This window comes from Chelon labrosus, assembly GCF_963514085.1.
Source record: "Chelon labrosus genome assembly, chromosome: 10".
NCBI classification, from domain to species: Eukaryota; Metazoa; Chordata; class Actinopteri; order Mugiliformes; family Mugilidae; genus Chelon; species Chelon labrosus.
In genome coordinates, this window is record NC_140360.1 from 25,184,290 (window position 1) to 25,426,484 (window position 242,195).

Genomic DNA, 242,195 nt, shown 5'->3' on the forward strand with positions numbered 1-242,195 from the left:
TGTCAGTCTTCGGAAGCAGTCTCATCTCTTTGCCCCCTTCCAGACGCCAGCAGACTTCAAAGTAGGCAACATGAAGGCAAAGGAGGTGAAAGAGGGAGAAGCACTGACACATCATAGGGCCATATCTACAGGGCTGCTGAGTTTAAGGTAAAATGAATCCAGTTGTGGCATTGTGCCACTGTGACTGCATTATATAATAATAATATTATTTAAGAGAAGTTGTTTAAATGTAGGCAGAAATAGGCGACTAGTTTAAGTGTTTCAGCCGTTTATCAAGTTATTAGTATGCACATACTTGAATTTATTTTAGTTTTAAAACAGTAAACAACAGAAAGTCAACACTTTGGCGTCTTAAACAAGGAAATTTCTTCATTGCTTTTTGATATTTAGTGGACTAAATGATCCAAATAATTGACAATTTACTTTATTGCATGCATGTTATTACCAAATGAACTTGTGTCCTCAATTAAACTTTTGGCAGAAAGCTTAGCATTAGTTTCAAAACAAGAAATTTCTGGATAATAATTTATTCAGTGGAAATAATTATTTGCAGATCCATCTTTTATTATGTAAAGTACGTTAGGTCTGAGGTATGAATGGATTAAACCAATCCAGCCACAACAAAATATCCGGACCCAGTATCTCTTTTACACTCATAGTTTTTAAAGGTGTTTTTAACAGTTTGCATGAAAACTGCAAGATTAGATAAAATGATCTGTGCCACTCTCATGCCTGTATGTGTGAAGCTGCAGCCAGCAGGCACTATCCAGCTATTAAGCAAAGTAACAGCACGTCATTTCATTTTTTAGTTAAACTTAATAGTCGCTGGTAGGGGATGATTCTATTTCACGTCGCCGTACATCCAATTTGCAAGTCAACTCCCAAAAAAGTAGAAATAGGCAATGTCACACAGCGGTTTCAGGCTAATCTAATGATTCCTCAGTGGCCCACCTTGTTTAGAGCTGCCTATCTAGAGATAGTAGATAGTACAGTATTCTACTGCGCCTCAAATTATGTTGCCGCTTATTTGCATACAGAGCATGAAACTGTGACCAGTTCTGTGACCAGTGGTTGGAGATGAATGTGGAGACACATTTCAGTGCTAAGTGTAAACACACATAGGGCCGGTCCACATAGGGACCTTGCATTAAGATCCGATCTGGGCTATCCGAGCTATGCAAGTGGCCATCTTTATACTTAAATTACCATGAAAGTGGTATCTGTCTTCTCATTTCATGGTCAGCAAGGAATAGGTATATTAGTAAGCCTCAAGCTCTCATCCTTATTCAGGGTGGCTAAACCAGAAGTCATAGGGGGAACAAAAGAGAAAGCAGAGAGAGAGAGAGAGAGAGAGGGCCCACCATGAAGGTGCGTGGTTTGAAGTGCTTTGGTGACGGAAACAAAGAGAAGGACATGCACGTACCTGCCTCACACACACACAAGCTTCAGTCCGCTGTCAACCCATAACATCCCCTCCCTGGCCCACAGCACCTCAGATATATCCGCCCTCAGTGTGTGTGCCCTATAGTGTGTCCATCTTACATTGTGATCCAGGATGGGATCTGGAGTATCTGAGGAATGCTGTGAAAGGATAAACAGTGTTTACACAATAGTGTTATCATCCAAACGTACTGGGGTTATGTCTGCAGGAGACGGAAACTGGGCACGTGTGTGTGTGTGTGTGTTATATATCAATAAGAAATGAAAGATGCTCCATAGCTGCTGCTAAGTTAAATTTACTCTGAGGTCAGTGGGTTTGAACATTTTCTGAGCAATTTTCTGGGACTCAGTTGTATTTCCATTACCACGCTAACTGAAATTAGTTTATGTGACTCAAGTTCAACAGCGGAGGAGTCATTTGACATAGTTCACGCTGTTTGTTCTACTCCTTTCTACACCAAACTATAGCTTTTTACAGAATAAACCTGTCGTTTGGTGTGTTGGAATACGAGTGTATTGCTTAGGTAATTCAGCAGGGACAGGAAAATAGTGATGTGGATGTGGTTTTTAATATAAGATAAGATCATCTTTTATTGATCCCACAGTAGGGAAATTAAAGCATTACAGCAGCAGAGAGAATAGGACAATAGCAAGTTTATTTTCTTTTGTAAACTGTGACAAATTTGGTAATGAGTTTAATTTACAAGTAGAAGTAGAACATTTTGCACTTCAGGTTTCCATTGGAGGATAAATAGATATTGTCCTTCAACTCTGAATTTTATTGTTTTTAATGAGACTATTTCAAATCAGCATATATTGTATATACAATATAACTTTCATTGTGCACTGACACAGTTTTCTTTTGGCAATTATTCCTAAATTGAAAATTCCCTGCATTTGTGAAAATGCTCCCTTAATATGAGCCACATGCACACAATGGATTATAGGATACAGAGGCCTACAAAGGACTGACCTGTTATGACTGGTCCTAAATTACTTCTAAATAAGACTCCATTTCTCTACTTCATTTCCTCATCACTGCTAACTTCCGTGCTTCCTGCCCTTCTTCCCTCCACCTCTATTTTTGCTTGCTTTCCATTCAGCTTTTTTCCCTTTTCAGACAAATTCCAACCTCTTCATCTGAGTGTGTGTGTGTAGGGATCACCAGGGGGTAAGTGGTCTCAATTGATCGAGCGGTTAGCAGTTGCCAAGACAACAAGAGTCCTATTCCTCATTTCTCCTTTGGTCTCTTTGGTAACCAGGAAGTAGATTAGTTATAGAGTTCAGGGAGAAAGGGAGCGGGAGAGAGAGAGAGAGAGGGAGAGGATTAGTGAGGTGAAACGACAAGGCCTCTTTCCTCCTCTCTATTTTTCATCTCTCTTATCCCTTTTTCAGGTTTTCTCTTCAACCCTTTTATTTCTCTCTGTTGAAGGTGACATAGATCCATTTCATTTTCCTCCATCTGCTAGCCTGATTTGTTGTCACTCATTGTCTCTGATGTTTTTATTTTTCTGTTTGTCTCTGAATTTTCTTTTTAGTCGTAAGCCAAGTACTAACAATGTCGTCGGAGTAAGGACTTCTTTGGTCCTGTCTCTCCCAGTGGATAGAAAGGTCACCACATCTCTTGCATCTTTCACATTTGCAGCACTATGGGTTCTAGCAGTAGTTCAACATTATGAGAAATATGCTTCTAAAATATTCTATTTCCTGCTTTTCGTATTATTTTCCCTTTGACTGCTTGACTCTTCAGATTTGGGATTTTGAAGTCATTGACCAAGTACATGGACAATATTTCTTCATCCTGACTGAGATCATTCCGATCTGATTCTGATCTTAAACTGTTTACATGGACGCTAAATAAAATGATCATGGCATGCCCCAAGACATTAATCACAATGTAGCTTTTTTGACACATGTAAATTGGTTCTGCCGGATATAAATAATCAGCTCAATCTGTTTCTATATAGTTATAAGCTGCTAATATTTCCCCATTGAATAGAATATCAAAGTTGGTTTCATGGGACATTCATATTCTGATTGCTAGTGGATTACTGGTGTCCATGGAAACATGTTAATATTTATTTGAAGTGACCTATAAGTGGTGCCATTGTGCAAGTAATTGCACCCATTTGGAAAAATACCGCCTCCCTTTTTTCTACATTTGGATGATTCATTCATTTAAAAAATAATCCACAGTTGAATCGTTCATTTTGAAACTATGAGCGAGCACAGTAACCACAGCATTGTCATGAGTGTGACCCGTGAACCTGCAAACATCCTGTGGAATGTTCTAGTATGTCAGTGAATGAAGCTTTGCTGCATTAACACACTGCCTCGAGACTCCTTTAAACTACAGGAGGTCACTGACCCCTGACTGTGTGTGTGTGTGTGTGCTTGTATTCCTCCTATTGTGAGGACATAAATCTGGTTATGGTTAGCTTTATGTTGAGGTTAGGCTTAGGCGAGTAGTAGCAAAGCAGCAAATGTATGTAAAATGTCATGAAGATATAGAAACATGAAAAGTGCGTGTCTGTGTGAGGCAGAGAGAGAGGCAGACTGGAGTCCACAGGTCAGAGTTCAGCATGTGTTACACAGACGATGGAGGAAGTAGATGTGTGAGATTTCTGGACTCTGGACAGTGTAGGCACAGGCACAAACATGGGAGCAATTTAACCAACCCACCTGACTGAGGTACCTTAACGTTTTTATCTGTTTTTTCTTCTTTGTCTTCACTCCTGCAGGTCCATCAGTAAAAGATTTGTTTCCCATTTAAACACCCATTTGAAATGAAAAGGCCTGGCAGTAAGGCTTTGACTCACCTGAGCAGCTGTTACCTGTGTGTGTGCGTGTGTGTGTGTGTGAGTGGAAGCTCTTTCATCTTCCAAAGTGGTTCCTGTAGCTTAATTAGATGGCGGTAAGACAGATTCCATGAGAAAAATAAACACACACACAGCTGCTCAGGTGCTTCCAAATACTAGTTTTTGCGTAGGCAGCAGCCTTGGCAAGGATTTATGTTTCAAGAACCTGAAGACCTGAAAACTTAAGTTAAATAATACCCAAGCAATTCCTTATGCACGTTACACTTGTTTTCATTACACATTTCTAAAAGTTTCTCATGATGACCCTTTGTACTTTTGCACTTGAAAAGGGTAAAAACGTGCTTGACCGTGTATTCTGTTTGTCTCAGTTCAAATGTGGAAACTGAAAACTGATTCATTCAAACTACGACAGATGAGCCATTCTAGTGGCTCCGTGAGGCTAACACATGATCACAATGAAAATGCTAGCATGCTAATGCTAAGCAGGTGCAAGGTTTACCGTGATTATGCTTTTGTTTTTCTGTGCTAGCCTGCTAACACCAAGAACAGCTAATTGTTATATTTACTGGTATTTGATTGCAAACCAAAGTATTGCACAAACTGAAATGATGTCTTACTAAATCTACGTCTTTGGAAGTTATGAACATTTAGGTTGAAAGTATTTTTGTGTCAGACAGTCCTGCAGAGATGCTACTGAAAACCTGCTAGTGGCAGTAGAGAAAAAGTCAGGTTAATCAATAGCTTCCATCCTCTGGGCTTCACGAGTGTCTGCACAATGCTAAGACTAATTTCTGCTCTTCCAAAGTTAAACTGTTGTTCAATAATTAAATTATTGCATGTGTCCACACACAACCTATACCTTGGCAAATACTTTATTTACATTGCCATTTTAAAAAATATATATATATTTCCCAGAGCACCTTCATTCAGCTAACCTTTAATTATTAAGCTTGGACTGGTTGTATTCTTCTGTGAGTAATGAGTTTGTTTTCAGTTCAGTGTTAAGTGTAATAATGTGTTATCACTGATGGTGCATTCAATCTAGGGAGCAAAAACACTGACTTGTGTGGTGGAGGCCTCTAGAGACACTTTGCCCTGCAGATTGTCCGTCCATTAATCCACGTGTGATGTTTGGTTGGTCATCTACCTGAGTGCCGAGTCAGGTGAGTACTGTTCTTCAGCAAAGGCCTTCCTCTAGTGGGAAAGTGATGTGAAGAGAAAATTAGAGACAGAACAGCTTATTCAGAGGGATGACAGCAGCTCCCGGTGGATTCAGACTGGAAACCGTTTAGTCAGATGTTTATCAGTGTGTGACAGGGACAATTCAGAATTCAAGATACGGAGTGTCCCTCTCTCAAACACTTACTCTGATCCGTATGCTGACCGACAGCGGCAGCAGCAGTGGAGAAAAAAAGTCTGTGTGAGACGTCTGACAGCTCCCAGGGAGCGAGAGACGAGATTACAGTGGGGCGTGGGTGGATTACACGCACAGACGGAGCGGCCACCTATACAGCACAGTCTCACATATTTCATATGGCAGAATGTCTTCAACAAACTGCTTCTGAAGTGCAGAGGCTAAAATCACAACATTTACACAACCTTGGAATTCCACCTTCATCTTCATTAACAAATGGTTCTTACCTGACCAAAGTTCTGCACCTGGGTCACGTGCCACAATTAGACTCCACCCACTTAGGGAAACTCTGGGAAGTGTCCCTCCTTTATTGGGGAAATTCTTGGCTGATGCCTTAATCTCATGCAACAGTTGCTTTTTTATTGATATGTTCATTTTACAAATCGATATTGACTGCTAGATGTTTAACACCAAACGGAGAGGAAGAGGCTGGAAGGAAAAGAGGAACTGGAGAAAATGAGACAGTTGATGAAAAATGGAAGGAGGTGGAAGTGGACACAGTGATTGATAGATTTGTACAAATTGTATCAAAACTCAGCTTTTACCTTTTCTTGAGCCTAGTGACCGCTGCTGATACTTTAACCATTCAAACCTGAAGCATTGAATGAACCATGCCCTCCTCCAACCACTGGGGCCGGGCCAGGACGCACACACACACACACACACAGAGAGAGAGAGAGAGAGAGAGAGAGAGAGGGACGAGTGACTGCACTCAGTTGGAGTAGGTGCCTAGTGGAGCGACAGAGAGAGAGAAAGGGAGAGAGAGAGCACAGAAACCTCGACGCACCGCTCTCCAGTATTCAACTCCCCTTCCTCTCTTTCTTCTGTAGTTTGCAGCACTCTCCTCTTTCATTTCCCTCCAAATGATTCTCTCCCACAAAAGATAACGACTCACCTCCTTAAATCCAGACTAATTTATTCCTGAAACTTTGCTCCTCGTCCCGGATCGAGCGGGCAGGTGGAGATGATGGCGAGCGGACCTGCGTCGCTCGGTGCTGCGCTGTTGGTGACCTGCTGCGTCTTGGTGTCGGCCCAGGAGCTGCCGACCAACGGGGTGAACGGGTACAGCCTGCACCCGCCCTACTTTAACCTGGCCGAGGGCACCAAGATCACCGCCACGGCGACCTGCGGGGAGGAGGACACCGGCAGGACCGTGCAGGACCTGTACTGCAAGCTGGTCGGAGGCCCGGTGTCCGGAGACCCGAGCCAGACCATCCAGGTGGGCAAAAGTTGCCGGCGTTGTGATTCTGAAAGTGAACTTAAATGAGTTTAAATTTAAATAAAGATTTAATTTATAGAAGAAGAATACTGCAATGTTACTGTAGACTAATACTAGCTCGCAACAGTGCCTTCAATTTTGCGTTTCAGCGCTTAATTGCGCTTTAGTGTTTGTCCAACATAGACTTACAACGCATCTGTGGTTCTTAATTGCAATAATACAACGTGTTCATGTGCTATATTCTCAAATCTGACTTTAATTTTAGTGATTTGTTAACTTACATTTTTATGTTGTATTGCTTTGTTAAACCTTCTACTGCTCATCAGAAGTCTTACTGTAAATGTACTAGTCTTCCTGTATGGTAGCTTTAACACTCAGGTTGCATCCATTTGATACTTAAAGGGACATGGAGTCATATGTTCATTCTACTTTTACAGTTTTATTATTCTCCATACAAAACTGTAAATGATGACTGTTTTATTTCCCCGCACTCTGATTATTACTTTCTGTTGGTGTCCTACTACAACGTTCCTACAGAATCACTGAAGCTCTATTCGCTGCTGCTATTTTCTTTCTCATGAGAGCTGCCAGCCTACACTCCTCACTGCATTCAGAGTAGAGAGTTGAACAGAGGGGGTCAGCAGTGTGCACGAATCTCCAACTCTCTCTGCCAAGTCATTATTTCATGCACTGCTTCCTTTGTAGGACTTGGCAACGCTCAACACGGACCACTTATATAATGACAGGCAGCATTTCGCTTAGCCGCAAGAAACTCCGCCAGTGATTAGGTTGCCACATCGCGCTTTTTAACGTGATGATGAGTTTGTGAGCTTGTAAAACCCATCAGTGGGCCCATTGTCTGTTTGACAATTAAGCCTCCTGGTATCTGTAGGTTACGCACAAAAGATTGTTGCAGTTTCACGGGTTAACCATTAAAAGCAAACCTCTGGGCGATAACATGAAAGCTTATTGCCTTCTCTCGGTCTCTCTCCGTCTTTTTCTCTCTCCCACCTGTTCCCAGCATTCCTCATGGTGACTGACCCGTGTCCTTCTATCAGACCGGGTTTATCCGCTCAGTTACCGCGAGATTATCAAGGCCCCGGTGCGGCTTTCACTTATGATCCTTGACATTGAGCCAGAAGTCATTTTTGTTTTAATTCATCTTTACTTCGGTCAAAAAACAGTCCTGGTAATGAATACAGTTGGAATTAGAAGTGAAAGTTTGAGATTGATCAGTAGAGTTGGTGGCCTTTAGGGCCTTTATTGGGGTTAGGTGAGGGTTTTCAGGTTTCTCTCAAGTACTCAAGTTGTTTATTGGAATATTTACTATTAGAGCCACATACATAGAGAAAAATGCTGCTTAAATAGGACTTTCATTGAGTTCAGCTGGTAAAATGCCCTTCTGCACATTTTACCCACTTCAGGTTCTCCACCCTGAGGATTAAGCCCAATGTTCTCTCATCAAAGGTTTCATTCAGTCTTTCTCTGATCTGCAGCTCACAGCAATTTGAGTGAAGTGACGATGTTGTTCCTGCATCATTAGCTCAGGAAATCTTCAAAATGAACCCAAGAAATCTGGTCATTAGCTCAAGGAATGGTGCAGTATGTGTTCGGGCTAAGAGGTTTAGCCCACTTCGGGGCTCCATTGCAGCTTGGTCCACTTGTTGGGTTACCGCACTGTCTGAACATCGTACACCCAGGCAGAAAACGCACACTTTTTTTGTGTCGAGGCTAATCCTGTTTTGATTTGACGGCAAGGCGTGAGAGTGTTTTTATTAATTAAAAACAGCAGGAGGAGGACTGGAGAGTGGAATGTGTGTGCGCTCACTTGAAGGACTCATGTTGAGGGGACATCTGTTTACACAGTAAAACTGTGGGGACCTGCCTCACGTTTGGGGACAAAAAGCAAGCCAATATAATCATTTGATTAAGACTTCTAAAGTAAGCAAGTAGCAGTTATGGCCATGGTCTCCATATCATGAAACAGTCAATGTTGTTAAATATCATTGGCCATGTGGACAAGTAATGGAAGTATTCCACTAATAATCACAATAGTCCAATCATAATATTAACGCCTAATAACCATGTAAACACTTGACCTGATGGTTTCTGTCTGGTTGGAATAAATACATTCTTTCTGTGCAAGAACCCAACCCACGTTGGTTAAACATCAGGTGATGCGAGTTTCCAGGAAAGACATGAACTGATGTGCGTTGCAATGTTGAATTGTGGGCTTGAGTGAATGAATTCCACATTGTCTATTAAGTTGGGGGAAATAAAGTTCTTCTATTATATGTATCAGATGTAACACCATAGTGCAAAACCAGTTTGCTCGTGTCAAAAACAGAAATAAAGGAGACTCTGCTCTACATGTTCATTTTCAGGTGGCCTCTGCACTGAGATGGCTTTTCTTAAGAAGTGAGAAATAGTGTGAAAGGGAGTTTGACAGTCTAGCAGAATTATAGAAGCACACTTTGTGATCATGTCACTACGCTAAGCTCGAGACATGTCTCTTAGAGATGTCACCTTCAGGGTGGGAAATCCTTTTTTTCCCCTTGCAGCCAACGTTTTCTCTCTCATGTCCACAAATTTAGCTACAGTTTGGAGACGCCTTGTGAGCTAACCCTAACCTCCACAAAAATAAAACCGAAATGCTGATTGACAGCTGATCTCTGAAGTCCTGAGGGAAAGATGAGGTAGGAGAAGTGGTGGGGGGATGGAGGCGGATAGGGAGCAGTGTCCTCTGACCTCAGTGACCTGCAGTGATAACATCTCCTATCCTGGGCTTTTGTTCAGGCCCGCACTTGTTTAGTTTATGCTAACGCTTACATTGCCAGCACCGGTTGGGTTAAATGTTCTGACATGCAAACTGGATTAGCTAAGAAAGAAGGGGATTTAAGAAACCAGAGAGGCAAAGAGACTGCTTCAAGTGGACATGTCTACTTTTGCCTTGACACACATATTTAAGCATGCAGTGTTTTGGACTTTGGAACATTTGTTACTTATTTTTCAGTTGTTTTTTTTTCTGCTTCTTTCAACTGTGAATATCCCCAGACAGAGACTTGAGCCATGCTGGGGAAAATGTTATCCAGCCTGCCCAATTTTATTGTGCATAACCTTATGTTGTTGTTACGTGGCAAATAAACTTTGGGAGTTGAATTTGCCAATGTCGGACTGTTGGTGACCATCTGTGGCTCTAGCTTTGGTTGTATGTCCCACACTGTTGGCACTAGTCAGACCACTGTAGGCAGCTTTTCAGTCGATTCAGCACATTGAATCAATGACAGAACAAGGGAGTCGGGGAGAACACTCTGATTGGTTGTTCAGCTTAAAGAACTAGAATTTGAGAAGAGAAACCGAAGTAATAAAAGTAAACATAACAACAAAGTTCAAATGGCGTACAGAAGGCTCTTCTTGTTTTTCCCCTTAACTTCACCTGAACATTCAAATACCCCTGTGTTTTCACAACAACACGATCATTTAGAATGAAGAAACTGTAGAGAAACTGATCATTTGATGGAGGAGAGGCCACCTCTGTACGACGGTATTTAGCTCTTCCTAGCTTGCTAGCCTCCCTGCTGATATTAGCTTTTAAATGACAAATAAAGACTACTAACACCTGCTGGTATGAATGACTTGGTCGCTGGCAGTAGTCTTTGTGGTGTGTTCAAGTGCAGCCTTTTGGTCCAGGCACAGACGTTGTGAGGCAACATCACAGTCGGCCTTTATTGCTGGTAGTTCTTTGATGTTGGCTTTTTTATATTCGTACCCTCAGATCTCAAAAGCTATACCGTGAATGTGAAGATGAAAGAAACATTAATTGCTTATTGCATTGTGTGAAATGCACAAGATGGCTCATAAGTCCGACGAGAATCAAAATATCCTGAAGTTAGACACTTTAATAAAGCACTGATTTTATGAAATAGTGGCATTTTCTTTTTTTAGTTTTTTTTTTTAGATGGTGTGTGTGCTTTTAAACCTGCATATAAATAATCGTTACTTTTTGACTAGTTTTCAATCGTGCTGCCATATGCTAATTGCTTGCTTCACTGTCTTATATGTTATCTTTCCTTGCGGAAAATCTCAGAGGGATATGTGAGTGTTTGCCACAGTGCCGGACAATGTTAATGTTCATTTGAACACCTGTTTAGTAGCATACTGTTGGAATTTTTATATATACAGACAGAATTGGGTATAGACTCAAAATCTGGAAGCAGAAATAGAAACTAGGGTTAGTGTCCCTGTTAAAATGAAAGTACAGAGCAACCTGAGTAGAGTCACCTTTCTGTTGGCATATAAGAAACTTGACCCAGGTTGCTTCTGGGACAAACAGTGGTGAAAGAAAAACCTTCTTTTCATAGATGTTTACTGTGAGCCTGAATCATTGTGCTGCTGTTATGGTTAGTTACAGTGACTGGTTGGTAACTTAAAGGACACAGATCTTTCTCCTAAGTACATCTGTAAATAAGAGGATATGTTTGTGCATGCAGTATTGAGTCATACCAGCCGCAGACTGCAGCAGCTGATTACTTTTTATAAAAACCGCCAGGTGTATTGACTGACTGGAGTCAAACCTGCAGACACTGACTTTGTAATTTAAGGTTGCAAATATTCAGAGATACAGTACAATGTTGCCTTAAAACAGTTAAAAAAAGGAAACAAGTCCCATTTGAAAGCAGGTACACTTGTGAAAACGAATACATTCTAATATATCTAGACCAATATAACTGCACTAAATCTCAACTGGATGATCATCTTTGGAACATTTAGTATGTGGTGCTGTTAAACTGTATTGAATTAAAGTGTTTCTGTTATTTAGCCTGGACTGAAATGTGGTTGTCAAATAAGAAACACGTGTCGCTACAACACAATACAATTCAGTAGTGCTTCAAACCACAGCCTCCAAAATGAAAACACAGTTAAATCAAAAGCCCTTTCAGTTATTTTAAACAAATGCTGAATACCATCACCTTCATGAAGGTAAGATTTAGTGCAGGACTGTTATATTTGGATGCATTCACTAGTGTACCCAAGGACCTGTAAGGTGAGTGTATTTAAGACCTCCTCAATGTCCTCATTTAACAGTGAGGATGGTGAATACAACAGAGGAATAGCCTGCAGTGAAAATTGAAGTTGAAACAGCTGGAAAGTGAACAATAAAAACATGTTAAAATGTGAGGAAGCGATTAAAAATGTTGTCCTTGGCTTTTCAGTCTTTCGCCATTGAGCCTTTTAAAGCGTCACATGCTCAATTCAAATATTTAAACCGTGGTGCATCTCTGTCTCCTCAGGGCCAGTACTGTGACATCTGCAATCAAGGCGACAGTGATCGCGCCCATCCCATCACCAACGCCATCGACGGGACAGAGCGATGGTGGCAGAGCCCTCCTCTGTCCCGCAGCACGGAGTACAACGAGGTGAACGTCACCCTGGACCTTGGACAGGTAGGACTCATTAAAGGCACGCGTTTGTGTCATGATTTACCATGTGTGCTCTGCTCTTCTACTGTGTGTCTTGAGTGTCACGATATTTCAAGAGACTCTTGAAATATCAACAAACATCACTCTTTTCGTATGTTTCAAGAATATTTATATGATTTCTGGAATGTCTGGGGTCCCCAGGGATTTTCGACTTGTGACCCCCCCATGGGGTCCTGACCCTCAGGTTGGGAACCAGTTCAAGCGCTTGTGAAGTGAAACCTATAGCCTGCAGTGCTGCCCATTTAAGATTTAATTACTGTTGTCCCTAATCATGTCTGTAGGATTGGGTATTGGCTCTTCAGACTGCATGCAAAGGTGTTGGAGTCCCTTTTGAGTCTCTACAGATAATTCTGGATCTATAGCCAATCACTGATAAATACCAACTCCTCTGTTAATCTCGGCTAGTTTTTATATGGATTATTACAGCCAGAGCCTGTTGTAGCGAAGACGCACTCTCCGACACCTGTTGACTCACCTTTGCTAGTTTGCTGTGATAAATAGTTCCAAATCTGATAGTTAATGTCAAATAAATCTGAGACAATAAAGGTGTTTATCATCCTCGTGAACCTCAGTGAGATGAAGGAAGAATCAATCCATTTCATTTGAGTTTGAGCGGTTTGTTCTTACTGATGTTACGGTTGTGAGTCCATGAGATTCATCAGACCACATACAGTAGACAAAACATTCCCTGTGCTCTTAGTTAACCTTCTGGTGTTTTTGAACGCCGTTTTTGAACAACCCCTTTATGCTCCTGAATGCAGCTCTTTTGTGCCAGGCTCTCCTGCTCGAGTGCCTTCCTCATTCATCAGTGGAGAGACCTTCCCTCTGTGTGTACGTGCACTTGTGTCTTTGGCGAGTGTGTTTTCTGCCGTGGCATTCAGTTTCCCTTCCCTCCTCCGTCTATCGTCCCTTTTCTCCTCACTCCCCACTTTGTTCCCTTCCGTCTCTCAGGGCTGAGGGGCTCAATAGAGAAGCAGGGAGCTATGACAGTCTGTGTGTTTAGCTTGTTAAAGCTTTTATGAGCCTGTTTACTTTGCGTCCGTAAGAAAATAGCGAATAAAAAGTCTTTAAAGAACAATATGAACGGTGTCAGAGCTCAGTGTTCTCATCATTTAGACACTGAATATAAAGTTAGCTGACTGGATGGAAACAATACCAGCTACCTGTGATGACATCCACATTCGTTTCATGTCTAAACCCGTTTATTTCAGAGTGTTTAGATTAATTTTCTTCTTCATAAATCGCCAAAATAGAAGTCTTTTTTAACATTTGTAAGAATTGTAGTCACTTTTGGCTTTGGAAGATTGTGATGGAGATTTTTAACTTATTTGTGACATTTTAAACACTAAACAATCAAGACATTAATTAAAACAGCTTGATCAAGTGATCTGTTGTAGGTGTAGATGTATATTAGATTGATCTGCCTCCAAATGAGTGAAGTATTTTAATTTAAAAACTGAAACATCTATCAGAAAAGGTCCTGATTGTTCAAAACCTGCAAGTAGCTGCTGCAGATGAACATACTTCATATCTAATCCAGATGTTTTAAGTTACATCACATTAAAATGTTTCCGATGCCGTGATGCTCACACGGCAACTTAACCGAGAGAGCAAGCCGGGTGGGGAGGGGGATCTAGTTACCAGGTTGTGGTTTTGCCTTGAAAGAATGTAGGTGAGCTAGAGTGTGTTTGTGTGTGTGTGTGTGTGTCAGTGGCAGAGTGCAGAGAGGGTGTTGAAGATCCCACCCACCTAACCCCCCACCTCCTCCTGAATCAAAGGGAGAAGAGAGAGATTGGAATGTCAGTTAACCTGTCTCAACCCGCAGAGGGGAAGGCTTGTTAAATTACCCCTAACTCTCCCCCTCTCTTTCTTTCTGCTGGTTGTGGCTATGCAACAATGTGAAATCTCGATATAGTACTCTGTGCGATGACCAGACGTTTGCGGACACAACTTCTCATCTTGGGCTGTTTCACCTAGATTGGGTTTAGTAATGTGATATTTAAGACGATAGTACGATTTCAATTTTATTATTACATTTTAAAATGATTATATTCTCATAAATAAGCCTAGTATATAGATATGAAATACAAATGGAATTACTTTCAGCAATTCAGCTGGAAATAAACACAGTCACCAGTAGCATCAGTCTACCAAGCACAGACTGCAACCACCCAAGACTCAGCTTACTCAACACATTTCACTGGAATCTGAATAAGCATCATTTATCAGTGGGGTGGGATTTGTTATACCTTAAAAGCCTCTTGATACTCCCTTTTGGGGGATTTCTTGCTTTTCATTCTCTGTAATATATGATTTAGTTATATTTTTTATGGTCCTTTTGTATAACATATATGTCAGGTTTTCAGATAAGGAGAATTAGTTCACACACTGTTCACACTCTTCCTCCTCCAACATCGTTTCTGTATCTGAACCAATCATTCTATCTTTTACAGATAGCCTCCAGCCCAATATAGACCGTTTTTATCTCTCTTCTGCTTTCCTATCTTCTTCTGCTCGTCCTCCTCTTGGACACTCTTGTCATTCCTCCTTATCCTTGCCTCTATGTCGCCTTCTTGCCGTTCTTGATGGTTTCTCTTCTGCAAAGTTTTCTACTTTCTACTCTTCCCCGACTCTAAAGTTGCTCCTCTCATCCTCTAGCTTTTTCTCCTTGACATTCCTGTTTTTCTAACTTTTTTCTTTACATATTTCTATTGCTTGGTTTGTGTTAGTTCACTTAGGAGACAAAATTCCTTTCTTTCACACTTTCCTTTTGTGGTTTGTAGCCACGCAGATAGCTTTGGTAAATGAGTTTTGAGATATCCATCTCTCGGTTTTCTGTTACAACTTCAGTGGGTTTTTTTTCCTTTCTTTGTCACAAGCAGAGCATCCAAGAATGACTTTTGAAAAACATGTCAATCCTCAGGCAGTGTTTCTGTCACTGGATAAACCACAGGTCTCAGTGTCGTCAGTTAGCAACAGAACGTCTTTTTTGCCAAAGAGATAACTCCAGTGAAAACAGCTGATATGTAAAAGCTGAAATTGCAAAGATTTGATCAGTTGAAAATGTATTCTGGTTCTTGCATCCTTAGACAAATCTTGCAACAAATCTCTTTAACATATAAGTGAAGGATAAAACTATTCCAACAGCATACAAAATATATTATTACACAAAAATGTAATGACTTTATGGAAAGCTAAAATACCCAGTACTTGTAGTTGAAAGATAAATGTAGGGAAGTAAAAGCGGAGTATAAGTATTCCATGGAAGGAATTTTGAATTTCTTTATTATTTTTTGTATCTTCTACTATATTAAAGTAATCTTCATGTCTGTACGTGCTGGGCTCTCTGTTGCTTCATGTTTTATATGCGCTCTGGGACAGGCAGAGGAGGAAGGAAGGCGATGGAAGAGGGATGACAGCTACCTGACGAACTGTAGGAAGACTATGAATCATCAGTTGAGGTCATACCTGGTGTTATCTTCTAGTATAGTAGAGTAGAGTAGAGTGCCATGTTCCATTAGTGTGTTTTCACAGTGCACAGGTGTGTGTTTGTTTCATTCCTCAGATGTGTGGTAGTGGAAGAACTGTTATTACAGGTAAAGGGGAGGGGAGGTGGAAAAAGGTAGGAGACCAATAATAGGCCAATAAATACAGTTGGAAGGGGAGGTGAAATAAAATTCCCAGGAAGACAGGAGGGGGAGGACACGGGAAGGAGGGCGAGGAGGAGATGACAGAGGAAAGGAACAGGAGATGCTTGTCTGTTTCTGTAAGCTATTATTAGAGCACAATATAGGCTTCAGACGGGCATGTGTGTTTATATGCGTTTACATGTTCTTCAGGTGAGGTCTTATGTTTTCCATACCTCCCTCCTTGAGGTAATCAGACCTCTCAGTGACTTTAGCCTCGAGCCCTGCAGTGCTGCATGACACTCTCTGCAGTTTCAGTGATTTGAAGGTGCTTTGGCATCGTTGCTGCTGATACTTCAAGTGTCAGTTCACTCAAATTACCTTCAAAAAGAGCAGAAGGTAGCATACTGATGTTTCATTAGCCTCTTTTTTCAGCACACATGTTTTTAGGGTAAAATGTGTGCCCCAACGTAGGCATTACTGACTGTGCATCTTTGTCTTGTCCAACCAACTATCTCGAATCTTAAAATATTCAAATGACTGTTACATTTAACAAAGCAAATCTTCACATTTGAGTTTCTCATACCAGAGAATGTTTCTGAACATTTTTTGCCTGAACCGCAACCTTTTTTATTTTTTTATACCACTAATACTCACCCGGACGAGGGTGTATAAAGATTAAAGACCCGAAACATCCTATGATCTCGGGTTCTTCACTGATGAAGTGTCCAAGTAGCACCAGAAGGTGTAGTTTCAAATAAACCTACAGACATCGGTAGTTTTATACACAGTAACAGGGATATTGCTACAGAGAAGAAAACTAAACAAAACAAACACAAATCATCAAAATATATCTCAGAAACTAATGTAAGTAAATTTAAATTATGTGTATGATAGATTTTGTCTTTTGAAGGAATTGACTAACTATACTTCAGCAACAAGTAACCAATAGGTTAACAGCAACTGTTGCCTACCAACAATCACGTAACTCACAAGCTCACAATAACAAGTCAAATATCTGAAAAGGGAGTGATCAGTTTGGGATCTAGTGAATTTAGAGGCCAGGTCAACACCTTGTGCTGTTCTTCATGTTTTTTTGAGTTGTTCCTAAACCATTTTTGTGTGTGTGTCTGTGTCAGGCTGCATCCTGCTGGGGATGGCTGCTGCCATCAAGGAGTGTCATTGCTATGGGGTGGGGGTGCCTGGTCTGGTCTAGGTGGGTGCTACATGTCTAAGTAACATCCACATGAATGCCAGGTCCAACAGTTTCCCAGCAGAACATTAGATTGTCACAAGATGGTCAATGTTATTTACTTCTCCTGTCATAATGTTGTGGCTGATCGGTGTAAATATATACCTGTAAAAGTGCTGAAAGTATTTAAACTACTTAATAATGCATAGGGAGAACATGAAGAGTTGAAATTTTATGTCACATTCAAAACATTTTTAACTTCTTAAAGCATTTCTTTTTAGCTTTACATCATGGGATGCTGTTAATCGCATACTCCACAAATTTAAAATAAATAAAACATTGTAACATAATTATTTTAGACTATATTAAAGATGGACTTGAACGGAGCAGGACAGCAGTCTCTTACTTGAAAAATAATCAAATGTTTCTTACTGTCTCACACAGTAGGATTCCTGGTGTGTTGGCAGGTTTTTCTCAAACACAAACAAAGAGACAAACTCGCACTGTTGAGGCAGAGCCATTGTTCGATGTAAGTAAGATCAAGCGCAGTGCCAACTGCCACTGATTCCAGTCTTCCTGCTATTGATGTGGTTTTAACATCCAAATTATCTTCAAAGTACCAACCAGGAGACTAGTGGGAGGCTTCTGCATTTGGGAAATCACCATTTTTGACAAGATTTTTGAGGGAAAACAGTTCAGCTTAAAAAAAAAGGTCCACATCAGAAACAGATTCCCACCCAGTCTAAGCCTTCTAAAGACCATTATCACCAATAATATGTCAAGTGAATCGGTTCCAACTATTCTACGCTTCTTCAACAATAAACTGGGATGTGACACAACATGTTGTCATTCAAAACTGGGAAATGACCCCCTGTTGGGGATTGATATTTTCACCCCCCCCACCCAGAATGAGAGGAGCCTTCAGAAGAAGCATAAAGTGTTCCAAAATGATGACCAAGCCACCGAACTCAGAGCTCTGAACACTTTATTAACAAACAAATACAAAAAAATATAACCTGGCAGCAGAAGCCATCCAGTTCCAGGCCCACCCCCCCAAGAAAAACCCCGGCTAACTTAAACCCCCCTCTTAAGTGTAGACTAAACCATTTTAAAAAAAGAACAAAGGTAAAAATGAAAACAACCAACCTAGAAACTACAATTGTAAACTAGTTTTTAAATTAAACCCTTTTAAAATACATTAACTTCAAAACAAATATTTTAATCTTAAATTAATATTGGACTTAACAAAGAAAATACAAAAGAGAGCAACCCCAGTTTCTCCCCCTCTTAATCCTAGATGGTCCGGTCTGTATTGAAGGCACCTGGTGTCTGTGTGGCGTTCAAGTGCACTTCCTGAACAGCACCTCGACCGGAACACCTCCAAAAGAGAAAATGGTCAAAAAAAAACACCAACACCAATACAACAAACCCTGGAGAAAATACAGCAACCAAGTCAATGCACCAAACATCTCCATATCTAGCCAACAAATATCAACCAAATAAAGACATACTAAATAAAAGTAAATATGCAAAAAGAAAGGGCTGACCTGACAAGTGAGGGAGTGAGTACAGCTCCCTCACACCCCCTAACACCTGAAGGGGCATAATTAGATTAATCAGAAAACACAGTCGAACTGAGAATTTCCTGAATTTCAACATGGCACCCTGGGGCATTTTGTTACATCTTCTCTTACTTTCTGTAGGTTAGCAAAAATAGCCTGAGCTAATTTACGTGTGTTTTGTTTTAATACAGATGAGTGTGTGTGTGGCTGTCTGATTACAATCAGTCTATTCTCCGCCAATTCTGCTATTTATGAGCGAAGCGCAAGGAAACGAGACTCAGCCCAGAGCCTGTTGTCGTATACATGAGCATTTTGTTTTTGGTTTGGCACAGACAGTTTCAGTCTTTTTTTCCCCCCAGGTGTGACATCTTGTCTGTGCGTGTGTGGTTCCTGCTGTATTCGGGCAGAGAGTTCTTTGAAAGTGTGTGAGAGTTTTCAAGATATCATCTTTTATTCAGTGAAAGGTCTCACGCCTCGTGTTTTTCCCTGTCGTCATAATCAACCTCCCCATCTAGCGCTTCTCTCTCTCTCTCTCTCTCTCACTGCTCCACTAACTATTCTTCTCTGTCTTGACTCTCTGAAGCCACAAAGACTCTTTTGTACAGTGTTTGACAGAGTAGGGATGGGAAAATGGGGGGATTAAGATGAATATGATGGACATCAAAGATTTCTCTCTTGTTCATCCGTAGCCCTTTTTTTCTTCTATAAATTTTTGTATTATTCATGTTCACAGTCTCAATATCTGAAACATGCGGGACTCCTGAAAATGCTTAATTCTTCTAATTTTCTAATTTTTTTTGGATTCTTGAGGTTAAAACAAAAGCAACAACCTGTACTGCTAAACCCGGTCTTCTTATTATGGAGAAGAATAGCAGCAGAAAAATGAATCCAGGAAAGGCTTATGATAAAACTTGTTTTGACTTATTTTAGACACACTGAAGTTCACGTAATTGATGTTGATCTGTTTTTGTCAGTTAGCTAACAAGAAACAATTCAAGATGTTGAAACCAACCGGCTGATGGACAGCGTAATAATTGGCTCTGATTTTGATTGTTCATTCATTTCTATTATTCTTCAACCAAAAACAGCCTAATATTCTTCAGTTCCGGCTTTGTATTTGGGAGAATTGTTGGACCATTGGACATTTTTAGAAAGGTCACGACTCCTGCAGCGCTTTATTAGGCCAACGCGTTTCGGCTTGTGACCTTCCTCAGGGCCATCCCTGAATGACCTTTCTGCAATTTCTTTTCCTCCTCTGTGCACTTTGGTAGCAGGTGAAGTCGCTCTGGAAAAACAAATTTTTCTGTTATAATCTAGAAATCAGATCTGTAAAATACAAATTTGAAAACCGCAACAATAAGTGCACATTCTTTAGTAACATACACCGATCAGGCCTAACATTATGACCACCTTCCTAATATAGTGTAGGTCTCCCTTGTGCCTCCAAAACAGTTGTGACTCATCAGAGAATGGACATGGGCCTTCTGAGGGTGTCCTGTGGTGTCTGGCAACAGAATGTTGTTAGTGGGGGCCTTTGGGTCCTATGGGTTGAGGGGAGGGGCCTCTGTGGATCATCCCACAGATACTTGATCAGTTTGGGATCTAGTGAATTTGGAGGCCAGGTCAACACCTTGTGCTGTTCTTCATGTTTTTTTAGTTGTTCCTAAAGCGTTTTTGTGTGTGTGCCTGTGTCAGGCTGCATCCTGCTGGGGATGGCTGCTGTCATCAAGGAGTGTCATTGCTATGGGGTGGGGGTGTATTTTTACATTACTTGCAGGCATGGTTGTCAGTTGTGAATAGCTCATTCTGTTTTGCATTCTAAATAAGCTCCATTTTATCATCTTTCTAGTGTGAACATGCTTCAGTCATCGCTTTCTGATTTATATGATATCATCATTAAGTCTTCAGAGAGGGCTTTGACTCTGTGTGCAGTTTTTCTCTTTCTTTCTCTTTCATTTGTGGTATTTTCCGCAATGAATCAGTCAACCACACATTTTAGTCAGACATTAGTCAATGGTGGTCTATTTTGCATCCTTTTTTTAGAGTTGGCCGTCATTTTGAGGGACAGCGGTTCCACTGATTCATTCTTCCCTGCACTCCTCCGTCCTCATGATTCACTCTTATTTCTGTCACGGTTTATTACTGATTGGCCTTTGCCTTTCTATTCTCTTTTGTCCGTCTATTTCAGGGTTAAACATTGCCTCTGGAACTGTGTCCCCCTCACACAAGCACACAAATGCTGACGCACAGTGCACATTTTTCGGTCATTCATTATGTGTACTGGGCAGGAAAATGAGCATAGAAGGGGAGAATAAGAGGTGGAGAGAGAGAGAGAGGGAGAAATCTGACCTTAATAGGAATGATTCAGTTGTAAGTGAAGGCAAGTAAAGAGGAATAATGAAAGTGATGAAGGCAGGGACGGAATGAATGAGGGGAGGCAGTCCAAAATAGTTTGCAAATATTTTCAGTGTTCTTTTTTTTTAGCTGTCTGTATGTTGTTGTAGCTCCTATCAGGTTGTGTTGATGTTGGCAGGTTAAGGCACCTTCACTTTTGGCTTCGGTTTGGTGTTTTTGACAAATTTATATAAAAGCAGCATTATAGATAGTTGGAGCTCAGAACATGTTCGAGCAAGAAGAGCATAACTTATAACATCTGACATAACATTGACTTGACTCTTGGGAGTCACGTCTACAGCAGAAGTGGAGGAATATAGAACAATATTTGTGCACTATTTTAATACACCTTTTGTTTAACATGGTTTGCTTTGAGTTATTATTTTAGTTCCACGTTTCCATTTTAGTCTAATAGAAAACTATGGCTTCTTAGATGATGTGTAAAGATGAAATCATAGAGTAAAAAACACAACTGTGTGATCACACTTCAGATTTATTGTTCTTTTGCTCAGTTTTTGGGTAAACTAAGGTTAGAGGTTAACTTCAGAAATCTTCCATTGTATAGAGAGCAACATGTAAAAATCAGCATTCTACATTTTGATTGATTTGGCAACTTAAAAGTCCATTTCAGTGCAAAGATAATGGACTCATTATCATTTATTGCAATATAAAACACATGTAGTGGTGTAAAACGTGAATATAGTACATATCAAAAATGCTGGAATTCCAGCTTAAAACTCCTATTTAAACCCAAACTCCACTATAGGACCTTAAAAATGAAGGAACTGTAGTAGCCCATTAGATTTTACTTTGCTCATACAGTTCTTGAACTCTGACCTTCATTGTTGTCACTTTTTCTAAGAATATATGGAAAACATCTATGATGGATATAGACAAAAAGTTCAACAGAAAAAGATAAAGGAAGAAGAAGGGGTGATGGAGAAATTGGGGAAATTAAGAGAGTGAATGAGAGAGAAAAAGGAGGACGACAGGAAGGGGAGAAGGAAGGACTCCAGCTGGGAATGAGAGAAAAAGACAAGAAGGCATTCATAGTCTGGCTTTGATTGAAATGTCAAACGCACTTCTCCGAGTGGGTGTGTGCGCGCGCGTGTGTGTGTTTGTGGGGGAGGGTGGGGGGGTTGTTATCAAAGTAGAGGAAGTGATTATAAGACGGTACCTCCTGCGCTCACTGCTGTCCTTCTGTGATTTGGTTTTGGTGTGTGTTCATTTGTGTATTTGTCCCAACCTTGTTCTACTGCTCTCTGTAAACACTGTACTCCGACATGCATCTCTTCGAAGCAATACATTTAAAAAAAAACCAGTGTTACGCTCTTTACTCATGCATGAAGACTGTTCCAACCTGTTGATCTGTCACAGGTCAAAGGTCATTGTCAGGCTCTTGAGTTCTCAACTTCCTGCTGCTTTGAACTCCCTGACCGACCCCAGTGCACACACACAAATCTTTTTCTGTTAAATGTACCTACCCAAACGCCGTCCGTTGTTTGCCCTGTTCACCCCGTCAACACTGAGCTTATCTTTTAACCTTCATCACCCACTGTCTCCTTAAATCTTTTTTATTTGCCTTATTTTCTCTTTCTTCCTCTCAATCTTCTACCTGCCTGGTCATGTGTTCTTTCCTTTCTTCCCTCTCTTCTGCTGCCCATCCATCTCCTCGTGTCTTGTCTGCCACCGTGCTTTTCTCTCTCCATCTCTCCATCTCCTCTACCTCCGCTATTTTTTTGTTTTCTGTGGTTTTTCTGCCTTTTTTTGAGAAAAACGACAGATAAAACTGAGATAATGACAAAGTCAAAATGGAAATGAGCTACTGCAAGGAAGAAGCAGAACTGAAGGAGTGGGATTTTGGCTGTACTCAGTTTTTTTTCAGTCAATTCATTTGTCAGTTATTTTCCGAGTAGGATGCAGCGATGACTCCCAGGCACTGACCACCAACCAAGACTCAGACGAAACTCAATACTGACGCTGCTCTGTCTTGTTGTTTTAGAGATGGGAAGGCTGGTGGATCATCTCTCATCTCTGAGGTGCTCATGTGTAGCAGTTGTGCCGCCGTGGTAGACGTTTCAGACTCTTGTTTAAAGACTTCCCACCTTTTTAACAATCTGTCCTTTTGGTCGTTTCCCTGTGGGAGCCTGCATAATCAGAAATGGACGTAGACACTGAGACCCGTCAACATATTCCATGTAAATCATCTTATCCACGCCATTGATTAGGATGGTGCATCATTGCAGCCCTAAAGAAATCTAAAAATTGGTAATTGGTGATCTACAAAAATACTCATAGTTGTGTCGATTGTAAACTGATTGTTGTTGACGTAACAATTAAGCAATTTACCAATTTACCAAATAACAATCCATAGCATGTACAATAATGAACACGGCTTTAGAGGTTTTATTTTAGTGCTCCGTCAGTATGTTTGGTTACATCCATTTTTTTTTCCTCGTTTATTTGATAATGGGCCTTCTTCAGACGTATCAACAAAACAAGGAAAGAAAATCTAAAGTGAAACCATTTCAGTCTGGTTCAGACATGTTGGCTGGCTCCCAGAGTCAGAGCGACGTCCATCCATTCAGCTCACTCTCTTTGTCTTGCGGTGTTTGCTCGCCCTCACAACCTCCGTTTGATGCAGCAGTGGTCCTGGGCCCTCCCAATGACTTAGCATTCAGAATACTTGTCAATGGGCCCTTTATCGCACCATTGTGTCAGTGAGAGTGTTTGGCCCATTCAGAAAGACTGCTGAGAACAAACATGGAGGAAACAGTTGGTTGTGAATGGCAAGTGAAGTGTCTTTAATCCTTCTCAGTGAGACAGAGGAAATGGGATTCAATGGTAGATTAATTAAAAAGGAGATTAAACTGGTTAATCAGTCACTTGAGCGACTTGCAAACCAACCATTTTATTTATTCTTCTCTGAAATTCAGCTGAAAAAAGCCACTCCCTGACCTGATAAAGGAGTTTTGATCTCTTTTTAAGGGCATAGTCTCTCCAAGGACAAGCACAGCGCACATTCAGGCGACACAGATTAAGTTGTCAGTAGCTCAGTGTTTGGTCTTTAGAAGCCGTTTAGCCTTTTCAAGGTCTCTGTTGGAGTTGCTGAGACATTCTCATTTTAGACCTACGTACGTTTGCCCTTTAACACAGTTTTAAATGACATCAAGATTATTGTTTTCAAAGCTGGGGCTGAGGTCATTTGCAGTCTATAATATCTCATTGAAGGATACCATCCGATATTTTTTAAAACAGATCAGTTATGACATGAAAATAAAACTTACAATAGATTATTTTTTTTATAGTTTGGCCTTTCTTGGACATCAACAGAAATTAGTTGAGACCATCACAGGTGTGAAAATAGCTTTATTTGTTTTTTAGAATTTGGTATCTTGCCTTTCAAAGTGTCCACACCCTGAATTTTGCATAAAGTTGGACATCTTAATGCAGAAGTTTGTGGGGATCGACTGGAGCCTCTAGTGGCCATTTGAGGAACTACAGTTTTTGGCACTTAATATGTTGGAGAAGGTGAAAATTGATAAATACTGATTCCGTTTCTGTGTTGAGATATGTTAGCGTAGCTTAAGAAACCATGGGGGAACTTTGCATATTGGATCCAAACATGAAGAACTCACTTCAACCATCATTATTATCAGATTGCAGTTTCAGCCATATTAGTCATGTTGTAGATGTTCAGTGTGTCCAGCTGTGGTGTGTGAGTAGGAGTGTGTGCAGCTTCCTCTCTAGACAAAACCCAGACAGAAAAACAGGTTCTGTGCCAAGCTCGTCCTCCTTGAAGGACACAAGTGACTTTGAGCAGTTTTCTCCCCGGTCTGCCAAGCCAGACTAAGAATAGACTGATGCTAATGTCTGCCTACTATCAGACAATGAGCTCATTTAGTGTGATATAACAGCAAGCTGGATTTAACTTTTATACTGTTTACTGCAAAACACCCAGTGACTTATTTTTAACCTTTTGCATTTAAGCCAGTCTGATTTAGAATGAACTTTAAAACAGGACCTCTAAATCAGGATCGTTGGATATGCAGGTATTTTTTATAGTCATGTAGCACTTGGCTTTAAACTTTGTGGATATTTTCTGGATTGTTGTCTAATTATCCTTCACTGCTGCAGTTAAAATTTCTTCACGTTTTGTGTCCCAGCCATGAGTGTTGTTTTGCTATAGAGATGGCGATGTTAATCAGTCCTTTGCCTTGGTCAAGTCTACGATATTAACTGTTGGATGGTTCTGACATTCATGCTGGCGTCTGGATGAATTGGAATAATGTTGGTGATTTGTAGACGTTTTCCCATAGCACAATCACCTCATCTCACACAGCTGCTAGCATGTCTTTAGACTCTGTAAAGTAAAAATTTTTCACTAATCTGGATAAATAAATCCAATTTCATGTGACAGACATTTCTTGTGTTTTTCAGTGTCCAATACTGTACAAACTTTTCCATGGCTTTCACTGTGACAGGAAAGCGTAAGAAGCTTTTAGGTAGATCTTGATTTTCGTCAGAACTTTCTTTGAGAGTTAAATATACCCACTAATTTATCTAATAAGTTTTTTTTCTGTTCAGTTTTTAAGTAATTTGAAGGTACATCTAAAAATGTACATGACCAACTTACTGTATATGTACCATGTGTAAAAGCCAGATATTCCTCTTGGCTTTCCCATCTCAGTTCTGTTTTTTAAAAGTTGATTCTGGATATCTGGAATGTAGCTTTTCTTGAAAACTATCAGCAGTCCATCAGTTTTCTTTTTCCATATTTCACTTATCAGCATTTTCCACGAACGGAAGAAGAAAGGCAGGCAAATAAATGATAAAATGTGGAGAAACGGGTCAAAAGAGGAAACAAAGTGGGAGGAGAAGAAATAGTAGGGACAAAGAGGCTTGCCCTTGTTAATGTGACAGTAAATATTGGTTTCCAGCAGATTGTTTGAGTTTCTTTGCTTTTCTTAGCTGGTGACTGAAAAGGAGGGGTTGTGGTGGGGGAGAGGTAATGGGCTTCAGAGGGAGTGTTAGGTCAGGAAGTTCATATTATATATATTGTTTTACTGGTACTCATTTGAAAAAAACAGGAGAGAACGTATTTATCCTCACACTTGTGTTGTTTCTAGTGATCAGTCTCTGGTCAGCAGAGGTTAAGTCCACCAAGCACTGCTGGTTAAATGTTTGCTGCATTTTTAGGTGGTTATTGTTTGATTCAGATAATGACTTCTTGTCATTTACCAGATTAAGTGAAAATGTTAAGAAATGATGATTTGACGACCATGTGACCAAATTTCTCAATCAAAAATTGCCTGTTATTCCATATATTTAGCCATATGAGGAAAAACAAGCACCTGAAAACAAGTCAGAAGAAGAAAAAGAAGAGTAGGACAAACAGAAAGGAATGTTTTGTCATAATTAAGTCATAAAACGGTGAATGGGAGTGGACCAGAAGTGTGGGTGTGTATATGTGTGGTATTGGGATCTGTTTGTTGAGGGTAAGACAGGGAGTGGGATCACAGTGATTGGTAGCACACAGTTTTCCAATTGTTCAGAGCAGGCAAATCAAAATTTTGAGACTTGATGATTTTAGATACTGTGGAGTTACCCAACAATTAAATTACAATACAACAATGCAAAGGCAACCATAAAATTTGGCAAAGTGCATTGCATAATGATGCCTGAAAAATAATCAATCGGATAAATATCATACATGTATTTGTTTCAGTATATTTCAGTGAACAAAAAACAGTTAATGTGCAAAGTCCTATCCCTGCATGCGTGTCCATCCCAGCAGGCAGCTTAACAGTGTTTTAATGAAGCTTAGTCATAGTTCAGATGGTGACTGACCACGATGTGCTTCACAGAACAAAGTCCACATTTAGAACCCCATGACTCTGGGAAACTACGGCGACTACTTGAAAGAGAGAGAGCGTGTTTGTTGTCGAGATAGAGAGGGAGAAGTCATGAGTGTGTCTGTAGCCGTTTCAGAGCGCTTCACTTGTTCCTCTTCATAAACCTGGAGAATTTATTGAAGCACTGGCAGCTGTTGGATTGCACTTGTTGCACTACTGTGAGCACCAGCAGGCCCCATTCACTGTCAGGTCAACCTGCCATCAAAGCCGACGGAGATACAGTAAGAGATTTGTACTGACAGACAGACATACAGAAGGTGTTTATAGGGGACTGAGAAAAACAACCTGGAGCTGCAGCAACTGTGACTGGTTCCATTAAGGCCAACAGCTGGGGAGTCTCAGCACTCCCAGTCAATATTAACAGCCAGCCTTACACTGTAACACATACTGGGAATATTTGGCATGGTGGACAAGATTTCTGTCTGTCTGTATGATGGACATCATATGCAAAAAAAAAAAAAAGCTTGACGATTAGACAGTCCTGTGTCCAACAGTCTGTTGGTTGAGAGTTGTTCTTGAACTGTTCTTGAATAATATATAATCAGAGACAAAGTCAGAACGTCAAATGCGTAGGAATCTAGCAACTGATTATGTTTCACACTTTTAAAAAGGAAACAGTCCCCACTGTAGCGCCGATACGCGAGCACCAAGATGCGCCGGCTTTTCAACTTAAAGGCAACAAGACAAATGTGTCAGTATTTAGACCAATACTGTGAGTTTTATCTGATGGTTGTTTTCGTTCAGTAACTCAACAAACTCTAGGGCAGATGCTAATGGCTAGCATGGCAGTGCTGCTTTCCAGGGGACTTTCCAGTTGTAAGCAGCGCTCTGATTGGCTGATGTTCTTTCCAGACGGTGGAAATGGCAACCAATTGGCATCACACACCTTCCAGCTTGAATAGCTGAACAAATTAGAGATATTGCCTGTGATTTTTGGAACTCGCTGAATGTATAATGGCTAATTTATAACTATGTTAGCTATGGACACTGACCTTTATGCAGTATGCAGAGTGGTGAGGACAAGTAAATGTTTTTTTTTGTTTGTTTTTTATATCAAAGATTAATGAACTTTTGTGTACACTTCTAAGTTTGTTCTTCTTGGAAACCTGAAGGTTAATTACTGATAATAATAAAACATTATTAGTCAACTATTGGACAACTAATTAACTATTAGAAGGGTTATGTGAATGTTGTGTGTGTGTGTGTGTGTGTGTGTGTTTGTCTGTTCTCGTTTTTATTACAAATAAGAACATAAGTTAGAATACTCCATTGTGGGGCCATTTTCTGGACCCTTAACATTTTGATGGTAAAAACCCCAAAAGGCTTAAGGTAAGGTAAGTCTTACAGTTAGATTGTGCTTAGGGTTTGGCACCAAGTTGAAATGGTTAGGGTAAGGGACTAGGTAATACTTAATGTCCATGGCCGGTCCTCACAAAGATAGAAACATGAGGATTTGTGTGTGAGTGTATTCGTAACTCATCAGCGTTTTACTTTAATGAGCTTCTACAAATTCCCCCTGCTCTCTCCTCCCCTATTACTATTTTCTCCTCTCTTTCTTATCGCTAAACTTCCTCCTTCTCCCATTCTCCGCTAATTATGGAATTTGACCGAGCTGTCTGTTATAATAAGGGATGGATGGAGCACATGAAAGCAGGGGTGGATCAGAAACGTGAAGAAAGTCAAGGTCACTGGAGAGGAAACCTCCCTTCCTTCTCCTTCTGTCCTCCCTTTCTGGGCCCGTTTTATTAATTTTCAAGTCTTTTTTTAACATTGATTCCACTCCTCTCTTTTTTGAGTTTGGACACATTTGGAGAGTTTTCACCATCATTTTCTCATGGGAATTTCACGGTCGTTTCTGGCTTTCCGTGCATCAGGCTGCAACATGTCGACTGAACTCTTATCTGAGGGAGGTGGGAAGCCTCTTAACTTTTTCAGCCTTGTCTTATCACTCAGACATGCTTGTTAATCCTTCACAGTAGGCTCAAATTGGGAGGAAGCGTGTTCCTTTGGATTCATTTGGCGGATTGTGATCTGTTGAGATGAGACTGAGACACACATGTTAGTGATGTGAAGTCTGTCTTATAATTTGCGTAAACACTAGTACTGGAAGAGAGTGATAGGGGTGATGGTAATAACTGAAGACACGATGAGGGTAATTCCCCGTGGAATGTGTAAATCCTGTTTCTTCAGCTTTCTGACACAGTTTTACATTCACAACTACACCAAATGCTGTGATTGACCAGATATGACAGAGGAGACACGTGTTAAACGTCTCTCTAGTTGTTGTCCTTTGTTCATGCAAAAATATTTCTGTAATTTTTCATCTGAACAAATGAGTGTCGGGAGACATTTTCCGTTCTCTCTGTATTTATACATATCACATCTCACCTCTCTAATGGCCGGCTTTTCTCTCCACCTTTTCCTGTGGTTATTTGGAACAGACTTGTGACATGATCTGACAACGTGTCGCACAAACTAGTTTTCTTCAAACATAATCTGGCTTTAAAAATGTTAACTCGCTAACAGCCCTTTGAGGAAACAGGATCAGCTTTTAGTGGTCTAATATGTTCATATACTGTATATGCAGACTTATACACTGAGGCAAGCACTACATGGAAATATGTCCTAACTTTGCTGAAATGTCTTCACTGTCATAGTCTGAAACACACAAAGATAGACAGAGTTACCTGTAGAGAGATGGTTTGACATTCAGCACACACACACATACACATACACAGGAGTTTCCATATCCTGAGGGGATGCTGAACTGTCAGACAGGATTGTGGAACAAGGCATCAATCTGTAGAAGAACCCGGAGGATAAACTGTTCCTCTGGGTCTCCTCTGTTTCTCCCCTCTCCTCCTCTTTCACTCTATTCATTCCTGTTTCACGACACTCATCACATTTCTCTTTCTCTCCTTTTTTCTCTAGCAAAGCAGTTCAGTTAGCTTTTAATCAGCTGTATCAGTTGTGCATTTTTGCCTGGGATCCTCTTTTTACACATGAGCTTAAGGTCTGCATGAAATCCTTCACTGTACTCCAGTATAGTCCTGACTTTAAAATGTAGATGATTCAACCTGCATGCCTTACTTTACGACAGCAGGAGAATTCGCCCCACCTTTCCGACCTTCCCTGCCCTCCTTTCTTACCCTTCCTACCTCCCTTCCTCCCTTCTTCTCATCTGGCCTGATAAGAATTGTGTGAGAAGAGGCCTCAGTCCCTATTTCCATGATGGAAGTTATCTATCTTATCTCCTCTCCTAGTCTTCTTGGTCCTCCTCCTTCCCGTTCTATCTTCTTCATGTCTGCTTTTCCTTTCCTGCTATCTTGACCACTGCTCTTCTTGTATCATATTTTCAGCTCTCATCCTCTTGTCTGTGTCACTGTTTTTGTTGCTCCTGTGCTGGGGAGTCTGAAATTCCCAGGTCAATCTAGTTGTCCATGTCAAAAAAGAAATGCATGTTTTTGCCAAATGCTAAATGTTCTCGCATTTGCAGCTAATTTGCAACTAATGTTTTGCTTGTTATTTTGCAACATTACCAAGCTAGTTAGCTTGGCATTCTAGCAACTACCGAAGCTACATTTACTGCAGTTTTGCTGCAGTTAATTTAATATGTTTATCTTCTTTTGTGACGTAAAAAAATAAAGTAAATAGCAGAAATATAGTTGTGTTAGATGCCATCGTGCCACGTGTTAGCTCAGCTTTTCTTTTCTTGCCCTGGCGTGCCAGAGATGGTATATATGTGCCGGAGCTTTTAACGCTGTACAAATAGCAAGTGGACTGAAAGATGAGAGAGTCAGTAATTTTGCATTTCTGACATGTTTTAGAAGCACTGAGATCACCAGTTGAGCGTGTATGGGCCAGCTGCATGGATGTATAGATGTGAAGGTGTAGGTTGTCTCTGTACATCTTTAGCCTCTGGGCAGTGAAAAGCCACCTGGAAAACTGTGTGGTTGGAGTATAAAAGTGATGGTTATTGGAATGTGAGGTCTGTTATTAGGTACAGTGTTGGTTTGGTTTTCTCTTCCTTTCATTTACAAGCCTGTAGTTCATGCCCCAAGTGACAGCTTTTTTGTGTCTGACAAAAAAGGCACAAATACTGTTGAACTCAATGAATGCATATAAGTTGCTAAGATGTGTTTTGGGTAAGGAATGTGAGTTTGTCATATTAATATTGCAGCACTGGTTCATTTGAGGAACCTGCTAGAGGTATAGGTCACTTATCCCCGGGCTCGCTTTGACATTTGCGATTTTGAATGTTGGATATCTCCACCCTTAGCCTGAGGCTAACTGAACTCCTCTTCAGACCAGGCTTATCATTCTTTTCAGCGTTATCTTTGTGCATTTATAGCTGTGAAGACTTAGTGACGCGTTAGTCCTTGATAGATAATACACAGAGTGATAATGATGACAAACAAAAGCAGCAGCATGTCACATTTTTTGTAATTTCCACAACATTCAAAATCAAAATTGTCTTACCTTACCCAGTGTGATTTCATTATTTTCTTATAAATCATTTCATGAACATTTTGAATCGGCCCACACTTTGTAGAGCTTGATTTTCAGCCCTGAAGCTCCTCCGCTTTGATAGACACAACAATATCATTTTTAACCTAGCAGTGTTGATTTCAGCTATTATAATTCCACAAGACACATTTAAAGAGGCATCTTGTTTTGAATAGCGAAACCTGAAACTGTCAGAAAATGTTCAGTTGGTGAAATCCAAGAGGAGTTTTTTCCCCCTAAGGAATCCAGAGCAGGAATTCTGTCTGAGATTTCTGAACCCCTGGAGAGACAGAAAGCAAGAGACAGTGATAATTCTCTGCACACACACACACACACACACACACACACACACACACACACACACACACAAAATCTCACAGTTCCCCAATCAGATCTAAACTTTTTATTTTCTGGACCGTGTTTAGGTTTTATAGAGTAGGGCTTCGGAGCAGAGTTATCATTTAAAACATTGCCATGGTCACATACAAAAAGATGCTTTTGTACCTAAACAAATGTCTAGAGCAGTGGCAAGCAAACTTTTTGTAGTCTTTTAGTTGCATAGTTCAGCAAATGATAATACTAGTGATGCGAGCAGCAAAGCATCATAGAATGGAAAAGCTCCATGCATCATCTTGAAATTTCAAAACAGACCTTGTGGGATAAAACTGCATCACATACTGAAGCTTCAAATATATGTAACTGAATATAAGCAATGATCCAACTTTTGTCTCTGACTAACTCAGCCTTTTTGACATCTTAAAAAAAAATTATATATACGTTAACGTCTGTCATTCTGTTAAGATAAAGAAAAGAGATAGGTTAAGTGTGGTATAGATGAATACTTGCAGGAGAATTAAGAAAGGAAAAGAAGGTACAAGAGAGACGTTCAGATTGACTTGGAATGTGAGGAATGGCCTCTTCTCTGGGAGCACGCCCACACACACCCCAGTTGCCGTCTCTCTCTCTCTCTCTCTCACTGATACACTGTACATGAAGTAAATCAACGTTTCACTTCTTCTGCTGGGGATTGTGTGTGTGTGATCACGACAGCTGCTCCTCAGTCTGGCACCACTACATCTGCCTACAGAGACGGATTACACACCGACTGACAGATAACTGACAGATAATAAGCGGAGTCAGTGGAAACAGAATGAATGGAAAGATTAATGCCAGCAAGGAGTCTTATAAAGGCAGCATTATTAGGTTTTTACATCATCTGACTCTTAATCATTCGCTGTCATCCGATTTAATAGAGAGTATAAATCTGGACATCTGAACCTCAACAGTTACGACATAGCTGTAAAAAGGCAGCTGATAAAACATTTTGGAAATGTAAAGAAGCTTGAGACTGTGGGTTCAGATCTGGTGCGACAAGAATATAATTATATATACTATAATAATTCTGTCTTAATTAGCATAGATAGTGTTGAGTGTTATTTAACTTCATTGGCTTCTGTTGATGCTGCTGTATAATTGTCTCATAAAGCCATAGGATGTTCTATTGAGATGCTCATACACAGGTTGTGCTGCCCTAGTACGGCATTTAAATTTATTAGGTCTGTTCGTTTTAAGAATTGTCACACTTTCAGGGTTTCCCATATAATATTAACACTATGGTGGCCCGCCGGGGTCTAATTTACGTTGGTCTCATAAGAAATCGGAAATATTTTTGCATGTCTCAAACGACGTTGTGCGTGCATTGTGTTTTTCCTATTGCTCTCTCCTCCATCGCCATCTTCCCCCAAACCCCCCACCACACACACTGGTCGCTCACCTGCTCTGTACTCAATTTAACCTGACAGAGAAAACGACACGGACAACGTACGGGACTCACGTACGGGACTCACGTAGCATGTGAAGCTTTTTGGTTGTTCACTAATAAAAATGTACATAAGCGCTGCCCTTTAAAAGCCACTGTTTGTGCTCTTGTGTTTTTTAGACCATGGAGATTTAAAATGATTTTAAGAGAGTTGGTCAAAACCTGGAGGAAACGACTCCAGACCATAGACAATATAACGTGAACTAGCTTAACTTTCTGAGAGCTAGCTAGCAAAGTATAGTAGTAAACTGTTTACTATATATTTGTTTTATTTGTTGATACTTTGTTGAATCTTACATACATTTGTCCATAGAATATGCCATGTCTCCACAGCCTTTTATTTAGTATTCCTGTAGATGAACTCCACAGACTGCTGTTATTTATCACTATAGCTAATATTCGCGTCATTATGGTAATGACGGACTGATCGCCAGAGTCTCACAAGATATTGTGGGAAACACTGAGTGGGGTTCAGTTTTTTTCTTTGATTCCGTTTTTTATCAACTTCCCATGCAGCCAGAAAAAGGCATAATTGGCGATGAACGTAAACCCAACACACATTGATATATTTACGTAACTGACACTTTCAGTAACGTCAGCAAGTTGTTGCAGCCCTAATTTTATTATTTTTCCCCTTTAATAATAAATCTCCCAACCAGGTTACAAAAACATCAGCAAATTCTCTTGAGACTTTTGGTAATATTAATTTTGCAAGTATTTAGACATAAACCAAATTAAACAAATAATAATGCCATCTAAAATAAAACAGCTGTGTGACCTTTCGGTTCACTACAAACGTTGTGTTATACAGTCTCCAGGGGTATCCTCACAAACATAAACCCTGTGGCCTGCGAGTTTTGTATTTAACTGTTTGACGAAGTTTAAGTTGAAACACATCACTACAGAATAGTCCTTTAAATCTCATCCATATAGTGACAGATGCAGCTGCAGCCCAGCCTCTACTTTACAACACAGCCATTATTCCCTGAGCCAGGTCTCTTATCATCTTCTCTCTATCTATCCACCTCTGGACTCATTCCTCAACACACGCTCTTTTTCTTTCTTGACATCCCCAAGACGCCAGAATAATCTGCCCATCCGCCTGGCTTACCATAGAGAAATATCTCACGCGTCTACCCAGGCTCGCAGCGGAACATCTGTCGGGGCTGTGTTGTGTCAGAATTGTGGTGCGTGTCATCATAGGAGTGTGCAGGCTTGGATTAGGGACTTCGGGACTTGCTGTGTGCATGGATTCGTCCATTAGGAGTCCATTTATAGAGCTGTAATGCTAAAATTCATCAATCTTCTGTTAATTATTTTGAAAACCTGGCAGCAACCATGGAATGTTCTCTAAATGTTCAACTTTTTAACATCTCCAGTACGAAAAGCGGTTTTGGGGGTAGCGACCAACGTGTGTTCTCTCAAGACACACGAACACATACGCCAATGATGCCTTCACATGATTGGCAGCAGTTCACAGCTCTGTGTTTTCTCTGCTGTGGCTTTCAGACAGGAACATTTATCAGCTGTCCAGCCTTCACTTTGGCTGTCTGTCTTTCACACACTGGGATTCTGTCCAGTGTTTATACACACACACACACACACACACACACACACACACACACATATACACACACACATGTACCGTAATGACAGTCTCCAGCTCTGCTTAGACTGCCCTTTTCTGGAGCTGCTCACCAGCTTGTTTTCTTTCTTGCCCTTGTGTGTCTAGTGTTGTGCTCGCTGGAATTGCAATGTGTTTCCATCTATTAGTTTTATTTCTGTATACTAGTCAACATAATATTTTCATTAAATCATTTTCTGATTTTTGTTTAGATTATATCTAGCCCCGCGGGGAGCAGCTTGATATTAATCCAGAGGACTGTTGATTACAGTTCGGTGAGAGTCCAGCCATTAGATCTTTATCATCTCATCATGATATGATCGACAGAAAAAGATTTTATTTTTTTCTTGAATCCAACAGTTGATTGATTGAGTGGGAAAATCAAGTTAGAAGAAAAGTATTGTTTCATTCAACCAGCAGCCCAAAACGTTTATTACTTTAGCTGAATAACTGATAAAAAAATAACAGTGTGCATAAAGCTATGCCTCTCTTAGTCGTGTTTGTCCACACCTCCCTCCCTCCCTGCTTCATCCTTCCATCCGTCCCTCTGTCCCTTTGTTGTATATCTCCTTGTCTTATCTCCATGGCTACCTGAGGCACCGGGAATGTGGTGCCACCAAGGAATGTGTACAATTATTAAACCAGTGAGGGGCCAGACACACACAAACACACACACACCTGCATTCCTCAGACATATGGATGCACATGCATGTTAGCATTCAGACAGTGTGGCCGGCAGGCTTAGTTTGACATAAAAGCTGTAGGTACTGATGCATTCTTTTGTGCATTACATCTTTTGACTTAAATAGAAAAAGGGGCCGAGAAGTTATACTTTTTATTAGAGGTTGTGTCGAGTTTTATAGAATGAGGAGTAGACCATTATATCAGGTGTCCCAGCAGAGGAAAGGTCTTTCAAGGAGCTGTGATTTGGGCAATTGAGTGAAAAATGTTAGAATGATGCTGATGGTGGGATTGGAGCGCCGGGTGACGGTACTTTCATTTCAAACAGAGAGCAGTGACATCAAGAAGATCTAGCTTTGTCAATACTTGCGACAATCTATCAGCTACTAAGAGATAGACCAATTGCTTTATATGTGAATGAAGGTGGAATCCATAACAGCTGTAAGAAGGATCCTAGCAGACCTCAGAAACATCCAGGCTCTAAGCTTACATGTACCTTGAAATGTGGCTAATGGCCGGAAGAAACATCACATTAGCTGTGTATGAATAAGCACCGTATGTCCTCTCATATTTACATCTTTTCTACTTATGCATTTTTTTCATGTTCATAATGGCTTCAGAGCCAGTCCAGCTTCCCCACCGTCAAATCTTTTGCGGTGGAAAGTTGGTCTGAAACTTCTCTAATGGGAGCTGATTATGCTCCTGCAAAGATCTGCCGGGCCAATCAAATTAGGCAGGCCTTATGCAGTGATGGATAGAAGAGTAACAGTAGTCATACACGTCTAATGCAGTCCTAGCCCAGAAGACCTCGAGATTTGTTTAACTCCGCTTCCATTTATCCTATTTTTGTCTCGCCTTGACTCCTTCTGTCAACACAGATCAAAAGTCATTCCAGGCCTCAGCCTCTTCAGACATCGCTCTTGAGGTCGGGGTCTTTGCTCTGTTCTTGAGTGATAAAAGCCGGTCTAAAGCTAAAGAGCGTCTAAAGTTTATTCTTGTCTTTTTCAACCTGTATCCAAGCTGACTTTTCTAGTGTCGTCTTGCTTTTATTGCCTCTTCCTTCTTCTTCTTTGTATTCATCAGTTTCTTCCCCCAATACATGACCTGTTCCTGGCTGCCTGTTACCATAGTAACCACAATTTGATTGATAGGTCTGCAGGCAATTCAGGGAGGCTGACCTGGGAGGCCGCCACTAATCCATAAATCCTGCTGAGGTGTGTGTACGTGTTGGGGAATAGGGGTCAGCACAACCTTTTGTTGAATCTGCGTGTGTGTGTGTCCGTATGTGTGTGTGGGTGTGTTTTTATACCAGGCAACAGACTGGCTCCCACCGAGAACTGGAGACAGAGCCTAGAGAGGAAGTGGTTGGATTTTGGATTATACTTTGGTGGTCAACCGAAAGTATTTGATGCAGGCAAAAGCTTTGCAAAACTAAATGACAATCACACTTACTCTCCTAATACTAGGTTCCAGCACACAATTTCTATCCTCTTGATTAGTTGGTACAGCAGAAACCTGTTTTGTGTCATGAGTGATGAAGTGAAAATCCAGCAGACACCCCTACAAGTCTGACCAGATAACTCCACACATCAGGGCAGAAGTTTAGTTCAGGGCTGAACACCTGAGTTCTCTTCATGTTCAGACGTGTGTTTTTGGTTAGAAACTTCTTCGGTTCAAAGGATCTTCTCTGAACTTCGGGTTACTCCCTGAGCAGGTCAAACTTTAACCCTGGAATCAGAGGAATGCTTCTGGATTTTTCTTTCAATATAATTTTCCCCCTGAGGGACGTTTAGAGGCCTCGCTTTCTGTTTTCTATCCTCTCTTACAAAAGCATCTTCAGCTGCATGGTAACACGGGATTTTGTTTGTTTAAAAATTAGTGAAACATGAAAAGAAAAAATGAGTAGAAGATCTAAGGAGCAAAATACAAAATGTAATCAATCTTATGCCAGTTTACCAGTTTTTACCAGTCCAAGGTTTTGTTAAATAAAGTACAAATGGTCGGACAGCTGAAGATGGATGAACTCTCCTCTGTAGGAAGAAAAGATGACATGCTCCTCTCCTCAGCCTCCACACCTCCCTCACCATTATCCCTCTTTCATCAGCACAAACACAAACATCTGTCATTCCACAGTGATGGAGTGGTACTGGTTTTTGCAGGTCTTTGGGTGTGTACGTGCGCGAGGGTCTTGGTGTTTGTGTCCTGGCTGTGTTGTCATCACCTCTGACAGAGCCGCCTGTCAAAAGGAGGAAGTCTGGGGATCACGGGACTCAGACTCCATTGATGGATGATCAAAGAGTGTGTGTCAAACGAAAACCAGCTTGTTTTTAGCACGGGCACAAATTTGTCTTTTGAACAAACTGTGGACTTCACATAGGGAAACTACTGACAAGGACTTTTGTTGCATAATCCCATATGTTGAGGTGAGATTGATTAGCAGTGTGGTGCAAGTTCACACTAAACAAGAACTAGTTCAGAGTTCAGTTCGCACAGGTAGAAGTGAACTTGTTCAAGTTCATAGTTCACATTTTTTAAATTTGAACTAAGTTCATAGACTCCAAATTGAATATTTTTTTATTTTGTTTAATGAGCAGCTTCGAGCTATTCTTGTTCAATAGAATCTCTGACTGACCTGCCCATCCATCCCCAGCCCGTGATATTTTTTTCCGCCAGGATCTGTACTGCTTTTTTGAATAACCATTGACTGTAGGAAATAACTCCAAAGTTTGTGTGGATCAGAACATTTCATGTGCTGTAATGTGTCCAAACTGGGTGCAGGTTAAAAGCCTTTTCATTCAATAATCTACTGATTATTTTTACTTTTATTAATGTATCAGTTATTTTCCAAGTAATTAATTTGCCACAGATTTACTACCATTTATCTTTCAACCATTTCAAACTTAACTCATCACAAATATTAAGTTTTAATTGACCTAATGAGGAAGGTTGTTCTTTTTCTGCATTCTGTCATTAATATATTGTTGAACATTATTTAACTTTAAAAGCTGATTGCAATTGGAAATTATTTACAAAAGGTACCTTACACGCACTAACATTCATCAAAATCTACCTAGTTTAATTTTATAGGTTTACATGTGCAGAAACAAATAGTATACAACTTGTAAATGCACTGGAAATGCTAGCTGTTTGTTAATTTTCTTAATTGTTTGTCTTTATTTTATCCCTGTCTCTTCGTCTTCCTTCTAATGATACATGGCTTCACTCACAAAGAGGAGGTATCATGGGACCGATGAATGTTTTGGCATCATGCATTGCAATAAGACTGAAAACCTCAAGACAGTGCTCAAGAGTGCATGACTACTTCCAGTCACTTTTATTCCAGATTTAAATCAACACATACTTAAGTTAAACTGGACTGTCAACACTGCTTCTCTCTTTCTCCAACACACACACACAGAGGAAGTGACTGTTATTAATTAATAATGTTATTACTTGCGTCACTGTGTTGTTTCAGTGCGCTCTGTTTCAACTGGGGAGCGATTTCAAGGCCGGGCAGACACAACAGCACAGCTGAACCGTTCTGTCTTTCCATCGCTGCCCATGAGAGCAGTTTGTCATCGCTGTCTAAGCAGCTTCAGGGCCTTTCAGGAAATGAACGAGGGATGACAAGTCAAAGAGTAAAGGCAGCACGTGGCCGGCTGAAACCGGAGAGCTTGACTGTGTGTGTTTGATGGAGCATCTGGTGCTCATTAGGAATTCAGAAATCAGCTTTGTGACAGTAACTCATAACATAACATGTAACAGGACCTAATAGATCGGACGTACTGTAGTTGGTTTTGACGTGATGTCTCCTCAGAGGGGAGAAGTTTTACAGGTCAACTGTTCAGGTCACTGCCATGGTTGATTGGTTTTATTAGTAACTGACTGCTGGCTTTTCCTTTTGCACCTCAGTTGTTCTTCGTCAGTATGTCTCAGTTTACTCCTCTGCATTCACTTCCATTTGTTTCCTATTGTTAATCCTATTCATTTATTTTTACATCTATTCATATGCTTCCTTTCCCTATTTTATCTTTTCTTTTCTTTCCTTTTTACCTTCACCATCGTCTCCCTTTTCTCATTCTCCTTTCTCATTTCATCAACCCTTTGCATTGCTTTTTTATTTTAATTAATTTAATTTAATTTATTTTAAGTCTTTTCATTTCCCGTCATCTCCTTTCCTCTCCTTTGTTTCCTTGTCTTCCACATGTCTTCTACCTGTTGACATTTATTCAATCCTTGCTTTAATTGCTTTTATTTTATTTTTCTTCCATCGTATGGTTGCTTTTCCTTCCACCTCCTTTTTGTTTCCTTTTTTCTACTTGTAAAATGAAACCCATCTCAATAGATGACTCATGCTTTTTCTAAGGTCAACAATGATTTTCATGTGAATTTCTTCTTCTCTTGTGTCCCTGCAGCTCTTCCACGTGGCCTACGTGCTGATCAAATTTGCCAACTCTCCCCGTCCAGACCTCTGGGTTCTGGAGAGATCCATTGACTTTGGGCAGACCTACCAACCCTGGCAGTACTTTGCCTGTGAGTAGAAGCGCACATCACATACTGTACAACATGTGTTATACATCATATGTCTTCGACTCCAAATGTAGGATATTAGGACCAAATCAAGTTAGATTCCATCATGCTTTCCTAACCTCCCTCGGGGCTAGAGTCGATTCTTCCTCTAATCTCAGTGTTGAAGAGCATCCCTGAGAGCAGGCAGCAGAAGGGATGGGGGGGTGTTACATCACACAGATGCCAGCTGATTGGCTGTGGCAGCTGTCAGTTGAGGTGGGCTTGAGGGGAATTCCAGGAATGTTTGCCAACAGGTCGCAGCTTGAACTTAACCTGATTAAACCAGGTAGAAGCAGACATGGTTTGGGTCTGTATGTGTGCCTATAGATGTGTGTGTGCAGCGTTTAATGATATGCCATTAATTAGCGCTATTGAAATCTGCTTCAGGTGCCTCAAATGGCAGCAGAAGATAAATTAAACCTTGACAGTTTGATAGGCGTCATTCATCGGAAATTCTTGAATGTGAAGTTGGTAAACTTTACTTTCTAAGCATCACTACAAGCCTGTATACTGGCCTGTAGTGATCAGGCATCTTGTGACAATCCAATGTTCCGCTGGGAAACTTTTGGACTCCACATTCATGTGGATGTTACTTAGACATGTAGCACCCACCTAGGTGAGACCAGGCACCCCCACCCCATAGCAATGACACTCCTTGATGGCAGCAGCCATCCCCAGCAGGATGCAGCCTGACACAGACACACACACAAAAATGTTTTGGGAACAACTAAAAAAAACATGAAGAACAGCATAAGGTGTTGACCTGGCCTCCAAATTCACTAGATGCTGCTTGCCCGATTGCACGGTAGCTGATTGTCAGATTGCCCACTTTCAAAATCCAGGTTCATTTGACAAACACCAGTCAGAGCTTGCTCACAGTTTGTCTTCAGGTGTCAAAAGAAAAAGAAATACAGCTTTGCTGGATCTGATTCAGTATAATTTTCTCACTGAAAATTTTAGCCTATTGAGAAAGTAACTTCTATGAAATGATCTCTGCATTTCCTATGTAAAATTGTGCACTCTGCAGCTTTGACTAAGCAAACTGAGCTCTTCTCCAACACAAAACTGGTGTCTTGCGGTTTTTAGAGAAATGTGTAATAACCAGAGTAAATTAAAACTGGCCTCAAAGCTGTAAATCTCATAAATATTTGAGCTGCAGCTGGTACTGACTTACGCAAACACTCCAATACGTTTGGAATAGGCATCTTGACATTTTAAAATCACCCCCTCCACCTCTTTGTTGTCTCGTTTCACTGGTTTGTGTCGAGGACAAGTCTGAGATTAACTGAAAAGAGGAATGTACGCTGTGTCTTCATGAAGTCACAAACTGCATCATAAATATCATGCATAATAAAGTGAAGGTTGGAGCTGCTGCAGGATTTGCACACACTTGCAGAGATGATGGTCAGGATCAATGAAAACTTTGAATTTTTGTAAGTTTGAATGAATTTTGTAAGTTGGAAATATGTGATTCAAATTTTTATGGACTAAAAAGTGAATTGATTAATGAGAAAATATATCTTTGAGTGCTTAGTCTCAGGCTTGAAATCAGATTTCAATAGGCAGTAGGCTTGGCTTAAAGAGAAATATAGTTGGTGTAGTTAGCAGAAACTGATCATTACGTGCTCCAGCTGTTTGCGAAGCTCCAGCTGAGGTGTTTTTAAGGAAGTCTGTTAAGGAGGAAAAAGCACAGACCTCCACCAAACACACCTCCTGTAATTATCACACTGAGATGCATCATTAAGATGCCACAAGTTGCAAGTATGTGGTTGTAAATGATTATAAGCTTTTCTTTTCTCTCCCTTTCTTTGCCTTTCTCTCCATGTGTGTGTGTGTGTGTGTGTAGCCTCTAAGAGAGACTGTATTGAGCGGTTTGGACAGAGGACCATTGAGAGGATCAACAATGACAATGACGTTATCTGCACCACCGAGTATTCACGTATAGTGCCGCTGGAAAACGGAGAGGTGAGAGCGTCTGCATATTAACAACAAACATTTCATGGGTGTAGAACAGAAACATTTTGTTGATTCATCAGTCATTCAACAGGAAATGAATCTACTGACTAAAAAAATTCCCATGATATCGTATTGCAAATGTTTGTGTGTTAGCTGATTATGTCTTTCTACCTCTCTCAGATTGTGGTGTCTCTGGTGAACGGTCGTCCCGGGGCGATGAACTTCTCCTACTCGCCGGTGCTGCGGGAGTTCACCAAGGCCACCCACATCAAGCTCCGCTTCCTGAGGACCAACACGCTGCTGGGACACCTGATGGGCAAGGCGCTCCGTGACCCCACCGTCACCCGCAGGGTAAGGCAACCTTAACAAATCAATAATCTTGTAGTGAGTGATTTTGCACTAATTTCTTTTTATTCTGACTCTTTCGTACATGACTGACTGAAAGGCAACATAGACATTTTTTATTCTTGACTTAATGTTCAGTATTTTTAATGTCTAACATTATTTAACATCTGATCTCCTTTACAAAACTTCCCTCTAACAAGAAAAGAAATAGAATCTACCTCATACCTGCATATCATTATGTTTGTATGACATTTCAAAGAAGCTGCATGAGGCTTAAAGGAATGTAATTGTTAAACCCAAGATGCAAGATTCACTCTGAAATGGAGGTATTTATTGAAACATCAGGATGTCTCCTGTACTTGAAGGGAATAGTTAGGTTTGATCTTTGAGGAAATGTGCTCATTGACTTTCTACACCTCTTTACTTCTATGTGAGTATTTTGTCCTCCTCCTTTTTAACTTATTTTTAGAGGTAGAAGATTTTATTGTTGAAGCGCAACCTGTCTTTGTAACATGCAAACTATGTTATTTTACATGCACAGACGGCAGATTAAGACAAAAATGGCCCACCAGAATTAGCTTTGCTTTTTTCCAGACTTATATTTACCCTTTTAAAGTGTATTTTCAGCAGTTTGCCTCAATTTTCCCTCTCCAGCCGTCGCTTGACTCCAGCTTCATTGTTATTGTGCAGACATGACGTGACCGTAGGCAAGAAATCAAATGGCTGTATTGTTTCTGAAAACCTCAAAGAATGGAATCATTTTGATGATAAATGATAACTCATGTTGTGTTATTCTTGATCTCGCAGTACTACTACAGCATCAAAGACATCAGCATCGGAGGACGCTGTGTGTGTAACGGACATGCTGAGGCCTGCAACGCCAAGGATCCCATCGACCCCTACAAGTAAGATGCAAATACGTACCCAAATTTCAAAAGACAAGAAATTTACTCACATGCAAACTGTAGATACACACACAATCGGAAAATCCAGACTTGCAGCGAACTGACGCGGGTTTGACTTGATTTATGAGGCGTGTGTTTGTTTGTGTCTGCAACTGCAGAGACATGAGCAGACCTCTTGGTAAACACCACAGCTTATAAAACAGAATTATGTTATTATGCTGACTTACAGACATGTGCCTGCTCCAACACACACACACACACACACTGTCACACACATTTAAACACACTGCAAAGAGCACGTTACTAAACTCACCCCCCCGAGCTAGCGGTTTTATCTGAAGCAGGAGGGTTTCAATTACTCCTGGCAGTGGTTTCATTCGGTGCCAGCGTTGTCTGTATTTTCAGGGTGATATACCTGCATACCTGCAATGCAAATAAAATGGCACGGTTTGTTACAACATGCGAGCCTGCTGGAGAAAAAAACAAACACTAGATGATGGTAAAGTCTGACGTTTAATCAAGTCAAATGTGTGAATAAACGGCTAATGTGCATATGTCTTTGACAGCCAAAGATTTTGCCAGGTTTGAGTCCAGGTTCTGCTCAAAGCAGAAAGCCTGATATCTAGTATCAACTTGTTATCTGACATTAATCTCGGTCAGTGGAACATTTCTCTTCAGGTTAATTTTGTACAAATTCAAACTTGCAACATCCTTCAAATTCTTGCTCCTTTACGTTTTCCCCTGAACAGCTATTGAACAAAGTTTGAGCAAATTCAGCATGTTAAGTCTGAAATGCAATTCCTTAAATGATCAGACTAAAGAATGGCTGTAAGAAAAATTTAGGTGGACAAAATGTACATGAACAATATTTCTTCATCCTGAGTGAAAGAATTCTGATCGGAGATTCCAACTAATCTGATAAAATGATCAGATATTTGTGTTTTCGTGCTCCAAAACAAAATGTTTTCTGGAAATATAACAGATTGAGAGTAAGGTGAGACACAATAGGGGACAGCCGAATAGGAAATGCTGAGAAATGATCACACAAGAGAGAAACAGCTTAGATGCTGAGAGGAAGAAGACGGAGGGGAGACTTATTTTCTGATTACAGCCTGCATACAAATAAACTTCCTGTCCTTTATTCAGTTTTTACTGTTGAGACAAGACATAGCTTGTTTTAATACATATGGATGTCTTGTGTCTGAGAGAATTTCCAGATAAGTGTAGGTCTCCGAGGAGTGGAAGTAATGATTCTTTTAATGCTATAGTTTTCCTTTTGGAGTGCATAAGCTGGAGTGTGGGCAGCTCCCTGGGGGCTGAGGGTTTGACAATAAGCCATCATTACTCTGTTAAATCCACCATGAGTCATATATACACACAGAAACACAAAGAGGCTTGAACCGTCACATATCCGCCCATGTTCTGTCTGTCTCCGTGCATGTGCACACATGCAGTACTTCTGTATGTCACTACGTTTTTCCTTACTTACAAATGCAAACAATCACGCACATATCAGCACGCACACATTCGCACAGACTTGCTGAAGGATTGTTTTGCAAAGCTGCTGATGGCTCTTGTCACAGATCACTCTCGTTACATATGAGGGATGGGAGAGGGAGACAGAGGAGGGATGGCGGTAGGATAGATAGATTATGACGGTCAGTAGAGACTCGCTGCAGATGGGGTGTGCTGTCATTATTCCCCAACATCCTGGAGATGTTTCAGCTGTGGTGTGATTGACAGCAGATAAAGAGATCCAGGTGGCTCTGTTTTCCGTTTCTGTCTGACATGACACCTACTAAAACTTGGGAAAGTATTTCATGTTGTTTCTATGACTTTTGTACACGTGTATGTGGCTGGAACTACAGTAATTTTGTTTAAAATCTCAAAAATCTTTGTCTTTAAATATCTAGCCTCTCCAGAGAAGTTCTAAATCTGCACATTTTGGAGGCTGGATAGAGAAAATGATTCCCCTAGAAATTAATGTTTTCAGGTCTGCTTAAACAGTAAAGTAAAAGTGGAAATTTTTGCAGTTGGGAGCTAAAAATATTCAACTAACTTTAAACAGAACTGTAAGTGAACACTAAGAAAGTTAGGTTAATTGTTGGTTTTAGATGTGATGATGGTCAATCCTAAGAGCACCTTTTATGCACATTTCCTTATCCAAGTTGCGATAATTTTCTACTTACAATAACTAGAATAGCTAGATAACTGACTGCTTGCTAGCTCTTGAAGCTCCATAGACAGCCTTGTTTTCCGTTTGGTGCTTTTCTACTACATCAATATGGTTTCCTGATCTGATGTTAAGCTGGATTTATGCTTCAGCTTGACGTGCAACTTGAAATTTAACTACACAGCTGTGATTGTCCAAAACGCATTTACTTTTCAATGTCTCTCGCTCACAAGCACAGAAAAATCCTCCTCCTGCCTTCTATACACCATTGACTCCAACGTCTTCTCTCTTTTCTCTGTGGCAGTGATGTCAGTAAAAGTAACTGTTGTTCATCACATATCTGCTCTTACTCCAAATTAAACTGGTACTTTACTGATCCCATAGGAAGTACGAGCCGCTCACTTCCAGTCGCCATGGTTTGAAGTAGACAAAGAAACAAACCAAACATCCCCAAAACCGATAGTCTGCAATGATGCTAACACACAGATGTGCAAGTATAAACACCGTATACAAGGCCATATATCTGTTGCAGAAATCCAAACCATGATTTAGCTCGTAATAGTCAGTGTTTGATGATTCATCCAATCACCTGCTAGTATTTTTATCAAAAGTCTTGGCTCTGTCCACATTGTTTGCATGGACGACTTCACAGATGGTTCTGTGTAACCATCTGACACATCAGGTTATAGCAGAAATATTACAATACTTTTACATGAAATTGTATTAAACACAGACAGCTGGTTTGCCTTTGTTCATAGGTCATTTTTGTAAGCCTGTGAGGCCTCCTCGGCCCTGATTAAGAGTCAAATTATGAGTAGGTGTAATTAAAAATCATTTGTAGTGACAGCACTGTGTTTTAATGGGCAACAAGCCAAAATACTGATGAAGACGCAATGTCAGTTTAACAATCTGGGAGACAATCACTCACTGAGATCATAAAAGTTCTTTTTGAATGATAAATAAGTGAAAATAAGTCCATGCAAAAGACAGATACTGGTTATTTTTTGTTGGTTGCTTGCACCTGTCTACAATTCGAATTGAAATGAATGTGATGTTATATCTTGGTCGTTTGGGTTAAGGCACTGATTTGCTTCTTCTTTTGTCCCGTCACTGGACTTGCGCATGAAATCTCAAAGCTGAGTTTGAAGATTTGAGATTGTAAGGGATGTAGAAGTTGTTATTAAACTACAGAGAGAGCTTCAACAATAGTTAAGTTATAGTGGTTCTCAATGTAATAGCATTTATATTGTCATCCTTTATCCATTTAAGTTTAACACTTAACAGTTGTAGAAAAACTAATTTGATTCTGAGGGTGTTCTTTTACCTTTGCATAAATTGACTTTATATTGCTTTTACCTAAGTGAAGAAACTAGACTACACGCTGCACTGGACCTTCCTGCACCCTCTTCATAATAATGCACGCTGTGTTTTGTGGCCTTTAAACTGCAAACTGTCTCCCGCTCGAGATGATTTCATCAGTGCAGCTGCAGGTCGAACCGTTCAGTCACCTGCTGCCTTTAAACACATACCTCCAGTCAGCAGATCCGCTGTCGTCTTTAGCACACCTGCTTGATATAAAACCACGTCAAACAAAGTCCAGCAGTGATGTAAGTTCTCGGATAAAGCAAAAGCCCGCTGCTCTGCATTCCTTCGCTCTGACACAAACCAGACTGTGTATCTCCAAGCGCTTGATGAGGTCAGGAGGGATTTATTTGAATTCCCTATCCCGTCTTCCCATTAATCAAACACCTGCCTGCAGGAGACAAGTGTAAATAGAAGCCGTTCTGTGTTCATTCTTTCAACCTTTATTCATCTAATTGTAAGAATATTAGAAACGTTTTGATGATAATTTAAACCACATTGCAGTATTTATCCACATTCTTGCTGTGTTTCCCCAGAATGACATGTTATTGCAGCTTTAATTGTTTGAATGCCAGGAACAAATCAGAGACATTATTTGAAGAATACCCCAAACTGTTTGAAAAGCTGATTGAAAGCAGTGTTTTTCAGCTTTTTCTATTGAGCTGAATACGTTTTTCACGCATGAAACATCCAGATGAGTCAGAAATTAAACACTGAAGTTCAGTCTAATCTCTGGTGAAGACAAACAGCTGGACCCAAAGGTGAAATCCATCCAGGGCTTTTTCTGTCTTTCAGGTGCCAGCTTTGAGCACTCTGTTAGCTTTTAGCAAAGTATGTCTAGACTGTAGCTGATTAGGAATAGCCTCCCTTTCAACCACCTTCATTCTGTTTGAAGGAGTATGAAGGTTGTTGATAGGATAAATACCAAGTAGTTCTAAGAAACCTAAGAGTCCTTTAGAGTCTTGAAGGTTTCAGGTCATAGGTAGGGGCTCTCATAAGATGAGAAATGTGACTCCTAGCAAGTCCACAGTGGTCTCATTTACATTTTGTGTCATCTAAAGCTGGACTCAGACTATTGGAGTTTTATAATAAGAATGCATTCAGAATATTGTGACAGATCAAGGAGCATTGAATGCACCACCTCATATCATTGCACAGGGAATGTGGTGCAAACAAAATGCAGTATGCAGTTGTAACTTCAAAATGCTTTGTAATATGAGGGGGAAAAACAAAGATAGGAAAATGTCATCATGCTCCTCTGAGCTGATTTGCTGCTAGTTACCAAGGTTTAAGGGCAGATCTAAAAAAAAAAAAAAAAAAACTCACATGGCCAGATAATTTGCACAGAATGTCGGAACGTATGTGTGCCTGTGTCAGGCTGCATCCTGCTGGGGATGGCTGCTGCCATCAAGGAGTGTCATTGCTGTGGGGTGGGGGTGTCTGGTCTGGTCTAGGTGGGTGCTACATGTCTAAGTAACATCCACATGAATGCCAGGTCCAAAAGTTTCCCAGCAGAACACTGAATTGTCACAAGATGGTCAATATTGTTCACTTCTCCTGTTAGTGGTTTTAATGTTGTGGCTGATCGATGTAAGTCAGGTGTGTTATATTTCATTCGTTGTTTTAAAGCATTTTAGCAGAATTTATGTACTCTATTTTCAAAGGAACATACAGTACTGTGGAATCGTAACACACACAGCGACTCTTTAACCGCACTTCCTTCCTCCTTTTCTTTATTTTACCAACACTTCAGAAACTCTCATAGGAAAAGTCTGTTTTCCTCTATTCAGTTTTAGACTCAATAACACTTAAGCACACATACACACACCAGCGATCCTAATGAGTAACCCAGATGTAGCCTCACCTCCCTGAGCTGTGATCCTGAACTGAAGGTGATGCAGCAAAGTGAAACCAAATGGTGCAAAACAAGCAGCCATCTGGCAGCAGTATGATCCAACATGATGTCTACCGAGATTCCAAACATGTTTATTAGTGTCCCTATTTTATTAAAGTCAACACTTATCGTTACTTAATTCTTCCTTTTTATGCATCGATATGCTTGGGTGCAGCGAGTAACATCTGGTCAGACAGCAGTTATATTGTGGATGACATTTTGGCAGTTATGGCCTGCATAGTTACTCACCACATGCTATAAAAACCTGCAGAGCATATAAAGGTATATTTGCTCATATAAGGCCTTGTTTACTTTCCTGTTTCACCACATTATTCACATGGCATCTACAGTGTGAACGCATTCAGTGGAAGGAGAATCAAGTCCAAGCCACAGCATTCCTCACCTTTCACACGAATTTAACCATCTAACGTATTTCAGTACAGTAATTATAGTTTTGGAGGTTTGATCGTGACACCTGGTTTACTCTCAAGAGATGACTATCAATGTGGTTTATTACCATAATCTCCTGAAAACCTTCTAATCCCACTAAAAGGGAGACAAGTCAGGCTTCAGAAATTACCCTGGTTCAGGAGGTACTGTGTATTTAGGTTAAATCTAGTCTCTGGAGGTTACTCATCACCGGCCTGCAGACTCTTTGTTAAACTGCCATATAAATTATCATGGCGGCATAAACACTTTCAGTATAAACATATAACTCAGCCCACACATAGACTAAAACACATAGTGTGTGAAATCTGTGCTGTGCAATTAGAACGATTAGAACTCCTCACTGTATTTTAGTGTCTGAGAATTTGTTTGAGACTAAAAGTTGGCCTTAATTCTTAAATTGGCATGGAAGAAAAGGAGAATTAGTTAAGAGGAGACATTCCTCTGTGTGAGAATAGGCGTGCGAAGATGTGTGCGCAGATGTGCATGCATGTAAGCGGACTTTTTCTTACAGCAACCTTAGGGCCTCCAGAGATATTACAAACACACGGTGCTCTACATGTGTCTGCTCCGAGGCCAGCCACAAATACTGACACAGATGACACGAGGTCACTGTATGTTGATTTTCAAGGCATCCCCAGTTCAAACACACACCTCTCTGCGTGAGCTCTGCAGATTTAAACACAGACTCTGCTTTTGGGGAGTTATTGTGATCACTATCGTCTTTACTGTCTGGACTGTAATGTTCAAGTTTAAAGACAAATTGTCAGATAGAGATGTTTGCTCTCTTTTTCAAACCCATAATTACATCCACTGAAAGTCATCCTGCACCTTCCATGTCAGTACAGTGTCACTGTAGTATTCAAACATGATAAACACTATTTTAACATACTGCACTACATCGTCCATAAGCCCTTACCTACAGTATGTGAATGTACTTATTATATCAAACTCCCCAGGTCCACAGTTAACAATCAAATCCAGGAAGCAGTATGTTGGGTGGAAACCCTCCATTGAAAGTCATTTCCTAAAATGCTTAAACGGAGCTGACTTCCAGGGAGGAAAGGAAAAAAGGGATGGAGAGCCAGAGAGTTAGAGGAATGCACAAGGGACAGTGCGTTAAATAGTGTATGTGTGTGTAAGAGAGATTGAGTGAATGAATGAGTGCGATAGTAAAGGTGAAAGCTGGCAACACAATGCATAGACGTGTTATCAGCTCCGGACAGAGAGGGTTTAAAAAGACCTTCAAACTGTTAATGTACAGTTTAAATAGGAATTATTTTTAAACACCACATGTAACCTTTTTTAAAATGGAGATATAAATCTAAATCAGACCTTCACTTTTTCTGCATTTTATTTATTTCTGAATCAGTAGCTACCTGGACTTCTCTTTCCCGTGACTCGCCCTCTCTTTTTGACCGGTTAGGAGATGGGAGAATAGGGTTAAGAGGGGTTTTTTTTTCTCCCTCCCTGCTGTGTTTTGGTCACACTCCGCAGGCAGCAGGTTTACTGCCTAATCCGATTAAAAGCTGGGGTGAAGCAGTCATCCTCTGTCAGTGAAGGAGAAAGATTAACTCTTTCATTGTTTGGGGGTCTATTTCCACTTTTATCTGTTCTCTTCGTTCCTTTTTCATTTCCTTCGGTCTTTGCGTGTGATGAAAGTGGCAGTGTAGGAGCAGAGGAATGTGAACTTCTGAGGAAAGATCAAATGATGTTTTACCCTAAACACAGAGTTGAGTAACTGTAGATAAACACCACTGCATATTTCTGCCATTTGTGAGTGTTGCGATTCTATAGTGTCGCTTTTTTTTTGTTTCTCATACTATTGCTGCTGTTGTTCTTGTTAACAGGTTACAGTGCGACTGCCAGCACAACACCTGCGGCGTGTCATGTGACCAGTGTTGCCCCGGATACAACCAGTTTCCATGGAAACCGGCCACAACCTACAGCGCTAACGAGTGTGAACGTGAGTACGACTGACACACACAAGCATATATATAAGATTTCATGCTCACACACACACAGAGTTTGATCACTGATCCCTGCAGAGGAATGTGTTTCATGTGTTGGTTCAACAGAACTTGTTGGCCTTAATTTAATGAAGCAGGACAGACACATGAGCTGCAGGGCTGCTGTCCACTTTCTTGAAACCTTTCTAGGATGCACATTTGGATTATGTTTTAGGAGAACGCTTCAGACCTTCTGGTTAAATATGCATGAATATGCTTACTGTATTTTAAATGTCTCAATTATCTCCTTCTCCATTTTAAGATATTCAGGGTACTAGCAATGCACCAATACCACTTGTTTGTACTCAGTAAAAACAATATTACAGTTCTAACATTGACATTCATTACATGTTTGCCAAATACCCTTGTTAACACACAGATAACCTGCAACTACCGGCACCTACCGATCAACTCATGTTGGTTACTTATTGTAACCCTAGTTTCTTTGAGTATATGGTTGGTGTAGTACCCTGCTGTAAAATGGTATTGGATGTGTGGTAGTATCAGAGCTGTTGTTACAAATAAAAGTGCAATCCCTTAGCTCTCTATAGCTATAGATCTCCCATTTCCTTTTTTTTTGATAATAAAAGTAGACATCAAGATTTTAAATGTGTAAATTGTCTGTTTAACCTATGCCTTTACTTATATGCTGTGCTTTGATTCTCTGTCTCTACTACTCTTTCCTGTTCAAGTGTGTAAGGGTGAACTTGTTATCAAAACTCTGGTTATATTTACATGTGAGAGCCGTCTCTTATCAAAGCCGTAGTTATATTTAACGTGGGTTCACAATGGCAAAAAGTTCACTAAAGGTCAGCACCATGCTGGCAAGCAAACCTACAGAGAGAGATGGAGGTGCATGTTTGAAGGTTGTCTTCATTATTTAACAGCTAGAGGAGGCTGAATAACAGCATTCACACTGCTGCAGGAAGTCATTCAAGATATGAGGTGACCCACTGAAAGACACGAAATAAGATATGTTAAAAGAAAAGAAGGAGCCACTGTTTTGCAAAGTAATGTAATGGAAAATCAAGATTTATCAGCTTCCACTGCTTTGAGATTGAGAATTTGTGTTTTTTCAAGGCCAAGTGTCATCTGATATAACTTCTATAGCTCCCTCTCTCTGGCTGCATATGGTCCTGTTGTTAGGCTGTGACTGAGGATAGGAGCAACATCAGATATGAGCAGTTCAATTCTGAACATGTGAGCACAATGTAGCAACATCTCTGGCATTAAAAACAACAGACGCTTTAGTTGATAATGCAGTGTGCATCTTACCAACCAATGCAGAAGTCATGTTGCACCGAAAACCCCCGATTATGAAGTTTCATGATTGAGAAGATCTTCCAGAAGATGAATAACCACACACACTAATCGATCACAAGCTGTTGAGTTAATCTGTGCTTGTTGGTTTATCACTGCACTGGTTATTTCAAGAAAGGACACACTGAAATTTTGCTCGGCTGTGAAAAAAACACTCAGCACTATCAGGGTGCAGTTGGAGCTGGAGGATAAGAAGCACTGGTTTATTCAGCTGGCACCTCTCAGGCGCTGAGAGCCAGATAAGAACACAAAGCTATCGAGGTTTCAGTGACTCTGTAGGAAGTGTAAAGGTTTGTCTGGGCTTTGAACTTCTACACTTCTTAAGTACACAGCTCTTTCTTTGATTAAGTTAAGAGATGTATGGCAGTGGATCATCTTACTCAGTGTTTACATGTAAGTTCAAGAGGACAGTCAGTTTCAGAGGAAAATTTAAACTGTGATTATTTTTTTCTTCAAACCACCTTTTAAGTAGTGCACATGCTAACCATAGCATGTACAGTATGTATGTATATAGGGGAGTGTTAATGTTAAAGCCTGCAATGTTAAAGCAACCAAAGCCCGATAAGAGATTTGACCACGCTGTAATCAGACATGAAATGAGCCTTTTATTACTCATGAAATAACTCCAAAAGCCCCTGCAGGAAATATTGTAGTCTCTGTGGTTCTATTAATCACAGCTTCTCTCTTTTTGATTTGTTTGGAAACAAACATGTGATTTGTGATCCTCGGCAGTGTGTAGTCGCCCACATTAAATGAACACCTGCCAGAGGAAACAGAGCAGCAGTTACGTTTGAAGTGACTTCACAGAGCTGACTGAGATTAATGTGTGAAGTGGTTTCAGGTACCACTACTACCACTCAATTAAACTGCTCTTCTGATTAGTAACTGCTGACTAAGTCTGGGTGTCTTTCCCTCTCTGATTTTCTTTCTTTCTTGTTTCCTCTCTTTCTTCTCCTGCTTCTTATCTCCTCGCCAGAGGCTGTTTTTACCTTCCAGGTGAATCTTGACACTTTCTTGCGGACATTTGTCCAACTGTGCATTTGTGTTTTTTACACAAGCTCGTAAACTTGGTCTGTTGTCACTCCTTAAATTAAACTTTAATTTAGTTTGAGTAATTTTAGTCTGTAATTGTTTCAACATGTGTTTTCCATTTTGCGTTTCAGCTTGTAACTGTCACCGTCATTCATTTGACTGTTACTACGACCCAGAGGTCGATGAGAAGAGAGGAAGCGTCGACATCCATGGTCACCACAGAGGAGGGGGCGTCTGTCTGAACTGTCAAGTAATAGACATTCATAAAATTTTTAAAGCAATGCATGAGAGTATTTGGTTGCAGCCATGGTGAGGTAAAGGTAATGGAATTTGTTTTCCCTCTTAGCATCACACCACCGGAGTTAACTGTGAGCGCTGCATCCCCACCTACTACAGGTCACCTGACCACGCCATCGACTCCCTGCTGGCCTGCTCACGTTAGTTGCAACTGACTACTAATCATAAATAATGAAACATTTCTTGTTTACAGTAACAAGTCAAGTGTTAAACTAATGGATCCATTATCCATACATTCCTCCTTCCCTTTCTCTTGCAGCCTGTGACTGTCAGTCAGAGTTTACAGATGGTACCTGCGAGGATCTGACCGGCCGTTGTTTCTGCAAACCAAACTACACTGGGGACAACTGTGACTCCTGTGCCAGCGGCTTTATCGACTTTCCTGGGTGTTACCGTGAGTTACAACAATCAAAACGCCTCAAACGCTGCCTGGTTTCTAAGTCAGTGTCTAGATAAAACACTAGGACTGTCTACAAATAATGAATGTACATTAAAATCAAACCCACTTAGAAAGCATCTTAAATTATTTGGTTTCTGATCTCTGTCTCTCTCCATCAGCTATCCCTACCAACAACAACGGTGAAGCCAAACCAGCTGGAGAGATTATCAGTAAGTCTTCTTCAGTTTCTGCTAAAGGACGAAACATTAAATTAGGGTTTTTACACATCTGAAAAGAATCAACAGTGGTATGATATAGGGCTACAACAAACAATTATTTTTTTTCAGTTAGTCAATTAATATATCAATTATTTTTGTGAGCAGGCCAAGTATACTTGTGGATACAAGGAATTTGGTCTCTGTATTTATCCCATCCGTGAATTAGTGAACACACAAAGCACACAGTGAGGTGAAGCACACACTAACCCGGAGCAGTGAGCTGCCATGCTACAGCGGCACTCGGGGAGCAGTGAGGGGTTAGGTGCCTTGCTCGAGGGCACTTCAGCTGCTTTCTACCGGTCGGGGGTTCGAACCGGCAACCCTCCGGTCACAAGCCCAAGGCGCTAACCAGTAGGCCACGGCTGCCCCACCTTAGGTTAAGTCACCATTAACTTTAAGTGTAAAAGTAAAAGTAAGATTTAACTTCATTCTTCATTATTTAGTTTTAAACTTCACAATCAACGTAATCAATGATGTTGCATTGTTGCAGTTCAACTACAGGATGGAGGAAAAGGACATGGATGACACACAAAACTTGCTGAATGCAAAGAAAAGGCAACAACAAAACTGTACTTGTATTAATACAATAACAGAATGATTAATAACTGTGGTAGCGGTGACAGTCTTGTCTGAATCATTACAAAGTATTTAAGTTCATAGAAAGGGTGAGACATTCCAAAGACAAATTCATTGCTGAGGTGAGCAAAGAGGTCAGTCCTGCTGATAAAAACCCTCAAATCTAATCGAAAAGTGAAACAAATAAAAACAGTGGACTCTAAGAAACAAACTGAGGACTGACCTTGACTCCTAATTGTGTATTGGATGTGAATTTTCCCATGTCCTCCTCTCACCTGCTCAGCTGTTGATGTGTTCGCTGTGAGTCAAATGTCTTTGGGAGTTTTGGGAGAAAGAAAAAAAATGTTGTGGTGTGAACTGAATCTGAGCGTAATGTGATAAGATGGCTGTCCAAAGTAGTCCGACCTCATGGATACTTGATGGTTTATTCCACATAACCATTTGCCTCCCTAATGATAGCTTTGTTTCTGATTAATATAATTTGATGAAAGGAACATTATAGAAGGACTGCAACTAATAATTCTATTCATCATGACATGTTCTCTCTCCAGACTGTGAGTGCAGTGCAGCAGGTACAGTGGACAACTCGTGCAGGCCGGACCCTCGAACCCGAACCTGCATCTGTAAACCAGGTTTCACAGGTGACCACTGTGACACCTGCGCTCCAGGTTTCTACGGACTCAACTGTCAGGGTGAGAATTTTAAGCAAAGTGATAATATTAGGGTTATTTTCATTTCAGTTAATCTGCACATCATTTTCCAGATCAAGTTTGGTCTATAAAGCATCAGATTACAGTTAAATAAAAACATATCAAGTGCACAAGGTTACATTGGAATACATCATGTCTTGTCAGTCCAGCCATCCTCGTTCCATCCATCCTTTATTGTTACTTTTTCAAAGTCGGGTTGCTCTTGCCAAAGGCTGAGCATGGTATTCCAGATGCTCCTCTCCCTAGTAACATTTTCTAATTCCTCATGAGGACTCCCAAGGCATTCCCAGACGAGATGAAATGTATAACCCTTGCAGCAAATTATGGGTCTACCCCAGGGTCTCCTCCCAGCTGGCCATGCACAGTAAAACTCCAAATAGAGGCGTCCAGGAGGCATCCTCACCAGAAGGCCGCACCACCTTTACTGGCCGTTTCAACGTCCACCCAAAGATTTTAGGACTGAAAGCTCTAAAGGGGGGGAAGCTTTCTACAATGGATTTTGTTTCATGATATTATTTACTATAATCTTAAAAACATGTAATTGTGAATGTTCAAGTGGTGATCCCCCAAAGCCATCAGATTACCAACATTTATTTTGGTGCTGAGTTTTATAGGTTGTTTTCCATTTGTTCTACACGTGCACACTCAGACAAAAATACAAACACACAAACAGAGCCAGGAATTCCAGACCCTTTATTTATCGCTTTGTTTATTTAGTTTACCACCCAGGAGTAACCTCCCACAAACACACACACACACACACACACCCCTGAGTAAATAGCATTCCACCAAGCTGTGTCAATCACTGTTTCATTATTTACACCCTGGTCAGTGAGGCCGCAACACACAAACACAAACACAGTCATCTTTAAAATACTTGGACTAAATTGAATTCCCTAACAAACAGTATTTACCAAGTGTCTGTGTCGGTGCTGTTGTGTTTGTCTAACTCTGTTGTGTATGTGTGTGTCTGTGCAGCCTGTCAGTGTTCAGGTCCAGGCTGTCTGGATGGGTCATGTGACCTTGTGACCGGGAACAGTGTGTGTCGGAGCGGTTTCCAGGGTTACCAGTGCGATCAGTGTGCTCCTGGTTACTTCAACTACCCGCTCTGCCAGCGTGAGTCACTTTTCTATGTTTACGTGGACGCTAGCACTTCACTAACAATCAGAATAAAAACGCCACGTGTAAGTCAAAAAATGTCTGCCTTACAACTATAATAAGACAGGATAGGACAAGACAAGACAATCCTTTATTTATCCCGTTAAATATAATAGAAATTGTACAAATATATGCAAAATAGATCAATATAAGTTGTCTATCTGACACTGAAAGAGGTTGTACTTCCTGTAGTCAGTTCTCCATAAGGATCCATTTTTAATTATAATAATATATCAATGAAATAATTAGTTTTTATTTAAGTGATTTAAGGACAAAATCCACAGTCCTTTAAAAATATATTAACCCGTTTACCTGAGGCTTCACCAGTCTGTGTCAGTCTAAACACAGTTAGCTTAGCGTACCAAGTAGCCTAGCAAAGTTCAAAAATACATCTACCAACACCTCTAAGGCTCAGTAATCTCTATGCTGCATATTGTTTATTTAATCATCTCACAAACATTAAAGTAATAATGGCAGTTTGTGGTTTTAGAGGATGCTAATCTGCTAAATGTCTTTCTTGGCAAACAGACATGGAGCACAGCAGCCTCCTGAAGTCTTTTCGTGTCTGTACAGAGATCAAAAGCAAACCTGCCGGTCTGCAGTCGACAGGGATGCTGCACATATTCACTAATTGTTTTTAGCTGCAGTGATTTGTACATTGAGGTTACAACGGTACCTCGATGAGGAAGCAAATACATTTCAGACATCCAGATACGGGCAGCATGCTAATGCTAGGTGTAGAGAGGACAGCTGTTTCTTAAAAAAAATATCAAGACTAGTTAGGAAAACAGACAATTCTCTACGGTACTATAATGACTGTAAAATGTCCTCTAAGCATATGAGTACACTGTATGTTTTGATATATGTGAACACCATCAATTAAATCAAGTTAATAACTGGATGAATACTTTTGGTGGTCTCTCTGCAGTGTGCGGTTGCAGCACAGTCGGCTCCTTGCCTGAAGTCTGCGATGCGTCTGGCCGGTGTCTGTGCAAACCGGAGTTTCAGGGTCCTCGATGTGAACAGTGCAGATCTGGGTTCCACTCCTACCCCAACTGTCAAGGTGCGCATGCACATACTGAAGAGATAGTTTGATCAAACGCGCCTGTTACTGCTCATCCCCCCGTACTGTAATGAAAAGAGAGAAACTGATATCCTGTCACACGGAGAGACACACATGGAAACACTTAACTTTATGCACCTTCTTATGGAGTGTTACACTGCCTCGTTAAATTTTATGATTCTTTATTGGGGTTCAAGATTTTCAGTGCAAAATCAAAACCGTGATATTGTTAAAGGGGAAGGATACTTCTTCATTCCAAAGTATGGTATAAGTGTGAATCTGTGAGCTGAGATGGAACAGTTAATCCACTTGCTTTCACATCTGGAAGTAAAAAAAAGTCACATATTTTCATTTAAATGCTTGGCCAATTTTGAGTAATAAAACAAAATTATTCCAAACACACCATGATCATGTTTTCTGGACAGTCTGCCAGCAGTATAGTATACTGCAGACGAAATTGTTATTTTAAAAAAAACTTCAGCAACTTTTAGTCACCCCTATTGCTCCTTGAGTGAGGTGAGTATTGGGTTGTTAACAGACCCTAGTCATGTGAGTTTCAGGACGGTACCACCAACATATGTTCCAAATAAAAAACTACACTCTCCACAGCTGTTTCATAACTGAAAACTCTACTTGGTTCAAGAAAGCGCAAAACAAGTTGACTAAGCACAAAGCCAATATGCAATGCAAATATCATGATATTTGAATAAAGTTAACCATTAAAATGTGAGGAATCTTTAGGATGAACCATTAATCCTAAACTGAATATCAGACTCAGTTCTACTTATACTGACAAATAACCTACATGTGTTGGTCAGAGGTTTACTTTACACTTTACATATAATTTTGGGTCTATGATTTCTGTGTGTGCAGCTTGACGGAACACCACAGCGTTGCGAGTTTTCTTCTTATTGCTGTCAGTTTTCCCAACTATTTGTTTTCTTATTTTTATGAATAACCTGAAGCTTATAATTCACAAGTTGCTCTGTTTTTGTAAGTTGAGTTGCTTTTTGTTTTCTCAGTGTGCGCCTGCGATCCTCGCACCTCATTGGACACCAGCTGCACCGCGTCTGGTCACTGCCACTGCCGGCCCAATTACAGCGGCGCGTCATGTGACCAGTGTGCGTCCGGTTACTATGGCTACCCCAGCTGCACTCGTAAGTCGCACAACCTTAATAATGCTTCAGCCTCCTGTTGGGCTCTGTTTCATAAAAGTGCCTTTTGGTGGTAAAAGATATGTTATTAGGGAAGCTCGTTTAATTTGACATCACGCTTATTGGCAGGTATCAATATATTAATGAGTACAGCAGTAAATACATGATGTGTTCTTGCAGCCTGCCAGTGTTCTTCAGAAGGCTCCCGCTACACCAACTGCGACCAGGTGACGGGACAGTGTGTGTGTCTGCCCAGTGTGGTGGGACTGAAGTGTGACAGCTGTGCACACGGCTCCTACGGTTTCCCCAACTGCCAAGGTAATCACACAAACGCAGGGTAAACACAGGCCGAGTTTGTGTGCATGCTTGACATTATGAAAGTGAGACGCCACAGCTGCAGTTAACGCCACCTAAAGGTAATCACACAGGACACACAACAGAGAGGTTGAGGCAGAGATAACGTGGTAAATGGTAAACATATGGATATTTTATCACTTTATAAATATGGATTGGAAGGTCAGAACGCTACTTAACGGGCTTAGCTGAGTAACATGGACAATCAGAATCAAAATGGCTTTATTGTAGAGAATCTTGCATAACTGTTTACATGGAGGCAAAATAAAATAAAATGATCTCAAAATATATATGTGCTTCCATTCCCCAAAACATCAACCAGAACAGAGCTTTTTTTTCCTGCTGTCAAGCATGAGCTCACAGAAATCTAACAAATGACGGTGTTTTTTTCCCCCAACTTCATTGACAAGAGAGAAATGATTAAGTGTTAACATGGTTATTAGGAGCTGATATTTTCCTACTGAACAGATTATCAAAGGTTTCAGATTCAAGATTCCTTCTCATCAGTACAGTCTGGTCTGACTGAAGTGGTTGCAGACATTTTTATTCTGATCATCAGTAGCATCATAGTAATTGTCCAAACTTTGACAGTATCAGTAAAAATGATTCACTGGTACCAGTGGTTCATTTCTTACAGGGTTAATGCAGTCAGACATAGTGACTCTTCACACTTTAAATCTGATTTTACTGTCCAGCAGTTATCCAAAACACACAGACTGGAAATGTTGCCTACCATAAATATTAAGACATTGATAAAGATCCTACCTTATCTTATACATGGTATCTGTAGCAAGACACAACAACAGATTTACTTTAGGAGACTGAGGTCATTTAGAGGAAACATGCAGACTCATTTTCTCTAATCCAGACTGTCTTCATTATAGAGTCAGTGTGTGGCACAGTTCTTTCTCTGTTCAGCCTAAAGCTGGACTGACTAGAGCGCTGGATTTAGCGTCTGACTGTATATTATATTATCAGACTATCTTTTATTTTATTTCAAGAACTGTCTTTTTCCAGTTGGAAAACTTAAGTTGTTCAGATTTAACTTTTTTTTCTCACCTGAACTGCAGCAAAACGTTTCTTAATCCTTACATTTGAAGACAGATAGCAATATGAGGAAATGCTCCATGACAAACCAAACTGCTGCTAGCTAGCTTAGCAACACACAGGCGTCAACAACCAGAGAAATATATTCTGAAATGTTAAATATCAATCCACATCAGTCCTAAAGAGTAATGGTACTATGTTTGCCCATACTCTCACAGTCACATGTCCACCATATAACCACATGGTTTTTGTTTTTCTTTGTCATTCATAGCTGGTACCTGTCACCCTGCTGGCTCTGTTCCGTACACAGTACCGCCACCGGTGGTAAGTCTTGTCTTTCTGTATTATTTTTCATGTTTTAGTAGATTCAATTTTGTGTAAGTTTCAATAGGTGCAAAACATAAGCTTTTCAAAGTAAAAGTTGAGTTGAAAGCAGGGACATTAATGCAGAATAAATCCTGATAAACTAAAATTTGATCAGTCTAAATCAAAGCAGATTTGACATCAATTTCAGTACAATGGCTTTTCTGCCTTCCAGTCTTGCATAATTGCTTTATGTTCTACATGGAGTTAAAATAAATTCAGTGTTGTGATGTTCATGAAAATACACTGTAACTTCCAGTCAAGTGGATTTCATGAATGTCGGTCATATTTATTTTGATGCAGCAGCAGAAACATCTTCTTGGCTCATTTTCCTGTCTATCATTGATTTAGGGCCAGTGTGAGTGTCGTCGTCACGTCGAGGGCCCGGCCTGTGACCAGTGTAAACCTTTGTACTGGAACCTCTCACCTGACACTCCTGATGGATGCTCCAGTGAGATACACATACCCAGTCATACACCTCACATGTGTCCCACTGACTTGAAAGCAGTAATTTGAACTAAAGCGTGTGTGTGTCTCTCCTGCAGACTGTGAGTGTAACATCGCGGGGACTCTGAGCAGTGTTGCAGAGTGTGCACAGGTGAGCAGTCCGTAACAAGACTTGTGAATTTCATCCTTGACTGTTATGCCGCGGTATCGACCTGTAAAGGTTAACATGCTATTATTAATCCACACATGATATATTTACACTGCAAAAATTAGGATTTGAAGTTTGGTTGCTCTTTATGTATTATAATAATTAAGATGAATCTCTGTTTTTACTGTTATCATATTAATAATAATAACTTTTTATTTTTCAGGAAACTGGTCAGTGCTACTGTAAGCCCAACGCCTGCAGTGGAACCTGTTGGACCTGCAAAGAAGGCTTCTACAACTTGCAGGAACACAGCTACTTTGGCTGCCAGGGTTAGTTTTAGTCACTAAATTGCAGGTTTATTTTGAAGACAAAGGCTTGATTGCCGTGATGCTTAATTGATTATTAATTTGTATGTGTGCGTCGTGCTTTTAGGTTGCCAGTGTGACATTGGTGGCTCAGCAGGTCAGTCTTGCCAAGAGAGGAACGGACAGTGTCTCTGCAGACCCAATGTGGAGGGACCAAAGTGTAACTTGTGAGTGGAGAGGAATTTCATGTAGCTTCAGTTTTACACTTTTACACCAGTTGCTTTTATAGTATCTCAGAACCAGTTGACCATACTCCCATGCCTATATGTTGTAAGATTAGAGATGATAGTTTGCTTCTGAATAGGAAATGTTGTACCCTTTTCTGCGTGAATGTGAATGAATTAATAAGTTTATCTAGAGAATATCTATATAAGCATTATACACATAAATACGGTAGATATAAAAGTCATCCCTGATGAAATATCAGGTTTTTGTGATGTAAAAAATGAAGATAAATTCAACTGAAAACCAAAGTGACACACATAAAAAACGTGCTGTTTTAACAGGCTTTTTATCCACAGTAACATTTTTTTAAATGAGACTTCTGTTTTTGCAGATCATGAGTTTTTAGCTTTTTTTTATACTTTCTAAATGGACCTTTGTGTGTCGATAGACCTCGTCAGGATCATTACTTCCCAGACCTCCACCACCTGAAGTTTGAGATTGAGGAGGGAACCATGCTGGACGGCCGACCGGTGCGATTTGGCTACAACCCCCTGGAGTTCCCAGACTTTAGCTGGAGAGGTTACGCTCAGATGAACCCCATTCAGGTAGGAACGTAACCTTTTACAACTCACCTTGGACCTTTTCCATTGATCTTTACAATGCAGGAGTATGTAACAGTACCTACAATGTATTGATTGTGTGCAGATTATTATATATTTTACTTATTACTTGTCTTGTAAAACATTTTCTACTGTGAAAAACAGTATCATTTGATGGTTTTGGGTATGATGTATGCAGTGTTTTATATATGGATGTTTATATGACTGTGGCCCATCATTTATGCTTCTGTTGCACGAAATGGACAGATTGATCCATTTGTGTGTGGCATTTCTCTTTGGTGGAATGACTTCTCAGCACGTTTATATCTCCTCATATATATTTAAAATTTTTACTATTTACGTGCTCTTGTGTGGGTGGAGTAGTTTCATGTTAATAATATCAAGTAATGCTGGATCTTTTCAACCAATAAAAGTTTGTGCAGAAAAGTGGAACTCCAAAGAGAAATGTGTTGGGTTGTATTTGGGGATAAAATTGTGCTGCTTTTGGTGGTAAAGGTGATGGTATTCGTCTTGGTTTTTCTGTTCGTTGTTTTCTACCGTCTCTTCCCTTCTTCGCGTACTCTGTCCCATCTTCCTTGCTCTCTTCCTCCATACTCGCCTCTGTCCTTTGGTAATACCTCATCTCTTCCTCCCTTCATCTCTTTAATCATTTTTTACTGCCCTCTTTTCTCTCTTTTGCTGTCCTCTCCTCCTCCTTGTGCTTCCATTATTCTGTTCCTCTTATATTTCTCCCTTTTGTTCCAATATATCATATTTCTTTGTAACCCTGTATACCTCCTCCTTTTCTCCTCATTGTGTTATTATCCCCACTTCTCCACTTCTTTACTTCTACTCTATCCTAATCTTCTCCCCCTTCTTTTCGGTCTCTCTCCCCTCCCTCTCACCCTGCCGTTGCTTGCTGCTTGCCGCCTGCTCCCTCTGTAGTCCAGAGTGTTGGTGTCGGTGTCAGTCAGCTCTCCAGACCTCTTCCGTGTGGTGCTGCGTTATGCCAACCGGGTGGGTGCGGATGTTCGGGGCAGGGTGGCGGTGATAGAGGACGACTGGAACTACTACTGTGGTAACTGTAAGTTCTGGGATGGGCCTTCTTACTCTGGCCTTCTATCACTTATTCCAGCTTTGGAATAGATAGTGATGGAAGAGAAATGTCTTCTTTACTTCTTCTTGTGTCTGCTTTCTCTTGACTTCCATGCTTTGCTTCGGGTTTATGCTGTGTTCCAAAGAGTCAAGTCAAAACAGTTTTTTTTTCACATCAGAACTTAAGCAAGCTCTCTCTGTCCTGGTACGTGGAGGCCGATTTCTGCTTTTATCCTACTGACCGGCCACCCATACAGATCTCAAACGGACCATTAACAGGAAAAACAACTGAAAGATACATCGATGCTCATTAACAAGCTCATAATCATGCAGGGAAACAACTTAAAAGAACAGAAAAAAACTAGAAATAGACTAAACAACAGTCAACCCAACAACTTAGGGCAAAAAAAAAACTTATAAATAATATACATTTATATGTATGAAGGTGGAAGTTCCTTTGAAAATTCAAGTATTATACTTGAATGAATGAACATCAGACTTATATGGCAAATACATGGTTAGGATCATTTCAGCTCCAAATTAAAAAAATATAAAAATGATGGTAACACAGGACACTTCTATGCTACATTTTGACTGACTTGTTTGGAATATATCATAGAAATCTACTCTCTCATTCTTCATCCTTAAGTCCTATCAGGTCTTTATCTGTCCGATGAGACAGATGATGGAGGTGTGTGTGCGAAGGTGGTAGCTGGTTTTCAGCTACCACCAATGGCAGTCTCTGCTCCCGCTCCATATAGTTTCCTCTTTAGGGCCACAGATCAGTGCAGGTTTATCAGGAATTTAAGGGTAAAAACTCACATCTTCAACTCTCCAAACTCCCTATTTTCTCCTTCCTATTCTTCCGATCTCTCCCTTTGGACTTTGTCGCTGTAGACTGCAGTGAAGCTTCAGGTTTATGTGAGCGAGGCAGACGTCTATCTGACTCGTTTCATCCTCAGATATGTAAACTCTGAGGGCGTCACCTCCAACGGTAAAATTACGGCCTATCAGGTTAACCGCAGAGGTACGTTTCCACCAATCACAAGTGTGTTTTTTGTTTGTTGGAACAAAACAACAGTAGATGAATGTATATCTTCATGTTTTCGCTCCTGGGTTACTGTACAGGTTTACACGTATTCAATTAAATCTTTTCACATGATTATGATTCTGTTCTGCTACACAGTTTACATACATCTAGAGTATTCACTTTGCTCTCCAAGTTATAGTTTCTCACACTAATATAGGTTTCAGTGTCTGACGCCATAAACTCTTGGTTTGTTTTGAAGGTTCAGAGCAGTCCAAACAGATCGTCTTTGCTCCCAGTGTGGAGCCGACCTTTGTCAACGTCCCCCAGAATAATTTTGTGGAGCCCTTTGTGCTGAACCCGGGAACGTGGACCGTGGTTATAGAGGCTGAGGGAATCATGCTGGTGAGACACACCACATATGTTGTGATACAAAGCCATTATTAACACAGATAGCACAGATGATGCTGCATTTTGTTAAGATGATCAAACACGTAAATTCTGAAATGAATCCTGTTTTATCTTCAGGATTATCTGGTCCTGCTGCCCAGTGCCTACTATGAAGCTCCTATCCTGCAGATCAAAGTGACTGAACCCTGCACGTACAGTTCTGTACCTGAACCCAACCAGAAGTAAATATGTTCATATATAACGTATTTCTGGTATCATTATTGAATATGAAAGGGCAAATGTGTTTCTGTTCAATGCTAATGCTCTAAATACTGTACGCTGAACTTGGTATTTTCTACATTGTGTTAAACTGGTATTAAACTTTCTGTATTATTAATATAAGGCTACGGCCTGAAAGTCATTAGCCTTGATTAGCACAAAGACTGGCATCAGCTAGCCATTGCAGTTGCGTACTTTGGCTTGGTTTGGTTTAAACAAATATATAATTTAATCTTCATGTGTAAGTTGTGCTGTTAGAATTACCTTTGAACAGACTCAGAGTGCTATCAATCTTCTTTGCAAACTTGACAAAAAATACACAAAGAAAATATATTTCCTCAAATATTTAACACCAATTGATGTCACAAAGATGGGAACCATAAATAACTACGTTATTTGTCTCTGTGTGTGTAGCTGTCTGCTGTACCAGTATCTGTCTCTGGACTCCTTCCCCTCCATCTCTGGTAATGACGCCAACTGCCGCAACGATAACCACCTGCCGCGCCCCTGCCCAACCGAGAAGGTTACCCCACGGCATCCCGACATGGCCGTCTGCAGTGGCTATGATGTAAGGAAAAAAAAAAAGTTTGATCACAAGGATCTTTTACCGCAGCACGGGATTAAATACATATCTGTTCATTTCTGCTGCAGATCAGCGTGGAGCTGCGAGCGCGCCTGTCGTCTCCAGGTGACCACGTCCTGGTGGTTGAATATTCAAGTGAAGAAGAACTACCGCAAACTCTGTCTGTCACTATCAACGTGCCCGGTGCACGAACGCACCGCGTCACCCTGCTGCACTGCAAATACAGGTACCAGGGAGATCTGACCTGAGATTCAGTACTTCATTTTAATGTAACCAACTAATTACACAAATATTTGATTATTTAAGGCTTAAATCTTGAATAAATTATATTAGTTCAACTTGGATTGGACTTTTTATTCCATTTATATAATAATTTTATGGGCTAGTTACTTTGCAGATTGAAATGCATAATGGAAAATGATTATTATTATGATGGTATAGTACATGTTAAGATAAGCCTTTATCCTAAAGAGACATTTAATAAAGTAATTTAGGACAATGCCATCCTTTGAACAGGGCAGAGGATAAGAGAGGATGCTATGTTTGATGTATCTGCAGTGAAAAGTCTGTGTTTGTCTACAATGTGTGGAGTCAGCAGTTTACTGTTAAAGCCCCCGCCTCATCAAGTGTGTCAACAGCTCCTAATCTTCACGTCTGTGTGGGCTTTTGTGTAGCTTCCTGTGTCGAGTGGTGGCCATCGATGAGCAGAACAGAGTGGCAGTCTTCTCCCTCCCTGCCAACGCGGAGATCCAGCTCACCTCCGACCGCGCCAGCTTCTTCCTGGTGAGAGGTCACATAATATAAACTTCATGAACTACATGATAAAAAACAAGATCATGTTCAGATTTGAGAATCCGAATTTTTGATGAATTACTTTTCTGTTTGCTCTAGACAACCATCCTGTGTTTTTCTTTCTTGTCTTCAGCACAAAGTGTACCTGGTTCCTAAAGACCAGTTTACCATGGAGTACGTTGACCCCAAAGTCCACTGCATCAGCACTCATGGACAGTTTTCACCTGACAGGTAAAAAGTGATTTAACTGTTCATAAATGTATAATTCTTCACACGGATAAAAGAACTTTTAACCATCTTCTTCCTTCTCTCTCTCCAGTTCATCCTGCGTCCCCTCACGCTTCCAGACTCCATCAGACTCTCTGGTCCTGAAGGAGGGCCAGAGCTCCTCCATGCAGGAGGAACCCATCCCCGCCACACCTGCTCCAGCTCCTCCTCTGCCCTACTATCAGAGAGACGAGGTGCCCTGGACAGGAGGAGACAGACCTCCACACGCTGCAGATAACAGCGACCACATCCGGCTGGACTCAGTGCAGGTAAAGATTCAAATATTTCATAGTTCGGGAAGTATTATTTTAATAAACTGTTTGAGTTATTACAGCACATATAAAGTGGTTAAAGCATCACCTAGGCTGAGCTGTCTCCTCATCCCCTTTACCCAGAATGCAGCAGTATACTCGTCGCGCGTCCACTCCCTCGGCCGTTACGTCTTCATCCTCCACTTTCACCAGCCCCTTCACCCCACTTATCCTGTGCAGGTTTACATTAACGGAGGACGAATCTGGCAGGGTGAGAACTCACAGTGTTTATAATACAGAATCTATTATATATATGGCACTGAAGAAGATCCAACAACTGTCTAGGAAGACAATAAGATCTTTGATAGTAGAGTTGTAGCGGAAAGTTAATGAAATGTAACACTGTTATTGGTTCAGGCCGCGTCAACGCCTCCTTCTGTCCGCACGCTTTCGGCTGCCGGAACGTCCTGGTGTCTGAGAATCAGATCATCCTGGATGTGACAGACCACGAGTTCTTCCTCACAGTGCAGGTACCAGCGGGAAAGACTCTGTGGCTGGTAAGTTTTACTGCTCTGTTTTTATTTTACATTTTTTTTGTGTGCATAAACTCACCTGCTGTAAAGACGATAGTGCGCTCTTATCGGCTCGTGTCCACTTTCAGTTTCCCTACATTCACTTTTGCAAGAAAAACCACGACATCTCTATGGTGCTATGTTGCATTCAGGTTCTGTGGGAAATCTGCATTAGCATTTGAATCATGTATTAATGTCTTTCTCTTGACTTCGTTTGGTGCTTCACTTAACAGATAATGTTTGACCATTGCTAGATGATGGCAGTAAATCAAAGAGCTGAAGCGACTCAAGGGTCATGAAGTCACAAAAAAAGAAAAGAAAGAATATTCTTGTTGATAAATTTCTCTAATCTGTTTGCCACTGTGTCTCTTCAGGATTATGTGTTGGTCGTTCCTGAGACGAGCTACAGCTCCAGCTACCTGAATGAGGAACCTCTGGATAAATCTTATGACTTCATCAGCAACTGTGGCCAAAACAGCTTTCACATCGAGTCAGTATCTTAACAGTCCAATATCTGCTGTAGATGTTTCCATTTCATGGGCCATTTTCGGCCTGATGGGTGTTTTACTTATAAAAGCTGTTTCCTCCTCCCTCTCTTCATCTGTCCAGTCCGTCCTCTGCGTCTCCGTTCTGCCTCAGCGCAGCCACGTCCCTGTCGGCTTTCTTCAACAACGGGGCGATGCCCTGCGCCTGCCATGAACTCGGGGCGGAGAGCGACACCTGCCAGCAGTTTGGCGGCCAGTGCCGTTGCAGGCCGAACGTGATCGGACGAGACTGCTCCATGTGTGCCACGGGGTACTGGGGATTCCCCAACTGCAGACGTGAGTCTTACAGATAGCTAGCTTGGTCTTGTCACATGTATCATAAATGTATGCATTTTCTTTCCTCACAAACTTCAGCAAAAAAACTAAACTTGATGAGCAGACAGTAAAGGGTTATTTTATTACATTTATTAGAGCTGGTTGAGACTGGTTTGACTGATAGATGACTCTAAAGCTGAAAACAAACTAAAAAAAATGGTTGTTCTCCTGTCTCCTCTGCAGCCTGTAACTGTGGTACACGCTTATGTGAGCCGGTGACTGGTGATTGCATCTGTCCTCCGAGGACTCTGCGTCCAGAGTGCACCCAGTGTGAGCCTCAGACGTTTGGCTGTCACCCAGTGGTGGGGTGTGAGGTCTGCAACTGCTCTCGGCCCGGCATCACCTCTCCTGATGCCAGCTGCGACACGCTCAGCGGACAGTGCAGGTACAACAAGGCAAAACAGAGGAAATAACCGTAGCTGATGGTGCCTCCGTTTCCTGTCATTTCCCCTTGGTTCTGTTTTTTCATTTTGAATCATCTTCACCAAAAAGTCAGGCTTCTCAAATATCAGGCCTGTGTTTAGAAATGACTAAAAAGGCAGTTACCTAATGCCTGTTTTATCTCCTGACACGATCTTGGCTGCGGCTGTCTCGCACCGTCACACACCTACAAGCTTAAAGAGCTGAACTTGCCAACTCTTGTCCGTGTTGTCTGGAAGCTGTCGGTTTTTTAACGTTCAGCTCTAAGGGCTGCCAACAATAAATCAGCTGTCTCTCTCATCCTTACCGGCTTCTGCTATTCTTTCTCCAGTGTTTGGACCAGTTTTGCCACTGTACTTTGCCCAAAGTTTCTGGCCCCTAGCAGGGTGCCAGTCAGCGTTGTCTTCACACACTTCACAAACACAATGGTAGTAGAGAAGGCAGTCGACTTTTACTACTGATCACACAAAGGCTTCCCTTGTTGTCATGGCGAGTCTTTTTACAAACTTTAGTGTTACATGAAGGACTTTTTTACTAGTCCTTGATTAATCCTTTCCTCCAGAGATCAATGAATGAACAAATCTTGGAAACTCAACTGTTTCGATCAAATTTAAAGGAATACTTAGAAACTTTTCTCTGCTTTGCAAATCATTACCTTAACACTATGTTTTTTACATACATATGATTGATTACATATGAGCTGTAAAATGAACTGAGGCCATTACTACGCATGCACACATTCAGCTCTCTTTTCAAATCTAGATTCAGAGTTCTTCCCTCATTTATTGTAATCAGATGAGTACTGCTGATAATTCAGCATGAAAACCAGACTCTGTCTCTTTCTGTCTCCCCCGCATTAGAGCTAGCCATCTATTTTTCGGCTGACTTGTGAGAATCAAGGCCTTCAAGATATCTAAAATCGCTTCTGTCATGCCTTCCTCTTTCCAACTCAAAGCAGAAGAAGGAATGTGTCAGTTCTTTCCAGACAAGACCAGGATGCAAGGCTGGAAGTTTTTTTTCTGCCTAAAGATCATTTAAGATACTAGCATCTGCAGTAAAACACACAGCTACAATACATGCAGCCTGCTGCTGGCCATCAGTGTATCTATTAACAAGTAAAACTATTTGATTTGTGATAGATAATGGCAGGTAAGCAGTAAAGGACTTTCAGGTCTCTCTGCCCTAGGGGAGATAGATCCCCTCACATGAGCTGCCTTCTTCTCAGGGCTTCTTCCTGTTGAAAGGGTTTTCATTGCCACTGTTGCCTTAGTGTTCGCTCTGGGGATTTCAGGTTCTGTAAAGCATCTTGAGATTTGTTATATGAACAAAATAAAACAGAAGGTGTCAGAGTGTGAGATTTACATTTGACCAGTTCACAATTGAATTAACAACTTTTTTATTCCAGGTGTAAGAACAACGTCGTCGGCCGTCAGTGCGACCGCTGTGCCCCCGGTTTCTATGGTTACCCCAACTGCAGGCCATGCGACTGCAATGAGGCAGGAACTGAGGAAGAGGTGTGCGACACCTTCACGGGACAGTGTCTCTGCAAGGTCGGGACGCACACTCACTCACACACGTCCTTCTGAGCGCCTCCGCCAGTTTGTTTGTCTGAACCCGCCGTGTGTGCTCTGTACCTGCAGGAGAACGTCCAGGGCACTCGATGCGATCAGTGCAGAGTTGGTACTTTCCACTTGGACCCAACCAACCCAAAGGGCTGCACCAGCTGCTTCTGCTTTGGAGCCACCGACCGCTGTCGCAGTTCTGACAAAAGACGCACAGAGGTACTCGTGTCTGATCACATCAGTTTTACAACACGTTAAAAAAAAATCTTCAGAAAAAAGAATCGTTCAACACAGGATCTGATGGTTCTGGCAATAGATAGTCATGTTTTCTGCAGTGAACAGAGATGAAGAGCCCACTCCAGATCCTAAGGGGATGTGCTGTTAAGAAATAGCAATTAATTAATAAATGTGATATATGGAGGCTGTGGAAACCTGTTCTCTCAGATAGCTGATCCTACACAAACACAGAACTGTCTTCCAAATTTTCTGCATTTCTTTTTTCTAGAAATATTTTTCTAGCTTATCTGCTTCCCTCAGTATTCAGTCATCAAACAGGTCTGCTGTTACCACAGACACCTGGAGAACTCATGTCCAATCTCAGGTTCTGGGTAATGTCCACCTTCACCAATGTGATGAACACTGATGCATCAATCAATAAAATCCACTGTTGAATTTGCACCTAAATTGCTTTGCAAAATTTCATTTATAATTGTCAACCCAGCCTCCGTAATTGTCATTTAAGAAACAGGCAGAAGGAAGCAGTGAGAACTAGATGTTCTCAGGTAATACTTTTCCTGTGTAAAAAGGGCTTCATTGTATCCTGCAGTAACCATCACTTATTAACTTGTAGGTCATGGACATGAATAACTGGGTGCTGCTTGGAGCAGACAGACAGGAAGTACCGGTGGCAGTGTATCCTGGTCAGGACCTCGTGGAGGCCGACCTCAGCGACGTGCCCGATGTCTACCAGGACCTCCACTGGCACGCACCAAAGACATACCTGGGAGACAAGGTAAGAGAAGACAGCATGTAGAGCTGGTAGAAAGAGTATAGTTGCTGCTGGCTTACCTTTTATGTGTGATACAGATTGTACTGACAGCCGCGATGGACAGATTTGATCATTAGACTATATATACATGAGTAGAATCCAACCAACAGAACAACTAACTTGTGGAGTCACATGAACAAAAAAAGAACCATTCAGCACTGAAATAAAATCTCTTCGTTCTCCAGAAACCAATCACAAGACTGTTTTTAAATAAACACACAACTGAGATATTTCTGTCAACTGTGTCAATTATAGTAATTACAAGTCAGGGAGGAGCAGCCAAAACTGGATTTTTTTTGTTGATTGTTGTGGAGTCCAGTGTGTCTCTTTATCTTTATGGGATGTTCTAAGATATTTGGATGTGTATGTAGTTTCAGCTTATTTAATTGATCTGTTTTTGCTCTGGGAAGGTTTACTGAGAAGTTTTATCTGACAGAAGTGAAGATGAGAGACACTAGAGTGGCTTTGTCAATCAAAAATGGAGAGGAACGGAGACAAGTCGCAGCTGGAGGCTGAGGTTAAGAACTGGGTATTGTTTGTGTCCTAGTCAGAGCTGTCCTCCTCCTAACTACCAAACGGCTCCTCAGTACTGTTTGTCTGTAATGATGGACGGGTTAAATGCAGACAATTGTGCAATTTAACTTGAGGACAATAAACACTCTTCTTCTTCTTCTTACATGATATTTTATTCCGCCTTCAAAGTTCACATGAAGGATCTGTGTCTGGAAATATTTAGCTGAGCTTCCATTTAGATCAGTGTAGATGATGTTGAACTGTGAACGATCATATTTTGCAGACTGAAGAGCGGTTTGAAGGCTCCTCTAATCACTTTCTCCAGTGTTCCATTGTTACCGTGCATGTCGATTCACTCAGGTCGTCGCCTGTTTTGGATAGACGTCACTGGCTACGTGGGTCTTGTGGAAATATCAGTTCGATTGCACGAGTTTGGGGAGTTAATATACACTATATTACCAAAAGTATTCGCTCACCTGCCTTTACTCATTCTATGAACTGAAGTGCCATCCCATTCCTAACTCATAGAATTCAATATGATGTCGGTCCACCTTTTGCAGCTATTACAGCTTCAACTCTTCTGGGAAGAATGTCCACAAGGTTGAGGAGAGTGTTTATAGGAATTTTTGACCATTCTTCCAAAAGCGCATTGGTGAGGTCACACACTGATGTTGGTCGAGAAGGCCTGGCTCTCAGTCTCCGCTCTAATTCATCCCAAAGGTGTTCTATCGGGTTCAGGTCAGGACTCTGTGCAGGCCAGTCAAGTTCATCCACACCAGACTCTGTCATCCACGTCTTTATGGACCTTGCTTTGTGCACTGGTGCACAGTCATGTTGGAAGAGGAAGGGGCCCGCTCCAAACTGTTCCCACAAGGTTGGGAGCATGGAATTGTCCAAAATGTTTTGGTATCCTGAAGCATTCAATGTTCCTTTCACTGGAACTAAGGGGCCAAGCCCAGCTCCTGAAAAACAACCCCATACCATAATTCCTCCTCCACCAAATTTCACAGTTGGCACAATGCAATCTGAAATGTACCGTTCTCCTGGCAACCTCCAAACCCAGACTCGTCCATCAGATTGCCAGATGGAAAAGTGTGATTCATCACTCCAGAGAACGCGTCTCCACTGCTCTAGAGGCCAGTGGCGGCGTGCTTTACACCATTGCATCCGACGCCTTGCATTGCACTTGGTGATGTGTGGCTTGGCTGCAGCTGCTCGGCCATGGAAACCCATTCCATGAAGCTCTCTGCGTACTGTACTTGGGCTAATCTGAAGGTCACATGAAGTTTGTAGCTCTGTAGCAATTGACTGTGCAGAAAGTCGGCGACCTCTTTGCACTATGCGCTTCAGCATCCGCTGACCCCTCTCCGTCACTTTACGTGGCCTACCACTTCGTGGCTGAGTTGCTGTTTTTCCCAAACGCTTCCATTTTGTTATAATAGAGCTGACAGTTGACTGTGGAATATTTAGGAGCGAGGAAATTTCACGACTGGATTTGTTGCACAAGTGGCATCCTATCACAGTTCCACGCTGGAATTCACTGAGCTCCTGAGAGCGGCCCATTCTTTCACAAATGTCTTGTTTCACAGTCTGCATGCCTGAGTGCTTGAATTTATACACCTGGGGCCAGGCCAAGTGATTAGAACACCTGATTCTGATCATTTGAATGGGTGAGCGAATACTTTTGGTAATATAGTGTATGTATTTTGCTATACTAGCCATTTTACAAAAAAGAAAATGAGATTCAGCACTCACTGCCGGTTTCACAAACTGTAAAAATTGGAAGTTCTGTATCTGCAATTTAATATACAGCATAAGAAAATTAGTTATTGTAGGTAAATATCCTCTCATACAGGTGCATACAGGTTGATATGGAGTTAAAAATACTGAAACAGCATTAAGGTAAACCTGAAGGTGGTACATGAGAGACACAAACAGAACATGATTACAACGAAGTTATAACAAACACACCTATTTCACACAGACAGATTAGTCCCGCACCACATACGAGCTGTATGGATACAGATCAGTGTTTGGTCTGGGAGAGTGACTCAGCAGCATTGATGGTTCCATTTCAACCCCAGAATGAATCCCGTTACGCTCCATGAACCAGCTACAGAGTCCAACTTGCCAAAACCTGCTGAAGAAGAGCAGGCATTTTATCTTCCCAGGATAAAACGCAAGCCGTGGATCTGGTTTCTGTTTGGTTGTACAGTCAGAAAATAATCTGTTGATGTCTGGATTAAGGGTTCAGAAGTTTGGCTGGCTTTCATGTCTATCCTTTCTTTCAAACTTTGTGCCTCATTGCTGCCGGCCCCTGTTTCTCCAGGTCTCATCCTATGGAGGTTCCCTGAGGTATCGTCTCCACACTCAGACCATGAGAGGAGATGTGTTGTCTCTGCCTGCTGAAGCCTCCAGACCTGATATCATTCTGAAGGTACAAAACGCACACCCACATATAATATCACTGTGACTTTGAGTAATACACAGCATGCTATACAAAAAGCACAGATGTCTGCCAGTGTTATGACACACCTTAGCAAACACACTGAGAGATCAATACAAATACGTTCACCTGCCAATTACTCTGAGTTTCGTATGTTTTAATAGAAATATGATAGAGAACACATGCTTTTATACATCACTGCATGTTTAACAGTATTATTTCCACTTTGTTCTTGTGCTGCAGGGTAACCAGATGACCCTGGTCTTCATGGAGCGGGAATACTCCTCACCTGAAGAGCCTCACCTGGGGATAGTTCACATTGTGGAGGTAGAGTCACTGTCACATACTGAACATTCCTGGGATGTTCAAGCCACTGTACACAAGGCAGGAGATTTTAACATCCAGACACACACAGACTGGGGTCATCATGTTAGATTAGTTGGTATTTATCATCTATTTTCTTCCTAGACACAATGCAAATGAAACAATATTCAAAATTATCCAAAATATGTAGAATTTCAAGCATAGATGTATGCACGGTGTGAGGACAGATGCTGTAAGAGGAAATATTTTGCAAGAAACTGAATTTGTGATGTTGTGTGTAATGCTCATCATCAGCTCATGTACATTTTAGGTGGTTAGTTTACTGTTTACTGCTATTGCTACAGCTGCTACTAATTCTACTGTTTGTGTCTCTATTGGATTAGGTTGTGTGATTAGGTCTTGTGTTGCATTTTACCTTGGCTAAATGCTGGATAAAACGGTGCAGGATAAATACCAAGTTAAGAATGATATACCAATAGTGGTTGCTAGCAAGTACAACTGAAAGGAAACCGTCCAAAAATATATTATGTGAGATGTAACTCATCACACAAAAAATTAGCCACTGTAACCTCCAAATGTGTACCTGCACTATTATGACTTACTTTTATGGCAGTCATTATGAACATACAGTATTAGAACAATTTTCATTACTGCATGAATTGACTGCTAAAAAAAGTCTTAAAGTCTGTTCATGTCTATTCCCGTACCTCCCCATTGTGGTGGATCACTGTGTAATAAAGAAAATAAGCGATCAGGATCCTTTTTAATCTCTTCCTCTCAGGGAAGCTTCCGCCACGCTCAAACCGGTAACTCGGTGTCTCGGGAGGAGCTCATGATGGTTCTGGTCGGGCTGGAGTCTCTGCAGATCCGAGCCCTCCACTCGCAGTCAGCCCACTCCGTGTCGCTCCGCGGCGCCGTGCTGGAAGCAGCAGAGAGTCTGCCCACCGGGCGCCATGCCAACAATGTGGAGATCTGCATGTGTCCCGCTAACTACCTTGGAGACTCATGTCAGGTGAGGGACCAGATTGTTTGGGTGGTGGTTTATATTTAGTTTTATATCGAACATACTCTTCGTAATATTACTACACATTCTAAGTGTTAAGCATTTGGGACTGTTGCTAGTATTTCGGGTTTGCAGGAGATCACAAGTTTTCTCTCTGTATAGTTGAAAAAAATGAGACATCAATGGTTATGCGTGCTTACACGTGTTTATTAAATGTTTATGCTTTTACACCTGTGACCTTTCATGTATTACATCTTATTGAGAAAAAGTTTTAGAACTGGAAGAAACCCCAATACAGACATGTAGTGTTGAAACTATTAGGATATTGATCGATTAGTAGACTGAGAGATGAACGTCATGGGGTTCCAATGTCTCATTTTTGGAAATGTCTCCTTTGGCTCTCTGAATATTTTTTTTCTTTTTGACATTTATTATTAACAAAATGAGAATAAAAGCCAAGCTAAAATCAATATTGAAAGTAATAATGTTCTTCCCTCTGCAGAAATGTGCTCCAGGTTATTATAGAGACACCATCGGCCTGTTTCTGGGCAAATGTGTTCCCTGTAACTGTAACGGACACTCTGACCAGTGTCTGGATGGATCTGGAACCTGTGTGGTGAGAATATTTTTTTAATAAACATACAATCTCTCTCTTGATACCTTTCCTCTCTGACATTGTTAATGCTTTACTATTTTTTGTTCCCTGTCCTTCAGAACTGCCAACATAACACCCTTGGCGACCACTGCGAGAGGTGCCAGGGTGGTTTCCTTGGTAACAACAGTCTTGATGGGCAGGCTGTGTCCTGCGCCAGTTGCCCCTGCCCGTTAAGGGTCCCATCAAACAAGTTAGTACTCTTCCTTTTATTATTTTTCTCTCCTTCTTTTGTCTCCAGCCAAACTTCTGCTTGTATCGTTAGTTTTATAGGACACATACAGTCCTATGTGCTTTAACATTTTTTCTTTGTGTCTGTAGTTTTGCAGAGGGTTGTGTGCAGAAAAGTGACAGGATGCAGTGTCTGTGTATGCCAGGTTATGCTGGACCAAACTGTGAAAGGTAAAACACCTCGTCAACACAGTTGCTTCATTAAAATGGACACTAATACTCCACTAATAGTCAATAGTCCCAGACACAATGAATCAAGTGTGTTCATTTAAGAGAACAAAGGGAAAGGCAAGGCTATATATACACACAAGTGGGCAGAGGGGTGAAACTAATGAGGGTAGAGCACACAAGGAGAAACCATTGAAACAACTAAAATGGGAAAACACAGGAAGTAACACTAAACAGGAAACACCAAGGAAGAACTTTACAAAATAAAACAGGAAACTGAAAACAGGTTTACAGGAAAACTTTAAACACAGAACAATGACAGTAATTCAGGAAAGAAAAATGTATTCTGTCATCATTAAGGAGAACCTACTGTGGTTACATGTGTAAATGAAAGGTTTATTTACATGTGAACACAGGATCACATTCAAGCAGAAAGAAAACAAATATTCAGTACATTCACGCAATTTGCTGCAGTTACGTGTTAATAACTATGGGTCCCTTACACAGGTGCGCACCAGGTTTCTACGGCAACCCCATGGTTCTTGGCAGTAGGTGCCAACGGTGCAATTGTCATGACAACACAGACCCCAATATGCTGTTCACCGACTGTCACCCACTGACCGGAGAGTGCCTCAGCTGCATGCACAACACAGCCGGACCTCACTGTGACATCTGCGCTCCTGGTTACTACGGCGACGCCATCAGCGCCAAAAACTGCACCAGTGAGTTCAGAGAGCCTGCACAAGAACAAGTTCATTACCTGAATGAATGCCAGACAAAGAATTTTCTTAACAGCTAAATTCCAGTTCATAAAAAATTTGTTTAATTGTCTGTGTTTTGTTTTTGTTACCCAGAATGCAACTGTTCTCCATGTGGGACCGAGTCATGTGACCCTCATACTGGACAGTGTCGTTGTAAACCGGGAGTCACTGGACTGCGCTGCGAACGTTGTGAGGTAAGAGATGCATCTTTTAACCTTCATGGTGGATTATTAATTCCAAAAAATATAATAATGTACTCTTTTAATTAATTCGCACAGCTTGGAAGTCCTCTTTCATAAATCACCAGTCAGCCACAACATTATGACCACTGACAGGAGAAGAGAACATTGAACATCATGTGACAATTCAGTGTTCTGCTGGGAAACTTTTGGACCCCTTCAAATTCAGTAGATCCCAAACTGATCAAGTATCTGTGGGATGATTGACAGAGGACCCTCCCCTCATAGGACCCAAAGGCCCTCACTAACAACATTCTGTTGCCAGACACCACAGGACACCCTCAGAAGGCCCATGTCCATTCTCTGATGAGTCACAACTGTTTTGGAGGCACAAGGGAGACCTACACAATATTAGGAAGAGGGTCATAATGTTATGTCTCGTCGGTGTATACCAGAATACTCGCATGAGCTGTGTCTCTTAGTTCAGTCCCATCTAAACCTGATCAAAGAGGTTTACACAATATTAGGAAAGTGGTCATAATGTTATGACTGATCGGTGCAAATAACAGTTGCAGGTATTGCCTGCTACCATGTTAGTTTAGAAAACAAATAAAAAAAAAATCTTCTGTGTCCTCAGCTTCACTTCTGCCTGTTTATTTTTATTTCTTTTCTTCAGGAGGGCTCTTTTGGCTTTGAGTCATGCGCTGGCTGTCGTCAGTGTGACTGTGACGCCTCGGCAGCTCTCGTTCAGCCGTGCGATCCTCAGAGCGGTCAGTGTGCCTGTCAACCCGGAGTCAACGGACCAAGCTGCAGACAGTGCGCTCCGGGATACTGGGACTACGGACCCAACGGCTGCAGGAGTGAGCAAATACATGAGACAACAGAAAACACAACACATTCACAAAGTTCACCTCTCTGCAAACTATAGTAATAATAACAGACTCTTCCCACCATCATAAAATGGCTTTTTATCATTTTATTGGTAACTTTGAGCAGTAATCATTTGTGAAGAAATCATTTGTGAAGAAAAAGCTTCTATTCCAACAGACCCACAAACAGTAGCATTAGTATGAGCAGCATTAGTAGCAACTGTAGCAATAGAACAAAATAATTGTACAGTATTCATGCATTTGCAGGGATATGTGAATGCACCCTGGAGGTAGATTTTTTTTTGCCATGTAAATTACCCTCAAATCAACTGTCATGCTTACACTTTTTTAACAATCAAAACCCTCTCTGTCCCTTCCAGAGTGCGACTGTAATGGAGGTCGCTGTGACCCTCGGAGTGGAGAGTGCCGCTGTCCCGACGGGATGACGGGGAAGCAGTGTGACACCTGCTTACAAAGATACAGCGTCCCTAAAGTGGACCGCACTGGCATGCACTGTGAATGTGAGTGAAACATACTGCTCACAGCAAATTAACGGTTGAAACAGAAATAAAGAAAGCCCAACATTCTTAAATACTGTGTTTGTGTCTGTCTGCAGCATGTGACAGCTGTGTCATCGTCCTGCTGGAAGATCTGGACAAGATGAACGAGGACTTCCAGTCGGTGGCCAGTCAGCTGGGTAATCTCAACGCCAGCTCCATGGCCTGGGCTCAGCTGCACAACCTCAACAAGTCTGTGGAGGAAATCGCTGTGAGTTTACGCACACAAACACACGTGTGCTGTTGGTGCCGTGTTGAAGGCAGGTATTTATTTATTGAACTCATCTTCTTGTGATTGTAGCGTGCCATAGAGAACTACAACAGTACGCTGGATGACAGCAGGAATCGAGCCGACTTGCTGGATGGCGAGATCATGAATATCGATGATGACATTAACGAGCTGCAGAAGAAAGTAGGAAACATACATACTTTACATTTTCTAAATAAATGCATTGATCAATGTTTTTAGGATTTGAGAAGTTTTAATTTGAGGCAGCAACACTTTTGTTTCTCTTCTTATCATCTTATTTTATCTAGTTTTCACTCAGAAGTTTTTTTTCTTTATCATAAATTGAGCAGATTGTTAGTTCAGGCTAGTCAAGCTCGGCTTACAAGCCCAGCCCACATCGGCTGACAGCTCAGGTGAGGTATGCATTGGCAAATCTCTTTTTAGGCACCTCATTTAAGCTTTTTTTTAAGCCTTTCATCTGCAAGCTACTTATCAACCCACCTCCACCTCAGCCTCTTGTATGATGTGGCTGTGTTAAGCAGTATTATTTCTGTGTCAGCGATGCCTGTCCCTTTCTGTATCGGGGAGGTCTTTACACCTGCTCTCCCTGAGCTTAGGGCGCATAGAAGAGCAGGGAGGTTCCACAACAGAACCATACCGCCACAAATGATTCACTGCAAATGCAAATAAAAGTTTGTTTTCGCTAAAGTGGTCCTGACTGAACTAAAGTAAAATAAAGTGTGTGTTTTGTGGTATTTTTAGGCTGCTGCCATGACAGACAGGGTTGATGACCTGCACAACAGTACCACTAACACATACCAGAGGGCTGAAGATCTGCTGTCCTTCCTCAACAACGTGACCATGAATATAAACGGTATATAAACATACACAGTTTCATGTACAACTCAAAATTATATTCACAATACAAAATACTATTTATAAAAAATGCGAAATCTGGTCTAGATAAACTGAAGGCTTTGACTTTGTCTAAGTTTGATAAAGAAATAGCTTCTAGACTACTCCTGCTTTAAATTATTAGGTACATTTCCATGTTGTTCAGGATACAAATTATTTAACAAATTTATTAACAGTTGATTGAGACACATTTTTTTAAATATGTTTTATGCATTTTTCCACAGACATCCTGCTGATGGCGAACCGGTCCTTGTCGAATGAGACTGACGCAGAGCAGGACGACGATGAGAGGGAGAAGATCATAAGGGAGGTGCAGGCCATGCTGAGGGAGATGAGGTACAGGAGCTGTGTGGGACAGAAGAAACTGGCCGAGAAGGAGAAGATGGAGGCGGAGAAGTGTGAGTTTATTTACATACATCTTTTACTAGATGTGGAACAGATTGCTGCACAGAGTCAGCATCTCACTGGACAAAAGTGATTCAATTTCAGCTCTTCCAGAACAAAAAGAAGCTGTAGTTGTGATCACCTTCTTAAATCCTTCTCTGTGTCTCCGTCCTGATAGTGTTGAATCGTGTTAACAAGGAGCTTTCGGGGAGTCAAGAGGAAAACAATGACTTGGCCAAAGCTATCAGAGACCGTCTGGCCCGCTTCAACTCTGAAATGATGGACCTCAGAGACGCCCTGAACGAGGCCGTGAACAACACCGCCAGAGCAGCAGAGCTCAACAACGTTAATGAGGAAAACCTGGAGGAAAATAAAGTGAGTTTACAAGAGAAATCAACACGAGCAGTTTTAAAGGAAAGAATCTGATGTGGAACTACTCTGTCTCTTTCAGAGGAGGATAGAAGAATTACTGGCGAAGCAGAAGGAGGTGAACGACCAGCTGAGCATGGCTGAAGATGATGTCGCTCAGGTCAACAATATGCTGCCCATGCTGCAGGACTCCAAGGAGGTTAGGATAAACAAGCACACTGAATTGATTATGTAGCTTGTTGATTATATAGCTTCACTGCAAATCTAACGCTTAAGTAGGGATATTAACAATCATTTACAGATGTTAATATTATTAGACCTACAGATACAAATCACAGCAAGGTGACAATGTGCCTTAACCACCAGGACACACTGGGAAATTCTCCTGTTTTAACAGTTGTGATGTGTGTTTTGCAGGAGTATGAGCGTTTGGCGGCACAGCTGGATGGCGCCAGGACTCCATTGGCAGCAAAAGTGCAGAATTTTGCTTTGACTGACTCTAAAATCCCACTGGTGGAGGAAGCAGAGAAACATGCTGAGATGCTGAACGCTTTAGCCATGAACTTGTCCAGGTGAGAGACTAATTAGCTACGACCGTATAGTCTTCATCTGCCAAAGGAGGCCGTCAAGTTTCACTGCTGGGAACAGTAGTGAAACTTGAACTTTCATCATGAATTAAGAGAACATATAACTATTTGTCAAATGTTTGCAGTTTGGTAGCAGAATCCAAGAGGGATGGAATCGTAGACGTCACACAAGCTTACAACAAGATTATTAACAGCATCAAGGAGGCAGAGGAGGCTGCCAAGAAAGCTGACAAAGCTGCCAATGACACGCTGAAGGTATCAGATGTGTATTCTTTTCTCTGTTTGAATACCTATGCATGCACAAATTCAAACTACTATTATTTATAGTTATTAATCTGTAATATTGTAACACTGGTGTGTGTTAACAGAACGTAAAGGACCAGAACCTTGGTCAGGTTGCTATTGCTCTGAAGAACCACAGCATGGAGCTGAAGGACGAGGTTGAACAACTAAGTGATGAACTGAACAATGGTAAACACAAACATACAAACATGTTTACATCAGTATTTTTTATGAAAAATGACACAGTGAAATTGTGTAGAGTCTGGCACACTTACTTTAAGTTTGAATCGAATGTCTCCCTGCCACTCAGACCTGAAGCCTCAGCTAGACGATGCTCAAAAGCGCCTTGAAGATGCCAAGACCAAACAAACTGCTATGATGAAGGATTTGGCAGCGGTTCAGAATAACCTCAACTTCACCTCAAGTACGCACAAACACAGACAGAAGCTTCGTCCAGGTTCACAACTTATAAGTGCGTTATTCTGAACATTCGTGTTTCTCTACGGTGAACAGATGTGAGTCAGGAGATTGATGAAGTGAAGCGGGCAGCAGATCTGGCAAACACCACGGCCACCCAAGTCAACGACGCCCTGCGACCTATTAAAGAACAGCTAGACCAATGGCAGAAGACCTACGGAGACGCTAACGCCACAAACGCTGACATCAACAACGCCCTGATGGACGCCAACAACACTGGTAGGAGGCTTGGGAATGTTTCTCTGTGTACTACGGTTGTCAGTTGCCAATAGTAGGTAGACTTCATTAGGCTTTTGAAGAGGGTTCTCCTCAGCTGTTATCAGAAGTCACTTGTATAATAATTATACAATATGAAAAATAAAATTAGAACAATCAAATAAATAATTCGTTGATTCATTGAAAGTAAATTGTCTTAAGTTTTGACTGTTAATGAGACAAAACTGAGGATGTTAAGTGACTAATACAACACTCTATCTTTACTCTCATTGTAGTCAACAAGCTAGGGGAAGCCATTCCTACTCTCATGAAGAAGCTGGATGAACTGCAGAATCACTCCGCACAAATGCCAAACATCTCAGAGAACATCAACCGCATCCGTCAGCTCATAAAGGAGGCCCGCAATGCCGCCAGCAAGGTACTCACGGTCATGTATCCGCCACCTCAGACAATATTGAACTGAATTAATTACCTTATTAATTATAGCAAAGAAGGAGACCCCCCCCCATGATATGTTCTTACTGATTTTTTTCTATCCGACATCAAGGTGGGTGTGTCAGTGAAGTTTAATGGGAAGTCAGGGGTTCAAGTTCGTACACCGCCCAACCTGGCTGACATGGCTGCCTACACCTCCATGAAGTTCTACATCACCGTGGCCGAGGGCACACAAAAGAAGCGTGACACAAGCGCAAAAAATCAGTTTGTGTTCTACCTCGGCAACAAGAACGTAAGCATCATCATGGCAACGTAGATCCCCAGTTTGTGTTGACTTTTATTTCATGTTGCAACTGTCGTCTATTTAATGATTCATTAAATAAGGTTGTTGTGCCACTCTGAACATAAGAGTATATGGTGTAAAGTGGATTTGGAAGTAAAACGTTGTGCTGCTTTTGAAATCTTTCCCTGTGTCTGTGGTGTTTGTAGTCCAGTAAGGAATTCCTGGGGATGGTGCTGGAGGGGAAAAGACTGCGCTGGTACTTAAACATTGGAGGAGAAACTGCTGACGTGGTGGTGGCTGAAGACGTCCAGTCTAAAGGAAACTTCAACACCGTCATCCTGGAGAGGTAAAGCACACGATAACATCTGAATATTCTGCAAGCATTCAGTATGTTGCCTTTTGTTCATGAACAAGAGAGTTCATATTTCTCCAATTGTAGCTTCTCTTGCAAAATCCAGAATAAATAAAAATAAATAAAATCCTTCCCCTTACATACGAGCCCCATAATGACCAAGCTCCATCTTATGGTAAAGACCTAATTGTGCCTCTGTGAACAAGCTCCCAGTTTTGGTTCAGTAGGCTGACTCCCTCTCCTTTTAAGAACAGGCTAAAAACCTTCCTCTTTGATTCACATACTGTATGTGAATCAAGCCCCATTCACACATATCAACATAGTGAATGTGGTGGTAGGTTGCTTATCATTTCCACAGCTCATTGAATGTCATTAAAAGTCCATGTTCTCCTGTTGCCACATGGCTGCTAGTCTCTTCGTATGTGTACGCCTCTTATGTAGGCCTAGGCTGTTAGAGGACTTCCCATGATACCAGGGCCCGTATTCCTAAAGATTTTGAGAATCCTCTAAGAGAGCTCCTAACTTAGGGTGCATCCGAATAGTCAGTACATACTAACGTCGGTTAGAACGTACTACTCAACCGTCAATTTAGTACGTTATTTATGTATGCGAGCGAATAGTAGGCATACAATTCGGACGTACTGGGCAGCCATCTTGCCTGTCCTTTGACCCCGGATGTTTACATGTGACGCCGACACATATGACGCACACCGACGGATGCCGCGAAATTTTAAAGCCACCTCGGAGAAGTATTCTTGAAACAACCAACATTTTAAACTCAACATTTATCCTAATATACTTACATTTATAAACTTCGGTTGTCGTAGCTGTAGCTGTCACAACGGTCTCAGCCATTTTGTCTGATTTGATTTTCCCAGCGGCTCGTCTTCTTCTACGCTTAGCGGGCTCCCGCTGAATTGTGGGATAGCGTAGTGAGCTACCGTTGTATACTGTGGAGGTAGTAGGCCATCCGGGTATTTTTCGCCTACTAGTCGATGTCTACTAAGAATTCGGACGTACTACTACTGTGACGTACTGCGTCTCGCCTACTGAACAGTACGTTAGTATGGGTATTCGGATGCACCCTTAGTCTAAAAATTCCTAGCTAGGAGTCTTAGCTTAGGAGTGATTCCAGAACATTCTCAGAGAACTCTGAGCAAGGAATGGACAGAAACTCTTATCTTAGTGAGGAGGTGTGGTTGACCCCGTTGCTAGGTATGAGTCATCATTTCAAGAGGTGTGATTGGTTGATCCTAAAAGCTAGATAAAAATACACTTTTGGTGATAATTGGCCTAGAATGGACCGTCAAATCAATAGACTTAATAACAGAACATCTAATCTCTGCGAAGACTGTGTAATTATAAATAATACTTTACATAAAAATAAATAAATAGTAAGCTATACTTTAAAAATTATCCTATAAAATGTGTGATTAAACTCAGGCCCACTTGCACAGTATTCATATGCTGATAGTTCTATTTATTTGCGTCCATTCATTTACCATGCTGGTCATTCTTCATCCATTTGGTATTAACGAGGGTAAATGGCTCAGCTTTCATCAATTTCTGTGATTGCTAACCTGCCTAAAAGAAGCAGTGTTGGTTGGTGTTCAAATCTTCCACAAACCGAACAGCTATGGAGAAGAAATGAAGTAGGAAACCCAACTGGACAGAGGAACAGTGTTTGCTTCTGGATCAACTGGTCGATGAGAATAAAAGTGTTTAGAGACGTAGATTTGGCCCCAAGTCATCATCACTGCTGCATTGTTGCATTTGTGCATTTTTCCTGTTGCTAAATACCTCAGTGTTGTGATGACTTTCATTTCCGGTGATACTGTGATTGTAACAAGCTTGATTGTCATTCAGTGTTTGGAGAATATCTCTCCTTAACAGATCTCACCTTAGGAGCTCTCTTAAGAGCTAATATTCTTTAGGAGTACCTTTTATCTTTACTAGGAGCTACTCCTAACTTTGAGAGGAAATTCTTAGAAAACATCATGATTCTAAGAATTTTCTTAGAATTTGGCCACTAGGAGCAACTCTTAGTGCTAAAAATCTTTAGGAATACGGGCCCTGGTGTTCATTGCTTGCATTTGTCCATTTCTTCCAAAATGCCTAATTTTCCCTTCACTGCTTATGACACGTGTTATTTTCATGTTTATATATAATCGATTTATCGATGATGACTCAAAAAATGTGTTTATTCTCACTTGTTTAGTTTCTGCTTCTGCCATTCTCATATCTAATGGTCTGTCTGGGTGAATGCAGGACCCTCCAGTTCGGTGAGATGTCCCTGTCTTCAGATGGAGGCCAAAGATCCACCAAAGCCTCTATGGAGGCTAAAGGAGACCAGGGCCTGCTCAACCTCTTGACCAACGAAACTGTCTTCTATGTGGGAGGATACCCACCAAATTTCATCGTAAGTATTATATAAGTACAGGATTATTGAAATGTATATGAACCATTTTTCACCTTTACCTTCTGGTTGTGTCCACTTTCACAAATTTACAATAACTGGAAGCACTTGTGTGGGTATGCAGGGCCTTTGATGAGTATTGGTCTGAGTGTATACTTGATTCAAGGTCTGCACCGTTTACAGTGTTCATCCTCAAACATAGATGCATGCTTTGTAAAAGGTAAATGGCCTACCACTGCAGTTTCTGTTGCATATAAACCTGTAAATCTAAATAACTACAATTACACACATAGGCAATCAACACCTTGCATGATAATTAATGGTAGGATATAGTAATTAGGTCTACATAGAATCAGTCTGAACTAGTTGATAATGGTTTGTTAAAACACACACCTACAGACAATTTAGAATTGCAGTTGTAATGAACAGTAATATTTCACCCAGGTTATTATCTACAGTACACAATGTTTTATGTTAAGCAGCATCATTTTATTTTTATGTTTTTGTTTCTTTAGATGCCTGCCCCGCTTGCACTGCCTTACTTTAGAGGCTGCATCGAGCTAGGTACTCTGAACGAGGAGGTGCTCAGTCTGTACAACTTTGAAAAAACCTTCAGCCTAAACACCACAACGGATAAACCATGTGGCAGGTCAGCGCACACACTCTTGCCGTAGCATGTCTTTTTTTTCTTTCTTTACGTCTCAGTTTGTAATTGTGAAATTAGTGGTTGTAGCTTCCATTTTTCCCACTTTGTGATGCCTGATTGATGTGAAATTGTCTGACAGGTCAAAGCCCTCGCTCACTCAGAACTGGGTGAATGACGCATCGTACTTCGATGGCACCGGCTTTGCTGAGATCAGCCATAGTGACGAGATTAAAGCATTCATACGCTTTGAACAGGAAGTCAAACTGCTCTCGCACAACGGAATCCTGCTCCTGCTGCAAAATGCGGTAAAAGCCTCACTTGTTCTATAAATGACTTGTTACTTGATCACTGATTCATCATAATATCCCTGACATTCAGTGTAGTTCAGTTCTTTTAACTATCTAAAGATTCATGCTTCTACGTTGGCACTTCACTCTAGCTCTGCACCCTAATGTGCACCTGCCCAGGAATATATGGTCACAGCAGACTACAACAACTGCCTCCTATGTACCAGCTACTCAAATGTCTGTCCTTTGTTAGTTGCATTGATTTTAATAAAAGTAACTATTCAACATTTATTAGACTGACTTAGCAACTAAAAATGTGTCCTCTGCGGCACTGAATCAGTTGTAATGACACAGTTGGCCACTAGATGGCGCCTCTAATTCAGACGCCGCCTCGCACACGCTTCCACCGGGTCTTCTCCACCATGAAGAAGAGACGTTGAGCCGTGTAAGAGCGGAGGAGAGAGAAAACTTGATGGAGAAAATCGTGTGTGTGTGTGTTTCAGGTGAAATGGGAAAAAGATTATCTGTTCACAGAATTTAAAAGCAAACCTATGTGCTTAGTCTGCTTCTGCAATGAAAGATTTCAATTTAAGTTGCCGCTACAACACGGTGCACAAAGCTAAATACGAGAAGTAGTGTAGCGGACCTCAAATCAAAAGTACACAAACAACAGCGACTTTTTACCAGTGGCCACTGCTGATAGTGGTGAGGTAGAGTGGGTATACAGGGAAAATGTTGAACTCTGTCTTAGTGTAAAAATGCACAAATTAGTTCTTGCAATTAATGTTTGTCTGCTGTTCTGCAGCTTTCTGCCATCCTTGAGATGGATAGTGATTTGTATGTGTTATTTTCATGAACCCTTTGCACTGAAAAAGAAATAAATAAATAACAGTAAGCGGTGTGTCTCCACTTGTACTTAAAGCTGCCCACTTGTGGTCATATCAATCAGGACGCATGCTAATACCAGGTCTGAACATGGCCTGTAAATTTCAGGAATCATTAGTCAGTTTGAAAACATGTGTCTATATCCTACTGATATGGCTATAAATGTCTGGATGTCATTGTTACTGTATAAACTCCACAGCTGATTTTTCTCCTTGTCTCTCCACCCTTAGAGTCAGTTCCTGTGTCTGGCAGTGCGTAACGGCAAAGCCACGGTTTTCTATGATTTCTCTGGTTCTCTGAAGGAGCTTGAGCCTCTAGAGAACGTGGCGTCGCTCCTAAAGATCAGTGATGGCGAAGCCAGATCTGTGAGTCCCTCGGGTCTTTCCGACTTTAATCATCGTTTCATTGTCATTTTCCACTTAAACTTGTCTGGATGTCACCTGTTTTCAATAATGGTGTTTTCATTTAGCGAATAAATTGGTAAACCAACGCTTACCCTCCATGTTAGAAATGTATTTATTTCCCTCCTACAGCAAATCTTCTACCTTTATAACAGACTATTATACAATATTTAGATATAGTTTGTGCCATGCTTTTTCACAACTCATTGTGCAATATATACACTAGTTAACCACTTCATTAGGTGTACTAGTGGAAACAGCTGCATTCTAATATAACAGTCCTCCACTAGATCCTCCTTCATGATGGCTATAATGTTCAGTTTATGTTGGAACCATGTAAGAAAGGTGGTGATTCAACTGTATGATCATTTGAGAATGGAGGATGTAGTATGTGGTGCTGCTAAACACAAACATGTTCGTTATTTAGCCTAGCCCAATGAGTAAAATAGGGTTGTCAAAGTGATAAAAACATCTCTAACTCTCTGTTGTTAATGCGGAATACGATAACCTCCATGAAGTTAAAATTTAGTGCTAAACTATTATATTAGAATGTCTTTGTTTTAGTGTAATGAAGTGGCCAGCAAGTGTATATATTTTCCTGAACAGATACTTCTTTCTGTATACATCCCTGTTGATGTTGATCTTTTCATCGCTGTTAATCTCTCTACAAATCCCTTGTATGTGTGTGTAGACATAGTCAAAAAAGAAAATAAGATTTTTCTGATTATTCATGCTTTAGAAATACAAATGATTCATGATGTCCTTCTGATTCTGCAGCTCGACATTTTGATCCTGAAAGGGAACAAACTTGTGGTTAGGAACCTCCGCCAGTCCATCTTCACCCACCAGTTCGACGAGCCCATCCCTCAGTTCAGCAGAACCTACTACTTAGGGGGAGTACCAAATCACAAAATGCCTGAGAGGTGAGTTGAACACATCGTTTTCTAAGCATTGCCTCATCCTACCTCTACCTCTCAGTTTCTAAAACGTGTTTTTGAAATATTTTTTTTATTATTATTATCTTTTGTTGGCAGAAAAAATACACGTGTATCAGTAAGGATTATTCTTATTCTTTGGTAATACGCAGTGCAGGACTTTAACCTATAGATGGACTTTTCTAAGTTACGCTTTGTCCTTTTGAAACTCAAGTTTGCAGGTTGCAGGATTTTTTTTACAAACATATGTGCAGGTCTAAAACGGTTTACAGGAAATCAAACTGATGCACCAGGAAAATAGTGACAAATATGAAACTCATTGTACACATTGTAGTTATGTAGTTGGAATGACTCAAACATAGGGTTAAATTTACAGTGATTTCAAATTTCCTTCAGACTTTGAAAACATTATGCAAGCCTTGACAACTGTTTCAGAGTTCCAAATTAGGGCACGACATGAGTTACGGTCAACAATGACTCTTTGTCGAGTGAAACATGATCTTTTGGTCCAGTGTTTTCATTCCATGATACTTTCACTTCGCTCTGCTCTCATTATCTATTTTCCCACACATCTTCTCTTCTGATAAACCTTCTCTAAAGTAAAAGCTGACACCAGCCAGTAGACCAGAGTTAGCCACAAGCTGCTGACAAACTTGAAATCTAAAAATGTAAAGCTAGGAATTAGTGGACACCATACCAAAAAAAGAGAAGGACAATTAGATTAATTTTGTGGGCACATAAGAGAAATAACTGACAATAATGACAATGTATGCAGCTTTGAAATTAGATATGTGTTATATTCATTTGTGCCTAATCAGGCGATGTTTTACTGCAAGTTGTGTGAGGAGTTGTTTTTCAGTCTGTCAGGTGGGTTGATTCTGTCTTTTTCCTCTCCTCAGCTTGAAGGCTGTGTTTCCCAAGCAGGGCTCTGTGAAGGGCTGTTTCAGGAATGTCAAGGCAGAAGGCTCTCACATTGACCTGAAGAGGATGAACAGCTCTGGAGTCAGTTTCGGCTGTGACAGTGACTTGTTGGTAAGAGGAGATGATTTATTGTTCAACCTGTGAAAAAAGGGAGTAACTTCATTTTTTTATGTTTTTAAAATGGGATATTAGGAAGAACCATACACTGTATATAGATGGACAACAGAACTGCCCCTTTAAAAGTGAAGCCAAAGCAAGTAGAGCTCCCCCTGGTGGCTGGCTGCAGTATAGGTCATGAGCTCCACTCCCTCCATGTTAGGGGATGGGAATGGGCCAAACTTAAACACTAAAATACAAATACATTTTTTTCAAGGATGGTTTCTGTCATTATAGGTAGATAATATAATGCTGATGCTTGTTCAAGTGTCCATTTATTTCTCTGAGATAAAATAATGTAATCATTGATAATTCGTATCTCTAATGTGAAAGATGTGTATCCAGATAAGCTTTATCCTGTCAATAATTAGTTGAGGTTGAGGAAGCACAACACAGAATTGCAAGTCTGAGGCAAGGCCTACACTTGTCCATCAGACCTACTCTTCTATTTATGGTCATTAGGCTATGTTAAAGGAGCTGTCATGTGATGTTATTTAATAATAATGTTTGTTAAGCATAGAATGCATACTACTTTAGAGTGCAAATGATGGACGTGACAGGAGTAGTGGAAGACGGCGTGAAACAACAAAGTGTCCCCAGGATGTGGAGAGATTTGGATATTTGTGATGTTTAGAGAAAATAAATCCTTGACCTGTTCTTTGTGTGTGTGCAGGTGGCTCGTGAGGGACATTTCACAGGTCAGAGTTACCTGTACTTTAATCTGACAAACGTGCCCAGGCTCAGGGAAAACTTCTACACCAGCTTCAGCTTCAGAACCGACAAGACTGAGGGACTCATGTTCTACCACCTTGATCAGGTCAGAATAAAGTTAATAATAGTTTCCTATTGTTTCCTATTGCTGTGACCAGCAGCTTTCTTTCTCTTTTTTTCTTCCTATTTGATACATTTCAGATGTGTTCTTCATTATATTTTCCTCCATCCTGCATTGGACTCGTAGATGTTCTGTTATGTAATGTCTTACAAACACTCTTTGTAATCCGTCATGGCTGCAGGGCGATGTCTGTCAGGTATTTTTGCAAGGCGGCCATGTCGTGGTGAGAGCCGGCAGCAGTGAGATCAGGACTCAGAAAACGTACAACGACGACAACAGTCACTACGTCACATTTTACAACAATGAGTCAGGGTACGGAGTCTGCTTTCAAGTCATCGCAATGCCAAGAGAGGAGCCGGTGTGCAGCTTCCAAACTGTCTGCTGACTGTCTGGCTGCTCTTTTATCAGGATACGTTTGTACATGGACGACATGCTGGAGAAAGACAAGGGTGGTAGCACCCGGCAGGACAGCAGCTCAGCCAGTGTGACAACCTCAGCTGGAACCACCACCTACCTGGGAGGAACGCCCAACCAAAGTCTCGCCAACCTTACCGGATGTATCAGCAATGTTTTTATTAAGAGGTAAGATCATGTGTTTTTTTGGTTAACTGTACATTTCATTGCTACTGAATCCCAGCTGATAAGCAGCCGTGAGGGGTCTGACTAGTGCCAGCGGTGACACATCGGAAAAACTATAGTCACAATTCGCCAACAACAAACAGCCAAGTGTGGGCTTGGGTGTCACGGCCCTTAGAGTTCAGATGCTTTCCATACAGTCTATGAACAAACAAAGAGATGCAGCAGCTACAACAAGCACACCTTTTCTTTTGTTTTGATAGAAACTTTACATCTAGATCTTTAAAACATCTGGACAGTAACCCCGTTCTCAGTGCTACTGAGCTGAAACACAAAACCATTTCAGCAATCCAGACATACATGCTAGCTCATAGCCTTTGTTTTCAGATGTGTATATGATTCTTGTCTCCAGGAAAACAGGTATCCAGACGGTTTTGAACCTGGTGAAAGCTAAAGAAAACGCAAACGTTCCTATGGACTGTCCTGCTGCTAAAAAACCTCAGCAGATCGTTGCCTCCCCGCCTAAACACAGTAAACCTAAGGTACGCACACGCATAGAGTTTGCCTTTTCCAAACCATAACAACAAAGCCATGGATGTGCCCGAGGACAAGGTTAACGTCAGCTCCATCTCTCCATTCCAGGGGAAGCACAAGAAGCTGCCAAAAACTCACAGTCGGAACACCAGAGGGTCGTGTCAGGGGGAGCTGTCGGACCACGAGAGCGGAGCGACTCACTTCAGCGGCTCCACGCACAGCTATCAGAGATACGACGCCCTGCCCAGCTTCGTCAGCTCAATGTGAGTGGGAACGCTAACTGTCAATGATAGATTTGCCTCTGGAATTAGTAGAGACCAAACTAGAGCTAACAGCTGAGCACACACTGGACTCTGGATCACATGTCTTGGCCCAAAGAGTGAATGTGTACAGCTAATCAAATCTCCCCCTACAGGCCTCACATCTCCGTGGCACTAAAAATCAACTCCTCTGAGGGCTTGGTGCTGTACGCAGCCGGCGGGCAGCGCGGTGGGGCCGTGATGTCGCTCAGCGTCTCGGACGGCCACCTGCTGCTTTTGTTAGACGGAGGGAAGAGGAAGGCTAGCCTGCGGAGCCGCAAGAGATACAACGACGACCACTGGCACACGGTGAGGTCACATGATGAGAAATTAAGGTTGTGAACTGAATATTGTCACTCAGTGAGCATTAAACATTTGCATATTATATTTTTAATTTATGCATTCTTCATCTGTATGTATTTTAAGTATTAGAGCTATGAAAGAGTGACTAAGGCTGAGTAAAATTAGAAAATTATTAACATCATTAATGTAATTAAGTTCACAAGTTAATGCCTTAGGGAAGACCATTACTGGAGCAGTCACAACAAAATATAAACCGCCTTTTCAAGTATCTTAATAACCAACAAATACTCCCGCTTATATGTTGACGCCAGCCACACATCTTCAGACAGAATTGAAACTATCTTTGTTGCACGAGATATTCATCCTGTAATCTAACCGGCTCTGCCTCGTTCTTCATGCCGCTGCAGGTCTTCATAAAGCGTGAAGGGGAGAAGATCATGCTGGTAGTGGATGGTATCGGGGCTCAGTCTAAGAAAATGCCTGGAGGAGACAGGACTCGTCTCGTCGGGCCTTTATATGTGGGAGGAGTCCCGCCCTCGCTGACGGTAAACATCCAGACTCTGTTTCCAGACTTAAAAGTAGAAGGAATTTAAAAAAAAATAAATAAATAGCAGATGAGCACCTTCATTACACATCTTTTCTAGCTGTGTGGTAACTGTTTGTGTGTTATATCCTTCAGGTCCCGGGCTCTGGTGGATTCATCGGTTGTGTCAGGGACCTGACGCTGAATGAAGCCCCTGCAGGAAGCCCCTCTCACAGCCAGGGGACAATGCCCTGCTTCCAGAACCATCTGCAGCCCGGAGCCTACTTCTCTGGGCAAGGAGGACACGTCGCAATAGGTACTTATCATCTTATTCTATCATTTATCTCACTTGTTAAAGTTGTCTATCTGTCTGTCCATCTGTTTGCGCCCTGCTGAGTTGTCTCTCACCATTCCTGCAGATGAGTCTTTGATTCTGGGTCGGGATATTGAAATCCAGTTGGAGGTTCGACCAGTGTCAGACTCTGGGCTGCTGCTGCATGCTGGGACGTCACCTGACCAACATCTGACCTTGGTGCTCAACCAGGGAGAGGTGAGACTACCACAGTGATTCTCTCTTCTTCTCCTCCTCTCCTCCCTTCTCTTCTGTCCCTATTTTTATTTTGGTCTCTCTACATGGCCGGCCTTGAGCAGCTGGGTTCTGCTCAAGGTTTCTTCCTTTTAAGTGGTACTGTGAAGCCTCTGACAAAAAACAAAAATAAACCAGAATATCATGTTTGCAGGTGACTGTTTCAGTCAACACTGGCAAAGGTGAATTCTCTACCTCCTTCACTCCTGAAGAACCTCTGTGCGACGGACGCTGGCACACGATCACAGGTGAGCTTGCGCCAGCGAGGTGCCCCCTGCGCTCGTCGCGGTTTTATCGTCTCGCTGTAACGCTGAAATGTCTTCCGCAGTGGTGAAGAAAAACAACATCCTGCAGCTCAACGTGGACGGAGCCAGCGAGCACAGCGTCGGCCCCAAACAGAGCCGCTCTGCAGGGGCCAGAGAGACTGTTTACCTTGGAGGCGCACCCGGTGAGTACATGCAACACTGACACACACGCAAACGCCTTTTTATTTGTACAGTCCTGCAAACACTATCTCTTTCCTCCTGTAGAGCTTCTTTATGAAGAATGTCAGACTCACTATTCATCCATATAATGGTTTCAATTTTATCATAAAACTGTGAATTTTTTTGATTAATCAGTAAATCATTCAGTCTCTAAAGCTTCAGTGATCAAGGAGAAGTTTTATAGTTCTTAAAAAACGTGCAACATATAATTTGTTTAGTCACCTACGTGGATGATTTAACCTTCCGTCGATCAATCACTTGCTTCAGGACGTATCATCGTGAAAATCATGAAAATATTAGAACTCTTAGGTTTGTTTCTCCTGACGTTGCCTTAGATTGTTGCTCAGTGCAACTACAGTACACTTCTCTACCAGACAACTTTGGCTTCAACAGTCAGAGCTGTCTGATGTCTGCTGTTAATCCTCTTCTTTAAAAATCCTTAACCCAATGTCATTCCAGTAGAAGCTATTGGAACAGATTCTACTGTAAGACACCACACCACCCACCACAGTACCTTCTAGTGAGGTACTACAGTGGATGGCTTGTGATCCAGAATGAACAGAGAAAACATTAAAAAGATATACACAGATCTCCTGATGAAGAAGGAAATTAAAGGATTTCAGAAAATACCAATGTGGCACCAACAACTGAGACATTACCCAGGACGAGCAATGAGAAGGAGGAGTTTTGAAGGGATGGGGCATTCATGGAGTATTCATATGTTTACTTCAGATCTAGAAAGAAAGTTCCTTTTGATAATTATACACAGAGGTGGAAGAGTTGAAGGAAAATGAAGCATCATACTTTAGAGAAAGAAACATTATGTTACTGGTGGAGGAATGGCAGCAGTGGAAAGCAACGTACTCTTTATAATCAAGAGAATATGGATGGAAAAAAAACAAGATATTTCATAACACCAGCACAGAATAGAAATACAAGATGTTGGAGAAAATGTGGAACAGATCAATCAGACTTACACCGATCAGCCACAACATTAAAACCACTGACTGGAGAAGTAAATAACATTGACCATCTTGTGACAATCCAATGTTCTGCTGGGAAACTTTTTGGACCTGGCATTCGTGTGGATGTTACTTAGACATGTAGCACCCACGTAGACCAGACCAGGCACCCCCACCCCATAGCAATGACACTCCTTGATGGCAGCAGCCATCCCCAGCAGCATCCTCATAGGACACCATAGGACACCCTCAGAAGGCCCATGTCCATTCTGTGATGACCTACTTACAGTATTAGGGAGGTGGTTTTAATGTTGTGGCTTAGCAGTGTATGTGTCACTTCCTGGCAAAGAAGCCATTACTGGACTGAAGTAACAAAGAATGTACCATTTACATTATTATGCAGATTAGAAATGGACAAATTCAATAGATTCTGGAAAACTTAAGTTTATATAATGCAAATTAGTTTAGATTACATAATATTGAGTGTGATGCTTGTTGAGTAGCCTGGTTTGATGCCAGAGTTTGAGCTGTTTAGGTCAAAGTTTTCTTAATTTTTTTTTTTTTTTTTTTGGTATGTTTTTGTTTTCTATTTTTTTTTTTTATCCTTAAATTCAGTATTACTACAAATTAAAAGCTATTATTAACTCATTCTTCTCTTCCAAGTTACCTACAGCTCCTTACAAGGTAATCAATGGTACCATGTTGTTCCTCTGTCTGTCCACCAGGTGGTGTCAGAGTTCCGGGTCTACCTGCCAGCTTGCCTGCCTTCCAAGGCTGCGTCCGCCTAGCGACCATCAACCACAGACCTGCCATGTTGTCCAAGCCTCTGGCCGTGCACGGAGCAGTGGGGACCCAGGGCTGCCCACACATGTAGACCCTACACACACAGTCTTACCCTCACATTCCCCAACTACAAAATACTGGTGGTGGGCGTCATGTTACTGTAGCTAATTTAAAATATCTATATTAATATTTATTTTCTTCATTCAGAAAAAAAATGTATATTTTATATTTTCACCACAATATCCCTGTTTTTTTTTTTGTGCTACAGGGTGCTACAGCAGCGATGCACTGATACAAGGTGTTAAATATCACCTCTATAATGAAAAACACCAATCACTTCTAAAATGTGTAGTATATTGTAAATAAAGGCAGAACGGCTTGATTTCTCTAGGTTGTTTTCAGATAAATCCCTGAATATTTTGACTTTAACCGCTGTGTATTGTGTATCTCCAGCAGAGAATGTTAAGTAGGCCTACTGAGTCGGTACACTGTGAACACTGTGATACTAGAGAAACGTCCTCAGGCAGCACAGGCAGGTGACGGTACCTGTGACGGAGACAGGACTGGACTTGTGGGGATACCAATCAGTTTTGGGGATTGGGGTATTTAAATGGAAATGTAAAGGAAAAGACAGATAGTCATTTAATATTCTTTAGAAAATGTTGATATTTTGCAGACATTTTCTATCAACATATGTGATGATGTTGCATTCAGGTGATACTAGAGCTATTGGAATTGGCAGATTCGGAATGAAAACTCCTATTAATCTGACCTGGGAGACAAGGAGACTCGATCTGTCATTCAGGCTAATTAAATCCAAATTAATTGATCAGATCAAGTCTGATCTTAAGCCGTATAGTCCTTCTGTCCCATAAGACATGAATGCAGCATAACCATTCCATCTAGTCTTGTCCGAGTCACAGGCAGCATCTCCCGTCTTTATTCCGTCATAAATGTAAACATGTACCAAACGAGTGAACTTGTATGTAATATAACCACTTTTACAAATATTTCAAAGTGAATAAGCTGTATCCCTTCCCACTCCCTGCCCTTGTGTTGTAAATGTATGTTTAAATAAAGTTTTTTTTCATATAAACTGTAGACTTTGGTGTTTATTACCTTATCTGCAAAAGACAAGAAGCTTTGATTGAAGTAATATATTTTTTTATTATGAATTTCAAGAGTAAATCAAAAAGGTTTGTCCCAAACAGAAACCTCTAGCTGTTCACAGCTCTGCTAACCCTGCGCTGTCTGTCCTGAGTGGGAGCAGAGTTGCCTTTGGTATAGAAAAGTGTAAGACAACATTGAAGATAAGGAGGTAATGGGAAAAAAAGATAAAGAATTTCTCAAAAGGCATAGCAAATTGAGCCTTAATCCAGACTCATGTCCTCATCGTCCTCTTTCTTCTCTTTAGAGTCCTTACTGCCCTGCATGGCTCGGGCAAACGCCTCAACATCTGAAAAGGAGGAAAAAAAATACACACTGATTAAACAGAAAGGATGTGGAAGAAATAAAGAGATCTCCGTTAATGAGGCTGTGACAGTCAGACAAAGCAGGTATCTTCTCAAGACCGTTTAAATATTAATTTCAGCGGAACTGAACATTTCATCAAGTGTGAACCTATCCTTTAACCGTTATTCCTGATCTACCAGACAAAGAGGAAATGTTTTTTTGAGGAAACCTTATTCCTTCTCCATCAACCTACTTTCTGACAAGTGATTCATGTGGCCACTAGCTCTTCTTGACGTCTCTTTATTTATACTGAATCATTGTACTGTATTTGAGACACGTAAAACAAACAGTAATACGCAAAATGAAGTAAAGGGTTCTTAGTGCCACAAAAGATATGTTTGTCTCACCTCCTTTGTTTGCGGCGTCCACAGCTTCAGCCGGCAGACCAAACTGACTCATGAGAGGGCCGAGCTGGCCGGAGGCCAAGGCACTGCTGAACATGCTCATAGACTAAAGAGAGGAGAGGTTACAGTCAATGACGCTCCATCAATCAGTATGTAAGAAGCTGAAGTTGTACTGATGTCTTTATTTTCTTCATTCCTCCTACCTGCTGGAACTGAGGTGAGTTGAGAGTGCTCTGGATCTCCTCAGCACTCTGTGGTAAACTCTCTCCACTGGGGAGGAAGGGCAGGAGCCTCTGCTGGACCTCAGCATTACTCAGAATCGGAGCCATCATCTCTGGGGTGCAAACACTTGCTAGATCCACTGTACAACGAGAGGAGGGGGGATGTAAGTAAATGTGTTGGAATAGTTGTGGGTTTACTCTCTTCTCACTTCAACACTACTATCCTCATCTGTCACTCACCCGCAGATCCCTGAGCAGCCGTTGCTGGAACATTCATGGTGGCGAGGATGCTCTGAAGGTCACTGAGCTGGATGGGCTGGTGGGGGGGAGGGCTTCCAACAGAGGCTGGGACCACCGGTGTCTGCGCTGAGGCTGCAACAGAAACCAGCGTGTATTAGACACTGCTTTAGAAATTCCAAGCATAATTTAACTTAAATTGACAGGGTAACAAAAATGATAAAATTCACTCCAGACATTCAGTTCATCCGTCCTGTACCCACAGTTAACCTGGTTGCAGCCTCCGTTGGAAGGATTTGCCGCCTTTCTTTGTGTTTGGATGGTAAAGTTTTTGTTCCAGACATTTTATAGACCAAATGATCAATCAGTAAGCTATCTCTGCATTAATCACTTTAAAATAATTGTTGCAGCCCTGTTTTGTATCACATTTTGTGAGCTGCCTCATTATGTATGTTCTATGAAGTTCACATACAGCTGATTACCATGAAGGCATTAACAGTGGACTGTTAATTTGTGACTACAAATCATGACACAGCAGAGCACATACCTGGTGTGGAGGGAGCAACACCGGTGGTGGAAGAAGCTGGGGCAGCAGGAGCTGCAGGGGTGGTGGGGGCCTGAGAGGAGCTCAGTCTGGGGGCCGCACCTGATGAAGGAGTGGCTGCTGCTGACTGACTACGAGAGCTGGAAAGGAAACGGAAGACAAAGGTAAATTAACAGACAAGAAAAGCATCCTGATTTCAGCAGTAATTAATTATTTTTGCTGCATTCTACAAAAGGCTGTAATGACAGCGGTGGTGTGAACTGTGTGGTCAGTCTCACCTGGATGAGGAGCTGCTGGTGGCTGGTCCTCCACTGCCCAGAAGGTTAGCAAGTCCTGGACCGGCTAGAGCTCCCAAGCCTGCTTAGACAAACGCAAATAAATCAAAAAAGGCCCAACTGATCTCTGATTAACTAAGCAAGTGTCCAGGTGTCTAGTTTATCAAATCAAATAAATGTGAACGAATTCAAACTATAAGCCGTGTATGCGAGATGATCTGCAGAAGTTAGAAGAAATCTCAGAAGCTAATCACCTAGTCCGCCGAGTCCTGTTGGTCCAATGAGCTGCATAAGCTGGTTGTGACTCATATTCCCCAGAAGGTTCTGCAGGCCTCCCTCTCCTCCGAGAGCGGACAGTTCGTGGCCACTGCCACCTCCGCTGCCAGGTGCTCCAGGAATGGGAGGGTTGTTGAGGTACTCGTTCACCTTACGGCAGTACTCCTCATCCTTCTCTGTTTTTGGCTCCTGATGGAAAAGGGGCAAAAATTCTCTGTTGATTTCTAGGTGATGACGCAAGACAGGCTTTACAACACCAAAAGGGTCAAATAAAAATACAGGCATTACAAATACTTCAAATGAAATGGGTAAATAAAATAAATACTTCCATTAAGTGGAACTCTATTGATCACTCTTATTGGCTCCCACTTCAGTTTCCCTCTATTAAACATCCATCTGCTTAGACATAAATGGATACAGATGTCCCCACTTCCACATCTCTTGTTCTTCCTCATTTAAAAAGAAAATCATGCACATTTCTTTCTCACCTGCATCCAGAAGAACAGCCTCTTGGATCCAGCCTTGAATTTCAGCACATAGACACGTCCAGTGGTGCACTGGTTCACCCTCTTGAATTCACAGTCATCAGGAAAGATTATCAGGTCCTGGACATAAAAAAAAAATTAAAAAAAAAACACAAGACATTCAGCAGGGATGGAGAGAAGACAGGGGTTGCTGTGACACAGCAAATCATCATCACCCAATCACCAAAAGGGAAAACCGAGGCAATAACATCACTGCAGCACTGAAATGGCACGGCCACCTTGCCAGCTTTAGGGAAGGCCAGCTAAATTAGGATTCAGAGTGTCAGCATTGGTTATGAGAAAACTGCTCTTGTGAGCAAATACAGAAAAAACTGAGTTGACAGTCCATTTTGTCCCCACTGCAGGAGTGTGGCATCTGCCCTCAATTTCTTTGTATTGGTGGAGTGTACTTGTCTAAAGATAGTAACAACTGAGTTTTTAACAAAGTGCAATGAGGCCAGCAAACTTTGTTAATGCGTTCCATTAAAGACTGAAGAATAGCTTAAATGTTTTCTAATCCAACTACGATGATCTCCATTGTTAAACTGGTTAATAAGTTGGTAAATTCTTCTCAGACACAGAAAATTCAAATACAAGATAATCTTTTTATTTATCCCACAGTGGGGAAATGGTCAGCTTTAAGAAGTTTCACAGGTTTCTTCCAAGTTTATGCTTTAGTTTTAATTTAGCAAACCCCTACTGCTGATCAAGACAGAAAACATTACATCGAAAGTGGGTAGTTGAGCGTCACTCACATCATCGACATTCCCTGTTGTCCTGTCCTTCCAGCAGAAGTGAATTAGGGAATCATCGGACTGCTGGATGTACACCGTCCCCTTGCGTTTGTCTGGAGTGACAGTGTTCCCCTTCAAGGTCATTTTACCGGCACGAAACTCCACCAAGTACTTGCTGGAGCTTCCCCTGGACCCACTGACCAAGCTTGGAAAGAGAGCGCCTGACGACATCTTTAGAGCTCTTTAACCGTCCCAGACACTGATGGAAAATGGGAAGGTGTCAGCTTTACAAGATCAGTTAAGAAGTTTACTGTGGCATAACAATTATTTAGGCAACAAACCAGCAGGAACATTAGTTGGAATATTTTAATTCTGATAAAAGCTTTTCTTGTGTACCAATTAGAAGGATGCAAATACACATCATACTTTCTACAGAGCCACTTATAAATTACATTTCAATCTAAGGGCTTAATAATATCAAACATTAAATACAACTGAACACAAACAACTATCATCTGTTTCCTCTGTACAAAGGATGACATAAATATATTTGACCAAATAATCCTATTAAATAAATTGAATTAAATGTTGATTTTCCATTTAAGCCCTTTGATCTGTCCAGTTCATACCGTGTTTCACCCTTTGCAATGACTTCAACTAATTGAATAAGTAACTTTTCGTCATAAGAACACCGATGAACTCTAATTAATAGCTTTGCATAAAATGCTACCAAGAGCAATCCCCAAAAAGTGAAACTAACGTTTCAATCTAAAGCAGTCAAACTCAAGGTTGCCGGCGAGTCAAATACCGAACAGTAAGCTAGCTTTACGTGGCTTGTTTTTTTCGGTAATCGTTGCTTTTTCGCATAGCATTAATACTACAAGCTGGTAGCTGTCCACCAGTTTGTCCTTTATGTTTGCTAGAAAAAAAATGAAGGACTGTGCGGCTGATAGTTTGTGCCACACAGACTTTTCAAAGCATATCTAACAAAACTAGCAGTTAGCCAGCCAGCTAGTTAGCCATGAGTTCTGCCTGTGTCATGCTGGTTGTCAATGCTAACGTTAGCCCATGACACGGCTAAACCGATAAACCACCGAGGCCAAATACTTTCTTTATCTTTAAAGTAATTCAAAATTTCGAAATAGCAATAAACTCCAAGTCTGGTGTCTTTTTGAGATTCTTTAAGTGAAAATGAAATTTCAAAATAACTTCTGTTCAAATACCTGAAGTTATGTTCACTGAAAGAACCAACAAGTTTTTCTTCCTAGCGTCGCCTGCTAGTAACGTAGAGTGTTGATTTTCTGTTGTGTCGTGAACGCGCCTGCTGTAAGCGGGAGCGAGCAGGAGCAGAGTGGGAGGGTTTCCGCGCGACCGTCCTGCACGGATTGACAGCTTGTTCTCTCCCGGAGTAGCCGTTAGCTCAGTCGCTGTGCTACCCGGCTATTTGAATGGTTTAGCGGCGGAAAGAAACGCGCAACTGGGATGCTAGTATTATAAAACTCGAGTTAGGCTTCAGTTATTAATAGAAACAGAAGCCACGCTGCCCGGTGCAGGGAAAAGGTAAGAAATGCACAGAGTTAGCCAGTAGGCTAACATTAGTCAGCTTTACTGCCCTTGGATTAGTTAGCGAGCTAAGTGCTAGCTGGCTTACTCAAACCATATCGCTCAGTGTTAGCTAGGCTATGGGCTGGCTAACCAACATGGATGCTGGTTGCGTTCCTGTGATGCGGTGTCTGGAGATTATCCGCTTTAACCACGGTTTGACTCCCGAGTCGACCGGTAATTTCTAGTTTAGCTGCCAGTCACGAATCGAAAGCCCTACAGTAAGTTATGTGATCTCACACATACGCTGGATTCAGATCAAGAGGTGTCACAGCGATTTTTGTCAGTTTAAACGTGACTATTTTAGTCAGTGTTGAGTAAAACAGAAAAGGCAACACAGGATAAATCCGGATTTGCAGTCTGTAGCGTTTTTGCTCTCAATGCTGACGCCTGTCTTTGGACATGTTAGAGAGACAGGTGCAACTTGCACGTTCATCAAAAGCATGTCCACAAAATAAACAGGTTCTTCGAGAATCGATAGTTAAATTGTAGATTATTTCGTAATGTTCGTAATGGGACAGCTGCTATTACTGGTTTGTCTACGAGCGAATGTGAAACAGATGGAGTAGAGCTGCCATCGTTTTTTTGTCCGCTTGTGATGTGTATATGGAGTGGCAGGTGGCATTACAAACTGTCTGACGTGTGAGCGCGTGATTACGTGTTTATAAGAGTTTTATTACAAAAACGTAATCAGTTTGGGGTTCTTAGCCACCTCTATTGGGTCTGTCATTAAGTTAAGTTGGGATGTTTTTAGTCATTGCAACCCAGGCAGCAGTTCGGTCCATTGAAAGTCGTGGTGATATGTTTTTCTGAGTAAGCAATGCATCAGTTCTTTTCAGTGATTCTGACCTCCTACCATCAAAGTATATAATCCAGGCAGGTTCTTTGATGACAGAAATTATTGCAATATAATGCACCTTTCTTATAATGAATAGGTGCATATTTTAGGGGAACTATTCAAGTGATGTTGCCACAATGTATTGTATCTGCATGAGATTATTAATATTGTATTTTTTGTATTTTTATTGTATTAATATTTTTTAACATCCCTGGACACTATTGAATTCGCAGCTGTGCCTGTTTACACAATACTTTTATCCATAGTACTTTAAATAATGCATGTATTTCACTGCATATATGTCATCAGCTCTCTTATTACGTCCAGGAAACATTTGGCCAGCTCATATTCTTTGTCTGAGTCAGCAGGTCTGTGTAAGAGTTAAGGGGAACACAAGAAGGTGGATGATGTCATCTGCATCATCTGGTACAGTGGTCATCAGTGAGTCATATAAAAACCAGTCACATTAAATCAGGTTATGCCTAGATGACAGACCAATAGTAGGTCAGAGAGGGAGATTACTGCTGCAACAATGCAGTTGCACTAGGACTTAAATGTGGTTCAGTTATTCTAAAAACTGGTGCTGCAATTTATGATTACTTTCAGGATGGATTATTAGTTACTTAGCGTCCAAAATGTCAAAAAAATAGTTCCTCAGTGTCCATGGTAATATTTTTAAACAGCTTCTCAGATTTTTAATTTTCAACAACATAAAACAAGAAATCAGTAAATCATTTGAGCAGCTAGTCTGGTACCAAACTTACTAACAATTCTATCAATAATTGCTTCTGTTAAATCTCTTAGTTTTTTGTTTCATTAAATTAATTGCCGGCAAATTAACTGTTGAGACAATTAGATAAAACAACAAGTCACTTCATCTCTACTAGAAGTCACTGACCTTTCTGTCAGTGACTTTTTATTGTTTTATTATTTTTTCTTCTTCTGAACCTACTTTGTATCTGCATGTAGCTGCTGTAGCTCAGTTCAATAGTTTCTTGTCAGTGTCTCCGCCATGACCCGTGAAAACCTAAAATTATCCCCCAGCTGGGATACCTAGTTTGGCTCACTGGTATTTGGTATTGATATTTGTGTCCTCACATGGAAGGATTACAGGGTTCATATTCAGTAGCTGTAGTTGTAGGCAAGTTGTAGACAATTGCAGGAACTGAGCTTTAAAGACGTGTTTTATGACTGAAGGATAGAAATAGTGCAACTCATTTAATGAGAGAGAGATTGCCACAATGTTCTGTAGTGATATGTTAGTTGACATCTTTAAAATCTTATCCATCTCAAATAAGAGTAATTAAATTGAATGCTTACTTTAACAGCAGTTCTCATTTCAGTTCAAATTACTGAGTGGCTTTTAAATGGGATCTTTTTTAAAAAAACAAAAAAAACTGTACATCTATGCTTGAGGGAGTCAAAATCAGTTGGGAAATCAGCACTATCCAAATACAGTAAACTCTTGTTATGTTTGGTAAAGTTGTCAAGCAGAAACCTCAACCTCTCAAATGTGAAGATTCACTTCTTGAAAATGAGTAATCTTTGAATAGTTGCATAGAGCAGTGGGTAGCAGCATATACTACGTGATTAATTCATTAATCCAAAACATAATTGGCAAACTAAAGGACAAATAGAATTGCGTAAGACAATTTCCAGTCTTGGCTAGACAGGAATTTTGCAGAAGGCTGCACTCTTGTCAGAATGCAATATATTTAGTTAATTTGGGTGTAAGGATTTTCAGATTGGTAAAAGTATGACATTTTCAGAAGATACTGCATTAACATTCACTGTCTTTCCATTAGACATAACCTTGTTTCTTATTTTCTAACTGAATAGTAAGTTAGTCACGTAATCTATATGCAGTGTATTTTCTGGCAAGGCCTGTCAACTTCTCTTTTTCCTAGTGTTGTGTTACTTGATCCCATGGACAGCACCTTGGGCTCAATGCAGCTAAACTCACCATTTAATACCTGTATGCAGAAACACAACAAAGGTGTTCATTAGTTGGTCTGACTGTGAATAATTAAAATGGTAAAACAATCACTGTGTAGTACTCTCTTCTAATCAGAGAAATCAGACACGCACCAAGAAAAGAGCGTGTCCTTTAAACATGATGGTGTAAGAGTCCTGTGATCACAAGTCACATGGGTCTGTCAAATATTCACCCTCACCTTCCCTCTGCACTTTCTGTCTCCTTTTCTTTTTCACCCTGAACTAATCACTTCTTTCTGTCTCCATCTCTGTCTCCCTGACCCGACTGTCTCCCCTCTTGTCTACCTCTGTCTCATCTTCATCATGCTCCCCACCCTGTTTTCCTCTTCTGCCATCTTTGACAGCGCTTTGACACAGACTTGTTGTGGTGGATCATGGATGTTCTCTGCATTGTTTCCATAGGAAGTTTCTGAGTGAAATTATCTTGACCTGAACTGTGTGACAAGAGAGGCTGTTAATTGTTAAATAGAAAATACTAATTTTAACTGTGCTGGCTTCACAGTTACACCTGAGCTGACTGGTTCCGCTAAATTAATTTAAAATACATGTGGTATTGAATGAAGCTCAGTTTAGCAGGGTTAGCAAGGTTGTACTAAGATTGAAAATTCTCTATTTTAACAGGTTTATTCAAAACATAATCTAATTGATAGTTGAGGTAATATTATTGTTTTTCAGCAAGTGAAATTAGTTTGTCTAGACTGTGTATTTATGCAGTACTGCTGAAATAATTGATCAATAATTTGCAGACACGTGTATTTTTTACGTTTTTTGGAGTGTAGGGTTTTTACTCGTTGTAACTTATCCAAGTCCAGGTTATTATTGTAGTGTTTTCTCCTGCACTGCTAGCATGTCTGTGTCCATTAAGAAAGCTGATGTACAAACGCTGACAGGCAGCTGATTGGACATTAGCTAATGAATTGGATTGGCCTTTTTGCATACCTCTGCCAAGATTTAGAGACTGATGAGAAAGTGTGTGTGTGTGTGTGCGTGTGTCTAATTTGTATAAAGGTAACCTTTGCTCAGAACAGTGGCCTTATAGGCACTCTGTGTTCAGCTCTACTCTGTTTCTACCTTCTTTTACCTCCTTTTTCATTTTAATGTTCAGCTGTCTGAACAAGGGCGAGCATGATTCTTCTTATAAGTGTGAACTCAAAATACTTTCGCTTTGAAGATATTTTGCTACTGAACCACACAGCTTCTTTAGTTGATTACCAAACAGATGAACCATCATTACTATAATCATGTGGAATGTTTTCACTCCTAACCCACCACACGACGGTTTCCTTGAAAAAGGGGTGTAGATTCCTGGAACAGTATTTGCATCATCTTAAGTCAGCACAGAAGCTGTGGTAGCAGCTTCCACCAACACTAATGCCTCTCAGGAGGACTGCAGATGTTGACATACAATAATCTATATAGCTGCACTGACTTATTTCATACTGATTTAATTTTTCACTATTTTTATCTTGCACAGGGTTGTCGGGCGATGTCAGCTATAGTGTAGGGGTGCCCTGATCAAGTTTTTTTGCCCCTGATCCCAATCATTTAATACTGATCATTGGCCGATCTGAGACCCGATCTGATTTTTTAAAATTATTATCTTTTTGCATGTTTTGTAAAACACAATTTACTCCCCTGGTGATTCATAATGGCTTTTCTTTGGACAGTGTGTGTGTGTCTGATTGGTTATTTTTTCAAACAAAGAAACACATCATAGAATTATATCATTACTGTCATTATATCGTGATAATATCATTGTTATCACCTGGCCAAAGCAACCAAACAAACAAAGGAAATTATTACTATTATTTTCTTCTCTTTGTCTGTGTCAGTACTGAATAACAAAAAAAAAAAAAATGCACCCGTAAATAGTTTCCTGCCTTGCATGCATGTGTGTGACAGCTGTGTTTACTGTGTCAGTCGTAGCAGCTCACATTGCCATCTATTGATTGTCAGGCAGGAATGGCCAGGGCTGTGTGTGTGTGTCTGTGTTTGTAACCTGATCTCAGTGAATGAATAGTGAGCCACACACACTCTATAATCAAGAGTTGTTGTTTTTTAAGCCTCCTTTGCCTTTTACTAGCTAAAAAGTTCAAATGAGTTGTATACATTAACAGCCCAGTCCTCCTAACTTGTCGAATAGCTACTGTAGAGATTCAGCTTCCCCCTCCTTTTGTGTCTCTCTGTTTTCAGTCCTTAAATGATAATTGTGGCTTGATCTTAGGTATCTGACAGAGTAAACACATTTCCTAGTCTTGTCAAAGCCACGTGTCAGTCAAGTTGAATCATTTATTAGAGACATAATTATAACAGCAGAAACATGGGGTTTCAGTTCTTGAAGACTATAAACAGAACAATGAGAGATGAGCTGAAGAGGATGTGTTGAATACAATGTAGGGGTTTGATGAAATTCCATCAAATTGAACCTTTCCGTCCTTTTACTTTACATTACCTCTTTCTTTTGCTTTAAGAGGGGGTTTGATCATTCCCAGATGGCAAGTTGGGCTGAAAAGAAGGATACAGGCAAGCAGAAGCAGAAATGACACTTGGAGAGAAGATGGTGTATGGGATTGAAAGATGAAAGTGGTGATAATGTTGAAGTGACACAGCTGAGAGAAAAGAGGGGGAACGGAAAACAATGAAGAGGGGTAAGAATGTGGCAAGAGTGGGATTGGAGAGTCTGAAAATGAGGAAGGAGAAGAGAAGACGTGTGACAGGTTAATGAGGAAGTGATGACAAAGATGGAGGGCAGGAAGAGAGACGCAGTGAGTGTGATGACAACAACAGTGACAGAGGAGAAGTGTGAGATGGATGTGAATACAGTAAAAGAGAAAGCTTCAGCACATGTTTGAAATGACACAACTGGTGCATCTTCATCAGCTGGGAAGCAAAATGAGAAGAAACAAACCAATGAATGTCAGTGTTCAGCCTTCACACATCCTGTCTTTTTTCCCTGTCTTTTTTATGCCTTGGTCCTTGTCTGTTTCTCTATTCTGGAGTCTGTCAAGCAGAGTTCAAGCAAGAATTGCATCAGAGGAGCTCACTTCTCTAATTATCTCCTTAAACTGAGCCAGAAAAGACAGAATCTTTTCACAGTGAGCAGTGAGGATGTTAGAGAGTTCACATTCAGAACCAAATGTTTCTCCAGTCTGTCTATCATGGAGGATTACCATTTAGTCCGCACCATTCTGTGGGTTGGGACATCTTGCAGGAGTTTATTTATGGGAACAGACCAAGGCAGAATATTAAAAATGTCTATATTGCATTGCATCTGTGCCTACCTGCACAGCTAATGTTAGTTACTCAGTATCATTGAGTGTCATTGTTATGGGATGGGGTGCCTGGTCTGGTCTAGGTGGGTGCTTCATGTCTAAGTAACATCCACATGAATGCCAGGTCTAAACGTTTCCCAACAGAACATTGTATTGTCACAAGATGGTCAATGTCTACTTCATCTGTCAGTGGCCATTTGTTAATAAGTTAAAGGAAAGAAGTCACATTTCTAATTCACCAGACACTTGAATTAATGCAATATAAAGATGTCCAGTTGAATAAAACCTATTGCTGTTGATTACATTTCCGCACACTTCCAGGAAAACCTGCTTCAGCCTATGGCCTGTAGTTTTAGTATGTCAGTTTGTTATCCAGACACATTTTGAGAATAAAATGGCCTGTTGGTTATCTGCAAAGTAAGAGCTTTGCTTGTTTTTTTTGTGTGTGTGTGTGTGTGTGTGTGCAGTGTTTGGAGAGCTGCGGTGTGTTTTGTGCGGCAAACAGATGTTCATTACACTGAAAGGAGGACACAGCTGCATGTGTGTAATTGTCGTATTCACAGGTTTGATTTTAGATCTTGGATCTGCTTGTGTTCATATTTTGAGTAATGTCCATATATTGATGCTGAGGGTCTTTAGATGACGCAAACAACGTCCAACAGAAAAGGTTGAATGTGTACTACAAGCAGTTTGTGTATATTTATGTGGTATTTAAAATGTGAAAACATGAAGTATTACAATGATTGTGTGTGTGCAAGCATCAGCACAGTAGAGTCACGTTAAATGCACAGCCTGCATAATTTGCATTCATTTGCACTTTCTGTATTTAATTTTGGCACAATACACAGACAGCATCTGGTGACTTGTGTCGTCAATAAACCTGACAAATGATCCATGTCTTCCCCACAATGCAGAAAAAAACGAATTACAACAGTTAAGAATAATTGAGGGTCATGTTTTTTAAAAAATCATTCTTTGTATCATTTCAGCAGTTCGTTTAACTATAGTGTATACAAGCTTGGAACTATTTTGTGGGTTTGGTTATGTTTGTTTTATTTTTGTAAGATTTTAGTTTTCTAGCTGTTCACAGCAGGTTTCCTACCACTGTCCTACAAAGGTAGTTACACAGATTCACATTCAAACGATATAATCATGGCTTAGCTTTAATATCTACAATTATTTCACCAAGTCATAGTAAACAATATGCAGTCCATCTATGGTGAAAAATCCTTTGTCGCTCTGGTCTGATTGATACCAATGAAAACAAATGCCTTCAGGATATTTGTTTCATCTAAACCTGCAGGCGTCCAGCCTAATTTTTCTTTTTCTAGCATGGCATGTTAGGTTCCCAAAACAGAAAACAGTGATCACAATTTCAAGTTTATGTTTGAAACCACAGCACAGCCCCTTTATTGGATTATTTTAATCCACCGCTTACAGTGATCACAATAAAATCAAGACTAACTCACAACCAACTATAGCGATGACTATATCAGTCTTTCTCACCACATTGGTATCCTACAATTAAACTAATTTATACTGAAGATAAGGTTGTACTAGACCAGTGATTCCTAATCTGGGGTACGCGCACCCCTGGGGGTACGTAAAGTGACGTAGGGGGTACGCGAAAGAGTTGATTCTGAACTCAGCCTGATTACATTTTGAAACTGAAAAAAACGGATAACGTGTTGTTTTCTCATTTTCTGATTCTCCACCTAAATGAAAAATCAAAAGACTGTTTTTCATGTGAGTCAGTCATGTTAATAGCTAGATCAGGGGTGCCTATTACGTCGATTGCGATCGACCGGTAGTTCGCAATCGATCTACCGGTCTGTAGTGCGGGTAGATCGCGTGCCATTGAAAAAAAAAATGTTTTAGATGTTAGTCTAAAACATTTATCTGTTGCACCTCCAAATCAAACAGCAAGACAAACGTTCATCTTTATTTATTTTTACTTTATATTTGCAACATGCCCTCAGTTCAGCGGCACACATCCACAGCCACGCATAACTTCAACAACAACTCAAGACTACGTCTTTCTTAAAGAGACAGCACTATTTTTCTAAAGGTGCAGTGCACCAATTTTTCTTGATTAAAAAATAGATTATGTCGTCAACAATTCTAATAACTCATTTGAGCTGTCAAGTCATCAGTCTGAGGTAAACTAGGTCGCCCTGCTCACCGCCGAAAATTGATAAATGGCTAAAACGGATAGATTGCCCTTCCAGAGAGACCTCATCTGCTACCACCAGTCAGCCCACAAATGTAGAAATGTTTGGTAGATTTATTTTTTTTCAAAAGTGAACTACTGCTGCTCAGTGAAAATGCTGGCAAATAAATCTATTTTGTGAGAAATAATTCACTTTAAGACATTTTATTTGTATGTTATGCATGCTAAATGTGGGTGGTGGGGGTGGCGGCAGGCTCACAGACATTTGTTTTTCTAAGTACGTGAGAGTAAGGGGTACATGGCTGGAGGTCAGATGTCTGAAGAGGTACGGGCTGTGAAAAGTTTGGGAACCACTGTACTAGACAATATGTATGGGTAACTTAAAATCTGGATGACACGTCAGTGCTTTCACAGTAACCAATTAGAGGAACTAGTCAACAAGGACAGAGAGCAGCTCGTGGGGTTGCCAAGGAACAGTAAAGGCTACCTGACAGATATTAAACCAGCTTTATTTTATTCAGCACCAAGTATTATAAAGTAACATTAAGTTGTTGCATCACAGTCTGTTTTCTTTACATCTGCTTCCCACGCGGGATCATGTCAGTGATGTGCCATGATAATTTGAACAATATTTTGCCGTGTGTGCAAGTTTGTGATCAAACAGAAGAGTATCTGTTAATCCTAGTTCTTAGTTGGTCAAACACATCTTTTGCTGTGCCTCCCTTGCAAGCTTACAAAAAGTATTAGTTTCATTCACCGAAATGATTAAACCATCTTAATCCTTGACAGACATGATTGCTTTGATATTTGGTTCATATACAGAACTTGTGAATGCCATAGATACATAAGACTTCTTTCAACTCCTGATTTTTATTATGATTATGAGACGTAAACAGTTCGCATAGTCACCCATGTTGCTGTTATCTGTAGTAGATTTTAAGATAGCGACACATGGTCGCCCACAGGAAGTGACTTAGCACAACTTTGTAGACATGAAATTCAGACTGTCACATAATGAGCTCAAAGAAAACAGTCTTCAACAGAAAGAGTCAGTGACATTGTGTCTTTTTCCTTTCGTGGTTATTTTTATGTACGCAACACGCACTCTCTATTGTATCAGTGGGTGCAGTCTTGATTAGTCACTTCTTGTGGGCAGAAGTTATAGATAAGTGTTACCTGACAGCGACTTTTGTATACAATTAAATTTTGAGTTTACATTTTGGTGCGTTTTCTCAAGTAGGAGCAGTGCAATTTAAACCTTCAACAAAGAAAACAAATTCAGTGGTATTGCCTAAAGTTAGAAAGTTTGATTGCAGATCTTTGCCTTCCATACTTCCTCTCTCAATTAAAAAAGGAAATGTAGTTGCTAATATCACATGATTTGTTGCATGATTAACAACAACAAGCATTTCAGTTGAATTCACTGCAGCTTTTATATTGTGTTGTGTTACTTTTTTTCTCTGCACTTAAGATCCTGTGTGTTGTTACACAATTTATGAACACACAGGAATTATAAACACAGACTTTCACCTCACATTGTATACTATAGCATCAAGCAGACCTTTGGATACCGACAGCAGCATGTTTGACACGTAGTATGTTATTCAGATTTTTATGGGGTGTTTGATTATGTCTTGCTTGTTATGGAGACTGGGAAATCCAAAAAGAACAACAAGCGCTGATTTCAGGCCAACAGAGTTTACTGCGCACTTTAAACAGTTGGAAATTGAAAAACACTTGGAAAACGCTGGATTCTCTACCTGATACAAAGTGATTGCTACACAAGCGAGATCCGTTTCTTGAGGGATCCCACTGCTCCTTTTTCTCGTGCCTGCTTTTTGCGCGTTTGGTTGCAATAATCCACATCTGCCGTCTTGCGGGATCTTTGGGAATCTTATAAAACTATTTCCCCTTTGCTTGTCCCCGACTATTCTGGCATCCTGGGGCACAACAGCTGTCAACCACTTTTGGATGTAACTGGTACAAGGACAAGTTAGTTAGTTGCTTGCAGTTGTCAACCGAATTGTTATTCAAAAAGCACGCTTTCCTGCCAATATGGTAGCGTTGAAATTTCTGGTGCAGGGTAATGTCAGCTACCGGAGCTCTATACAGATCTTTTAATATTCTGTATCAGATAGTCCATGTGCCGGTCCTGTATTAAATTAACTAAATTTCCTATTTTTCTCCCTGACATTGTCTAGAGGAAACTTTTTTCTTCTTTAAAACTCAGGGTTCAGTCCTTGTTGTTGTTTTTTCGGTTAAGTATACGTATTCTGTTGAATGATGATCACCTATGATCTCCTACTGTCACCTCGCAAAGCATCCACATTGCACAATTTGCAAATTTGCTGTCTGACTGGCTTCATATTCCAGAGAAAAGAACTTCCACACAGCAGGCATGTTAAGTCATGTGATTTTGGTTCCTCTTCTTTAATTTTTGGCAGCTTAGACGCTATCCAAACGCCTTAAAACAGAAAAGGAACAAAACGTTCTGACGCTACATGGACATGGTTTTGGTTTATGGAAGAACTAAAATGCATAATAACAAAAGATCACTCTTGGCTTAAGCCCAATACAGATCCAATCTGATTATTAAAAAAATGCCTTGATCGGCCCCAATATTGATCTAACAGTAATATTAGAAATTTGTCTAGCTGTTTGTTCTATGAAAGTTATTCCTTAACATATCTCATTTTAGTTATGAGGACAGTTATTTTGATTGGCATCACCATTCTGTGGGGGTCAGATCATCTTTTTAAGGACTCTTTTGTGCTCTTGACATTAAAGGTAGTTCTTTGTGACTCTTCTTTGCAGTGGGCGTTGGCTGAGTTGCCATGGACAATATTTCTTTAATCCGATAGAAATCATTCTAAGAAATTCTGGTAAATAAAATTCTATCATAAAATGAGACCAGTGCAAATGTGCACTAAAATTATAAATTTTTTCAAACAATCAACGATGAGAAACGATCAGATCAAGTGTTTATGATTATTTTCATATTTCACAGATTATCAAAGGTTTACAATACTCTTTTCTATCTGATTATAAATTCCTTCTGATTGGACCAGTCATTCTTACTCAGGTGTTTACATGAGACATTTTTATTCAGATTATTCGTGGAATGCTCGGTTCCAAACGCGGCAATTGTCTCTTGTTGCAGAAGAAGTTTGTGACTAATCAGATGTCTTCCTGATGGTTACTATGCAATCTAAGCATCTAAAATTTACAAAATTGTATATACATAGTGGCCAGTGGTTACAGTCAATTTGCAGGAAATTTGTACTTTAGTAATTTCTGCTTTTATTGTTGTTAAACAAAACAAGACACCAGTTTTTCATTGTTACTAAAAATCACATATACTATTGATGAATGACTAAATCCAAACAACAGTGGCTGTGGGAGAAATTTGGGCGACGCCGAGCTAAAACATTATATGATCAAAGCCTTTTTATGGATAAAATTCAGTAAAGTAAATGAGTGTGAGACTCAGGTGTGAAGGCACAGTATCACATGTTAAGACCCACACCATATGCTGTCACACTCATTACGCTGTGTGTTAATTCTTTCCGGTCTGTTTGTTCCTGTGAATGGCCAGTTTGGCTTTCAGCTCATTCACCAAGACAAAATCTCATTGGCCGCTCAGCTCCGGAAGGCAGAGTCTTTGGTTTAGGCATCGTGCTGTTGGTGGTTGGATGTTACTATTCACCACACACAAACACACATACATACATAGCACAGTCTCACAGTGTGTTGTTAATCCCTGGAGTACTGATGAATCGCCCTCATTGGTTAATCCCAGTCAGGTGGTGTGAATCTATGTTGCCACTGCACAGTAGTGGGCGGGATTTAGGGAGGCGTTGTTGTTGAGGAATTGTAGGGTTGCCATGGCAATAACAGCCATCTGTTGCCATATAGGCCCCTTTTTTGTCATCTTTATATTCCCTATACAATATACCATCTTTGTTTATGATGAATGTCTCTTCATGCTCGGTCTTAATCCATAAAATGCCTTCATCTCATACTCTGTTTAAGATTATCCCCGTATGTTTAGGTGACAATCCAGTCACAGCCTGCTAAAGTTAACCTCCTCCCACTCACTGCCTCAGTTAAACTTTCACTTCTGGTGATTTGACCTCAACAACATTGTTGGCTGGTAGGTAAGGGTAGTGAAATTGCACAATTGGAACGCCAAATATTGCCAATTATGCCACTGTTCGAACTGGGTTCGCCCAGATTTGAGACTTCAGATCCGCTTTCAACAAGGTGAATTTGGTCGAAGGAACCAAAGTTGTGAACTGTGGACTCCTCGCTGTAAACATATGGGGTTAGTTGTATCTGTCGCTCCAATTGGTTGTCACCTGAGCCGCATCTCGCAAAGACAAGATTTCTCGAAATTGGTACCCACTCACTTTGCATGTTTTTTTTCCCCCTCTTGACCCCTGTTGCCACATTGCTGCAACTCTCTTTATGTGTGCACACCTCTTAGCAAAGCCGCAAAAACCACTGTGTAATGTATTTTGATCACTAGGGCTGGGTATTGCTACAAAAGCAAAGCCATATACAAGATGGGCCAACAGGAGGTAAAATATTGAGGAAATACCACATACATTTCAATTTTCATAACTAAGCCAAATTTATATAGAAACTGAAAATGAATTGATACGGAAACAAACTGGGACCTTGTCAGAATGCTAATGTGACATTCAGCAGTTGCATTTCCTCACTAGAGAAGTGCAGATCTAGGGTGAAGACAGCATGCAGCTTATTTTCTTGTTAATTAAAGCATGTCTGTGTAACTGAATTGGCTTACTGTGGTCTCTAAGCCTGCTAACCCCCCTACACCTGCTATCTGACAGGGATAGGTTAGTCAATGTTGAGGCTCAGTTACTACACACTTCAAAGGTCAGGGAGTGGATTTCCTTCAGGAAAATATGCTTCAGTACTTCACCTGGCTTATTATCAACTCAGTTCCTGCCTGGAGCTGGTTTGTTAGAGCAACTGTTGTTGCTGTTTCAAAAGGGTGTGCTCTGTTTGCAAGTTTATTATACTCTTGTTGACTTAGCTTACCAATGAATCCTTAGACTTACACAGACTTTTCTGATACATGAGGTAAATTGTTGAAAATTGGTTACAGTAGCTCAGCTGCATAATAATAAAATACAATTATGTTGTACATAAACTGGCAGCATTGACACTGTGTTGTTTTTCCAACATCTTTACTGGATGGACTTATCTGTAGCACGTTTTCCAAGTCTGCTCGAATCCTCCACACTTTTTTAACATTTATGTAATCAGGATTTTACCACATCTAGCACCAACTGCACAACATAGTCTTAATTTTTAGCTCTTAAATTGACAACATTTAAGAGAGCCACAGAACTACAGCAGCTTGGACAAAGAGGTTGACAGTTTTTACCTCTGTATGCACTATAATAATGCTGACATTTAAACATCCACCAAGCTCCAAATGATGTAATATTTGCCTAATATTTTGTAGGTTTTAGGTAATAAGTTATTGACATAAATAAATTTAGGTCAGAGGGTTTTTTTGAGGTTAGTGTTTTGTCGTTTTAGTTTAATTTCTACAGTTCTTTGCTACAGTATTTCTGTCAGAGCCACTCCCTCTACTTCTGATTCCCTTATTTAGACACTGCAGCTACTCTCTTCCTTATACACTCGCCGGGCAGGTTGGGTGACTTGAACTTGGGCTACCCTGATTCAACTTATTTATTCCTTTCTCTTCCTCTACTGATCCTTTAACCCTACAACACCTTGTTAACAAGGAGGCCAGTCACCATCTGGCCATGAACATGCAGCATTACAGTCAGTGTGGAATGAGCAGTTCATTTGGTCTAAATCATAACTTCCAAATGTGCTCTGATTTTATTTACTCTAAAATCCTGTGTAAATCCCCCTGATCAAAGCTGTTTGTGTTCTCAGAGTTTCCTCTGGTTTCCTTCATCTCTGAATCAGCCAGCCCCGGTTTTGTTACCATCTAAGCCTCTAAAAGCCAGGGAAGAAACTGCCTTAGTGTAATTCTGTCAGCACCAGGAAGGCTTAATGGATTGAGTGGGCATGCTGTGTCCCACTCAAGGAGGTGACAGGTCTGATGTGGCATTTGGGAACTAGAAGGTACATTTTGTAGATTAATTGAAATTTGTTTATCAAGTAAAAAAGCCTCCCATTTTCTGATTACAGTTCCTCCGATGTGAGCCTCATTTTAATGTTATTGTATTTTATGCAAGTGTTTTGGTTTTTATGACATTTTGTCGATAAAGTAATTAATTGATTAATCCTAACAATAATTGGCAGCGAAAAGAAAATAGAAAAAAATGAAATAAAAAAGAAGTTAAGCTTCAGCATACATTGTCTGAAGTTGCCAGGTTACTTAATCTCTCTTAATAATAGTATAAGAAAGAATATGTGCAAGAAGGAAAGTAAAAGTGAATGAAAGTTCTTTGAACTGAGAATTGTTGGGACTAATCTTCTATTTTTATCTGACAGGTGAGAGGCTGAGTGAGCGAGGGAACTAGTAAGAGAAGGAACAAACAGAGAGAGACAGAGGCCATGGACCACCAGAGACAGAGGGCTCTCTCCACATCAGGGGAATCGCTGTATGCCGTCCTGGGAGTCGACAAGAATGCCACAACAGAGGACATCAAGAAGTGTTACAGGTATATGTTGATTCACACACAAAGAGAAGAGAGAATAGGAATGTTTTACTTTGTAAACCACTAGAGGGAGTCAGAGGCCTTTAACCAGTTCCTTTAAGTGTTAAAATGTCTCCAGAGGCTAATGACAGCATTCTTCAGTGACATCTTTCTGACCATCACATTGACTATTTTTTTTTGTCTTACTTCATCACTGTTTTTGAACTGTAGCCGCCACAGCTCCATGTTTCTAAACGTGCAATATTCAGTCTGTAGTAACACTGAAATCATCATGAGTGAAAGTCTTTCCTGACTCTTGAAATAGTTTGACAGTTGCCTTAACTCTGGCTGCTTTCTGGCTAGCAGTCAACCTCCAAACCTACAACCTCCATAGTTTGTGAGATACATGAGATCATTGAGGAAATGAATTATTACTCATTGTTGGTGTGATTCAGACGTCCAGATATCCTCCACTGAGCCTTCCATTCCCATTCCCTGTTTCTTTTTACAGGAAATTGGCATTGAAGTTCCACCCAGATAAAAACCCAGACAATCCAGATGCAGCTGAAAAGTTTAAGGAAATCAACAACGCCCACTCCATCCTGGTAGACGGCACTAAAAAGAACATCTACGACAAATACGGCTCACTGGGCCTCTATGTGGCGGAACAGTTCGGAGAGGAGAACGTCAACACCTACTTCGTTCTTTCCAGCTGGTGGGCGAAGGTACGTTGTGACACACTGAAGCAGATTGTGAGGCTAATAGATGTACTATAAAGTAGATTCTGTCTTTCTTTTTGATTCACCTTGCAAGGAAAAGGTTTGGGACAAAGACTGTAAAATGAAACTGGGTTTGCAGCTGTAGAAATGAAATTTAATCAGGGATTAAATTCACGTCAGTGCTGTTCTTTAGAAGTCAGTGCTAACTGGTATCTAATGTCCAGGTTTAATGAGAAGGACCCTGATACTTTCCTCACCCCAGATGCAGATAAAGCACTTCATTAATATCATGATGCTTTAAAGTCTTCTCTTCCATGATTTAATACCTGAGGTGTAGACTCAAAAATTCAGGAAATCAGCTCAACTAACTTGGAATTTGTTTCCCACGGCTTTGTGAAGTAATAATGAAAGTAAAAAAAATCCTACTCCATCCATTGTTTATGTCAGAGAACAGAAATTTATATTATATATGTATTGTAACTGGGAAAGACAACTGTATTTAACATTGTTGTCTCAGTTTATTTTATTTTGCCAAGTAGCTCCAGTGACTATGTATTCAAATGATGTACCTATACTGAGGCACCTAAAGGGAAATTCAAAGCAGGAACAATGACCACATGCCTATAAATTAATCAAAAGTAGTTTACAGAGTTGTGGAACAATAGCAACAGAGAACATTGAAGAATAGAATAAAGGAGACTGTTAAAAAAACATGCTCTGCATAGAGAGGATGACATGGGTTGGCTTTCAGCTTGCCCTCATCTTCTTCCCTGTCACTGTATCCAGACTGCCTGTGTCCATTCCCACAACACAGCTGGTCTTCCTCGCCATTATGACCAGTGTGTTGGTACCACAAGTCCCAGTACCATTTCCCCAGCACACAAATATAGCCGCTACTGAGTAGAGCTATTAAATCTACATATTTTAATGAAAGACAGTTTAATCTACTATCAGACTCAATTGTAGAACAATTTGACAAAAACAAGAATAAATTGGACAGGCAAAGCCTCAAAAAATGCTAAATTACATCCACTGTCTTGGATTTCGTATTGTAAATCACTTTCAGGGCTTTCGTAGCGCAGGGCGTCTGTACTAATATACAAACCTGAGAAAGGGTTTCCTCTGTTGTTGTTTTTTTGCAGCTGCTCTGCTACGTCAGTCAGTTGTAAAGTTCTCTCTGCACCTTCATCCCACAGGGCTTGTTCGTCTTCTGCTGCCTGGCCACAGGCTGTTATTTCTGCTGTTGCCTATGTTGCTGCTGTAACTGCTGCTGCGGCAAATGTAAACCTCGGCCGCCCATGGACCAAGAGCCCGAGTTCTACGTCTCCCCCGAGGACCTCGAGGCCCAGATGACCGCTGACGAGAGAGGTGAGGAGGGGAAGTTAGAACCGATCAACGTCAGATAAACCTCCCTCAGTGTTTTTAAATATGGAATTGCCTCATAGTTTTTCAGTCAGTGCAAAGACTAAGATAATCCAGAGGACACAAGCATTTAAGACTTCATTGTCTTTTATTCTTTTTTTGTCTTTTTTAAGTTGTCATGATTTCTGATGTGTGCGTGTTCTCCCCAGATGGCGGTGAGCCCATCGTGATGCAGCCGTCTTCAGCCACAGAAACCACCCAGCTCACCACTGATGCCCACCAAAGCTACAAGACCGACACATACTAAAGACACACTCTCACACATCTCGCACTTCATCATAGCTACATTATCAGCCAACAACACACACACAACTGGCTCCATCACAATCACAGGACGGATGCATATTCTGCACACACTTTTAACACTTTATTGTCAGTTTCCTTCTTCCTCCACATGCAGAAACACACACACCCACACACACACACCAGCAAATACTACTATCACTCAGCCAAATGTTGGTGAGTTGAGGTTAAAGATGGGTGAAGGAGTGAGGAAGAAATGAGGAGAAAGAGAGTAAATAAACAGATAAACAGATTTATTAAATACATAACAATATGGATCTACATGCATACAACCCTGTTAAAAAAGGCAAAAAATACTGAATACGTTGGCAAAAAAAAGGTTATGTTTATCATTTTTTCTAACAGGAGTTGTTGAGCAGACAAGATTGTAGATACATTTTAGTTGACCAAACATAAAGCAACAATAACACTAAAGATAAACCATGAATTTTAACAGTAATGCTTCTGTCATGTGCCATTGTGGTGTAAGACATGACATTCGATACGGATCCAATTGCTCTCAGTCTCAAATTCTGGAAATGTGCAATTTTAGTGAGAAAAATTTAAAAGAATCTGCCATCTGTTGAAATGCTGGAGAGGAGAATGTTTTCGCTGTCCTCTTGCATGAATCACTTCCTGCATAAGTTTGACGGTCTTTTCTTCTATGGTTTGCTCTGACAGTCCACACGCAAAAGTGTATGATGCACACTCATGTGTGTTTGGACCATATCTGGACATTAAGAGTCCTTGAAGCTAATCAGGAGGAAATCTGGGCAGAAAGAATCGCTCTTTTTAGCTGTCATTCAACAATTTGTTAACTAATATCTGGACTTTTCTACCTATGGACGGGAAACAAACTGTCTCGTTTTAGCTTGCTAGGAAACACTTCTCTGTTAACTCTGTGGTGGCTGGAAGTAGGTCAAAGATTCTGTCTGTACGTTCAGAGAGGAGTTGATGGGACCGGGTGGGGTGTAGGTGTTTATTTGTCCTCAATACCCTCATGAACATTATGACAGGAGGGGGCAGCTCACACTTCAACAGCTGCTGTTCTGGCTTCGGTTTCCCATGCTTTTCTTTTTTAAAATCAAATGGCGCAAAATCATTATAGTTATGTCCCCCAGTTAACCTTTCATCGTAAACTGTTCTCTGCTGGATGGAAATGCTTTGAGATTCAACTGTCTTCCTTGTGGAAGCACTGGAAAGCCTGCAGCTGCTGGGAATGAATCTCAACCAGCTTTGTCACGCAAGGCCATGATCAAACATAGCTGGGAGTCAGCACCAGTCAGCAGACAAATAATACTCCGAAACTTTAATTATATAAGCTGTTCTTCCCTGCGTCCTCACTCTTCTTTTCATCAGTTACTCTCATTATTAATTGGAAACATAATCACATTTCTGAAGTTCCTCATGGCAGTGATTAGATCTTTTTTTTTTTTTTAATTAATGCTGCTCCACTGTGGGTTTACTGACTTCTTCTCTCCTCTTCCTCTTCTTCCTTTACTTTTTCCTTCCTTAATGTTCAACCTCAATTCACTTTCTCAATCATGTAAACGAATCAGCTCCGTGGTTCATATTAAAGCAGAGAACAGTGTTATTAGTAGACGTTAACATACATTAGTGACTTGCTGTCACCCGGAAGAACATACATACAGTACAAACATACAGTACACACAAACATACATTACACACTGATTGAGCCCCCTTTTTTGTTTCTAGATTTCAATTTGTTTTGTGAAAAGTAAAAAATGCTGTACATGTCGTGTAAAGTGTATGTCTAGATTTCACTGTATTTCTTTGAGTTGGTCAGATATTTTAACACTTGTTTTTTTCCTCCATCTGTCTCTAGATTTGCTCCTCATTTTTTTGTTTTTCTTATTTATGTTGTTAACGAAGGGAGGACATTGATATCCAAAGTCCTGTTCGTTCATTGTAGAAAATACAATCATCATAGCAAATGGATGACAGTTTACAACAATCAGACTAGTTAGGATATAATTTTACTAGAACAATACTTGTAGTTCCGTATTTGTCAGAGACAACTAGCAGTCCAGTAACAAGAAAACACAGGTGCATCAGAAACATTGTCGTTGTTTGTGTCAGTAGTTTCATTTTCATAAACAAAAAAACCTACACTAAACCACACAGGCTAATTTATTCACTGTATATTGAGTTCTGAATGAAATACACACTCAGTATGTATTTATACATATCATGAGAAAGTGCAATAAGCGCAAATTAAGTATTTTCCACAACTGTCCTATGAATTTGAAGGTTCACAGTTTGAGGCCCCCCCAAAAAATGAAATGGAGCTAAATCCAGTTATTGGTCTTGGCCACTTAATACCTTTTTTTTACATCTCTACAGAACAAAGTGGTTCCAATGTGTGCCCTGTCTGTTTTTCTAAAGACATTTGAACTCCATTCAAAGTTTGATGTTGTCTGGTTTTTATTCCTGGTTATGTATTTTGTTAAAGATTTAAGTTGGACTTTTTGTCCAGTGTAGGATTTAAATACCTTTAAGGGCCTTTTAATGTGTTTTTCTGAAGCCTCCATATACCCCATTTTCACTCTGTACGCAATAAGTTTTGACCTTGTGACCATTGACATGCCACAGTGTTAAACGCTAAAACCCTAATTTCGTCTATTTTTTCTCTATTGACCAAACATGCAACAGTGTATGAGTGAATGCAGCGTGAAGCCTGAAGTAACATAAACCTGGAATCAAGATACTTCCATTATTCAATCTTAAATAATAACATAAATAATAAGAACTGATGTAAGTGTGAATATAGCGACCAGATTATCATAATATTGAACCATTATTTTATTTATTTTATTTTTCTTATCTTTTTAATAATTGATTAACTACAAGGGGATGTATAGAATTTTAGATGTGAACCATTTTGACAATGAAGTGACAAAATGGCTGACCTGCTGTATATACACGCAGTGACACAGTACATAGAGATGTAGAGGCTTTCTGTTTTTAGCATGGACTGATGTTTGCATCTGTCAGGCAGACGTATGGGTAAATCTGATGTACTGTTGTAAAATAAATGTTTCTGATGCTTCAGAACCTCTTTTCTCACTGGGAGTTTCTTTGATTAAATTGTTGCATTTATGACATCAACTTATATTGTTATTTTTGTATAAATACCACAAAATATTTGTAAAGGACCCAAAAAATAAAATCCAAAAAGGATGCATAAATAACAAGAAAAGAAGAGGACCAAGGTAACTGCCCTGTTGAACACCGTAAAATATTTGTAAGATGAAAGTCAAGTATTGCTTTTAGCCTCGAAATGTATACTTGAATATCCTCGTCATATATTGTTTTTAATAAATAAACTAGGGATCCAAAGCAATAACTCTGTGGAACTATGCAACAAAGTGTGATACAACTGTTACACATTGTATTGCTATATATTACAACTAGGTTATGCCACATACAGTAATGAATGCAACCCTCCAGTTTACTTTTTGTTTGTCTTAATTCAGTGATTTGATATGCACATGATCACTAATAGCACTGCGTGTAGATGAACACCATCAGCTTATCTATAACTACACATTTTCATGATATTTATGATAAGCAGCATGAATAACATGAAATTGGGCATGATACATTATTTAAATGAATGTGAAATACCACTTATGTTTCTTAATAATTAAAAAAATTGACCAGACTGGTAATCAGCTTATGCATTTGTTCTGATGTTACCATAAAACTATTGATGTACTTTTGTACTGTGGTTTATAATGTGTAGAGTGTCTGGTAATATCCCTCAGTGTATGCACTTGGGGGGCCCTAGACTAGTGCCATGTGGATCACCGCAAGGCACTGTGGCATTGTTATGCTGCAAATTCTTCATGCGTCATAAACTCAATTACAAATTCTACAAAAAAAAAGGTACCAGTTCATTATTTAGCACCAAAAATCAGACCATCCTATATTCTTGTCAACGGTTCCCCAGCATTTCCTATTTTCTGATTTATAGCGTTATTCTAACCTTTACAAACTATTTGTTAAATGCTAATTTAGTGCTTAGAAATGTTAAAAAGGTGTTAGGTAAGGGGGTTAAAGTGTTAATCGAAGGACACTTAAATGATCAGGTTAGGTCTCATGTGTCTCTGAATTAATGTAGTATTAAGTGGAAGAATATAAAATGTTAAACGTAACACTGTTAAGAGAGAACTGTCTGGGTGTAACTGTAGAAAGAGCACAGCCTGGCATGGTCTTAATCTGTCCACATACCAGCTACCTCCTGATATGGCGTGTGTGTTTGTGTGTGTTGCGATCAGCTGAAACCTGATGCAGCCCCCTTCACCCCTCCAACTCAAATCAGTCCTCCCACTGTGCATCCTCTCTCTTGCACACACAGACAAACATATTGCTGCAGATGGCAGGGAAGCTGTGAACAAACAAGCACGGCGGTTGCTGCTTGCGCGACAAAGAGCAATGGAGTGAGAGTTGGAAGAGCAAGGGAGCGTGTGAGGAAGAAGAGGACTATACAGTGAGAACTGGGAGTGGAGAGAGCAAGAAAACGAGATAGACTGCCTTGATATGCTTGGACACGATTCGGTGTCGGTGCCACAGGAGGAGAGCTCACAGACTGTCTCTTGTTGGACGTGAAACATTAATTTCTTGAACCGACTGAACTCGATACGACTTGCATTATTGGATATGAAAGTGAATCACAAATCTGAAGACAAACTTTCACTTGAGCTTTATTTGTAGCTGACAGTTCAGTGCTTTGTGTATTTCCAATACTGACACAGACAGTGACACCCACTGTGGGCTTTAAAAGTCAGCAGCTTTATATAAAACTTACTCAGCACTTGAGTGTTAAGATCAGTGAAGTAATGCAAATAGGAAATTCAATTGCTGCTTAGTGAAGTAATTTGTGCATTTAAAAAATATATAGTTTAATGACCTCTTTTAATTCATCTTGGACAAACCTGGCTTTTGCTTCCTCCGGAGTCCTTGGTTCTTGTTGCTATAATTGACGCTGCTCTTCAGACTCTCAAATACAGCTGTGATTTTTTTACAAAACTGAAACAGAAATCCACTGTATAATTTACAGAGTTATTGAAACATAAAATTACAGTTTGACTGAATGTAAAGACCAACAACAGTTGTTGACACTGAAGGTGACTGCTTATTGAACCCTCACTGACCACCAGCAACGGATGCAGAGGAAGGTAAGTAAAGAAACTGCTTAATTCATTCATTTTCATATGTCTAGAGTTACCCTATTGTTTTGCTCATTGCAAGTTTATTTCTTTTTTTGTTTTAAATTTAAGTTAATATGCTTAGACACATTTCATTTCATTACTTTCATGGGCTCAAAAGTGGTTGGACAAATTAATATCATAACATCTAGTCTAGCTTTTTTGGATGTTTTTTTTTCCTCAGTTTTTTTTCTCAAGCGGATTTTCTTTACAGGACATTCTGTTTCACTTGCACTTATAACATACACTGGTCAGCCACAACATTATGACCACTTATAGGAAAAGTGAATAACATTGACGATATTGTGATAACATCTTGTTCAATGTTCTGCTGGGAAACCTTTGGACCTGACATTCATGTGGATGTTACTTAGACATGTAGCACCCACCTAGACCAGACCAGACACCCCCACCCCATAGCAATGACACTCCTTGATGGCAGCAGCCATCCCCAGCAGGATGCAGCCTGACACAGACACACACAAAAACGCTTTAGGAACAACTAAAAAAAAACATGAAGAACAGCACAAGGTGTTGACCTGGCCTCCAAATTCACTAGATCCCAAACTGATCAAGTATCTGTGGGATGATCCACAGAGGCCCCTCCCCTCAACCCATAGGACCCAAAGGCCCCCACTAACAACATTCTGTTGCCACACACCACAGGACACCCTCAGAAGGCCCATGTCCATTCTCTGATGAGTCACAACTGTTTTGGAGGCACAAGGGAGACCTACACAATATTAGGAAGGTGGTCATAATGTTAACCATGGATGTCTTAACTCTCCAGACCTTTTAGCTGTTTAACTGATGAAAAAAAAAAAGTATATCATCCACTTTTGAGCTTGTGATAAAAAAGAATCTATAGAAATGATTGTATTTCCTAGAGTCTGTACTTTTAGACCACATTCATGGCTGTGACTTGAATAGTTTTTAGTACACAGCTAAAAATAACAAAAAATGTGTCTGTCCAAACATACATGGAGCTGCAAGTATCTGTAGCTTCTTCGTCTCTTTGTCTTGTGCCCTGTTTGACTTTTTGTCCTCAGTTTACTGGGACATTTTATCATTTGTTTTATATTACCACTGGTTTTACAGGGTTGTGGCTAAAGGACAGCAACAGATTTTTAGATTTACATTCAGCTCTGCACACACCGAGACATATTAAACATGCCTAACAGAGGTTTAAAAGCATTTGTGAATTTGATTATAATCCCATTTATAACAGCTTGAATCCATTGCTGATGTGGTGAAGTATTAAAACGTGTTTTTGGTAACATCAAGCCCACATAGTATGGTTTCTGGCTTCAACAGGCGGAGGTGAAGTTCGGCGGAGCGGCCATGTCCCTGTCGGCTGACCTGAGCTGCCTGCAGGGCACCAGCGGAGCAGAGCATGAGGCGGCGCTGGCAACCCTGGAGAAACAGCTGATCTGTCCGATCTGCCTGGAGATCTTCAACAAACCGGTGGTCATCCTGCCGTGCCAGCACAACCTCTGCAGGAAGTGTGCTAACGAGCTCTACCAGGTCAACCATATGCATGTGTTCAAGTGTGTGTATATACATTCACACCTGTGCACACAGTTCTGTATGTGGCATGCGTCCAAACACCCTCTTTCACCCTGCACATTTAATGCCACATGACAGCAGTGAACACAATGCACATTCACACATGCTTAAGACAAAGCATGCAGATTTGTGTGTGTGTGTGTGTTCAGTGGATTATCAGTGTCTAAACTGGGATGTGTGGATGTTTAACTGGTTTGCTCATGTAGGCTGCATGAAAGTCACCCCATCATGACCCACATTTGGTGACCTAAATGTGTTCCCAGTGCCACTGTGGGTGACTAAACGCACCAAACTAAAAGTCCCCAAACAGAACATCTAAATCAGAAGTGGCTGAATAGACCTCAGTTTTTGAAGTCTGTTTCTACATTTTAATTTACTTCATACTATTTCTTCACTTATCTTGACAGCTGCACTGAAGCTAGGAGTTACTGGGGCATGTGACGAGTATCTGCAAACAGCTCAACTACATTTATCTGATAGGTATTGCCAGATTAAGAGGTTACGTGCAAATATTTCAACGTCAAAATATTCAACTTAACTAATGATTTGATTCATATTTATTAACTGATATATTCATGCTAAATAAAGGCCCTCTTTAGCAGCAGTTATTAATGGAAGACCACAAGTGTCATGGATATATTAATAAAGCTTTTCACTAATAACTAATTGTACAACAATATAAATAGGCATTACATAATTAAAAAATTGTATTGTAAAAGTGTATTTATTAATCTATACATCATTGGATTAAATTGCAAAGTAATTCATTGTTCAGTATTTTAATTGACAATAAATATGTAATAAAAAAAATACAGATGAAATATTCATCCATCAAAAAATAGTTCAAACTAAACAGTGATTTACAAAAACAACATCAAACAGTTTCAAGGTGCATCATTTAAAGTTAGAAATGTATCCGCAAACTCAATTAAGAACATTATTTATCACCAAAAGTGGGAATTCTTTTCATGTTTACGTTTCCATTTCCCTGCTGCTTTTCAAATTGCTTCGTCATTTGGCTCCTCCTTTAGTTTCTACATTTTTTTACAGTTTCCATGACACTTGTGGTCCTCCATAGCTATTGGGTTGCCAGGTTGTAAAGGAATCAGTTCATGTTCCATAAGATGAACACATTCTTACATCAGTGGTCGTAAATCAACGTCGTCTTCTTGTTTACTGTTGGTCTGCCCCACAGAGCATTTACGAAATGCTTTCATTGCATAAGTTTTGTTGTCAGGAAGGTGTTGTTGATGTACACTGGTAAAGTGGATAACAGTGCAGCGGCAGGTGTAGAGTAAACATTACAGTACGTAAACCTTCGTCTGTGGTACCCGAGTACAAATACGCCACTAATGAAGCATAACAACACACGACTTGTCTCTGTTCTCACTGCAGTTGCACCACAACACAACCAAAAGCACATGCAGTCTGTTTCTTAGAACATGCATTGATTCACTTCCTGGCACTCTGCACTCTGTAGTTTTATGGCTGCTATTTCCCAAGCTGGACTCTTTCTGAATCCAATCTGCTAAACAGGACTCACAGCCTTACAGCATACAAACATGAAGCTGCTCTCACACAGTGTGTGTGTTTGCATGTGAACATAATATGTGGAATGGAAACCTAATAGATGTCGCCCCCACTGTCACGATCATGTTCACGACCTTTGACACCGAGAGGTCTGCCTGAAAACTACACTCATAGAAGAAGAATTGAAGTAGAATGAAAAGTTTTTGTTCTTCTACCTCTTCTCCCTAGACATGGTGATGCAGTAAATATAAATCTGGAGCTAACGGGATAGTATTTAGTAGTTAGCACAGACTTCATTTTCAGGTTAAACTAAATGTGAGACCATTTCTTGTGCATCACTGAGTAAGGATATTTTTTCCTCCTCTGGCTCAAACCATCTTTCTGTCTCTATATCAGTCCTCAAGCCTCAGTTGTTGTCTCTGCACCAGCCAGAGGCTCTGATCCCTCAGTCAGGCCCAGTGGCAGCTGAGGCTTATTCCACTATTTCAGGAAGCTTTACCCTGTAACCTTCCATCCGTCCTTTTCTTCACTCGTCTGTCTGTCTCTACATTTTCCCTGTTACCCCCCTGCGACATAAATCTTGCTTTCTGTTTCTGTCTTTATTGGTTCATCCATACATACACCTGTCGCCTAACGTAAAAGTACTAACTTAATGCTCTTGTGTAGTTACTTGACCTCATTCAGATGGTGGCAGTTTAAACAACGGCATAAACAAATTAAATGCTGATGTGGTAGATGTGATGACTGAAATCATGTCCTTGAGTTAAGTATATCAGGTAGTTTTCTAGATAATCTTAAATGAATCTGCCGTAGTTATTGCTGTATGGCTAATACATTTGCTTCACTTATGCTGTCTTCAAATGGTTTTTACTTTGTTCACAAGAAGAGTCCATATTAGCAGTTGCCTCTTGTGGGATTCATGACCAGTTTTTATCTCTACAGTTACTTTGTCCATTTATGACAACTGTTCATTTTCACATAACTCGTCTGTTTAAATTATATCAAGGCTTAAATGTATCTGTAATTCGGGATGTGGCTGCTTTGAGTCCTCACATGTAGTTCGCTGTCTACCAAGACATCACGCACCTCCTCAGCCCCATGTTGTTCCATCTGAAGGAAGCATTACACTTCAAAAAATTGTGCTTTTAACTGTGTGATCAATTCCAAGAATACAGTAGATCGCCTTCGATTTCAATCTGAACTGAAGTCTGTTCTGCCAGAGCACCATTAATTCCATTTATCAATATTTTCATGTTGAGAAATTAAATAATCAGGCACTGATGTGTACTGTGTATAAAATAATCACTCACACTGACAAATCTAGAGAGAAGTATCAGTAACCTGTCCGGCAACTTTTAATGTGTTGTACTTTATTGGTTGTTTTTGCATCATCCGTATGAATGTTTTTTGTCGGCAGCTTGTCAAAAAAAGAGTGCTTTAAAACAACTGTTGTGCCCCACCTGATCAGCACCAAACTGCAGTGTTAGAGACTAGTTGGTTTATTGCAGAGGGACATATAGTGGACAAATAGTCATATATTGCTCCCAGCTAGTGGCTACAAAATGACTAAAGTAGCTTTAAGTGGTTGATTTACTTTGAGATCTTCACTTTGATGTAAAGCATACCAGCCACGAGAACAAGGTCAACAGAGGCTTCTGTGTTATTTATACTTCATTTAGAGAGTGGGAGGGGAAATAAAGGTTACCCAGTCAGTGAGTGTGTGTGTGTGCGTTTGCAGCCCTGTGAGCTTCAGTGTGTCTGGAGAGAAGGAAGCAGGGGATTTTTCCCTGCTTACCATGTTGTTCTTGCCCAGTAACCCGTCCTTAAGCAGGTCTGACTTCATCCTGGGAGACATTTGGGAGACTTTACACATTCTCCAGCAGTCACTCTGACTGATTAATAATACTGCTGCTAATTATTGAAATCCCTGAATGCAGCAAGTGTTAGGTGTTGGCAGGCATGGATGACTGATGAGACAGTGGTTAGAGGCTCCTGCACCCACTTTAGTACTGGTTAAAAGACCCGGAGAACCAAAAGACAAAGACTTTAAATGTGTCAGTGTCCATCATTTCATGTCTCTTGGTGGAGATTGTGTTTCTCCAGGATACCCGTGCATGTCTTTGTAATAGTTCTTCTTGTCTTTGAGGACATTTTGTGTTTTTGAGGTTACACTAGTCTCTTTTTGATTGTTTTACATCTATTCATAGGTTTGTTTATTGTACACAGATTTCTGAGACTTCCTAACATAAAATATGAAGCCTGAAAGTCCTCTGTAGTAGCTAAACCATTGTGTGATCAATTCCAGGCATAGATCCCCTGTCATTCAGCATTAAGTGCACAATTGCAACCTTATAAATTATTACTTCTTGTGTCCAGCCATCGCTGTTCCAGGCTCGGACCACCATGATGGTGAACAGCGGCCGTTTCCGCTGCCCCTCCTGCAGACATGAAGTGGTGCTGGATCGCCACGGTGTCTACGGCCTTCCGCGAAACCTGCTGGTGGAGAACATCATCGACGTCTACAAGCAGGAGGTCAGCAACCAGAACGCCATGAGGTAAACAGAGATGACAAGGAGTTGAATGACACCAAGTCATATGACACATAATTTTATATTTATTTATATCCTTCTCTTCAGCCCCGCCCCTCTTCCTCCACCAGCTGCTCAAGTAACATGCTCAGACCATGAGGGGGAAAAGGTGAACATCTACTGTCTCACCTGTCAGGTTCCCACATGTTCACTCTGCAAAGTGTTTGGGGCTCATCAGTCCTGTCAGGTGGCTCCTCTGACAGACGTATATCAGCAGCAGAAGGTGCGTTATACACTTCATAAATCATCATTCATGTATCTAGAATGTCCAACTACACTCATGCTGTTTCTTCTATAATACAAAAATCCTTGAGAGGAGAAAAGCAGTTTTCTGCCCTCAAATGTGCAGCCTGTGCCCAAACGTCAGTGTGACTTCTTATGTCTGTGTCTCCATCTTCCATTACATTTTTATTAATGGCAATGTTTAAAAAAATGTATCAATGCATTTTCTTTTGTTTCTCAGGATGAGCTGAGCGAAGCAGTCACTTCTCTGGCGGAGTTCAGTGACAAAGTCCAGGGTCTGATCGATGAGCTTGAGGAGAGCTGCAGAAACATAGAGGTGTGTGTGATTTACATTCATAACAAATCCTAACAATGTGTGACAAAATATGAGAACAACTTTTGCGTCGGCAATTAATGTTAATAATCCATCAAAAAGTAAATAACATTTGCAGGTTTGCAATTAAATACTAGTATGAGATTAACAAATAGTTTATTGTCTCGATTTCTAAAACGGCATTAGCAAGTCACAAGTGACTGTAAATGTTATTAAATCATTAATAATCATCACAATCTAATGAGTCTACGCTTGTGTATTTTATGGCAGTCAAGCAGTCTCCAATGAACTAAAGATTAATACAAACAAACAAACAAATGGAATTTCCTTATTATATGACTTATGGCGGCACAGTGGCGTGGTGTTTAGCACTGATGCCTCACAGCAAGAAGGTTCCGGGTTCGAATAATAAATCAATTAATTACACCTTATAAGGCTTTAATATGATATACTTTAATATAAAGTAACTAAAAAGCCATGAATCTGACCTCGTACTGCTGTTCCTATGTGACACTGTCACTGAATATGTTTGCCTTGTTAGCTTATTTCCAGTGTCATACCTATCGTATGTAATTCATGCATTGTGTGAAAACACTCAACATCTAAAGTGTTCATTAAGTTTTGTGCTCCAATCTTCACTCTGCCCTCCACAGGAGAACTGCAAGACTCAGAAACAAAGTGTGTGTGACAAGTTCAGCCGAATGTTTTCCATCCTGGAGGAGAGACGCACGGTCAGAGTTTGTACTTCTTTGATTTCACGGACATAAACACTGAAATATTAGTAGATAAAAAAGAAGATGTGCATATGTTAATATCAGTAACAATACATGTGAGTTGTCATCATCATCATGGTATCATCATGTCTCTTTTGTATGGTGTTTGACTGCTCCTGCTCATATTAGGTGATTTTTGTGTCTCAGACATTTGAAATTGAATGTGGTGTTCCTCAAGGAAGTATTCCCGGTCCTATTTATGTTTGTTTTTGCATCTTATTTATAAGGCACTTTACTCTACAATTCTTATTCTTACTCTTATTCTTGAAGGCGATGACGCAGCAAATCAGCTCTGAGGAGGAAGAGAAGACAGGTCACGCCCAGTCGCTGGTGCGTTGCTATGGAGACAGCGTCGAAGCCAACAGCAAGCTGATGGAGAGCGCAACGAGCAGCATGGAGGAGCCAGACATGGCTGCTTTTGTTCAGGTGTGCAGCACGTGTTTTTTTCTACATGAGCAGGCCATCAGTGTTCAGTGGTTATGGATGTTTTATTTTTATGGTGTGTTTAATGGTTCTGTGCTTTTGCTTCTTAAGATAAATCAAACTTGTGTTAACTTTCCTTTCAGATTTCAAGAGATCTGATCACAAAGTGAGTAAAGGACCATTTCAAGTTTACATTCTTTGATTAGATGTAGTTAGGTAGTTTTTTTCTAAATTAATCTGTTTCATTTGGATTATGCTGCTCCCTCCTGCCGTTCTGTTCCCCTTTCTTTACTTCGTCTTTCCTTCATTTCTCCTATTCATCTGTCCTCACTTTCCTCAGAGTGATCACAGCGTCCACCTCCGGTCCATCCGAGACTCTGAGACCAGGTTATGAGAATCTGAGTCACTACAGCTTTAACTTTGGCAAACAGGAGGAAGCTCTGAAGAGCATAGACTTCCTCAAAGGTTAGAAGAGAAACTGTATTTTTAAGTTTCTGATTAATTTGCATTAGGGGGAAATTACATTCAATTTCACATTTTAAGAAAAAATGTTTTTTGTGAAAATGTTAACTGCAACCTGCAGCATCATCAAATACCTCTCTGCGAAAAACATCATATTATTTTGTATCTTATGCCTTCTAGAAACAAGTTTGGATAGATTACAAACTAAGTAACAGGATCTGTAATGGAGTATTAAAGGTCTGAGTCTAATTCATAAATAGAACGTCGCTGCAGCAGATAAAGCATCCAATGATTGGGTCAGAGAGGGGTGAACATTCAGAAGTTTAAATGTCATGTAAAGCACCATGAAAACACATCAATCAAATTTATTTTATTTTATAAAATAATAATATTTTATATTCAGTATCGTATTGTTTTATCAGTTGTGGAGGATGTTCCTGAAGAACTAGAGGTGGATCCAGAGCCAGAGGAACCCACAGAGGAAGCCACAGTAGAAGCTGCAGTGGAACCCAAAGAGGAACCCATAGAGGAACACATAGAAGAACCCACAGAGGAACCCAAAGAACCTTTGATCAAGAACACAGAAGCAATACAATGTCAAGAAACCTCAGTATGGGACATGGAAGTTGTTGGACCAGTTAAAGAGCTGATTCCAGTGCTGATATCCCCACCAGTGAAACCAGAACAAGCACCAGCGGTGATACCATCAACTCCAGCACTGATGAGAGATGCTGAGGAACCTGTTGAGGAACCTGCTGAAGAAGTTCCACAACAGGAGACTGAAAACTTGGACTCAAATAATGTGAGATCCGGTCAGATTAAAGAGGAGGAGAAGGAGGTGGAGGAATGTGAAGCTCCTGCTCCAGTTAAAGAGGGGACCGTATGCCAACAGCAGGAGGGCATGAGCACACAACAGGTACAGTACCACACCTTCACTACACCTTTAAATGTGAATGAGACCTAAATTAGACCTGCTAATAGTCAATTTTTCCAGTAATCCATTGTTCACTTGTAAGTGATAATTACATGGCAGTTGTACAGCGATGAAAGTGTTGTGTGTCTTATATGTGTGGAAATTAACTTGACGAAAACAGATTTTCTTTCAGCACATTCTTCGGTGCTAAACCTTATCATCAGTCTCTCCAACATTCCGCTCTTTCTTCAGAGGACCACTGAGCCCATTAACTACAATGTGTGTGTATGTGTTTTACATCCTGGGAAACTATTCTTCTTCAAGATACATTTTATTGATTTGCTGCCTTCCGTGCACTTTGGTCACTTCAACTCATAAAGACTATATATTTGATCGTTTTAAAAATCGCTGCATGACGCATTCAAACGCCTCAACAAGTCTGGTCTGAGACTGAAAAGTTAGCTTTGCATTAGTCAACTTTGTGGACACAACAATCAAAACCAGAGGAGAAACTGTAAATAACCATGGGTGCAAACACAACATGAATGACGCTAAATGAAGGTTCAGATATTGCCGTGTCCTTGAACGCATCATCAATAAGTTTTCTCAGAACAGTTTTGCACACATTTGCATCAAAACACAAGAATCTAGAATTAGAATGAGAGATGGACAGTCTTAAGTGCTCTTTCTGACAGTTTTCAGTTGAGTACCTCCAGTCCAGTCTGCTGCTGGATCAGTTAACCAGTCTATGAAAGCACTGTTAAAGGCTGCAGTGAAAAGCGTAAGAAGTATGTTTACAAGATATTACCACAATACAGCAAGTATTCAGGTTTGTTTCTGACACACTGTTAAGATCCAGTCTGAAAAGATACCAGTCCATGAAATAAGGATTGGACCCAGATTAAAAGTTAAAAGTGAAGTAAAATTAACAGTATAAAACAGACTGTAAACTTTCTTGTAGTCAATGGGCTGAAACATGCTTGTGTGTGGCCTTTTAACTCTCTTCCTTCACATATCAGTGTGAAGGAGGAGAGGCCGAAAGACGAGATGTGGAAGGAGTGCAGATGAAGGAGGGAATGGATGCTGTGTTTTACCCCAGCTGGTACAAACCAGGCAGCTGCAGGTTCAGCTCTGTCCTCTCTGCTCTGGAGGAAACCCTGCCCAACATTTATGATGCAGAGCAGACAACGTGCTCACCACCGCCGACCGTGGATCCTCCTTTGGAGGCGAAACCAGAGGCCGAGGCTCACGACACAGTCCAGCCCACGTCTGAACCCCAAATTCAGCTACAGCCTCAACAGATTCAACTCTCTCAGCTTCTGTCTGGAGGTCGGGATCAGCCTGAACCCGAACAACCTCCACAGGGACCTGAGCTCTTTCTCCACTTGCAGCCCCAACAACACGCAAAAAACCTATCCCAACCTCTCCTTGTAGAGTCCGCATCTCAGCCTCGGAAGATGCCGGACAGTGCTTTCACATCTGTTGCACCACATGTGCAAATAACTCGGCAGACGGCAGGAGTTGCAGGTATAATTGAGGAGGAGGAGGAGGAAGAGGAGGAGATGCAGGGCTGGGTGTGTCTGCCAGGGGCTGCGGACAAAGGGTTCAGCCTGGTGGAGGACAGTTTTGATGTTGGAGAGGACAGTTTTTCTGATGGTAGCAAACACGCTTTGACCATTCCATCAGAGGATGTTTGTCTTCAGAGAGGTTTTCCAGAAATGGGTAACTATGAGCTCAGTGAAACAGACAAGAGAGAACAAGCTGAGGATATTTTAGCTCTTAAAGGAGCATCAGAGCTCAAAGAAGGATGGCTGAGAGTGAGCGAATGCGAAGCCGAGATGATAGAAGAAGGGCTGGGAAAGAGAAGTGAAGAGCTGGAGAACGATCTCTGTGGTTTACACGAGGATGCTCTGGATGCGAGGGAGGATAGCTCTGAAGTGACACATTACAGCTTGGATGGAGATGATGGTGTGAAGAGTGCGAATAACGGGATGCTGAGCTCCAGAGATCCAGAGCTTAAGGCTGGTATTTCAGAGAACAAACACAAGGATGACGAGAGCAGAGAGGAGCCTGATGTCTTTAATCCCAACAAAGCTGAAGAAAAAATAACCTCCTCTGTCTCTCTCCAGGTCAGTGTCGTCTAGCTTTACCGCCATCATCATCATCACCATCACCATCGAACAGCCTCTTGCACTCTTCACCCAGCTGTTGTTGTGGCTGCACCTCCACACTGTCTCCTTCTCTTTGCTGCTCATGATTTACTGAGTCACTTTTGCAGCTTGGTGGCTTCATCATTTTTATTTTTTTTTTGTGTTGGAAAATGTGGAGGAAATAGAAAGGAGGAAGCAGAGAGATGAACTGGCCGTGGGTGTGAATGTGAGTGTGAATGGTTGTCTGTCTCTCTGTGTTAGCCCTGTGATAGACCAGACTGGAGACCTGTCCAGGGTGTACCCCGTCTCTCGCCCGATGACAGCTGGGACAGGCTCCAGCAGACCCCGCGACCCTTCACAGGAATAAGCGGTTACAGAAGATGAATGAATGAATGAATGTCCAAAAGATGGACACAAATATGACTCCAAATGAATGCTAATATTGCTTTAAGATAAGATAAAGACAATCCTCTAATTTATCCCACAGTGGTAAAATCTGCAGTGTTGCAGCATCATACAGTTTAAAGGACAGTGCACACAATAGATAAAAAAGTAAACATTAAATAAACACAAAAAATGGAAAATTAAACACAATAAAAAGTATATATATATGTGGTCTACTGGGAGCAGGCTTGGTTGTTGAAGCAGCCAACTGCTGAAGGCACTGTCCACTGCTGTTATAGCTGGAAGAGGATATGAAAGGTTTTCCATCAGGGAGGACATGCTTCTATCCTCCGATCACCCACCACCTCCACAACTGAGTTGCATGGCAACTCAATTGCAGTCTTGCAGGGTCAAGAGGGCAGCCCAGATCAGAGGCGGCCTTCTTCACCAGTTTGTTCAGTCGGTTTTTGTCTGCTTCTGAGATGCTGCTGTTCCAGCAGACCACTCCATAGGAGATAGCTCATCCCACCACAGAGTCACAGAGTACATAGTGCTCCTTGCACTCCAAAGCTACCTAACCCATAGCTAGATGTGTAAATTAGCAGCTGCTACATACATGATAGCCTGTTTCCCCTACCCAGAACAGACTAAAAATGTATTATAGCAGGTTTAACGCTACATTGCAAAACTTTTGTCTCCCTCAAAACTTTTGTCTCCCTCTTCAGTTTGTAGTCTTCTTTTCTTTCAAGGCTTGTCCAACTCTATCTCTCTCTTTTTTTTTTATCTGGAGTATCAGAAACTTTTCTTGGACCATTTCTAGATTCTATTTCATACTTCCTGGAGACAAGAGGAGAACATTGGTTATATTCGTAACTCTTCTTTGTTCACCATGCTCCTAGGTGCTACTCCATCTCCATCAGTCCAGTTTCTCCCCTCTTCAGTTTTTGAAGTCGTTGCCAGTTGATATAAATCAGTGCTACAGCAAAGAATATCTCCACAGACACCAGATTTAAACGGAAATACAGAGGGATTTATCTTTATCAGAACTGCATGAACTTGTTTGTTTTAAATTAACTTTTAAACCAGGTGAGTTAGCCTTCCTCTTTTCCTCCAGTATTCCTCAAAGTTTTCCTTTTTTTTTTCTGTGCAACATCATTTCATCACCTTTCTCCTTCATGTCAAATATTTTCATTCTTTTTCTCGTTGCCCTCTCCTGTCCTCATTACCCTCATCCACCTCTCCCTCTCTCTCTTTTTCCATCCATCCCTCCATCTCTCTCCAGGCTGTCACTCTGCTCTTCTACCTGTTGACCTTCCTGGTCATCCTGCAGAGGGTTTGGGCTTACATCGGCTGCTTCATTTGCACATAACACCAGCCGGAGACACACCCATCACCACTGATGCTCAGCTCAGGTATACGCACCTGCTAGCTGCACCTGTGCACAAGTGCTGTGGAATGCTTTTAGTTTGGGAAACAAGAGCATTTTATATATATTCTTGGATTTAAAGAGTTTAAATCCAAATTGAGGTGTCCAGAACTTCAACCACTACCATACATGTCATTAGTCCTCATGAAAATATTCTGTTTGAGTAAATCCTACTATGAGTACTTCATAATAAAACTAAAAGAGATGAACATGAAAGCGAAACAACAAACTTTTAAATACTACATTTGGCTTTTTATTACAAATTTACATTAATCCTCGTAGCAACAAGGAAACGAAATTATAAAAGTAAAATGCAGAGCAATTATTTGATTATCAGTACAAATAAAAACTGAAAATAACCTTCTCATCCTTCAGTTTATTCTTGACTCTGCTGACACCTTGTGGTAGAACCTTTTAATTACAGTTACATTCTGAGCCAAAGTCATTAAAGACTTTTTATTTACATCCAATAAAACTAACCAACTGAAAATACTGATCAACTATATAACCTTTGGCCTGACAACCTTTATAAAAGTTAACTTATAACTTACAATATAATTTCCCTGATGCTTTCTTTTTCTACTTCAGCAACACTAATGTCACTCATAACACCCTTTCACTGTCTGTGTTATGATGCAAATTGTTTGCATGTTCATGTAAAAAGCATGAAATATGCATTTAAGTGTCACCTTTTTCTAAAGCGTCTCAAAATGTTGCATGAAGTTCCTCTGTAATAAATCAGTTATAGAAGACACAGTTCATTCTTTTTGTTTGTGTTGTGGTCACTGAAAACAGAAAGCTATTCGTTGAGGATTAGCCTTGGTGTATTGACTCCTGCTGTGTCATACAGTCAAACTGTGAGACAATTAAGCTACAGTGTAACACTGGAACTTTGTCAGCATAAAAAAGAAAAGAAAAGAATAAGTCAGGTAAGATGGGAAATACAGCTCTTGTCTTGTCTGCTTTTTTATGTTGTTGTTGTTGTTGTTGTTTTCAGACAACTAGATAAAGTACATTGTCTGCAGAGGTATTTAGTAGACACGTCCACTTACAGTCAAACTGCTTTTAATCAACACTCATAGTCATCATAGTCAACTTTCACAAATCTGCCGTCTCTGCTACAGATGGAGACTGAGACAAGGAGCCTTGCTCACCCCAGTCCTCCCCTCTCCTCCTCCTCCTCCTCCTCCTTCACCCTCAGCGAGGCTCCTCGTCGGCCCAGTTTCTCCTTCTCCTGGTTAAACCCCCTCCACAAGAAGAAGTAGAGGAAAGGCAGGAGCGACTGGAGAGGAAGTTTTGCCGTGAAGATAAAGAAGGACGCACTTCACTCCAGCGCCACAGTGTTTTTATCCATCAAGTTATGGAGACAAAACACAAACTGAGCTGTCTTGATCCAAGCCAGTCCTGTTAGTCTCTTATGATCTTTGGATATGTTTGTAGAGCACATGTGTAGCACTTTACACCCGGACTTAATTTGAAGTGTGTAACTATAAGTATCAGGAATAGTAGAAGAAGCAGTGGAAGTGGAACTATTGTACTTGTGATAGTAGTAACTGGCAAAAATTGTATCAGTTGCAGAAAAGGGGCTATAATTAGTTCTAGATAAAAAGAAAAAGAAGTGGTAGTCATGAGAATATGTTTACAATTTTCCTTTTATTTTGAAAACAATGCATGGAGATAATCACATAAAGTTGTTTTAAAGTTCGTCTGAGGTAGAGGTCTGAAAAGCTGCATGTCAAGTGAAGCATTAGATGTAACAGATGTATCAGAGGAGTGGGTACAGCTAAGTTGAGTCAATGCAGAATAGTATCAGATGTATTTTTATTCAAACTTTACAGGAAGCTCTGTATTGGCGACACGTTTTGAGTTGATTCACTGTTAATTTTTGAACATCACATTGAATTCAGTGTTTCTTTGATAGTGACAAGAATTGTTTTTAAGCCAGCATTCACTGCAGCAGTGTTTTGTGTGCAGTTTTGAATGAGTAGTTTATGTTGTCTGTACACGATTGGCTCAGATGATTTGGATTTGTTTGACACATTTCTAAATGAGATAAATCTGATCTTGCTCCCCCTAACTGTCGCTTATGTTTGTGTGAATGTAGACAAATTTGCTGGCGATTTTATAAACACATTTATAAAGCAGCAAAGAAGAAAACACAAATGATATCTCACCCCAAAATATTTCAACAGTTGCTCTTCTCTGACAACATTTGACCGTGCTGGAAAAGAAAGTCTCAGAAAAATCAGTCGCTGGAAAAACTGAGAGACACAACTTACAGTTTGTAGGACACGCCTTTAAAATAAAAGCAAAAGAGGCATTCATCATTTGGTACACTGAAAACTTCATGTGGAAATATATCATTCATGAAAAGCTACCAAATTTTTGAATTTAAGATATACAAAAAGAGTGAACATCAACATTTCTTTACATCAGACCGACATGTACCATCCTCAGTTATAATGGTGAGATGGGTGAGAGGTGGGGTACACCCTGGACAGGTCTCCAGTCTATTGCAGGGCTAATACAGAGAGACAGACAACCATTCACACTCACATGCACACCTACGGACAATTTGAATCACCAATGAGTGCCTGGAGAGAACCCACGCAGACACACGGAGAACATGGAAACTCCACACAGAAAGGCCCAGTCAGCCTGGATTCAGACCCGGAACCTTTTTGCTGTGAGGCATCAGTGCTAACCACCACACCACTGTGCCCCCCAACAGCTTTCATTTATTTTAAATTAACGCTGAACACTATAACCTTAATGAAGTTTTAAAGCAGGGCTGATAAAAAGATCAGCAGGGCTGTCATCAGATTTAAAATGTACTATCCTCTTGTGACCTTAGTGGACAAAAATGTCCTGTTGAGTCCATTATAACCACATTTTTTAATCTCACAGCAATGACATGATATTTACATCAAGTCGTTTTTTTCATAAGTAACAACAGTGACTTTAAGTAATGAAACTGGCATTTAAAGGGTTCAGATCCTCAAAATGATTACATTTTTGGTAGTTTTGTAAAGTGCTTAAGTGGTTTAAGAGATTAATGGAGAAAAAAGGCACAAAAAATATATTAATCAGTTAAGTTTCTCAATGAAAAACAGGAAAATAGCTTATGATGGTCGTTTAATATTAAATATAGATCAATTTAAGAGGCTTTTATTTTGAAATTCCACATCAGAATGACGTGGAATTTCCTGGGTGACATCCTGAGGTTGTGTACTATCAGGGTGAAAGGGTGAAGTGGAATTAGTCTGTGGAGACTGTGGAGATCTGGAAAAGATCTAAAATATAAAACAATTGAAGGGGCTTTTATTCCCAAATTCCACATCAGAATGACCTGATATTTCCTGGGTGACATCATGAGGTTGTGTACTATCAGGCTGAAGTGAAAATAGTCTGTGGAAACAGTCAGTTTTCTTTTTATGTTTATTTAAAAATCATGTGGAAAATAGCAAAACATTAGGCAATTTAAGTGGCTTTTATTTTGAAATTCCACACCAGAATGACGTGGAATTTCCTGGGTGACATCCTGGTGTTGTGTACCATACGCTCAGGGTGAAGATCCATATTGATATAGTTAGTTTTTTTTTTTTTTATTGCAATTCAATATAACATTGTTGCAAATAATAAATTGTCATTATTTGTTATTCATTAATATTTTTCATTAGATTTCAATTTGTTCACCGTTTTACTGAATGACAGCGTGTATGAATGACGCTTTTATTTTGAAGGGCTTTTGCACGCGTTTACCGTAACGCTTCGAATAAGGACAACGCGCAAAAGAACGTGTGGGCTGGCTTTACCGCAGTGGCTGTTTGAGTGTTGAGGCTGATTCTGTCGACGACTTTCTCTGCGTGGGAGCAGTCAGAAGATTTCGCACAGCGAGTGGAAAGCGCGTCGTGGTAGTCTGCTGTCCACACTTCACACCACTCCAGTCCAACTTTGTAACAAGAGAGGAGTTTCAGCTCTGCCAGGTCGACGCCATGGACCCCGCCAGTCAAGGTAATTGTTAGCTTAGCGGGCAAGTTAGCTAGCTTAGCTTAGTGTCCGAAATACGTAAACAGTTTTCAAAGCAGACAGCAGGCGGTTCTAACTCATCAGTCTACAGCTCAACAGAAATACATTTAATCAGTTCATAGTTGTATTTGTGCTGAAATGTTATTTGTGAAGCGCTAAATAATAGCAGTAATAGTAATAGTTAGCCGTGCTGCCAGGACGGGCCCGCTGGTAAATGACAGGGACAGCAGCAGCAAGTGAAGACGAAAGGAAGGCGGATCGTGTTACTAATGACACCAGCAACACAATTTAATTTGATATGACTGACATTAAATCAAAGTGAAGACAGTGTCATGTTTCTTGTGAGACTGCTAATGCCTGTAATCAAAAAGACTAATGTTGCTAAAAACAAGGGCTCCCAGTTTCTTTGGGTGTATTCCCCAGAAACTCCAACGGACTTTAGTTTACTATTTATCTGAACACAGCTGTCAGTTAACCCAGCACTAATCTCCCTTTTTCTGCTAACAACAGCCAGATTCGCTGACTAAGTGAGCATTGATCATTTGGTAGCACTCTAGCTGCTGCTTCATCATTGTCAGCGCTGCCTGTGTTGACAGATGCTCACCTCCATTTTTAAACGGAGGAAACTGCCTCTGCTATCTCACATCTAGGTGGTTAAAAAGGAAGAAACCTCACCAAACAGACTGTGATGCTTTTGCTTTACCATCACACAACGCTGCCCGACTGGACTGTCCGATTCTAGGTTATGAAGGCAGGGTTTTATTAGAAAACATCCCATAATAGACGGTACTGTCAGTGGACATTGTGGCTTAAAAGTTTCTTCACATCATGTGGTAAGCAGTTCAGAATTGAGCTTTGTCCTAAGGGGATCTAATTTAACACCTTTGATAAGTAGGATATGTTTGAGCAGATATATTAAGATATTCAAGAACATGTATCCCAAATCTTGTAAATGTTAAAAAGCCATGAGCAGCGCTTTAGGCTAATTTGTGGCATACCTTTAATTTGCAGGATTGAGATATCACTGTCAGAAAACTCTCACGTACCAAACCAAGTCAAACAGTAGAAACAGTTCTGTTACAGCTGTCTATTCCTTTCGACTTCAACTTGCCAAGTCAAAACCTTAACATTATGCAACAACAGTAGTCACACTGTTAATGCTTCTCGTACATTTACCTAATGTGTGGTTACTGCTGGGGTAAAATATAAATAGTAATAAAAAGGCAGCCAGGTGAGAATAATACAATAGAAGTAAGACGAGTACACGTGTAGTTGTGTTTTCTAATTTAGTTTCATTTCAGTCCCTCCAGACCATTATGGCTGCACATATTTTGGGAATTTTCTAATGAGGTTTCCTGTTTGTATCCAGCCGTGGCCGTGACAGATATGTCATGTTGTATCAGGCTTCCTGCGCCTGAGGATGAGCGCTTTTAGGAAGCGATTAAGGTTAATGTGTACATTTGTCTGTTTTGAAGTATGACAAACTGGAGTGAACTGGGACATGTCTGTCTCGGTGTATCCTGATGCTGTTTTCTAACTGATGATTTGGAGCTTGAAGATGTTTTTGGACTTAGCACGTGGGCTTTTCCTGACTGATGCATTCTCACATGGCACTGCTGTGTGTAATTGTCAAACCCCATCCTAAAACAATGATGAGTATTTGCAGTCGCCTTCATCTTTGAATATTCAGCCGAACACGGTTAAGAGAAGAGACGTCAAGTTTTATGTGAATCCGAATCCACATTTTAATAAAGCTGTCCGTTTGTTTAGCCATTCAATCGTTACTCAAGGACCCTCTTTGTAGAACAGAACAGTTTCTGTGTCTACGTCTGCCTAAGCATATCCTAGAATACAAGGCAAGCAGCAGCAAGGTTGAGTTTTAAGACAGAGGTGTGTCTGGGATCGCACACAGGACACACCTTATTGTTTGCAGACCAGTTGGACTGCCAGAAAAACAAGTTAGATGAAGAAAATATGACGCCACTGTGAAACTTGTGTCTATTTAAAACACTGGAATTTGTTTCCAGGAGGCATTGGGAGAAGTGTATGAAATCACCAACCCAGCATGAAATGGAAAATCCAGAATATGACAACCAAAGAATATTGGAAATATTTGGACTTTTAGTGGAAGTGTAAACTCCAGGAAGAACATGTTTTTTTTAACACCATCCTATTTTCTATTCTCCTACATACCCGGTTGCCTCTCTTTAACCTCACTGCTGTTTTCCTGTGGGCCGATCTGAATCATTCTTGACTGAATCAATATACATATGGGGTGGTGCCGCCATATCACCTGCCAGCTTGTGTATGTAGATGTTATTGTAAAAACTCAGAAAGCGTCACCAGCCTTACCTGCAGATAACGTCAAGTTTACTCTTAAGCTGTATCATTATGTGTGTGTCCTGCTGTTGTCTGAAGTGTTGTACAGACAATGAAGACATGGATACTGCACTTACATTTAGTTTCATGCTAAAAATGTTAAGATTTCAGTATGAGAAGCTAAAACTGCATGTTCACCGACAGGGAAGTGGCTGTATTTGTAAGCAGTATGCGGTGTGAGTTTAGTTTTCATGATAGCTTCCCCCATTCAATACAAGTTGTTTGAGTGCTGCTGCATAAAGTCTGTACCCATTGTTTCAAGCAGTGGTTCCAGCTTTTTTTTTTTTCTTTCTCTTATTGTGTCCAAAATTCTTGGCCTAAAATTCTTTCTTTGTGCTCTTGCTTGTGTTGATTATTTATGGTTCAGTTTACAGCAGAGTTCCTGTTTTCAGTAAGTGAAATAGTGCAGAGACCTCCTAAGTTACTCTGATAATTATGACTTTATCTTTTTGTTGGAAATGTGCTGGCAACACTAGCCTCTTCCTGGCCTCTGTTTCTGTGTAACAGATACTGAACGAGTGATCGGAGTAAACTGCTCTTTGCTTTTAACACTTAGGCTGCTCTAAGTGTGTGTTATTTACCCATCTGCTGCCTCTCCATTTCACTCTCCCATTAACGTCTTGTCTTCTTCCTCCTCCCTCCCTCCCTCTGTTACGTCACCTCTCATCCCAGATATCAACCTGAACTCTCCTAACAAGGGTCTCGGAGTGGATAATGCAGAAAACCTGTCCGATGTGCCCGTTGAAGGAGCGGTGGGGAACTCAGCCAACCCTCTTCCACCTGGTCTGACAGAGGAAGAGGCGGAGGAGCTCCGCACCGAGCTCACAAAGGTAGAATCCAGGTGTTCCAAAACTCCCAGATGTTTATATGTAACTACAGATTACAGTAGTCGCATGCCTTTAGTTGTTGTTGTTGAAAAGCACATCGAAGTTGAAGTCGGAGCTTTCTTCAGCTTTTCTTGGAAGCTTTTTGATTCTGCAGATTCTGACAAAGGTCTGTGTTTTTAATAAATATGTTCAGATTCCAGTCATATTTGCATATTTGATATGATTACATGTAATTGCCTAACTTATTAAAGGAGAGTTGAAATCATTTAAAAGTGGGTACAGCATCTGAATGTCACAGCTTCATGCTGAGATCGATTGCTTTCCTCTGTTACGTGCGTCATCATCTTAATTGCAAGCGTGGTATTCATTTCAAATTAATATCTGTGGCTGCTGAAGATGAACCACTCGAACATTTGTTTTTTATAAAGCAATTTGTTCAACATGTTTTCAATATGTTTTAGGTATAAAGAAGACTTCTTTGAGCAGATAAATGTCAGTGTTTGGAGTAGATACACATCACTTATATTTACTTATTTACCTAAGCAGGAGTAGATTAATAGCAATAATTGTGGCAGTGAATTGTTTACATGCATCAGTCGCAGTGCCATGCTATTGTGCATCAGTTGCACACATTTGTTTTTCTTTGACAAGTAAAAATGATGAGAAAGCCCTACAAAAATTACACTACTTGGTGAGTGTATTTGAAGTGATCATAGAGGAAAATTTTATGTAAAATAAATAAATAAATTGGCAATAAAGAGCAATACAATAATAATTTTGTATCATAAAATGTGGCTCCAAGTGCTTTACAAGAAAATTCAATTCAATTCAATTCAATTCAATTCAAAGCACTTTGTTTGTCCCCAAGGGGCAATTTAAAATATCATAGAGGTGGAAAGATTAGTACAGGTAGTCCTTAAAGAGGAAAGCTCCAATGTGAATTCTGTCTGGATGTGTTACAGGTAGAGGAGGAGATCAACACCCTACGTCTGGTTTTGTCAGCCAAAGAGAGACATGCCGCAGAGCTGAAGAGGAAACTCGGCCTCAATCCGCTCAACGAACTCAAGCAGAACCTCACCAAGAGCTGGCAAGACGTTCAGACCTCCAATGCGTACGTGTCAAACAGACTGGATCATTTAATCACAGCTTTTGAACAACAGAAAACACAGACATTTGTTTTTTTGTGTGAAGTCTTAAAACAGTCTAAAATATTAAAGTATTCAATAAGAGCTCAGAATTAATGCAGGATCTCTAAGTTAATAGCATTAGTTGTCCTTTTAAGCGTTCAGTTTCTTTCTCCCCCTGGAAATCTGAAACCTTGTCAAACTGGTATTTACTAAATCTTTACGCCTTATCATCTGTTCAAAAAATGAAAACACAGGAGCACGTGCCGTGTTAGTCTGGGCATGTTGCTTCAGGTGCTAGTGAGAAGATGAATGATATATTTGAATTATCTGTTTGTTCTGGGTTATCCATCCTGGGTTTCTAAACTGGATGAGTTGGACCACAGTCCATTAAGGCAACCATGAGTCAGAGCTCCCTGCAGACTGTCTCTGACCGTAACAGTGTTATCAGTCGATGGACTCATCCTGTGGTGACACATCCACTTGACTGAAATCGGTAGACGCTTTTAGCAGAGCTTAAGGTGATGTGTTACCAAACTCATAGAAGAGTTTTTGTTAATCAAGCAAATCACAGTTTGAAAACATATATTTATCTGCTCTTTTTCATCTTATGGTTACACAAAGCAAGTTTAGACTCTAAAATATAATTACACACAATTAATTAAACAGACATAGTTATTAAGCTTTGCAGGAAAAGGAGGTTTGAAGACTTTTAATGAGCACACAACAAACATCTCTGTAAACTAAAACTGCTGCAAGTCATTAGGGTTTCATCTTAATTTATTGTGAAGATGGCAGAATGTATCTGTCCACAGGGAGGAACGAACTGTCCCTTTATGTATCTTGACACTTTCATTTTTCTCTTTTATTTCGTGGTTATGTGACTAATTTGGAATTATTCTTATAAATATCTCATAAATATCAAATTAGATTAAACAGGTTTACCCAGCCCTTCACTTCTGTTCTCTGCTAAGCTAAACATACTCATCTTATTTAAAGAAAATCTGTCAACATGTACACAGACCGGTCAGTTTATGAGTTCCACCTTGCTAGTAGTGTTTTGTCGGAAGAGCTGCCTTAATTCTTCATGGCACAAATTAAACAAGGTGCTGGAAACATTCCTTTTCAACACCAAAGAGACTTTGGTCCATATTGACGTGATAGTCTGTGATGCTATCAGATGTTTTAGCTGTACGACTGTGAGTGTGATCCTGCTGGAAGTAGCCATCAAAAGATGGATACACTTTGGTCTTAAAAGGATGGACATGGTCAGCAACAATACTAAGATAGACTAGCATTTAAATGAAAGTCAGTTGGAACTAAGGGGCTCAAAGTGTTGCAAGAAAATATCTCCCACATCACCGCCAACATCAACCTGAACCGTTGATACAAGGCAGAATGGAGCCATGCTTTCATGTTGTTTTTGATAACTCCTCACCCTACCATCTGAATGACGGTGCAGAAACCGAAACACCTCAAACCACGCAATGTTTTTCTAGTCTTCTATAGTCTAAATTTGGTGAACCCTTGTGATTTGTAGCCTCAGTTTCCTGCTTTTAGCTGACAGGAGTGGCACTCAGTGTGGTCTCTGTTCCTACAGCCACAGCTTCTTACAGGATCGAGGTGCTGTGCTAATTGTAACCTCACTTCCTGTTCTTCGCCGACAGGAGTGGCACTCAGTGTGGTCTTCTTCTTCTGTAGCCCATCTTCTTGAAGGTCAGATTTGTTGTGCCTTCAGAGATGTTCTTCTGCATACCTCATCTGTGGTTATTTGAATTACTGTTGCCCCTCTATCAACTTGAACCAGTCTGGCCATTCTCCTCTGATCTCTGGCATCAACAAGGGTTTTTTGCCCAAAGAACTGCAGCTCACTGTATAGCTTTTCAGACCATTCTCTAGAGGGGGTTGTGCACGAAAATCTCTGGGTTGCTACTATGTGATCTGCTGATTAGACATTTTTATTCTTATTATTCTTATTATTAATTCACAGTTGAACAGGTGTACGCAATGACCTGGCCGGTGTGTGTACTGTACATAGTGTACATCAGCTACGCTCTTTGAAATTAAACATAAACAGAGCTGTGATAAAAAGCTACGGTGTTTGATATGAACTTGCATAACCCAGTTGGCAAATATCTCTGTATACAGTAAAAACTAAATATGACAAATCACCAGATTAAATTCAATAACCTTACCTCGAATGCTCCAGGATCTTAAATAATTGAATATTGACTTTTCAAGTAAAAGCTTCTCTTGTCCTCCCTGTTATCAACATTTAAGTTCATTTTGTGCTCCAGAACTTAACTGAGCAGGTCCGTCAGACAAAGGTGAGAATTTTAATCCCTGAGATTTAGATTTAGAGCACCAGTGTGTCATCTTTGAATGATTCTGCAGGGGAAGTTGGCAGTTATTGATGAAGAGGGTTGTTTACTTACAGCATTGTTTCGTTACTTACAAACAAACACACTTACCCCCATGGTGTGACATAAGGTCTTCACATTGACCTTCATTAACGAGAGAAGCTCAGCTCCGAGATTCCTTTAAGGTTTTCTAATCCTGGCTTCTTCTTTAACCTCAATCACCCTCATGTCTCTGTTTCTAGCTATGTGCGAACCACTGAGAAACTGGGCGAGTGGAATGAGAGAGTTACCCATTCGGATCTGTGAGTCCATGTACTGTTTGCTGCTCCCTCCCCGGCCGATGTCTGGCCTCCTGCACTGTTTGCTCTCTCACGCTCTAACTTCTTCCTTCCTCCTCCTTTCTCACCTTCTAACCGTGTTTGAGAATGCTAACGCTTCAGCTGTCTGTGTTTAACTTTGGGTTTGATACAGGTCATCTTGAAACAAATGTAGTAAGCAACGCATACAGATAAGAACATTTATCTGCTGAACTTCAACAGAGAAAGTGAATTGCTTTCTGGCCCAGATATAATTGGGAATTTTGTGTAAAAGTGACATCTGTGTTAGGTTGTTACTAACTACCTTTAAAGGAGTTTTTCTTCTGACGTCATACTTCTGTTGCATATGTGGCTAGACTTGTAGCACTGAAGTGGGATTTGGTGTCTGTCTGTCTGTCTGCTTCATAGCTGACTTACCTGAATCTGTTTGCCCACCGCAAGCTATGACTCACCTGTCAATGTTTACTTATCAGATTTTTTAGGGTGGTGATATGGTTTAAGAGGATTCAGTAGGTTTGAGCCGTGGCAGGATTTCAGGATGAAAGTAATTCTTTCTGCAAGTTTTTTCTCCCAACCTCCATCCTGTCAGTATCCATCCTGACGGTATCCGTTTTTACTTCCTCTTTCAGAGGTCAGGTGTCTTCTCTTCCTCCAGAAATGTTGACACGCGTCCTATTCTCGACTTCCCCTGCAAATCGACATTCCTCCATTTTTTTAGAATTTTCAGGCACTTCCCTTCTGTGTTTGTTGTGCTTAAAACTGACACTGTTGTCTGATGGTGCGCAGAAGGAGATAACCACAGTGATGTGTTTCTTAGTTTGAGAGGAGCGTTGTGAGTTTTGCTTCACACAGAGAAAGGCTTTGTTGTAGTAAAAATCAGGCCAGCCAGCACTAGACACCAAGAAACTAGCGTCTAATTCTGCTCTGGGTCTTCACTGGCATGGCATAAATTGACCAGTTACGTGCCATTAAAGAGCCATCCACATAAAGAAAAGATTTGCTCGTAGCCATCTTGCATATTTCCCACCCCAAATATTTTCGAGTGAAACAGAAATTTTCTAAACTGGAATAACGAAATACCAAGAACTTGCTCTCTATTGGAAAAGAATACACCATTTGCAGTGCCGCTCCATCTGGTTGCATCTGACGTTCTACCCTTCTGTCTGAATTTGGTGGTAGGGACCAGAGTTGTGGGCAGTGTTTCCTTTTGCTAAAGTAAAATCAGCTGTATCAGTCGCTGCCGTTTGTCGTCACCTCAAATTTGAGATCAATTCAACTTGCTGCCCGTCTCCATTGCTGCTTGTCTTGTCCTGTGTGAGCTCCCTTTAAGTCACACATTGATAGTGGTGCTCCATTTCATAATGATTTCAGCCTGGCCTATATAAATGATCTGGCACACAGTGACAAAGCAAAAATTATAGATAATGAGTGTTCATAAGGCACCCAGTGAACGTTTGCAGCTTAACCATTACTCAAATATGAACTTCAGTTATTGTTTATGATTCAAGATCCCTTCAAGATCCACACTGTAAATAATTCACAAAATAATACAGGGAACTATAGGAATGGTTCTGGAAAACATGTGGAGTGACTTTTGTCTGAACTCTTTACAAAGAGGAACGCATAAGTTGTTTCTGTCTGCAGGACTTACTCCTATCTGTCTGTAACCATTTTAATGAGCAAATTCATCTTCGTTATTCTGACACAAAAATACTGTGAAAGGCTTCATACTAAACAAAATCCACCCTCTACATAGTACCTTTAACCTTTGAGATATTCAGTTTTGCAGGTATAGGACATATTGTTTCCAGAGTAGTTGGTGGAAAAATTTCAAGATGATTTTGCTCAGACGGAGGAAACTCTAGAGTAAAGAAAAACATAAAACCAGTAGGTTTCCTGATTCTGTTGCAGTGAAGCGAGGGAAATTTCGTAAAGCAAAATGTGAACTGGATTGTCAAGCTCTCTCAGGTTGTTAGCCTAACAGGGTGACGCTGCTGCTGCTCTTTTGCGAACACGTACATTCACTAACAGCAGCAGGTGCTCTGGTATTGAAAAAAAAAATAAATGAACACGTCAGCTTTCAGTCTCGGTACGGTTGAGAACACGCGATACTAATGCGGTACAGGAAACTGTGTCTGTTATCTCTTCCACATTCACACACATGCCAGCACCCTGGTCGTGCCTGGCGACCAGACGGGTGGCTCAGACATGCTGCTGCAGGAGCAAGTGGGAGGAGAGGAAAGGAATGTGAGAAAGAGATGGGAGTATGGAGGAAGGGGGAGAGAAAGAGAGACAGTGTTTTGCTAAGTCACATGACACGTGATGTCCGGCAAGAGAAAGCGAGACTGCCTGAATTAAGCCAAGAAATACATGGGTTATGAATAATGAATGTTTGAGACACAAAAATACTCCGAGGGTTGCCATGAAAACTGTAGTGGGTGGAGAGAGTCGCTCATCGGTGGAAGAAAATTTACTGTTCAGAGTGCTTTATTAGCATACCATTAAGAATCAAACAGGGTAAAAATAAATCAACTAGATTTACTTACAGTAAATCACCACCGTTTCCTCAAAGCCATGTGCTTATTTCAAACTCAGTATGCTGTGACCAATATGTTTGTCTAATGCTGCTAACTGGCTTCTCTTTTTTACGTTATTAACCATTTTATTCTGATTAAACACAAATGTCCCAGTGTAACCAAGAGATAAACCCTGTCTCTATTTAATTTGTTGAGTTCTCTGATGTGATACAAAAGCAGGGTGATTGTGGACAGTGCAGTGTAACAGAGCTGGCCTGTATGAAGTCGCTGTCTTGTACAGTTAGCTGCATTGTGCCGATGTAAGTCAGGACATAGAGACTGGCCTTGTCTGGAGGAGAGCCGTCTCCTGTTTCGTTTGCACAAGGAAAACTTCTGTGATTCTGGGTAAAAAGTGTACTTCACTTTTCTGCAAGGTCACTTTAGTTTGTTGTTTGGCATTTAAATGCAGCAAGCAGTGATTGTTGTTGTGTTTTGCTGTTCATTTACAATAGGTTATTTATCAGTTAACCGGAGCTTTACTTGGCTTTTCTTTTTTCTTTTTTTTTTTTAATTGAACTGATGCCACTTTATTGTTCCTAGTTTATTCACCTCAAACAAACCTGCTGCTACAATGGACAATCCATCTCCTGCTGTGTGCTTGCAGGTGCTTTCAGGTCAACACTGTGCCTGAAAGCATCTTGTGTAGATGCATTTGAAGGATGGAAGCTGCTGCTACTCTGTTTTTGATATTTGGGATAAGCAGACAGTTGCTATGTTTGCATGGACACAAGTATTCCACTAATAATCAAAATTAAAGCCTATGTAAGCACCTCAATCAGAACAGACTGACCCCATCAGAAGGGAATTTCAGTCAGATTTGAGAAGGTTGATGTGAACCTTCGATAATGCAGAAAATATGAGCTCCTCATAACCATGTATACACTTGATCTGATCATTTATCTCTGATTGTAATAAATACTTTCTTTCTGAAAGAAAAGTTGAACAAAGCCAGAATCCATGTAGGCAGCATCTGGGCACGTAAAAACATATCTCATTAGATCATTTTGTATATATATATATATATATATATAAACGGTTACATTTGAATCTCTGACTCTCTTCAATTTGGTTGACAAATACCGTCCATGTAAATGTAGCAATTGTTGACTGCTGAAAGTTGCTATTTCAAATCTCAGGGATTTGATGGACCCACTGGGTCTCAACACTTTTAGTGGGTTCCCTACATCTACATAACTAGGCTGATAATACTTGAGCTGCTTACTCTGGTTGCTGTGATGCATGAGACATCAACAACGTCAGGATGAGGATTGGTTTAATATTCAGGGATCACTGCCTCCATCAGATGAATGTAAAGTCAAGTTTCCTGTCGTTATGGAGTCTTCTTGCTTTTTTTGCTTTGCTGTTTTTTCACAAAGGACAACAACACCCCCTTTATTATTCCAGACATAGTACAGGCTGGAGTCTGTGTGTGTGTATTTTTATTTTGTGTTTAGGCCTGCTTTGTTCATGATCATGAATAGGTGGTGTTTGATCTGCTAACCTGCTTGATGTCTCAGTGCTATGTTTGAGCTGTTTTCCAGTAAGACATCGAGCTTCTCTGCTTTTCTGCTAACAGTACGTGTCCACTTACCTTCACCCTCATAGCTTTCTGTAGAGTTGAATTGAACTGGACTGACTGACTTCTCTTTTATCACACTAGGGAACTGTCAGCTCAGTCCAGTTTCTTATGGTGTTTAGACTGGATGACTTGAAAAGAAATCAATGCCTGCTATCAGCAAATTCTGGTGTTTGTTTGAGATAAGCAGTATTATCTAAATAAGGTGAAGTTACTCACAAAAATATCAATCAACATGATGTAGCTTTACATTCTACTTTACATCTCTAAAAGTCATGAGCCTTGTCTGTTATTGATCAGATGTTAGCTTGATATGTAAATGTTTTCTTTTAATGTGTTTTGCTGTTTGTGAAGTTTGTTTAATTTTATGGTAATTCAGTGAGGAATGTCTCTACTTATCAGAGCATCCAGCCTCATCTGCCCATTTGCACTTTGGCAGCAGAAGGATCAGTCAGACAGAGCAAAATATTTGCCCTTTAAAGATCGACACAGGATTTACTTCAACAGCACTTCAACACATCAATGCATACGTCGATGAAGTCCTACAGAATTGCTGTGTAGTCGACCGAAATCTAGTTGTAGTCTGCTTCTTATTGGAAAAAGGATATAATTACAACATTATATTGCCAAAACATTGCCAGACATAGTGTACATCAATTGTTCCTCCCTCTTCTGACTTGTGAATCCTTAAACCAGAGCAATTTCTTCTTTAGTTTTTATCTGTTGTTGGATGACCTCTTGTAGGTGTCCTGCTCCTCACATAGAGAACCATTGAATTTGAGTCATATATAATTAATTAAATAAATATGATTCAAATTTGATTTCATTCTAAAAGGAAAATAATGTTGAACACATGTAGGCTGAGATAGTTGCATTATTTTTGCAGTATAGATAAACATGCATAATTGTGTCCTGTCTTTTCCATTCATTTTCAACAGTTTCATGTCAAACTAATTATTCTGGGTTATATTTATTATTTGACAAAATATAACCCTTTGCTGTGTTCATTTGGTGTTTAGTTCAACTTTCTCCATCCCAATAAAATAAAATATTGCTGATTCTCATCTGTTTGAGTATTAAAAGCCTTTAAAATCCATCTAATTGGCCACTTAAATCTAAAACAAGTGTCTGAGCTGGTGTGGAAGCAGAAAGTGAAAGAGGACCTGTAGGAACTGTGACTCTGCTGTGTTGTGAGTGTGTGTCTCTTCCCCTGTGTCATTATCCTGCTGTTGTGTCTTCAGATATCTGTCTGCCTCAGCCACTTTGGATGACATTGCCCACTCTGAAGCGTGAGTTGACCCCTTTCTCATTTGTGTTTCTCTTATGTTTTGTTTTTGTAAAGGAGCCAAGATTTCTTTGTTTGGTTTATGTTGGGGGAGTTTACCTCTTGCTTTTTCACTGCACATGCTTTTTCTTTTGCTTCTTTTTTTATTTATTTATTCTTTTGAAGTTGTGTCAGGGGAGATTTGCTTTAATTTTACAGCAGATGTTACAAGTATTAAAGACTACTTATTCCATTTTTTTAAGTAAATTGTAGTCAACATTTTGAGACTTCCAGTTGTATATAATATTAGATGAGTTATTTTAGTCTTTGTTATTCTGACGCAAAAAGAAATGAGCCATGCTCTGCATAATCATGAACCTTTTTTTTTTTTAATTATTCATTTACAACATTTTTATAGTTGGCAGCAGAAAGTTGTACATAATCCCAGGTTCTATGATAACCGATTGAGGTTTATCACTAAGGGAATCGCGTGACGGATGCAAACGAAAAATAAAACCTGTTTAATTGTTTAACGTAAGCCTTGTTAGGATAGTAAGGTTTCAAAAAGGTGTTTGTTTAACCTGAAAATCACACGGGTGGGGTTTAATGCAGACAGTCATGTCGTGGATGCTACTTAACCTGGCTTTCTAATGCTGTGATGTGTGTTTTTTACTCTACTCACCAGTTCAGGACTAACACATTTAAACCATTTACAGTATTTATGTGTATTTACTTTGATATCAGTTTGTATCTATTGTTTGTGTTTGTCAAAACTGACTTATAGTTGTGTTATAGCTGGAGCAAAGCTTTTCAAGAGGTAAACCCGTCACTTTGTCTGCGTCTAAAATCACTACTTACTTAACGTGTGTGTATATTATCATTCAGCATACCTTTATGTGAATAATCACTTGTATATATTATTTCTTACACACTGCTCAGTGATGAACTACTCTCAAAACATGAGAGCCTCATTCCTTAATAGATTTATTTCAGTATGTCTGGATCCTCCTAGTTTTACAGTTTTAGAGTCTTAAGTGACAGCGGTGTCGAAGGTCGGCCATGTTGATAGACACATTTGTGTGCGTTGGTACTCCACCACACCAGCTTATCTCCAAAATTGTATTTGCTGAGCCTCAGTGTACCATCTGCTGCTGGTGCTGCTGTGTGTTTGAGTTGCTCAGCAGATCGCAATGTGGACTTCTATCCAAAATGTATATGTTGTATATGCATTCAAGCAGCTAGTGTTGTGTATATTCTGCAGTGTTTATGTGCATATTACTGTATGTTTGTATTTGTGCACATAATAGTGGCTTATTAATGTCAGTGACCCTGGTTGATTCATGTTTACAGGCCAACTTCACAGCCATCCATTGTTCAAAAGGAACAGACTGACACTTAATAAAATATTGCCATTTGTTACAGGCATAAGCTGAAGAGATTGACACCTCTCTGTGTATTAACCATGAACGTGGAGCTGGAGGGCAGATAGGCTAGCTTAGCAAAAAGTCTGCAGAGAGCCATGCTGTTGCCCCTGCTTCTGTTGATTTATTTGTGAACTTAATAGTATTGTGTAACATTAACAACCTTAATGAGAGAATCTTTTTAGTCTTTAGTAGCAAATATTTGGGTGCACTGCTTGGGAATCAGAAATATCCAGACTAAAGTAAACAGGAGGTTTACAAGAATGCAGACAACAAGAATGTACTGAAAACAAACGTGGCAACTTATTTCCTGCCTTGATCATAATAAAAGGCAGGTCTGGTACAGGAGAAAACCAGCAAACCGTTTTAAATGCTTAGACCGTGGAGTGAAAACAATTGTATCCAGTGCGTGCAACCCAAATGTTTATTTTAACTTACAGATCCAAATACCCACATGGTGAGTTTTCTGGGTTTTATCTTAAGAAGTGTTTGGCAGCAGATTTATGAACAAACTGTGGTCAACTCTATCCGACCTGTTGCTCAGAACGACTCCTGTGTTAGTAAAAGCTAGCGATTTGAAACGGTTTTAAACTATTTGATTCCTGTTTGTTTATTAAGCTTGTTTAAGGTAGCTTGATATGAAGAATATGGCCAACTCTATTTTTATTTTTCTATGTGCACTGTTGTCTCACTCATTTAATTTTGATTGGGTGAAAAGTCCTTGACCCCCTTCAGACTCAAATTATTCCCCGTTATCAAAGAGAAACATAATGTTTCAGGCATTCACCCTAACGATAAGAGTTACTTTATGGGATACTGGTCAGTGGTGTGTTTTCAAAAAGCTTATTTGGCTTAGCTTGTTTTTTGGGACCTTTTTTAGCTTTTTTTTTTTTTATTTATCTTTTTTAGGTGTATGCTTTCAACAGTGTCTGTAACTCTGTGACACCAGGAACTCTTTCCACTGCACACAGCATTTGCCTGCTGTGCAGAAAGGTTAAGCAGGTTTTTATCGTTCAAGATTTCCTTCTATTTGATATTCTTATTTTATTGCCATGTCTCCCTCTCCATGGTCAAAGTCCTTTTGTCCCATCTTTCACTGTGGCTATATGAAACATCTGTAAGTAATAGTGACCGACAAATTGAAGAACAAGTGAGAACGTTGGTAGCGTTTGAACTTCTCAAATCTTCTTAAACTGATTCCTCAAACAGCAGCAGCCTTTGTTTTTAGAGCATTTCTGGGGGCAAAACCTTTCTGGGCAGAAAATTAATCTGCAGATATTTAGAAAATCCAATCATTTTCTTTGGGGCTTTTTGTGCAAAGGCTTTGCTGCTTTCACGTGATGGTAAAATGAATAACTTAGAGCAGATATTTAAGATGATGAAAAAGAACTAATTACATGTGTTAAAAGATTGATACTAACTATGATGCTGCTGGAAGACATTCAGTTCTGCATAAAGACTTAAGAGCCCATTGCGTGTTTGTTTTTTTCCTATTGCCTTGCTTCTAGTGGTGTATTTTTATCTGACTTTTGGGAATAGTGACGGGCTTTAATTTCTTCTGACCAAATTGGTTGGTCAGATATCAGTGCCTTTGAGGTAAGGTTGTGATGATGTTATGATTTGTGCTTTCTTTTGCCTTTAGATCAGATATAATTTTATTGATCCCAGTCGGTAAGATTTGGGAGAACTCAACACAAAGTACGCTATACTGACAAGTGACATGTTCAGCTCAGACTTGGTATGACCTACTTTGTTTGCTGCTCAGTGAACTCGTAACAGTAACTGTCCCGGGGGCTGAATCATTTCCAGCCGGACTACCTGCCTCTCCCTTAGACTCTGGGGCTTTTGTTGTTGTTGTTATGAAAGGCACTTACAATAGTGAGAGAGATTACAGAGGCGTCATTAAAAAGGTTATGTTTTAATAAGTGATATCCATTATTTTACACAGTTAATCATAAACATCACTTTGTCATAGCTGGACATTCATTATTCCAGTCTAAACATTGTTTCTGTTGCAGTGCTTGATCTACGACATTTTCCCCTCGTTCACTCTCCACTCACATTCCCTCTGCTGCAGTGAAACATGCTGAATCATACCTGCCATTAATACTGACAGCTTTCTCTGTTGTTCTGTGCTCGGGACGTTACAGGAGGAATTTCTTATTTGACCAGTTGATTCTAAAGAAATCCTCTCTGTTTTGTAAATTAAAGCAATTGAATTCAGGGTGGACTTTATACAGTTGCTGGTACATTAAAAAACATAACATTTAATAGCAAACAGAACAAGGAAACTTGAAGGTGATTGCCATGTATTTCAGTACACCATCCTCTACTACACTAACGATTGCAGTGGTGAATACTCTTACTTACTGTTCGTTATTGTTCCTATCAGATGGTTTGGTTTAACAGCCCTTTCTTTTGTTTGTACCCTCCTGCCCTCCCCCCTCGTCTGTCCGTCTATATCTGTTTTTTTCTTTGCTCTACCCATCCACCTCCTTCCTCTCCCCCCCCCCTCCTGTCCTGTCTTTCTTTTCCTTGTTTTGCTGTCCCACATCTTCTATGCATTCCGCTCGAACCATCTGTCCTCCCCTCCTTTCTTTTCTTTATTGTTCTCTTCCCATTCTCTGGCTTCCACCATCCTCTTCATCCTTCCCTCCTCCCTCTGCCTCTCTTTTCTCTCTGCAGATATAAGAAGACTCAGGAGACTCTTTCCCAGGCAGGACAGAAGACCAGTGCGGCTCTCAGCACGATGGGCACAGCCATCACCAGGAAACTTGGCGACGTGAGGTACAGTGCGGCAGAGCCAAAATGGCTGACACTCTGGCCAGGCTACAAGCAGAAATGAGCAAAGTGGACAGTGTTAAAACAAAACAACCCCAAACTAGGATATCTATGTCCTTATTTGTTCTTAGATAATTAAATATAATACCTATCTAGATAATTTTCACATTTTCAGAGTATCCTCCTATGTTTTCTCAAATTGGAATAAATTTGAGAAACTCAGAGATGACGCCTGGGTAAATCAAGGTTTCTACAACCCTAAATCATTCTGATCACAGATTCCCACTGTTTACATGGACACTAAATAAAATGATAAGATAAATGTGTTTACGTGCCCCAAAAAATCAATCACAATTGAACTTTATTGACAAAGTGGTCCTACTTACCGTGTAATGTCAGATGTGCTGGAAATATGTCACAAGACTTTTTTTCCTTTATTGATAATTCTGGATTCATTCTTTAGAAGAAAATGATCAAGTTAGACACATTTTCAGCGTTGCTGCCTACACTGATTGCGGCTTTGTTCATCTGTTCAGCATTTGTTTCAACAACTTGTTATTCTGCTACCTTGCCAGAGAGCAACAATAGGGTCAAGTGTTCACATGGGTATGAGTAGCTAATTATTTCTTCTATTGAATGCAATATCAAAGGCTTACACCACCCCTCTCAGTCTAATTAAAAATTCCTTCTGATTTGGCCAGTCTTTTTTTGATTGAGGTGGTTACATGAGGCATTTTTATTCAGATCATCAGTTGAATACTAGTGTTCATATAAACACAGCAACTAACAACAACCTCAACGACAGCAACACATAAAAACTTCTTAGCACAGATGATCAGAAACCTGGTTAATGTTAAGATGGTGTATAAAAGTGTAATAACCAGGTTTATCTCTCTTCCCTGCAAAGCACTTTCCCAAAGCTGTTCATAATCACATGGACAGGTGTCCTACTGTCCACTGCTCATTTTTTCTTGAATATCTCTCATCACGGTGACCAGAGATCAGTATCTTGCACACTCCTCTTCTAACCTTAGCCAGTAGTGCTGTAGATAAACTACTGAACTGATACCAACAACAGATATTTTTTTCTCTCGCGTCCTCCTGTTAAGCTAAGGGTGGTTCAGCATATTCAGACATATTTTTTTCAACAAATTAATTGAATGCTATATTTGAATTTCAACTTCTTGAATATGAAATTGCGTCATTAGAACTTTAAGGTTGTTTTGAAAAAGTTGAACCGCCCATTAACTGTTCTAACTCAACTTCTCCATCCTGAAATCACACTTTTTTGTTTAGTTTCAAACTGGACAAACTCGTTTGTAAGAAGAAAGTGACATTGAGGGATGGAGGGGGGGTTTATTTGTTAAAAACAAAGCTACATTAACTCCTCAACGTCTAACTTGTGTCACTTGTTATGTTACCGCACTAACTCACACTGCTGTCTGTTATTACTTTAGTTTCCATTTAGCCTCCTACGTTGTTACTTGCTTTTTGTGAAAGCCTGTGTATAGGGACACACACAGTAGTTGTCTGATTGTGCTGACAGATGTGTGTATGTGCTATCCATTAACATCTCATTCACTAAAATATGATTTTTCTTGCATGTGCCTGTTTTGCTCCTAGTGTAGACTTTGTTGCTATAACTGCCGCACATACTGGGAACACATATATTTTTCTAAATATGAAAAGGAGAGGACAATTTCTGAAGCTGTACATATGTGCTGTTGGATTAATTTGGCAGCATATTTAGACTAAATGTAAGCGAACTCTTTTAAATAAAAGCTGGAGATGGGATGATTAGATTTGATGAAGTAAGGAAAGAAACATTTAGAGAACCACTGAAGTGTTAAACAGACTCATATTAATTACAACAGGCATTTTCAGTTAGTGCAAATTCCATGTTTACCAGTCTTCATTCAGTATACTTTACATTTCCACAGCACTCCTTTTATCAGCTACCATGAATGAAATTCTGCACTTCCCCCAGAATTTAAAGTCTTTCTGCTTTCTTTTTATTGCTAGCTTTTAATGTGAGGGAATCAGGGAATGTTGAGTTTTGCTGGCATAGCTTAGCATAAGTTGTGGGTGCAGTTTATTTTCTGTTAAAGGAAACAAACTCAAGGTGGTGAGTATAACAGGATGGAATTGGTGCTGTGGAAATGAACTGTTGTTGCACTTCACCTGGAGTATTTTCTAACCTGGCCTATATACATGACATAATATATTACCTCTGTCAGCCCCAGTCTTCCGGCCCTCATTGTCTCATTGAGTCTCACTGTAGAAACTTAATATGAGTGGTATGAATATAAGGACACATGAAGATCAGGAGAAACAGAGTTGCTTGACATTCCAGCAGTTGTACGGGCGTCGCTGATTACACAGCAAACACATCTCTAATCTGTTGTCTGCATGCTGTGCTTTCGTCTTCTCGCCGATGTCCCCGCTGATAACATTGCTGTATCTCAACAGTGTGTTGACCTTGTCGACTCTTTCTTTTTGTGTCTTGGTGCTGCTGCTTTTGGCTCACGCTCTCTCTCCTTCTTGTTTTTAATCGCTGCCTTGGTTTGACCTGCAGAGCTCTGCCTTTCTCTAATTCCTTTAGGTAAGGCTCACATGTCCTATCAAAGAGGCTAAGCTCTGCCTTTTTATTTATTCATTCTCTGATTTATGCCCGTTTTTTATGCCAAACGTATTTTTTGTCAAAAATATGATTTTATCTGTATTATTTTAGCTTTCCCCCAGCATTTATTATTTTAATAATGCTTGAATTGTTTGAAGTAATTCCTCAATTCCTGAAAATTTGGGAAACCTTTCACTGGATCTGAACCCAAGATGCTCCTAATTACATCAGCCACACCCTTTTTTGGGAGTTTTTCTATTATTCTGAGACAACCTCAATAGCGTTCAGTACATGTAGCACCCATAATCACTGAGGAGTGAACTAATAACCACCAACAGCCCTTTAACTGATGTATCAACTGCATAATATTGCGTGTGTGTCTCACTGCTTCCTTGCATTATAACACTTGCACTTCTGTCTCCTCTCTTTAACGCTTACAAAGTAGCAACTATTCCATTCGTCACTCGATAAGTATGCCGGCCATGAGGTAAAGTAACACACAAAGCTGCTCTGTATGCTCTGTTTCTCTACTATCACTATACCTTTACCTACATCACTGCACCTCTGCAGTTTTTCTCATTGTTATTGTGATCTGCTGGTTCCTAAGATGCCGCTTTCTTAAAAAAAATACTGAGTGGACAAAATATGGGCTACACCATTTTTCCACTGCAAAAAATACTACAGTTGCATTTGTTAACTTTCATCAGCAGGTGTTTTCTTATTCATAAGAATCTCTGGCTACATGAAGAAATCTAAACATGCAGTTTGGAAAATGTTTTAATCAGCAGGAATGTACCACCATCAGACTGATGTTTAGATTTTATAGTGGTATACTCTCTTAAACTTCTTGTCTCTGTTCTGCAGGAACTCTGCAACCTTCAAGTCATTTGAGGATAGAATGGGGAACCTGAAGGTAAGTAGATGCAGTCAGTGCGTTTACAGGTGTTACTGTGAAAATAGTTCCAAGAATTTAATCTCACTACCTCTAACTGAAAAAAAAATCCTGTGAAAAGTTAGAAGTGAGATTATCAGACCTCTGTCTGATGCTGCAGTAGCTGCTACTAGCATAACACCCCCAAATATGTTAAAATTCTGTAGGCAATGAGTTGTATTGTGGGTAATGTAGTCAGCAGGATTTGAAAAGAAGATAATATATCTTTTAACTGTCTAAGCTTTGCCTTTCTATTTATTAATACCATGATGTCGGCTGTTATTGGACAAGAATATTGTATTATCTGTCATCTAATTCACCTAGTTTGCTTTAATATTTTTGTCTCCAGTCGTTGAATTCTTTGATAATTATTTTACTAATGCTCGAGATCTTTGAAGTAGTTAATAATTTCCCTCTCACCTGAGGAAAAGTTTTAGTAGAAGTTTGTTCTAACCAGCAATTAAGTTGTTCAGTTAATGTTAAGTCTGGGAAGAGTCCAGTCCGCACACAGCTGAGGCAACACTTGATTCTATGACTACGTTTCCTAGAAAACCCTATAAAAAAATCAATGCGCATTTTGATAGTTGTTCACTAACTATGAGAAAGCTTAAAAACTAAGACCAAGGACTGTATCAAAACACTTTTATCTATGTTTTTTATCATTAAAATGTTTTTTTATTGGGTTTTGAATTATCTTTATTTGACCCATGTTACTTGTAGATTGATAAGTTTGTCAGTGAGTGAGGAGAGCCATATGAAAAACATGGCAAAGACTCTTGTGGTATTTTCATTCGATAAAGTACTTCACTGTCTACTTAACTGTCTAGTCAAATAACAAGAGACGAGGATTTTAAAGGTTGTAAAGTAGACGTGTACCAGAAACAGAAACTCCTGAGTCACTATACTGACGCCTCAGTAGCAATCAGTAACACTGGTCTGTTTCCTCTTTTGTCATCCTCTCTCCCTATCTTTCTCTTTCTCTTTCAGTATAAGGTTGTCGGCACCAGAGGGAATGGGGAGGCCGTCACCACCCCCACCGACACCACCCCCACTCAGGAGAACCCACCTTTCTGAATGCACACCACCACCACCGCTTCCTCCTCCTTCTCCTCCTCCTCCTCCTCGCTGACACCTTCCTCACGACCTTAGACTGTACTGTTCACTCATCGCAGAGTCAACCCGCACCTTTGACCATCCACCTCAGAGACCTGCCACCACTCATTTGCCGCGAGCTCTGTAAACGGTGGCAGATGGAGGTGAAGGACTCGTGGGTTTCCCTCGCCAGCCCCTCACTGCTGGTCCCATGGCCTCCATTTTTCCGCCTCGCTGTTAAGAAAAATGTTTAGTTGATGTCTAAACCCGAATGATTTACACACACCACTGCCTGCCTTCACGTCCTCCCTGATTAGATCTCACCATCTCTTTATCAGTCCAAGTCAGTTCTTGTGCCGCTCGGACGCCTTTTTGAAAAAAGGTTGTTAATGTTTAGGAAATCAGCTGGCTAGAGAAAAGGCTCCAGAAGATGTCAGCATCTCAACAAGCATCTTTTTTTTTTGGTCATACATCAAATTATTATTTTTTTGTTTTGCTCCAGACTCGGGGGACTACAATTTTTGGACTCTGACGGTGCAGGAGGATTTTACGGGCATAAGCAAAATTATGGTTTATATTCAAGTTAAACCTGCTATTTCTGTCTTCTTGTTTCCGACTACTATCATCTACTAAAGTGATACATCACACTGTGAGCTCGTGTCTCCACAGTCCTCCTTTCTCTCCCAACTTGTATCCAGTCTGCTTCACAGCTCAGCGGTTACAGCAGTGTGAACGCAGGCTACACTCACAAGTTCAGAGGTTAGTGGTTTGAATGGGGGGCAAGACCCAGGACATCTCCACCCTCCTAAGCCCACTACTGCTACATGCATGTGCATATCTCATCTCAGTTGTACCATATAAACCATGCAAAGACGACCGAGGTCTCGTGTAACACCCTAAAAACACCCTAGGATGTAAAAACAGAAAAAAACTTAAACCATTTTGTATTATAAACTATTTTACACTGCTTTGCATAATGTTTTTACATAACTTTTATCAATATGTATAAATAAATATGAATAAATTTATTGTCACCGATGCTGCCGGATGGTAGTAATCACGATGGGAGGATTAAAAAATAAATAAATAAAAAAAAAAGCAGGGGGAGGCTGAACAAACTTTAAAAAACAGGGATAACTAACAAACACTATGGGCTCGTTTCACAGATATGACTTCTCGTCTGTCAGGAGTAACTTTTTTTGTGGGTTATAAAAATGTTTCATGTTTGTGAAACTGACTCATTAATGAGCTGCAGTTGTTTCGTACCCATCTGGGCACAAGACGAATCCGACCGAGGCGACAAGGAATGCAGTCAGGACTGGTTTCATCTGACAAAGGCCTTTTTGAGCTCAGATTCCCCGCTGCTGCGTCGTCGTCTGCATTTGCAAGTCAAACTAAAACCGAGCTCTCCTCGAGGGTCAGAAACACTTTGAAACCACTTTGACTGCACGTCTTCTTCACCCCGGTTTGACTGCTGTTCCCTTCCTATTTGTTAACACGCAATGTGAGACAATGCTTTGCTGTGTACACTATCTGGTGAATGTCAACGCTTCTCTATCGGCCTTACTCACTTTAAATGGTTCTCCTGTTATTTTGATTTAGCCAGTAGAATTTTTTCTTCTTTCTTTATTTTGTTTAGTTGTATAGATTGGTTTGGTTGAAGGAAGGGGAGTTAGCATGAAGATATTTAGAGTGGTTGCAAAATATGTCGTAGAAAACAGCATAGTTTTTGCCAATGACCTCTTAATGCAAATAAATACACTCCTGTTGATAGATGTTAAATGCTACTATGTAATCCTACTTACACACGCTGCATGAGGCCAAACACAGACCATTAATGCAAAATATTACTTACTGTTGCGAACCTATACAAACCTCAGAAGCTGTGACAGATGAAAACTAAGGAATTTGTTTTTAAGTTGTAAGTGTAATTTTCCCAAAAAATAAGTGTCCTACTACCAAATATTCCCCTGAACCTTGTGACTAATTGCCAAATACGGCTTAAAATACTGGACAACTTCAGTCAACTTTCATAAGGCGCTGAGGGTGCTCCACCGTTGCCAAAAATCTTCTTCTCCAGAATATTCTCCACAAATGTTTCTCTTGAATCCCAGCACTGCTTCAGTGCTCTGTGTCTCTGGACAAGTGAGACATTAAGAGACACGATTTGCGTGAGAAATTAGTGCTAATAGCTAAGTGCAAATGAATACTCTCCAGATGACAAAATTGGGCTACAGTGAACAAACATGAAATAAATATACACAGCATCCCGTGAAATTGCTTTAAAACACGTGCCAGTCTATCATAACCTCAGTGTATTTTCTTGTTTTTCTTGTGTTTGCATTGATCATCTCGTTGGATAAAATATTCCTGTTAGTTGAGTTATGTTTTCCTTTAGCTTTCCTTCTGTTTGAGGAGGTAGACTCCAGGGAAGAGTTAACAGTTAAGAGCAAGTTGCCAATTTTTAAAAAATATCTGTTACAGAATCTGCCTCTTTGCTTTGCCAAGATGATAACTCACACACACTACAAGAAATGTTAATCTTGAAGTCATTTATTTTAGTTAATTGGCTCCTTTAAAAAGTGGATGGTTTGAAGGAAAATACGACTTTTAAAACTGATTTAAATGACTTGTTAAGATGGATTTTCTTTGCAGTGTATTCTGTTAAAAGCTGCACATCAGTTTCTTACAGACTGGTGGATCAAAAAAGGTTGACATACTTTTATTTTGGGTGCCAATGGGTAGTGCAGCACATGAAAGAGCCAGCCGCTGCTGCTGAGGCTGGAGGACAGTAGAGTACTTATAGCTTTATTTAGGTCCTGGGCCTAGCTGATGTAGATTGTTAAAAGGGATCAGATGTGGAAGATTATGGTGAATTAATTAAAAGCATATTTTTGGTTTTGTTGTATATGTTTGGATATCAATAAAGCATTCCTTTAAATGAAGTGGTTTTGGTCTGTATTGTTGGATATTCATAATGGGAAAAGAATTTACTATTGATTTTAACACTGGATTTGGAGTCGCACATAACTATTTCAGTTTTATAAATTGCATGTACCTCTTTATTCTGACTATTATAAGCAAATGTATCAGATATAATAAAGATATTTTGGGCTCAATTTCACTCAGTTTTAAATAGTGAGTTCATTTCAGTTTATTTGATAATTTTTAAACTAATTTGCCAAATCCGACTTTTACTTCTCTTGTTGACAGTACCGGACATAGACAATAAATAAATGACTAGTATTTACAGCATGAATTCAATATTTTAACGAATCCAGTTATTCTAATGGTGAAAAAAAATGGAAATCACATTTTGTACTAATCTCTCAGGAAATTCCTGTGGAAAAAATTAAGGATTATTTTATGATTTTTATGTGTTTTAACTAGACAAATTCTAACTATTCTACAATTACATTCAAGTTTATTTGTTTTATAATGCTAAATTGAAGTCAGTATGAACCCTTGTGCGATCTTGTAAGCAAAGGTGTTATGTATAGAATCATTAACGTGGGGAGGAAAAAAATATATATATGTATTACATGAGCTGATGCGACGAATTAGCTCGGATTAAGTGACCATGCAAAACGTCTGTTCCCTGACCGGGAATCGAACCCGGGCCGCGGCGGTGAGAGCGCCGAATCCTAACCACTAGACCACCAGGGAAGGTTACGCAATGTGGAAACAGCTCAGTATATATATAACTCATAACTATATATTGTGCAAGCCCGGGATCTCGCGAGATTTGAGCACCGTGCATAGAGTGGCGGTTCTCAGTTGTCGTGGCCGAGTGGTTAAGGCGATGGACTAGAAATCCATTGGGGTCTCCCCGCGCAGGTTCGAATCCTGCCGACAACGATACGTTTTGTCTGTTTGCAACTCCTCAGACAATTTGCAAAAGCAGGTGATTGTCTATCTATTGTAATATGCCACATATGCATTGTACAAAATAGAATAGAATGTCATTATTTGTCATTGTGGTACAACGAACAACCTGTGTTCTGCAATTACAATAAATTCTGTTCTATTATATTCGATTCGATGCGATCCTATTAAACATTCCGCCACTGCCATCTGGCAAACAACACATTTCATTTTCAAAAAAAGGTTCTTATTTAGTCTAAATGTCGTTTCCTAAATGATGATTACTCCACTGCAGTTGATTAATTTCACCACAAGAGGAAGCTGCTTGCACGGTGCTGGCGTTGGTGGACACGCCAGTTGGTCTACTGTGGTGACTAATAAGTGGTCGTTAAAAACTGATCGTACAAACAAAAAGTAAGTGAAAAACAAGTATTTCAATAACATGTTTGAAAGAAAGCATCTTGAGAAATAAAACTGAACATCAACCGAGGACCAGATCACGAAATTAGTTTATAATATCTATCGTAAAGTTGAAGAGATTTATGGCATTAATGTAAAAATGAGTTTCAGGCCTACAGAAACTACAGCAATGCGGTTGGAAAAAAATGACATTTTTGTAACAGGAATCGTACAAATTAGGATGTATTTGACGTTATATATGTTTGCAGCTGCTGGTCATGTCAGCTAAGTTTCAAAGTACTGACATCATGGGTTAATCAAACCTGATTCAGAGGAACGTGATGCATGGAGTTCTGAGCGAAGCCCCGCCCCATCACTGACGCTTACGTCACAACTCAACCTATATAAGCTCGAGCTGCCCGTTAGTCTGACAAAGAAACAGCGTCGAAATCCGCTCGGACCTTGGAGGGTTACATTTACCCAAAACTTATTTTCAAATGGGCCCCGTCGCCTAGCGTTTACTCCCCCAGCCTCGCCGACTGAGTTGAATTGGGTGCTACAAAACATCAAGCAGGTCAGGAAAAGGTGAGGCTTTCCGGTGTGGCGTCCGTGTTATAAAATGGTGGTAACAATGAGGTGGTGGGTTCAGAGCTGTGGGCGAGCTAACAGTGCTAGCTTGTGATGATGGCAGCTGCTCTATGAAATTCTCTCTTTTTGCTTAAAATGGAGAAGAAGAAGAAGAAGAATGAACGTTTTGTTTGTAGTCTCTGAGTTTCATTCGCGGAACGCCAACGGTCAGACTACTAGTTCCCACCCAAACTGATAGTTGAAGTCAACAAACAGTCGTTTTGCTTTTTCGTCTTTTTTTTTTTCCTCAGAAACGAAATATTTTCACTGTTGGATAAAGTCCCCGTTATCCATCATTTTTTAGACACCGCCTATACATATATATGTATATACATATACATATGTTTAAACCATTGACTGTATAAACATGCTCCTTTTCCCTTATGTCTGAAGGACAGAATAACTTCAAAATGTCGGTTTGCTGCAATGACTTAATGTAAACAAGACCCCTGCAAAACTCAGCTGACGCCATGTTTCTGAGGATGTGTACGTGCTGCAGCAGATTGCAACTCATAAAGCTGTACAAAATACCTTTTTCGTCTTTGGACATGATGCATTTTCACCGTAAAATATGACCGATTTATGTGCCTTTACTGTATTTTGTCTTCTCTGTTTGTGCTCGAAGCATCTGGTGTATTTCTCCTTTTCTTGCGGCGCATAACGGGAGGTTAGGGATATTTGTCTCGCTTTGTTATTTTTCTTGCACAAAATAGGGCCGAATCAACCGCCACTATGTTTGAAGTTGATGTTCAATTATATTGTCGAGACATCGGGTAGGAAAAAATGACTAGCGTATTATCTGGAAAAAGCAGTCTGACAGATTAGTGGACAATGGACACGACCCCTGCATAATGGTTATTACTGAACTGGTAAATTGAACATTAAATTAAAAAAACTGTGTGTTAGTACACCGACACAAACATAGTATTAATGCTGAACAGTTTTAATAATGAATTTAAGGATGTTCTTACAGCGTTACACTAAATGTCTTTGGCATTTTATATACCAAATGATTACTATAAAATGTCACTTATGCCTTAACAGATAATAAAATTAAAATTAACAAATTTTGCTTTGTTATAAATGATTAAACCTCATAATGGTTTATCAAAATAGTAATTATCCAGAGTAATCAAATCAACCTGACTTGCAATTTGGAGCCATGTGTGGGCATTTGTCGTGATATATAAAAAAATATCTCGGGTGCTATGGTGAGTAGTTCAGCTCAGTCTGGTTTTAATCGTACCCTCTTTCATTTCCAGGTTTCCATCAAGCACAAGGAACAGAGACCAATAATAGAAGAATGGCAGCTATTCCAGCAGGCGGTTCTCTTGTGGCAACCACTGACTACTACCGAAGTGAGTCTCTCTCTGTGTTGTGTCTTATCACGCCAGTGCACAGTGTTATGTTTGTGTGTAGCCAGTCTCAGTATAACGAATCAAAAGCAGAGTTGTCCCTCAGGCTGCGGTTATACAACCAGACAAAATAGATTAATGTTCTGCCCCTTTCACTGTCAGCTAATTGACAGATACTATTGAATCTTTTTTCACTTAAGGAGCCTGTTATTAAGCTGTCCATTTTCTCATTCTCTTCTCCTTCAGGACGCATCGGCTCTACATCCAGCAGTAGCTCTTGTGGCAGTTCGGAGTATAGCGGGGAGGTCATCCCTCACCATCCAGGTTAGTGCTTCTATCTGTGTAATAGAAGTAACAGGAAGTTATATGATGTATATGTAATGCAAAGTAAAAACCCAATTTAGCCACTGTTTCCCACAACAAAAAACACAACTGATAATTACTCAGGTTCTCACAGAACTGTGTTCACTCTCTGATTACACTATTACACTGATTACAGGTCAAATGTCGTCATAGTAGGGTTATTAGTACCAACTCAGGTGATTGTTGTTAGCCACCCGCGCAGCTGATTAACTGAAACAAAGATGCCGCCAGAGGATTCCTGACTTTATTTTCACTGACACACAGAATAAACACAAAAAAGTGAGTGAGTCATTTCCATGACTGTTTTGATGGGAACAGTATGTTTCTGTTCCAGGTCCAGATGTTTGGCTCCTCTGTTTGAGAGTTTCCTTTCAACTCGCATAGTTCTTCCTTCCTGATTTTAGACAACAATTTAACAAGTTACTATATTATTTCTTTATTTCTTAATTGACATCATAGATGGATTCTCATGGATTTGGTAATATTGCGCGCACACCTTACTTTTAAGTAATCAAAGGATTGCTGTAGTTGAGTCAGCTGTTGCCTCAGACTTCAGGGTTACAGTGGTTGAGTCATCCCAGAGAACATCTAGTTGTTTCTAGTCTGACCTGCCTCTTTCTTACCTAACAGGAAAATTATTTTCACTGTCCTCTAACGATTAAGGGATTTCTCCAACTTGCTGCTCCCAGTGGGTTTAGGATTCATGTGTTCAGCCCCTGAGCTAAACACCCAGTTAGTATCTGCTGAATTTAACACTAATCCTGGTTTATGTGGAAAACCATCTGGTGAGTCAGTGATGACTCAGGTTTGTGCCAGCATGCTTGTGGTAACCACATGGACAGATTATATTTAAATTGTACAAGTGCACACACGCACTTCCTCACAGTGCTTTATGTGAAAGTAGGTGAAAGGGGAAATGGGTGTGTGTGGACAGTTCAGCCCACAGCCTCGAGATAGAGATAGAGAGATATATATATATATATATTTTTTTTTTTTTTTTGTCATGTCCTATGGGTGAGGTACAATAGTAGAAGTACAAACATAAAAATATTAACTGAAAAGTCATACTTATTTTATATTTTTAGACAGTATAGTATTTAGTTGTGGCTCAAAGTCATTTTACAGGGCTTGATGGCTTAGGCATTAATGTATGACCCTGACTGGCACTAATTAATTTGAGCGAGATGCTAATTGCGGCAGACAGCTGTTGTACTGTAAATCTTAGCTACTGGTATGTGAATGCAGCTGTCCAGACACAAATCAGTGTCAGTCGATTTGAAATGGAGCCAAACACGTGCCGGAGTCCTGACGAGTGAGGGCAGACTGGTTTCTCCCTCAGAGTGGAAATAATGAATCTCACACACATGCTTTCAGTCCCACTGCTCTGATTTAATCTTATTACATCTATCTCCTGATCTCCTGGAGGTTTTTGTCAAAATCCTAAAGCATGTGATTCAAACAAGTTCAATATACAGTTGTTTCTGCTTTATGAACTCAAAGCCTTATGCCTTCATTGTTTGCCTCCACAGGACTCCCCAAGCAAGACTCTGGCCATTGGTGGTCCAGTTTCTTCTTTGGGAAGCAGCCAGGGATGACCCCACTGACTGAGGAGGCACAGCAGAAGTAAGTACTGAGCACGCCGAACACACTGCATTGAAGGATCATTACTAAAATTTCCACTTCGTCTCTCTTTTTGTACGAGTAGCAGCGTGGCTTCAAATCTAGTTTTCTGTTGTGACCTCCATAGTGAATTAATTGCCACAAACTTTTCACACATTCTACTGCTGCCACCTTTTTCAGACATGTCTTCTAAACTCGCTGTCTCTTTGTCTCTGGCAGGGCGGGGGTCACAGGTACGGTGACGAATGGTCAGATCACCTGCGTTGCCAGGGAGATGGTGATGCAGCGACAGGTGAGTGAGAGCAGTGACGCAGGAAGCCCCACCTCCTCCTGATCCTGCATTCTCACTCCAATCCACACCGCACCTCGGGGGATCAAACCAACGACCAACGCTAGGTGACGGGAGGAAGTCCCGTTTACAACCTTATTAGTTTTTTTTTGTTGTTGTTGTTGTTTTTTTTTATATTATTCATTGAAGTGTAGGCTGCCACACTTGTTTTTCGTTCTGTAACCTTGTCATTTTTTTTTATTGACAACCAAAAAGAGCAACCTTAAAATAAAAAAACAAAAAAAAAACAAGCCGATGAAACTGATAAGCTCCCTTTCTTTTGTTAACATTTGTAACGTTCTGTGTTTGTAATACTGTGTTGCATTGACACACTGTGGTTTTTATACATCCACATGCCTTTTGTTAAACGTTTTTTCACTTTGTCACCCTGTGAAAATTGCAAATGCAATAAAGTAGACTCTTGCAGCCTAAAGTTCTGTTCTGGTGTCATTACGTTCTTTTCGTACACTGCACTTAAAGAATATTTTAAGGACAGTTTGTGTGTTCCATTACACACTTTTAATAATTCAATTTATCTGTTTATAATCTATTAGTTTGCCAAGTTGCGTGTCTATAATTGTATCTTGAAGTATCCCTATAAGGACTTGCCAGGGTGGGGTTCGTTCATTTTTGTACAGAGCTATTCCAGGAACAGAGTAAACATTGAAAGAGCAGTGCTTCGCGCCCTCCTCCTCTTGCTGCTGCTGAACCCAGAATCTGGAGTTGTGAACCTTTGGCACAGAACACACCACTCTGGGAAACAGTCCAATAGTCCCTATGGCTTAAAACATTCCTGTACAAACTGGACTCAACCGCCTCCATCGACACGGGTATCACCGTATGTTGCTTTTAGTTTGGTCAGACTTCAAATGCATACATTTTATTTAGTTTTTACATTTGTTGTGCCTGAATGAGGACCATTCCTAAATGTGTATTATCTGTTTGCAATGCTGCTGATTTGGCTCGAGGTCCCAACATTTGTTTCCTGCCTGACTCCCCAGTGTGCACAGCCTCATGGTGTAAGCAGTTTGCTTCTTCTTCGCTGATGTAAAATTGCCTTAGATCATGTGCTGAGTTGCACATACTGCTACAAAAGATTTTCATATGTGGTTTGATTCCGGCATCTGTTTTGCATGTTATATCTGCATGCATTTGGTTTGACCTTCTTAACGTTTAAGTGTGTTGTAGTTTAGATTATATATAATATATAGTGTAAGATCTGAGCTGCATACTACTCATCAGTAGTCCTGATCTCATCAAACTGCCCAGTCTTTACGACATGCAGTTATCCACTCCTTCCTGAATGCATCATTGTCCAACCAGCCTATCATACCTAATATATTTAATCATTATAGCAGCTAACTCATCTCACTAACAGTTTATGCCCCTATGATCTTTATATTCATCTATATTCATTCAAACTCTCATGTTGCATCATCAGCTATATCTTGTATTGGTACCGTAATTAGATTCTACATGTACACTTTAGTCAGATGTGTGTATCTATGACAGATATCTCATTACTCCTGCTGCTCATTTCTTTCTCTCTGTCTGTCTCTACCTGACTGGCCTCAGACAGATGGGTACCTCCATATGAGCTGGGTTCTACTCAAGGTTTCTTCTTGCCACCGTTGCCTTAGTGCTTGCTCTGGGGGTCTCAGGCTGGGTTCTGTAAAGCATCTTGAGACAATTTGTATTGTCATTGATGAATAAAACTGAATTGAATATATATGGCAATCTAAGTATAAAGTTCATGAAGTATAAAAAATAAATGCCTAGAGTTGTAGCAGGAAATTTTGTTCAGGTCTTGCACAGAGTCTAAACGTCACAATATAATTCAAGGCTGTACATAAATAATAGTATAAATTATTATACATAGGTAACAGCTGTTACATGACCAACTTTCACACCTGCACAGCTTCACTTTCTCAGGTAAATCCTGCGTTTGTTATGTTTGTGTGGTATTTAATAGCTCTTTTGCCGCTTCTCAGTGACCTGTTGATGTGGTTAATGTATTGGGATCGGATGTATTTATATGTTAAAGCAGTCATTTCTGGTGGTGCATGCATCTACGTGACGGTTTAAAGGTCGATGTAGTGAACAAATATGAACATTTGTATTTGACGCCAGTCGAAGTCAAAAGTTCCCTCCCAGGAGGCAGCTCTAAGGGTGAAATACATTCACTTGCCAGTGCATTGGGTGCACTAGTGAAAATGAATTCATTCTAATATAACAGTCCTGCACTAAATCTTAGCTTCATGAAGGTTATGGTATTGAGCATTTCTTTCAAATGACTGAGAGAGCTGTTGAGTCAGCTGTTGTTTTCATTTTGGAGGCTTCTATTATTTTGACCAACCCATGGTAGTTGGTGGGCCAGGCTAAATAATAGAAGCACTTTTTTGTTTAATTCAGTCCAGTTTAAGAGCACCACAAACTATATCCTCCAAAATGACTAGAATTACCACTTTTCTGACGCGGTTTCAACATAAACTGAACATTAGAACAATCATGAACAGGGATTTAGTTTAGACTATCATCAGTTATCAGCCGCAATGCTTATATCATGCGTATATTGTATATCACTTTTTTGGTTATCATGACGCAGTTTTTGGTTTTCTTCTTAAAATATGTGTGAATAATAATTGGTTGCATGGCTGATGGAGTGTTAACCTTCTCCGTATCAGGGCTCCTGGTTTACAGTAGACCTGCAGTGGTTGGCGGTATTTATTTGCCACCAAATGGCAGCTGGTTATCGGTCCTGCAAGGCAGCTGCATTCCTCGCAAGATCACACTTGACACCATCTCACCATGCGTCATTTTGTGTACATGACTTCCCACGTGGTGACCACAAGCTCACGGTGCCACATGGAAGGAGCATGCGTTGTGGAGAGGGTTTGGTATTGTTTGGTATTTGGTATTCCTGCAACAAAACGTCTGAGTTCTCCCATTTTGGGTAATTACCAAACATCTTCACACCCATCCACCTCCTTCTGGACAAGAGCAGGGCAGTGCTATTTTATTTTCAAGGCACATTTAAAAACAACAAAGCTGACTAAAGTGTACAGATTGAGAAAACAAGGACATACAGCATGGTTAGGTGTAAATTAAAAACGTGTTCCCACTTGATATGAGGCACTTCACAAGACAAGCATAAATGGGGCCGTTGATGTTGTTTTTTTGACATTTTAGTCTAGTAGTCAGCAGATTAGATAAGAAATAATAAAATGCGGCAGCCTCTTTGCTTCTTGGTCCTACTACAAGTGGCCTTGTCACCTACTCCGTCCACATACGCGAGGCTGATGACGATGCAGAAACCGACCACCAGCTAACCTTTTCAGCCGCTTGTGGTTCTCAAACTCCTTTTCACTTGCACAGGTTATCCTGGCATGGAGAAAAATCTCCCTGCTGACTGTGGAGCACCGCAAATCCTGACACAAGGACTTTCCAAGCTGACTGTAAAATTAGTTTATGTAAGCACTGCTGTCCCCTATTCACCCATCCCGTCTTTCTGTGTCTCTATGAAACAGAGGAAAAACAAACAATGGACAGTGCAAAGTGGCCCCTCTGCATGACACAGCTGACTGGCTGAAAAGAGGATTTGCTCCGTGGCTCATTTGTCATTCCATGCTGCAGTTTTTCCAGGTCACTGGGTGCTCGGAGGGTCACTGGAAAGTGGCAGCGAAAGTATAGATTTTCTGGACTTCAGTGAATCCCTCTTTCACATGTAGTCCTGCCTTCGCTTCCCGGTTATAGGGCTGAGTTGGGATTATATTCAAAATACAGCAAATAAGGAGATCATTTATATTATATATTTACTTTTTTATTAACATCCAAATGCTGAAACGTTCACCAGAATATTTGGCAGTTTTCCTTGATAAATTACAGGTTCCAGTGTGCAAATGTTTCTGTTTAGAAAAGGTACACTTTTGGCTCGAGGTTTTAGTAGTTGTATTTGCTGTGCTTTTTTTAACTCCTCAAATATATTCAACATAGTTCTACATGTGATAAAAATAATCTTGGCACTGTCATGGGGGTGCCTGCTCATGACTATTACACACTAAACACACTGGCTCCTGCAGGGTGATACTGACTGGATGTAACACTACCACTGAACGGCTGAACTCAATTCTTCCACTCATAAAATCCTGTGCTTGCTTTTAGGTGTTAATTTGGTTTGGGTTAATTTCTCACAATTTCATCGACTTTGCTCAATGAAAAAGCTGAAACTTTTACAAAACGCTTGGTAAAAACTCAACTTTATCATATTTTTTTTTTGGCAAATCCTGTCTCCACATGACTCCTTAAACTTAGTATTGCAGTCAAAATGTATAAACGGGCTTCGATGTGTTGCCAAAGTGACACTAGTGTGTCTTTTAACTTGAGCATTTGTCCACTTTGTCTGTCCATTTGACGAAAGTTGTCGAATCCTGAACAGTCGAGAGGCCGGAGGAATGGAAGCTATCTTTATTTCTTAGCTTCCTTTCAGTCTATGAATCAGGGCAGTGCGCTTGTTTCCTCTACTTGACGCGCCGGTCCGCAGAGTTGCTTGGTGTGGAGGTGGAGACGTGAGAAGAGGAGGAAGGGCCCAGGACGATGTTGACCAATAATCCTTTGGTTCCTATGACTCCCGATAATCCTGTAAAGGAGAGGTGGAAACATATGAGTCATTAGTGACTTTTTTATGTGGCTGATGTAGTCTGTTTTTATGACCCAGAAAATGAAAAGCTAGTCATCTCCATCACTCACTGTCCTTCTCTTTCCTCTGTTCTTCTCGTGGGTCCCTGGTTTTATGCTACGTTGAGACCGATTGATAAATTACTTTTTTAGCATGTACTCATAAACTCTCCTGCTGGAATAGCACCTAAACTATGATCATCTTGAGCTTAAGACAGCCTGAGTAAAGACTGATTAAAAACTAGTGGCCAGCCTCTTAAGAAGAATTTGGGACTTCGCTTCACCGGTTGTATTGTTTAGACCCAGAACCTCTTTTGTCGGAAGAGTTTTGTTCCCCTTAAGCAGGAAGACAGAGTTTGAGATGGTGACAGAGAGAGATGAAGTTGAAGGAGAGGGAGAAGAGGAGGAGGAGGAGCCTGAAGTAGAGCACATGGAAAAATGTGCTCCCCTGTCAAATCTGGCCCCACAGTGTTGTCTCCATGGCTGCAGCCTTGGTCCTGTATGTGTTTACATACTGTATCTTGACCCATTTGCACACTGTGCAGGCATGTCTGTAATGCAGCATGGGTGTGTGTATATACAGTACTTGCTGACCTACTTACTTATTTGCACACCAGAAGCAGGGCCTAATAAGTACAGGAAATGACCCTGAAGAGGCCGAACTGTTACTGGTAATATGTGATGTTTAGTTTGCATTTTCACCTTAAATTATCACTACATGTGATTTCATGAAAAGTTTTGATAATTCTGCAATAGGCTGGCTATGTGTAGGTGAGTGTATGTGAGCATATTTAAAGACATTTGTGTGCTTTTGTTGTGGAGCTGGTTTTGCTGCACCTATTGGGTTCCACAAAGCATGCAATGATACCACTCTGTGACAGCAGATTAGAGACTTGCATTTTCCCCGCATGCATAACTCCAGAGCCATAAACGAATCAGTTGGATTTGAAAGAAACACTTGTTTGCAAAAAGCTCTAACTTGAACTCCATCTAATGTCTTTGGGATGAAGCAGAATGACAACCACGAGCCAGGCCTTTAGAGCCAGCATCAGTGGCTATGTTTACAGACGCCAACTGACATGATCCGATAAGATATGTACTGAACGCTTCAAAACATGAATCACAACAGAACTTTTGTGACATGCACAAGCTGGTTGTGCCCACTGTGCAGCATCCAGTTTGGCTGGAAAGTTTTTTTTCCCAACTTTACTGACACACTGAATTCAACATAGGAAGATGCCCAAGATGGAGGAATGTTTTCAGTGTTGCAGCCCACAGTGATTCCGCCTTCATTCATCTTGTCAACTTGTTTAAACAACAGCTTTTTTTTTTTGCTACCTTCATGTTTCTGTCCCTACTGGAAACCACTGTCCAGCCAGAGATGAATTATCAAGAATCACTATGGTTCTTGGGAGCTAATGTCTTCCTACTCAATGGATTTTCAAAGGTTTACTTCACTCCTCTCCTTTGAGAATTTTTTCTGATCAGTCAAGTCTGTTCTGACTGAGGCGACTGCATCATGATTTTTTCATTCTGAATATTAATGAAATACTAGTGTCCATGTAAATACAGTCACCGTTAGATCTCACTATTGGTCTGCTGGCTGCATGGGTCAATCCCTCCTGTTCCAAAATCAGGTGGAAATCTGAGGAGGATGTTGGCCAAGTTGACGTCAATCATGGACAACCCCCTCTCACCCACTGCATCAGACTGTAGGGGACCTAAGCAGCTCCTTCAGCAGCAGACTGCTGCATCCATGCTGCAAGGGGGAACGCTACCGCAGGTCACCGTCTCATAGTTTTGTAGTTTTAGCAATTATTTATTGTAAAGATTTCCACCACCACAGTGTACATACAGAATGTCTTTATATTTCTGTTTCTCTCTATATTGTTATTTGTTATTTTTTGTATATATTTTTTGCCAAATTCCGAGCTACTGTACTCCGAGCTACTGGAAATTTCCCATACGTGGGATCAATAAACATGTCTTATATCTTACGTCTTACTGGGAAATTGTACTGTGTGTAGGTATGCATGTATTTACCTGGAGGTGTTACCATGGTGACCAAAAAGGTGACCTGTCTCTGTTTGGAGTCGTTCTGACAGTTGAATGTCTGCTTCACTGGTTCTGGATTCGGTGGCGAACCTGGAAAAAAGAGACGGACACAGGTACTGTTTGAATTCACTAATGCTTTTGTCTGTTTTTACGTTGTTTCACTAGAAGCAAATGTGACTGTGACACAGAACGTAGCGAGATAATGCTTTTGCACAGAGCTTCTTGTGCTCTTGTCCTGTTCTTTGAGATCAGCTCAGTCAACAGTGTGGGGTAGGACTAGGACAAGTCTGTCACCTGACCAAGTCACTTCATCCTTAATTATATTTGCATACCAAGCATTTTTATTTTCCATTAATCATAAGAAACGTTGCTTCTCTGTTAAAGTTAAAGATGTAACTTCACATTGTCGTCATTATCCAAGGTGAGCTATTACACGCTGTTGGCCTTGATCCAGGCTCTCCGCTCCATTTCAGAACAAGTTTGTCACGCTGCTGAGTTTTTCAAGGCTGACTACTTGTAAAGTTCTTCATGAGGGTTTTCCTGCGTCAGATTGTTTTTATTTATTTCAGTACGTCTTGGTTCGCAGATATCTGTTGGGGGAAATTTACCTTTCCTACTGTTTGTTTTTCACTCTAGAAGAACAGGGTGTCCAGACAGTGTGACTCATAAAAACAGAACTTAGCTTGGTTTAACTGCTGATTCAGTGTATGTATTTTAGTGCTGATGTGTTAAAAGATCGGTTCTCCTAAAACACAACACAAAATATTCTCTAACTTCACATCTAGTGGTATCTAGCCATGAAAGTATTTTTTAGTTATTATTATTTTTGTCACTGATTAATGTGCCAGTTACTATTGATGTTGCTATTAATCACTCAAAATGGTCATATAATTGTATTTAAAATACTACAGCTGCTAATACATTCCATCATAAACAAATGTATTCATCTTTTTCTTTAATAGTTTGGTAAGATCGCAGTCATTGGTAGTTGAAATGGATTCATTTCACCAGCCAGAACGTCTGAAGATATTGCACTACACCACACTACTAAGAAAACAAGCAAATGATCTAAATTATAGAAAACTAATACCAAAGAAAGCTGTCCATTTGTAGATAAAGGTAGGGATGTGGTGTTTAGTTTTTTCATATTTGGACTTGGTTATATAGCACTATAAGTCGACAAGTCTAAAGATTAGTCAGTACTTATGATAAAACGTTTCAGTATCTTCTTAGAAAAAGAGTTTAAAGTACTAGTTCACCAACCTGAATGAAGATAGGTGAGTTGTTGTTTTCCCTGAGCATAGTTCATAGGGCAGTATAGTTTTTTTTTTTGTTTTTTTTTTAGAAAAGTACCGTTTCTACAGTCTGCTGCCGCCTTTACCCAGTCATGAGGGGGACACGTGCTTGAAACGCACAACCTTTGTTCCCATGCAAATATTTGCCTCCTCATTGACTTTAAAAATAAAGTTTTCAGTGGATGTGTGTTCCTACTTCTGTAGAAGTGGTTGCGGGCGAGCAGGCAGGCCGGGGAATTCACACTGGTCATGGTGCTTCAGATATGTGGGGTTGCTGACCTGCGAGGTCAAAATCCTAGAGAGAGACAGACACAAAGACAGGTCAAAGCTTCTTACATACAATATTTCACTGAGTCAAGGTTGGAGTTCAGCAAATAAGATTCTCCTTTTTTTTTTTCTGATCGTCGGTTAAGTAGCTGAACACCAGTTACATGTTTGTTTCTAAATGAAAAAAAGAAAAGAAAAAGCTGTTCAGTTTGCCATTACAAACACTAGAGTTGTGTATAATTAATTAAGTTTTTTAATGCTGATGTTATCATTCTAGTCAGATTTCAGATTCAAATGAGAAGAGTGCACCAATGCACTTAAAGATTTATACCCATGTTGTGTTCCTTAACACTGTGTAACCTCGATAAAGGACTGCCTACCCCTGTCCTTAGTCCTAAGCATCTTTCTTGTCATTTAAAACCTCAAAATGACACATGAAAAGCTTAAAATGTGAAGCATGACGTGTAAAATGTGGCTGAAGTGGTGTGCTATTTATATGCATTTCCACAATATCACACAGTTTGCTTCACATTCTCAATGAAAAGTCCTCTTTTACCTTTAGGGCAGACAGCAGTTATTTTTTTTTTTTCTGTATTGGTCTGTTCTACATCCAGAAAATTCACTTCATTTAGTAGGAGCAGCAACAGACACATTGGCTGGAAAGACCAAATTGAGTATCACTTATAGAAAGCCCAAAGAATAACGTCAGCCCAGGACGAGAGACGCAGTAGGTGGAAAGAGAGACGAGAAGAGAGAGAGGTAAATACTGAGTAGTGTAATGTCCATACAAACAGGAAAAGCTTCGATCTAGTGAATGCGGGGACAGTTTGTTCAACCTGTCACCTGGAACACTGATGCTGCTATTATTAGATATTCTGTGTGTGTCCCCATCACTTCACTTTGTTTGCTCTGATATTTGTCTCCCTTCGATGCCCTCTGCACAGCAAACAAGGATATCCTCATACTTCCACTGAAGTTAGTCAATCATTTAGATCTTCCTGGATCTTTTTGGAAAATACAAAAATAAGCAATATTCTGTTAACACTGACAACAAGTTTCTTCAGTTGCTGTTTGTTTCTGCCTTTAGTTTTGTTATTTGTGATCAATTGAGTCACTCTGGGACTGCAGAATAATTAATCTGTACTGTGAAGCACCATCCAATCAGCTTTTCTTCATTTGTCAGAATCTGAGCACCGGCCTTCACTTCAGAACTCATCTGGCTGCTGTGATCAGCACCTTGTGGTGAACGCTCTGTATTTGCTCTTGTGAAATCTTCTGTTTATGGCAGACTTGGATGATAATACGCCTACATCCTGGAGAGTGTTTTCTCTTCTTTCTTTAGCATAAAAAGCAATTTTGTTTTGCCTTTATTTAATCAAATATGTATGGGACTAACTGGATATTGAAATTTTTCCGTCCAACCTATTCATTGCTGGATATAATTATTGCTATGCAAATTACCTAATAAATCAGAAGGTACTTAAAGTGCAGGTGAGATCATAAGAAGTTTAGGATATATAAGTGGAATCATGAGACACAAAATGAATGCTAATTAAGACTGAGCAGAAACAAGACTAAAGCTGGAGTTATTAAATGAAATGTCTTGTTGGAATAACGCTGAGTGCTTGTGTGTGGTGTACTTTGCAGATATGTTTGTGATTGCCTGTAAAGACCGGAATAAAGTGACACGTCCTGGGGTGAAAGTCAAGGACTGTTTGTTTGTTTATATCTGTTTCATTTATCGTTTGTCCTTGTTCAGTGTATATTCAGTATAAAATCAGCGGGGCCATCAGTGCAGCTCTGTTAGCTTTAGATAAGTTGCTTTTTCTGGTAACAAGGTCTAAAAATATTTGTTCCTGTGTCGAAATTTAGGGCTGTGAAGTTCCTGGTGACCGCTTCAGTTTAGGTTGTAAACACAATTTTTTTTTTCTGTTGCCCTTGTTGCACTGATCTCTTAACAAGCTATGTCATTAAAAATTACATCAACACTTGAGGAACAAGAAACCGTCGTACCTGGAAAACCTTGCAGCTTGTTGAGTTCTGTATCGATGAAGTAGATTGTTTTTAAACAGACGTTACTATTGAAACTCAAACTGTGTTACAGAGCTCTGAGACCCTGTTCTACTTGCTTTCATTTAGTAGTTTTGGTAATGTTGGCGTGATAATGGTGTGTGTGCTGTGAAGATAAGCTTTCCACAGCCCTGTGGTATTTCATACGTTGGAGGCCTCTCTCCACACACTGAAGCTAATTGAATTGACATCTGTGTGTAATGCATATCCACGGCTACAGCACCATAGGAACCTGAGGATGTAAGTCTATAAGTCATAAGACACCTGCTTGTCATGCAGTTTCTATACTCACACTGGATTTAAAAAGTTGTAGATCTCTACATGTCAACGAGATTTTACATTTACATCAGATGAGATGAGCAATGTAGAATTTGTAGTTTAGAGAATTATTTCTCTTCCCCCTACCCTTTTCGTTCATCTCTTCAAACACTTCTTTGAACTTATTTTCTATGTGACTTCTACCGCCATGTTACTGTCCCTTCTGGAAAAATCGTCACCTCACCTCACCTGATGTTCACCCCACATGGAGCAATCATGCTCAGAAAGAATGTACTTATTCCAACTAGAGAGAAATAATCAGATTAGGTGTTAACATGATAATAGTAGGTAACATTTTCCTGTTAAATGGATAATCAAAGATTTACACCACTCCTCTCAGTATGATTGAAAATTCATACCAGTCTGATTAGGCTAGTCTGTTTCAGATCATGGTGGTTACATGACGTATCGTTATTGTAATTATTAGCGAAATACTAGCGTCCATGTGAATATAGTAATTGTAAACTGAATGTGTTGGATTAGAGTTTTTGATTACTGGCAGAAAAAGCAGATTGACTGCATCACTTCGATCTATGGGAAACTATGATGAGTAAACAATCAGTTATTGGCTAAAACATTTTTGACCCATTGTCTTTCTTGCAACCACATTAAAAAACCAACAAGTTCTACAAGTCTTTTGTCTAAGACTGTGGTCTTGTTACGATAGGATTAGATCATTTAATTTTACTCTAACTCTAAAACTTGGAGGTTATGAAAAGAAATGTATTGAAGCAACAAAAGGTCAACTTTGCTAAAGCAAGTGAAAACATTCTTTTGGACGACATTATCTGATATAATATGATATCATTTATGCACATTAATGTCAACAGGAATTGAAAGTACGAAGTACAGTTCAAGCTTTTGCGTTTTGGAAACTTTTTTACACACTTTACATGCTGGCAAAGCCTTAAGACTGGCATGCATTGGAAAGGAACAGCTGCTCTTGTCTGATTGAGTTTTATTTAGTTCCATCCTATAACTTAAACGGTTAAATCATTGTGCCAGACGTGTGAAATTATTTTCCGCAAGTGTTTTTATGTTGAAATATAGTACACAAGCTTTAAAACCTGAATTGACTGTGCAGCAAAAAAATAAAACATTGTTTACTTTACATTTTCTGCAGCTATGTTGTGTAAGAGGGACCGAAAGCAACTCATACAGAAGAAGCCTGGTCTGCCAGCAAGATGTAGGGGAAAGGTTGTGGCTGCCTACTGTTGTTGTTTCATCCTCCTATAGAGTCTGCGTCTCCCTTTTCTTCCCTCAAACTTCCACGTGCTGCCCTCCTTCACTCCCACATTCTTCTGTACATTTCCCTTATACAAACAAGCATGCAAAGCTCCGCAGTCATCGGTTAGTTGGCTGGTGAAGAAAGAAGGATGGATGAAACGCAAAAGAGGAAAGAAAGCAAGAAGGAAGGAATAGTATAGGAGATGCCACAATATCATAAACACATTTACATGCACATTTAATCTGTATAACTGCCCTGACTGATACAGTAGTATGATATATTTATCATGTAAAACCCACCTGCAATCTTCACCCTCTCGCAGTTTCTTTTAATAAACCAGCTAATAGACATAAACAGGAGCTCTGCAGAATCTTTAAGATTTCACCAAAAAAGACAACCTCTGCAGGTTCCCCTCGGAGAGCAATGATTGGGCAGTTTTGGGTTTCCCCTCCAGAGTAGGAGTGGCTTAAGTTTGTTGCCACCGGTGCAAATAGCATCCATATCAAAAGGTCAGCTGCAGCAGTTTTTGTCACAGACACATGGCTACTAATTTTAGTTCTGGTTTGACCTACATTTGAGGTTAATGTAGATCAGAAGTCAGAGTGACGCCACTTCCGCTGGTGTGACAGTGCAGAAAACCGCAAAGCAGATTTTTATTGAGTTGGAAATTCACCCTGAAGTCTTATTCTTTCTGTTTCCCTGCAATGTTCTTCTGAGAACTCTTATGAGAGCTAGTTGTGGCCTGTACTATGCTTCACTCCTATGAACTAGACATGTGACTGGCTACATTTAAATGGACGACGTTTCTTCAAACTGACTGAAGTAATTCTGATAAGGGAATCCTGTTTGACTACTTACACAGACACTGATCAAAATCTTGCTTAAAGGACGTTTGTGTATAGATGTAGGTGTTTGTTATTCAAGGCCTTGCCAAATGACTTCAGACAATCCTACACCAGAGTTTTATATGCTCTACATCATTGATGTGTTTTATGTCAGTACGTCAGTGTTGGTGAGAGTTGAAGAGATGAGTGACGGATACAACTATAAGTATTCCTGGAGCCCATGGCAGAGAATAGAGTGTTATGAATTCAACTTAGGCTCTATATATTCATTGTCTGTGATGATAAGGAAGAAGGAAATGAAATCTTAGAAGTGTCCAAGTTTCTGATGTTCTGTTCAACTGCAACATCACGTGAACTCTTTTAAAGGCTGGGCTGCATGTGAATGCCTTCCACACAGGAGTACGATAAGGTGAAATGTTTAAAATGTCCAGCGGTTTTATATTACGCTCCCTCAGGCTGCATCAGTAACGGAGAGTTTGTTCCTTGCTGACTGGGAGGAAACAAGCTAATATTTTTTTGATGTCATCTCCATAACTCTTGTTCATGGAATTCGCTGTTAAACACAAACTCTTCCTGTCTGCCAGAGAATCCCAGCCAAGATTTTTCAGAACCAGAGAGATGTGGTGGCTCATTGTGAAGTTACATAATTTCATAACCTGACATGAAATATGAGTGAGTGTTGGGTGTGTTGGTGGCTAACCAGGTTTTTATAATACACAACATGTTAATGAGAAAAAGCATTTTGATAAAAACCTAAATAAAGCTGTGGATAATTTGTTTGCAGAATAGAAAATTGGCGTGTGCAGCGCTGTTATTGTACTATAAAATCTTGCAGCTGCTGTAAACAGAACTTTGCCCAGCCACCCATGAAACAACAAGTCAGGATTTATCCTGAGTAATGACACAAGCGCCTTGGAGATTTGCCTCGTCAGCAGACGGCAGAGCAGCAAGGTCTAAGAAGGCGGGACATTACAAAAACAAGCTGTAAATCCCTTCACCTCAGAGGTCACTTTACCTTCTGCTGGATCAAATCAAACTGTAGCTCTGTACACATGCTCATAAAGGCTTGGACGTGGCTCTCTCTCTGGATGTGCTGCTCCTTCTCTGCAGAGTAAACCTGAACTAGAGTTACCGGCTACATTTCAACCAGCAAATTTGCTTTTGGGGTAAAAACCTCACAAACATTTATGTCTAACAAAAGTAAATTAGGTGTACATTCCAGATCTGTGGTCACTTTTATTTCTGTTCATTATCAAACGGTCATGTAACATCGTCAGCTATATTTATAACACAATTAGATTCTACATGTACGCTTTAGTCAGATGTATGTAGCTATGACAGATGTATGTTTATCTCATTCTTCCTGCTGCTCTCTTCTCTGTCTTTGTCTGTCTCTACATGGCTGTCTGGCCTTTTGAATTTCAACCTCAGCTTGAACAGTAGCTCTGAAAACTCTGACTCTTTGTCTTTGATGGAGGACAGCTGCCGTGATCTGCTTGGAGTCACAGTAGCAATACTGATGATCTAGTTTCAGGCTGGAAAAAGTGTGAAATTGTTAGTAAAAACTAAGGAACTCACCATTTATCATAATATACTTTTTCCCCTGCCTATTCATATGCTCAGTATCTTTCATTCAGTCATCTTATTATAAATCATCTTGCTACAATGCGTGGGAAACTCTTCGTAGCTGGGAGAATCTCTTAAAAGGTAAACACAGAAAACATGACCTGTGACGCTGTTATCGGAGGAACAATTATGCCTGCCTGACTGCACCACAATGATGATAACACTTCACAACAAGAAGCTGCAGCAGAGTAGTGAAGATTAGGGCCAGCAATATTTATTGTTATTGTCAACAAAACCCGTGAAAATGATTTCACCAGCCTGTCTGCGACTCTCGGTACAATGGAAATCTTCAAAAGCGGATCACTCAGGTATGGTTTCATTATTTGAAAAGGCTTTGCAATTTCCAAGAACACCAAAGATTAAATTACATAACAGAAGAAATGAATATCTGTGTTTGTTGCACAATTTCAGTACGCGGAATTGCATCAAAACCAGTATGTGTGTTCATTCATCATCAATGGCGTCAGCACTAGAGATTCACATCAAGTCTTGTCCTGTTTTGTCAAAGATGGAAATCTGTGCAACCACAACATGCAGTCAGTTCCTAAGGGTTAATTTAGCAAAATCCAAACATTAAAACAGCTATGCCAATCACTGATAGTAGATGTGTGCGTTCTCAGAGAGTTCAGTGTGTGGTCGAGAACTAGAGATGCACCAATACCACTTTGACAGTCCAGATACTTACACCTACTTGCATATGTCAAAATGCATTTTATTTTCAGATCGAATGTTTCACTGATACCACCTCTTGCGGTGGTGCATGCAATGAGCTTACATGACTGAGACTCCTGTAGTGAGTGATGACCTGTAAGTTAAGCTGTGTTTCTGTAGCTGGTTGCTGTATATCACTGATAAAGTGCAATTAAACTTCCTGACAGAAGTGTATCACAGTACAACACCAATCACCAGCGTTTAAGCTACCTTTGAGGCAGCATTTGAAAATGGAAGTACTGTAATATCCACCACTGATTTATGCTCCAAGTAAGTTTTATAGAACTAGTTTTTTAGTGATTTGAAGTTATTAGTTTGACGCTAATTTTGGCTGCTTCACTGGCCTCTGCTCAAACAGTTAAGAGGATGAGTAAAATATGATTACAACTCAGAAGAGTGTTATCCAAAACACATGTTGTGAATGAATAATCAGTCAATAAAAGCCTAGAACTGTGTGATCTGCTGACAAGGGAATTACTCTGTGGCAGCGTTACAGGACAATCTGCCTGATCATCTGACTGCTTGTTGCTTCATGTCATGAAATATGATCACAACCGGTGAGAACTAAATGATGAAACAAAACACAAGCTGTAGAAAATCAAAAAATTACAGGAACTTTAAGACATCAATGATCAGTGTTATATTAATTTGAGTAACACTGTGCATTGTGTGCAGTGCTTGCCAAGTACCGTAACAGGAGCTGGTCAAGAGCAGAGCTGCACCCTGTCTTCTGCCCAGAAACCAAAGGGCAAATGACGACTCAAAGGGAAACTAAAAGTCGGACTCAAATGTTAAACATTACATGAAAACTGTACCGGTGCTTCAAAACACTTTTTATTGTAATCAGCTGCAGTATATGTGTGATGTCACGAAAATCAACACTAGTTGATGCTAAAATTGTGACATTTCTTTTCTGTTTAACTTATCATAGATGGCGTACATGCTAGAGATTTACTCTAACTTTATATTACCTACATATTACCTACAGGTGTTCTCATGCTGAAATGTCACTGTTATTGTTTCTGTGCTGAGGCATCTGCATATGCTGTAGTAGTGCTCCACATGGGCGGCTGTGGCTCAGTAGGTAGAGCGGGTTCTCCATGAACCAGAGGGTACGCAGTTCAATCCTCAGAATGTGCCACATGCTGAAGTGTCCTCGAGCAAGACACTGAACCCCCAGTTGCTCCCAGTGCGTGGCACTGGTGTGTGGATGTGTGTGAGCGAATGAGTAGATGTGTTTGTGACTGTAAAAGTGTTTCTGACCAAGGTTAGCCTATTCAGGCTAATGCAGAAAAGGCACATAACATGAGTTGTCTTTTATACATGTATATACTGTACATGTAAAATTTTAGATTCAACTATATGCATTTGATTGCTATATTTATTTTTGGGTATTGCAAAAATGTGCACACCGACTGACAACATTCTGGGATCGTGATGTCCCCAGTATGTGACCATGGCAACATCTCATAACTCAATATGATCACAACTAAATGATGAAAATAAAATGAAAAGTGCTTGCCAAATACTGTAACAGGAGCTGGTCGAGAGCAGAGCTGCACTCTGTCTCCTGCCCAGAAACCAAAGGGCAAATGACGACTCAAAGGAAAACTAAAAGTCGGACTCAAATGCTTCGACAGTACATGAAAGTGGTAATGATGCTTCAAAACACTTTTTAATTGAGAGACGTAATTATTTATTGGATTAATATCTGCTCAGTTCAGTAGAGTCAGGGAAAAGAAGCAAGCAGGAGACACTTGATACTGTTATGCCTTGTTAGGTAGTTTTGTTTCCAGGAAACAAAACTAATCTAAACTAGTCTCATTTCTTTTTAACAATACTTTCCTACTTTTCCTTTACTTTCACAAAAATAGTATCACTTAGTTGCCACTTTGATGGCTTGGTTAAATATAAAACAACGCTTCCTTATTGCACACTTCAATAACAACCTGGTCAGGTGGTCACTGACAAACAAGACATCTAAGTGGGACTAAAATGACAAAAGTCAGTATTATCACAATGACAGTTTTCTACATCTGCCTCCAGTGTGAAAACTGAACAAATATACACTCATAATAGGTCTTACCTTTGCTCAATCTTTGGATATTATGAGACTTTTCAGATAAAATCAGATTAATCCAGAAAACATATTGGGATAAGAAGCTGAAAGGAGTGAAATCGTGGAAAGAACAAGCTGGATGGATGGAAGCAGGGCTGGTGTGAAGGCCATCGGCTGCTTGTTGTCAGAGTTTTTCCTCTGAGCAGTGAAGTGTGTCTCCTCCCCGCCGCAGGCACACATACACTCAAGCTCACGCACTTTATTAGCTGAGGAGGCCGACCTCTATTCTCTCTCTCTCTCCTCTCTCCCTCCACTCCTCCCTCATCCTTCCTCATGAATATATCTCACTTTGTTTCTGAGTCATTAAATAAATTAAATAAAAAGCATTTGTGATAAGTTGGCCTAATCATGTGTATCATCAAGACTTTCCAGTTTTTTAATTTGGGCTGAAATGTGTAATTATTTAGTTATTTATTTATAAACTATTAAAGGAAAATTAAAAATGCTAATTATGATGGATGGATTTATTTCAGCCACAGAGAAACAATCACATCATCAAATGTTTAGGCTGTTGTGGAAAGACCTGTTTCCATTTTCATTTCAACTCCAGAAAACAACATAACCAAATGGCCACAAGTTGTAAACAAGCAACTAAAGTAGTTACCACTTCATTTAGACATAAAATCTACACAAAATTGTAAGCGTGCAACACTACAGAAAGTCTGTAGTCTGTAAACTCTAAATCATGTTTACAGCAGAAGGTGATACAGACAGTGGAACAGCTGAGGCAGAGAAAGGTACAATTACCAGGAAAACCACACCATGAAAAAGCTGCGTCACATCCTGGCCTGTTTACTCTGTACTCATCTCTGTGTTTCTCGCCTTGTCATGTTGTAGAGTTAAATGTTGGCTCAGAAATAATGGCTCTGAACAAGCCCTGTTCTTTAAATCTGACTCCGTTTACTGTAAATACTTCATACACTCCTCCCTTTGTGCTTTTTCACGACAAGAGCTTTTCTGTCTCATTAGTTTTTGCCCTTTTGGGAGAAAACATTGCATCACGGGGAGACAGGATGTCGAGGGATCAATGGTGTGAGGAAGTGTTGAAGCAAGGCTGTAATTCAGCTGTAAAGAGATTTATGTAGATGCTGATCTGTTATATTTGCACCTAGTGTCTTGGTTACGGTAGTTATATAAACAGTCTCAGTTGCTTTAGAAATGTAAAATGCACACTGTTAACGGCAACGTGACTGCTGGAAAACAGGAAGAGCAAGTTTTCTCTCTGTTTAGTCCCTCTTGACTTGTATGGAAAGGACTGATTTCCTGTCTGTCTCACTGTCCAAAAAAAGATATACACAGATTGCCTATGAAACTGCCTGCACTGACCTGTCAAGCATTCAGATGGGTCCTCTGTGAGTGTCAGGCTTGTTGTGGCGCATTGCACAGAGATCTGATGTGATTGGGATCTGGGGATCGTTGGAAGCAGGCTCCATACCTTGGGTTCTTTGTTTAGTTCCTTCAATCATTCCTTAACAGTTTTCATGTGGTGGATTCCATTGTTCTGCTGGGGGATACCGTTGATGAGTGCGGCTGCCACAACGGGTTTTACTTGGTCTGCAGCACTGTTTAGGTGGTGGTCATCGTCAAAATAACATTAGCATGAATGCCAGGGTAAAAGGTTTCCCAGAACATTGTATTGTAACAAGGCTGTTTGTTTCCATGTGCAGCAAGTTGCTTTTTAAACAAAAAACGAAATGTGGATCTCAAGTGTATTTGTGGTTCATAGCCTAAAATGCTACTGTTGTTCTGTAAAATATCCTCCACCTTTCAGAATTACTGCATGAGGCAGCAAAATAAACCATTCAGACCATCTTTTCTAGAGAAACTTCCTTGTTGCAGTTTTTAAAGTAACATGTAAAACGGTTTCTAACATTACAACACACATAGATTCTTGTTATAAATGTACATTTTTAATGTCATATTGTTAAAATTGCGATTTCATGCCTTTTTTTTTTATTATGAAGCAAGTGTCTGTGCTGCATAAGTAGGACTGTAAATCATAACAACGTATTTAGAGACTGTGCCTTTAAATGAGCCTGCAGAACTTCTTTAAGGTCACAACCTTGAAACGGCTGTGGCTCAATAGGTAGAGTGGGTTGTCCACGAACCAGAGGGTTAGCGGTTCAATCCCCACAATGTGCCACATGCCAAAGTGTCCTTGAGCAAGTCACTGAAGCCCCAGTTGCTCTTAGTGCGTGGCACTGAGTGCTTGTGTGAGCCAATGGGTAGATGTGTCTGTGACTGTAAAGCGCTTTGAGTACCAATAGGTAGAAAAGCGCTATATAAAAACAAGACCTTTTACCATTTACCAAACCAGGCTATGTTAACATTATTAACACCAAACAGCCATTTGGTGGCCAAGCTATCAAGTTTGACACAAATGTCAAACAACGCACAATTGTTGGACATCAGGAAACTATTGTATTGACACTATTTGAAACGTGGCTTTCTGTTTTCATGTTTCCTTTTTGTGCTTCCATTCAACCTACAAATGGCTAGCCTTCACATCTCTCTGCTGTACCACAACATTACAACCACTGTCAGATGAAGTGAATAACATTGAAAATCCCATTACAATGCAGTGTTATTTGGTCCTGGTTTGCGTAACACCTAAACGTTGTCAAAGTTGACCAAGGTGCAATGACTCACCCTGATGGCAGAAGCCATACCCAGCAGGACAATTCAGCCTTCCACACCACAAACACTCCTTAGGAACAGCTCAGACGATAAGTTTTCCAAGGTGTTGACCTGGCCTCCAAACTGCCCAGATCCCCAACTGATCGAGTGTCTGCTGGACGTGCAGGAACAAGCCTGAATGTCCTGGTGCCAGACACCACAGGACATCATCGGAAGGTCTGTGTTCTTTCCTCGCAGAGTCAGAGCTATTTTGGAGGCACAAGGGAGACCTACAATATTGGAAATATTGGGTTGTTTTTTTTAATGTTGTAGCTCATTGGTGTATATTGTAATTTCATACAGCTGAAACCAAATAAACCCAATAAAACAGTTCTTATTCACATATTTTTCTGTTCTCAGACAACGAAGCATGAAATGGTGACTGAAGTAAAGCCCATTAACAATCAGCTGATAAAATCACCATGCACATGGGTAAATGCGATGTTTGGGCCATCTGTAATTCTGTTCAAAATCAAAAAGAATGAAGCAACAGCATATCTTCCTCTCACACATTAAGTCATGTCTATGACAGTTGCTGTGCTCCTCCTCTCTGATTAGTACCAGACACAATCTGGGTACACTCTTACATGAACTTTTGAAAAGGAGCTATAATGTGGATGTTACACCCAGCTATGCAAAGGGGTAAAGGGAAGCAACATTTAACCAATAATAAGTAGTTAAGAGAAAGTTTTATTTAGTCTGGCAACTACTGAATTCAGTAAAGAACAGAAAGCACTGGAATAAAGCCAGAGGGGTGTTACTAAATCAAAGAAAGTAACAAAACAAACATTTACTAAAGATTCAGCAGACAATCTTCTACAAAATAAAACACCAAAGAAAAATCATGTTACTGCCTACCCAAGCTGAAATACACTAATATTTCCTTGGACCGCCTTTAGCTTTGATTACAGCTAAATGCAGTCCAGCGAAGTTCTACTGTTGTTTTTCTTCGATTTGATTTCACCAAATCACTGATCAAGATCAATCAGGATTTTTTTCCAACCACATTTCTTCCTCCAAGACGATGGTTTCCCACTATCTTTTTTAATAATGTGTTGGACAGTTCTTAACCCAATTTTCGTAGTTTCTGCAATCTCCTTAGATGTTTTCTCTGCTTGGCACCGGGCAGCTTAACAGGAGACAAGTTGTCACTTATACCACGATTTAGCATTTGCTTTACAATGAGATATTAAATTAGCAAAATACTTAACAATTCTATCAAGTTATAACAACAGGCATGGGCGACTACATGCATGTCAACAGCCAAGTCAAAATTAGAGTTGCCCTGAAAGATATCAGAAGCATTAAATAATGCGACATAGCAGCATGAGAACACTGTCTGGAGAGCAGAATCAGGCACCACATCAGTCAGCATTGAGTTCAGTCAGGAACCAAAACCAGCTGCAGGCGAGGGAGTGCACAGGTGTAACTGAGAACTGACCTAGAACCTGACATACAAATGAAACACATGGGGGACGGAGCTGAGCCAGGCCCGTGATGATTGGGCTTTCATCACACAGTGTATGTGTCTTTAATATGCACTGCAACTGACACAAATGACACAGATGACACGTTCCACCCTTGTCATGTACAGTCAGTGGTTACGCCACACAGGTTGAACAAACTGGTCCAACCCTGTTGTGCTGTCTGTTTGTATTTTTCCTGTATGTGACATGAGCTGGTGTGAGGTTTAGTCTGTGTAAAGGTCACTGTATGAAATTGACAAGGACCTGGTGGGTGGAAAGAAAGCAGACAGTATGTTAAAATCACTTCTTTGATTACGTGACTGCTCACTGAACTGCTCATAACATGCTCCAATGGAAATTCATAGTTTTCTGATCACACTTAATACAATGAGTGAATTAAGATGAATTAGAACTTATTCAGTGTTTGTAGGGTTCAGATTTAACTTAAGATTTTGACTGTGTAGTTTAGGTAATAGATTTGTTTCTTTTTTGTATAAAACACAGGAGGTAATACTGGTGGATGGAGTGTGACCTACAATTTAAACCTTAAACCTTAGTCATAAACTATACTGCTATAAAGTGTAGCTGACTCGTGAAGATATTTTAGGGATCAAAATTAACATTTAAGTGTCATGATTAGTCCTGGTTTTTGCAGAATTATCGCTGTTTAGCGTTTTGTCTGGAAAGCTGTTTTGTGAGTGTAAATCAGAAAAAAACTATTGTTGGACATACTTGATCTCAAATTTGTTGCAGATCTGGTTAGTTGAGTGGTGAGTAGTCTGTCTCTGCAAACGGTTCAGTTTTTTTCTATTCTGTATTACACACTGTATAGTGTGCTAACTACATAATATACTGTATACAGTACCTATCTTCATAATTGAGTTTGCTCTATGGGACATAAATAAAGGTAGGTCTTTGAAGTTAGTTTAGTATAAATAATAAATTAAAGGCCTTCTATCTGGCCTTGTATTTACTACTTTGCCACGATCCTCCTGGAGGCAACAATTAAGCAAATTTATGCAGCCAAGATATCCATTGGGATTGTGGAGTGATACAAGCATATGTTTTCTTCTATACTGGTGTATTTACAATGTTACATGTTCAGGAATCAGAAAAGCAGGAAACATCTGTGTATCTAGTAAAATTTGAGCCACTTAATGACAAATATTTGCTGGAATCGGTGGTAGATCTCAGATGAATGAAAACACAACTGGAAATGATCATGTTTTACACGTTTTCTTCAGTATCATTGCCACTTGAGTGAATATACTTACATAAAGAATTAGGACACAGTCTTAAACTGATATTCCTTGATTCACCATCTGGTATGTAGAGCCTGGAAAGTATGTGTGTGTGTTTGCTTTGAAAGGCACTGTGCTGTGCTGGCAGGCGGCCATGCCTGGGTGAACGGGTTCACACTAAATCTCAGAGATGATACACTTTTGGCTGTTTTCCCATTCAGTCGGACACTCCTAGAGCTCATGATGGCATGCGTGTGTGAGAATGGGTGTCTGTATATATAAGACTACTCTCGGAAACTCTGCAGCTGACATGCTGCAACTCAGATCTCATCTATGCCTAAGATGGTGATCACAGGATATTAAGGACGCTTAAAAAGTCAAAAAAGGTTTTAAATTACCTTAACTCTGTGACTTTTTTTTTTTTTTTAATAAAGCACCACAACCTGTGCAGCATGGCTGGTTAGTGTCACTGGTTCTTGTTCACTAACATGTAAACTTAGAGTTTTTGTTATCATCCAACAAAATGTCCAGATTTTTGTGTTTCCCTCCACTAGCTTTTATTTTTATTTAGAATTTTAAGAAAATGGACGAGAACTGATTGAAATTCTGCAAAAAAATTTCATAATTCTAATACGTCCAAGCAAGAGAACACTGATCTATGTGGACTGACGGTCCCTCCGCATTAGTAGTGGAAAAATAAAGACAAATATAACTGCCATCATGTTCCAAACATCGTTTTTCATAGTCTGAGATTTAACAGGTGCTCGCTGTCGTCACTGTGCATTTTACCTCTTCCGTCAACTAGGTAAAAAGTTGATAAGCACATTAAAGACCTTTTGTATCATCTACAGATGTGTGTTTATATAAGGATGCCATTTTTATTTGATTTATCTTAGATCAGGGGTCACCAACCTTTTTGAAACTGAGAGCTACTTCAAGGGTACCGAGTAATACGAACGACTACCTTTGATACAAACTTCCTGAACAACATAGTTGCACTGTTCACCTTTAATTGTAATAATAATGGTAATAACTTACATGTGTGTTGGGGCTGTCTGCTCACGTTAGCGGTTGTTATATCATATTGTTGTTGTTAATGAATCCTCACAATAAATATTAGCAATGATTTACATGGTATAAACCTATTTATTATTTAGTTTAATTCCTATAATTCACTTTAAACATTTGAGCTATCACATCTCTGCACTGTATGAATGTGCACATTTGCAGCATTTTGTTTGGTCACCTGTTTTATTTTTGTTCAAATTAACACCTTTGTGACATTTTTGAACAAATCATGAACTTTGTCCCATGTCTGTACAAACTACCAGTAATGTAATATTAAAAAAAAAACTTCTGTTGCATGTTTAATCATATCACATTTGTACAAATCTGTAGCATTTAAACAAAAATAACATCTGTTACACTTTTAGAACAAATCATTTTTCACATTTTAGTTCAATATTTGAGTTTAACAACGCCATGGTGTTTCACTAAAAACATCCGTTTTGCTAAATGTAGCTTCACTTACATCTTTTGACTTCTTCACTGGCCTCCTGTAAAAACACTGCCTTTAACTCACGGCCTTTTCCTGTCCAAACTACGATGCCAGGCAGGGAGTTAGCAGTTAGCATGGAAGCTAGTCTGTCAAGTACTGAACTAAAGGCATCTCTTGCGCGTGATATTGAACTTTGACACCAGACGAGGTCACAGTTCATATGTACATAAAGCATATATATAATTTTATATTAAATAAAGCAGCGTTCAACTCTACAGTAATGCAAGCGTTATTGATATAAAAAGCACAGCAACATAAATACTTTTTTTAGAGGCGCTCGATGGTGACAAGTGCTATTTTTAGAACATACCCTGCAGGCAGCTCGTGGTCCCTGCGGGCTACTCACGTGGTCCCCGCATGCTACAGTCAATGCCTGCACCGTGTTGGTGACAAGTATGTGCAACCAGTGGTTGGTGACCCCTGTCTTAGATATTTTAATGGTTTTTCACATTCCAGTTCCAATTTTTGAATATAAATAAATGAAAGTACCTTTTTTTGAAAGGACATATCATTATGGTGGCAATGAATGGTCTGATAGAAGGCAATACTCCTAATATTCAAATAATCGTTGTGGATAAAAATGAACATTCAGTGATGTTTTGGTACATTTTTTATGATGGGTGATATCTGATGCTAAGCTAGCCCAATCATCTCCCTCACGTAGATATCTTTACAGTACTGTACATCTTTATCTACTTTTCAAATATTTATGAACTTTAATCCATGATTATTGACAATAAGTTAGTTTTAAATGGTTAAATGTTGAATTAGTTGTATTGGAGGTCTGTGAGGAAACCAAACAGCCCATTTGCATCATTCAAAAGGCTCCAGTTTGTCTTCTAAGGAGTTTGGACTTTACTGATGAGTCCACCTGACACTAAACTGAGGCTCTGACTCTATTTTTGACCGTTCTCCATTCATATGGATGGATCTGGGTTAGGTGGTGGACGTGACTCTGCAGGACGACACACACTTTCTCACACATATACAGTTTCAGATACCAGCTCATCCTGGCACTGACCCAGGAGACACAGAGAGATACTGTATGTGACTCTTCCAGTTCAACCCACATGTGTTTTCAGGTTGTATGCAGGACCAAGAGTAGGCCTACACTTTCAAAAGAAATCACTGGAATGACAAAGAGGGCTCGTTGAGGAGAATAAACAGTGTGTGTACACATCGGAAGATAGAATGCAGAGACAATGTGAGCAGGCTGTGCAGTGATGAGCTGCCAGATATTCAAACCTGTCTGCAAACTGCTTTCAGACTGATCATTTAAGAGCCTGCTTCCAGTTACTCAACCTGAATACAGGTCGGCTCTGTTGCTCAGACAAAACAACCGACACGAAGTCTTACAAGTACATCAGATCGAAAATTGTGAAATAAACAATGTTTTTAATAAATGATAACAGTGTACTTTACGTTTCTATTGGCATTCAGGATGCTTGCATTGAAACAGACAGTTTAACAGTTTGAATCTGAACTTGAACAGCAGAGCTAAAGAGAATATGGCAGTCAAATATCCAGCATTGCTGACCCAGTTAACTTCAGGAGCAGACGAGAGGCAGGAGGGAATGTAACACCCTCCCACATCCGGGGGAACCCACACACACACACACACACACACACACACACACACACACACACACACACCACACTATGGCAACACACAAGGAAGGTTCTGTAGTTTAGAAACTAACATGCCCTCAATTATTCATTAGTATTAGTATCATCACATTATGTATAAACTTGAACTGCACATGAAAAATGGGATTAAAACAGACAGAATACAAAAAAAAATCTAAAACTCTGTACATACAGTCCTGTTTCACCTGCATATTGAGTTTATGGGTGTTTGTGTGAGGTGGGTACATTGATAAGCTATCAGGTGGTTAAGAGGCATGTTGTTCCACTGGAGATTCAGTTAATCAGTTACAGTATAGTATAGTACAGTATAATATAGTATAGTATAGTTGGTACAAACATGTAATTTCAATATGAATCCTAAGAAACAAAATGTTATTCATCAAGACTGAGTCAGATTTAAATACCGAAAGGGTGAGCTTTCTAATAAAATAGGTGAATCATGAGAGACTACCTTTTGTGCAATGATTCCTTCACTCTGTGATCCCTGGTCAGGGAAGTGCCTGGATATTGGGTCTATGCTGCCTCCTGCAGGCCGCAGAAAACATTGCAGACACCTTACCTATATTGAGTTAAAATCATCAACTAATAATGAATTCAAGCCAAGTAATTTGCCTCAAACCAGTGTGCATTTAGCAATGCTTCAGAAGCACTTCATCACATCACACGATCTTCATCAGTATTACGGAAGTCAGCCTGCAGCAAAACTCAAGGATGGAGAACATGTGATATGTTTGTATGCTCCTGAAAAACTTCATCAATCTGGATTGTAATTAGATAGATAGATAGATAGGTTTTATTTGTCACATGCACAGTTATACATAGTACAATGCACAGTGAAATGTATTAGAGGCAAGATAAAGTGTAGAAAATAAAATCAAATTTATCCTGACCTCTCAGATTATTCTAATAGTCACTTTATTGCATATGCCTTTTAATGGTTTCCTGTTGCCTGTGCAAACCGCCGGGCAAATCTTTAAAAATAAACAATCTCTTTATTAATATGGAAATATAACACAATTATTGAAAAAGTATGAAGTGTGAAATGTAGAGCTGCTCATTGATCAATGATTTTTTAGGACAAAATAATCAGAAGGCACAGTGGTGGGCCTTCTTCACCAAACAATGAGTTTAGAAAATTATTACTGCTTCTAATAACATTTATTTTTTTTTGCATAAAAGCAGTGAATTACTGCTTCAGTTAATTGTTTGTTCAATAATGCAGGAAAGGAAGGAAATAGTGAAAATGTCAAGTAAATATCTTAGAGTTTTGAAAAATGAGCTTTAAAACTAAAGACTGAAGCCAAAAGCTATTCAGTGTATTGTTACAGAAGATTAAAATATCTTAGTGGATGAACAGGAACTGGCAACATTCTTACATCCTTTCTTACAAAATGACTGAAATAGTTAACAAACGATAGGTGTAGACCTACTGGACTGATTAAAATGCATCAGGTTTTACAGGTTTGCAGAAAAAAAAGTTTTTATTTTCTTCTTTTGAAGGAGTCCTCGGGGGAAAGCTACAGTCTCTCTGCTGCCCCCGTGTGGTTTTGAGTAAGTACTGTAGGAGGCCAGGTTCACTCAAGCTTATAGGAGAAGGCGTACAGTTCGTCTTTGAGGGACTTGAAGTCTGGCCTATCGTCTGGTTCGGCATCCCAACATTTCATCATGATTTTATACAGAAAGTCGGGACATCTGTGCGGGGCTGGCATCCTGTATCCATCTATAACTTGCTGGTACACTTCTTGGTTATTAAAAGCTGAAGGAGACCAGAGAAGTAGGCAAAAAGAGGAAAACAAATACAGAAGTGGTGAAGAGCAGTTGAACATGTGTTCTGACAAAAATATCTGAAGATACACCTGCAGGCTTTCTCAGTCCAGAAATGCTACTTTCACAAAGGAGCCCATGTGTTTGAGACTTAATAAAGAACACACTTTACAGATGGACATGGTTGTAGTTTATCATTCCCATTGACACAGGAATATACCAATTACATTTTAAAAGCACAGATTTTTAAACCTTTACCAGACTTCACAGGAAAATGTGGGGTGCTCATTGCTGCTGTCAGTCTAAGTGGGGTAGGGAGGTAGTTACAGAACCAACTCTCATCAGAGAGTCCAACTTAGCTGTTGAACACTACAAAGATCTCTTAAAACAAACAGTGTCTATACATATTATTCACCCCCTTAGATGTTTTCCTATTTTATTGGTTTTCTAAATGCAATCATGGTTAATATAATTTGGCTCTTTACTTTATTATTCTTTTTATATAAACTTACAAAACACTCTTTGGTGTCAAAGTGAAAAAAATACTTCTACAGAGTAACATTAATTAAAAGTCTATACTGTAAAATGAATGATTTCATATGTATTCACCCTCCAGCCAATTGGTGGTAGTTGTCACTGTTTAATCCATATTTCTGAATGCAGTTTACACCATGAAGACAAAAGAACACTCCAAGCTCTGGGCGGCTTGTGGTGGTAGAGGGTAAAATGAATGCAGAAAAATATAGGAAAATCTTAGAGGACAATCTCACTCTGTCTGCAAGAGATATACAATTTGGGAGAAGATTTGTTTTCCAGAAAGATAATGATCCAAAGCGTACGGCAAAATCTACACAGAATGGTTTAAAGACAACAAGGTGAATGTTCTGGAGCAGCTGAGTCAAAGGTAGGCCTCGGTCCAATAGAGAATTTGTGGTTGGACCTGAAAAGGGTTGTTCATGCCCAGTCCTTGTGCAACCTGACAAAGCTTGAGCAGTTTTTCAAAGAGGAATGCTGCTGTCTCTGTCCTGCACCACGGACAGGTTGAGGAGGTTGTCTGTCCCTCAGGCCATGCGACTCTACAATGCCTCCCTGTGAGGAACCAACTGGACTGTGTTTGCTGTGCTATTGCTTGCTGCTACTGTATATTTTGTATACAGCATTATATATTTAATATCTTATATCTTACAATATACTGTACACAATATCTACACATCTATAGTACCAGATATCTATATATATATAAAAATGTCCCTCTCACCCTCTTGGGGTGGTATCTGTGTCATTCTTTTTATATTGTTTATATGTTGTTATCCATCTATCCAAGGGGGTGAATACAATTTGTACCAACTGTCAATCAGAACAGAATTTATATCGTATTTATTTATTATCGCCCTCGTTTGGTCATGAAAGACACATCTTGGCAGCATTATAGCTTTATCCTAGTGTGAAAGCGGATGTAGTATTGGTGCTGTTGGATCTCCAGAGCTTGTCTGAAAGGGGTTTAACAATCACCTGGATAACGGATAAAGATCTGTGCTTTGTCCCAACTGTGCTGATAGAGACACTGTTTCTCCAAGACAACATGGGGCAAAGGATTTTCATGTAGCATGGAATAAAAGTGCTAAAAGTTATATTTTTAAAGCAGCTTACACAAAATCAAAAACATATAATTCCACTAACCTGGATATGGAATTCCTCCATACGTGATAATCTCATAGAGCAAAATGCCAAAAGACCAGACGTCTGACTTGTTGGAGAACCTTCCATACTGCATGGCCTCAGGAGCGCTCCACTTGAAGGGAATCTTTTTATCCTCTGTGATGTAGAACGGCTCCTGAATTAAAAATTTGTGAAGTCAAATCAGACAAATCAGCCGTCTTGATGACAGATGACACAAACCCGTCTTCATTCCCTACATACATACCTTGATGATTCTGGCCAGTCCAAAGTCGGCCACCTTACAGATGTAGTCTTCTCCAACCAGGACGTTTCGAGCTGCCAGGTCTCTGTGGATGCTGTTCTGCTGCTCCAGGTATGACATCCCATCCGCCACCTGGGCACTCATGTCAACGAGGGATGCAGTGTCTTGCTGCTGTCCCTCAGAACCTGAGACAGAAGGGAACACCATGAAACCAACCAGAATAAGACTAGAAACAAAAAAAATAATACTTATCATCATTTTATTTCATTATACAAAAGCAGATTAACTGTATTTGCATTCTATAATCCCATCACTATGTAGTTGTCATTTTCACTGCTGTAGTCCCTTCCTTTATCACTACACAAAGACTAGATTTAAGATTTCTTATACTTGCAGAAATAATTTTGATTAGAGATTCCAACTTAATACTTAAAAAAACATCCAATGAGATATATGTTTACATGCCACAAAGCATCAATTAGAACAGAGCCTTTTTGAGAAAGCTGAAGCTGTGGAGACCGATTTATTGTTCCTCTGTTAACAGATTTTGGACCAGCTTGAGTGTGCTCATGGGGTGAGGGTAAAGAACAAGACAACTGAGGTTTACCTCTGAGAAAGTTGAGCAGGCTGCCTTTCTCCATCAACTCAGTGATGATGAAGTATGGAGCTGAGGCCGTGCACACCGCAAACAGAGAGATGAGGTGGCGGTGGCGTAGAGTCTTCAGGATCTGAACTTCCCTGTTAAACTCACGGTGGTTCACTTCCGAGTCTGGAGAGAGAGGGGGAATTAAAATGAAGCAACGAAGGGACACAGATTGAAAAACAAAGGAGGAACAGAGAAAAGAGGAACAGGGGATGAATGACCTAGAGAAGCAACAGTTGGAAACCACACTGATTTCTTGATTATTTTTATCTAAAGATAATTTATAGCAATAAAAGACAAAAAAGGAGACTAACTGTAGAGATGAACAAATGAATAGCAATGTTTTTTGCGTTTATTAGGTGGCAGTTTGCTTTATAAGGGATTTTAGAATAGAAATGATATTGTTATTGCTATAAAGACAGTGTGTTGTGCAAAGTAAGCAGTCTGACTTCATGCAAGTGGGAACAGTCTTTGCGTTTTAGTCCAAATCCACTAAGGAGAGAAGAATGTGGACTTAAATGCTAGACCTAAATAACCTGTAGCTCCAGTCTGAGGTATATGAGAGGAGGGATGTGGCCAAAACAGCAAAGATGCACAAATCACCTCTAAGGTTGATATCGAGCGTGTCATGGACAGAGAAAGAACTACGCTATGTGAGCATCATAATTATTACTTTTTGAGAATGGCAGTCAAAAGTTCCTGTCAGGATTATAAAACTCCTGGCCAAGCCATGTGATCTCTTTCCTGTTTAGCCTGATGTCCGTTTAGCCTGCCGTCACACTCTCATAAAGTCAATCATTAACTGATTAGCTGAATATCTAAATTACGTTCCCTCTCCAACGTGTTTGCCCCAAAGCTCATCACTGTAGCAGCTAATAGAAATGAAAGGACTGAAGTCGCGTCTAGTTCATGTCACTTGGTTTAAACTACAATTACAAGCAGCTACAGACATTCTTCTGTCACACCAGTCTCCTAATGGTAATTCTTAGATGAAGGTTTCAGACAGCGACGATACCTCACATTTGGTAAAAAAAAAAAAAAAGAAAAAAAAAAAGGGAAATTTAAATTTGGAGCCAAAATGGCTGCAAATGGATAGAAACTGATTTGAGATCTAGAGGCAATAGGAATCATAATTGAAACTGGTCCCTAAGTTTCAGTCTACATCTGTTTACTGTAGAAATGATTTACTTCCCCTTCTCTCCAGTGATATAAAAGAGTCATTGTGTTAGTCAGTCTAAAAACATTTCTTGTTGTGGGGTAAAAGAGAAGTTGCACAATTCAGTCTGTGAGTGTGTCACTTAAATTCCACACATAACCAGGCTGCTTGTATTTCCAGTTCGGTATGGATGGGGATTACCTTGGTGGATCTAGAAATATCTCCTCAGTCTTAATCTGCCTTTACCAGTGAAACTACACCCAGTTTCACCATAAATGTGTAAGTGACAATATTTGATTTTGTTAGTTTGTATAGTATGCACAGATTATAATAATAATAAAATTATAAATTTATAATTTGGGGCATAAATAGGTGTAGCTGATCTTCTGAGTCAGGCTATTTTAAGGTTAACTTTAGAGATATTTGTGCCATTTTGGGAAAGATGGTTGGTCCATGGTGGATTTATTTCAGCTTTGTATGAACACAGGAAGAAGTGAGAACAAAAGATTGCCATCTACAGTGCTTAGTGTTAGATTACAGATAAACCACAATAATCAGTGCAGTTCCCGGTAACCTGAAATCGTACTTACTGGCTGGTTTTAAGTTCGTATGAAGGAGTGTGCCTGCAGGAAGCTAGCATTGGACATAAGTCTTGAAAAATAGTTTTTGTGTGACTGCCACCTAAAACCAAGCTGCAACCTCTGGAGTTGAAACTTTAAAGCCTTAGCAGAAGTTCTTGAAACTGATGTGTCCTTCTAATGTCCACAAACGTGAGTCAGTCCCCACAGAGCTCCGTGTTAAAATGTCCGACTTCACGGCAGAATTAAACATGTTTACAGTCTAGCACACAAAATGGTTTATAGCTATATAAGTAATTTCCCCATTCATGACAGCATTTGTGTCAATAAATAAATCGTGGATTATAAATCTGGTAAAAGTCTGCATTATACCTGCACCAGCAGTGAGTTATAGACCCTTCTCTGCTCTTAGACACAACCATCACTACCCGATTACTGTGTGCTCTTTGAGTTCAAGTGATGTTTTTGTTGTATAAAATAAATCTCTTTTTCCCCAAAAACATGTCTGAGCAAACAGAAACAATGAGTGGAATAAGTGTTTGATCAAATACCACTTTTGAGGATCTTGATGGCGACATTAATATGGTTTTTCCAGCGTCCCCGGTAGACGTCAGCAAAGTAGCCGCTGCCCAGCTGTTCCTCCAGGGTGAACTCCTCTTTCGGGAGCTCCCACTCACCTAAATGGTTCAAATCTAGGGTGTTGGGCTTTTTCTGTTTGAGAACACACACACACATTTGCATGTCATTAAGAGACATGACACAGCACGTACATTCTGTTCCATATACTGACGACACTTTATAGTTTTAATTTGCATGCCTTGAGGAATCATTATAGCAAGCAAAAACTTTCAATGGTAAGTGCTTGACATGTGACATTTGAGACAACAGCTGGAATGTTTTTGGGAGAAGCTTTCACCACAGAACCGTTGTCACTGACAACACTGTAACAAAGATTACAAATACAAATACCAAGAATAGAAAAAAAAAGTTTATGACACCACTATTAACAGTCCATTCAGCGTTTTCATATGACCAAACATACAGTATGAGGAACGAACAAATAAAAGAGCTAATAGACAGATGACCAACATATCCTGTCTCACCCTCTTGCAGGGATTCCCCAGTGGGCCCGTGTTGTTGAGGCTCTTGACGCAGTAGTGCTCCACCAGGTCAATCAGAGAGCAGAACTGGTGCTTGTGCTCAACGTGGAAGCTAGAGTCATCTACTTGGTGGATCTTAAAATGCTTCACCTGTTTGCCAGACCTCACTGCAGAAAGATTCACAAAAAAGTAGTTGTTAAAAAAAAAATGAAACCATCCACTTGCCTTTCAAGTTTGATTCCTGGTTGGCTCAACCTTCTACTGCATCTCATGCCTCTTTTCTGTATCCCCACATTTGCTGTATACAGTCACTATCTTAACAACGTATAATGGTAATCATATTCAATTTACTGCTCCATTTATTATAAAATATGATAACACTATATTTATTTAGTTCATTGCTGAAATCTAGTGATAAAGTAATCTGGCAGCACATGAAAAACAAATGATTAAATAATGTGGATGGTGAAATTATTAAACCTACTGTGAAACATTATAACTGACACGTTAAGTTTTATCTCCAAATAAAGCTGGCTGGATAATGAAGATCAACTGTTGGAGTGTTTATCTTCCAGTCTGATCAGACTTTTTCACAGAAATGTCTCCAGAGGAAATTAGTTGTAATAAACGAGGTCCAAGCTGTAGTGACCTAAAATTATCCTTTGGGGAATTCTTCTACTGAAAACTGTTGGGTTGTGTTGAAAGGTGCAGGTTAGTAGAAAAGATGGAAAACATAAATAGTGACATTTGCAGCGGTTACGCTTGAGCTGTTGCTCTTTGTAAGGTCATCAGTTAAATGCCTGAAATGTGACAATAATAAATTGTAGGTGAGACTGACTGCATACAAATGGAATGGTAAGAAACACTTTGTCATTGTTGGCGGCAACGCATGTATCAGGCTGCGTCTTAGCATTGGCTGATTTTTCCAATTAGTTCCTGTTCTGAGATGACAGGTGGCTGTCCTTTTTACATGTAAGAAATGTTGATGAGTGAGCATTGTGTCATCCAACAGACCTACGCTAGCTCGTTGCTCTTGTTTCCAGTCTTTGTGCTAAGATAACTTTTGTCTCGGTGGAGATCCTTCCACCAGAAAATGAATAAGCGGCACTAGCACAACTACGTGTTTTGAAGTCGATATCTTCCATGTATGCTCTGCAAATTTCTTATATACTGTAATAATAAGAGTTTTGACAATTCAGAGATACAACACAAAGTATCGGATCAGTGCTGTAATTACTGGAGTGGTCAGGTTATTTTTTGGGGGGCTTGATCAAGCAACAAGACACTGATCCTATGTTGGGTTTGAGTTTAGGCCAAGCAGTCACTAAATAAAGACAAGACTGATTTTCAGCTGTTTTAGTATCTACACATCAGCAGGGTTGTTATGGTCTTGTCCTTGGTCCTCAGTCTGGGAAGTTCCCAGATTTGCTTGACAAATTGTAGATTTCAATTGCGAATGCATATTGGAAACCTCTATGTAGCTGCTTGAACTGTTTGGATATGTCCACAAATTGCTTCAATCTAAAGAATAATATTTATACTTCAGAGGTTAAATTGCTGCTTCTCTCACTGTACTTTAACCCATGATACGCTGCTTGTTGTCATTTTGAGCCACCATCCCCGTCTTGCCTGAGAGAACGTATCCGACGTCTTCTTTTTCACTGTTCCGAATGAGGAATGCTCTGTCTTCATTCCCTGGTCCCATCAAGTGTCTTTGGGCCTCGAAGCGATTCATTGTCCCGTAATACCATCTGGATCAAGACATAAAGACGTCATGAAAATGATTTAGCAGGAATTGGTTGTATTGTTTTGGACTTTAAACATCAGTGTATGAAATTAGGTGTAAAGATTAAATAATACGCTCTGAAACCTTCTTTATACTGAGATGACTCTTTGTAGCTTTGTAAGTTTTCATGAGGCATCTAGTCTCCAGAATCAAATTTAATACAAAAATGTACAAATGTCTGCTGCAGAGCATAATTTGCTATCTACAGATGTGAAAAGATGTCACGTGCAAAAACAGAATAGGCGTAACAATGAGGATGTTACAGTGGTGAACCTTCTAATGGTGGCCTGAGGCTAAAAGTTATTAACAAGCAGTGTTGGGACTGGAGAGACTGCACTGACTCCTCTTGGCTTATCAGACAACCTGTTCTGTCTAGTTTAGACTGTCAAGAGCTCGTCAGCTGCAGAACAATAACTCCAGTTTATTTTTGGACTTTGTTGCTGACAAGTTTGTTGCGTATGTGTGCCCTTTTGTTGTTGTTGTAGTACTGACTCGGTAGTTTGAGTTTAAGTATAGCAAACAGTATTGATGGAAAAATACAAAGTTAAACTACTGGAAAAGATATTCACTCTCATAGTGATAGTAAGGGAAAGGTCCCACAGATAAGGCACTGATGCACACAGGCTTCAGCTCCCTTGTTATGACCAGTGATGGGAATAACGACATTAAAATAAGAGTAATCTAATTAATTACTATTTCCTCCATTACAACGCCGTTACCGTTACCGACAGTTAAATGTGGTCGTTACTTGCGCTGTCAGCAAGCCACAAGAGTTGCGTAGGTGTTTTTTTTTGTTTGTTTGTTTTTTCCTCTGGGTGGGGTGGGGGCGGTAGCTGCATAAGTGATCGCACATAGCAGAGATAAACTGCAGCAATGGCGAGACTGGAGCATTCAGAGGTAAAGTTGCCGTTTTCAAGGTGGAAGTATAGGCACTACTTTAACCTCATTGATGTAAAAGGCAAGAACGTACATGTGAAGTGTACATTACGCTCAGAAGAAAATCTAATTTAAATTTTTTTTTTTTTAAAGTAACGCAATAGTTACTTTCCCTGGTTACTAGTTACTTTTATAGTGGAGTAATTCAGTTACTAACTCAGTTACTTTTGGGAGAAGTAACTAATAACTATAATTAATTACTTTTTAAAAGTAACGTGCCCAACACTGGTTATGACTAACTGATTCCAATGAGGCTGTCTCTTACTATTGGCAGTCGATTCTGTACTTGCTATAGTGCATGTGTCGAAAACAGAGATAATTATTTTTGGTCCACACAGCTCTGTTCCTAAGATAAGAAATGCACTTGGGCCACTGGCTGTAAATTGCCACAGTGAGGTCAGAAATCTAGGTGTTTTCCTAGATTCCTCTTTGAATTTCAATAAGCAAGTCAGTAGTGTGGTTAAGGGAAGCTTTTTTCAACTAAGAACAATAGCTAAATTAAAGCCCTGGCTGTCATATACTGATTTAGAAACTGTAATCCATGCTTTTGTTACATCTAGGCTGGACTATTGTAACTCTCTGTATTTAGGTCTGAACCAATCTACCCTTGCTAGACTTCAATTAGTCCAAAATGCAGCAGCAAGGCTTCTTACTGGAACAAAGAAACATATGCACATAAGTCCTGTGCTGGCCCAACTCCACTGGTTACCTGTCAAATACAGAATTAATTTTAAAGTTTTACTTTTTGTTTTCAAAGCCCTAAATGGAATGGCACCACAGTATATCTGTGACCTTTTAAGTCCCTACTGTCCTTCTAGGCCCCTGAGGTCTTCCTCACAACATCTTCTCTCAGTCCCAAATGCAATCCTAAAAACTAAAGGGGATAGGGCTTTTTCTGTTGCTGCCCCTAGACTCTGGAATAATCTCCCTATAGAAATTAAGTCCTGTCCCACCATCACTAGTTTTAAATCAAATTTAAAGACCCATCTATTTTCTTTGGCCTATAATGTCCATTAATTTCTCCCCTTGTTTGTTTATTTATCTTATTTCTATTTCTTTTCAGTATTATATTAACTGGCATCTTTAACTTTGCTGTACATCTTTCTCTAGTAGTATTAGTTTCAGTAACCATATGTTCTTTTATCTACAATCATAATCTGTTTATTATTATTATTATTATTATTATTATTATTATTTTGTATTTCCATTTATTTATGTTTTATTTACTTTTTTTTGTCATTTATATTTTTGTTTTTATTACTGTATATATTTTATTTCTGTGAGCACCTTGGGTCAATTACATTGCGTTTAAGTGTGCTATATAAATAAACGTGACTTGACTTGACTTGACTTGACTCCTTGCTGCAAGTAAAACTTTAAAACGAGACTCCAGTGACTGTAATTCTTGATAAAAGAATTTCCCTAACAAGTATTCACCATCAATATCTGATGAGTTCCTGCTCTGTTCCTGTTCCTTGGACCAATCTGCAACCGTCTAAAGTCAGTTTAGACAGTTTCACAAGAATAAACACAGACTTCTTCTAAGCTTAGCCACCTTTCCCCAAGGCTACCTCTGAACTAAGAGTCACGTTTCCATGGTAACAAGTTGCAGCAAATTTTAAAAATGAAACACAGTTAATAATTCCTGTTTTAAGCAGAGTGAGTAATGAGAGGGCAAAACATTTTTAGAGCCTGGAGTTACCATCTTAGCTCTGCTGTAGGTCTGCACAAATCATTCAACCAGCAATTCATCGCAGTTGTGTTTTTACTAAAGAACTAGACAACTGGGCAACTATCTGAAGTCTGTTATGTTGGTCTAGATCTCATTAACCTGCTTTATGTCAACCTCCCACACAAACTCTGTCTTTTAATTGGTATCATCCAGGTGAGTTCACAAGTTCACTGACTGGGACATGTGTCTGAAGGCCCAATAAAACTTGTTTCCCGTCTATGACAGGTCAAAATACCTGCTTGGGGGAAGTCTGTTATCTTGGGTGACAACATCTTCATGTGTTGAAATATCAGTCAGAAACTACGAGCTATTTGAAGGTATTGTCGTAGTTTTTAGAAAAATGTGATGGCATTTTGCCCACTGCACTATTACCATGAGTAGAAACCAAATGTGATTCTTAAGTATGATAAAACAGTTCAGTGGTCTGCTGCTCAAGGCTTCTTCCAACGTCACCTTAGTGCTTACTGTGGGGATTTCAGGCACTGGGATTTGTAAAATGTCTTGAGACAAGTTGTATTGTTATTGACGCTATATAAATAAAATTGTATGGAACTGAAATGTGAACTGAAGAATCAGTGTTGGCAGCGATGTTAAAACATGGCTCCTTTTGATCATCTTCTTCTATTTAATGAAATCAGTGCTGTCCAAGTTAGGAAACAACTTCTTTTGCTATATTTCTGACTGATTTTTACGCTCCACTGCAGCAGGCAGAACCACTTTGTCAAAAAGTTTCTGACGGGATTACTGACTTGTGGCATTTAAACACATATATCTTATTTTATTTTGGGTCCATTAAAAGCTGAAGTAGGAATCTCTCATCAGAATGATTTCAGTCAGGCTGAGGAACTATTGTCTATGTAAACATAGGTGAGGTAAATAAACTTCATTTTTGCACATGATTTAAAGGTTCATATCAATTTAGAACAAGTTGTGACTGTGTTGCCATTAGTCCTGTTTGGTGTGTTCTCTTCACACTTATGTTTGGGTTTAATGTTTATATTTTGACTGAGATATGTGCACATACTTGTGAATTCGGCTGCGGAAAACACAGTGGCTATTTTATGTTTAAGATTCCTCAAACATGTTACAGAAGAAAGGTCTGTTTTCACGTCAAAATGCTTTGACATCTTCAAACTTCCAGCTGACTGACAGCTGATATGAATCAGTTTCTCGTTCTATACTGAGGTGTTCAATTGGGTGCCAAATCAGAATAAAATCACTCTATAATCGACAACAGCTTTCTAGCACCTGTTGACAGATGGGAATAGCCGTGCGGCACACTTCCCATTCTGTTGAAGCAATAAACAGAGAGAGAATGACAAAACAAGAAGTGGTGAAGCTGACTGTCGAAGTGTTTGCGTCCCAGTTTGCATCACTGCTAAGAGAAACACAGACATGGGACTGACATTATGAAAGCTGCTCTTGACATTTCTCACAGTGTTGCATACAACAGAGAGCTTGGGTTGGATATATGTGATGCAGAAAGATATATATATATATATATAAAAAAAACTTTGTCATAGTTTTGACTATTGAAGATAAAGGTGTTTTGTTGTGGATTGACAAAAGTTGTAAAGACTACTATCTGTCTGTTTCTGTCGCAGGCGAAATGTGACAAATAAAAAAGTGACCACATCAGACTAGGATTTATCTGCTGTAAACAAGCTGAAAGTAAATGTATGAAGTAAAATCTGCTGACAGACTGAAGGTGTGTGTATTTGATCAATATTGTTGTTATTGATCAACTACAAGTCCAACCAGTAGCACCACATTTCAAATGTATTGCAGGTTGACTACAGGAATTTGACCTGACTTGTGTCTTTTGTCAAGTCACTGTTTAAAAGCACAGTTTTAAAAAGGAACAAATTAACACAACCCATCAGCTGGACTTAGAGCTCTGCAGTGAAACTGTGAGACTAAAGTTAGTAGTAAATAAGCCTGAGTTCAGCGCTGTGGAACATTCTTTTAAACGTGGTTTATTATAGAATAAAAGTAGAAAATGTATGTTTCAAGCCCGCCTTGAGCAGCTTGAGCCCAGCAGTAGAGGAGCATCCATCTGATTTAATGTTTTATTATTTTCTGTAATAAATCATTTGAATGGAATATTGTGTCCCACATATTGTGATGAGTCAGAACATCATAAATCACACATTTGAATTAATTGCCCGTAATAGAAAGATTGTACACACTTACTAGATAAGACATAAAGTGATTAATGTGGCTGCAGCTGGAGACGGTAAATAAAACATATTTAAACCCTGTACTTATCAACTGGATTAAAACGTAAAGTTAATGATGTTAAATGATAACTGTTTTCACATGTGTGTTCACTCGTGTCTTACCATGAGCACGACATGTGCCAGGGACAAAGTGTCTTATGGAACTTAAAGTTCATTTTTACCACTTGATAAATGTTTTATGACTTGCTTTCAAATCAAGGCCACCCTTTATGACTTTTACATAACATAAGTGAAATGCACAGTAACTCTATCATATATGAAGTGGATGATTAAAGAGTAGTGTTTAGATAAAATGTGCTACTCACAGCTGCATTTTCAAGGATTCAGCTCTCGCAAGGTAGTTATTGGGGACAATCCCGGTGTCCAGGACGCGCCCGTTCTTGTCGATCTTCCGTGCTCTCCACCAGTCTCCGGTGCGGCTGACCACACTGAACAGATCCCCCTCCTGGAAGGACAGCTCATCTTGGTGTCGGGCGTCAAACGGCCAGAGCGCCGTGTAGATGCAGCCGTTTGACGAAGCTTTCTGCGGAGGCGGCGACGGTGGCTGCGGCGACGGTGTCTGCGGCGGCGTGTGGCTCTGCGCCCGAGTCTCCTCGCCGCTGTCATCTTCAAAACAGCTGTTTCTTTTCCCACCGCTACCATCTCCTACTCCGGGAGCAGGCTTTTTCTCTTTGAAAATCCTTTGCCATAGTGATTCCAGACACGGGCAAGCTTTCCGCAGACACTCACCCATAGGTGACCATGTACTAGCCCTGTTTAGAGCCGCCTTTAGCCCCCTTCAGCCTCTGTGCGCCTCAGCCCAGCCAGCCAACTACACCTGTCAGACAGGTAGAGAGAAGAGGACGGGGCGCTAAGAATCCTTGGTATGCTTTACAGAGAAACTGTTGCTGCTGGGTTAGTCCTACTGAGAGTGTGCCTACTGCGCACGGAGAACTCATAGTAACTTCCTTATGATGAATAAAAGGAGTGAGAACTCCGCCTATGATCTGACAGGCGCGTCATGGGTCTCACAATTTATTGCACTTTGTTTGCTGACAGGCTGAGATGGATAAAATACAGTCAGTGTATACTTTCTTAAATAAAATCTAATGAAATCCTTGATTCATGGCCGAGATGCTTCAGAACTCAACGCAGTGACTCTGACAACTATTGGAACAATGAACTTTTATGAATAATGTAGGAATCAATATTAGTACAATTCCAATGGCTAACATAAGCACACAATGATAGGAAGCTGTGGAAGATAAATAAATAAATAAATATATATATATACTGTATATATACTGTATATACATTTAAATAAAAGATGAACGTATTCTCAGTGTTGTAATACATCCTGGGTATTCAAAATGTATCGTTGGATCAGAGAGTGACCTGTTTGGACTACATCTGTTTCCAAGAACAACAACAAGTTATCAGGAGTCACATCATACTAAAAGGAGTCATAAACACTTAAAAGTTCCCTGTCTGGACCATTTCTCTAGAAATAGCCTTCAATTGTTTTCACAAGTTTCCAAAAAACTGCATTAGCAGGTTTTGTCCAACCACATGACTTTTTTATATATACCAACTGTTCTTGCATAATAGCAGTACCCGTGAAAAGAAAACAAACCAGCACAGCAAGATTCACCCAAACTGAGTGTAGAACTATAACATTAGTTTTTTGCACTTAGCTGAGCCAATTATTGTAACTCTACATGTTCTAGTTAGAAGATTGCTTTGTGGAGGATTTTCAGATATTACAACACTATATCCAAAAAACACGCCAAAGCAAGGATAGCTGAACTTGACCTGAGCTTTTTTCTACTCATCCAAGTAGCTTCTTCAGTTCAAAATGACAGGTGGGTGAAGCCCACCTGAAACCCAAATGACTAGGGACAGTGAATGACCAGCTACTTACCTGTAATTGCTGGAAATTGTTTTGATGGCGTTTTTTTTCTTTTCTGATACTCTAGCAGACACTGTAGTCTAAAAGGTTTGAACAAGGGTGAAACTGGTCAGGGACAGATGTTAAGACTGTGCTGTAGACTGATGGCAGATTACACCTCTGTCCACCTACTCTTTTCAGAAAGGTGGTTTCCAGTTTTACCTAGATGGCTTCCTTTACAAACCGATTTAAACCCCCAGCTCCCCACCAGTCTTTTTGAACCGAAGAAGTTACTTGAACAAGTGACGAAACGTCAAGAAACCCAACAAGTCCAGTTGCCTTTGTTTTTGCTTGTTTATTTTGGACACACCATGACCTGGATGACTGAGAATCACACACCTATTTGCAACACGTTACTGTATAAATACAATAGTTATTAAGTGAGATTGGCACTAATCTAACACTACTAAAAATAGTACTCATAGACAAAACATGCCATAGTCTTCAGTCCAAATACAAAATGTTGTTAGGGACATCAAATAGAGATAAATATACCAAGAAATGTAGGTGGTGTTTGCATTTATCGGGTAAGTTGCTTGAAAAATATTACATGGAAGAAAAATAATGATGATTAGAATCCAAGAAAAGAAATCATAACTTGTGAGTCGACAGACGTTTTTGTTATTTAAGCTGTTTATCAGAACATATAGATGATATAATGAATGTGGACTAAAAATGCAGACTCTCAGCTTAAACTCAAGGGGCATCCCTTGCATCCATTTTTATTTATAGTCTCCTGCAATTGCAAGTTAGACAAATAACCTAATCACAAGTGCAAGTATTTTTTTTTTCAATACTTTTTCCAGGCAATGAAAACCTGAAGTCTACTCACGGACACCTTCAGAGAATGTTTTTTTCCTTCCCCTTGCTTTGCCAGGTTTTTGATGCAGCTGTATTCACATGCTGTTTGTGGATATTTCTGCATTTTGTTTTGTTAGGAGTGAAAAGCAGCTCGATTGGGGCGAAACTAAGTGATTGGTGCAGCCATCGCAGAGTATTCTAAAATGTCCGTACTATGAGGCACAATACAGTCATCTTTGGTTTAGCATCTGGTTAAATATTAGCAGACATTATGGTATATTGTACCCTTAATCAATTCAGAATTCATCTAGCTGCTTCTGTACTCTGTCACATAATCTATAAACTTCAGTGACTCATGCATCACGATACGCCGACTGTGTTTCCCGGGTCACGTTGTATGCTTTGGATCATAAGCTGTTCCAGGCCTTCTCCATACTTTTTCTTCCTATTGTTCTGTTACAGGTTGAGCCGAGTTTCATCTTTCAAGAGAATGTTGTTTCAGGACTGGTCCGCCTTTAAAATGTAATCTAGTGTTTCTTGAGGGTTTATGAATGGTTTGCACCTTGTGGTGAACTCTCTGTTACTTGAACATGTTTTGGTAACTGGCTAAAATTAAAAAAATGTGACGGCATCCAAATTGTTTTGGACACTAACTGTAACTGTGAAGGTGTAGCTCTTATTTGAAAGTGTGGCACTGTGAGTAATTCAGGACAAACCCCATTTCTTTCTCGACATCAAGTTTTCGTGTCAGGTCAGATTCCTCAAAATTTTAAACAAGGACCTACGGTAAGTGGAGTGTAAACATGTGAAAGTACATAACGACAAATCAGACACATGTCAAAACAATAATTAAAATACTTTATTCTTTGCATTCCTGGTGTTTGCTACCTGATACCACACAGGCAAAAACACAAACTCAGACTTGTGATTTGGTGATTATGGCTCAAGTTTCCTGAACTTGTCTTTGTCCGCTGTGAATGTCATGCATAAAAGACCAAAGTTACATCGTTCTGAAATTGCATTGCAAGTTGCAACATAGTTGTACAATTTTGTGGTGCAGAAATCGAACTACCCCCACCCCTCGGAAGTAGTCCTGTGAGTATGGCTGATTCACTGTGCCATATTTTTTTTAGACTCAGTGTTCATTACCGCAGGTTTTATAGTCCATATTCAACTGGTCACTGTGTGTACAGAGTCTGTATTGTAAACATAGGCACTCTAGTTGTAACTGGCCATTATTTAGGGCCTTTAGAAGAGCTTTAATAACGTAAGGCCTGTACACATGGCACCGTGTCCCACAGGCTTTTCAAGCACTGGGTCTGTCACCAATAAATGCATACCACAAGGATAAAAACAGTTAAAATATTAGTCTAGAGATGCCGCTATCGAGATGTGGTGGATATGTAACATAATGTAACTGAAGGTAGACAAAACAAAATACCTTGTTTTTGGGTTAATAATAAGAAAAACACAAGAAAATTGGTGAATGGATGAAAAATGCCAATCTTGGATCTTTACTCCTCGTGGGACAAAAAATGTAATGTCTGTCCTGAGAGTGGTGCCAGAGTAAAGTTTTTTTTTCCTCACATAAATAAAAAGGTTTATCCTCCAACCAGTGGCCCTCAGGCTCAGCTAAGCTCAGGTCTGAGATGCTCTATGCTTTCCTCAGCTTAAACCTCAGTGCTGGCATGCTAAAGGATTTCTTATTTTAGTTTAGTATGTTACTAAACTGCTAAACTTTTGGATTTATATTAACAGTAATGCTAAAATTAGCAAGGCTCCTAATACAATCATTTAATACTTAGGTAAACAAGGTTATTGCTTTCTTTACAATAGTTAGATAAGAAGTTAGATACCATTCTGATGTCTGAGCGTTAAATCTGAAGCTAGGGCCCGAAGGTGTTTGGCTCGGATTTGCATAACAACTGAAGGCATGAGGAAACTGCGACCAGGATGGGTTCAATGACTTAACTGAGTCTTCTTCCCATAAAAAGGTTGTCAGTCAGCTTGCAAAAAAACTTAGACATCTATGCACAGCTTCTGGCCAACATGAAACGGTTACAATGCATTACTGTATTTACATTTCTTTTTTGAATGAAACAAATAAATTGTAAGCAGGAGTTCTAGTTTTTAGCTTGATGCAACAAGGCCTGGTGTTTCTTCTTGCTTTGGTTAAGCTAAAAAGCTATCACCTCCTGGCTCTAGCTCCACAGTTAATATCAAGTCATTAGAGTGGTATCAACATCATGATCTCCTTTAAAAAGATAGATTTGGCTTTTATAAAAAGTGGATCTTAAAACAATATTTGCATGCCATATTTACACTGAAGGATTTCGGTGAAAGTTTCCTTACTGGTCGTCCTTTAGCTTCAAAGTATGACTAAAGCTGATGGGATCAGTGTTTATGATTAAACTCAAACACTGAAGTACTGGATAAAGTGAATTATAAGTAGATGAACGGCCGTGGAAGATCTGAACCAAGTATCACTGTCAACCTATAACAACCTACAGACTATGAGTGGTCGACCGATGTTAGCATCTCTAGACTCCATCTGCCAGTGTGGCTGAAAACCCAGGAAGCATTTAATTATTGCACATCATCTCCACTTTACCGTCGGCTTTGCAGTCAAAAGACAAAGTGATTCATTAAGTCCTGGCCTGTGAGTCCACACAGACATGGCACGTACAGAAGTAATAAACCGTTATTTATAAAACACAAGAGGGTACAAAATTAAAAACGTTCGGTGCAGTGGATGTGCTGACGGTTCAGTGTCTTTTAGGAAGGCATATAACACACACCGTTCTCAGACTGTTTTCAGTCAGTCTGTCTTTTAGCCTATGACATATTCCTTTAGATTTGGCCAAGCACCTTCTTCATCCCCTCACAATCTTGAACATTTCACAGACGCTCCTTGTCATCTGTTGCTCCCTTTGTCCTTTTTACATCTTGGTGTTTTTAAAAGTACCCTGTTGTGGGAGAGAGTGAGAGTTGTCCTTACTTTTCCTCACCCTTTTCTTCTGTCTTTGTGTAGTCCTCTTCTTGGAGAAGAACATAGTCCTCTTCTTCCTCTTACTATACCTCTATGGTCTTAAAATATATCCTGGCATATATAGTATCCAGCTGGCTGTGCAGAGCGTGGAACGAAGGTCTCTTGGAGGGCACAGCGGCCCAGCAGTCCATCATGATGCGGTAAATATTCTGAGGACAGCGGGTCGGACAAGGCAGCCGAAACCCAGATGACAGCAGCTCCAACACTTCCTTATTGCTTTTCCCTGAAAGAGAGAGGAATAAAAATCATATGATGCCTCATTTTCAGGCACAAATCAAACTGAATGATGCACCGATAGGCTCCAGAGAGAAGGGATGCAACATCTCAACTCTTAAAGGTGAAATCAACAGCAGTATTGCAACATAAATCAGTCAAGATGTTTACATCCAAATCTTAAAAGTAAAAAAGCAACAAACTACTACTACTAACGTGCACTTGACTCTAAGCACACCGGTTACTACGACTTAAAAAGTGAAACTGTTTTTATTTGGAACCACTGGAGCCACATTTGATGGTGATGTAGTGAGTAGTTGGTGCAGCAGGGCAGCGCATGTAGAGCAGAGCAAAAAATAAAAACTGCATCAAACTGCATGCGACAGCAGCACATTCAACATTCAATAAATATTAAAGACGCTGTGACAGCTCTCTACTCTTCATAAGTCCTGTAACTGGGTGGAAGCTGAAGGAGGTGATGTCTACGTCGACTGACATGAACCCTAAAATGATGCAGTGGCAGTTCCTGCTTTCATGTGCAGCAGCCCTTGTGACAGAATTGTTTGTCATAATTTTGCGGCATTTAAACAAGATGCACAAAATAAATGTCATGAATACTGGCAACCAGAAGAGGGAGAGATGAGCAGTTGTTGCATTCACAATAAATCCTTGCTCGCCACAAGAGCCAGATAATTAGTTTATGATCTTTAGATGATTGTGGCCTCCTATGACAGGCTCTCTCAGTACTTGTCCAACTTGTGTCCAGCTTGTTGGTGCCAGTCCAAGTCTGTTCATTTATATTGGTCATTTCATGAAAAGTGTTAAAATTAGAATTAAAACCCCCAAAAACTCCACTATATAAAGTGACAGAATAATAGAGTGACGCTTAATCAAAAGAGAAAGGGGAAGTCACAGAATGGAAACAGTTCGTCATTGTGTAACCCAGTTGTACATATTTTAAATACCTTTGCACTGATTAATAAACAGGTCAGCAAATACTGAAAAAAACAGGAAGAAGTTATCAATATACCTTCGTAGGGCATTTTGCCGCGTGACATCATCTCATACAGCAACACCCCGAACGACCACACGTCTGATTTTACAGAGAACTTCTGGTGCATCGCTGCCTCGGGGGCCGTCCACCGCACTGGGATCTTTGTGTTTCGACTGGCTGTGTACACACTGTCCTGGAGAAGTGGATGACGGTAAAGGATTGAGACACTGTCTGGTAAACAGATTTGTGATCTCACAGTTGAACACTAAGTCACAGATTTAAGACTACATTTCCCATAAACAGTATTTCTTGGGATATGTTCCTTGTTGCCTTCCTGAATTTACTATCCACATGATCAAGATCAGGTTATTTATACGTTCAGACAACAACAAAGAGTCCTGTTTGGAAAGTAGTATGATCCTAAATTACTAAAGTGATTAAATGACACAGGTATTGCAGGTATGGCATCATTTTGTGTGCATTTGAACACAACAATATAGGTCACTGCCACGCACACAGGGATATTAATAATGACATGCGTGTATCCAGAACCTTTCACGTATAAAAGTAGATGAATTAATGGAAGAAAACTGGATGAATTCATATTTATTCTTGCAAATACGAAAAAAAAACGCTTATGAATAAAACATTTTTTTTATTACACAAACAACTAAGTAATGCAGTAATGGGAGCTGCAGATGTAGAACAACACAGCAGACTATACATATTTAACAAGAAGATGAATGAAATGTGACCATGGTAAATAGATTTACACGACCAATATTTCTCTTTCGCACGCAGACAGGCTATTTACCTTGATAATCCGAGCGAGTCCAAAGTCGGCCACCTTGCAGACCAGATCGTCTCCCACCAGGATGTTCCTGGCAGCCAGGTCTCTGTGGACGATGTTTCTGTCCTCCAGGTAGGCCATGCCCTCAGCAATCTGACTGCCCATGTAGATCAGATGAGCTGAAGTCAGCACCTGGCCTTCAGCCGCTGAGAACATCAACACAGTCGTTTAGCTAAACGATTAAAAGGCAGAAAGGGTTTGTCCTCTTGACATGAAACATGTTAGGGCCTCTTCATGGACTAAGCTGATGGAGTAAATGTTTGAACAGTGTTTAGGTGTACAGTAGATACTTTTTGGTTTAGTTTGTACTAATGCAGTTCTATTCTAACATTTGTTTGTGTCTGGACTTCAAATCTTGCAAATGTTGGACATTTTATTACAGCCTGTCTTACAGTTGTGTCTCTTGGTCATACTGAGTTTGTCATGATGACTTAGCTCTCCCCACCTCTGTTGTAGACATTTGGAAAAATAAGGAGTCGTACAAATAGGTCAGGACAACTAGCGCTAGCTTAAAAGGTTCACCATTTGCAGGCAAGGATTGTCTGATGAACCCATGGACATCATCTAACGCTGGGTTTTCTTCTTCGTAATGCTTTGCCAGGCTTTCACTCCATCTGTCTTCAGTTATTGGATTTTTCTGCCTTTAGTTTTGTCTTCAGAAGATTAAATGTAGCTAAATCAGGGTTGAGATCACTTGCACAACTTGGCCATTGACTGTTTCACTTCTTTACCTTCAAAAGTTCTTGGGTTGATGTGCATTTTGAGTTATTGTCCACCTGCAAATGTCCCACCTGGAATCAACTCCAGACCTTTTCCTTGTTTATTTAAAAAAACAGAAGTGTGGCTTCCCCATGTCTGCCCATGAAACAGCTTTTGAACCCCTGAGAACAGGGATTGGAAGTAACCAAAACCATAGTAACACCTAAACCTTTCTTCTGATTGGTTCATTGGCTCGTTCAAACTACAGATTGGGCAATCCTCATCCAGGACCCTAATGAAAAGGGGAACGCTAGGTTATTAGTTGATGCCAGCTGCGTCTTAGACACGTTAGTTTGTGCTTTTTAATCTGCGGGTATTCATTAGTCAGACCTTGGGGTGTTATATTCTTTTCAATTATGTGGTACAACCACATGGTGCCAGCCTCTCCCACAATATTTTTGTATAGCTTTTTGAGCTACATCTGAAAGCTAAATAAATCAGTTTTATTTCCCCTTCTACTTTAAATTCCCCACCTTGTTTGTTTTTTGTTATGATCCCATTAGCTCCTGGCACAAAGCACTGCTGTGCAGAAACTGTTTGATACCAAGTCTGAGAGGGAAAGAAAGAATCTGCTGGAAACAAGTCTTATTTCTGAATCTGGTTTTGTTCAATTAAATTCATACACACCTGAGGACAACCCAATAGCTGTCATCACATATTACAAGTGTCTCCCTCTTAAAAATACAAAGGCGTGTTCCCAGATCTACACTACAAGCACTCAGTGTTTTGTTTTATTTTAAGTTACAACCCCAGAAACTATGCCATGAATGTGTCTTTATTCTCTGGCCGGTCATATTTTAAGAATGAATGTTTATTATTGTGCAGATTAGTCAATAGACACCACATTAAGAAAGCAATGCTGTTTGAGGAACTCATTATACTCCCATTGGACATAATCACCTTTAGTACTAAACTGGTTGCTAAGGACGCAATTTTCAAGTTAAAACCTTGTAACAATAGTAGACTGTTCTGCATTGTTCATTGTTATTTACACACAGGAGGATGAAAATAATGGCAAATCCATTTTTTGCATGGCTAAGGAGGAAATACTGATTACTGAGAAATATTCTCCCCTCTGTGTGTGTGTGTGTGTGTGTGTGTGTGCGTGTGTGTGTGTGTGTGTGTGCGTGTGTGGAGACCTCTGGTGTAGTGCAGTAGATGTATTAGTACATGAGGCCCGTGCTGTACAGAAAGCAGATAAGTACAGTAATGACACGCAGACACGTACATGCAACATGAAGAGTAAAATCCATCTGGTGGCATGAGAAATATGTGAGTCAGTCCCGTCACGCTTGCTCACTAAGACGCCCTGTGATTAAAGTCTTTTGTAAAATGTCAGAACAATGTTTCTCTCCTGAGCGGAGCTGCCAGAGCACAGATTATAATTCCATTTGCTTTGGATTTAAGAGGGAGAGATTTAACGTCACTTGGCCTCAATACTGTTTCAGAGGGCTTTCCAAAAAGATTCTGAGGTAACGGCTGAAATTCTGAAACCCTCAATAAGCTAAATTAACTTCCTTTTCTAAACCTCTTTGCATATTAAAGCAACAGCGGAGTCCCCTGTTTCAGAAAGCAGTTGTGTGTGGTTTCGAAACAGGAAAGACGCTACGACAAAACACTTACTTCGTCAGAGGGGAACCGATTTAACTGATTTAACTGATTTACCGTAAAATACCAGTTGAAAAAGAGATGATGTGTGTCTTGAATACTGCAAGTTCATGGAAGAACATTAGTGTTTATGTTTGAGCACTCACAGGCGATGTAGGACTTGAGGCTTCCTTTGCTCATGAGTTCTGTCACAATGTAGACCGGCTCTCCTCTGGAGCACATGGCCAATAGCTGGATCAGCTTCGGGTGATGGAGGCTCTTTAGGGCCTGAACCTCCTTCACAAACTCATCCTGCTTCGTGTCCTCTGGAGGAAGAGAAGGAGGAAAGACAAGACAAAACTTTGGTAAATTGGATCATCTTGCTTGTCATTCACTATGTGTCTTTTCTTCTCCATACAGCTGATTGCATTTTTCATAAAAGTCAGCAACATTTGAGTTTTTTAGCCAACATCTTACAGCTCTCACTGTCTGTCTCTGGAACGCTTCAATACTTTTTAAGCAGCTTTTCTTTTACCTCTTACTTTAAATAAGCTCTACTTACCTTTGTCCAAGCAACGTCATCTCTCCTGCCTTTTATTATTAATATATCACTGTTCACTCTCATGTTTTTGTTCATCCCATATAACCATCCTCTTATACTCCTGAATAAATATTTCTTTATGCTCCAGCAGGGTTTGCCAATCACATATCTTCAAGCCATCATCCAGTATTATGTAGTTTGCTGCACTGGGCTAATTCTTGCTCAGATGGCAGGGGTCAGGACAGATACGGCTGCTATAAAAAGGTTTACTAAGTTGTAAAACCCTGCCTCATAAAATAAACTACCTGATGCTTTATTGCCTGAGAACTGGGCTTCCTGGTTAATTTTACATTCTTGGCAGCACATACACACACACAAAACAGAGTATTGTTGATAGTTTATACAGAACCATGAGGAGTAACAGACTGAAATGCTGATGTTTCACTTCAAATTTTCACATCAGCATCAGTGCCGGGGTGTGGTGGGAAGTGTCTTTTACTGTGTTATAGTACGTGCCAGGCAGGGTAAGGGTAAAAGGGACACAATTTGAAGATTCACTCACTCAGTTTGTTTCATTCTGTCAGCCTGCCTGGGCAAACTTAGAAACCAGTGATATGAACTGTTTGTAGAGGGAGGTTGCAGACTATAGGTGAGTTTGGGGCATCCTCTACATATTCCACACATAGGTGTCTTATGTCTATTGACACTGGGGTTACTGGTTGATGCCAGGTCATTATTCAGGCCTTGTGGTGTTATTTTCATTTCTATAGCACAACTATATGGTTCCATCCACACTCACCATATTTTTGCAGAACCTTCAGTGTTGCTTTTGAACGCCAAATATATCAGCATTATTTTTCCTTCTACCTTAAGTATCTCAACGTATTTGGTTATTGTTACCGTCTGCCTTATTCTCCTACTACCACACCCAGTAATGGAGTTCACTTCGACATCACTGCAGCAAAACCAGAAGTTAAATCAACATAAGGGTTAAGTTACTCTTTAATGATTGGTTTCACTGCTTCACTATAGTGTTCTATGGAGTTCATGGCCATGAGTAAGTGGACTGTGTTATGGTGGATGTGTGCACACTATTATTGTGATGACTAGTCAGCAGTAATGTGTCAGGAAAAGAAGCCATGCATCAGCAAAATGCACAGAACAAGGCCAACGTATCTGAGGTCTATGTCTGATGGTTTCCAAATTGTCACTTTTACATTTGTTGTATGGGAAAGAAAATACACACAATATGTTTTGGAGAGAAACCCAGCCTACAAGAAAGAAACTGCTGCAGTAGCAGGTGTTTATACACCAGCCTGCCTACCTTGTTTCAGGGTCTTTATGGCCACTTTCTTGTTCTCTGTTGTCCACAGAGCCTCCCACACCTCTCCAAAGTGTCCTTCTCCAAGTTTCTTGTGGAGTCTGAACTCCTCTCGGGGTCTCTCCCAGGGCTCCATGTCAAACAGCTCCCGCTGCACAAAGACAACAGGGTGAGTCCAGACAACTTTCATATTACCAACAGGCACACAAGTCTGCAGGGAATATTGTACAGAGACTGTGCTACTTAATACTGACATGTGTTGCTGTGTTTACACATTTTAAAACAGTAGAGGTTTGTGCGTTTTAAATATTACCGCACTCAGCAGTTTTAAACCAACGCCTCACTACCCAAGAGTTCTTTTAAAGCTGCTTAGTTGCAGAATTTACATGAGGCTAATATTTTAGATGAATCGTGCTCCTGCATTGTGATCTAATAGAGCACAGGAGGAGTTGAGGCGGAAGATGGAAACATGGCTTTAATAACAAAGAACAACTTTGTGTTTTAAAATATATTGATATTAAATTGTTTTCTCACGTATGTGTCTTGTAACAGGATCACATGGAAATAAAGTGATATACACTGAAGCTATGATATGCATCCTTGTCCGTGTCAAATAAAAAAAAAATGCTTTTTAACTAGATGTTTCTCTTTTCAGGTTTGATGCTCATGATTTCAATGTGTTAGTTAGGAAAAAATGAATAGTTAGAGGAGAATAAATGACACGTGAGTTCAGTACATTTCTGACAAATTTATTGTCGTTATCAGTCAAGTGCTACAAAACATTTTCTTCTAATGATCATGTTCTTTGATAGAAACAAACTGAAATCAAAGGACATATGAAACGTGGAGGAATAAATTAAATAACAATTAGACAGAATAAAATATGACAAAACAAATCATGTTGATTTTTACAAAAAGAAATAAAAAATTGCTTAAGTGTTGATCGGGTGATACATGAAGAAAGAAGCTGCTTTCGCCAGTGCAACCTAGTTGCTTTTTGTAAAAAAATTTTTTTACATTGTTAAAATCAAACTGAAATAAAACAGACATTCACAGTGAAATGAAGAACATTTGCCTCTATATCTTAGTCCATTGCTTAAAACAAAGGTTAGTCACCAATCATTAAACCAAAATATATAATGGCACATTATTCAAGGATGACACCAAAACAAGAGGCAGATTAATCCCAGAGTTGATGTTAATTTGTAACTATGCATGACCTCGTCATTAGTAATAGCTTAGTGACAAATCTAACCGCCTAATCTAGTCCACCAGGAAGAAATGCATCATTCTCAGTAAGACATAAAGATGTCTTCTTCTATCTTACCTGCTGGGCACAGGGTTCCTCCAGCAGGACTCCAAGGCTGCGAGGGTTTTTCTGGTAGTAGGAGATGAGCTCTCCCAGTGTGGCAAAGGAAATCTTATCTGAGACGAAGTACGCTCCGATGGTGGAGCGCTGGATCCTGAAGTGGTACACTTTCCCCTCACTGCGGGCTGCAAGAGGGAGAGGAGCGCCATTCTCATTACATGCTTAAATACAGAAATAAACTGAGTTTAACAGCATTTCCTGCCTTTGAGCTGGACATGGCTGCAAGAATAAGTCAGGAGAGTTTTCAGTAGATGAACAATTGAAACATCCACCTTTAAGCTGGCCAATAGATTATGAGTGCTTATTGCATTTTCAGGTTACATGCAGTGTAAGTCTAGATGATCGCAAACACCCAGTCCATTATCTAAAACTGCTCTTACAAAGGCCTTTGTGAAGGGACGATAACACACGTTTGCAATGGAGAGGTGTCTGTTATACCAGATACTGGCTGCAGCATACAAATACATTTAAATTCTAATGCAAACCTCGGAGTAAGAAAGGATGTAACCATATGCAGGTTTTCATGGATGTGAAAACAATGGAGAAGTGACAGTATATTAGACAGAAATGTAATAGTGACATAAAACATAGTAAGCGAAGGCCTCCACACTCAGGCACATATACACACAGAATCCTGATGATGCATATTTCAGGAGGACTAGCTCAGTGAAAATTGAACGCTAAACTGCAGCATATTTCCCCCGGGGACCTAAAGGACCTTGAAAGGGGAGAAGGGGGAGTGAGGGAGCACTGGTAGGTAGAGGATGGAAGGGGAAAGGATGTAGACGATGGTGAAAAAAGGCACAAAGAAACAGGGACCAGGAAGAGAAATGACCTGGAGGTGACTCAAGGGAGAGAAAGCAATAACAAGCTCAGACATCCTCCAGCTACACACTTCATAAAGCTGGCTGTGCACTCGTTCATGGCTCCAAATGTAGGTTACTATAACTGAACACTAAGCTTGAAATAAACCTGAATAAACACAATAATTTAATTCAGAAAAAGAAACATGGCTGGTCTTTATAAGTTGACTTGCTACTGACGTTGGCTGGTAGCTGCTCTGATGCAGCGTTCATATCTAATGCATTAGGAATATGCATATTTACTTGTTCCAGTGAGTCAGATAAGAAAGTAGTACAGAGGTTATTAGCTTAGCATAAAAGTTAAAAGCAAGGGAAACCTCCCAGCTTGGCTCTGTTCTCTAAAGCTCATTTATTAACACGTCATGAGTATTTCTTGATGTGCAGCAGCTTATCACTTAATCCAACTCCGAAGCTAAAAAAAACAGCCCTTAAAATCACATGTTTTTACTTTTTCTGTGTGATAGATGCATTTCTGAATTTGGCTGAAAGTGGACTTTCAAAATCTTGATCTCTTCCTGAATAATGCCGTCATATTTCACATGTCTTAAGAAGCCAATAATTAGGTCAAAGCAATCATCCAAACCGTTCCCACAGTTACAAATCCCCACGTTTTATTGTCCCTGCTACACTAGCATGAGCAAAGTAACCTGACAGAAGCCTGGTGAGACTTATGCTAATATCTTAATGATAACACACCACCACACAATTGCCATGTCTGTTATCTTACTATGGAATATTAGCGGGCTAACATTTGCTCATTATCATAAACAAAGTACAGTTGAGGCTGGAAGGGCAATAACACAGCAGCTGTTTGAACAAAAACTACTGCAAATCCTATGAATGACGATGACAATGTTAAATATCCTGCTCTGCAAACACTATATAACCGTGATCACAGTTTGTTAGGAACCACAACTGCCAGATTGGACAGTTTGCAAATTACAGCATGTTTTTATTCATCTAGCAGGAAAAATTAGTACTACTACTACTACTACTATCATTCACTTCCCTGAGGATAAAACTGTGACTGACCGTGCTCTGAGTTCAGCTGTTTACAGCTGATGAGCAAAAAAAACCAAATGTCATTAACCGCTACAGACCACAGAGCTGAGATCAAATGAAAACTTACAATAATAATATACAATCTTTTGGACAAGATGTAACAGTGACTTGGGCAAATCTTTTTCATTTATACATTATGTAACTGAGTTCCACAAATATCCCTCTCCTGAAAGAAAATCTAAATATGTGGTTTGAGTTGTATTGGTGATAGCCCAGATTCAGGATCTAATAGGGATTGTTTTGTTTTGTTTGTTTTCAGTTTCTAGGAGTGATACTATCTCTGAACGACCTATAGGAAAATAACAATTATTCTGAACTGCAATTTGAATGCAACATCATGGTCAATAAATCAATGCCACCACCTTTGTGTAAGTCACTACTGACAGTGTGTTTAGCTCATTTATTTTCTCTTACATTCATATACAAATAGTCACAGGCAGCTGAAGTAAATGGACCTCCTGCTCTATTAACTCAACATTATTCACCTCCATTCATTTGCATGATTATAAATCAATAACTGAACTACATCGACCCACCAAAATCACAAAGCTGAAACTAATTATTTCTATTGAAAGCTGAGTTGTCTCTTTCTAAAACAGCAATCAGCCACTGCTGGAAATAAGCCTGGCTCTCAACATGGCTGCCTGTAGGCATGTAGCGTCACCTCATGCCCTCTACAGTAAGAGCCGGGAGAGAAAATCGAACGCAGGGAGATTAAAGTTGAAAATGGCTGCAGACCTTGAAAAGCAGAAGGGGGTGATGGGTAGAGAACCGGATGGAGTAAAGGTGGAGGTGAAGGAGAAATACAGTAGGATTCCCACCAAACAGGATCTTAGAGAGCAAAGCAAGTTGAGGCACACATGCACACTGACAGAATGCAAACAAATGATGTGACAACATCAGGTACATGTTCCTCTGTACACACATGTCCACAAACACTCCCTCTGTACGTAGCTCAGGTAACACTTTCTGATCAGACACCATTCATAAAGATGAAAACCAATGGCTTCTAGCTTTAAAAGTCAATTTTTACAGATTATGAGACATTGATTTGTGTTGCAGAAAACTCTCCACCAGCATGACATGTTCAACAAAATTAAACTATTCTTTTCTGATGCATTTTTATATTTTGTGTTTCTTTGACATCTGTCTGTCACTGATGTATGTTTCATGCATGAGAATGATTCAACGTCAAAGTGTGACGGTACAACATGATAAACTCTTCTTAAGTTAAGTCAGGTCAGGCATTCTTGTTGCAAGCCGGCATAAAATCAGACAGAAGAAGAACAAACTTTCCTGCTTGTTTCATAGACGGCATGGAGACTGAAATAAACTGCAACTGTCATCAGTTTATTTATTCTTAATAATAGGAATAATGTTAACTGAAAGGTGAATAATGTGAGCTAACACAAAAGCCATGGGATATTTTAATACACATATTTGGACTAGCTTTTTGTTTTTTGTGCAAAACATGAGGTTTATAAAGACTCCCCTGTGTGTTTCAGTACAGGATAAATTGTGATCAGCCATTGATAACCGTGTTTCCCACATGCAAATGTACCAGGTTTGCAGTCATAAATGTTTGCATGAATCCATTTGACAATAATAAAGAGTGTTGGATTTCTCCATTTCTAGTGAGCCTTTAGCAAAGGTTAGACAGTCAATGAAATATAAAGTCAATGAATCAAATGTTAGTAAGAAGTTCATAAATAGATTTGATCCAGATTTCCTCCACCCTTGCAGAGCTGTAAACTGTTTATTTGAGAAATTTTAAAGAAAAGCAAACTAGCGTATTAGAGGAATATTCTTCCATAATAAAGCAGCCCAGCCTTTATTGAGATTAATCCTACGTAACCACTTGAATGAAGAATTATTAACCAGCCTATAAACAATGTCTGATCAGGAAGTGGAACTGGCGGGTCCATACAACAGTTTGCTGCCCATTCGGTCTGGACACAACAGCTGCCTCACTACCACAAAGGACAGAGAAATAAACGCCTGGATGAATGGATGAATGGACGGATGGATGGATGGATGAATGGACGGATAGATGGATGGATGAGTGCAGATCCTTACCAGAGATTGTGTACTCATCACTGTGACTCTCACTGATGCGAACCAGGAAGGAGCCATCTTTGTTTTGGGAAGCGAGCAGCAGTTTCTCAGCTTTCACACGGTTTATGTTTCCATAGTACCACCTGCACAGAGAGGAGACGGACACGCAGACGAGACAATGTGATGAGCGGGTGAACAGTCAGGAGGCAAATCAATGGCCCACAAAGACATGCACCATTGTGATCAATGGGAACAGAGGCGGGGCGAGGCGTGGCATGAATAAATGACAGAAGAAAGACAGGAAGAAGAATGTGTTACATATGAAAGCAAACATGCAGGAGCTTGAGCACGCAAAAACAAAGCACAAGTGCAAAAAAACACACGCACATAGATCACATTTTGCACATTGCAAGCTGACAGAGAGTAAAGAAGGTAAAAGTCAGTTTTAGTAGCTGGACCATGACTGTGCTGTCAAGATTTCTCCACACAAGACATTTTGGAGCAACTACCCAGAGCGTTACAGTAAGTCGCAACACAGCGGAGAGTTACAGTGTCGTTCCCTCCTGCTTGTTTGCTCACATCTCAGAAACTGGCCTGTATTTACTTTAAGTTATCGGGGAGGGCGGGTCTACGCCATGACACTCAGGTTTCACAGAAACTGACAAGCGGCTACTCAAGACAAAAGAGAGATCTCAGGATAAAACTGCGACAGGCTCTCAGAGAGGTGCTGCATTTGAAGTACAGTAGAAAATACCAGCTGATTAACTGACCTGTACGGCACTGTGTCACCATTACTTGGCATTTTATGAAAAAAATATAAAGTACCAAAAATATCTAAATAATGCCTGTAACAGATAAATACTTATGTTTAATTAACAAATGAATAATAGAGGAATATTATGACGGCGGTTCATTTAACCTTACGTTATAACACACACACACCAAATTCCTTTGATAAGTTATAAGATATGACCTTGACCTTTCAGCCCATTTTTTTTGTGTGGGGGGTGTTAAATTTATACTTGTTTTATTTGTCGCTGTATTTTATGATCAGAGTGTGACTCATAGCCCTCCTCCTCATCCCCACTATACAAAGCAGTCAAAAACATTTCACTTTCACTATTGTATACAAATAGGATAGGAACTTTCCACTGTCCTTAAACACACCACTGAAACTGAACATGCCTCTGACATCAGAACAATGTCAACATCCACTAGTCCTTACAATGCTGGCACATCATGATAAGTTACAAGTGTCAGAACGTGTTTTACAGTTTAAGATTAAGATAAGTTTGTTAAATTTGCGCGTAAGAAAAAAAGATTTGCAGCATTCTTACACGCTGCCCATCACTTCCTCTGTTAAAGGGTTTATCATTAAAGCTACGACTGCCAGAAAACTTCCCACCACTTTATTTCTTCTGTGATCTGTGTTAAAATAATATAGGTGGCAGTTTTTGAAAGTCTGAACAGCTCCTCTCTCAGCTTTTGTTTAATGGTGCAGAAGTGCTGATTCACCTCAGTTAAATCCCTAAAATGTGGCTGACATGTATTAATGATGCTACAGGAATAGCAGAGAGGTGGGGTCAGTGGAAGAGTTATTAGAAGAAAGCTGGAAGTTTTTATCTTTTGTGTTCCTCTAAAAATAGCTCCGACTTGTCCCAATGATAAGTGTTTTTACCTTAAGATAGTTTCCCTAAGAGGCTGATTTTGTAGCTCAGATTGTAACCCATAAATCTAAAAACACTAATTTAAGGAATCTGTGATGCTATTATTGTTCTGTTGTCTGAAACAAACATCATGCAGGGGTCTGGGTCTTCAGTTTCAGTGCCGTGTTTGGGACGGGTGGAGTCAGTGTCGGGTCAGCACCGTGAACACAGAGAGGGAGCTCTGCTGAAACATGATGACTCTCTGCAGGCTGAATGAATAATGGAGGACCTGCAGCTGCAGGGCGCCGAACACATGCAGCCTCTCGGCTACATTTAGCTCCAGCCCGGTTCTACAGCAGCAGCAGAGGCTCAGGAACTCATGTTAAAGTTTTCCTGCAGGACAGGAGGATGCTAATCCTAATCACCTCTGTGAACACCGGTCAAGAAAGCGATTTAGTTTCTGGGATTAGAATTAAAGCTGGAATTATTGATCATTTAGTAAAGTTAATCAATCAGACTTTCCCTTTCAAATTAGATGTCTAGGTCCCCTTACTCTTTTTGGTCATTAAATCTTTAGACCAACAATCTCTACTTTTTCACTTGGATTTTGAAAATTATGATGAGCAACACTTTGTGACTTTGTACAGATCAAAACAACAGATTATGCAAAAGTAAGATACAGGTAGAGTCGATGAAGGCTTTGTCTATAAATATTCTTTTGGCTATATATCAGACAGTGATGTCTTATGATTTTAAAACTGCGTTTCATTACTTGCACATCACAATAATTATTACTTTCTCTATTTATGAACTCATTGGTTTAATCTCTATTCCAAAAATATCCATCAAAACAGTAAAGTGACATATTAATGCACATTAATGGTAGTTTTGCTTCTTACTTCTGGACTTGTTTGACTAAACTAACTTTTCAGTGTCATATAATTAGTAAAGTCATAGAAAGTCACATGAGGCCATTCTACATTAATAATAATATACTTTTGCTATATCCACTGTAAACATGCAGCTAACTATTTTCACTATTGATAAATCTGAAGACTATTTTCTCTCTAAAATCATTTTTTTATATAAATTGGTCTACTAATGCTCAAATATCTTGTCCAGCTTCCCCTCACAGAAGAATAGGACAACACAGAAAATGAGTCCTATTCCCATCAGAGAAGCTGAAACCAGCACATTTGACTCTGTAAAGGGACTAATCCTGTCAGTAAAAGTACAAAACTTAAAAATATTACATTTGAAATGATGAAAGGGGAAACAGAGGAGACAGTGTTTGCAAATCACCACAACAGAGAGCAGCAACCAGTGATGACTCACTGATCAGGATATTTGCCAATTCATTCTGTCATGACCAACAGGCTGAGAGACATTTAAGCAGGAAAAGTTGATTGAGAAAGAAACAAAACAAAAACAACAACCTTAAACTGTCTGAAGCTTGAAGAAGCCAAATCAAAGAGATCAGGTCATCACATTATGTCTCTGACAGAGATCAGATCTAACAGAGCCTTTAACAGCAGAGGTCAAACCTTATTCACTGACAGCATACTTTCTGAATGTCTCAGCTGTCACGACTCTTCAGGAGCAAAATGAGTCCAAATAAAGATAGCTCTGCTGTATATTGATTTATATTTAGCCTGAATCATTACACAAGTTAATGTGTGTTTCTGACAGTCTGTATTTGTGTCATGGAAATATTTAGGAAACATATGGAGGATTTAAGTGATGTGTCTGAGCCTTCCACCTTCAGATCCAAGTCCAGTCTCCACATCAGCACCATGATCCAGTGTTTCTTTAACAATGAAGTCAGAGAGGAAATCTACAGCGACAGAAGAGCAGAGGATGGATGCTGAGCACTCACTTGTGTTTGGCGAACTCGTCCTGCAGCAGAGCCACGTAGTTGGCCGGGATCAGTCCGGACTCCAGGGACCCGGTCAGCTTCTTGGCCAGCACGTACTCCCCCCGCTTCTCTATGACCGACAGCTTGTCCCCCTCCTTCACCGTCAGCTCGTCGTCGCTGCGGGCCTCGAAGTCGAAGAGCGCCGCGTACAGCTGCACCGGCCGCTTCTTGGGGGACGGGACGCGGATGTCTCCGGACACGGTGGGGATCTCGGCCGCATGCGCCATCGGGTTGGCGATGACATGGTTGTGGTTGGGGACGTTTGGGTAGCGGAAGCCGGGCCATATCCAGTTCCAGAGCCGGTCCAAACACGGCATACAGGAGCGACAGCAACTCTCCATCCCGGGACATGAAGGAGCGCGACGGCCGTGTAATTGTTATTATTGTCCCACCGATCAATAGGATGCGCTTCAGGTTTATCAGTCCACAGAAAATGGCCTTTCACAGCCCACGGTCACCAGCCGTTCAGTCCTCCGGTTTACCGTTCTTCCTGTGGCTGGAAACATTATGCACCACCAGCAGTAGTTGGGTAGATTAGCCGGAGGAACCGGTTTTTTCTGTTGAGATCATGGATCTCAGCTCCACGGCTGCAGTGCGCACGGCGGCTGTGGGAATGCGGAAACGGGAATAATGGCCATCCAAGTCGGATCGGTTCCCTGCAAGGATTCGGCGGCGAGACCCCAGATGAACCCAGAATGTGAGCATGGCACCCGTGGAAACGTCAATCCATTGTAGTCTGTCTGGTGTAAAGGACAAAAACGCCCCAGCGGTGAACGCTCAGGTGTAAAACCGCCGATGAAGGAAGAGAAAGGTGAAGGTGAGGCTGCAGCGAGGTGCGTCCCAAATTTGGGTTTGGCGCTCGGCACACCTCCTGCTGATCAGACACCTGCGTACTGAAGAGGAGGACGAACCAATGGGTGTGTGACAGAGGGGTGGGTTAAGAAAGAGCGTGTTGGTATCTTTTGGGCAAAGAGACAGACCTCTCCCTCAAACATAAATATAAAAGGTCAGTTTGGTTGAGTAAACCATGGAGTCTGTTTTCTAAACAGAGTGAATGCCTGGTCTACAGTATCAGGCTCTGCTGTGTCCTGCTGTGTTCACTGATAAACCCATCTGCAGGACATTTATCAGCAACATATCTGAAAATCCATTCATGGTTTTGGTCATTCTTTCTGATTCCAGCTCTTAATAAAGCAGATGTTCCATTGTATTTTTTTCTAGACCTTCTCCTTTATTCCTGCATGTGCACACAGGAAACAAATAAATCATTGCACTTCACCACAAAGCAGGCCCGGGGATGAACACCACTCACTGATGATGCACCGGCTTGTTTTTTAATTCTCAAAGCTATTATTCAAATCTTTGTCTGAAAGCACCAGATAACAATCTGGAGATTTTTCAAGGAGACAAGAGTCTAGTAATCACAATTCACCTGACGTCAGGTTATGAAGCAAAGCTGTCTGAAATGATTGGATTAGTTCCCCTTTAAAGAGGCCACATTTAACATGGATCCACTGCAGTTTGTAAGATATTTTAGGTGAGATATTCTGGGAAAGCGTGCTGTAAATCACACCACAGAGAGACAGGCAGGATTTACCACAGCTCCCTCTCAGCAGGTGATCCAACGGATGTTTTTTTAGATTTGTTGCACATGTGCATATTTTAATGACGACCAGAAAATGAAAGCAGCAAAAAAGGAGGTCTTTTATAAAGTCAGGTGGTAATCTATTCAAATTAGAAATCTACAAATCTATCAAGCATCTTATTCACAGATAGACACAGGCTTCATTGTTGAAGTAAAACTATTAAAAACACACAGGTTAAAGTCCTGCATTCAAAATGTTACTTAGGAAAAAGTACAGTGTAATCTGTAAAGGCTGTTTATAGAATAAAAAGTTGTAGTACTCGTGAGTACTGATACATCAGCAGTTACAGAGGGTTGGCCCATCTTGATATACTGTCACTGCTTTTAATGTAGCTGCTAAAGCTGGAGAAAGTATTAACTATGGGAGTGGTTCTCAACCCATGGACTGGGTCCCTCCAAAGGGTCACTAGGTACATCTGAGGGCCTGTGACATGTTTAATCCGAGAAGAAAGATGTTCTGATGTACAAACATGTGTTTATATTCCAGAGTTTTCTCTTATCTTTGTAGTTTTGTGAAATGTTAGATTTTTAGATGTTTAAAACATCTGAATGTTAGAATGAAATAGCAGTAGAAGCTAAGACGGGACAAACAGCTCATAGATATCTGAAACATGACAAAGATGAAAACATACAGAAAAGACTTTCCAATCAGTCTTTGTCAGGCTAAGAGACTGAACCACTGATTTAATGTAATATCTTACTGAAGCTGTCAGGTAAATGTCAAAGAGAAGAAGAAAAGAATTGTAAATTAAAATCTTCAAATGAAATGCTGTCAATTTGTCCAACCTCTGCCTCCTGAAAACTGAAGTCAACTCATCAAAGCGAGAAACAAACCAAGACCTGAGGCACGCGTGATAGATAGCACACCGTTTTATTAGTATATTTAGCTTTGTGACGTACAGCTCGGGAGGAAACAAAACAAAAGAACTAAATAGTCACTTTTTTTTTTTTTTTTTTTTAAAGTCCAGAAACATTTCAGCCGTAGCAGTGACATCACACAAAAGAAAGCTCAGTTTTTCAATCATTGGTTTCTTTGTCATAGACCAGAGTGATATGTTCTCATTGTTAGGCTAAACAAACGTGCCCGTACTGCTCTGACGCAGCCAACAAACAGAAAAAAAAAAAAAAAAAAAAAGATTGTTACCCCTAGGTTTCTTTTTTTTTCTTCCTCAATCATTTAAGTTGCTTCACATATATTATCAACACTTTTCTAAAGAATCAAAATATTTAGCCACAGGTACTGGGAAAAAAAAGGTATCCACTGTTATATATAATCATAAACACAATAAATATAAAAAGAATTTCTGATAGAATTTATATGGTATCAAAGAGAGAGGGAAATGGGCCTTCAGTTAGACGAGTTTTTACAAAAGTGATGTCCTTTACTTCCTGAGGTTGAGTTTTGTCATCTGCAGTTTAAGGTTTGCTAAATATACTAATAGACTAAGAGACCCGACACACAGGGTCTGTAATGGCTTATCATTCACTGAGGAATCCTCCCCACCGGATCCTGGGCTCACCGGCGGAGGGTCATTGTGGCCCCACTGTGATTTTGTGTGTTGTGGAGTTGGGCCGAGAGGTCAAAGGTCAACTCCCCCAGAGCCAAACACACACAACTCGACTCCCTCCTCCCTCCTAAACAATCGGGTTTTACAGGGTCGCGTCGCTGTCCTCAATTTCAGCAGGCGTTTCTTCACCGAGCACGAAACTGAAACTTCGTCTCCACACTCAACTGACAATCACAAAGTAGCTCACATCGTTAGCGTCAGTGGCGCACATTTAGCATGAATGCTAACTAGATGCTAACAAGGCTCTTCTAAAAGGAGACACGAGCAAATAAACAGCGAACAAATCTGAGCAGGTGAAGAAAAGTGACTGAAATTCAGAACGCCAGCGTGTCCCTTCAAGAGATAGGCTAATGTGTGAAATGGCGATAATTGTGTTCAGACGCAGTCCCATTTCCCTTCAGAGTGTGAGGAAGGAGTCAGATGAACTCAGAACGAGAAAAGAGAGAGGGGGAGAGTGATAGAAACATGAGTGGAAACAAAACAGAAAACAAAAACAAACCAGAAAGAATAGCAAAAATCTGTACATGTAAACATCACACTTCCACTGAGTCAAATCATGAGGAAAATACAGGTTTCACATTGGTATTACTGTAGGTACAAAGGCCCGGCAGAGGAAATCAAGACAATCAAGAGTCCAGTACAAAGTCAGCTGAAGACAGACAGAGAGAGAAAGAAAATCTTAGAAAATGAAAGAATCTGAAGCACCACAGGAAATAAAAACTGTAAAATAAAATGGCTCAGGAAGCCATTCTTTGACCGTATAGTAGCTGTACACCGTGACCTGATAGAAAAATAAAAAAACTCAATTTCTTTTCCTCCTTCATTTTTTTATTCATGTTTTTTTAATATGTGTGCGTTAAGCTTTAATTCTGACCAGACTGGTTCAAGAAGTGTTCTTTCATTTGGTGGGACCTGACAGGCATCACTGCTTACTGATGGTTTGACTAGCAGACTGAAGCTAACACGATGGTATGTGATTTAAAACTTCATCACGAGTATTAACTTCAGTCATATTATGACATATTTAAAGTAATAGTTTGCCATTTGAAGAGTTGTGGGACGACTTGTCTGTCATAAAAATGGTTAGCTTAGCATAAAGAATGAAAACAAAGGGAAACAGCTAGCTCTTCCTTCGGGGACACCATAAGCCCCTATAAAACACTTTTTTTTCCTTTTTAAATAGAATGATCCAACATGTGAATCAACACAACTTAAAGATGCTGACTGGAGAACTTTGTTTTCAGCATTTACACAAAGCTAAGCTAAGCTAAGCTTAAAATAATAAAATACAATAAAATAAAACAGGAGGGGTTGAGTATTTTTCACCAAAATTATGTTACTGGAAATGTAAAGAAATAAATTAATAACTTAAAGTCTTGGCTGCAGCCTGACTCACAGTAGTTGGTGACGGAAGTTATTTTCTTTTAACGACTGGCTCCTAGGATAAGTAGAGATGTACATCTCCATGTCATTCCTGTCATTTTGCTACAGGGCAAACAACTATATCTGACTTGGATCTCACTTTTGCACTGTTCTCCACTGGAGACGAAAAGCTGCATGGTCAATAAGCTGCAGGTTTACAGAAGCCACATATCACTGCAGGTGTCTCTTTCCGAGCCTCGAGCAAAGGTTACATCCTCTCTGTTCTCTACTGCTCCCAACATACCAGACTCTTAGCTCTCTGTAGCAACCACGTCTAAGTCTGAGAGGTCAGGGAGACGATGTGACCTTTCTCAAAGCTTTTTTTTCCAGCCCCAGAGATTTACATCCAGTAGATCAGTGCTGGATCATAATCTTACAACCATGTTGGTGTCGGCGGAGTGTAAACATAACCTTTAAATAGAGGCGCCAGGACAAGCAAAATGTATCTTGTCAATCATACCAATGACTAAAGGAAATGTCAAAGTGTAGCTAAAGACTGGAACTTCAGCGTGTTGGATTTTAAAACCCGACAGGATTCAAACCCTGCTGAATGAGTGAATGATGCCGGCCAGGTCCAGTGTTTGTCGACATCCATGTTTGGAATGTGCAGTATAGGCATACAGAGTGAAGCTGTTGGAGTATTGTACAAAATATCTTTTCAAAAAACACCACTTTACTCGCACTACAAAATATATCTATAAAATAATAGTATTAAGAAGAATCAGAACATTGATAATAATAATCATGTAATACTAAAAAATATAGAAATCAGATAGAAATGTGTCGGTCGTTTGCTCGGCCAGTGGAGATGTTAACAACAACCGGAGGAGGAGGAGGAGGAGGAGGAGGAGGAGGAGGAGGAGGAGGAGGAGTTTAGGAGTACGAACGCTCTGATTACAGCTAACACTCAGATGATTCTCCTGCTCTGCTCCACTGTATACAACAGACAGGAGGAATGGAAATCAAACAGTGAGCAAATTACACCTTTCTAAAGATTGTCATTTGCTTTTTTTGTCTTTTTTTTCTTTTATACAGTTGTTGGTGTTTTTTCATGGTGCTGTTCTGCAGCCGTGTGGCTTTGAAGTAAACTGACCTGGGTTCAGAAACACCCGTAGAAAACCTTGACAGAAGACACAACGGAACCAATGAGATCAGCCATCAGCGAGATTGAGACCGACGGCTGCCCCTGTGCACACTTTACGACTGAGTGGAAAGTCACTGACTATGTATTTCAGCCAAAGATGACACTTTTTGGGACGATCTGAAAGGTTCCCTTGGGTTTGGTAAGATGACTTATTCCTTGAAGAGAAATCCCAGATGCCATTTCAGAGAAGCAGAGGAGATTTTAGCTGACAGTACCAGGAATCAAACTCAGAGGAGGAGGAGGAGGGAGGAGGAGGAGGGAGGAAGAGAGAGGGAGAGGGGGAGGAACTGCAACAAGAATGTCTTAAAATGCTCAACCCAATGTGGACAAGTGCACGCAAAATTCTAAAGGTTTCAAACTTAATTTAGGGCAAAGTCCAGAGAAAGTAAAATCTCTTGACTGTTGTTGCATAAGAAAAACAAAACTCCAGCTCCAACTGTGACACGATTCCTTTTCTTTTAGGTTTGAAATTTAGCATGTGCAGATATTAAAATCCTGACTGCGGGAGCACGTTTAACCATTTCAAGCCAATCATACACTAACAGAAACATCATACAGGTCTGGTGGGATTTCTTTCACTTCTTAGAAACGCATTTTGGAGGTTAAAGGTATTCAGAATAGGAAGGTTTGTCAGTCATTCATTTGAGAGGGAGGTAAAATTAACAGTCTGTCTGGTCTGATTGAATTCTTCCTGAAATTAAGTGAAATGAAAATGATTCTTGATCCTCCTGTGACCTGAGGGACCATGACAGGCGCCGCCTGAAACAGCATCTGCACCGCTGACAGTTTTTAGAGGCTTAAAATTCTCCACATTAATTTAAAAATGGACTAGTCTGGGACTTGAATCTTCAAATTAACGGGTTTTACAGCGTGTTTTTGTGAAGCTGTGATCAGTAATGAGCCTCCATGTTAAAAGCGAAATGCAGACCTGTTCTTGGTGTCCCTCAGCCACAGCAGAGAGTAGATCAACCAAGCAGAAAGATCAACTGAGCACGTCAGGAACAACCCAGGTATCCAAAATGTGTTTGCGTCACTCTGACACCTCTGACAGGACCAGGCCACCAAACCATTGGCAGTATCTGAGAGCACAGTGAGGATCAGGCAGCGGAAGAGAAGGACTGGTGTCATTAACAATGTCTCATGCTGGGGATTACGAGGGCGATCATTCTAATAAGATAACAACACTCCAACTAAATAAAACTCTCCAATCTCTCCTCTAATATCTAGTTAAATGACAACTTGATTGTACATCTGTCAGAAAATATTTGATTTCCTCTGATTGCTAAGGATCAATGTATCAAATCTCAACTTTTATAAAGTGGCAGAACATCACAAGCCCTCTAGTTAAATAAAAAGAGCATTGGGTAAAAGTCGTACCGCAACATGCACGACTCCAGGGACATCGTCGTCCAGTCCTTCTCTTCTCGTTGGGTCATTTTTTGCATATTGTTCTCATCTTTGTCACTTTAAACAGGACTTTGTGAAAAGAAAAAAAAAAAAAATACTCAAATAATTCACACTTTCATCATTTCAATTCCATTGAATCAGCACCTCCTGAATAAATTCCGTCCTTTGCTCTTTTACAGACTTTAGTGGGTGGCCTGCCGCACAAACACAAACCAGCTAAACCCCAGTGAATGCTATGATTATCAGCTGCATTGCAAAAAAACCCCACCACACCGCTTTGTCCACCCTCGCCTCACTTACAAGTTGGGGGGTGGGGGGGTCCCTCCTGGGAAACATGCATATACACACGCAGAGAGCACCCCCGCTTCAAATCACAGATGACTGTTGCTTCGCTCAGTGTGCAAAAAGGGAGCAAATTACAGTGACACGACAGTTGGACTGAGTAGGAACCACAGTAGAAGCACAGTACACACAGCAACGCCTCAGGAGGAAATAAGTCACATTTGTCTTTTTGTTCATTTCCCCAACATCTCCTGTACTTTGACTACAGCTGTCGAGCGAACCAGAAGCTTGACGTGCCCGACGCCTTAACGAGCCCAGATGCTGGATAAAACAAGGGGATCAAAATGCCCTTTGACGCCAAATTCAATCAACGATGAACAAATCCAACCAGAAAATTTGTCTTGAAAAACTAAGCAGTTCTAATGAAAACTAACCGTTTTTTACCAGTGTTACAAAATGTTTGTACGTATGTATGCTATGTATGAATCTAAAGCCAGGAGAGAGTTAGCTCAGCTTTGCATAAAGTCTAGAAACAGGAGTGAGCGATAAGTCTAAAGTGCAGTTAACATGTTACATGCTGTTTTCTTTTGGTATGGCTTATTCAAACAAGATGTGACATGTTAATGAGGTCACTTTAGAGGAGCTGTTAGGTGGATCTTTGAAACTTTGTACACAGCCTGCTTGCTGCTTCTAGTCTTTATGCTAAGGCTACTGGCTTCAAATTTAACAGACATGACAATGAGGTCAATTTTTCTATCTAACTCTGTAAGAAAGCAAATAAACATATTCACCACAATGTTACACTTTTCCTTTAACAACCGTCTGGCTTGATTTTGAACATGCACACCAGAGGCTTGAGGAGCGACCAGGGATCCAATAAATATTTTTTTTTCAAGCTCAGATAACAAAAGCCATCTTTACATGGTGTAATTTCAACGTGGTTAAAAAAAGAAAATTAATGATTTACTCTTAGAGTAATCTGCAACTGTTTAGAGCCACCTTCTCTTTCCTTCTGGATTAAATTAATCTCAAAATACCCCATAAAACAAACAGTTAATCAGTATTCTACACTGGACTAGTTTGCCTCCTTCAGAGGTTAAAGTGTGTTCTTGTTGGTTGATTTGGAGTGCTGTGGTGAAGGTGTAAGATCCCTCCCTGCTCTCTCCGGAGGATAAAAGTATGGAAAGGGTTGGAAAGAAACCAGGTAAAAAGAAAGAGATTCACAGTTAGAAAGTCACAAAACACAACATGAATCGAGCCCTATGAAGCAAAAACAAAGAAACCAACCAACCAGAGTGAGAGACAGGAGTGTTTTCACTAAATTCTCCTTGCAAACAGCGAGTCTTTGTGTTTTTGCTTTGTTGTGGTCGAGCTGACCTCGCGGCCGAGGATACAGGAGGTTGGTTGGTCGTTCAGGTTTTCACGGGGCACTGCGGCGAGCTTGCGCCCGGCTTTGTTGAGGTTTCAGGTCTATGGCAGAAGGTCCGGTTTTTGAATAGCAGCAGCAACATGAAAGTTCATTTTTTATAATCATAGTAATAATAATAACAACAATAATAACAATAGTAATGGCCATCTCAGAGTTTAACAGACAAACACAGACAGACAGAGCAATCCTCCTCGTCCTCTGAAACCTGGAGCTGGACCAGGGAGGAGGAAGAGGAGGATGTTTAGGTCCATGAAGAAGAGGTGCAGAGTAGGTCCAATGGAGAGAAGAAGAAGAAGAGAGGGAGGGAGGGGGGGAGGGAGAGAGGGAGGAATGGAGGGAGGGGAGGGGTGTTAAATAGAACAATGCTGAGGTTTCGTTGGCGTCACATCTACATTTGTAAAAAGTAGAAGCAGGAGGTAAAACTGCCACATTAGTCGAGATTTAACTCCCCCAGACATTTAAGAAGTAGCCTCTCCTCCCTCCCCTCCCTCCCCTCTGCACACACACC

General features: G+C 40.2%; 8 protein-coding genes across 13 annotated transcripts; 5 read left to right on the plus strand and 3 right to left on the minus strand.

The window, feature by feature from the left end:
• Nucleotides 1-6,115: 6,115 nt before the first annotated feature.
• Nucleotides 6,116-97,754, plus strand: lama5 (laminin, alpha 5). Of its 2 annotated transcripts, XM_084552540.1 has the most exons (80): nucleotides 6,116-6,892; nucleotides 12,184-12,336; nucleotides 40,107-40,224; nucleotides 42,107-42,225; nucleotides 42,397-42,567; nucleotides 43,369-43,466; nucleotides 51,193-51,308; nucleotides 53,835-53,953; nucleotides 54,050-54,140; nucleotides 54,260-54,394; nucleotides 54,559-54,609; nucleotides 55,785-55,925; nucleotides 56,922-57,059; nucleotides 58,030-58,164; nucleotides 59,187-59,321; nucleotides 59,499-59,636; nucleotides 60,991-61,043; nucleotides 61,434-61,533; nucleotides 61,628-61,680; nucleotides 61,901-62,006; nucleotides 62,110-62,209; nucleotides 62,656-62,812; nucleotides 64,799-64,928; nucleotides 65,191-65,333; nucleotides 65,457-65,560; nucleotides 66,012-66,165; nucleotides 66,249-66,406; nucleotides 66,855-66,963; nucleotides 67,106-67,203; nucleotides 67,292-67,508; nucleotides 67,635-67,761; nucleotides 67,908-68,047; nucleotides 68,437-68,552; nucleotides 68,672-68,883; nucleotides 69,106-69,307; nucleotides 70,748-70,892; nucleotides 70,983-71,123; nucleotides 71,755-71,916; nucleotides 74,795-74,902; nucleotides 75,155-75,238; nucleotides 76,017-76,247; nucleotides 76,741-76,854; nucleotides 76,953-77,083; nucleotides 77,212-77,292; nucleotides 77,797-78,011; nucleotides 78,144-78,244; nucleotides 78,906-79,089; nucleotides 79,479-79,619; nucleotides 79,715-79,866; nucleotides 79,957-80,067; nucleotides 80,647-80,758; nucleotides 81,024-81,197; nucleotides 81,362-81,558; nucleotides 81,635-81,751; nucleotides 81,970-82,124; nucleotides 82,265-82,394; nucleotides 82,508-82,610; nucleotides 82,732-82,845; nucleotides 82,935-83,117; nucleotides 83,390-83,532; nucleotides 83,662-83,841; nucleotides 84,039-84,178; nucleotides 86,453-86,603; nucleotides 87,116-87,249; nucleotides 87,386-87,551; nucleotides 88,649-88,783; nucleotides 89,597-89,742; nucleotides 90,654-90,786; nucleotides 91,505-91,648; nucleotides 91,845-91,975; nucleotides 92,072-92,245; nucleotides 92,652-92,781; nucleotides 92,882-93,036; nucleotides 93,189-93,381; nucleotides 93,783-93,920; nucleotides 94,055-94,214; nucleotides 94,318-94,448; nucleotides 94,639-94,732; nucleotides 94,813-94,932; nucleotides 96,657-97,754. In XM_084552540.1, exons 1-80 carry the CDS (start codon nucleotides 6,638-6,640, stop codon nucleotides 96,803-96,805), a joined length of 11,025 nt encoding a protein of 3,674 aa, XP_084408666.1. In that variant the 5' UTR covers nucleotides 6,116-6,637; the 3' UTR covers nucleotides 96,806-97,754. The 2 variants fall into 2 exon arrangements, with proteins under 2 accessions (XP_084408666.1, XP_084408665.1); XM_084552539.1 differs by having other exon boundaries at nucleotides 67,292-67,761.
• A 120-nt stretch (nucleotides 97,755-97,874) lies between these two features.
• Nucleotides 97,875-102,707, minus strand: adrm1 (ADRM1 26S proteasome ubiquitin receptor). The gene is made up of 10 exons (XM_084552541.1): nucleotides 102,605-102,707; nucleotides 101,403-101,640; nucleotides 100,612-100,728; nucleotides 100,102-100,312; nucleotides 99,851-99,929; nucleotides 99,576-99,712; nucleotides 99,032-99,163; nucleotides 98,774-98,931; nucleotides 98,574-98,676; nucleotides 97,875-98,170 (listed from the first exon to the last, which is right to left on the minus strand). Exons 2-10 carry the CDS (start codon nucleotides 101,610-101,612, stop codon nucleotides 98,085-98,087), a joined length of 1,233 nt encoding a protein of 410 aa, XP_084408667.1. The 5' UTR covers nucleotides 101,613-101,640; nucleotides 102,605-102,707; the 3' UTR covers nucleotides 97,875-98,084.
• A 37-nt stretch (nucleotides 102,708-102,744) lies between these two features.
• dnajc5ab (DnaJ (Hsp40) homolog, subfamily C, member 5ab) lies at nucleotides 102,745-123,444 on the plus strand. 2 transcript variants are annotated; one of them, XM_084552543.1, is made up of 6 exons: nucleotides 102,745-102,941; nucleotides 117,199-117,390; nucleotides 117,763-117,932; nucleotides 118,420-118,633; nucleotides 119,824-119,995; nucleotides 120,199-123,444. In XM_084552543.1, exons 3-6 carry the CDS (start codon nucleotides 117,826-117,828, stop codon nucleotides 120,294-120,296), a joined length of 591 nt encoding a protein of 196 aa, XP_084408669.1. In that variant the 5' UTR covers nucleotides 102,745-102,941; nucleotides 117,199-117,390; nucleotides 117,763-117,825; the 3' UTR covers nucleotides 120,297-123,444. The 2 variants fall into 2 exon arrangements, with proteins under 2 accessions (XP_084408669.1, XP_084408668.1); XM_084552542.1 differs by lacking the exon at nucleotides 117,199-117,390 and having other exon boundaries at nucleotides 102,746-102,941.
• Nucleotides 123,445-126,858: 3,414 nt separating this feature from the next.
• trim101 (tripartite motif containing 101) lies at nucleotides 126,859-137,045 on the plus strand. The gene is given in 12 exon segments (XM_084554144.1): nucleotides 126,859-127,086; nucleotides 131,035-131,213; nucleotides 131,295-131,469; nucleotides 131,710-131,805; nucleotides 132,456-132,533; nucleotides 132,846-133,001; nucleotides 133,142-133,164; nucleotides 133,339-133,463; nucleotides 133,883-134,376; nucleotides 136,503-136,514; nucleotides 136,518-136,549; nucleotides 136,551-137,045. Coding segments are annotated over 12 exon segments (1,641 nt in total). The 5' UTR covers nucleotides 126,859-126,903; the 3' UTR covers nucleotides 136,639-137,045.
• Nucleotides 137,046-142,045: 5,000 nt separating this feature from the next.
• On the plus strand, nucleotides 142,046-166,723 carry tpd52l2b (tpd52 like 2b). 3 transcript variants are annotated; one of them, XM_084553660.1, is made up of 8 exons: nucleotides 142,046-142,347; nucleotides 145,414-145,571; nucleotides 146,531-146,679; nucleotides 149,295-149,354; nucleotides 154,763-154,810; nucleotides 158,892-158,993; nucleotides 162,472-162,520; nucleotides 163,526-166,723. In XM_084553660.1, exons 1-8 carry the CDS (start codon nucleotides 142,329-142,331, stop codon nucleotides 163,610-163,612), a joined length of 672 nt encoding a protein of 223 aa, XP_084409786.1. In that variant the 5' UTR covers nucleotides 142,046-142,328; the 3' UTR covers nucleotides 163,613-166,723. The 3 variants fall into 3 exon arrangements, with proteins under 3 accessions (XP_084409786.1, XP_084409787.1, XP_084409788.1); XM_084553661.1 differs by lacking the exon at nucleotides 149,295-149,354 and having other exon boundaries at nucleotides 163,526-166,722; XM_084553662.1 differs by lacking the exons at nucleotides 149,295-149,354; nucleotides 154,763-154,810 and having other exon boundaries at nucleotides 163,526-166,722.
• Nucleotides 166,724-168,332: 1,609 nt separating this feature from the next.
• Nucleotides 168,333-172,619, plus strand: ppdpfb (pancreatic progenitor cell differentiation and proliferation factor b). Of its 2 annotated transcripts, none has more exons than XM_084552967.1 (5): nucleotides 168,333-168,478; nucleotides 169,783-169,878; nucleotides 170,122-170,199; nucleotides 171,768-171,861; nucleotides 172,078-172,619. In XM_084552967.1, the coding sequence occupies exons 2-5, from the start codon at nucleotides 169,824-169,826 to the stop codon at nucleotides 172,190-172,192; spliced, it is 342 nt and encodes a 113-aa protein (XP_084409093.1). In that variant the 5' UTR covers nucleotides 168,333-168,478; nucleotides 169,783-169,823; the 3' UTR covers nucleotides 172,193-172,619. The 2 variants fall into 2 exon arrangements, with proteins under 2 accessions (XP_084409093.1, XP_084409094.1); XM_084552968.1 differs by having other exon boundaries at nucleotides 168,335-168,467.
• Nucleotides 172,620-197,961: 25,342 nt separating this feature from the next.
• On the minus strand, nucleotides 197,962-212,668 carry ptk6b (PTK6 protein tyrosine kinase 6b). Its single transcript, XM_084553180.1, has 8 exons — nucleotides 212,144-212,668; nucleotides 206,774-206,895; nucleotides 205,148-205,311; nucleotides 204,596-204,755; nucleotides 202,275-202,436; nucleotides 201,671-201,852; nucleotides 201,427-201,580; nucleotides 197,962-199,738 (listed from the first exon to the last, which is right to left on the minus strand). Exons 1-8 carry the CDS (start codon nucleotides 212,569-212,571, stop codon nucleotides 199,557-199,559), a joined length of 1,554 nt encoding a protein of 517 aa, XP_084409306.1. The 5' UTR covers nucleotides 212,572-212,668; the 3' UTR covers nucleotides 197,962-199,556.
• A 2,753-nt stretch (nucleotides 212,669-215,421) lies between these two features.
• On the minus strand, nucleotides 215,422-233,941 carry srms (src-related kinase lacking C-terminal regulatory tyrosine and N-terminal myristylation sites). The gene is made up of 8 exons (XM_084553857.1): nucleotides 232,752-233,941; nucleotides 229,251-229,372; nucleotides 225,208-225,374; nucleotides 223,884-224,031; nucleotides 222,186-222,344; nucleotides 219,637-219,818; nucleotides 218,859-219,015; nucleotides 215,422-217,838 (listed from the first exon to the last, which is right to left on the minus strand). Exons 1-8 carry the CDS (start codon nucleotides 233,129-233,131, stop codon nucleotides 217,639-217,641), a joined length of 1,515 nt encoding a protein of 504 aa, XP_084409983.1. The 5' UTR covers nucleotides 233,132-233,941; the 3' UTR covers nucleotides 215,422-217,638.
• Between the last annotated feature and the right edge of the window lie 8,254 nt (nucleotides 233,942-242,195).

What these genes read in the sequence shown, in the direction of transcription:
- lama5 (XM_084552539.1), top strand. Translation starts at nt 6,638, where the DNA reads ATGATGGCGAGCGGACCTGCGTCGCTCGGTGCTGCGCTGTTGGTGACC. An exon ending in CTCCTACCCCAACTGTCAAG is followed by an intron (nt 58,165 to 59,186) that starts GTGCGCATGCAC and finishes TTGTTTTCTCAG; the next exon opens with TGTGCGCCTGCGATCCTCGC. An exon ending in CAGCTACTTTGGCTGCCAGG is followed by an intron (nt 62,007 to 62,109) that starts GTTAGTTTTAGT and finishes TCGTGCTTTTAG; the next exon opens with GTTGCCAGTGTGACATTGGT.
- adrm1 (XM_084552541.1), bottom strand. Translation starts at nt 101,612, where the DNA reads ATGTCGTCAGGCGCTCTCTTTCCAAGCTTGGTCAGTGGGTCCAGGGGA. An exon ending in AACAGGACTCGGCGGACTAG is followed by an intron (nt 99,930 to 100,101) that starts GTGATTAGCTTC and finishes TTGTCTAAGCAG; the next exon opens with GCTTGGGAGCTCTAGCCGGT. An exon ending in TGTTGCTCCCTCCACACCAG is followed by an intron (nt 99,164 to 99,575) that starts GTATGTGCTCTG and finishes TTTCTGTTGCAG; the next exon opens with CCTCAGCGCAGACACCGGTG.
- dnajc5ab (XM_084552543.1), top strand. Translation starts at nt 117,826, where the DNA reads ATGGACCACCAGAGACAGAGGGCTCTCTCCACATCAGGGGAATCGCTG. An exon ending in GACATCAAGAAGTGTTACAG is followed by an intron (nt 117,933 to 118,419) that starts GTATATGTTGAT and finishes TTCTTTTTACAG; the next exon opens with GAAATTGGCATTGAAGTTCC. An exon ending in TTTCCAGCTGGTGGGCGAAG is followed by an intron (nt 118,634 to 119,823) that starts GTACGTTGTGAC and finishes TTCATCCCACAG; the next exon opens with GGCTTGTTCGTCTTCTGCTG.
- tpd52l2b (XM_084553660.1), top strand. An exon ending in GACGTTCAGACCTCCAATGC is followed by an intron (nt 146,680 to 149,294) that starts GTACGTGTCAAA and finishes CTCTGTTTCTAG; the next exon opens with CTATGTGCGAACCACTGAGA. An exon ending in GACATTGCCCACTCTGAAGC is followed by an intron (nt 154,811 to 158,891) that starts GTGAGTTGACCC and finishes TTCTCTCTGCAG; the next exon opens with ATATAAGAAGACTCAGGAGA.
- ppdpfb (XM_084552967.1), top strand. Translation starts at nt 169,824, where the DNA reads ATGGCAGCTATTCCAGCAGGCGGTTCTCTTGTGGCAACCACTGACTAC. An exon ending in AACCACTGACTACTACCGAA is followed by an intron (nt 169,879 to 170,121) that starts GTGAGTCTCTCT and finishes CTTCTCCTTCAG; the next exon opens with GACGCATCGGCTCTACATCC. An exon ending in ACTGAGGAGGCACAGCAGAA is followed by an intron (nt 171,862 to 172,077) that starts GTAAGTACTGAG and finishes TGTCTCTGGCAG; the next exon opens with GGCGGGGGTCACAGGTACGG.
- ptk6b (XM_084553180.1), bottom strand. Translation starts at nt 212,571, where the DNA reads ATGGGTGAGTGTCTGCGGAAAGCTTGCCCGTGTCTGGAATCACTATGG. An exon ending in CGTCGGATACGTTCTCTCAG is followed by an intron (nt 205,312 to 206,773) that starts GCAAGACGGGGA and finishes ATCTTTCTGCAG; the next exon opens with TGAGGTCTGGCAAACAGGTG. An exon ending in CCTGCTCAACTTTCTCAGAG is followed by an intron (nt 201,853 to 202,274) that starts GTAAACCTCAGT and finishes CTTCTGTCTCAG; the next exon opens with GTTCTGAGGGACAGCAGCAA.
- srms (XM_084553857.1), bottom strand. Translation starts at nt 233,131, where the DNA reads ATGGAGAGTTGCTGTCGCTCCTGTATGCCGTGTTTGGACCGGCTCTGG. An exon ending in TGATGAGTACACAATCTCTG is followed by an intron (nt 225,375 to 229,250) that starts GTAAGGATCTGC and finishes TCCCTCTTGCAG; the next exon opens with CCCGCAGTGAGGGGAAAGTG. An exon ending in AGGAACCCTGTGCCCAGCAG is followed by an intron (nt 224,032 to 225,207) that starts GTAAGATAGAAG and finishes GTCTTTGTGCAG; the next exon opens with CGGGAGCTGTTTGACATGGA.